Source organism: Drosophila sechellia, chromosome X, assembly GCF_004382195.2.
Source record: "Drosophila sechellia strain sech25 chromosome X, ASM438219v1, whole genome shotgun sequence".
Lineage (NCBI taxonomy): Eukaryota > Metazoa > Arthropoda > Insecta > Diptera > Drosophilidae > Drosophila > Drosophila sechellia.
This window is the reverse complement of record NC_045954.1, coordinates 20,282,400-20,531,150: the sequence shown is the minus strand read 5'-3', so window position 1 is coordinate 20,531,150 and position 248,751 is coordinate 20,282,400. Positions and strand designations below refer to the sequence as shown.

The following is a 248,751-nucleotide window of genomic DNA, read 5'->3' as shown; positions in this document are numbered from 1 at the left end:
GAACCACCAACCGAGCCACCCAGCTCCCGGCGCCCACCTCACCGCCCACATACCACCATACCACCACACCACCCCCCGAAGAAAGGGCAACCCACCACGGATCTTAGAAAAATTGCGCTCAATTTTTTGGCGCACTCTGGAAAAAATTCCAGAGGCGCTGGCGAGAGTGAGAGGTGCATAGAGGGCGAGAAAGAGATGGGCGAACTTCTTGAGTTTTTTCCCAGGCTTTTCTTAGCATTTCAGTGTTTTTTCATTTTTCCTGCTTCAACCCCCGAAAGAATTCCTCCTTGGAAAGGACTCAAAAAAATGTTCTCATCTCGTCTCAAAATGGGAAAACGAAGAAAAATCCAAGCGAAAGCAAAGCGTTGGAGACGCGGCTTTGTGGCAAACCAGGAATTGGTAAGCCAGGGCGAAAGAGATGGCCTCTGCGCGCGAGAAAGAGAGCGCCAATGTCTTGTGGCTGCCATTTGCGGCCAAGAAAACCCGAAGAGTGAGTAAAAATTCGCAACCACATAGGGCACGGCCGCCCGCCCATCGACGAAAATATACAAAAAATTCCCTACAGGGCGGTGCTAAATACTTGCTTAGGTTTTTCGGCTTATTTATATTATATATACATATATAAATATATTTTCTTTTTTTTTTGGTTTTTTTTCGGCTTTACACGTTGTTTTGTAGGCCTTTGCAACCCTCCTTCAGTTTGCGGTTTCTTCGAAAAAGGGGGTTAAGTGTGCGGCTCAGGGGTTAAGGGGTGGTGCACGGTGTATATGTGTTGGTGTCAGCGGTTGCGCACCACCAAGAATGTTTGTCCGTGTGTGTGTCTGTGTGGTTGAGCATTATGAAACCGCAGGAATTATTACACGCTGCGGTCGATTACTATATCAAAACTCCTCTAATCAGGCATCTGTATTGGACAGGGCGACTGATACACACACACATACGCAGAGGCGTAACCACAACCACTATTGCAACCACATCCACACACACACACACACACACACACACACACACACACACACACACACACACCCACCCACAGGCACGCACACTTTGACAGCCAACCAAAACTACGCGTTCCGCTTGAGTCGATGCAGCCAATGAGCGGATTTCGATTGCCAAGTCGCTGGCAAATTCGCCAGCCAGCGGCGGGAAAATCCAGCTAGAGCCACGGGAAAATGGTGGAAAACGGCGAAAAATCCGGGCCGGAGAAAACATAATAAGGGACACTTTGAGCCGTTACTAATTGGAATCACTTAGCATGGCAGTCATCATCAATCAAACTCCAGCCCAAATGGTGATACCTATTTATATTTCAATATTTTAAAGGTCTAGCAATAACACATCTCAAATTGAAGTGTCTTAAAAGATGAATAATATCTAAATGTCGAAAAAGAACCTGCCTATTTTTTTGTTTTTACATATATTTTAAGTCCTATTATTTTCACTTGATCATTAAAACCTAAACTATTGGCTAATGTTTAGGTTTCATATGTCGCCTGTGAATATACGATCTATATATATAGTATATCTAGTATTTCTAGTACATCTAGTATGTCTAGTATGTCCAGTATATAGTTATCTAGTATTTAGTAATTATGCTTAAAATATCAATTTTAATTTTAATAATCTGCGTACTCATGGTAAAATTGTTAGATAAATAGAATACACATAAACTTAGAAGATTCTTCGTTGTATATAATACCATTATGTATATGGGGTATATCCTTCTCTTTCAATTTTCTACCTAAGCTCACTTAGTTTTTGTTTTAAAGTCAAGTTAAATTCCTTTCTTTTGGCATCTAATTAGTAGATTTCCGCATGTGTGGCAGTGTCGCCAGTTTGAATAAGTTCTGTGTGCTTATCATTAGCCGCACACTCTGACGCACTCGTTAAGCTTATCGATGACACCCTTTCGCCTCGTCTGCGCCCACGCCCTTAAAGACCCCCGAGCCCCCCAAACCCCCCTAAGACCAACGCCCCTGCCCAAGAAACCAAGCCAATTAAAACGATAAACCAAAAATGCCCAGCGGCGTCACCAAAGAGGGTAAATAATAATGAGAACCGAGAGAGGAATAATGAAAGAAAAAAGGCGGACAAATAACGATTTTTACTTTCCACTTCCAGTTTCCTTGGCTTTCTTGCTCTAAACACTGAGAAAAAAGCTTGTATATATATAATTACCAAATATAGTTTATTTTTAAATACTTATTTCATAGTTTCACCTTTTCAATTAAATCTTAAAACATTAAATCTTCTAATTAAGAAAAAGACGAAATGTTTATGTTTTGTTTTTCAGTGAACCGTTTTTTTCCCTAGTTACTGGCAACGAAAGGCGTTCAAGTTGCAAGACCGCTAAGCAACGACACCAGCACCGCCGCCCACCAACCACCCACTCAACCACACACACCAGCCCCCCCCCTTCCCCCTTCCCCCTCCACCATCGCCGGAGGAAGGACAATTATGAAGCAAGTTGGTCGCCGGAAGCTCGAGAAGCACAGTAGCGAGAAATCCTTGCTGCCGCCGAAAGATTTTGTGCAAATAATTCTAAAGTGAAACGACAATGGCAGCAAAGCGGTGGCAAGTGCCACTGAAGTGGGTGGGTGGGTTGGGCAGTGGGTGGTGCAGGTGACAGACGGTGCGACACTCTTCACTTAAGGGGAAGGGCAATATTTACTTAGAACAGCAGTGCAATATGTGTGAATTTTCAAATGCATTTTAAGCGTTATTTTTTAATACAATAATACAAAAATATATAAAAAATTCCATTACATTGCCATAATTGAGATAAAAGTGTGTGATTTAATGTTAAATATGCTATAAAATGATTGAGAAAATATATCAGGATATTTGGTATACTCTTCAAGAAAGATTTTGAAAAGCTTCCTTTCAATTTAAATGGTTTGATTGGAGTTTTCGCTTGGCAAAAAGCTTACAAAACCAAGAAAATGTAACAAATTTGTTTAATTAATGATCAAAATATGTAAGGAAATATTCGATAGAAATATAAGGAAAACATCGTATCATTTTCAGAATTTCTCTTTAAATTTCATTTAAAATTTAACTAAACTAGTATAAATATATAATTTTAATAATAATTGTTTAGATTAAAATGCGCAAAAAGGGTATATGAGATGCAATTAAAGTCCTGTTTTTTTCGCAACCCCTTAGTGTGCCTCCTTCAACCGCCGTCCATTCTGCCCATTGTGTTGATTTTTCTTTTAATTGTTGCGGATTTGAGTTCTGACACATTTGTCAACCTCAACAAAAAAACCAAGGGAGGGGGAGGGGGGTAGGTAGAGGAAGCCAGTCGGTATGGGACAAGGTTTGTTTATTATTTATTAGCCTGAGTCCGAGGGGGACTCCCTCCGTTGGGAGGGGGTGTGCGGGGTTGTAAGGACATGCGAGGACATCCGCTGGGATAATAATAAACATCGGGGGACTGAAGTGGTGGACAGGAGGAGGGAGGGGGACACCCCCAAGTCAAGTAATTTGTCAACGAGCCAACAAAATAAAAACAACTATGACAGCAGCTACACTGGAAATTTAAGTTCAGAGCTTCAAGGATAAAAGTCTGATATACTGGTGGTAGCTAGTAAATCAGGATAACATTCAAATGTGTTTCATCTCAATCTTAAGGCACTTGCAAACATAACTTCCTCGAAAGCATTTGCGTTTATTGAACAATAAGTAATACGATTTCTTCGAGTGTACACACACAGACACCTGTGTGTGTCTGTTTTGAGTGACATGTGTCAAAACTGAAAAACTACGCGAATTTGTGTCAAATACCCTTGTCAGCCCGCTTCAAGTGCAATAACACTTTGCCCCAACAAACACACAGGCTCGCTTAACCCCACACAGCCCCCTTGCGAGACACAGGCCACCCTTTAACCCCTGGCGCCCCATTTTGAACCGGCATAAGGACAAAGATAAATACCGGACAGGTGCAAAGTGTGAAGTGGAGTCCTTTAGAGTATGAAAAAGTTTGGAATTTGGCGAGGATGCGGCGACTGTTGATACGTGTCACTCAAAAATTTATAAACAGATTACTTTTTAAGGGGATAACGGTGGCAAATAAATCTCGCCAGCATTTTTCGTTTCTAACAACTTGGTCAAAATGAAACTTCTTTCAGAAAGCAATTTCCACTTCTTTTCAGCGTGTACTTTATTCCATTTGCCATTATAAGCCCATCAAAGAATCAAAGTAAGATTTTAAACTGTTTTACATTTTCCTTCGCACTGCGCAGTTTTTCTCCGTTTTCCGGAAAACCTCACACATGAGCGGCAATATTTCTGAGGGGTCAAAGGTCACGCCATGTCTCAATCCAACTGGATTCACCCTCGAGCTAAACGCCGCCGATTACACACATGGGAGCTGTAAACCGCGTTTTATGATTTCCCTTCGCTTTTTATGGACCCAGCTGGATGGGCGCCGTCGCCGAAATAGATCAGCAAAAAAGCGAAATTTGTGCAAATTGCAGTTTTGCCATTTATATTGTTTTTTATGATGAGATATGGCGAAATATGGTAGTCCTCTGGTGGTTGCTTGGTTGGTTGTGTGTGGGGTGAAGTGTTGCAAGTTGCTTAGTTTCCGATCCCATAACTCAAATCATTTTATGAGTTGTTGTGACAAAGGTATTGGCATTAATAGGACACATATGGCATTACTCTATTATATTGGTGCGGCAAGTACTTGCTCGATGAATCTAAAGAAATGCCTTTCTTTCTTTTTTGTAGATTTTATTATTTTAAATCTCTCTCAGAAGTACCAACATACACGCCCAATGTGGTAGTAACTCTTCCAGGATATCCCAAGACACGTTTACTTCACGTTTCGAGCACAAAATCCATAAAAAAGCTACTCACGAAAACGTTGTTGGTGCGTGCTAAGCATAGCTAAGAACCGAGATCCATACTTGTCCTAATGGCCACAGACATGGATATGGCCGGCCATGGAAACCCGAATTGGAGGCTAAGAGGTCTACAGCCGGATGACAATAACCATCGGGATAATAATAAGCGGCAGATAACCTTAATAATGACCAGAAGCGTCAAGGAATTACAAAGGAGGGATTCCGAACTGGAGTGGGCACAGTGGATAAAGGACGAAACGTGCTCGATATTCAATAACCACATGGGTGAAAAAGACAAGGGACCAGTGGTGGTCATGTACTAGAAAATAGCTATAACTCTACCGAAAATAACCAAAAGGTTAAAAAATAAATGATAATTTATTATAATGATAAACTTTGAAAAAGATTCTAAAATATTCCAAAACGAAATACCAATACCAAACGAAATTTGACAGTTTCCATTAACTAATAATGTTTTATTAGTATTATTTAATATTTAAATTAGTTTAACTTCATAAGTGGGTGGCATTCATCATTCACTGCATCTACGCTTTTTAATTCATTTCATGAAAAGTATGCATGAACAGCATTTCACGATTTCTTTAGCCCACAAACGTTGACTTTTACTGTGTTTATGCGGTGCAGATTTCACGCAGTATGCTTATTATTTTGTTTACATAATAGAATATACATTTTTTAAACAATAATTCCAGCGTTTCTTGTTTCCTATCAACGTAGACAAATTGAAAGCATGAATTTGGCTGTGTTGCATAGACCTGGCTTTCACGCTTTCGTTGAATCATGAATTCGCATGGCATAAACGCAGTAATTATTAATGTTTATATTTTCTAGATGGCGACACATATTTATAAGCTAGAAAACCGCCAAGTTGGCAGCGCTAGTGCGGCAAAGGGCTCAATAAAAAATTGAATTGAACATTTCCGGGTGGACAGCGCTTATGGCAACCGTGTGGGCAACCGGACAACGGCCCATGACTGACCCATTCAATTAAGCATGAAAAAAAGTTGCTGCAAAAATTGGGGGAGTGGCCGTGGAGCAGCAGGACGTGGCCGTCTAGTCCATAAAAAAGGACATCACTTAAGGAGGAACTCGGACAGTGGCCGCAACAAAACACGCATCACTTGTCACACATACTTAGCAGACATGGGCGTGGGCGAAGGGGTCAGGGGGGTGGGGGATGGGTTGTCCCCTTCCGGTGGCCCTCGCTCGTTCCCCCCGGAAAATCGCCTCAGTCATGTCCTGGTGTTGTTATTGAGGTGTAATACAATTTTTTGCCATGATACCCCATAACAATGGCTGAAACAGAAACGGAAACGGAGACAATTCAAACGGTTCTGGGTTTCACGAGACTTGGCGAATTACCTATAAAATAAGATATTATTAAAATATTAATTTAATTTTTCTTTATATTATATTAGTTTATATTTATATTTTTCAAAATGACCCATAATGATTTTATGGTATAATATATTTCATTTTGATGAAATCATTGCATTAGTACTTACATTCTTAAATTGAAATGGGAAAACATGAATTTATTTACATTTTATGCAGTATTTTCAATCCTGCCACGAATTCGCAATCTGGAACGTTGCCAAAGTTGCCAGCAGACTGAGAAATCGAATCAGAAAAGGTTAACGAGTCCTGGGCACATATGGCGTCATTAGTTTGGGATCGGGATGAAGGAATAGGTGGAGTGAGGAGCACGGGGCATGGGGCATCCAATCGTGGACAACGCATAAACTTGCAATTGAGCCAATTTGTAAAAGTGCGGCAAGCCCATTAAGATGAGGTCCTGGCAGTCGGGTCCTGGCAATCGAACGGCGGCCAGGACACCTGCTCCATCTCTGGATTCACCCCCATGTGAGTGGGAATGTGTAGATGTAGATGTGCACATATTCCAGATAGCCCCCAGCCCCAACCAAACGAAACTTTTGTTGGGCATCTACTTTGCATTACAAGCGCCCACATTAAAATTAAAATAAAGTTTTCCTGGGAATATATCCCTTTCAGTTCCGTCCAGTCCCTTGCTTTTTGGTTACTCGGTTCGTTTTCCCTTTTCTTTTTTTCTGCAACTACAAATAAATCTAAAACTCGCACATTTCTGATGGATACTTACACTTAAACTCACACACAAGGACGCAAAGGATACGGGTCGGCCGCAGTTGGCCATTCGCAGTTTTATTTTTGCATTTACATCAGCCCACATGCATTATGCATACGTACTTATATACACGGGAATACATAAAAACATATATGTGAGATATTTATCCATCTGCGTGGAAGATGTCCTTTGCATACCCTGTACTTATTTACTAATTTACAAGCTCGAAACATTGCGAATAAATCAATTGGAAGCGGAAATAATGGCAACTAAAATCTAAAAAATATCAAAGCGATCAAAAATTTATTTTCTAAAATACAAATATTTAGCATGTACTCGGAATACTCGAATCCAAGTAGAGGGCATCGGCATTTCGAGTGTTTTACTTGCTACCATCACTCACATTTGAGCTTAACTTCGCATTTCTTGTTGAATTTCATGTTCAGTTGCGTTCTGTGTCCCTTGTTTGATTTCTATTTTTCGGATTCTCTATGGACTTTAAAACAAAGCGCTGGGCACAACAGCCAAAAGGGGCAGCATAAAAATAAAGTATGCAAAAAGTGAAACAAAAAGGAGCTCCGGGCACAAAGGAAGCAAAGGATACAATAATATCCTTAAGCTACGAATGCAACATGAATTTGTCTTTGCGCGACTGGACTTCTCGACCTTTCCCCTCGCTCTGCGAGGCCAGAAAAAGATAAATAAATGTACAGCCATATATGGGCAAAAAAACAGAGCAGCAAAAAAAGGATACTCGAACTTTACAAATGCATGCACATTAGAGAGATTTACGTGTGCGTGTGTGTGTGTGTGTGTGGGAAAGCAGGGAAAGCATTCACATGCGACGCATAAGATTACTACCCACACACTCGAAAAGCCAACGTCCTTTGGTCCTTTTTGCCTTTGCCTTTGCCTTTAGCTTCGACACTTATTTTAATTTATTTCATTTTCATTTATGCACAACGCTTCAAATGTCCTTTTTCCTGCGCTGTCCTCTGTCTGCGTGTAATTAAGTAAAAACGACTTACAGCCTCACCCACACACTCGCATCTCGATGCGTTTGAATTCTCCATCAAGCTTTTACTTTAATTGCCCCAAAAGAACTTGGGGTATACAAAGTATATGGGTCCTGAGAACCATCTATTCGCAATCAAAGAGCAAAAATCTAAACTGATTAAAGTCCAAACAAGTGTCGGGAATTTCAAAACACGAATACAATAAAAATACATCAAATATACCAAATATGCATGAATCATACATTACAAAAGGTATAATATTTAAAGTATTCCGAGACATTTTTAAAAATGATCTATTAGTATCTAATAATATAAATAACAATAATAAATAATCTATATTATTAATATAGCAAAAATGTTAACTCTATAATAAATCAGTCGGCCGTCCTTTGAAATCTAAAAAACTCAAAAACCCTCTTATAACTCAAGATTCATTCTTTTTATTTATTTTTATAATTTAGCAAAGGTCACTCTAACGCCCACAAACAAAAGATATTTGAATACTGTGTTAATTTTGAATTAAAATTGATTTTTCTGGTCAATACTTTTTGATTGCGCCTCCCAAATTTCCAAATAACTTGAAAAAAACGTGAATTGGACTCATACTCATCTTGTGGAATATTAAATCGGACTACTAAAACATTATTTATAGTTATATACAAAAAATTAAATTTGGAAGCTATGATGATATGATGACTAAGATATGATAGCTCGGAAACAGTCGCTTTGTTCCCTCGCACTCCGCATAGCTTAGTAGGGGGTATGTAATAGTCGGTACTCGACTATAGCGTTACGTCTTGCAAAGATTAAAGGATGGATTTAACGATAATGCCATAGATCGAAGCATCTCTCCTCTGCTCGAAGATCAGAAAGGCCAACGACAAGTCGATAGAGGACGAAAAGGATACAGCTGCGAGGAGTGATGTTAACATCATGATCACATTCAGGTAGAAAGAACACAGTCCTCTTTTCTTCCATGGTCCATGGTTCTGAAAACAGGTTACCTGTATTCAGGACTCTCACTCTCACTCTGGGCTTCCCCCACTGTCAACACAGCCCATTTGAAGTTCACTGGAGCAGCTCCTCGGCTGCAATGTGCTGGTGCCTCCAGCGGCTTCCACGCCTTCTGGTCGTCCTTGCAGTTCCGCTCGTAGAGCTTGACAAAGCAGTTCCAGCTGTTGATATCGGTCATCGACTCGCAGGTGTTCTGGGACAGCTCGTTCATTGGAGAAGGTATTCATCGAAGGTACTCAATCGATATTCCCTCTGCAAGACTTAACTTGTAAACCTTGTAACTTAAGATCTGCTTAAATCTACAATACAATCCTCGTGTATCGGGTATGTTTCAATTAAAAATGCTTTATTTTCTGGGGCACTTGTTAAAAATAGCTAACTGCCCGATTTTTGAAGCATATTAATGAGATACAGATTTCATAAAATGTTTCTTAAACTTTTGGCAAGCTATGCATTGCAGCACAATGCTCGTATCTCAAGTTTTTTCATAAATCTGGGAATAAAGGATTTACTAAAGTTTTTAAATTAAAACAAGAGAGAATGCTATAGTCGACTTTCCCGACTATCAGATACCCGTTACTCAGCTAGTGGAAATGCGAACGCGAAATTTAATAATTTTTCTGGGATATCGATAGTTTGGGCGTGGCAGTTTTGTGCGGCTAGTAGATGTTAAAGTGGGCGTGGCAACAAACCTGCGCTGCGTCTATCTCTATGCTTAATCTCAACCATCTAGCGTTTATAGTTCCTGAGCTCTCGACGTTCATACGGACATGGCCAGATCGACTCGGCTATTGATCCTGATCAAGAATATATATATTTTATATGGTCGGAAACGCTTCCTTCTGCCTGTTACATACTTTTCATACCCTTTTACTTTGCGAGTAACGGGTATAAAAAGAAAATGCAAATGAGAAAATGTTCTAATTAACGCTCCATTTCAGGGATGGTCATAATATATTTGTGCGTCAACACTTAGACCATTTGACAATACATTGGTATGTTGGGAATAGCTTAACAGAAATCGCATATACTACATGTTCTGCATATATAGCCTTGCCTCTAGTACAACGAGGAATAAATTCATGAGGCGAATGAATAAATTCCTTCTCTCTTCCCTCTTCTGGGCAATCCACCTCTCCAAGTCCTTTATTTGCTCCTCGAGGTGCTGGAATTCTTCGTCGTAATCTGAGGACTGCGAACCCTCCTCCGACCCACTTGGCTGCTCGGGATCCCCTGTCGTCAAGACCTCGTCGTTTCCAGTTGACTCCGCTTCCGCGTCTGAATTCTCCGTCATTTCTGAATTACGTTGTGCTCTGGAGCTTGTTTCTCAGTCAACTAGTGAAACGAAAGTGAACTAAATATTCCGGAGGAACGAAATATTATGACAATCGAAAGCATAGCCAACTTGATCGAAAATAATTTGAATTTCAAATTATATCAGAACAGCCATAATCTAGCACAAAATGGCATATCTCAGTTAAGAGTCAAAATTTTATTTCTAGCTTGGACAGTAATCCTGATCTCCCTTCCTTTGAAGGCTCTAAACCGGTCTCTTCTCCATAATAAGAATCGCCAGGATAACAAAATCAACCAATGTGGATGTAAAATAAGGCAAAATATAGAATGTTTTGGCCTAATTAACGAACCATTTTAAGATTGCTCATAACATGTATTAACATGTTAACAGTAAGACCATAATGTTACCATAGTGCATTGATAATTTGGAAATAGGCCAACACAAATCCCATATATGTATTGGCATCGATGTTTTCAGGATCGACGGTTATCGAAGACGAAGCCTCGGTTATCGAAAAAGAAGTCTCTGAGGACTGAGGGGTCCCTTTATTCAACGGGTATGAAAAGAAAACAGTCCTGCAAAGTCATCTACCACGCCAGATGATCTTTAATTAGTTGAACGATTCAATTGACACTTGTAATAGTTTATACCAACTTGGAATTTGGAAGTAAAAAGAAAATGCAAAAGAGAATATGTGCTAATTGAAGCTCCATATCTGGGATGCTTATGATATATTTATGCGTCAACAATTACACCATTTGATAATACATTGGTATGTTGGGAATAGGTTAACAGAAGTCGCATATACTATATATCATGTACTTCTGCTAGGATTGCAGCAAAGAGGCGATTGAACAGCCCATTCAATTCCTGCTCCCGGGCCATCTCCCTTTTCAGGTGCTCTAGTTTCTCTAGGAGGGGCTGAAACTTCGCAGGTATCTTCTGGGTGGACACATTTATCGTATTCAAAGAAACTTCAGTTATCGAAGAAGAAGCCCCTGAGGACTACGAACCCACCTTCAATCCACTCGGGTGCTCAGGATCCTCTGTCAACTCGTCGTTTCCAAATGGCGTTGCTTCCGCGCTCGAATTCTCCGACATTTCTGAATTAGGTTGTGCTCTGGAGCTTGTTTCTCAGTCAAGTAGTGAAACGAAAGTGAACTAAATATTCCGGCGGAACGAAATATTGTGACAAATGAAAGCATAGCCAACTTGATCGAAAACCAATTTGAATTTTAAAATGTTTCCTTTTATTTCCTTTTATTTATTTTTCTTTTATTCAGTTTAAAATTGTTGCCATAATCTGGCAAATAATGACATATCTCAGTTAAAGACCTGATCAAAACAAGAAAGAAAACTATAATCAAGTTCCCCGACTATCAGATACCCGTTACTCAGCCAGTGTGAGTGCAAACGCAAAATTTCATAATTTTTCAAACCAACCACAGAAAAAGCAAAGATATTTAAAAAAGGTCCCAACAAGATATTCACATCAGCCAAATGCGGGACTTTAATTGAAAAGATTGGGATTCATAACTCATAAATTAAATTAGTTACTAATTTAAAATCCGGTGACATTAAGAACATTATGTCATAGATATAATTTTAGTTTAAATATCGTAATATACGCTGATCAAGAATATATAAATACAAATACAACAACGATTGCAAACTCTCGAAATGGGATGTACTGGTGCCATCTATCGGAGGTAATGTGTACCCGAGACGCAAGCAAAGCGCCAGAGGGCGACACAGCTTTTCTGACGAGATGTCATCACTATTTTTATTGGCAGTATTGGTATCTCGTGTGAGAATTAAAATGATGACTAATTTTTGAAAATATGCCGCACAAATAATAACTAGCCGTTAAATGGATAGACGATGTAGCTCGGATTAAAAGTACAAATACCATTAGTATCGTTATCGGCGAGACCACACGGTGCTAAGAAAAAATATCGACGTACCTTGCGCCCGATAGCTGGCACTAATATATCGATGACGGTCTTGTTAAATTATTAAAAAAAAAAAAGTTTGTACTTGAAAAGTACGGCGTATATCTACAGCGAAGAACGCAAGAACCCGCCAAGGAAGCGTCCGATGCAGACGCCATCTGTTCATGCATTGAGCCCGGAATCCGGAGGAATCCCGGCCAGGATGTGATGTGCGCACTGGGCCCTCTCCGCTGGTCGATATAAACTCGTGCCCCCCTCTTCTAGCCACCTTCTTGCTGTCCACCGCCTGCTCATTCTACCCCACAGTCCCATTCCCAGTCCTGCACAGCAATCATCTCCGTCTGAAGAAGGCTTCCGGTAGCACGAGTGGTGAAACCAGGCAGACTGCAAAGGTCACGGAGACCGCGGTGTCTTGGAAATCGGCGGAACACGGATACCGATCCACTGGGGTTGGCATCAGGCACCACTTTGTCCAGGAACCTGCAGCTGAGGAACCTAGAGAATATCTGAAGTCTCCTGGGAACTGCGAAACACACCATATCTTCGCAAAATGACGTGGTAAAAGTTGCCAGTCCCAATCTATGCAGAGGCAAGAAACTTTATGATGAGTCCAGGTCCAGATCTTGCAAAGATTCCGGAAACTCTGTCCCCAAGAGGAAACCAAAGACACAGCTAGGCAGGAATGAAATCGGGAACCCACGGAATCTTAGCCTAAGCAGGCGGAATCCCGATAATTCTCCCAAAATAGCGCACCACCTGGACGCCATAAAAGAGAGCCTTGAGGCAAGGAATCGGTGGCATACCTGGACAGTTGCAGAGAACTTTATACCTGGTAATCAGCCGCACCAAATGCAACTGCAACTAGTAAACTAGAACTCATTTGTGAGCCAAAACACTGACAAACGGAAGCTGCATCTGAAAAGCAAGTAGGGAACACCAGGATACTTAGCGTTCTACGGAGATGGCCACAGCATCGCTGGAAGCACTGCACGCAGCCTATGTGGACTTCAGTGAGCTAACACTAAGAGAGGTGTGCATACCAACCGGAATATACCCAAAGTGCAGAGCTCCTATTGGTGTATACGTATACGCAATCTTGAAACGATAAACAAGCAGTAATCATGTTCCATTTAGGGCAGAGCAAGTGCTCATTCTCATTAGTTAGTCGGATTATCACACTTTCAAAAAGCATGTTTAATCTATAAAAGTTTTTTTTTTGTTTTAAAGATGTATGCTGTGTTACAGCTCTGTTGAAAAACCCAAAACGGTTTTATATTTTAAACTTTTTTATTTGAAACCTACGCATTCCTAAATGCTTACATTCGTTTTAGGATTTCGTTTGAAATATTTTAAAACAAACTGCAGACTGTATACATATCTCAGCATATTTATTTATGATAGGATTTACGATACGATCTTATCAGTATAAGCAATGAATTTCAAGTTTGCCCATCACAATTCGTACGTCTGTTCTACTTGTAGTCAATTCAAACAGTATTAGTAATGAGGAGTTTTGCACAAGGGTACAACTGTGGATTCAGATCTAATACCTCCACCCTTTTTTCCCCCACAGAAAGTCGGCCATGGGTCCTACGGAGTGGTCTGCAAGGCCGTTTGGCGCGACAAGCTGGTTGCCGTCAAGGAGTTCTTCGCCAGCGCCGAGCAGAAGGACATCGAGAAGGAGGTGAAGCAGCTGTCGCGCGTGAAGCACCCGAACATCATCGCTCTGCACGGCATATCCTCGTACCAGCAGGCCACCTACCTGATAATGGAGTTCGCCGAAGGTGGATCGCTGCACAACTTCCTTCACGGCAAGGTGAAGCCGGCATATTCTCTAGCCCACGCCATGAGCTGGGCGCGCCAATGTGCAGAGGTAGGTAGTCGTCGAGGGGCGGTTTTAACGTAGAGCCCAACCCTGTAAGATTGTCCATCCAATTCGTTGATATTATCTGGTGAAATAATGACTCAAATGAATTGTGGTAAATCACATTCTTTGCATGATTACTCGAACAATTTCAATAGCTATTCCACATAACCTGAATTAAAATAATAATCATTTGTTTGAAGTTAAGCCTTTTACCTTCCCTAATTACATTTTCATTTGTTTTTCTCTCTAGGGTCTGTCATATTTGCATGCCATGACGCCAAAACCCCTGATACATCGCGACGTGAAGCCGCTGAACCTGCTCTTGACCAACAAGGGACGCAATCTGAAGATATGCGACTTCGGCACGGTGGCGGACAAGTCGACCATGATGACCAATAATCGCGGCAGTGCCGCTTGGATGGCGCCCGAGGTCTTCGAAGGCTCCAAGTATACGGAGAAGTGTGACATTTTCAGCTGGGCCATTGTGCTATGGGAGGTGCTGTCCAGGAAGCAGCCCTTTAAAGGCATCGACAATGCCTACACCATCCAGTGGAAGATCTACAAGGGTGCGTCCTCCAATTCACTCCTTTTCCATCGAGTTTATCAAGATCTGTGCTCCTCGCAGGTGAACGCCCGCCGCTGCTGACCACCTGCCCCAAGCGCATCGAGGACCTGATGACCGCCTGCTGGAAAACGGTGCCCGAGGATCGCCCGTCGATGCAGTACATAGTGGGCGTCATGCACGAGATCGTCAAGGACTATACGGGGGCGGACAAGGCCCTGGAATACACGTTTGTTAATCAACAGGTAAGACTTTAGTGGCTTTAGTGGGTCAATAAACAATTGTAAAAGGGTCAATTGCAAGGAAGGAAGGAAGTTTTCTTCTATTGAGGAAAGCGTTCTTTTACTTTGCCCGTCTATAAGATTTAATTTAAATTCGATATTGTTTGACACTAAATGCAACATTACCCGATACGGACTACAATGCTAACTCTGGATCCTTGAACTGCTCGCAGATTGTCACCAAAGAGAGCGACGGCACGGTGGCCGCTCAACCGGATAGCCTTAGTTCGCAGGAGGGGGAACTGAGCCCCTCGTCCACACAGTTAACACCGACAACGGCGGCCAACGCCAATGTGAACGCGATAGCAATATCAAAAACAACGACTAGCTCAATGACCGAAAATACCTCATCAACATCATCGGACATCACGCCGACGAACTCAGGCCAACTGGACAATAATCCGATATTCCACATGGTCAGCAATCGCTGGGACGCGATTCCCGAGGAGGAGAGCAACGAGAGCTGGAACGATAGCTTCAACCTCACCTCGTCGGTGGAGGCCACTCAGCGCCTCGAGACGATCCGGAACGGCATGATCCTGATGGCCTGCAAGCCCATGGAGCAGCTCACCCTCGACGTGGAGGCGGTACGTCTTGGGCTATCGTGTTATTGGTGTTATTGGGAAAATTTGATTTGATTTTTTTGTACACATAACTTTGGCAGTAACATTAATTTAATGTCATGTAATAGTAATAATTTAGCCTTGAGAATTGTCCAAATTGTTCCCAAAAACACCACTAACTTGTAAATGCAACATGTTGATCACTGAGTAATAGTTTCCCACGATCTTTTTCCTCCAGAACGGCTTTGATCTGAGTCACAGCGAAAGCAGCAGCAGCAGCACGAACGGTGAGTTTGCCATCGATACTGTGTGATCTTGCGTACGTCTATGAACCCACCTGCTGTCCGTTTGTTTTCCGCCCGCTTTCCTACGTCGGCCATGAATCACACGCACTTTGCCGTCGTTCAGAGACACAATGGCGTGGTCCCGTTTCTATATGATGGCATTTAATAACAACAATATTTCAATGCCCAAAGGAAACGTCTTAGTTGCACAAACATTCACAAGTGATTTTATCAATTAAATAAATTTGCCATCTTATTTGTGGAACAATAGTAGTAGATAGATATATAGATAGTATAACTTCGAACCCTGCTAGAAATAATATAATAGGGCCTAAGAACTGAAGTTGACGGATTCGTGCTGGGAACGCATAGTCAAAGAGGCCTATAAATTTAAATAATGATTCGTCCTACTGTCAAGGTGAACAGCCTCATGTATTAAAACCTCTTTGAATCGACTCACTTAAATCGTGGAACTAGGGTATCCGAGTTTCGACTCTATTGCCGCAGGTCACTCTTACTAGAGCGTCCCAGCTTGACGCATTGTGTCCACTTCTGTGGCACGACAGCTGTTCGCAGGTGACGCATTTTCGCCCAGTGTAAACAATGCACTCGCCAATGCCTGGTTAATTGGCCGTCGCGGTGTTTTGGCATTATGCACATACTTGCGAATGCACAAGGAATCTTTTGAACATTATTCAATTGTCAATGGTCTGGCTGTGCGGCCTATAAATTATAAATATTTAGTGCGCTCATTCGGATCGGAACGGATCGGTTGGGATGGGATTAGATTTGGGATCTCGCAATGCTGTGGGGCGTACGTAGTTGGGATAGATCGGGAATTTCTTAGCCATGAATCTATCCTATTTTTATATTCAGATGTTCACAAACTGAGGTTGCTTTTATTAGCTAAATATAAGACGCATTTAAAACTATTCCTTCGCGAAATTTCATGAGCTGGCCATTTTACCAAAGCTTCCATCAAAGAAGAAGTGTATGAAACGTTAACTGATTCGCACAGAAACCGATATACCCGCGGCAATTCCACGGTAGCGGCCCCAAATAGTTGCACACAATTTCGCTGCACAATTAAATAATTTGTAATTTGTTAGCCTGGCAATTTTGGGACAGATTTATAACCGAAGGCATGCTCCGTCGCTGCTGCCCGGCGAGCATAAACAACAACACCCCGCTGGGTGATGGGTAAGAAAGGGGGTGGGGTGGGTGGTAGGATGGGGCGGTGCTCGGGGAGATCGGAGCAGATATAGAAATATAGGAACGCACACATGACGATGCGATCGCCACGGACTTTTGAGCATCAGCCCCAGCGAAACGCGAAACATGACTCACCCGGCAATAATCTCACTTTTATTTCGATTTCGTCTATATGGCGCACATACACACAGATGGCAGATCGTAGAACTTATATATAGATCGGGGCATATAGCGGATAGATGTGTGTGCATACATATGTGCGGAACGATGTTACCGATTTGTATAATCGGTGGGAGCCGTCGAATCGAGCGGGCAAATCTCACTTGGCTCTCGGTTGACACAGACGGACGAGATCTCCGACTTACATATCCACATAGATGCCATATGCCCATGCTATATGCCATATATCGCCCAGAATTCGTACATATATAAGCATATAGTATATGCTATATAGGATTTGTATCTGACACATGGTATATGGAAGCCATGTACTGCGCTGGCAATGTGTAAATAGTAAATGCATCAACGGCCGAGTCGAGATACTTTTTGGCTCTCGATGTTCTCGGAGTTCGCCGGCTGCGTCAGAATCTAATACACAGCAAGAAATGCGCTGGGAAGCGGAGTAAAAGCCATTGTTAGATTCTATCTTCACCCTGAGTAGTAGTAACAATCTAAACGAAAATGGGAATCATCCACTTCAAGTGCAGCATTTAAGCCATATCCTTTCGCTATTTTTTTGGGAACAAATATTTTCTTTCAGTGCAGGGAAATTATTCCGTTTTCCGTCCGCACCGCACTCCCCTGAGATTTCCCAACTGCAGATGCCGACTGCATTAATCACCGCTTTCGATCGATGTTCGCCGCATCGAATTTGAATGAATCTTCATTGACTTTTGGTTCGTCATGGAATTTGGTGGGTGGGTGGTTGTCTATTCATCGGGGATCTCGCTCGAAAGGGTTATCTTTCACCAGGGTGAATTACGAACTGTACTGTAGATGGAAAACTAGTATTCCTGCGACCATAAATGGTTTATACCATCTAGCGAAATGATAGCATCTTGCCCAATGAAATGCCTGTATTTTGGATAATAACATGACCAGGATTTAGTGAGTCATTGGCTACAGTAGCCGATTTAAACTGTTCAGATACATGCATTTTTAATAGGAGGTATACGTTTTCGGAAATGTATTTCGACTGTACTGCAATCGCCTGTATTTGGAAGTACCTGTAAGTGCTGAGTCACTGAGTGCGGTTTTCGAAAACGTTTTTCAAATCAGTTCGCCGAATGACTCACCCACCACCGATTGCCTGTGCTTACTGCGTGTCCCAGGCAAAGAAACCACTTAACCCGCACATCTCGGGGCGTTTTCCGCCCCGCCGAGTGGGAATGATGCCACGGATTTGCGTTCTGGCCGCGTCATCGTCATCGGGGCCTCCGTGTATAGTATATAACCTCCGACACACCGAATTCCCCGTCGGTACCGACCAGATACGAGCGATCTTGCCACATCTGCGGAGCGTTTAGAAGGCAATCCCCGGCGCGAGAATTGGCGCGTTTGTTTGCTCTACGGCGAACGTGGATGTGGATGTGGATGTGGACGTCTCGGCTTTGGCCTCAGTGTGCGTCCGATAGCCGTGCGATATTGAGTGGTACGCGAAATGTTCCGGAGTGATCGGGATCGTCTGCAGCGCACTTTGCCGCGGAACTTGGCCGAAACGAACCTCGCGGCCAGAAGCGTTTGGCCAGGAAATGCCCCCTAAAAAAGCGTCGAAGCCGCCCGTTTGCGATTGAAATTTCCACAACATTTTCGCGATTTGTTTGCGGTTTGTTTTCCCCGAGTCGAAAACAACAAAATAGGAAAAACAAAAAGGCACAAGTGTGTTGTTCGGTGGAAAATAGCGAGCAGCAGATCTGAACCGAACTGAACTGAACCGAGTTGTGTGTGCGGAAAACACGTCATCGCAAGAAAATCAGCGGCGGAGAAAAGAAAAGTGCCAGAGTGCGGGTACAAACAATGTGAAGGATTTTCATCCGCATACTGCTGAGTGTGGCGCACCTTCCGATGCGAATTCCATATAGCCACAGTGTCACCACAAAAATCCTGCAATCCCAAGATGTGCGACACACGCGCCCTGATCAACACCAAACAGACCAGCGATCTGCACAGTTGTTGGATCATATATAGTAGGTGGTCGGTCCCGAACACGCATCCTTTGGAGGACCCTCTAATCTGGCCAGAAGTTGCTCTTAAGTTGATTGTGTTTCCTTCGGACTCTTAGTTTTTTTCAGTGCTATGAATACTAAGTATTTATTGCTTGAAATTAATAGGATCTTAGGATCACGCACTTAGATTTATATATTGATGCACATATTTCAATTTGCTTTGACTTACGTTTAGGTAAATCTTAGGTTTTGGTTAGCAGTTAAAGGAAAATGAATGGAAAAGAATGAAAGTCATCGACTATCTTAAAGATAGTCATGTAGAAGTTAAGTTTCAAGCTTAATAATCGCATAAGAGTAGTACTAGCTGGATTTGAACTGAATAATTTCTGGAGTGTATGGTTGAAACAATCTTATTCAAATCGGAATCTAAATAGGCACTATTCCCTGATTATTGAAGGGATTTGAACTGGCTATCAATAATGCTTACTTGAACGGAACTGTCATTGCAGCAAAGAGCGATGGCCGCGAACGACTCACGGTGACGGACACCAAGCCGGTGATGATGACCACGGATCTGACCAACAACAACGGCGGCATCCACGCCCACTCGAACGGACTGCTGAGCCATGCGAATGGTCGGCAAGCGGCGGATGAGGAGCTGCAGGAACAAGAGTATGAGCAGGAGATTGTCAACTCGCTGGACGTCGACGTGGATCCCGACGAGGATGAGAACGACGGCACCGAGCAATCACTGGCCGAGATTCTTGATCCGGAGCTCCAGCCAGAGCCGCCGATACCCAACGATGCCGAATCGCAGCTCATCTACCGGGAGCACCGACACATGGCCAAGGAGTACCTGAGCGTCGACACGAACCTCTACTACGCGCAGGACTTCAAGGACAAGCTCATCGTGCAGATGGACCGAACCGAGCGCGAACAGAAGCAGGAGCTTCTGCGCAAGATGAAGGACAAGGTGAGCCTAGCCTCAGAAATTAAGCTATTTTTTGATTCCATAAAATGTCCTGAAAATATAATATCTGTGACTTTGTTTTTTATTTACTCAGGAGGGTCTGCAGAGTCTTTACAACAATCTGCAGCAGCAGTACGCTTCACGCCAACTTGCGGCCGGCCATCATCCGCACCCTCAGCCCCATCCGCATCCGCATCCGCATCAGCATCCACACTCGCATCCGAATCCGCATTTGCTTGCCCTGCAGGATGAGGTCTGTGGACTGCTGCACGGGTCGGTGTGCGGAGGCTCAGAGTCCATGGAAGAAGGCTGGGTGGTCATCCCACCGCATCACAACGCGTAGTCTCGTGCGCTGCCGGATCGATCGACTCTCTATGTCTTTTAGGCTAGTACTGTAAACTTTAATCGGCAATCCGTTATCTGTAATCTGTAATCCAATATTCGTAGTCTGTATCCGTACGATTAGCCATAGCAGTTTGTTTATTTCTATATCTATGACTATTTCGTTGTAAGCGTTCTTTGTTTAAGTCTAAGCGTATTCAGTCCGTGTTTCTTTTAATTTAGCAAACAACTGTTTCGACCCATTAGCCGTCTCGCAAACTTTGTTTAGGTTTTAATATTATGATTAAGCTTAAAATACACTTAGCATTAGCACATGTATCTGTTCGAGGAAACTGACAAGGAGTAGACCAAAAAAATATAAAAACCATCGAAAGCAACGACAAAACAAACTGGAGCCCTTTTTTATTACATGGAAAAGTAGTTTCCAAATCCAATACGTGTAGGCCACAAAGAAAAACGTGCGGAAATCACATCGATTTAGAATTTAATTTATTGCCGACGACCTTAAATACTGAGTAATAAATTCTATATACAAAATGTAAGCCTAGAAAGTCCTTCCTTTTATCGTCAATTTAACGAAGAACGTTTTAGTGCAATAAATTAGGCAGTGTCCTTGTCTCAGAATCGCAAGGAAATACTACTTTTAATGTTTACTTAAATAGGGATGCTTTCAAGCCTTGTGTTGAAAAAAAAATTATGAATGAATGAATGCTTCGACGAAGGAGGGGAGGACAGTCCAGAATTAGGAACGAACTTATTCTAGTTTATACAAATTAAGTACATGTTCTACATATTTTACACTCTATTATCAGAGCTCGTAAAAAAGGTTTCTTCGTAAAGAGCTCTACGAAATAACTTAAAAGCAAGTATATGCAAAATGAATTGGTCGTTTTACAAATTCGATATGTCATTTAGATGCCGTGAATGCTAATTCTTTATAAGCTTTATGATTTTTTTATATTTACATTATTGGATCACGACATAGCTCTATGTGTTTGCTTTTACATTCTTCAAAAAAGTTTCAAAAGCTGCATTTTCAAACTCATGAATGTCAAGTATCTGTCATTTTTATACATTATGTTTGCTTACGGATGAAATATGCATGGCAATTAAAGGAGAGTCGCAGCCACGCAAATAAACCCTATTTTTCGAGCTCTGACTTATCAATCAAGTGAGAAATGAAGGCATATGCGGTCTATACAAGTTAATTAAAGGTTATTTAATAATTTATCATTGTCTGTGTATTCGTTCGAGAGCGAAATTAAGGCAAATGCGGTCTGTTGCCGTGCTTGGCACATTCTTGTCACTGCAGTCATCACAAAATCTCGCAAAATATCATGAGAATCGCTAAATTCGATGGGGAAGGATGGAGATGGAGGTGGAGGCCTGCAGTTGCTTCCGCAGCAGTTAGGCATCGCAATTGGGCACGTAGATGGCCACGCAGGTTGATTCCCACACATCGTTGGGCGAGGCCCACGAGTCCTTTTCGTGCCACCATTTCTTGGTATCCAAGTCGTAGGCCATTGTCTCCGCACTGGCCCGATCAATCGACTCCGTGGAGTCCAGTCCGCCCACAAAGAATATAGTTCTGCCCATCGCGGTCACGCCGGTGTAGAACTTGGGCGCCGGTATCTTCGTCTCCAGGCTCCACGTGTTGGTCTCAATATCATAGGCATATATGTGCTCCACCAGAACCCGCCATTCCGTCAAACTCTCGTGCCATCCGCCGCAGGCATAGATGCGATTATCCAACGCCACCAAAACGTGGTCACAGCAGGGCGTGGGCATCGGGGCCAGCTCCTGCCAGACTTCCGTCTTTGTGTCGAATACCCACATGCTCGCCAGTATGTTGGCCAAGTGGACGCCACCTGTTAAATAAGAAAGAAAGTTCAATAAAATAGGGACTTGGAAACGAACGCCTTCCGCTCATTCTGAACTATGCATGAACACTTCCTGCACATTTAATTTAGTGCGAAGCACTGCATCGTTTACAAGCTGCTTTGGGCATGGAAAACACACCAGAGATGTAAAGCTTGTCGCCCACAACGACGCCGGCATGCTGACTGCGATTCTCCTGCAGACTAGGCATATAGGTCCATACATTCTTGACGATATCGTAGCGCTCCACGTTGGAGACCATGCGCAGGGCTTCTTCGTTATCATCGTCCAGAATGCCGCCCACCGCATACAGATGCTGAGTGCCCACTGCGTTCAACGAGAAACGGCAGCGATCCTGCTGAATGGGTGCTATGGTCATCCAGGTATTCCTGAGCGGACAGTAACAGAAGCCAAAGGGATGGATGTACTCCTTCAAAAAGACATCGTACGCTCCGCCCACGATGAACAGTTTGTTGTTTAGTACAGCCGTTCCAAAGTTGCCTGGAATGCAATTGAACATCTATATTGTAATACAATGATATAGAATTTATCAAAAAAAGTCTATCCTAATTCGAGTCCGAACACTTACACTGATCGATGTGGGGAATGGCGGTCAACTCATACCAATTCATTTTCTTTGGCGAAAAGCACATTATTACATTGGTCAGTCCGTTCCCCTCGAAGCCCCCGATCTTCAGCAGGCAGAGCTCCATGCCCCGCATGTTTGTTGGTCCCTGTGGCAGTGACTGATCCTTCAGGGGCACCACTCCGTTGAGTCGGTGCCGCATGTGCTCCTGTTTTATTCGGTTGTAGTAGCTGGTGGGCAGTGGCAGCTGCTTTCCCTTATCCAGCGAGCAGTTCATGTTCCTCAGTTCGTCCACGGACTTATAGCTGATGTGTGGCCATTTGATCAGCCTCAGCAGATCCCCCAAGGCGCTCTCATTCAGCTGTTGTTCGATCGCAAAGCTGCATACCAGACGCACCAGATCCTGCTCGGCCACGTCAATGGGAAAGTTGCTGGTGAGGATGAAGCGCAGCTGGTCCACCTTCATTTCTTTGAAGTCCGATGTGGTCGCGAACTCCTCAAAGTGAGCGCACATATAGCGGTAGGCCCTTTCGGATAAGTCCATAATTCCATAGATATCGGCCATTCCCGCAATGGCCAGGCAGTTTTCCATCTCGATCTTTGCGCCCAGAAAGATCGTGCATCGCTCAATCACCTCGCGCACCTGGACGTGCGTGGCTGCCGCCAGGATCTCCTCGATGTTATCGTAGTTCAGCTCCAGCACCGATGTGTATATGTAGTCGATGATCGAGCCCATGGCCCTGGCTTTAATACCGTAGAGATTGATCTCGTCCTGGCGCGACTCAATCATGGCACAGTCGGCGAACATGGCGCAAAAGTAGTCGCTGCTGGCCGCCAGGACGACGCGGTGAGCCTGTAAAGGTGTGAAACATGGCAATAAATAAGTAAGTGTTACTATAAGTTATTGATTAAGCTACCAGTGTAACGACAAACGCTAATAATAACCCATGTTATTTTTGAAAACATTTCAATCGGATTTCTGAAAATCTGTATCATAAAACATTTCTATGAATTTTCTGGATTTATGTATCTGAATACACACATATATGAATCCGATTCCGGGAATCCCTAAATATTCATAGGTAGCGCGATCAAAATGCGTCATCGGCAGAAACACATCAATTTGTGTCGCGAATTTGTTTTCGTTTTGCATTATTAGCAAGAGAAAGTAAAGATGAGCTTTTTTGCTGGCCACGATTATCGATTCGCCTACCACTTTGCCACTCTAACCCTATAACTAGTCACCTTATGCTTTCGTGGTTTCCGATATATAATTAACACGAGCTCACCAAATGGCCAACTGGCCAAATTGCCAAACCGCCGAGTTTAGGATGCGAGCAATCCGGTTTAGTGCGATTTCTATTTGCTCTATGCGGAGCCATTGAAGGTATTGCCGTAACTAACCTAGCCTAATCACAACCAAGTTGCTCTGAAAGATAATCTATGCATACTTGCTATGCGCACTCTGGGAGCCAAGCTTGTGCAACCCAACTTCATGCGCCTTCGGAGATGTGCCTGCCCACCACCTGGCGTGGCATGAAGCTATACGTAACGGCTCTTGGCTCAGCTGATCCCACAGATGTGGCACCATCTCTGAAGCAGATCCCATAGGTGGGGCTGCTCCAAGTAGCTGTTGCTCGGTGAGGGATCCTACCTTGAATCGGTGATCCTCGACGATCAGAGTGACGTCCGTGAGTTTCTCCTCGTTGCGCAGCTTGTTCAGGCCGCGCAGAAGGGTCTCCTCCTCGGGGGACAAGGGATTCACAGGAGTTTTTGCCGCAGCCGACGTTGCTGTCGCTGCTGGCGTCGCTGCCATGCTGTGCGCTGTACTCTCTCGGAACGGATTAAAGATTAGAGCGGGCTATTAACCTATATGTTAACCTATGTAGGCCCAAGGTTGGGGAATCCGTCTGATAAGAAATACTTGAGATGACCGAGCTTCTGGTGCGCGTGCGAGTGCGAGCGAGAGGGTAGCGCGTTCTGTTTACACTCGCGGCCAGCTGTCCACAAACCGTTATTTGGCGAACTGTGAACCGTTCTACACAAATATACGCACGAAATTAGCTGTGAATTATTGCTAAACACTAGCAGAGAAAAAAGTTTCGCGTGCGATTTCTTTGCTTGTTGCTGCCTCTTTGCTTCTTTTTCTCCTTTCGACTTTTTACTTTTCGTTTGTTTGACGTTTCTTCTCTTGACGTTTGAACTGCCAAGTCGGCTAGCACCGCCAGTGATGCGCATTTAGCTATCGATTGCGGAGCGCGATCGCTAAAAATTATATTTTCCAAATTCAAATATATACCCGTTTTCCTGTGTGCTTTTAATTGAGAGACGGGTGAGTATGCAATTTAATAGGCTTTTATAAGAGCATGCCGGCTTGCAAAATAAGTCTTATTAAGTCTTGCTTAGTTAGTTACTTAGTTTAATTTCGTAGTTTACTTTAACTTTGGGCAGAAATATTACTACTTATAGAATAATTAATTAATTTCTTTAAATATGTAAATCCCATCGGAAATATTTTAGTATTTCACGTTAGGGATTTCTTTCTTTTAAGTAAATGTTTTTCGGATCCGCAATTAATTTTGATACAAGAAAATATATCTAATTAAGTATTATATACATATATTTATACGTAATATCACAGTGTGGGTCAGTTCAAACACATTCTTAAAAATACATGTTCATTCTTCGTCCTGCATTTATTCAGCCTGCTGTATCTTTTTACTGCAAATATTTTAGAATAAAGTGCTGGTTAGCGGGTAAAAAATAATATTTAACTTTTTTCTCACAATATCTACAGTTTCCAGTGTTGAGTAATAACCAAAGATTTGTGCGGTAGTGATATCGCAGCATAAGCCGATAAGCTGCTGCAAAGTATCCACATACGTCCATGCATGAAAACATCGATAGCCTGCGTGGCATCGGCCGTATTCCATCTCTACTCGACTGGTCTGGTCACTCGAAAATCACATCGGACGAAATCGAGTGGAAAGCGGAGCAAGTAAAACAAGAAGTAGAGTAAAACACACAACTAATTAATTGTAATTTGGCCGAAAGTGCAGACGGTGCGCGCGCGATCGCTTGATTGTATTGTGAATCATTAGTAATTAACGCAGCGTAAGTGCAGGCGCAACCCCAACAACAAACGTGTAGCGTGAATTTTTTTTGTGTGAAAAGGAAAAGGCGAAAAGTGTAATAAAAAAGTAAAAAGCAAGCGATGAATGTGTGCAAGGCGTACCAAAAAATACAAGAAGCGATGCAAGGCGAACAAAACACACAACGAATTCGGCAAACATTTTGGTTGTTCGCTAGTTAAAGTAATTAGTTTATTGCTCGCCGCCGCCGACGACGCCAAAAACAACAACCACAACAACAGCAGCAACGAAAGAAAGCAACAGTCAAATGGCGAAGAAGAAGCATAAGCTGAAGCGGCAACAACAACAAATTGGAGTGCAAAATGCAACGTGCATGAAATAAAGATATTTACTCTGTTTTTGTTGTTTTTTTGCACAGGCCCAAATGAAAATTGTCGCGCTGTTTCTTTTTCTTCCCTTCTCTTTCCCGCACGCTGCAACCTTAAAGAAGAACCAAAAAAGCGGAGCAATTACGAAAGGAAGGAAAAGAAATGAAGCCGTGTAGGTGTGTGTGAGTGTGTTTTTGTGTGCGGTATGTGCTTGTGTGCGCGCCACATGCCAGCAGCGACGGCGACTGCGGCGTCGGCAGCATGTAGAACCCAAAAAATAAAGCAAAACAAAAAAATCCACAAGGAAAACAAGCTACGGTTATGATAATAGTATCAATAGCATCGCGTTCACTGACAATTAAAATTGGTTAAAAAAAAAAACATACATTTTGGTATCTTTAAAGTAAATCTTATCTTATGTCACGAAAGTAAAAGAGTGCAATCTTTTCTACTTTTCTTGAGTTATCAAAAAGATAGAATGCCCTTTGAAGTGCTATTATTTTGACCGCTACTGTCGATTTTTTGGCTGCCACTGACTCACATTTCATTGATAAGAAGAAGAATGAATTGAAAAGAGAGGAAAGAATGGGAAAGAATTGAAGAATGTCCTTAAATAAACAAACAATAAATAGCCTTATCAGCTCCACACCGTTTTTGTTGTGTTTTTTCTAGTTTGCAAAATTAAAACGAAATCATAAATATACAAATAGGCAGCAACAAAAAAGTGTAAAAGAGAATCGTCAGAGGAGAGGGAGAAGAAAATCTTCCTGGTTTTTGGTAAGTACCATATGCTTTTTGTTTATTTTATAAAAATGTGTAAATCTAAACAGTATAACAATTGAAGAATCGGCACTTATCGGCTCGTTTTGTGCACTCTCTTTATTGCTCTCTTGCTCTGTTCCCATCTTTCACGTTGTGGGAACCGGTGCGAGAGGAAGATGAGCGCAACTCACGCCCTCCCGATTAATCTAACATAAGCAGAGAGACGAGCGATCGGGCTGGAGAGAGAGAGGCAGTCGATTAATGGAGTTGAATGTGAACACACGTATTAGAATACCATTGTGAACTAGTAATAAATAATATAACTAACTGTGAAATAAAGTGTATTGAAACGAAGACTAAACTACCGAATTATTACATTGGCGACGAGGTAAAAAAAAAAAACAACTTATAAATTAATCAAAATAAGAAAAATTCAGTGCAAACCGGCATATGCTGAAATTAGCACGCAACAGTCCCGTTAGTTTGTTCTTTTCGTTCCCTGGCGTTCTTCGTATATATATGAACGCGCGGGCAAATGCACGCTGACGAACGAATGTGATGAAGAGAAGAGAGAATGAAGGAAAATGAATAAAATATAAGAATGCTCGCAGGCATTTCAGTTATGGCAGCTCGTATGTAAAAAAAAAACACAACAACAATAAAAGAATGAAAAATAAAAGGAAAGAGAAAACAACTGACAAATTACAGTGACAGTGCCAAGAGACACAGATTTTATTACTGTTCTATCTGACTTGGGTCAGGGGCTGTACTAAAAGTACAAGCCCAGTAAATAATTTTGAGCTGACTTAAGTCAGGGGCTGTACTAGATGTACAAGCCGAGTAAATAATTTTGAGCTGACTTAAGTCAGGGGCTGTACTAGATGTACGAGCCGAACAAATAATCATAAGCTGATTCAAGTCAGGGGCTGTACTAAAGGTACGAGTCGAATAATTAGATATGAGCTGATTTGGATCAGGGGCTGTACTAAAGTATCAGTCGATAGTCGACCTACAAGCAATGGCAGAGAGCGTAATCAGGCCGTTTCTTTGCGAGACGATTGAGAAGTCCCTGTTGCGTGTGGAATGGGAGAAATGGCTTAGAGCTTTCGAAATATATGTGCAAGCTGAGGAGATCATCAGTTCACCATCCCGGAAAAGAAACAAACTGTTACATCTTGGCGGCCCTCAGCTACAAACGGTAGCATTTTCACTGCCCGGAGCCGTGATAACAGAAACGGCGGCTGGAGACCAGACCGACATATTTCAGACGTTAGTCGATAAGTTGAATGCGTTTTTCTCGCCGAAACAGAACTCAAGTTTCGAGAGACATTTATTTAGGAACCTTTCTCCTGCAGAGGGGGAGACATTTGCGAAGTTTGTATTGAGGCTGAGATACCAAATTCAAAAATGCGATTTTGGATCCACTAAAGCCGAAATCGAGGAGATCTGTTTAAAGGATAAGATCATCGATAGCTGCGCCAACATAAGCCTAAAACGGAAACTTTTGGAAAAAGAGTACAATTTATCGGAGATAATAAATCTCTGCCAAATGGAGGAAGAAATCAACAAAGAGTCCGAGATAATGCGACCACAGCTGAATCTGGAGGGAATAAACAGAATACAAACGAATACAAAATCGTCCAACATGCAGTGGGAGTGCAGCAGATGTGGTCGAAAAGGCCACAACCATAATAGCCCCAATTGTCCAGCCTTAAAACAACAATGCAATAAATGCACACGGTTCGGGCACTTTGCAAACAAGTGCCGAACCAATTTAAAGCGACCAGGAAACCAGAACAACAGCAATGCAACAAAACGACAACGCTCAAACGTGAACCTGGTAAATGAAGGGGATGATAAGAAACCGGCAAATAACTGTTTTAAAATTCTAAGTGACGACGAAGACGAAGTAATCAAATGCCAAGTGGGTGGCCAAGAAATGCCTTTCATCATCGACTCAGGATCACGTTTCAATCTCATAAGTCCGGAGGATTGGTCAATTCTACAAGATAAGAAAGCAACAATTTTCAACGTCCAATGGGACTGCTCGAATCATTTTAGAGCATATGCTTCAGACGAATTACTGCAAATAATCTGTTGTTTTGATGCACCTGTATCCATTGGATCTAACCCGGAGGTAATTGCTCCATTTTTTGTAATTAAAAAAGGAAAACAATCACTACTGGGCAAGGAAACGGCGATAAAGCTACAAGTATTACGACTCGGTTTGGGAGTCCACAGTATAGAGAGCGTATCTCCATTTCCAAAATGGAAAGGATTGCCAGTTAAACTATCCATTGACCCAGACATCAAACCAGTTCAACAACCGATGAGGCGGATTCCAATAGCGTTGGAAGAGAAAGTTATTGGAAAACTGGAGGAAGCGTTAGCCCTCGATATCATTGAACCAGTAATAGGACATTCTCAATGGATCTCACCAATGGTCATGACATTCAAAGAAAACGGGGATCTCCGCATCTGTATAGACATGAGACTAGCTAATAAAGCAATTTTAAGGGAGAACTATCCATTGCCTATCTTCGAAACGTTTATGACCAAACTGAGAGGAGCGAAATATTTTTCTCGTCTGGATCTCAAATATGCATATCATCAATTAGAATTGGACGAGGCTAGCAGAGCTATAACAACTTTCATAACTCCTCGTGGGTTGTTCCGGTATAAGCGATTGATGTTCGGGGTTAACTCTGCACCCGAAATTTTTCAAAGAAGACTGGAGGAGCTACTGGCACCGTGCCGAAATGTCCTGAATTATATCGATGATATCATCATATTCGGAACCAATGAAAATGGCCATGATAACGCCGTAAAAGAAATAAAGGAGATATTGGAGAAAAACAATGTCCTCTTGAATGGGGAGAAATGCATTTGGAAGACGGATAAAGTTAAATTTCTTGGGCATATCCTGTCAGATAGAGGAATTGAAGTTGATCCGGAAAAAGTATCCACAATCCTTTCATTCAGAAGTCCCAAAAATAAGGAGGAGGTCCGCAGTTTTCTGGGCCTTGTCACTTATGTTGGCAAATTCATACCGGATTTAGCCGACCGTACAGAACCATTAAGACGTTTGCTAAGAAAGGATTGCAGATTTAATTGGGATAAAAATGAGGAAAAAGCATACAAGGACCTAAAATCTCATTTGGCCAAGATACCAAACTTGTCCTATTTTGACCCCGATAACACTACACAACTGATAGCCGACGCCAGCCCTGTCGCGCTCGGAGCTGTACTATTACAGTTCACTAGAGACAAGGAACTAAAAATAATTTCGTTTGCTAGTCGGAGTCTATCGGATGTTGAAAAGCGATATTCACAGACGGAAAAAGAAAGTCTGGCCTTAGTCTGGGCTGTTGAGAAGTTTTATTTTTACCTGGCTGGATTAGAATTCGAGCTGGTGACGGATCACAAACCACTGGAGGCAATATTCAAACCAACTTCGAAGCCTCCAGCGCGAATTGAAAGGTGGCTCTTACGCATACAGGCGTTCAAGTTTAAAGTAATCTACAAGGCGGGAAAAGAGAATATTTCAGACGCTCTGTCTCGACTTTGTGAACCGGCTGCGACGAACTCTTCCTGGCGAAATGATGAATATAATGTCTTTCGGGTCATCGAATACTCTGTTCCTGCAGCGTTACACATATCAGAAATATCCCAAGCAAATAGTATGGATGAGGAAATCATTGACGCCATGGCCTGTTTGGAGACTGACACTTGGGATCCATGTACATCAAACAAATTTTACCCATTTCGATATGAACTTTCGACGCTTGGGAAAATTCTGCTTAGAGGAACACGATTAGTCATCCCGGCAACACTTCGAAAGAGAGTATTAGAACTTGCCCATGAAGGTCATCCAGGCGAGTCTGCAATGAAGCGGCGTTTAAGGTCAAAGGTATGGTGGCCACGCATCGACCGAGACGCAGAGAATTTTGTAAAAGCATGTAGAGACTGTTTAGTAGTCTCTCAACCTTTAGGCCCAGCACCGATGCAGAGAACACCATTTCCAACAAGCGCTTGGATGTCGATAGCCAGTGATCTTTTGGGTCCATTGCCGAATGGAAAATATGTCCTGGTCTTTATAGACTATTTTTCAAGATACATGGAGCTAAAGTTTATGCAATCGATATCCTCAACAGCTATTATTGGGGCAATGAAGGAAATATTCTGCCGATTAGGGTTTCCAAAGTACCTGCGGACAGATAATGGTAGACAGTACGTTAGTGAGATGTTTGAAAATTATTGCAGTTTGAATGGCATTACCCTAATACGGACTCCACCATATTGGCCTCAGGCTAATGGTGAGGTGGAGAATATAAACAAGTCCCTAGTAAAAAGACTAAAAATTGCACACTTAAACAAGAAGAACTTGGAGCAGGAAATTCAGGAGTTTCTTTTAATGCATAACGTCACCCCTCATGGTACTACTGGAACAGCCCCTTCAGAGTTAATGTTTAATCGTTTGATTCGAGATAAAATTCCTAACATACAAGATGTTGTAGGGGTTTTTACTGACTCGGCTGAAAAAGATAATGACCAGATACAAAAGCATAAAGGTAAAGTAGCTGGTGATAAAAAGAGAGGGGCAAAGGATGTAGACATTCAGGTAGGAGATCAGGTACTAATGAAAAACGTAATATTTCCTAGTAAGCTGACACCGAACTTTGACATAACTGAATACCAGGTCTTGGAGCGAGAGGGAAATATTGTTAAAGTCTCAGGGGGTGGTAAGACACTTCTTAGGGACGTTAGCCATCTAAAAAAGATTCCAGCTGCCTCCACCACGATGACGGTTCCGGCTTCCACCACGAACTTGGAGGAACACAACCAACACTTGCTGGCCAAATCATCCGAGGAAAACGATACGTCTGCGAGACCTGGGTTGAAGCTCAAGCTGAAAAACATAGGAGGGATGTGGGAACCGGTGCGAGAGGAAGATGAGCGCAACTCACGCCCTCCCGATTAATCTAACATAAGCAGAGAGACGAGCGATCGGGCTGGAGAGAGAGAGGCAGTCGATTAATGGAGTTGAATGTGAACACACGTATTAGAATACCATTGTGAACTAGTAATAAATAATATAACTAACTGTGAAATAAAGTGTATTGAAACGAAGACTAAACTACCGAATTATTACACACGTCTTCCATTTACCGTTGTACGCCAGCAGCGAAAGTTGTCTTCCTGCTTTTTAGGTTTTTTTGTTTACGTTCCAGACTCCCTTCTCTCTTCTACTGGGCCTCTTTCTTCTGCAAGAATTCGCAGAGAGAACACAAGAGAATAGGCGAAGAGAAGACTTAAAGCATTTTGCATATCAAAAAAATTGGTTTATTCTTAAAACTTCAGCATTACTTTTTATTTTTCGATAAATAATTGCAATAAATAAACCTTTTAACCTTTTTCGAACTTCAAAAACCCTGTCATATTTTTAACTGTCTGATTAAGTTTTGAAAATGAGCTCTAGTTCAGATGACCAACAGGAATAAATTACTTAATTACTAAAACTATTCCCAAATTACCGCAATTTTTGCTGGTTATAACGATATTGCCATACAGCGCCCGCTTAAAAATTGCAGGATAATTTTCGTGAAACCCCCGTAATTTGCAATCAATACTCTGCGGTTTTCAAATTTCCCATTTCGCAGTGGAATTATCGGGCACTTTCGCCCAACTTTTTATCCATGTCCTGTTTTACTATTTTGCCACTTAGTTTCGTTGACATTGCCCCTAACTTGAGGACAATGGGCAAATAAAGACATGAACAATCGGAGCACACGCACCTCTGCCGCAAATGGTAAAAGTCAATAGATAATTATGTGTAATGAGCAAAGAATTACGTTGCCCAATTGGCAATTATTGCAACAATAGTTAAATCCATTACGTGCTCCTCCCCCCCCCGAATGCCGGCCAATAATAACGGGCATTTCCAGCTCGATCCCGAACTCGGACCGAATCACGAATTGTAAGAAAACCCAACTTTACTGTTACTGTTATTGCCTCTCCATGGGCTAATGTTATTTTGTATTTTGTTTTCCATTTTTTTTTATTTTGTGTCTTGGTCAACACGCAAGAAGCAAAAGTAACACAAGAAAACCAGAGGGGCGCGGAAAAAAACAGCAACAAACTAAAATTACATAAAACCTTGAAGGTACACGCGCAGAAACAAATGCTCTTGCTAAAAAATAGGGTTCACATGGGGTTCTCAAAAGTCTCGAGCTCGAAACTGAAAGGAAATCGAACTCGGACGTATTCAATTATTATTAAAAAAATAACTATAGAACTATATTGAGACTCGGATTCGGAGAATCTCAACCTTTTTCGCCATCTCACCTCCGCTTCTTTGTAACGCGAAGTAAAGCGGCCCAGTCCTTTCTCTCAGTGTAGGGACGTGGCTGGGGGCCTGGGAACCGCTGTCTTCACCTTCTGCCTCAACTCTAAGCCTGGTGGCAGCGGCCCGAGCACGAGCCGCCTTAACCCAAAGTGGGGGAAACGAACTCGGGTCCGAGCCAAGCCGCTTGATTAACCTTCTTTTTTATTAAAATATTTTTGTTGACTCTTTTCGTGTGCTCATTGCTGTTGCTGTTGCTATTGGTTTTGTTTTTGTTTTTGTTTTTGTTTTGGTCGTGGTTTCAAGGCGGCCACGTTCGGGATGGGAAATTAAATGCACTGCAATTACTGCACCCAAAAAAGCCGCGCAACATACATAAATACATGCATATGTGTATGTATGTACAAAGAGAATGGAAGTCAGGGGGAGATAGGATCTGGGCGGGGATTAGAGTTCAAGGGAAGAGAGTTGTCGAGGGGGGTTGCCGCAGACTAGGCTTCACTTTACCTGTACAGTGGGCACCCGGAAAATCAGATTGCGGCGCTCTGCAAAACAGCATATGCGTAAAAAGCAATCAATTAGCATCTCTTGTCTTTTTCACTTTTATGCGATGCAATTCGAGCTTTGCAACACTTCGATTTAACATATTTATTTACCCATTTTTTTTTATTTTTTGCATCTATTAGTCACTTGTTGTTGCTGGTGGTCGTCGGTTAATTAAGCTCAAACATTTGTCAACGACTGGCCATTGTTCTTTTTGTTGCTTTGTTTGGCTTTGTTGCAAGTCGCGTGAAAATTACAACGTTATACAATTTAAGTACTAGAATTAAAGACTTGTTGTTGTTGCCGTGGCTGCTGTCGCATGACGAGAAAGCGGCGGCGAAAACACAGAGATGACATAACTAATGTCACACAGATGAGATCAGAATAATGCTCTCCATTTAAGTTGCTTGATGGGGCAATGAGTTTTGAAAGTTACTCGGGCGATCGATGCGAAAGTCCCACTCCCACACCCACAATACCCAAAATCAGTGGCGATTATGCAAATGCTACGCTATCACTGCACTTATTTTATTTTTCGTTTTGCCCTACTCCAGATTTGTTGTTGCTCGAAAAAAGAGTGCCAAGGTCGTCGCTTGTTATTATTCACTGTCTTCGGGCTTCGAGCTCTTGTTCTTCTCGCTTCGCGATAACAGAAGAGCAAGTATGTACGTATGTACATATGTACATAGGTTTCTAATGAAATGGCAAAACTGCTGAACGTGGAAATGGAACTGCGGCAGAGAAATAACAAGTGCGACGGAAAGCAATCGAATTTGGTTGAGCAAACGAGTTACCGCCCAGTGCCGCCCCCTTTTCCCTCCAAATGGGCGGAAATGGGGGCCGCCAACAAGAACAACTCGCCGAGCGTTACACAAAATATTTAACATATTTTATCGGTTGCCGAGGCACTTGGCTGGCATTCTATAACAACATTAGTTGGGCACCACAAGATTTATATATTAGCTGACCAAAGTATTGACATTAGCAAGTCGTACTGAATAGATTGGAATGGGTTGTTATTCGCATCAAATCAAAACACTCGGTGGCTACATGAGTGATCCCAAACGTCTCCATTTTCAGAGTCCGAACGAACTGGTGCATCGCTCTAAATTGGTATTTATTTTAATATTCATATTGATATTGATATTGACGGACGACAAATGGGAAGTGCAAACACATTGAAATCGTCGCCATTGGCGCAATTGTCCTTGCTTTGCCTTATCATCGCCGCCTGGCCGAAAGCAAACTAAAGCCAATTGCAGAAACAGACGGGCGGTACTTGAAAAATGAATTGAGCAAGCAAATTGCAGGGGTAACGAGAATTCGCATTCGCATTCGAACGAATGGCTATGGAAATGCAAGTGGAAGTGGTGCTGGAACTGGAAATGGAAGGGGCAGCACTCTGATTGGGAGTTGGGGATTGGCTTGTTTACCACTTAGCTGGGCACCAGCGTCGGGTGAATCGGACACCTTCCGTGTGTCCTCGCATTTCTCAGGTGGCTCCGCAGGTAAAAGGGTGCCTGGTGATTGGGCTTTGTCCACCTTGTGATTACATTTCACGCCCCAATCGAAACGCCAAAGGCCGGAAGAGTCGACAAGGAAATGCAGCAGGAAGCAGTCCGTCACCAGACAGCCACTGCGGCACTGGACAAAAACAGCAAATTTCTTTTACTCTGATAGTCAAACTGAAATGTGTTTTAAATAGATAAACGAGCAAGTTGTAAAATGAATGAATATACAAATAAATTCTATGGTGAATTGGCAAAAGAAGTCTTAAATGAATATACGAATGAATATAAAATGAATTCGCTAATGAAGTCCTAAGTGAATATACATACATACGAATGAAAACTGAAGTGAACGCGTAAATGAATTCTGGAATGAATGTACACATTCCGTTTATTAATCATCCATCCAGCTGAAAGTCCGTTTATAAGTAACTGCATCTGGGTATTTATTAACGTGTACCCGGAATCCAGATTCAACTCAGCTTCAGACTCATCAACGTCGCCATTATCAACTCGAGCGTTGTGATTATCCTGATGATTGTGGCCCTGCTGCTGCTGTCATTTTATCTCTGGCCTCTGTTTTAGGTGGTTCGGGTTGCCGGGTCGTTGGGTGGTTGGGTGGTTGGGTGGTTGGGTGGCTTTGGCTTCCGTGGAGTGGGTGGTGGGTGCTTTCGACACGTGCGTCGGGCGCTGAGTGGGCGGCTATGTGCTATCTCTGCTTTCTGCCTGCCAGCCGTTTCCTCTTATCATAAAGCAAGGCGGCAGCACAGGGAAAAACAACAGCCGTGCCTGAGCTATCGTGTAAGGAAGCTTTTCGAATACACTATACCACTTACTCCCAAAGAGTATCTTTCAGGCAGATGGTCGATACGAAAAGGGGATTTACGAAAAAGTACTTTCAAACTTACATTGATGTTCAAATGTTTTGAATAAGTTGGTATATTCGTTGCATGAGTAGCATTTGTTAAACTAGAATAATTAACAGTACGAAATAGTTAGACTTAACAAATAATTGTCAAGTTTAGAGGAAGTGGAAACCAACCTGGTCTCAAAGCGCATGGAATCAAATGACTATAGGGTATACAAAAAACAAAAAAGTACAACACTCAGACAAACTGAACAAACAGAGTATCGTGGAAACGGCGGGTGAAGCAGGGGTGGTGAGGGGGAACGGGGTGTGAAGTAGCATTGGGCTATAGCAGAGAACAACAGAACGCAAATGCGTTGGAGGACAGCACTTGACTACAGCGACCAAAGTCAGAAAGCAGCGCCCAGGTGTGCAGTGTAAGAAACCGTTAGGAGCATACATATGTACAGCACAGATCGTAAGTTAATAAATTAGGTTGCGGAAAGTATGCTACTAAATTTGTTTATGTTATGTTTTATCTCTAGCGTACATTTAGACACTTGGTTTTATTTTTTAGATCAAAACATAATTGAAATATTTTTGAAGATCACTTTAATCATAAGACTAACGAGTAGTTTATTTTTATTTATAGCATGCTTTCAGACACTTTTAAGGGGTTTTAAGCCACGCCCATGCACTTCTTCACTTCGTTTTCTAACACATAACATGACAGTGCTGTCTAATGAGAAGCTTTCAAGGCCGAAAGTACTGAGTTTAACTTTCTCCCTCACATTTTCGCCCAGTGCATGCTTAACGGCGAGAGTAGCCGGCCCTGTTAACTGTTAATGCTCGCCGGTGACAACGAGCGAGACAGTGGCAGCAACAACAAAAGGCGGTAAGCACAGCTGCAGGGCAGTCAAATATCGATCGGCATTGTCAAGAGCAGCGGGCTGGGAGAATTCGGTGAAAGGGATGGGGATGGGGTGTGGTATTAGGGGGCGGGAAAGGGGAAAAGCTTCACGCCCAAGGAGGCGAGTCGCGTAATTCCCGCGAGTGAATGAAAGTGCAAAAGCGAAAGGAATTATGAATGAGTTTTCCAGAGCACAACTAACTAGTACATTGCTGACCATTGTGGCTAGCAATTCATAGTTGGATTTATGAGAAGAAACGCAGCTTTAGATCGAAAGTTAGTGTTGGGGAATTTTGATTGAGTCATTTAGCCCATTGCGCCTTCCCACCTCATTCAATAATCTCAATTCGATTTCAGGCAAAGTAGGTTGCATTCACTCTGCGAGGATTGCATCTTGCAGATAACTTGATTTCCTTCCTCGTCCCGCTGCTCAGATGCCCCTTGGAGCGCACAGGAAATTGCGTTTAAATGAATCAATAGATAAAAGCTTTTGCCAATTGCATTCGCATCTATTGCAGTGAAGTAGGGAAAATCCCTCGCTGCACAGTGGAAAATAATTCGTTTAGGCACACGGCACACTTTGTTGCAATCTAATCAAAGTCGAATCATATCAAGTGGCAGTGGAGTTCTAGGGAAACAAGTTGCCAAAGCATATTGCAGAATCTAATCATTCTTGGTTTGTTTGCAAGCGATTGAACCATGGTTTTTATCATATATGACAAAAGAAATGCTGCTCTTCCGATACTGAAGAATTCGAATTGACTGTCGAGCCAAACGGATTGTGTATCTCAAAAGCGAGTTTCTTATGACACGGGCACTTTTTTTTGAGTGCATTCTTGAACTTGGCTTGGTGGGAGCGGGATAGTGCAGGGTGCGAGAGAAAGGGAACATCTCTTTATGTGTGCAATTTCCGTTTCTTCTGCAGGGTTTTCTGCGCTCCTCCCTCTTTCATTCCCTCTCGCTCGTTCTTCCTTTCTCTCCGAATCCCTCAGTCTTCGCTACTTTCGCAATGTAACGACTTTTGCGGAGGATGCGACAGATAACAATAATAACAACAACAACAATGACAAGTCAAGGAGCCTTGAAGTTGCAGCTCCTGCTTCATCTTCGCCGTCTTTGTGTATCTTTATGTATGCACTGGAAAAATTTGTATGTTCCCAGCGTAGTTAAGCAATGTTAATATTTTCCCATACAAATACCAATTTTAATTGTACTTTATCTTTTCTTGATACTACCAGAATAGAGTAATTGTTTTCTGTGTAGCTGTGACTTGGCAGTGACTTGATTTCAAAGCTGAAACTGAAGCCGGTTTGCCATGCTTTTTGCGGCCTGTTTTGTGGCCTGGTCCTTGAACTGTCTCCCTCTCCCTCTCTCTCTGTCTCTGTCTCTGCTCCTCGGTTTCTCCCCACTTCTCCTTCTCCTTCTCCTTCTTCGCCTCCATCTCTTTCTTTTTCTGGGTCCTCCCCTTGTGTAATAACAACAACAAAAAATAATAATAAATAAAAAATAAAATGCGAGGAAGCCAGGGCTTAAAAGCCAAGAATACAGTGGGCTTTCACTTTAAAACATTATCAACAATTATTCAGAAGAAGCACACCAAGTACTAAAGTTTGTCCATTGTGCTCGCCTCAAAAGTTTTAATGCAGCGCTCTTCAAACGAATGCATCGAACACACACCTGTGTTTATTTAGTAATATCGCAATGGCAATGGTCGTTCGCCAGTAAATACTTTATTACGCGTGTAGCTGTACTAGCAGGGGTGCATCATTGTTGCATTTCTTGAGACAGCTCCTGCTGCACTTCTCCTGCATTTGCAAATTGCATTGAACTGCAGCCAAGCGATTGCACGTGAAAGGGACGGCGGCTCATCGAGGAAAAGAGAGAGTGCTAGTGGGGGAGGAAGACCGAGTTGCATCCAATTTAGGAAATGCCCCGAAGCCTTTCCTTTGCAACCGAAACTGTACCGAATTAAACATTAAAAAATAAAATAAATACTGTAAGGGGGGGATACGGTACGATGGGTACCCCTCTAATCTCTGATTGCACTGAGAAAAATAATAAGCCTGATAACAGGCTTAGATTAGAAGAGAGTTGCATTTTCTTATTAGTGTGGCAACAAGTAGGGGCACTTTATTCTCAAATTAATCGATCTTGATTCCTTTATACTGGCTTTATTTGAAGATATTCGTTTTATGGCCTGTTTTGTCGCTCTGCATAAATCCTTCGGATTATGCATTTGGTTGCAAGTTGCAACCCTCGAGCGACACATATGCAACCCTCTTCCTGTTTACCCCCAATCCCAATATCCACACTCCCCTAGTCTGTGAATTGCATTTTGAATACTCATTACGAAGGGTTTCAGCACCGGGGGGACTCCCATTCCCTTTGCATGCGTGAAATGAGCAGGGCGGGGAAATCCCGAACCACCCAGGCCCCCGCGGGGGGTGAAACCAACCCTCGATCCCAAAAGAGCTGGAAAAACCCCCAGAAGCCAAAGCTGAAAGTCCAATCCGAACTTTTTGCGCCACCCTTTGTTGCTTTGGTGGCGCGAGTTCGGAGTCCGTTGCTATTATTAACATAAGTATGCACTTGGAGGCTTCATTATGAAATTAAAGTATATATACACCACCCCCGCGCACTTTGGACATACATATGTACATACCTATGTATATGTTTTCAAGCTAGAAAATGCGTGAACGTTTTCCCTAAGACTTTCATTGCTTTCCCGTACAGTAAACACTCGAGACAGTCATCTAGAGAAACGACTAGTAGCGAAACCTTCTGAAGTAGACTAATCTAAGCACACTAAGTACTGAATTGGAACTTGAAATAACTGAGAAATTGTTTAATAATATCAAGGTAGAGCACAATTCAATATGATTTTTTCTAAAATTGTTCCAAATTGCTGCTTTCGACTTAGAGCCTTATGTAACCCAACCAAAGTGCAAGCCTGGAAGATAATGGAATTAGAACCAGTGCAATCAGGCTGATTAGCAAAGTCAACCCTGAAACAACCCGCAACGATCCCATTGGAATCGAACACTTTTCGGATTGCTTGCTTGCTGCTACATCGGTCAGGAATAATCCTTGGAGAGTTCCCTGAAAACCATCCATCAAGTTGTCAAACCAGGCGGAAGAAGGCAGAACGGAATGGATTGGTATGGAATGGAAGCCAGTTAGGGGATTACTTTCGGGATTCGTAACTGATATGATAAGTGTGTCGGATAAGCTGGGGTTACTTGCTCTCAGTTCGCCAGTGATCTGATAATAATGCCAATAATGCACCAGCCGAACTGTAGTGGATTTCCATATGTTTAAGGGTGAAAATGTTTTTATGCCACCCCAAAGAAGTACGTCAACTTGGATCGGAGGTGGTTCTATATTTTTTTAGTAGTTTTTTGTTTTCAAGACCCACAAAACGTCCAGTCATGCTGTTAACCATTAAGTGGAAATCTTTAAGCCTCAAGTTTAACCAGCTCCTCCTCCGTCGAACTTTGAGCCCCCACCGAAGTTTCAGTTCAGGGCCTAAAACTACTCACAAATAAAATTGAAAATAGATACAAAGGAAAATAATGAAGCTCCTCCCCTTTAATTGAGTTTTGTGATGCACCGAAAAATGACTTTGCAATTTAATAACTAACTTTCGGTAATTTAGTTTTGTATGGTACGGCTTTTCCGTAATTTGAATTTGAAGCCCAACAGAAGAGAAACTGAGAAATAGAGGCCGAACATAGTGGGGCAATTGCTGTTGCAACATGCAAATGGTCACGTAACGAAACAAAAAAACGAAAAAAAAAAAACCAAAACCGAAACCAATGAACTTTGGGAGACAGCAAAATAAAAAAAAAAATAAAAAAAATAAATTAAAAAAAAGGAGAAAACTGCCACAATAACAACACAAGCAACTGGAGAACATTCTCCATTAAACGAAGTCAGTGCAAAGATCTTGTGTCTGCGATAATTCGACATTTGGGTTCATTTCCAATTGAACTCCGGCGAATCCATGTCAATGAGCAATATGAACGATGTTGAGTACATATTTCCCTCTCACGTTTTGGCCGTTTTTTTTTATTATTATTTTTTTTTAACTCTAAAAGAAAGTGGTGTTATTGGTGTAGACATATACATATTTAGCTGACAAATTGTTATCATATAATATAACCCTTGGCCTATTAGCAGTAAGTATTAGTAGTAAGAATAGTTATGTGTTGTCTTGAAATCAACTTCCATTGTGAATCCCTCAATCTTTTACTATTCGACGAGCTCTCTATTAAGTCGGTCAGAGGGGTCTGATGAATAATTGCAAGTGCATGGGGCTATTCGCAGTTGTGGGGCAGGTCGTCTTTTAGCATAGTGACTTGCGCTGGGGCAGTCCCCTTGCCTCCCCTTTAATTTAAAAACTTGCTCGGTTTCTTCTGCTGCTGCTGCTTCCAAGGCTCGAAACGAACCATCGGATCCAACGGCACAACATGGGATCCCAAGATTAGTTCTTCTATCAGCTACAATATCAAATTCTGTTTTTGCCGTTTGGTGTTCTTTTGTTTACTCCAAAAGTGTTTGGTTTGTTTATTCATTCTGGATCCGCTGGTGTGTGTGTGTGTGTGTGTGTGTGTGTGTGTGTGTGTGTGTGTGTGTGTGTGTGTGTGTGTGTGTGTGTGTGTGTGCCTTTCTTTTTTGGAGGTATTTTTTCACTCTTTGGCTGGTTTCCTATATGGTTTCCAATCGAAACCGAATGGCAATCGGAGAAAGCTGTTTTTTTTGGGGGGTGTAATGGGAATGGAGCGTTCAATTTTATACTGTTTTAATAGTCAGACGATCTGACGAATAAAACTTCCCTTGGGCGCCGCCTTTTTCTATTTTTCAATGACACAATCTTGTGGCAAAATCTGTCGGCTTATTCAAATGTTTACGTCATTGAGCACTGAACACTAAATACTAAATACTGAATACTCATGGGAAGACGACAATGTTTACACGAATTTATTCGCTTAAATTACATTTGTCAAAGAGCCAGAAAAGAAAGATCTACACGAACGATCATTAATCATACTCGAAGAATTCAGATAATGATTGAAAAAACCAAATGCATATATATGTACGTGTGGCTTAAATAAACAATCATTGAAACATGTATTAACTTATTTTTGGTTCATTTTAATTAATGCAACTGAATTGATATTTTCGAAATAGTTTGAGAAGTCAAGTTTGGTGGGTTAGACATTAACCTTAAGAACAAGGTTGCAGCTTTAACCCTCTAATGCTTTGAATAAAATTGATTAATTTAAGTGCTGAACGAGTTGAATTGATTATTGTTCTAGAACGCCTATTATTCTTAGAAAATCATGGAGCCAAAACTTTTATTTAATTTCTATTCTTTGCCTTGAACTAATTTTTTGTTTTTCACTTCATTTTTGGTTGGCTATTCTTTAGGCACGTCTATTTTTCTTTCAACAATTGACAAGTGGAAGTGTTGTTGAACTTTTCTGTTTTTTATTTATTTTTTTTCACCCGGCCAGGATTGTGTGTTTCCACCTTGTGTGTTCCGCGGTTTCCTCGATTTCCGCGGTAAACCATTCAATGATGATATAATACGAGCCAACTAAAGCACCAAAAATACGCACACACTGGCGCGCTGGGAAATGGCGAGGAAGAAGAAGATCAGCACGCAAGCAGAGAGTTTTCCCCATTTTCCGAGCTCGACCCGCTCGCCCTTTCGCTCCTCCGTTTCGCATCTCACACCAAATAAAAAGGTCGTTGAATGAGGTCAAGGTAGCACTAGCTCCCTCCCTCTCTCCCGCTCTCTGTCTGTCTCTCTCTGACCAGTATATGCCTCTCCTTCTCGATCGATTTTCCATCTCTTTTGGCGGAGGAAGAGGAGAAGGAGAGCGAAAGAAGACGAAGAAAATGTTTCCATTTTCCACTTCATTTATTGATTTGCCCGTCAGTTGTCAGAAATTAGATTATTAAGGCGTTTGCTCCGGTCAGCTGGACCAACAGTTTTCCCGCCACTCCCACTGCCTTTCACCGCCCACCGCCCACCGCCCATGGCCCATACTCGCCGCCCCCCGCTGGCGGTAGGAAAAGCAAGGAAAAAGAAAGACATAAAACACATAGCACAAACAAACAAACGACGCTGCAAGAACATTAAATAAACAATTCGAAAATAAACGTAACAACAAAATACAACAAAATTAAGTATCGGAAACAGTCGAGATTTGGACGAGCATATTACCCTGTAAAACAATTCGCATAATGTTTGTATCGAGGAAAAGTATTTGCATTGCTGGGAAATTGCTATATTTAAACCTAACTATAACTATATAGTCCATGTAAATACTAAATACTAATACTATCGAAGAGAGTTTGGTGGTCTTTCTAGAAATTTTTGGACAGTCCGAATCAGGACGGAACCAATATAGCCAGGATCTTGAAATTTTCCAGGGTAAATAAAATGGAAATTGAAATTGTGAGTGACGCCAGGCCAAGACACATGAATGCCTGGGTACATTGCCTTTTCGGTGTGTATTGGTGGGCTGTTTCGCCTTCTTTCTGGTTTCCATACATATAAGTGTACGGCTATTCCGATTCCGAATCGGTGGCGGCGACACTTGGCAACAAGTTGAATGGCTCTCGCTCAGCATCCCAAAGGGGCTCTAACCCCCTGATAACGAGGGGCCAGATCAATATATACATGTATGTACATACAGATGTACATATGTATATGCTATGTATGTACGCATGGACAGGTATATACATATACCGGTTGCTATATGGGCTTGGTGTGCATAATACACGGGCGTGATGTTTGTCGAATCCGATCGCATCGGCAATCGGTCTTTGATGTGCGTCTGCCACAATATTTTCCATATTCTCCGGCTCGACTTTCTCATGTTACCCCGGCTTGTTTTTTGATGGATTCCGATCGGATTTGTGGGGCGAGAGGTGTGAACACGCCGCAGAGATAACCTTTGATATGATACGAGTATGGTTACCTACAAGGTGTGTGATTCAATTGGGTTAGGTCGGCGTTCCAATGCGTTACAGATCGTGCAATACCAGTGCATGATTTTGAAACATAACTTCGTTCTCACGTTCGAAATATTCTCACCCAAAACGTCGAGTTGCCCTGGCAACCCTGTAAGACAAAGTTCCTTTAAATCCCCATTTCATTGCAATCCAATCAATATGCTGTTCATTTACAGGGTAATATCTGAAATAACTCGGATTTCTACATAAATATATGTGTAAATAAATCAATTTAAAGCAAAAGAACTATCATGCTCCAAAGACTCCTGGTTTCTGGACGCGTTTCAATTAGAAGCTAATCGCGGTTTAATACCTGGTCCGATCGACGATCTGATCGGACGATTCCCAGCGATGTATATCTGCAGATATACATATGTGTGCAAGTGCCTTTTATATAGATCCAGCATATGAATGATTTATCGCTGATATCGCTGTTTGTTTGCATTGTACTTTTGTTTCGCTCTCGTGTCAGCTTTATATACAGAGACACATATATCGCTTTTTTTATCGACTTCCATTCCGCGAAATTGATAGACAAAGAAATAAAAATGGAGTCAATACGTATACGTATAGTTGTATTTATCTATAATTTCTTTTTGTTTAATGGAGAGGAGAGAAAGAAACCGAAGAAATTTTATAAATGTAATTGCACGTAATTGGATGCCCCCGCGTGTGTATTTCTCGGTTTGTGCTTCGTTTTTTGTTTATCGATTCCAAGTTGGGCATACGACCCAGCCGTTTATCGGCTATCATGCACACATATATCATATGTCTCTCTTTATATATTTTTCTGGTTTTATCTGTCGGCAGATATGGAGTGGGAATGGCTATAACCCAAAAATTGTAATGGCAGGTGAACGGTGCAAACAGAAATGAAAAAACAGTTCATTAAAAAAGAGGAAACGTGGAACTGAAAGTAAATAAACGGTTATCGATATATAATTTGTTACTAGGTAATCAGGAGCTTTGTTTACTAGTTCCTAATTTGAACTTCAAATTTAATGCACATAAATACTAACATTGTGAATGGGTACATCAAGATGTATTCGAGTGCTTTGACTTCCACATATGTATACCCCTTACTCTGCTGCTCGATGCTTACACTACACATGTAGAAGCATTCGATAAATATTGCATGGCAATATCGTATTTCCATAGGTATCGAATGTTTAGTGCCTCGACTATTGAATACCTGTTATAAGGCGAATCAATTTTATTATGAATATTTGCTCATGCATATATAGAGTGCTTATAAATACATACAGTCTAAATTTTTAATTAGTGTAATAATAATTAGTGCAATGTATGTATATATGCGCAAATAAACTAAAGTAAAATTAAGTTTATATATAGTTTAACCTACAGGACTAACGGACTAAAAAATTGTGTTTTGAAAGGGATAGATGGGAATCGAAGATATAGTGCCATATCAAATTTTTTAATAACTAAAATTCTAATATAACTCACGAAATTTATTGCGCTACTTGATTATAATGGAATATAACATTAATGAGCAGAATAAACAAAAAAACATGATAGTGCGACAAAAAAGGCAATTCAGTTGCCAGCTTTTTATTGACTATACTGCATAATTCGTGTGATAACAATTAACTTGATTGTTTTGCACTGCAAGTTGAAATCGAACTTGACAGAAAAAACGGGTAACGTACAGTTGAGAGCAAAGATAAAAACCCAGAATCACATTGTGGCAAGTAAAATAATAAAAAAAAAATCAAGATTAAAGACAGAACATGCGTGTAATGAGCCAAGCAGCGGTAAAAGTATTAAAACGCTGTTCAACAACGGCAAGAAAAAAGAACAAGGCCCAGAATTACATCAATCAAAGTTGAGTTTTTTCTTTTTTTTTGGAGGCGGTTTCGATTGCTGGAGCTTAACGAAAATAAAACAAGAATCCGAGAATCGAATCCAGCTGAGATAAGTGGAAACTAAAAAGATATAGGTAAAGAAATATTATTTTATTGGGGAATCAAGAAGTATACCTAAATTTGTACATAAATAAAATGTAGGAGGATGCCTTCCGATCGTCTGCCGGTCAGGCAAATTTTCCATTCCATGGAAAATATCTTTACTTTTCAGCTATCGCCGGCCAACCTTCAAATGGATTATCGGCGTACCGCCGCTGATAAGTTGATATAGGTCGTTATATGATGTTTTTCTATTAGTACTACTACTAGTGACGGACGGCCAAGGTCTAACAGTAGCTGCGGAGCAGAGTGTTTTACTATTTCTTGCGATTCGCCATCAAAACTTAACACATTTTCAGTAATCTGCCGTCGAATCGGTTTATCTATCTGTGTGTCTATCGCCTTGACATGAGTGACTTGACACACTCGAGCTCCCCCCTTTCGCAAAAAGAAACTACTTTGACAATGCAATTACAATGGGGCAATTATATATAGAGACTACTATCTGAACAATCTGTTTTTGTCTGTCTATCTGTTTGGGGGTAATTACATGTGCTCTGGCTCAAATTATTATGGCGGCTGTCGTTTTTGCCTTCTTTATGTTGTTTAATTGCGTTCAATGAGATAAAGCTGGCAAACCAAACAGTAATCGCAATCAAATATATACTGCAAATCATAGAGCCTATTAAATCCTTCCAACAATCGGGCACACATCCCTAAGGGTCTTTGAACTTTGACCTTATCGCTTGGCTAATTAAACGCAAATTTTTATTTGTGATAACTAATTATTTGTGTGGATCATAAACTAATAACAAATTCGCACAGGGTCATTAAAATTCATTAGCAATTCGCGACGAGGTTGCATTTAAACATTATTACATATTTAGCGTCTTTAGTTGGTCTACACATAAAATCTTCAGCTTGAATTTAAAACGATAACTTATCGAGCAAACAAAAATGTCAAACTGGGAATGCCGAGCAAAAAAGGGGGCGTTAAGCTAAACGCCTTTGAAAGGGGGTTCCTGCTTCAGTATCCATCTTAATTTCAGTTTTATTTTTCAAGAAAGAGATAATAAACGGCATTATATCATCGTAGTTGTGTTCATTACTACGATCGACCCAAAGTCATCGCATATGCCCAAGTACAGTTAGTTAAGTGCTTTTAACTGCCAGTCGGACAAAAAGGCGAAAAAAAGAAAGAAACAAAGCCTTCGAGACACAAAAAGCGAGGAAAAACAAAACAAAAACCTCTTTCGGCTTTAATTACAATGCATAAAAAATACAGTAAAACCCCGAAAACAGATTCAACTAGGGGGCCTTTGTGTGTTGGACATTGACCGTCAAATGAGAAGTCAAAAAAGTGTAACACGCCTCGTCGCATTTTAACCCCTACTGTCCCTCAGAAAGCTGAAACTATTGGGTTAAGAGTCCAGGAATGCCAACAGCATTTGATAGCTTTTGACCATGTTTAATGGATTCTAAGGAATCAGATCACCTTTTCACTGAACAAGTACGAAATGTTCTTAACAAGATGTAAAAAATATATATGTATCAATTGCACTCCCATTTGTGATTAAAAATCGTGGATAGTCATGATGCATTTAAAACATATTTTTAATTCTTTTTACTAAAGCTTTTGGTCTGGCTTTGTTGATCCGGCGCGAAGGACCAATGTCTGTCGAACTTCTTTGTTAAGCAATTACATATGTTTTTTCGAAAGAATTACGAAGTAAACAACTAACTATCCCTTATTTCTTTGTTTTTGCAGATGATTTCCTTTAACCCATCGATGGATCAGCAAGAGCAGTTTGTAGCAGTACTATGGTAATATCGATCGGTACGATGGGCCTCGCGCCGCAGCCACATCGAAAATTTGCAACCTATCGTAGGATGTAAAGGAAAATCCCCGAAGAGAAGAACCGCAAGGCGAATTTCAGATAGTTTAGCAAATAGAAGAGGCGAACCAGGGGTGAAGCGCCACCCCACCCACCGTCACACAAATGAGGGTGCCACCAACAGGTTGACCACCAAAAAAAAACCCCCCAAAAAATAAGCAAAATAACGTAGTAATAAAAAAAGCCAACCGCACGACAAATAGAAAAGGTAAAAACAACCGAAACCACCAGCCAGCCACCGAAAGAGATAGAGCGCTAAAACAGAGCGAGAGGAGAGTGGAGAGTGTGTAAACAGAAAAAGGCGAAACACAACACACGAAAATACAAAATTCAAAGAGAAATAAAAAACACCGAGAAATAAAACCGAAAACACCTAAAAATCCACACACACACAACACCCCCTTCAAACCACAGTATCCCGCTACAAAATGTTACAAAACTCGAACGGCGCTGCCGCAGCGCATTCGGCAGCCTCAGCGGTGGCGACTCCCGCAGCGGCGGCATCCGCAGCAGCGGCGGCTGCTGCAGCGGCGGTGGCTGCAGCGGCCAACAACGCCGCCCTGGCCGCCTCCTCCATCCAGCCCAAGCTCATCGCCATCCGCCGGCGACCCAACCAGGGATTCGGGTTCACTCTGCGCCACTTCATCGCCTATCCGCCGGAGGATGACCAGGCATCATCATCCGCATCGGGTTTGGTATCGGGATCGGCGACAGGAGCAACGGCGGCATCGGTATCGACCAATTGGCCACAGGTGGGTAGGGATGATAATGGTTATAGTGGGTGTGGATAGAGGATGAAGGGATATGTAGAGAATATTGGCCCCAGGGGAAGTGCAAGTGAGAGAGTGTGAACGACTCTCTCTTTCTGTCTCTCGCGCTGCGCTGAAGCGCTGCCTCAGTTGACGCCGACGTCGGCGTTGGCGTTACGTGAGCGCTGCGCACGCGCGACTTATTCAAATTGCCGCTTTTGCTTTTTCTGCTTTCTTTTTGCTTTTCATTTAAGCGACGGTGATACCCAGCACGAAAGATCCCCAGGTGTACTTCGACTTTATCAAAAGGAATATGCTAAAAGTTAAAATTCAATATTTAAAAATGACCCTCCTTGAAATATTGCGTATAATATAAATAAAATTTAAAATGAGCTTGCAAAATATGTTTCAAAACATTTTAGATATTCCTAATGTTTTCAGTATCCTTGATTTAACCCTTTAATGATCTTTATCCAAGTCCATTAATAAAAACCCTATACGATTTTAAAATTATAACTTTAAAGATAAGACGCTATTTTTATATTGAAAAAAAAAAATACTATTAATAAAACAGCAAAGAGCATTTTAATACTATGATCGTAATAAATGTATTAGGGTATTGAATTGTCGGTAGTGTTCCCTTCTCTTTCTCTTTTATTTTTGCACTAATTTGCGTTTTGCTCACTTCACTTTTTTGTGCCCGTTTTATTTTTGTTTTGTTGATATTACATCCTCCGCTTGCCGCTCTTACTCACTCGCACACTCTCTTTTCGTCTTCTTCTTCTTGTCGCTTCCAAGGCGACTCAATTCAATATACACTCTCCTCGCAAAATGTGGTCTCACGACCCACAGTCGCGTTCGCATTAATAGGTCAATGGTTTATGCTTTAAATATTAAATTTTTTGCTTTAAGCCACAGAAAATGTTTTTACAATTTGTACCTTTTTATATAATTTAATTTAATGTACTCAGTAGATGACTTTAATAATTCGATGTATACAGAAAGAGGTTTACTAGTTGATGTTATTACAATCGTATGAACATTTGCATAATTAATTTCTGTTTAGATTCCAATTGGTGTGCAGAGATCCGTCAAAACTTATATCTTTAAGATCATCTTTTTTTTGTCTCTAGTTGCAATAGGGCAGACATTAGAATTATAGTGTATGCCCTTTTATCAAAGCTTATGGCCTAATTGTGCAGCGGGGGGTACCTAGTTTTCGCACCTCAGGCGTACAGCTGACTAACTAATTTTTTTTTTTGTTTCGGTTTCGTTTGGTGTATAGGAAGCCTCCAGTGCGGCGGGCAGCAGCAGCGGCAGCAGCAGCAGCGTCGGCGTCGCCGGGATCACCGGTTTGGAGCCAACGTCGCCGACGTCGCTGCCGCCGTACCAAGTGAAAGCGATGGAGACCATTTTCATCAAAGAGGTGCAGGCGAACGGACCGGCCCACTACGCCAACCTGCAGACGGGCGACCGCGTGCTGATGGTCAACAACCAGCCGATCGCTGGCATCGCCTACAGCACCATCGTCTCGATGATCAAGCAGACGCCGGCGGTCCTCACGCTGCACGTGGTACCCAAGGAGTGCGATGTCCTGCAGATGGTAAGCTCATCCGGAAAGAGGTTCTCCTCATCTACACATCCCCACATCCCAAACCACGCCCACAGCTACCGGAATACCAAAGTTGCCAAAGTGCTTGCTGCTTCTTTGGCCAAAGTGTGTGATTATTAAAAATAAAGTGGCCATCTTTATAAGGTCTGACCTTAAATCGGACAAAAAGCGTTAGTGTAAAAAAATTGCCAGCAAATCCGGTGAATTGCATGAGAAGAGAGGGCATCCAAGCTTGATACAAACGTGTCTAGTCCGCAAGATCACTGGTCTTTTTGGTATCCTGGATTAACATCTAAAGAAATGTATCTCAACAGGTCGCAGATAGCTTAAGAGTAATCATGACTCACATACTGAGAAATACATAAATACTTATATATATTTGTAACCATGTGATATCACCATATCAATCGAGAGTGAATACTTTATTCACTATAGTTGAATTGAGATGAAATTGAACTCTTATTTATTGAAGATCTTGTAACGGGCAACCTGTTTTGCCAATTTTAAAACAACAGTGCCGACGAAAAGCGATAAATAAACGATCGAATTTCCATTAACCAGCGTGTTAAATGCGTGAATGGTGTTGCATTTCGCAGCACTAATACTGCGTTTGAAAATTAACAGAACTTGCAGCACTGGCCAAAGTCCGCACTTATTATTATTAATTGGTCGAATTATAGCTATAGCTTGAGATACATACGTATGTTCATATGTACGAAACTACTAATTAAGAATGTGACTACTATTGAAATACACCCACTGACTAATTCGTCGCGTTGTATTATCATCATCTCTAACTTGTTTTCCTCGTCTTTTACAGCACTATACGAGCATTGCCCACACGCCGGAGTCGAATCGCCTGACCATGTCGACGCACTCGCCCTCGCTGCTGGCCAACGGCTCCCACAAGACCACATTTCCAGCGGCGGCAGCAGTTGCAGCACCACCGCATCAGCAGCAGCAGCAACAGTTGATCTCATATCCCGCTGTTGCAGCCGTGACCACATCATCGCCGGCAGGATCGCCGCAATCCCAATCCCAACCGCACCCCAACCCCCATCATGCGCCATCCCTGCACGGAGGCAGTCGATCGGGCAGCATCACCAGCACGGCCAGCGGAGGCATCACCATCCTCAGTCAGCCGTTCTACCCTCAGCAGCAGCAGCAGCAACAGCAGCAACATCGTCATCCAGCGCTGACCGGCGGCAGCAGCAGCATCGATTTCGGGGACATGGCACATGGACTGCGCCAGCATCAGCAGCAGCAGCAGCAGCAACATCTGTACCAGCAGCAGCAACAGCATCACCAGTTTATGCGGTAAGTCAACAAAATAAATGAGCTCACCTTGGCGAACGGCAAGCGGCGATTGACGTCACACATGATGGCAATTACAGCGGATATTCGGATTTTGAGATTTTCGGATTTCGGACAGCAGAAAAAAGCCCACGTATTTACAACACTATCAGATCCATAAACAAAATCTAGCACCTGTATGCCAATTTGCTGTGTTCAAATTGAACACGGGTCCCATTAATGTTGGTAGGGTTAAAGCAGATTTCAGTAACGGGAGGTTCAACATTCTTGAACTATATGTTTATAGGATGTATGAAGATTTATTTTTTAATTAGATCCAGTTAGATATTAGTACAGGTCATGAATATATCATGTGACCGAGTCGCATCAGGACCAAAATACCAAACCCATTAAAGACCAGACAAAGTTATTACGTTTACCTTGATCAATAGACGTTTAATTTATGTAGAATTGGCTCAAAATTACACGCCACCGGTGAGCAACACTTGGAAGCCATCGAAGTACTTGGCCAGCGGAATCGCCAGCGAGAAGAGTCCATAGCTCTTTATGAAGGTCCAGCAGAAGTGGTCATTATAGATGATCGCCAATACGTAGCGAGCCATTAGCAGCAACTGAAGTGTTTTGGTTTTCTCCACCATAGCGCCACAAAACTGCCCATGAATTGTGAATTGGGGGGGGGGGGGGGATTTCGATAGTGGTGGCCAACTGGCCAATGGCTTACCTGAGAATGCTCGACTCGGGAACGGGAACGGGAACGAAAACTATGTGGACTCCCTTTTTTTATTTGTTTTTTCAACAAAAAATCGGCCGTGTGTGCTCTCCAAAATAAATGAAACACAAACTTGTCGACTGGATCAATACGAAAACATTGAAAACAACAGGTCAACTAGGATTCCAAGTTCGTCTGACTTAAAATTTTCGGCTATTTGATCGTTTCTAGGGTTACACGAGTAAACTGTATGCAATGCACGGTCAAATGCACTTTGCTCCACTGTGCAGTGGCGATCCGTTGTGATTTATGGTGGCAAAAGTTGAGAGGCGGTCAGTCGTCTCTGCTGTCTTAAACAAACAGCACACACAGATGCATTTACTTGCATATTGCACATTATGTATTTCACTTTCCTTGCCACACAAAAAACCAACGAAATATGTAAGTGAGAACTTAATATTTGAAATTGGAAATGAAGAAATGCCAGGCGATCAGGGGGCGGAAAGGGTACAACCAATAAGCCAGGCGATGAGTGATGAAAATTGCGATGAACTTAATGACAATAACTAATAACCGCCTAATGAACAGCAATGAAATGCATAATTAAAAACAATTGTAAACGAAGGGTTTTATTCCCCTGGGGGCTTTTCGCTAGATAAGTATGTATGTTTGTTGGAATTTCCATCGGATGTCCGAGTTTTTGAAACATTATTGTTATTGTTGCAAGTAGATCATGTTTTTGGTTATAGACTTATAGATAGTTGTAATATTTGGGGGCAACACAGTTGCCACATTTGTGCAGCCCAATGTTGGTCGCCATTGTGGCTGCGCCGGGGCCTCGGGCTCGGTGATTTCATCCTAGCTTCCCCTCCGGCGGAACCCACTCACTCCAGTGCTCCTTCATCTGGCGTTCCCATTTCGTACATTCCTCATTTCAGTCTCGTTTCATTCATCGCCCGACTCGACTCGCACTGTCTTTCCATGGATATTTGTCATTGTTTTGCGTCTGTCTGTTCTGAATGAAATGTATTTGCCATATATTTCCCGCTGTCCGTCTGTCCGTCTGTCCGTTTGGGGATGTGCAAAAATTATTTATTATTTCATATTCAGCGGGGATATACAACGTACTTATTTGTACATAAATAAGGTCGACCTCTCCAAAGGGTCGAGTTTTATGAAATAATCTAGCTGTTTTATTCTTCCTGTTTTAGTTAAATTACTCATTTAAATCATTTAAATCATTTAAATTACTTATTGATTTCCGCTGTATATACTATATACTTTTGAGATAGTTATCTTTAAAGTGCTCTGGTGATGGAAAAGTTTAGACCGAAAGGGAAAACCATTAGTTTAATTAGATTTTGTGGTGCGAAAGATCCAATGACTTTTTGTGTACCCTTCGCTAGCTTTCTTTTGTATACGATTTCTCGTATTCTTTTCGGAAAGTTTGTCACGACTTAAGCTGCCTGCATGTGCAATTTTCAAATTACGTGAGTTGGTTGGGGCAAAAAACTTAGGCGAGCATCTAGCAGCGAACTGTCAGTTAGAATAGATACACACGTCTATTGACCAACTGGAAATTTCCCCACAGACTTCACAGGTCTTTTAATTGAGAGATATCTTTGGAAATTGATTGATTATTGATTGCGTTTCATGCGCAACGAACATTTAAAGAATTCACTTGGATTATCACAACAAATTTGACACCTATATGTTTTAAATTAATCGATTTAAGGTTGTTATGCCAAGTGAAACAAATTCTTTGATTGAAATATAGATACTTTTCTATACTTTCATCACGGTTTTATTGAAGGTAAAACCTTGCTAAAACTTTAACGCGCCAATTTCTGCCATCGCATAAATAATTCAAAATTAATTTAATATTCAAAACGCAATATCAGACATTTTTCAACATCCCCTGCAGTCGCGTTGCGTATACGCCGCGTTGCTGCACATGAATATGAATAAATAAATCAATTATTATTACTGCACAGTAAGCACTACCCATTGACTAATCAGGGGATTGAAATTGAGGGAAAAATAAATAAGTAACCGCGCATCACTTTATGCACACACAACGAATGTAAGCGGACACCTCGCAACAATAACAATAAATTTGTTGAGCTGCAAAGCGAATATTTGCCCCATTGTTAAATGATTACGATAAATTTAATTGAGCGTTGTATGCCAGCGAAGAATGGGTAGCAAATAATGCCTTCAATTCCCGCCAGCTTCAAGTCGGCTCCTCGTCTCGCCCCCTGTTTCTCTCGAGCGGATGCGGATTTATCTTTTCGAGATCGAGATGGAAACTGAGACCACTCGGATTGGGTTTGAGTTGATCTGGCGGCTGCCCGGCAGGAGGCTTCATGTAAATTATTGACTACTCCAGGCATTCCAAACATGCCACTGAAGTAATTTGCACTGCGCGAAAATACTGCGCCTTTGTGTGCGTTCTTTTGTTTGCATATGACTTTCGCTTCAATTGATTGTTTGATTGATCGCCCGATTGATTGATGGCTGGCGAAAATATGTCACCGGAAATGCAAAACCCATTGCTGCGTGCACAGTGAGTGGGCCTTATTTTCATATGCATATAATTTCATATCATTATTTTGACTTGAAATATCCCAAAAAGAATCCATGCAAGGCTTGGTCCCACTGTGCACTGTACAAATTTAACTACTTTGCTTTGACAATTACGTATACGCCCTGCGGTTGGGTGGCTGTCCCCCCTCCCCCCTTCCATCACCCCTTTCCACCGCCCACTCGGTAAATAAATAAGCAAGACAAGGTTGCCAGCTGGGTGGAGGGAGAGGGGGAGAGAGGGGGTTGGGCGGTTAGGCGGTAGAGTATGGGGTATATATTTGGTCAGTCGGTGACTGATAGTGATATAGTGATTCCCACTCTCTCCCTTTCGCCGATCCTGTGCAAACTGTGTGCAGCTCCCTGCGCCCACTTGCCGCCCCTCGCTTCATTTTTATTTGTTTATCTATTTATTGGTTACAAAATACAGTGGGCACTGGCATTTGTCATCCTAATGGGATATTGGTTAGGTTACTAAATCAAAGTTAAAGTAGATTTTTTTAATTTTTATGCTTTCAAATCAAATGCTTGAGTGCAGTTGTTGTTCAATTGTCTGGGGTTTTTGTTATGAATTTAATAAATATAAATAAATTAACTATTATTAATAACTATTATATATATTACTATTAATAACTAAAGTTACAACATGAATTTGTACTCTTTGCGCAACTTTGGCAAATTTCTTATGACATATAGATGCTAGATGCCTGCAACGAGTTAAGTTCACTGTATGAAGCATCTCACAGAGGGATCACTGTACTGAAATAATAAAAAAGGAAATCAAGTGAGAGGAGAGCATCGGTCGGTGGGTCGTTCGCCATTCGGTCACTGCCCACTCAATGGGTCTCTTTCAATTGCTGAGCCTCCGCCGCTCTTTAATACAAATTTCATACATGCATACAAAGCCAATTTTTGCTGGGTTTTGTTGTGTCTGCTTTTTTATTATTTATTTTAGTTTAGTCGCAGGGACTTTGCGTAGTACTTTAGTTTAGTTGACGATGGCGAGCGGTTCGTGCAGATTTCAGATATTGTGATACGCGGCAAACGAAGTTTTTGTCATTTTAATTCACTTACTCGCATATTTCGGCAGCTCCGGCTGCCGTACTACACTGCCAGAAAAAATGTATGCGCTACCCTATCAGGGGGCGAAAAAGCCGATGCTTATACACATGAAAATGATACGATTCGAGATCGATCCCAATAGCGAAAACAGGTTAATTTCTTCTCGTTAATTTCAATTTTTTTGCCTGTGTTACTGATAATGTGATAATGGAATGGAATGAAACCCAAACAATTTGAGCAACAAGAAAACACAATTTGCCGAGAGCTTGTTCGAATAAAAAATGAATGTACATTAGATCAAGACTTCAAGTGCTTTCAATGAGGCGAAGAACAATTTCAAACAAAGAACACAGTGAACGTGCCTCGAGTAAAGGTGCAAACGAAGATGAAACGTCAGTTTTCATCGAGAAAGTGTTTCAGATCAGTCCCAAAAGCCAGGAAATATCTAACAGATATCTAACATAGCTCCTAACAAGTAAATAAGTCATTTGCATGTATAGCAGCTTTGAAATGAAAGTAACTCTGAAGCCTACGAGGGTCTTCAAATCACACAAATCTCTTCGATTGTGCAGTAAATACCCTGTAAATAAACTACTCGCCAAATCTACTCCTATATTAAATGACTTGAGTTTCTAAACATTTTTTGTTTGGAAGAAAGAGGAGTGAATTGTGAAACCTGCGGAAATTAAACACCGCGAGAAAATGAGTGTGTGTTTATGGGTCTCTTTGTGCACTCTCTCTCTCACTTTCCTTATCTAACGCGTTCCCACTGCGGCTTCTGCCGCTTATCAAATATGTCAACAATTTTTTATTTACGACTTGTTAATTGCAAAGAGTCGCAAGAGTTGGCAAAACGCAAATCAGGCAACTGAAAATAATACGAAATGTGCCCACAGTGCGGACAATAAAAGCGCGAAATTCCGCAAACCGAAAGGGAGAGAGCTTATAGATATCCATATGTACATATGTGTGTTCTTGGCCCCTATAGATACAGATACGGCTAATTCGCTGGCCACCCCTTATCGATATGCACCATTATGGGGTGTACTATGTGTGCATGTGGGGGTGATAAGGGCTTTTGGGTGTGGGTGTGGTTGTGGTTGTGGTTGTGGGTGTGAGGGGCCATGTATCGAATCGAATCGAATTGAATCGAACTGAATTGAATGCGAGTCTCACTTGTGTAGCAGCTTTTCTGCATCACGCACCCGGGCACCGATATAAATTTCTACACCGTTTACTACCAGAGAAAAAGGGTATATAGGTACTTTGAAGAGTATGTAACAGCTGACACGTAGCGTTTCCTGATCAGGATCACTTGTCAAACCAACCGTTCTGTCCGTCCGTCCGTATGAGCGTCGAGATCTCGGGAACTATAAGAATAATGTTTAAAGCATTATTAGATTTTTAAAGGTCATGGTTCTGGCTTAATAATGTTCTTATACGTGCCGAAAATTGTTTAAATCTGGCCATGAGAACACGATTTAAAGTTAACTTAACTGCATGCTAAAACATTACATTGCGTTTGCATCTCCAGCCATCTCGCAATTTCATTGGCCATGTAGAGGGTATCCAATAGTCGATCCACTTGACTCTAGCTCCTGCTTGAATTATCGTTGTAACATACACCATGTCTATATTCAAACGCATTTAACTTAAAGCATCTTTAATTTTTTGATAATCGCTTTTAAAGGTAATTCAGATTTTGGGTACCTGTGTTCGTTCAATCGAAATTTTTGCCCAGTGTACTTTGCTCATCGAATTTTATATATTAAGCTTATGCATAGATAATAATCCCGACAAATGCCCGCGCGTTTGCCAATAATCACACATATATTTGCTGAGCACACGAGCTCCTGATCCGACCTGCTATGCCGCTGCACAGTGGGCTCGATCCGCACTGAATATGTTTAAAAGTAGGAGTCAATAAAAAGAATCAAGTTGTTTGTCGGTAAAACTTACAAAAATGTACCTAAAATTGGATAAATGCAGTAGACGTAGTAGTATCAATTCTATATAACTTAATCCCAGCGTGGCTTTGCGACAAGAATCGATACAATTTAGCCCACTGTGCGCTGCCAACTAGGCAATAGAAACACGGTGCGTGTGTGTGTGTTACCTTTATTCTGCGACCTGTGAAATATGATCCACGGATATATAGAAGGGCTACGTTTGGGTTTGGGGCCATCTATTCATTACCTTTTGACCTTGACAGTCTGCCGGTGTTTGGAGCGTCGAGTGTGGGAAAGGCTTTTAAAAGCGAATTGAATTAACCATCCTGGCGCACACACACTGTCATTTAGCATACTATTTTTAGCTTTGAACTTTCATTTGACAATCTGAAGAGGCGGAGGTTACGAACGCGGGATGCAGGCTGTGGGCTGCAGGATGTGGGTAGCAGGATGTGGGATGTGCAGGATGCGGGATGCGGGGCCAGGATGCGGGAAGTGGAGGCATGGTTAAACTAATTTGCCATTTGTAGTGCCACCACAGACGAGAAGCTAAAACTCGATACGCAAATGCGCTCCTCTGTGCGCCACATGGAACTTAATTATTCGTGCTGCTCTGCTCTCAGCCACTTAAACTATGGCCCAAATCAAATTTGTTTTGTTTGTCCGCCCGTAGCCGTTGGTTTACTAAGTGAGTGCCCACTGTAGCGGTGCTGGTGGTGTTGGAAAAGCAACAAGAAAAACAAACATGCAGCGGACAAAGAAAAATGCCCAAAAACCGGTCCACAATTTGACATTTTCACATATCACAAAAGGCTTTTAGCCGTGAACTTATGTGTTGTGTATCTACTTGACATTCATGTCAATTACGGATGTCAGCGGAAAATGCAGAAAATTTGACAAACGCGTGGGTTTGATTGCATGTTGAAGTTTGCTACATTTTTCCTTAATCTGATAATTCTCGGAATGTTTATGCTCGAAAAAACTTCTGAAAACTTTTGTGTTGACATTCGTGGGAAATGATCGCAGGTTAATTCAGTTTTCAAACCCACAGTTCCATAAGTGATGGCTTAAATACTGACTACAGCATTTGTGTTTGTTTTTGGGCTTTTAAGCACTTTAAACCGTGCTATTTAAACTGCGAATCTTTTGTATTGTGTGGTCATTAGCGGCTGCGAAAGTCGGAAAAGTACAACTTTTTCCAACTGGGGGTGTACGAGTATGAATATGTGAAACGCATTGTTTGGCTTCCGAATTTCGCCCTCAGTCAACCTGTACGTCATGGTTGGCTGATAATAAAACAGAGATTCATGATTTTCACAGCAAACTTTTGTGTCTACCAATGACAGTTATAAATTGTATCGCCGGAAAGGAAGTGACCTAAACTTAAATATGCAAACTGTTTAAGAGTGTGAATAGTGTGAATCATTTCACCAAATTACAACTTAACTAACTTAACAAGCTTAACTACTACTTACTTGGTAGTCATCTTACGTTCTACCTTTATTAATTAATTTAAAATCATTTTTTTAAGACCGAAACGGACGCAAACTTAAGTTCAATTGAAGCGCATTAAATCAATTGATTGCTTAAGATATAAGAATATTGAGCTTTGGATTTGTTTTCCGCAAAATAGGGAATGGAATTCGGCTATATGTCGCCGATCGTGATCGGCGTACTATAGTGGGAACATTGCGCATGCGCACCGTGTGACGACAGCGAATCGGAGCCAAACTCAAACTCATTGAGCGACTGACAAACTGATGGCGGCACGTGCCATCAAAAAGTGGTCAGCACACTTGGAGCGCACTGCTTTTGGCCGATTGCCAATTTGGAGCTACTGCGTCTGCCCATCAGCCGCTGATTCAATTGACAAATATTTTTGTTGTGGTGCGAAAAAATGATGGGGCTACGAAAAATGTCTAGATCCGCCAACAGAAGCACTTGTGCTCGGTTATCGCTTATTGGAAGGCAAATAGAAAACCCGACTGTTGGATTCGGTGTTTAAAGTGGCGTTTTATCGGTGTAAATTGTGGCTAAACTCAATAAATTGAAAGTTTATTTGCATTAAATGACACAAATAAGGTGGTATTGCGAATATATATAAATGAATATGGTTACCAGGAATTACTAGCGAAATCAAATGACTTTTCTTGTTGTAAATAAGTTGGATGACGCATTTTAATGTTATCAACTATGTTTCTATGTTTCGTTGCAGTGCTAATCAGCCGCCAAATTTAACAGTATTATCGGCCAGCTCGGCAACGAACACGCCCATACCCACCGCCCGCCAGCCCAAGTCCGCGACGAGCCACAACCAGGCGTTGTATGCAGTCGGAGCGGGTCCGAGCTCAGCAGCCGGATCTGGGTCGGGATCCCTTTCGGGGGGCAGTGAGAACAGCGACCTGATGATCCGACTGCGCGAGTCCATCAAGCAGAAGGAGGAGTTCCTTAAGTCGCCGGTGCCCGCCTCCATGACCTCCGCCTCCTCGATCAACGGCAACCAGGCGCAGTCCTCATCGCCGGCACAGCAGCAACACCTGCAGCAGCACCAGCAGCACTTCTTTCCCTCGCACACGCCGCCAGGTGGTGTCCAAGTGGTGGTGCCTCCACCGCGCAGTCGCCATCAAGTGATGCTCAAGCAGCAGCAACAGCAGCAGCAGCAGCAACAGCAACATCATGTCCTTGGCTACGACATGTACCACTCAGGTGGTAAGCTGGTGCAGCGGTCTTCCACGGCGCCTGGCAGTGTGTGCCACCACCACCAGCAGCAGCAGCAGCATCACCTCTATCACCAGCAGCAACAGCAGCAGCTCCAGCAGACGCAACATCGCCAGGTGATGATCAACAACAATGCCAAGTATACCAAGGATCTGGACTATTTTGAGACGTTGCAGGAGACAGGAGTCACCAATAAGGTGTAAGTAGTAGGCCAGAAGCAAGCGGCTCTGTAAATGCACCCATTGCGTGAATACTTCACTAATTTCATCTTCCTCTTCATCTACAGCTTTGAGCGCAAGCTGGTGTCACACATGTCCAAGGGATTCGATCCGTTTAAGCCGCTGTCGATCAACACCAGTGCCCTGGAGTCGTCTGCCAGCACGTCGAGCAGTTCGGCTACCACGACGGTGAAAAAGCAAAGTGTGCTGTACGAATCCCTGCAGCAGCATCCGCTGGCCAAGTACCATCAGACGCAGCAGCAAACGACAACGACGACGACGGTGGATGGACAGACGAGTAGCCGCATGGAGCTGCACAAGGCGACCCTGGCGAATGCCACCATCGATCCGGTGCCAGTGGGATCCAGCAGTGAGTCTAACCTCCACATGCCCTTCCAGCTGCTAAGATAGTTAACCACAATCGTGTTTTCATATTTGGTGCAGAGTTTGTGACGCTGCCGGATAAGCCGTCTGCTGGTTCTTCCGTTGCCACCTTGGCGGACATCGCCGAGAGCAGTGGTAGGTTCTTGGTTTGCCTGTCTCGTTTGCTCTTTGTTCCTTTGCTATATCTGATGCCCATGTAAAGAGTTCCTTACTTTGGGCAGAAACGTTACCAAAACGTTATTATCCTGAAAAGTGTGACAGCTTTGCTTTTATAATTGCAGTCTATTAGAGTCTTTATTTATCGCATTTTGTAGTCTTAAATATATTATTAAACTAATGGATGCTAAAAGCCGATGGTCAATTTATGTTCTGCCTTTTATTTTACAGCGGCAGCCATTGTGGACAGTGCGTCGGGAAGCGGCAACGTTGTGCGGCGCTACAAGCCATTATCCTCCAGCTCCTTTGACGAAGGCAAACCAATGCGTAGGATATCCTACCTGCGGGCAACCAACAATGAGACCGACTTCAATGCGGAGGCTGCCGCTGGCGGAGATGCCGCGGCAACAGGGGCATCAGGACCAGCATCCGCATCAGCAGCTTCATCTGCATCTGGACCCACGCCCTCATCTGCTCCTGCTCCAGCTCCAGCACCAGCACCCCTGCCTATTTCGATCCCCATTCCGGTGGCTGCTGTCGTCGAGCCGCAAAAGACGAAGTCCCTGGTGGAGGAGCATCCGGATCCCACCTACGATGTGATTGGAGGCACAGGTGGTGGCCACGAGTTCATCGAGACGCCGAACGGCCTGGAGGATGTGCGTCTGTCGGCCCACGGCAGTCGGAGGGCCTCCATGAGCAGTGACATGCGAAGCAGGTTTGTCCGTATATTATATTGCCAATAAATAAATAAATGAACTTGTTTTCCGAAATTGAATAGCATCCACATTGATGCCGAGTTGAATGGCAAGTATGTGCCAAACGAACTGGAGGCCTTTGAGACGGAAATCGAGATCAAGTCCTCTTGCATCAACGGAAAAGTGAGTGGTCCTTCTCACGAGGCAGCCAGAACAAGCATACGAATAATACTCGTTCCATTTTCAGCGCATGTCCGAGTACCGATCATGGCGTCAGGTGAAGCTGGAGATCAAGGGAGATCTGCTGCGTATCTACTCAGGCCGCCATGCCAAATCGGAGCACAATGTAAGGGCTTTATAGATGGATAGCCTAGGCCTCGTTAACTAATCGAAATGATCGTCTTGTTACCTTAGGTGATAGAACTTGATATTAGAAACTTTAAGTTCTTCGACGAGTCGATGGATAAGAAGAAATACTTGATCCGTATGCAGTCGAAGCCATCGCCCAGTGGAGCCCATTTGGCCTCCTTGGGCAACGAGTTAAACCTGGACGAGGGTCACGACAAGCTGCTCACCTCGTCGGGCAGCAGCAGTGCGAATGAGCCCGCTGCCAACTCAGCATCGGCCCTGACCGCATCCACCTCCTCGTCCACCTCCAGCAGCGGTCCTTACACGGAGATCCTATTCAAGACGAAGAGCAGCAACGAGATGAAGCGTCTGTTCGGACTACTGCAGTGGAAGGACAGCCTCAACTACGATGATAATGTAAGTCTGCATGTGCACATAAGCCGAGAAACGTCCATTTACATTAACTTTTAACAGGAGCATCAGCCACAGGGCAAGCAGTTGGCAGAACCACAGAAAACAGTGGCTAGCGCAAGTTACCTGGACGACGTCCAAGGTGGAGCGAGTGCAGCCGACAGCTCACCCTTGAGCTCCCATTCGGGTGGCATTGCAGACGCTAGTGGCAGTCACCATGTTTCTGCGCTACCAGCAGCTGCGGCTATTGTCGCTGCCACCAGCGACTCCATTTCGCCGGTGATGAAGGCAAGGAAGTCCTCTTCGCACAAGCATATACCTGATAAGGATTTAGGATCGCCCAAATCGAAGAACTGGAAGGATTTACTCTTCCGCCGTGGCGGCAGTGGCAGCGGAGGAGTGTCGCACCACGACTTGGCTTCGCCATCCGCCTGTGCAGCCAAGCAAATTGGATCCATTGGCGTGCCCCTGCGCAGCTGCCCCATGTCAAAGGTCAATGCGTATGTGCCGCATCTGGTAGAGGTGTGCACGAACATTGTGGAGACGAAGGGTCTGGGCGTGGTGGGCATCTATCGCATACCCGGCAACAAGGCGGCCATATCGGAGCTGTCCGAACTTGTTAACACCAAGGACTTTCAGTTCGAGAGTTGTGCCAGCGATGATCGCTGGGAGGATGTGAATGTGGTGAGCAGCCTGCTCAAGTTGTTTATACGCAGCTTGCCCGATGCCTTGATGCCGGCAAGTTACTATATCAACTTCATTGAGGCGGACAAGAAGTTTGGCCTGGAGAGAATTGTCCTGTTGCGCGAGATTGTGGAATCGTTACCACGGCATCCCTACGAAACAATGAAGCACTTGATTCGGCATCTGTGCCGAGTGAGCGGCAATTGCGATGTGAACCGCATGGAGCCCAAGAACTTGGCCATCATATTTGGGCCATCGATAATCAGGACGCCGAACGATACCCTGGAAACGGCAGTCAAGGACATGAAGCATCAGTGCCGCATCGTTGAGCTGCTGGTCACACAGGTAAGGATCCTGAATTTATAGGTTTATATACTGCATGAACAATCTACATATGTACCCTTGAATTGCAGTACGACTACTTCTTCGAAGGAGGCAGTCTGCCGGATTTAGCCGAAGTAAGCGGCGGTACCGCTGCCGTCAGCGCCGCTCAGCCGCAGCAGCAGACGCAGGAGGATCAGACGAGCATGCTGCTGCACAACCTGTCGAAGATCGAGCGGATCACAGAGCGCGAAACCACGCGCACCTCGCGCTTTATGCCGCAGCTCAGACGAAAGACCCATGGCAAGCGCAGCGCCGTAAACTCGGACACGTACTCCGGCGAGAGCGTTCTGGTAAGCGGAAGCTCCTCCAACATCACAACCAACACCACCACCACCACCACCACCCACACCACAAGTAGCACAAGTAGTAGCAACACCATCACCACAACCATCAGCACCACCACCATCCAGCAGCGACGGGCGCAGCGCAAGGCTGTGCAGAGCATTTGCGACCAGGCTCTAATTCTGCTCCTGCCCACACCCGTTTCTTCCGTCTCTCTTCCCTTTCAGTCGTTGGACTACGCCAAGGCGTCCGCCTCTGCCTCGGCATCCGCGAGCAGCACCGCCAGTACTTCAAGCAGTTCGACGCTCCACAGCGGTGGCAAGGCATCTGCCTCATCCTCATCCAGTTCCACTACCAAGTTCAGTTCATCGTCGTCGTCGGCGTGCTCAACAACGGCGGTTGCTATTTCTTCCTCAATCTCGGCGACGTCCTCCAAATTGTTGAGTGCCAATTTTAAGAAGCGTAGCACGGGAGGTTTCCTGGGCTCAAGATCATCACATCAGACGCGCAAGGCCAGCTTAGACGAAAAGGACTCAGGACAGTCGTCTGGCAGCCTTGGTCACAGCCTGGGAGTAGGCATCAATCTGGCCAAGGAACAACAGCGCAGCAGCGTGGACATATCCATTCTGCTAACGGACGACGACTCTAGCAGCAGGCTGAGCGATACGGGTAAGGATTTAATGCGAAGAGATAAGTGATCTGATAATTATGTTACTCCCTACCGTTAACCAGGTTCCATGTCGCTGACGACCATTACGGACACACTGGACAGCAAGCTACGCAACTTGCGCAGCGGCTCCGAATCGAACGATGAGAATGGATCGCCCGAGTTTCCCAAGAACCGGCGGCACACCTTGGGTCAACCGCTGCACATGCACTCCGAGAACATTCCCTATGCGGACGAGTCGCCTGAGCGGCTGTTCCATCAGTTTTGCAATCCCCTGGAGACAGCCCCCTTATCCTTGCACCTAAGCCGCTCCTGCACGGCCACCAATACAATTGGGGGCGATGAAAAGCCTTCAAAGCAGTCGGGTGGAGTTGCACCACTGCCCCCAAGTTTGCTTAAGGCGGCACATAAGCTACAGCACTCAGCCACGGTGCCCATTCATCAGGGAAGCTCCACTGCACCAACTAGTGGAGCAGCCACGCCAGTAGGCACTCCAACCGGGAGCGGTGGGGCCGGCGCTATTCCCTCGCGCAGCTCTTCGAGCAGTGTCACGACGCTAACCAAGAGCATACATCCCAGGTTCAGTAACTATCTAAGCTACGAAAGAGGCAATGCAGCCGCTGGAGGCGCTGAAAGGGTGGTGGGATCCGCCGGAGGAGCTGCCTCCGACGACGATTCCGAGGGCTCGACCACCAGTGATCCCAAGGAGAAGCTGCTTCTCGGCGAACGCCCGTCGCCTTCGTTTTTTATCGAGCGCTACAACAAAAAGAGACGAGATCATCGGTTATTTCGCAGCGCCAGTTTCAATTGCAGGAACTACTCCACCCGGCACATAACGGCGCAGCTCTCCGGAGGAGTAGCGGCGGGAGTATCGGGCGGAGTAGCTGGAGCGGTGGCGGTGGGAGTGGCTTGCTGCCAGGCATTGAGCACCACTGGCTTGACCAAGGACGAGAAGACTGATATGAACCTGACCAAGAAGCGCCAGATCCAGAACAAGCAAAATCGGTCCATTAAGCGGCGGCATACAGTAGGCGGACCTCACGACTATTCCGCCAGCAATGGTGGCTGCTCGAATCACTCACACGGTCACGACCTGGCAGCCATCAACTACAATCACCACAATCGCCATCACCAGCAACAGTTGCTAAAGCTGGGCAGCGCTACATCTGGCGGTGGAGGCAGTGGCGCAGCCGCGGCCGAGACGACGACCACCACAACGACCACCACCACGGTGCTGCGGCGCCTCGGTACGGGTCAAGCTGGCGCCGAAGCGAGTGTGGCATTGCCCGCATCTAGTTCCGGATCCAGCAGCAACAACAATAACTCGCCCCAAAGCGATGGCAGTAATGGCAACGGCGGTGGAGTAGCAGGAGTGGCCTCCAGTGCACCGCCGACTGGCGTAGGTGTGGGTGGCAACAACAGCAGCGGAAGCAGCAGCAACAGCAGCAGCACCAGCACAACTCCCGCTGGGAACGGCGATCAGGTCCTGGAAGTGGGCATACGCATCAAGAATATTAACCGGGGTCGCTTCTAGAAACCTGTATTCCCAGACTAAGAAAACGGAAGGTGCCAGTTTCACTCTGGCGAACTCACATTCTTAGCAAACAGTCTATACAAAACTAAAAGTGTAATATGGCTAAAAGCAGACAGTCTGCTTATATCGCGTTTTAAAGAACCTGACAAAAAACATAGTTTATAGCTCCTAGTGCAGATTGCTGCGACAAGACCACCCCGAAATAGCAGTTGCTTAAATGTGGTTAACCTGATTAATTGACACTTTGAATCCCACAGTTTACAAGAGTATTAACGAAAGGTTTAATATATATAAACAAAGGCATAACGAGAAGATATTTAACAATAGTCGGTTAGACACACAAAAGCTAAACACACCTTTTTAAAAAACAAAGTTAAATTGAATGTTAACCCTGAACACAGTTGCTAGAAAGGCAAAACGATGTAGCAAAGGCTATGCGAACACCTCTAAGTATTCTTGCTTCACAGACCCTTGCGTTTAAAACAATGTTTTGAAGCTTAAACGGTGAAAACTAATTTTAAATTCAAGTGGGGCGTGGCAAAGCTACTTGAAAGGAGTGCGAATATCTTCTGCTGCTTAGGTTCTGTAAAAAGTAGTCATCGTAATCTATTTTACTATATATACCTATATCAATGTGCAGTTGCAGTGTTGTGTCCGAATTGGGTCTTAAAAGTTAACCAAAGGGAGTGTAGAGAAGTGTTGATTGCGAAACAAATCAGCAGAGCAGTTGAAATACATAATCTTACATAATCTATCACAATATATTTATATATTCATGCGCAGACCCGAGGAAGTTGTGTCGAATACAATATATTAAAAATTGAAACCCATTGAAACCCGACCCAGGAAAACTTAAACTAACTAGTTGGCAAGGATCCGAGATCGAATTGCTTAATGCACTGCAATGAGAACAACTAATGGCACAACTTCGAGGGAAAACAAATCGTATTGATGCAACGCACGAAAAACAATCTGTACCGAGGGCAGGAAGTAATTTATTCGCACACACGAAGTACACAAAACACACAAATTAAATGGGAACCAAGCAAAGATGGCAGGTATATTGCGAGAGACAGAGCAAGATATATACACATAGCGAGTGACAAGGAGAGGGAGATAGAAAGAGAAAGAACTATTTTGTAAAACTTATACAACACATTACAGAGAAATCGCATAAGCAACCACCTACGTAAAGGAACAATTGATGGAGAGTCGCCTGTCCGTGTCCGTGCACCAGGATGAGTCCTTTTGACAACCAAGTTGTGCTAGGTCCTGCATAGGGATCAGTTCTGTTCTTAATTTAGATGTGCATTTGTTTTTTTTTTTTTCTGTGTACCTCCGTACCTGTTGTACAAAAATTGTAGGGCTGATGATCCCCATTTTGGTGCCTTAAATTATTGGCTTTAAAAATTCTGTTAACCTTTTTTCCACCCACAAAATTGTTTTTATATGAAGCAATTTTTTTTTATTATTTATTTGGATGGTGCTGGCGGAAATGCATGATATAGGTGCAGCAACAAAGCTATGAAGTAGGGAATCAGTTTTCCCGATTATCCCGACAGGCGACGTGTTCGAAATTAGGTTTGATTGATAGAGCGACTATATGTTTACCATGTGACGCACGAGAAACGGCATAAATTTACATTTACATATATAATATTATATATTTTTGTGTAGTTTGTATATGATTTAAGTTTGGAAAATACAAGAACGCATAAAAGTACATGCAAATGCATTTGATTAAGCGATTAGATAGTAGTTGTATAGTATTCCTCCCATTTTTTTGCTGTATATACGAGTTAATTTTTTTGATTTCATTCGCAATTATGATTTACACCACCCCCAAAAAGGATATATAAAGATTATATATTTTGTACGCATTTTGTTTTGTTACCCGATGGCAGAAAATAAAAGAAAATCGAGATGGCGGGCGTAAAGAAGTATATAGAAAGTACCCAAGCGCGTAACGTTGCTATATAAATATTATAATTTTTTGTTAGACTTTAGGTAGTTATTTTTTAAAAATTGTATTTTCTATTATACATGTATACATCTATATATATTTTATTTGTATTATGATTTTTTTCAACAACAAGTAAATGTGGATTTTCTATAATGCTGACAACACAATAAAAAAGAAACAACCAATATTACGAATAAATTGTACAAGTATAAACCTGCAACAAGCACTTTTTATTATCGTTTTCTTTATCAACTACATCTAAGTCCCTAGCAATGATAATGATCTATGTACAGAATGGCTTTGTGAACGTTGGAGTTTATAGCTTGGCCTGTGGACCCGTTCCGGAGATCTGGTAGACGAACTCGTGGGCCACATCGTAGTACGGATTGCAGCTCTGGCGCACTCTCTTCAGCCACGCCCTGATCTTGGGGTACTTGATCCTGACATCGTAGTCGGCCATTCCTGGATTGCATGAGTGAATAATACCTGAATCATGTCGAACTGAATGTATGCTCACGTGTCTGTTCAATTTCACAGGCTGCAAAGATGTCCGCCACGGTGAGGGAGGATCCGGTAAGGAAGTCCTTGCCCTCCAGCCAGACCTCCTCGACCACGTCCAGGTTGCGCTCCATGTGCATGCGGAACGTCTCGATTTTGGCTTCGGAGGGAGTGCGTCCGGTCAGAAGCGGCTCCAGCCACACGGTGCGGAAGTACATGGCGCAGGTGACCCGCAGGGACGTGTGCTGCCATTCGAGGAACTCGTCGACGCGGCTCTGGTCAACGAAGTACTTGGGGTACAGGTGCTCCGGTATCTTGCCCTTGGCGCTCATATAGCGCAGGATGGCCACGCTCTCCGCCAGCTTGTATCCATTGTCGTGGATGCAGGGCACGCGCTGGAAGCGGTTAATCTCCTTCTTGAAGTCTTCGGTCAAGTGCTCGCCTGGGGGGCAAAGACCGTGGTTAAGATTAGATTGCAACCACAAATGACGGTGGCAGTGGCGGGTGGATCCAAACAACAAGCAAAAAGATGTTGCCACATTGAACTAACAGTTGTATAAATGATAAATAAGGATAAATCCTTTCACGCGGTAAAGAGCAAAATGATTGTGTATTTATCAGTGAAAAAGATGTTAAGTTCTGTACTTCGTTTGAGATACGTGAGGTATTGGCACTTCTGCCCACCACATGGATACACTTTGACCCGCACCCCGAATACCCTTACCATTGCGCAGGGCCACCACGCAGTCTTCGAAGGGCATGTTGCTCAGCCGGAAGATAATGAACAATGCCCTCGAGGGCTGCGACATCAGGTCATAGTAGTAGCGAATGGGAGCGGACATCCTCAGGTTCGTTGGCTGTCTGGAGGGAACTGCAAAGAGGAGGTGCTTGCAGCGGTTAGAGGCTTCACATCAAACAAATGGGCGCCGGTCCAAAGATCACCGAAGAATCTCCACGGAAAGCCGCGTAGCAGTCACTCCACAACCCTGAACTCACCACAAGCACGGTCGGTGGGCAACTGGAGGGAGGTATGCAGCTATTCCACTGAGCCTACGACTTGGATCGAATCCGAATCAGCTGGCGGGGCAACAAGTTGTACGCAGTGGTGAAGTGGTGAATTGTGGGGAGAGCGAGCTTTGCGTAGTGGATTTTATCAACGAAAAGCTCTGCGCTCAGTAGTGATGCGCATTGGTGGGAAAATCGAGTAACGGACTTAATAATAATTAACCAAAAAAATTGTTCTGAATTAATATTTATTACATTCCATTTATATATGTGCTTAAATAAAAGGTTTGGCCAAAGAAATCGGATTAGATATTTAGCACGGATATCACGAGGTATCTTGGGAGTAAACATTTCATTTTTTAAATATATAAATCAAAGTTTTCCAAAGAGTTGATTAGATTTAAAGGACTTCTCCTTTTCATCCTTCATTTTGTTCTTCTAAAAATTAGAATTCCTTACACTTAAACTATGCTTTTCAGCAAATGGTAAATGAATAAAAACTTAACTTACAACTTCGTCTATTGTTTTTAAAATACATATTTATAAAGATGCAATTAAAATTATCACAAATAAATTAAATTTACTTTATTCTTATATTTCTACATTTCTAAACTAACCTCTACGATTGAGCACCTCATCAAAGGCCACCTGCAGCTGATCCTCGTCATTGCTGAGTCCCAGTAAACTGGCCAAAAACGACACCGACATGACGAGATGCGAACTCTACTGAATCAAGCCAGTGACTGAACTGGATGCAGCTGCTCCAACTTATATACTCCAGGTCGTGGATGCGGATAAAATGCGAATGCGACTGCGACTGGAAGTCGAATTAACAAAAATGAAAGCGAATAGGCGCAAGGTATTATAAACCCTCGAGATAAGGCGGAGTTCCCTCTTTCCATCGGCTACACTGCAAATTAAAACGAATAATTGTGCATATTGAGTAGGTGCTACCCTCTGATAATATTGCGAAAGTTACATATATTTATTTATATATGAAAATAGTGAAAATGTATGAATCCAGTGATGAGGAGAGAGAATTCCACAATGCAATAATTAAATACTAAAAAATAAAATATAATTAAAAATTCCAGCGCAACTGCGCTTCATTCATCCCCCTGCCAATCGGAAATATAAAAATATATTGTAGAGTAAATAATCAATCTAGTTTCTGAGCCATTGGCAACTGCGGAAGGCCAGGAATAGAAACTCCAGGGAAGGTACGTCTTATCGCTCGATAAGGAGAGATTGTTTACCCCATTACCCCAAGTTCTGTGGCAACAGGTGAACCATTCACCTGACCAGCTGATGGATCGGGATTAATTTATCTGCATTTATCCCGAAATATCCACATCCACCATGCAAACTTCGGTTTCAATTAGGTATATATCGTATGTGTATTTATTAATTCCGATTCAAACATACCGACGTCTTGTGCTTTGTACTTGTATACATTTTAACTATATATATGTATATATATATATATTCATATTCAATTTGCGTGGGCGTGTATACATATGTACACAGACGTATTTTTGTAATTGAGATAAAGTGGAGCCAAGGTGTCGTCCACCTTCTCTTTGGCCGGGGAAAGGTACATTTACAAAGAGTATAATTAGTATAATTAGGGTTTAAAGATAATCCACAACATTTATACTCGGTGTAGAGAGAGATCACACAGTGGGGGAAATAGTTATGCGTACGCTTTTGTAAATATACTTATATAAAAATAAAATACAATTAAATGAGACTGGAACTTGGTTTGGCTTGGCTTGGCAGCGCATATATGTATATAATAGATATAGTAGACACACAAGATCCGACGATATGCCGCCCATATACATATGTATGTATGCACATGCAGATACATATGTATGTATATATGGTAGTTTAGGTGTACTTGACTTATTGTTGACTTGATTGTTACACACAATTGGATATTTTTCGCTGGTACTGAGTTTACTTTGCAACGAAATGTAATTTAATATTTGCTGCATGTGTTTTTTTGTGTGATGTGCGATTGCTAATACAGCTCCTTTAAATAATATTAGGCTTTTTGGTTTTTTTTTTTGCAAATTTCTGGTCAGCGTCATAATATAAGGACTTGAAATTTTTATAATGTACAAACAATAGAGCGTTGAAGACATAGACATCTAACCAACCACTCAGTCCACCGTTTCCTAATACTTGATATTGAAAGTTTCAAATTAGGTAAGATGTATATTTTCCTTCAATTCAATTTAGTTTTGCTCGTTCATCTGAAATAGCAGCTAAACGCACTTGTTGTGTGTATATTGATAAACTTTGATATAACGTGATAAATACATTGCACCCTCCTGATTTTCTCTACATAATAAAACGTACTATATGTATGTATATGTTTTTCGCGTATGTTTACCACTGCACTGAAAACAAATTGTTCGAGTGCAAAGTGGTGAGTAACAGATGTCTATACAGTTGTATAAGGTTTTAGATTTCATATAAGTTTTCATTCTTTTGATCAGAGTCTTATGCATTCGCTGCCCCTGTTTTCTGGTTTCCTTTACTTCGGGGATATGCGTGAGGAGTTTGGGAAGAACTTACTAGACCTACGGTTAAGTTACCATTAGGATTACCGTTTAGGATTACAGGTTCAGTGGTTTCTGGTCGCATACAAATCTAGTTTGAATACTTTATAGCGAAGACATCGATCGACACATATGTTACTTATTGTTTGTTTGTTAATCTGCGTTTTCATAGTGGGTTTCTGTGTATTTTGGCAAACGAAATTTGACTGAACTACGATCTAGATTCTATAATAACGCTCTATGTAGCTACATATATAGCTGGGTTCTGCCCATCCATTTCTCTACTTGTTCTCGATGATCATCTGCAGCTGGAGAACCAAACTCCGGGCCAATTGGAGCACCGACTGGGCATTGTGGCGTTCGGCCATTTCTGTAACCAAAAGAACCATATAGCAATTGGTATAATTTTACTCATAAGATGTATGCCATGTATCCCACCATTGAAGAACTTGATGACGTCGGTGAAGTCCATGCTGTTCGAGAGGATGATGTCGCGATAGGTCTCCAGCAGGGCCAGGGCCAGGAAGAGTACGAAGTGGCCGGAGGCGATGTGCTTGGCCGCCCAGATCACCTCCCAGGTGGCGAAGACGTCGTCGTAGACGAGCTCCCTCTTGAAGTCCAGCAGGAACCACCTGTAGCAGAAGTAGAAGTGCGTGTAGTCGCCGTTCGAGTCCATCAGGTCGTACATCTCCGAGTCGAGGATCTGGATGAGGGACCTGTGCGAAGTGGGTTAGTTAGTTAGTCCGACTGAAAGTGCTGCACTCACCTCATGTTGGCGAAGTGCATGTCCATGGCCCCGCCGCTGGGGAAGTTCTCGATCATGCGCTCCATGAGCTTGCAGAAGCAGCTGTAGCTGAGCGACTCGTCGTCGAAGATGACCAGGAGGGGAGCCACCAGGTCGCACATGCCCTGCATGTAGCCCACGTCCAGGTGCTCCCACACGTACGTGGAGATCACGTTGCGCAGCTTGTCCAGGTTCTCGTTGGCGAAGTACCAGTAGTTCCTGTCGCACCGCTGCACGTCCTTCTCGATCCGGTGCAGATTCAGCCCGAACTGCTCCAGGAGTTCACTCTGCAAAGTAAACGAACCAAATTATTACCACGGGAAATTAGAAGGATATCTGAGTAGTGGTTAAAGTTGATTGCTCACATGCAATGATGTCGTTACAACATCAAGACAATGTAAAAGTATGTTTTGATGGATCTTAATCAATCTTACTTAGGAATACCTCAATTGAACCACTTTTCAATAATAATAATCGATTAGTAGAATTCGGTTGGCTTCTATGGTATTTATACCCGTTACTCACAGAGTAAAAGGGTATACTAGATTCGTTGAAAAGTATGTAACAGGCAGAAGGAAGCGTTTCCGACCATATAAAATATATATATTCTTGATCAGAATCAATAGCCGAGTCGATCTGGCCATGTCCGTCTGTGTATGAACGTCGAGAAAAAGGCGCAACGCAAGTTTGGTGACTCATTTTGCCACGCCCACTCTAACGCCCTAAAGCCGCCACGCCTACACTTTGTAACTATTTTTAAATTTTGCCCAGAAATCCCAGAAAAATGATGAAATTTCGCGTTCGCATTCACACACTAGCTGAGTAACGGGTATCTGATAGTCGGGGAACTCGACAATAGCATTCTCTATAGCATTGTGTATACGCCTAGTTGAACCACTTCCTAGGTGGACACTATACGAATTAAATTGAACTCTTGTTCAAATGCCTTACGGAAATTGTCTCAAAAGTGGACTGGGCTACTCACACTGTAGACACCTCCATTGGAGCTAGCTGGTGAGGCGCAAGCGGACTTGGGCTGCTGTAGGGCATCCATATTGACGCTTGCTCCGCCGGATTCTCCAGCCTGCTCCTCAAGGAGTGACATCTGGTCGCCCTCTGCCGCCTTTGGACTGCGCTCCCAGTTGGTAATGTCCACGGATGCCTTGGTGATGATGACAGCGGCGGCTGCCGGTGGTGGTGGCCTCACTGCTTCTTCATCGTCCGGCAGCTGGAGTTCGTCGGCACTCAAGTACTCCGGGCTGAGGACACTGCGCGTGTCGCTGGTCGGGCGTTGATGCACATCGCCGGGTCCCACTGTCTCGTACGAGGAAGCTGTGGATGCCGAGCAGCTGGGCTCCTGATTGATCTGTTCCTCCAGCTTCCGGTACTCCGGTACCTGGTTCTCCGACTCTGGATTCTTTTCGTCCTGCTGCTGCTTCGGCTTGTTGTCCTCCTCATCCGGTTCGTCCAGTTCATTGAAGCTCTCGCCCTCGTCCACGTGCCCCGAATCCGTGCTGGTCTTCATGGCCCTCGGAATGGGTTTCACAGTCAGGTGATTGCCACTCACTGCGCACTCCGCCTGCTGCTGCTGCTGTTGCTGCTCATCGAACTCCAGATCGCCGGGATCTGAAATGTCCGATATGTCCTCGAACACCTCGTTTTCTAGTTCGCCACCGGCTTCGAGGTCGGCCGCCCGCACGGTTCTCTCGTTGCCGGAGTTGCTGCCGGAACTCAGCTTGGCCACCGCCCGCGCTGTCTTCTCCTTCTCTCTCTGCTGCACAATGGCGTCCACCGCCAGCCACTCGCTCATCGTGGTCTCGTAGTAGTGCTTGCAGGTCTCGTCCTGCTTCTTGCGATCCTCCGTTGTGGAGCCGAAGGCGTAGTGGCCCAAGAGGTACGGCCACACCTCCTGCCGCAGCTCCGGCTGGACGCCCCCGAAATAGACCAGGCGGTAGAACTCGGTCGCATTATCCAGCACGCCGTTCACATTCAGAAGCTGCCAGCGCTCCTTCGTCAGGCCCTCCTCATCGGCTTTCACTAATAGACGTGAAAGCTACAATATGTGAAAAATCATCGAGTCTTGCTCACTTACTCTCAGGGGTAATCCTGCCGTGCACTAGACCGGACAAGTGGGTGCGGACCGTGGAGAGGTGGCGGCAGTAGGCCAGCCAGCCGTAGAAGGCCCTGGAGATGATCTGCCGGCGCATCGTGGAGCAGACCATCTCGATGCTGGTGCTCTGCGCCTGGAGCAGCTGTTGCTGTTGCTGCTGTTGCTGGAGGAGCAGCGGCGACTCCAGCGGGAACTGGTCGATGGAGAGGCTCTTGTTGGAGCAGTCGCTGCTGCCGGTGGTGGAGCAGCTGCTCAACTGCGCCCTCCGCGGAGTGCTACGCACAAAGTCCAGGATGGAGTGGGTGGCAGCTGGAGATGTAGAATCATAGGTCAAATCAAATTCAAAATGGTTTTGGCAACGAAGAATGGTGCAGCACTCACCGAACTCTTCGTGGCGACTCTTGCTGACGATGCGGAAGACGTAGTCGATGGGCGTCTCGTCCACGGACTCCATGACCGAGGGCAGGATGCGGCGTCGCATGCTCCGGGGCCACAGGAACATCTTGCCGATGCCCCGCTGCGACCACAGGGGGGGATCCAGCTGGCCGTGTGGCAGGAGACCAGTCTCCAGGCAGCTGAGAAACTGCTGCATGTGCCCGCCCTCGGGGAAGTGGATCGGCGGCCGCTGGACGCCGTCCTGGCCCACCAGGATTACGGTGCCGCCGCTGTCCTCGCCGCGACTCTGGTGACAGTGGACGTAGACAATCTCGTCCACGTTAATGTTCAGGGCGTAGGCCCAGAAGGCGTCCTTGTCGATGTCCTCCGCCTCCTCCGCCTCGGTGTAGCCGTTCATCAGCTGGTTGGGCGTCCACTTGATGGTCAGCGTCTGGATGTGCTGATGTAGGCTGAGGTATCCCGGCATGGGTTCGGCCACATCCTTGGGCAGCACCTGCACATTGTTCTTGCCATAGAGCAGCGTGGCCTTCGCGTTCTGATGCAGCGACTCCACGTAGTCCTTGGCCACACTGGCCGAGGCGATCGACTTGAAGGATCCAGTGCCCGCCTCGTCGGAGCTTGTGTTCAGGCTCCTCTTAAAGTTGATGATCGCCGGTCGCGAGCACGTCGACGAGGAGCGGCGACACGAGCTGATCCGGTGGCGTTGCACCTGTTTTTATTGATGGAAAATCAAATATTTACTTATCTCAACTAAATTATTATTATATTATTATATTATATGTAGGTTATATGTAGGTTGGGAATAAAGATCGGTATTCAAATTCGATTAAATGAGCCATACACACCAGTTCATCTGCGTGCGGATCGGTCCAATAGTGATCGGCTGTTTTGGCCCGCGTGAATTCCAGGGCGCAAGGACCCACCAGCAAAGAGCTGAGAATGGATCCGTAGTCGGAATCGGCCACCAGGGAGTCCCGGTCGTAGAAGCTGCTGGCATTGCTCACCAGATACTCAATGATTTTGGTCAGGCGCTTCTCGTAGAGAGCCAACCGAATCCACAGATACCTATGCGGAGACATAAGAAAACAAGTTGGTCAATCTTTAGCCCAGAAATTGATTTCCGCTGAAGGAACTCACTTCATGCTGGCCAGGGACATGCTGGAGGTGCTCGCACTGACGCTAATGGAAGCGGACGCGGAGGACGTGCTGGCCGCCGCATTGGTGCCGGTGGACATCGAGTTGCTGCTGCTCTTCTTGAGCATCGGCGGCCGCTGGAAGCTGTCGCTGCTGCTGGAGGAGCGCTTGCTGGGATCGCTGGCCTCGATTTCCTGAACCAGCTTGCTGATGTGCTCCGCCTCCGGGCAGCTCTTGGCGATCTTGTGCAGCAGCGCCGTCGTCGAGGAGGTCTTGAACAGACCCAGCGCCCTCCGCCGGAGGCCCTGGCTCAGGCAGGCCTCCACGGCGCCGCACAACGAGGTGACCGAGCTGCTCTCCTCGTGGACGTACTTCTTGGTCACCGCCTCCTCCATCAGCTGCTTCACCTCCTTCTTCACGCTGGCTATCAGCCGCTCCTTGTAGTCGGAGCCATCTGGGAGAGGATGCAAAATAAATGGCACTGAGTGAAGAGTAACTTTATAGTTCATTTTTAAGCCCGTTACTCGTAGACTAAAAAGGTATACTAGATTCGTTGAAATGTATGTTTCCGACTATATAAACTAAAAACTGTCACGCCCACACTTTGGAACAATTTTTTAATTTTGTCACATTTTAGAAAAGGGGGCAGAAAAATATTGCTGTCCTTCGCCATTCGCCAAATCAAGTGTTTAGCAATAAATACGTGTCAAAAGGTGTCGCAAAAAGCTAATCATTTCCACAATAACAACGTAGATCAATGATACAATCTTATCTGCATTGATAAAGGTCGCCGATGACTGATAGTCAATCAGAGTGAAGTCATTAAGCAGATAGCGGAATATAATAGTTGTGTAATTTTCGTTAAATTATAATAGTTTTCTGTGCAATTTTTGTATTGGTAAACAACCAGTATTTATTCAATAAACAATATTTTCGCATCAAAGGAACTATTTTCAGTGTTGAGTAATTCAAGCGAATATAAATAGTAGTGAGTGATGTTTGACAAACCCCTGCTTTTACATTTCGCCGAGTGAGACCAAGGAAAAGTAAACCCCTGGGCAACGCCCATTAAACATTTACCCCAAGCGCCGCATCCTGTGTCCTGTATATATCCATATCCCTTATGTCCTGTTCGTCCTGTTCGTCCTGCAGAGTCTGAAACTCAATATGTCCAACATGTGTTGACTGCCGCCCCTCGAACACTTTCCCAACCAAAATGCTAATGGCATTTGCACTCAAAACTGACGATGGCCTGCGGCCACGTATAATTTCATTTTCATTAATTGTTTTCCATTCGGAGCGACGGCTAGTGTGTTGGTGGCGTGGCCAGGATACGAACGCTGGCCAGGAACCACTGCGAACGCAGATACACTCACAGATCCATTCGGTTGATGGATGGTGAGTGATGGTCAAGGAACGCGGCGGGCAATGGGAGCATATGCAGATCGGGTATATATACATCTGCAAGTACGAGGGACAGACAGGCAATAAAGAAAGAAATTATGATGCTCAGATGGAATCGGTTTAATTGAAGTTCCACAATGGATAACTAGTTATTCCACTCATCGCTATCCATTAAATATACCATTGGATCAGATTCCGAATAAAAGGGCACAACTTCAACTTTTCATTATGATTATTGTAGAATTAACTTCTATTTGGCTAAAGCTGTGGATAAATGTAATATATTTCCAAGATGCCAATTGGGCGTCGTAAAACAGCCTCATCAATGTTCCATCAAATTGACTTCGGATTGGATATTGGTTTTGGGGTTTCCCGGATGCACTTCCCACTGGCAAGCTGATGGCCGCCGCCCACTGAGCCAGCTTCATTATGCTGGGCGCGGATGACGACGTGGATGCGGACTTGTAGGCGGGGCAATGGCAGTGCGTCTCTGGAGCTGTGAACTGTGTGGCACTGTGGCTCTGTGGCGACAACAAAGTGCTCGCCGTCTGGAACGCCGACCGCGTTGTCGCCATGCCACGTCCTTGGTGGGTGGAGATGGGTGGCGGAGGCAGTGGCAGTGGCACGTAGTGGGGCGCCCCCTTTTTAATTGCTACTCCTTTGTTGCACCATTTCCATTTTGCATTTGACACTTGTTGTTAGTTCTCCATCTCCCTGCGACCAGCGATTGCATGTAATTAGCATTTAAATGTACGCAGCATACCGGCCTTGGCAACAAGTTTTAATAACTGCACCTTCCGTCAGCCGAGAAATGCAAATATGCTGGCGAGAAAGTGGAGAAAGTTTCGCATCCCCCCATTTGCCATTTGCTATTTGCCATTCGCTATTTGCGTTTGCCGTTTGCTGATGCTGATTTGTTTATTTGTTTGTTTGCCTGGCCTCCGTTGACGCGGCCAAACGAGAGTAAATATTAAAAGATACTCAGATAATTGCACCTTTATGTATATGTGCATTAAGTCCTATGTAAATTACATAATATGTATTCACATCTCCTGCTTTAAATTCGTTCTTGCCACCGATTATTTGAATACCACTTTTGAAAACTGGGCCATGTTTGGAACGTGAAAAGTTTTGAATCAACAGTGCATATATATTGAAATATAAGATTCAGTAGTTTCAAATTTATCACTCATACGTACTGTTGTTCGTGATAAAACACTTTCTTTGGTTTGATTTCCAATAGAATGCGAATTATTGAAGATTATGTTTGTAAACCCCACATCAATTTAGCCAGCTAGTGAGCAAAATTCCCCTTAAAGTCGATTTAAAAAGAAAATAAACTGAAATGAGCATATGGACACGGCTTTCTCCCAGTGGAGTGGTCTCCATCTCCATCGACATTGGCGCTGGCCACGAAACCCTTTGGGATCGCCCAGCCGGAGCAGCTTCAGCCACGGCATCTGAATGGAAGGGGGCGTTGCTGGTCCTTTGGGCGGGTCACCTACACAGCGACCTTGACGAGCTGGATAGTCTTGGTCCTGGTCGTGGTCTTGACCAGCGATTATCCCGGCGGGAGAAGCTGTGGGTCAACACGCACACACTAATAGGTGCAAGCGAAGCCATAAAGGCTATCTTTAAAGCTCCCGGCGATAGTAAAACTTTAACCGCTTTCATTAAACTAAATCGCTTGCTTTAAAATCTGGCCAAGCGAGTGATTTAGCTCAAATCTTAAGTAAAAATCTGGAATATGTCGAAAATATTTTGCAATTGGCAGGTGATATAGAAACATATTTAGCTAATTATAAAGCTAATTATAAACTTCACCCAAAGTAGCCGTTATTAAAAAAACGTTCAAAAAAACGCTAGAGTTTGTATTAAAATCGCAACATTTTCCCGTCCCACCTGGCGTATGGGTATTATTACAATCAATAGGGCAAATCAAAATCGACGAGGGAGACAAACGAAAAAAAAAAAGAAAAACCTTTTGGAATTCATCTTGAAAATTAAAAGGAAACTCTCGAGCAACAGGATCCAGAAGCCGCACAAGAAACTTTATCAATTATCTGCAGAACAATCAAGAGCGAAATTTGCCGCACTGAAAATCAATTTCAGTTTCTGCCAAGTTCAGGAAAGATGCGAACATACCGGGCTCAGGGCGTCCTGGAGGTTCCTTCGTCCTATGAGGGCCTCCACCGCGCCTGCAATCGTAAATTCATTTGGCCCACCAAATGGCAATTGATGGCTTAAACAGGCTCAATAACCATTTTGGGCCACACACACACACACACGCATACACTCAAGGCCGAACCTTAATTAAGGGGAGCGGAAAATGGTGGAAATGGGGAAAATGGTGAAATCGGGGGGTTAATGGGCGCCCGTGTGGTTGGCTATTCCTAGCCAGCAGCATTTTAAATAAAATGATTCTATTTTCATCGCCCGAAATGATTCGCTGGTTCGCTGGTCCGCATTTTCCTCGATGTTTGTTTTGATGTGAACACGGCTAAATATATATGTATTCATATATATATAATATATACATATATATATAATATATACATATATATATAATATATACATATATATAGAGGCAGGGGTTTCGATTAATTTAAGCTTTACGACCCTGAACCATTTTGGGCACTTGCAACTAGGTATGGATAATTAAATGGGCTTAAATGGCCAGAAATGTTCGGCTTGTGGCCACAAAAGAAAGGCGAATATATTTTCTTGGAAAAATGTAAACCTTTTGCTCCTGCTTACAGCTATCACCATTGTTTCCACAAATGAAGCCGTGGCCCGAATTCCATTTAAATTGCTGGCAACAAAATGGCTTTAATGTCTTACTTTGTTTTGTTTGCTGTAAAAACGCTCACAACAGTTAATTGCCAATCGAATGCACGGGCATTCTTCAGATACTTTGTCTGAAACCGAAGTGCAGATATACATATGTATGTATCTATAATGGTTGCCAGCTTATCAAGCCGACAACTATTTCCATAGAATTAAGATAAGGACTTGAGTTACAAAAGGTATTGCCAATGACACGAAGCGAGCGTTTTGAATCTATAATAAAATAAAATACAATCCACACACACATGTGCACAACAGATGTCAGTGCTTATATTTAATAGGTTTTTTGTAAATATTATGAAAAATATGTATATTTTATAATAAATTAACCTGCCGTTTAAGTTCCTTAAAAATAGTAATACTTTGCACGAATTCATCGACTGCATTACTTTCCGCTTTCGGGTTTCTCCCAGTGTACAGCTCATTATGCGACATCTTTCGGATACACATCTATTTTATTTGTACTTTTGTGCTGCGTGACATTTTTGGCTTCGATTCATTTGGCTGTTTGGCTGCTTGGCTGTCTTTTGGGGCAGAAAGTGTGGCAGGACCCGCATAAGCAGATAACTAAATAAATGTGTACACGTATCTTTGGCCCTGCGGACGGGGCAGAAACTACTACTATGCGACATTAATTACAGTCTAATGTATCGTGCATATTGTACATATTGTACATATGGTGTATGTTGGCCTCAACACGCAAACTGCATTAAGTGTGTTGCTGTTTCGCAGTTGAGTGGGGAAAAACTTTCGCTCGCTTTCTCCCACGGAGCGGGGGGAGGGGGGTGGGGTAAATCGAAGTTTAAGGGGTCCCCCCAATGGAATGGGACGGGAAATTAATGCCTGAGTTTCCCTAAAATAGCTAAAATGATTAGCGCCACGATTAGGATACCAAGCACCTGTTTAATTGAATGGTTGTTTAAACAAAGTGGAAAGTGTTCATTCAAATTCACGTGTTATTAATTTCCCTAGCAGAAAGGTTAAAATCATCATTATCTTCTACCGTTATTGCACATTGCTATATGCACATGTGTTTGTTTTCTCGCATGCCCATAAAAAGATATGAATTTTTTTTGTTTTAACGCGCGCGTTTGGAAATGCGGTTAATAAATATATATAATGTTAATATATATAACATTAGCCAGAGAATAAGGTTTTTGTTCAGTGAAACTGCCATTAGCACGATTCAATTAAGTGGCATTAAATTCAAAAGTGCATGCAGTGCAATTCGCTAGAAATTACAAGTTTTTCAAATTTAATCAGCAAGTTTAGATTGCAACCTATAGTTAATGTAATGGTAAGCATTAAAATGCAGTAATTCGAAATTGTATGCATCTTACCGCTTTTAATGTGAAAATTGCGAATAAATAGAGAAAAAACTTCGTTAATAAACCAAAGTTTATATATATGGATAATCCCAAAGTGTACAAAGTAAAATGAGATTAAATGTCATTTGCAAAATTCGATGGCATCAAGCAAAGAAGTTATTGTTTAATAAGCCGGCAAAGAAGGCTTAAACCTTAATAGAACCCGCGTAAAAAGATGCAAATCCGTTAAGAACGGAAAACTGCAGCATATCCCCGTTAGGAACTTCTGAAAACTTTCACTTTCCCAAGAGTGCTGACAAAAGAACTAGAAAATACCGAAAACTGGAAATCCGTGCAGGAAAATCGCAGGCATGGAAATGCGCGCAGCTAAGCCGAGGATCTGGAGCTGGGGCTGCTGCAGTTGCTCGCCCACGCCGCTGGCAAATGCAATTTGTTGGTGTTTGCAATTAAAATTATATGCGCCCGGCTTCAAACGCTTTACCACTGGTAACGCCTGCCCCTCTGCCCACCGCGCAGTCGACCTCTGAACTTTGCACCAATTCTTCTTCCGCTGGGAGTAAACTTGCAGTTTTCCTTCGCCGTGGGCGTTGCAGTCAAGCCCATGCTAAGCAAACATGGCGCGGAGTATTTAAGCAGCTTACGCCGCACGAAAGTGCCGGAATCTCGGAGAGCTGGCAGTCGCAGTCAGTGCACCAACTGGCAGCAAAACTCTGGCAAGCAAACACTGGCCGGAATACGTAATTAGGCCGAGAAAGCAGTTCCATTCGCCACTCCACTGCTCGTCTACTTTCCATTCCCATTTCCCCCATTTCAAGTGCATCAAGTGCACGGCCGGCAAAGGTCAGAAGGTCAGCGGGTCAGGGGGTCAGGGGGCAGTGGTGTATGGTGAATGGTGCATGCATCGTGCATGGTACGATGACATATGACGAATGCGCTGACCTTTGGCTATCCCACAACCCACGAATTTTGGCGCTTGATTGAGTTGATTACCGATGCCCGCATAAGTAGGCAACATTTCTGTGGCATTCGCTCCGATTTCATTTGTGGCATGCTACACAGTGCAACAATTACACGAATGGACCTTAAACACAAGAGTTTTTTTTTTTTTACTTTGCTTTTTATTTATTGAATCTTCTTGTATAAGAACTATCAATAAGTTTAAAAATCTTAACTATAACAAGTATTTTTTGAACAGTTGTATTATTTTTCCAACTGTTCTATGATTAAACGGCCCTAATAATTTATTCGCTGGGTTGGTAGCAGAGAACTGCAAAGGTGGCATTTTTTAACACTCGACTCACACCCAACAATTTTGTGTGCGGGTGCTACCCGCCACGCACATCGCGGGTACTTACAAACACACAGTATACGTCTGCACATGCAGACAAGACACCCCGTTGTGCGCGCACCCGAATCAATACGGTGCCCTGCGTCGCGGGTGCCGATCATACTCGGCACCCATAACGGAGGGTAGAGAAGACAAACAGTCAGAAAAAGACAAATGCCTAAAAAGGGATGAGTGACAAAAACACTTGTGGGTTTACCGTTAAACACATGGGTGTTTCCAAAAATACTCGGGTGTTTCTAAAAATACTCGGGTGGTCTTGTAGATAGTCGAGTCACAGACAAGATGCGTAACTCCATACGTTTTACACTCCATACGTTTACACACTATTCTTTCGGCGTGGCTCTAGACTTTGTCGAATACTTTGTAAAATATGCCCTTCATCTTATTATTATATATTATTATAATTATATATATTATATTATATATTATTAATATATATATATATGTAATTTAATTATTATATTATATATATATATATTATATTATATATTATTTATATTATTAACGTTATTATTATTTAAATATAGATTATAGTAAAAATAATAGTACATAATGTCACAAAATTCATTTCAAAAATGACTTTATATAAGAATATTTGTCATTAGAGTATTCAGCTAGCGACGCGTGAAAAATTAATAAGGCAATGATTCGAAACGGCTGGCACCCATTGAGTACATCAAAGAGCAAAGACATGAGCACGAAATTTTTCTTGGGTATTCCCTTTTACCCTTCATTCCTTATACCCGTCGCGCTTCCACCCATACAAATTTTAGGCGTACAAAAAATGACCTGCGGCCGATCGTTGACTGTGCGTCCACTCACCCAAACGGCTCTTGCGCAGCAGGCCTCGGGTGGTTTTTTTACTCGTAACAAAAACACCACGTTGGTAAAACACTCGAATATTTTGTATTGCCGCAAGTAGGGTGTCAAAAAACACGGGGTGCCTAGAGACCGAGTGTTTATCGGGTGGACGTAGAGTGCCAGTGGCGGGCTGCAGTTCTCTGGTTGGTAGGTCCTTTCGCCGGAGACGGGAACGGCTGCTGAGCTGGATTAGACCTCGCGCTAGGTGCTTGGGGTGCGTGTAAAGCTTGCTATGGTATTTTTCCTTAAGTTCCGCGATTGCGTTGGTAACTGATGGGATATTTAAGTCTCTTTGGATGTTTTCACTCCGAACGTTCCACGGTGCCCCAGTGATGGTTCTCAGGATCTTTGATTGTGCTCGCTGTATGATGTCAATATTGCTGTTGCTGGCATTGCCCCATAACTGTGAGCCATAGGTCCAGATAGGTTTCAATATAGAATTGTAGAGCAAGACCTTGTGATCTAGGCTGAGCGGAGAACCAGAGTTGATGAGCCAGTGTAAGTTGTTGGCTTTGAGTTTAAGCTGGGTTTTTTTGGCTTCAATGTGCCTGCGCCACGTGAGTCTTCTGTCAAGGTGTACTCCTAGGCCCGCTACCTCATCTGCTTTCGGGAGTGGTATGTTGTTCAACAAGAGCGGAGGACAGTCTTGTCTGTTTAGCGTAAACGTCACGTGCTTGCATTTTTGCTCGTTTACTTTTATTCGCCAGTCAGAGAGCCACTTCTCAATGTCGATGAGGTACAGTGCCAACTGTGCTGTAGCTTGGATAGGGGACCTTGAACGGCTAAGGATATCTGTACCGTCGGCAAATGTGGATACTGTTAAGCGACTATTTGTAGGGATGTCGGCTGTATAGATGAGGTATAAGGTTGGCCCAAGAACTCTGCCTTGGGGGACTCCAGCCTCCAGCTTTCGGGTAGGGATTTTTTAATTTTAAACATTAGGCCGTCGAGCCAGACTCTGTCGAATGCTTGGGATACGTCTAAAAATACTGCTGTGCAGTATTCGCGATATTCAAATGCAGTTCTTATTTCCGTTGTAATACGATTCACCTGTTCAATGGTTCCATGGCTTTCGCGAAATCCAAATTGGTGGGCTGGGATTATATTGTGGTATATCAGATGTTGATTAAGTCGGATCAGCAGGCATTTTTCGAATAGTTTTGAAATACATGAGAGTAGACTTATTGGTCTGTAAGATGAAGCGACTGTGTGGTTCTTACCAGGTTTTGGAATCATTATGATAATCGACCTCTTCCATCGTTGTGGGAAGTAACCAAGTTTGGTGATGGCATTAAAGAGCTTGGTTATGTAGCGAACTGCAGAATGTGGCAGCTGGATGATCATTTCCGGTGTTATAAGGTCGCAGCCGGGGGACTTTTTCGGGCTGAGATTCTCTTTGATTATTTTAGTTACTTCTTTAGGACGAAACACAATTGGGGTGTGTTGCTGGTGGCTGGTTTACGGGATAATATTTGCGGCAATAAGAGGGAAACCATCTATATCACAGCATACTATCTATATCTGTATGATTTAATATAGAGAGTTAGCCGACTATCAGATACCCCTTACTCGCGCCCGAGAAATTCAAACATTTTACTGTCATATCGATGGAAATAAAGCATTTCTTACATCAATCAACAGCTTCATCTTCACCTTTGAGGTCATATTTCTCGGAATCCTTGCTTCAGGGAATTTAAGCTGACCACAATTGCAACTTTAACCACATATTTTGGGTGCCATAAATGTAATTTAATAAAGGTCTCAGTTTGTAACTCGGTGTTATTTAGCAAATCAGGGTATTTAGCTAGTTTCGGCAAGCCGACGCTTATATACCCTCTGTAAGGACATAAAAAGGAGACTCAGTTATTGTCGTGAGAATAGCTTCACCCTTTCACTGCATTCAGCTTCTGAATATACAGAATCCAATTACACATTTACTATAATGATTGTTTGCAATATTTTACTTTGACTTAAGGCCTACTTTACCCAATTCAATACTCCAAGGATTCAGATTTCCTTTCTGTGTGCAATCCATACCCATGCCAATGGCACTTAGAAACGAATTTCGATCCGCTGCCTCTCATCTGTCCATCCAACTATCAGGTCGAAAAAGAATTGACAAACAATGCGATTTCGTTCCCAGGCGCTTGATTGACATTTGGGAATGCGGCTCTTTGAAGAACTCGGGCCACTCGTTGCGCCCCCCGCTCCGAGAGTCCTTGGAAAAGGACCAACTTTTGGGTCGGCCCCGAAAGGAGCTATCGCTGGGCGGATGGAGCAGACGGGCTGACATGAAATTAATGATGGCCAGACAGTGGATTTTTAATTTTGAAGGTGCCTAGCTCCGGCTTCAATACTTATGGCACCGACAGGACGCAGGACATGCAGACACACGCATGTCAGGATAACGACTCAGCCGTTGACAGTAAGCTCACACTTTGATGGCTTTGTCATGAAAGACCGAGGACGTGACGGCAGCAACCATGCTGAAGCTACGGGGCACCCAGCATACACCACACACAATACACTACAGGTAATGTTTCAACATGTGGCAACATCGCCTGTGAAGTGAAGTTGGTTGTATTGAGACGTAACTTTTTACTGGCAATTTACTTCTAAATTTTCCCTAAGAACAGGGTCTTCAATCACATTATTTCATTTGCTTGTAGACAGCGTGTCCTGTAGTGCCAGCATACCCCCGATACCGCAGAGAGGCATGCAATACTTTGTGGCTAGTACTTTCGCACACACGTGTGCCTCACAGACGCATGAGCACTGCCACTCACACACACACACACACACGCACACAGGGGCCATCCATTTGACCTCTGTTACTTTTACTGTCAACGGGGCGTTAAGTGCACGGCCGTATTTTTGCACTTTGGGGTGGACCTGCCCAATAAGCAGTCTTTCGAGACCCATATGTCACAATTATCAATTTTAAATTGCGTAGAGAACGCTGAGGTTGGCTTACATTGGCAAGGATACTTTATTTCTCACAGGACATGACAACATGATATTTGGTGATACTTGTAAATAAAAGTGCCTTAGAAATCTACACTACTGCACCGTTTTTTTGGTTTAATGTTTGCCCAATTAATATGTTAAATTTTAATCGGTACAAAAAGGAGTAAACTATTTGTCACGGCATCGACCTGAAGCCACGTTTATAAATTCCTTTCATATTGTTTATCCTTGGGGAAAGCGCTCAACATTTTGTTACTTTGTCACATTATTTTGAAGTGCAGCTGTTTGTGGAATGTTGTGCACTTGAAACACGCCTTTGTGGCCCAAAATGTTCAGTTGGTGTTTTTAAAATCAAATTTTGCTTTCAGCTCTGGCATCCGTTTGACAGTTTTTCCGTTAAACTAAATCATTTAACTCGACCAACTTTCACGGCGGCGGCTCACTCTGATGGGCGACACTGAGCCGCAGGTCTGGCAAGTCAATCTCTTCGAGGCCAACTTGAGTCCACGGCTCACGGCTCACGGCTCTTGGCTTTTAGCTAATGCCATAATTGAGCAATTGATGACGGCCACATCATCATCAGCATTGCCAGGCGATGGCCACGTCATCGGGGATATGGCAGGGAAGTGAGTGGAGTGGGTGGAACGGGCGGTGGGCGTTTGAGGGGCAAGGCCGAGCTGCTAAAACATAAACAAACGCCCCCGCCTTGACTACGGGGCACATCGAATTGCCGCATTTTGCTGCGTTCATTCATAAAAGTTTTACGCCCGTGCTCATCAGCCCCCAGTGCACCCCATTACCAAAACACCGCACTACGCACTCCGGAGTCCGGACATTGGACATGGACATTGACCGGAGTGCAGAAGGAGCCACGGGATGTCTGTCTGGCGCAGGAGATGCCGACTCGTATCGAGCAGAGCAGCAAACACACACATGGCGCAACACAGTGCGCATTCAAAGTGTGCAAACCATCGGGGAATGAGTTAAGTAACTCTATGCGCAATGTTTCTTGCTTAAAATGTAGCGTTGCTTTTCCATCTCACTTAATTAAGTTCTTATGAAAACAATTGCTTTCGCACAAGAAGTGAAGTTTAAGTTGTTAAATGAACTTGCCAGCTATCAGCAAGCCGTAATTCAATTACTGCGGAACTGCTGAATAACTGGCAATAAAAATTGTGGATTTATTACAGTCAGCCAGCTTGAGCAAAGGCCAAAAGTCAGGGCCAAACGGGAGGCAGGCAGGCAGGCAGGCAGGCAGGCAGTTGAATGAAACTCATTAGATTATAAAATAAAATTGCAGAAGCAATTAGGCAAGTGTACCTGTTGCCCTAATCAAATCAAGAGCTCTCCACCAGCATTCCATTCCATTCACTAAAAGGTGGCTTATCCCAATGGCACACAGATCAGTGGCGCAAGCAAAGAAACTGCCTCGTCGGGCCACACTTTTGTGGCCCTGACTGTGCGCCTGCCCAGCAGAGGCAGTTGCATTGATTGCCAGGGATTAGGATTACCGGGAAATGCAGCACTCGTACAACCAGCTCGCCCAGCATCGCCCACCGCAAGCCTGGCACACCTGAATGAATAAAACCTGGAAAACTTATACACATATTTCAATTTGCATGACGCTTGCATCGCTTTAGTCGCTGCTAGCAGGCGGAGTCACGAAATTCTCGCATTTCTCGAAGCTATGAGATATGAATGGCTATGCCTGAATGCCGCACGTGTGCACAGGCATCATCGTCAGCATTTGAGCGTGATTACCATATGTAGGACGGGCAAGGGTACTACTCAATGACAGGTGAGTTTGGTTCTAGGGTTACTCGAAAATTCTAGGAATTAATGTGTGATATTCAAGAGCAACTGCTGCGAAGGAAACGCTGTTTCATGTGCCATGACTACTTCAGGTTAAAGTGTGCCTAACAGAATCTACTGAATCTAAGCAAATCATTCGAATAATTATCAATTGCATGCATTCTCTAGCAATCGCGATTGATTTCGATTGCATGTTTGTGCATGAGCAAACACGAGGTTCGCCAAATATCTGTCATACGCCACGTTGGCCCGGTTTACAGTTTTTCCAACTACAAGCTACCAGTTTTCGGATTCATGTTTTCCACTTGATATTATTAATTTTCAACATTTCGAAAAATCCACCCTTGAACGTGTGTTTCGTACATGATATTCGTGTAAAACTTTTAACCACTTTTACCTTTACTTTTTCCCTGACGTCAAAAATGCATTTAAAATGCGCTGAAAAATGTGGTTCTTGTGGGTTTTGGGTAATTTTTTTCGGGTTTTTTGGATGGAGGTGATCACTGTTATTACCTGCATTGCCTTGCACCATTTTGCAGCGTATCTTATAGTATCGTATCGTGGCGTTCTGGCTGCGCGTGGGCGTGTGTTTGGTGCTTGCGGAGATTGCCCAAAGCTTTTCGCCGTAATTCCGTTCCTCTTCTCGCGCGCGTAAAATGTATTTCGAAAAATTGTATTTGTATTTGTGCTCGTATTCGTTTTTGTATTCGTATTTGTATTTGTTTTGCGTATTTTGCGTATGCCGACCGACGCCAGCAGAGCGCAAAGTGTCGCCTATGGCAGCGTGCGTTTGCCTCGCTTTCCTCGCTTTTCCTCCTGGATTTTCCACGCTTGCGTCCCTTTTCGCTTGCCCAACTAGTTGCTGTTGTCCTTAATAAATAATTTGGTTGCCGCCGCAGGGGGTGGGGCAAGGAGTTTCGCCTCCCGCTCGCCCATCGGACGACTCCTGGGCGCTCTGACGCACTGACTCACTGACCAACTGAACCCACTGGGTTAGCCAGAAAACCAAAAAAAAAAAGTGAAAATAGGGCCAGACTCTCGGCAGCAAGTCGTGTGTTTTCTCAGCACAAGCGCGTCGTCTGCACGCGACCAACTCCACAGCGAAACTGAAGCGGAAACTGAAATCGAAATAAAAGCCAAAAGGGAAGGCGGCAACATCGGCGGCCGCAACATGAGGCTGAGCGCGCGCAACATCAGTGCAAGCCACTTCGGCAACAATTGCAGCAGGACTCTTTGAAGAACGCCACACAACTATTAACTAACCCACTACCACATATAACAATTTTTTGCACTTTTTGCTACGTTTAAAAATTTTTATTTTGAATGCACTATAATGCTTTTGGGAACTGAAAATAACTTGCGTCCTTATTTTATTTCTAGTATTAAGCTTTTACAGGCTGTAAAATCGGGCAATGCGCTTCCTTGCAACGGAATTTCAGTCATCAAGCTATTTTCCAATTCCTAGAGAAACTGTTTAACGGTTTAAACACTTTATAAGCATTATCTTTCAGTGCTTAAAAGATGTTTAGATATTTAAAAAAAATTTTACGATTTCTACCAGAAATTCTAGCCATTTTCCGCTAAAAGCTAAAAACACTGATATAACAGGCTCCCAACAGCAACACAGAAACCAACAAAAGTGCCAGCAACACTTACAGTTGCAACATGTGCCACAGCAACATAAGCAGTAACACAACGAAGCTTATGTCTCCGCACCCCGCTCACAACTCTACCTTACCGTACTCTTACTCTACTCTTACCGTAGAAACATTCCCGTTACTTTCGTTTGGGAAGCTTTTCGCTACACACATACACACACACGCGCACGATGCAGGCGAAAATTGTAGTATTTATTTCAAATTTACATTTTAGCTGCGAACGTATTACAGTTAAATGTTTTTCGAACTTCCCTTCATGGTTTTTTTGTATAGCCGTTGCTGTGCCCCTTCAGAAGGTCATCTTAATTCAAAGACTTATATGTAACATACATATTATAAATGCACAGTGTTGTCTTGACAGGGAAAAAGTAAACTCTCAGAAAAGGAAACATACCTCACTATATGGATGTAAAAAGGAATGCATTTAGTGATGCTTTCAGACACCAAGTCGCCGGACATAGCCAGCTTTACACTTAAATGAGAATCATTTAGATATGCCTCTATTTTCACGACCGCTGCTGTGCGGCTGGCAGTTTGCTGACGTCGAAGTCTCTGCCTGTGTGGCGCAAAATCCAGCCACAAGCAACAGGACAGCATGCCAGAATGCCCCTAACTGCCCGCCCCCTGGCCCAAATATTCTGGAACAACCACCTCCCGCACCAGCAACGCGTTCTTAAAAAGAAAGCCCCATCCATGCACACAAGTCTGCCCCAAATTTGGATGAAAACATTTCGGTGTAACTCGTGGCCCGCTGTTGCTTCGCTTTGAGTTTGCGCCCTGGCCATGTAACCCGCAACCTTCCGCCCTGACCCGCCCTGCACCACCCTGTGCCACCCTAAACCACCCTAAGCCATCCTAAACCAGCCTGCACCAGCACCACTACAGTGCCTAACATAACCTACTCACTGCGGATTCGTGTGTACCGAAATATTCCTTAGCTAAGGTCTCAGGTGCAGGCGAAAGCGAATTTCTGTGCTGTCCAAGCGGGAATCCTGCCCAGCATTTTCTCGGCATCCAGCTGTGCAGCAGAAATAGTTATGCTTCCATTGCTTAAGGCAACAGGAGGAAAGTGGCCATTAGCATTCCAGGGGGGCTAAGCAAATATCTAGTGGACTTCGCTTTTATCAACTTTTAAATTACCCATGACGATAGTCCTAACAAAAATGGAGGACAGCTATCAATTAGTAAAGTTACTTATTTTAAGACAAACAAGAAATTTAATACTCTAATATATGTACTATGCTCAATATATGCCTTTTTCATAACCGTTACTTGAAGAGTAACCCTATGAAGTATATTCATTCTTAATCGGGATCAGTATTCCGATCTGACCAACGGGCAGTTGCACCGAACGTTCATCTGTCCGTACGCCCTTTTTAACACATTCACATTTCCTTTGAGTAATGGGTATCCAATAGACGCGGAACTGGACTTCAGCGTTCCATATTGCTTTAGTTATTGTAGCCACAGAATTTTGTTGAAATGTTGAGTCTTTTAGTAAATAATACTTTCAAAAATTAATGGAATACCCTTTATTATAAACGAAAACAAGAGAGAATGCTGTAGTCGAGTGCCTCGTCTATCAGATACCCGTTACTCAGCTGATAAATTTAAAATCTGTCGGTTTTGGTCGGCTTGTGACTGTTTGAGTGGGCGTGGCAAAAAGTTTTTTTGCAAGTCGATAAAATTTTTCAAGACTAAAAAATTTATGTAAAAATACGAAAACATTTTGCAAACATTTGCGCGTGTTTGTGGCGGTTTGTGGGCATACGAATGAGCATGCCAACATGGAATCTGTATGCTTAATCTTTTATAGTTCCTGAGATATCGACGTTTATACAGACACGGCCAGATCGACTCGAATCTTAATCCTGATCAAGAATATATATATTTTATACGGTCAGAAACGCTTTCTTCTGTCTGTTACATACTTTTCAACGAATCTAGTATACCCTTTTGCTCTACGAGTAACGGGTATAAAAATTAGTAAAAATTCTAGTGTCTTTCAAATAAATTTACATTTATGTTTTAGAGATCAGTTGTATCTAAGCGTCGGGTTTTTGTAATTTCGGATTCTGTGGATGGAGCATATCATCAATCAATTTTTATGGAAAATTTTAAATAGCAAGCAGCTATTTTTTAGGATACTTCAAAAAAAGGCAAATTAAATTAAAATGTTCCTACCTTTAGACCAAACTTATCAAAAAGTGCACGGTTAGATTCTTGTAAACATTTTACATAATTCCTTTTATTTGGTTTTCTTCGACATGGTTTCGGTAAATTATACATTGATCAGTTATTTGTATTTTTGTATTTTTGGGCTTTATGTGTTTTCACTTGGAACATAAAACATTAGTAATATTCATGCGTATGCTATATGTGTGGTTACAATCGTGGGTAACGTAGTACTCTATATGCTCGGGTTCTATAGGTGGCGTCTCTACACAGACGGGTATAAATATATATATATATATGTATGTATATATATATGTAGATTAGCTTGAATACGATATAATATAGCGAGAGCTCCCGCCTTGCTCTTAGGGTTTTTATATTTTTCCTACTTCATCTTGGAGGATTTGCAGATCTTCTGTCGAATATGTGTATCAAAAGAGTGGCCGAAATTTTGGTTGGACTTTACTGACGTTCCAATCCCCTCCCCGTTTGCCCAGCCAAGTGTAAAATATATCTTATCTCTCTTTCTTGCCTCACCTACCCGTCTCTCTCTCTCTCTCTCTCTCTCTATCTCTCTCTGTTGCCAGCCATCTCGTTCTTTTTCGTATTTATATATACGTTGTAGCGCTTACAAAAATATCGTTATTCAAAGAAGCAACAAGAAATCACATGAAGTATTTTTTTTGGTTTTTCTTTTTCGACTTTTTTCCATACACAAAAAGCGTGCTACTCGCATTAATTTAGGTTCCACACAAAGTGTTGTTCTCTAAATAGTTCTATATAATATAGGTTGTATATAAGCCCAGTGGAGGGATTTTTGGTGCGCCTGCACTTACCAAAAAACAACGCAAAATCGAAACCGAAATCGAAACCGAAATTGAAATTGAAAACCGGATAGAAACTAGATAGTTTGCCTGAACGAATCGGGCTCGATTATAACAATACACGGCTAACACATTCCGCTCTCTATATCTATGCTTCGGGTTAATGCTTGTATAAATATTAGTTAAATATATGTATATATATATCTTTACACATATTGGGTTGCACATCGGTTTCGCTAATACAAACAAACTCAACGCTTCGCAGCCATCAACAACAATTTCGTAACAGTTTTGTGTGGGTTCGTGTGCGACGGCAATTGTTCGATTTACCTATAGAGATAGAGATATAGCCCCAGGATCCACCTGTCGGGCAACTCGAGTACAAAATGTTTTCTCAACGCTTGCAGCTACAAATGAAAAACAGGAGAAAACATATAACAATGAACATTAAGCGAACAATTGCAGTTCGATTCGGGGGGTGCTATCTCTAAACTTTTCTGAAACTCTACAAAATTGAATCGTGACTTCAATGAGCTCCCCCGAATGTCGTTGAATACAGGTGTACATATGTATACTCGTATATAATAATATATCTAATTGTTAGCCAAAGCGATAACATAACATTAACAACAGTTGACCGCAGTCGCAGCCGCACAGCATTGTCATATATAGACGATATCTAATACAATATCCATATATGTACGTGATCCACTCCTGGTTCTCTCGAATATACAAAACGTATAAATATGCCACTGCCTGTATATAATATAATCGGTATATCCATGTATATTGTATAAGTATAAATAGTTTATCTTTTACGTTGTTCGATTTCCACTTGATTTACTTTCTTGTGTTTTTCAGGTCACTACAATTTCCTTAATTGTGTTAAATTTCTTTAAGCGATTCCCAGCCGTTTCCAAAAAAAAACCATTGCGGATTACGGGAGGCGTCCCAAAAACCACAGCGAGATCCTCAGCTAATTGCAATCTCTGGGGTTATTCATATGTTATGCGTTATATGTTATGAATGTATGCATATATGTTGTAGGGTATATGTTAGAGGGTATGTGGTATGCATATGCTTTGTGGTTGGCTATATACCCCTAAGCGCTTTCTAACTGCGATTCTACGATTCTACGTTCTAGGTGCTAACAACTTAGTACGTCGCATGCTCAATACTGATCGGCAACTGAGGTCTCCAGGAACTGACGATGGCTTACTGATGGCTGACGATGTGTCCCTCCCCGTCTACTTGTTCTCGATGATCGTCTGAAGCTGGAGGACCAGGCTCCTGGACAGCTGCAGGATCGACTGGGCGTTGTGGCGCTCCGCCATTTCTGGAAGGATCGTGAAAACATATAAATGAAATGGATATATATCACATATGGAGATATATATATAATAGAATGTAACAAACAACTAAAAGCATTTAGTAGTACTATTTTCTGTTACTGCTTCCTTTTAAACCCTCGAACTTGTTTATCTAAAGTTCTTGTAAAAACCATTACCGTTGAAGAACTTGATGACGTCGGTGAAGTCCATGCTGTTCGAGAGGATGATGTCGCGATAGGTCTCCAGCAGGGCCAGGGCCAGGAAGAGTACGAAGTGGCCGGAGGCGATGTGCTTGGCCGCCCAGATCACCTCCCAGGTGGCGAAGACGTCGTCGTAGACGAGCTCCCTCTTGAAGTCCAGCAGGAACCACCTGTAGCAGAAGTAGAAGTGCGTGTAGTCGCCGTTCGAGTCCATCAGGTCGTACATCTCCGAGTCGAGGATCTGGATGAGGGACCTGTGCGAAGTGGGTTAGTTAGTTAGTCCGACTGAAAGTGCTGCACTCACCTCATGTTGGCAAAGTGCATGTCCATGGCCCCGCCGCTGGGGAAGTTCTCGATCATGCGCTCCATGAGCTTGCAGAAGCAGCTGTAGCTGAGCGACTCGTCGTCGAAGATGACCAGGAGGGGAGCCACCAGGTCGCACATGCCCTGCATGTAGCCCACGTCCAGGTGCTCCCACACGTACGTGGAGATCACGTTGCGCAGCTTGTCCAGGTTCTCGTTGGCGAAGTACCAGTAGTTCCTGTCGCACCGCTGCACGTCCTTCTCGATCCGGTGCAGATTCAGCCCGAACTGCTCCAGCAGCTCCACGCTGTAAACACCTCCGTTCGAGCTGGCTGGCGAGACGCAGGCGGACTTGGGTTCCTGCAGGGCATCCAGGGAGGCCACCACCGTGATGTCCTCGTTGAGGGGCGACATCAGACTGGTCTTCCTTGAGGTAAACTCCTCGGTGGGATCGTCGTCCAGGGCGTCCAGCGAAGCCGCCTCCGTTATTATGACCGCAGTGGCCGGCTGCGATGATTCCTCCTCATCCTGGTTGTCCAGCCTCACGTCGTCGGCGCTGTGGAACTTGCTTAGCAGCCCAGGAACTTCCTCCTCCTCCAGCTTGGCTTCTGCCATGTCGACGAATTCGTTGCCCACCGTCTCATAGCTGCTCGTCGACGGGGAGCTCTTGATGCTCAGCATCAGGATGTTGCCGCTGCTGTCCAGTCCCAGTCCCAGATCGTTTTCGGTCTCGGAATCGGCGAAGCAGTTCTCCTGCAGACGCAGTGGTTCCATATTGTCTATGTCTTGGAACTCCAGAACCAGTTGCTCGCTGAGTCGCGGCATTTCGCGTTGATCATGGTCCTCTTGATCCTCCTGGTCCTCCTCATCCTCCTGCTTTTCAAAGACCTCCTCTTTGGGGTTACTTTGCTCCTGCTCCTCAGCCTCTTGGCCCAATTCCGCCTCATCAAATAAATCCCCTGGATCGGAAATGTCCGAAAAGTCATTGTCATCGAACACATCATTCTCGCCCTCGTCCAGGACCAGATGCTCCTGATCTTCCTCGCCGTTCCCATGCTCAAGTTGCAACAGTTGGCTGCCGTTTGTGAGTTTCTGGTGGGGATTCGAGGATCTCGCGGCATTGGCCGCCAGGCGCGCCTGCTCGGCACTCAATTTGGCCACGGCCAGGGCCGTCTTCTCCTTTTCCCGCTGACGCACGATGGCCTCCACAGCCAGCCACTCGCTCATCGTCGTCTCATAGTAGTGCTTGCAGGTCTCGTCCTGCTTCTTTCGCTCCTCCGGCGTGGAGCCGAAGTCGTAATGCCCCAAAAGGTAGGGCCACACCTCCTTGCGCAGCTCTGGCTCCACGCCGCCGAAGTAAACGAGTCGATAGAGCTCCAGATCGCCGGTGACCACCCCGTTCTCTTGCATCGCCAGCCACTTTCCACGGGTCAGACCCTCCTCGTCCGCGGCCACTGGAGGGGGATGAAACAACATTTTAGTTTAAAATACGCAATTAATATAATCCGAAATTTTTCGAGACGATTTCGAAATATCTAACATAAAAGGAAAACACAACTTACGATCTGGCATGATGCGACCGTTGACCAGCCCGGACAAGTGGGTGCGGACAGTGGAGAGGTGGCGACAGTAGGCCAGCCAGCCGTAGAAGGCCCTGGAGATGATTTGCCGGCGCATGGTGGAGCATACCAGCTCGATGCTGGTGCTCTGGCTGGCCTGGATCAGTGGCGTTTCACAGCTGCTCTGGTCAATGGAGAGACTCTTGCTGGAGCAGTCGCTGCTGCCGGTGGTGGAGCAGCTGCCGAGGTGCTTCCGCCGCGGACTCGATCGCCCCAGCTCCAGGATGGGGTGGCTGGCCACTGGAAAGTACAGCACAGGATTACATTAGGGTACCAAGCGCAATCAAAAGTGTGAAACAACTCTTACAGAACTCCTCGTGCTGGCACTTGCTGACGACACGGAACACATAGTCGATTGGCGTCTCGTCGGCCACGGAGCCTCCGGCCTCCATCACGGAAGGCAGGATGTGTCGCCTTACGCTCTTGGGCCAAGGGAACAGCTTTCCAATGCCGCGCTGCGACCAGAGCGGCGGATCCAGCTGACCATGTGGCAGAAGACCCGTTTCCAGACAGCTGAGGAACGCCTGAAGGTGTCCGCCTTCGGGAAAGTGAATGGGCGGCCGCTGGACGCCATCCTGGCCCACCAGGATGATGGTGCCGCCGGTATCGCCGCCGCGATTCTGGTGACAGTGCACATAGACAATCTCGTCCACATTGATGTTTAGGGCGTAGCTCCAGTAGAAGCTCTTATCACCGCCGTCGCCGTCGTTGTAGCCATTCATCAGCTGGTTGGGCGTCCACTTGATCGTCAGGGACTGGATGCTCTGGTGCAAGCTGAGATATCCCGGCATCGGCTCGGACACGTCCTTAGGCAGCACCAGTACGTTGTTCTTGCCGTAGAGCAGCGTGGTCCTCGAGTTTTGGTGCAACGATTCCACGTAGTCCTTGGCCACGCTCGCCGGCGAGCAGGCCTTAAAGGACCCACTGCTCGTGTCCTCCGAACTGGTGTGCAGGCTGCGCTTGAAGTTGATGATCGGCCGGTGGGTGGTTGGTGGCGTCCGGTTGCCCGAGCTGATCCTGTGGCGCTGCACCTGCGATTCGGGGATAACAAAGAAATAAATCGTGATTTTTGGGTATCCACTTTTAATCCTAATTCAAAGAAATAACGTTCAAAAGGCAAAACTGCATTCTAGCCCTTGAATAACTGCGCCACAAATTCTGTGCCCATGTGCATCATGACGTTCTTACGGACGGACAGGTAAAGATCGTCTGGGCGTATTTTATACTTTTATACTTCCGGGATGACCACACTCACCAGCTCGTCGGCACAGGGATCGGACCAGTAGTGGTCGGCAGTCTTGGCCCGGGTGAACTCGAGGGCACACGGACCCACCAGCAGGGAGCTCAAAATGGAGCCGTAGTCGGGATCGGCGACCAGCGCCTCACGATCGTAGTAACTGTTGGCGTTGCTGACCAGGTGTTCGATGATCTTGGCCAGCCGTTTCTCGTGCAGGGCCAGTCGGATCCACAGATACTTGCCCAGCGGGGCACTGGCTCCGCCTCCGCCTCCGGGACCCGCTCCCGCTCCATTGGTGACCGTGTTGATGGTGGTCACCGAGTTGCTGCTCCCGCTGCCCTTACTCAGGAGCTTGGGCTTGATGATGCTGTCGCTGCTGGAGGAGGATCGCTTGCCGCTCACCGCGTGCGACTCCTGCGCGAGTTCCAGCTCGAGGAGCCGGCGGCTCACGTAGTCCGCCTCCGGGCAGATCTTAGCTATCTTCTGGATCAGCGCCGTCGTCGAGGAGGTCTTGAACAGCCCCAGAGCCCTTCTGCGCAGACCGTGGCTCAGGCAGGCCTCCACGGCGCCGCACAACGAGGTGACCGAGCTGCTCTCCTCGTGGACGTACTTCTTGGTCACCGCCTCCTCCATCAGCTGCTTCACCTCCTTCTTCACGCTGGCTATCAGCCGCTCCTTTAGTTCGGTTTCCGCTGAAGAATAGATAACAAGGAAAACCGTATTCAAATTTTGATTTATTGTATAGTAGTTGGAAAAGTAAATACGAAAAATTATATCCTTTATATCTATTCTTTTTCCGAGTTAAGTTTTAAAACAATTGCTCCTAAATGTTAAATAAATTATTATTATAAATTTGAATTAAACTAAGAAGCACCTTAATAAATAAAGTCTGAACGAACGAAGTCGGGACGCAAAGGGTTGCCAAAGAAGAGCGGCATTTTGTCCACCAAATGGGAAATTACTTATTTGCGTTATTTGCTTCGTGCGGTTATGGATAATCCCAGGACCTCCCCTAACGACCGACATGACACTTCCACTCCCACTTTGTATTTCCCCACAGAGCACTCGTAACGCAGGCCCGATAAATGTGCTTTGATTGATTGTACATGCCGCCATGGAACCATCCCAGTCCTTGGCATTAGCCTACCCAGTTGTCACATTCCCCACCACTCAGAACTCAGTGCCCAGTAGTCAGTGCCCAGTGTCCGATGTCCGATGTCCGATGTCCGATGTCCGATGTCCGATGTCCGATGTCCGATGTCCGATGTCCGATGTCCGATGTCCGATGTCCAATGTCCTGCCCCCATCTCGTCTGGGATTGCGTTTGCTTTTGGAGTCTACCGACCGACGTCAATCATTTTGTCATCGCTGTCAATTTTTGTTTCGTTTGCTTCTGTGCACAAAATCGTCCCTATGCTTCACTGCCCCCATATACCAGCATTTATTAGTACATAAATATATGGCCGAACACAGTGCGTATGCGTAATTTATGAACTGTTCGTTCGATCAATTTAATTGAAGGAAACAAATTTTTATTTTACATTTTTTAGGCTTTTACATCAATGTTGTTTGATGAGTTGAAGTATTTACGAACTAAATATGATCGTTGTTATCAAATGAATGTGTATAAGAACACAGTGCGTATGAGTTATTTTTCAATAAATTTATTGGTAGGAGGGAGTTTATTGATTTTAAATATTACGAAGCGGTGTGAAGCCTGTTTGAATATACTATTGAATGACTGAAATGAATCATGGTTAGTACATATATTTCTTACTGAAGACACTGCGTATACGTAACGCGTGAAAGTTACAAGTTTAGTAGTGAAAAGCTTGCATACAACTTGCTAATAAAATGAAAATCAAAAAAACAATTGAATTGGTTAATTTTGCAGCGTTATTGCCAGGAAAACGCATTAAAATGCTTGCTAACCTGTTGCGCCCTAAAAATTTATATAAATCGCATTCAACAAAATCTTTGAACAACACTGCAAATTCTTTGCTGCTTCTTTGGGGCCCTTGAATTCCCACACGCACTGTACACGCTCTATATACAAATATGCTAATGGGATGAAACGACCACGAAGTGGGGCAGGCCAAGAATGAAAAAGGGCCAGGAAGCAGGCCGGAGGCAGGGTGCTCTTCTAATTAGAATGGAAATAAAGGATTTACGCCGCTACGTGACATGGACCTCCAATTTCTCGGCTCCACTGCTCGGAAAGCAGGACACGAGAGCCAGGACTAAGGTCCTGGACTCAAGCAGAGCCAAAATCGATAAGAGAAACTTCTGAAGTTATTGCAACAGTTCTGTAAACAGTAAAAAGCGTCAGTTTAAGAAAAAACACAGAGAGTCAAGCACAGAGACTCTAAGCCCTAGGTTTCAAAATTAATATTAAAGCAAAAACCAAATAAATTGGAAAACAAGAGTAAATATAGTTGAAATTTTTATAATATATTTCCCATAATGATTAGGCATTTAGACAAACAACTTAATTCGAATTGCGACTGTAAAAATTCAGCTTGAATTGTAAGTAAAAACTCCCTGGTAAAAAACACAGAAGATCGCAGAAATATTGCAAATCATTCGAGCAAACAAATAATTTCAAATAAATTCTCCAACCACATAATCATTAATAAAAATCACTTCGTTTCGGTTTCGAAGACGTATACCACATTTTCTTAACATTCAAACTATCCAACATACCGCACTTTGCCTGTAGAAACCACATTGGAAATGCGCGAGGAGGCGGCACGAAAATGCGAAGTGCATTCGGGCACATCGACACATGCACTAAGTTGTTTATTTTCAATTCCCTCAGCAATTTGAGTGAAACATTGCGATAAACAAGACTGTGTATGTGCGTGTGCAGAGTGCGGCTGTGTGTGTGTAGTAACCTTGACTCGATGCTAAAAAACTTCCTTGAATTCTAACCTACAACAACAGAGCGAGACGGTCGAAAGGGCGAGAGAGAGGGAGAGGGCAACACCTGCGACGCTACCAATACATACAAAAAGGCGCACGCACACGCATACACTTGACCCTGAACAACATAAAACAGCTGATGACAGGACGAAGGGCAAAAAGAGATAGCGAATGAGACGCTGAAAGGCGATGCCTCGCTCTCTCACTCTCTCTACGCTCTCTTTTTGCAGAGAGGGATGGCGAATTTGTGTGTGTGTCTGTGTGTGTGTGTAGTCGCTCTTTAATTTGCCAGTAACACAATAACAAAAACGACGACATGGGAGGGTCCCGCACACACACACACACACACATGATTAAATCCCATGCCAGGGCAGCCATATTGCTCAAACATATGTTTGTTACCGTTACCCAACAAAAGACGCTACACACACGTTCGCCAGCATGTGTATGTGTGTGTGCGTGCACGGCGAAAGTACAAACAAACAGAACGGGAATTTAATAATGGGATTGCAAGGGCGATTTCTTAGGGACTTTGCACTTTTTGAAGCAACAGAAATTGCCTTGTTCGTTTTCAATTGTATTCCAGTTAAATGTTTAATATTTCCTACTTTTTCTTAAACTATTTTTATATTGCCGTTTTAAAAGATATCTGAATTTTTAGCTGATCCGTCAAATACAACTCTGCGTATACGTCATAAATTATTGCTCATACGCAGCCCTGCTAAGTATGCTAAGATTTTTGTATTCCTCAATGCCTGTCTAATAATGCCATAAATATTGAAACGTCTTGATAATTGGTACCCGCAATCAGCACTGAGGGAAAAATATATAAATTTTAAATATTTCTGAAAGTTGTTAGATAGATAGATTTCTGTTATTGCTACCAAATAGATTTAGACAACTGAGCGAACAGTGTCTGAATGGTAAATGTGAGAAAAGAAACCCGGACATTGTGCGCGTTCCTCTGATTACATTAATTGCCGGGCAATTTGATGGCTTTCAAATGAGAGAGCAGCCCGTGGGGGGGAGAGGTTTGGAAAGGGGGGCGTGGTCCGTGAAACTAACCGAGCGTAATCGCACCGAAAGTCGTAATGCAATTACCGGTTCCGTCCGGCACTAAGGGTCGCTATATGCGATACATATGTACGCATGTACATATGCACATATATGCGATACATTCACGCTATATATGGCCAATTAGCCGGGTGCAAAAGGTAGGGGCAGGATGAAAGGCGAAGACAAGCAGCAGATTAACGCCAAATTGACCTATTGGCCGTGAACTTTGCATTTCGCATGGCCAGTGGTGGCAAAAACGTCGCTCAATCGATACCAATTAGAGCGGCATTACCTGCGATGCACCATTTTCCGTTTGACTTTATAATTGTTTTTGTGGCCTCACTTTCCGTCATATATGTATGTATGTTTGTACATATAATGGCATAAAAATCCAGAAGGTGATTACCGCGAAAATGCCAAACGCAGCCTCCTCTCCGATGGCAATGGCAATGGTGCGGCAAAGTGGGACATTAATTGGACTCTAGTTAATTAAAAACAGCTGTACTGTATTAAAGCTCCCTCAGCTCGTTAAAAACAATATCAATTACCGTTATTTGCGTCCTCTCACTCAAAGTTCGAGCCAACAAAAGCGCTCTTAATAAATAAAGCAAATCATTTCCATTCCAACTCACGGCTAACTTCTATGATGTATCGCCGCACTCAAGTTAACTCAATCGCAAAGTATTGTTGAGAAAGTTGCAGTCCAAGGCGATGGAATTAATACACATGTGTGTGTGTGTGTGTGTGTACGCGTCTATCCCGCGTTTTCCTCCGCACAACAACAACACCCTCTCGATTTTATTGAAGCAATTTCGAAAGGTTTCGCTTGCCTTAGCTTTCCATGTACAGTGACCACTCTCCAAATTAATTCACCAAAATGAAATTAAATTACGGCAAATTGGAGAAATACTCAAGCAAATTATTTAAGAAAAGCCTTGTCTTGAAATTGTTTGATCGGGTTGCACATAAAATGAAAGAAAAAAAACAGGGCATCTGAAGACCCATACTGTACTCCTACATTTCAGACTTTTTCCAGCTTTACTTGCAGAAACGACGCCAAATCATTTCACTTTCGCACCTTCTACGCATCAACGCCAGAAACAACAAAAAAAAGCAAACACACACACTCGCACACTGGCAAATGTCCTGGCATTTCGGCATTTGTAAATATGTGTGTGTATGCATTATATGTAATTGGTATTTGCCACGTTTGTTGTTGCCAAAATATTAGCACTGAAAAGAAACGACGTTCACTTTCCAAAACATTGCGGTCGTAAATAATACAAAGCAATAGTCAATTTGTCGATCCTTAATATATTAAACTATATGCACTTAATAAATAGGTGCTTGATTTCTTTTAAAGGGTTTTGGAATTTTTATGAATTACATCCATTTAGCCATCGCATTCCCAATTATAAGCAACATTCTAAGAATTCGGTAGAACACGTGCGTTTTCCGCTCAGTGTACGGAGGGAAAGGGGAAAGAGAGGGCCCAGGACAGTAACTGTTTCTCACTCACCGTTGCTGACGTCGCCTGAAGCGTTGGCAGCGCTGCCGGCGCCTCCGCCGCTGAAACTGTGTAGCATGTTCATCTGTATTGGTGGTTGATGGACGCGCTCTCACTTGCTCTCTTCTCCTTGCTGTGGTACAATTCTTGGGTCAAATTGTTTCTCTCTCTCTGCCAGCTGCTTGTTTGTGTTTTCTTCTTTTCCGCTGATTCTGTCTTCGGTCCTCGCTTTTTTACTAACAAAAATTGCTGTATCAAAAATTTTCTTAGATTCGTTGTCTCATTTTTTGCTTGGCTTTTGTTGAGTTGTTTTGCTACATTTTAACTACTACGCACGCACACACTCCCGCTCACGCACACACTTATATAACAACAACAGAGTGTGTGTGATGATGCTGCTGCTTTGTTGTGTAGTAGTTATTCACATTTTTGCTGCATACTTTTCGGCTGCTCCTCCCTCTTTTGCGTTTCGCCTTTTGCGTGTATGTGTATTTACGCAGTGTTTAATTAGAATTATTTTGTATATTTATTGCTCCTTTCGTCCTTTGTTTATTTTTGATTTTATTACTTATTGTGCCAGTTGTTGTTTTTCCGCCACACAGCAGCTTTTCCGCTCTGCTCGCCAGTGCGATTGGTCTCTGCTCTGCCGGCGCCGCTGTCTCGGTGGACGTCGCTGCGCTGCTCTGCCCGTCAATCGACGCAACAGCGCTACTGTCTGCCTATCGATGAGCAGGAATTTCAAAACAGGGCTGTCAGCCCATTGAAAATTATAGTATTGTACGCATATGAAAAAATATCTATACATTATCTGTTTCAAATATTAATTTTACGATCTGTAGGTCGGATGTTAGGGGTCTCAACAGTTAATTTGCTGCAGTTTTCAATCTTAGGTTCGCGTGTCGGATTAAAACTCTACCTAAGCCCAAAAAACGCAACAAGGTACCAATAAATCCGTACAGCTTTAAGATAGAAGGATTCCCTAAGTTAATGAATGAATGAAAATGCTAACGACTATCAAGCCTTGGTAATATAATAGACTTTAACAGTATCGCATTATATTAAGAAAATATAATCTTTAATTTATATGTTATGTTGTGATATGAAGTTAAGATATCACGATGTCACAATCAATAAAAGTGTAATTGTTTTATTAAAAAATATGAATGTATCATTAGATGTTAATTAACTTGTGCTAATTTTGCTTTCCATGATTCGTTGGTAACCCTGCTCGTAACTTCTTCAAATGGGCGCCTGATTCAAATTGGCATTTATTTACCCTGCTGTTGAGGTTCGATTGCCCTTTCCAAGAACTCTAGTATATACAAATCGATTTCAATGTGTTTATTTTGCAATTAAGGCCTTTTAAAGGCTTAAGACACTGGCAAGAGGTATCCGGTTACTTTGAGCTTAAGCTATCCTGAATGTTTCTTTAAGAATGTTTGCGTATTCCTATTTCAGAAGTACTTTAAAACAAACTAAATGCGAAACGTGATGCAAAGTAATGAGAATTACCAAATAAATAGGGTTATACAGTTCTACACCCAGAAATACATACTTAGTGGATATTGTGCTAAAACTATGTACTATAGAAACATATCGGGTCAACAAACCAAGTGTTTGGTGTGAAAACTGAAGAAAACCATGCTGAAGTTCTGTATGGTGAACTTATTCCACAAGGACAACATCGCCGCATGTCATGTGCTGCTCCTTGGGGTCCAGCTCTTTTGTGTCCGGGGGGATCCTCGTGATGTAGATGCCGAATCGCATGCGACCCTTTTGCAGGCGGGATATGGTGGTCAAGGTCTCCGGCGACCGTTCGCCTGTCCTTTGGTTAATGCAGATCATATCGCAGCGCTGGCAGGGACCCTCCACCTGGAATTGGATTCCACCAATGGACAGTGCCTTGTAGGTAAGCTCCTCAAATGCACTGCCCGTGTCGATGATGATATTGGCCCGAAAACGATCCACAGTCTCGTCGAGGGGCTCTTCAAACTGAAGCGATCGCACGGAAGACCTGTTTAGCAGTAAGAACTGGGCCTGATTAACCAGACTCAGCTTCTGCTGATCCTTGGACGAGTTTCTCTGGCCCGATTGCCGGAGCAAACGGAGGCCCTCCATGCCGAGGTTTTCGCTTAACCACTGGGCAACCCCATCGCCACAATCCAAACCTTCCACGGGCTGTCGGCACACCTTGCTTACGCATTTTGCTGAGTCGGCCGCCTGGTCCTCCAGAGAAAGGGGCACCGAGATGAGGGAATTGTCTCCGAACTGCAGCTCCAATTGGTCGACCTTAATCACTGGCCTAATCAGGCACAACTCCGTGCAGCGTTTCTGGGTCAAGGCCATGCCATTCATGTCCACGATCATCCACTCACGGTCATATTTCAAACCTTGATCCGTCAATGGCCAGGAGCCCGGTGATTCGATCTTGAAGGCGGCACAAGACTTTACCGGAAATATGGCCATTTGCAGTAGTTTTGGCCTCAAGAGCTGGACTCGCTCCTTCAGCAACGGCGACAATTGCTCCGCCTGCTCCTCGATGAACTGAATCCGCTGCAGCGGCTTGGTTGCCAAATAACTGGAGCGCAGCATCTGGAGCAGCTGGTCTACATCCTGGATAGTTGTCATATATCCAAAAGATACCCGTACCGCTCCCGTCGGCTGTCCATCGATCAGATCAAAGTAGTCGCCGCATATGCGACCTGCTCGCTTGTAAATCGCATCCAAAGCATCTTCATCGAGGCCTAGGTAATATTGGCAGGCTCCGATGTTGCAGAAGCATCCAGTCCGCAGGAGTATTCCGTGCAGAGCAGCCACACAGGCGATCTCGCCGAATCCCACAAAGGAACCCGATTCAGTGCGCACGTTAAAGGCCACGGTGCCACCCTGCCGGGATTTGTCTTGGTAGCCCACCTTATTGTACAGCTTCACGAGGGGCTCACCATTGGGATGGTGCAGCTGGCGCAGCTGATCCTCCAGATACTTGGCCAGCCCAAAGACGTGTCTGAAAATACAAGCATTGGAAAATAAGGCTAAAATTATCTGGCATATCATATCTACTCACCTGGAAATCCTCTCCATGGTGCTAAACTCTTCCGTTCTGGGCACCAATCTCTCCAGCGTGCGAAAGCCCTCGAGCAATTCGACAATGGACAGGAAGGGCAGGGTGCCATCCTCATAGCGCTGGTGGAAGGTCTCTCTCAGCTGGTAATCCATGGCATGCGGATATGCGTAGTTGATGGTACCACCGCCAAAAAATCGGCGCTTCTGGAAGACCTCGGCTCCTCGTCGACTCACCAGCAGGCCTCCCACGCCCGTGGGATAGCCGAAGATCTTGTAGAAACTAAGGCACACGTAATCTGGTCTATACTTTTGCAGATCCAACGGACTGGTGCCCACAAAAGAAGCCGCATCCAGGCAGATATAGTAATCGTTGTGCGTATTCTCCTTCCTCTCTCCCACAGAACCCCAAAGCTGTTTTCCCGGCTTGGCCAAGCCATCGATTTGGATTTGCTCAATGGCTTCCAGTGGGATTTTGTAACCACTAAAGTTGCATTGGGCCGAAAAGGTCAGCAAGGAGTTTCCTGTTTTTCCGGACACCTCGTGAACTTCACCGTTTGCCTTGGGCTCTCCGCTAGAGATTTCCTTTTCCCTCAGCATGTATATACCGTTTGCCCGGACCCTTTCCCGCATTCCCAGCACTGAGGTGTGGTTCTCCTGGCAGAAATGAAAGTCACCAGAGGATCCAAAATCAAAGTTTTCCGCCACCAGGGACAAAGCAGCGGTGGCATTCGCCGTGAATATCACATGGTAATCTTCGGCGGTTGTGTTAAAGAATTCCAATATTCTAAAAAAGTATATATGAATTGAAGTTTTACTAAAAACAACCACAAATCAGGAAAATAAACAAAGACTTTTTAAAGAACAACTGTTTGTAGTTTTACAACTTCCTTGTGATCGGTTTTATGTGGTCTTAAATAGTTAGCTCATAAAAAATAAAAACGTTTAACTTTGTTAAGGTTTTAAAAATTATTTAAATTTTCTCCCAAATGCAAATTAATATTTAGTAAATTTTTAGGCATAGTTGGTTTCTTTCGTGTTCTAAACGATATTGTTTGCCACTTTGAAGAGATTTATACATGCATTCAAATAAGTATAACAAAGAAAGCAAAATCTTTCTCTTTTGGCAAAAGATATTACAATTTTAGTCATATGTAAATATTGGAAAAACTAGTTTACAGAAGTTTTGCTGCATATGTGTAAATATTATAGGGATATACGGAGGACTGATTCCTTCTCGCGCATAAGGATATTTAACGATATTGCTATATGCAATATGCTATATAAATAAATATGCATATAAGCGCCCCACAAGGGCAACCCAATGACAGGGGGAGCATGGTTGTTTTGGCTCGTGGACACGGATGAACTCACTTGAATCGCACCTGGTCGACGAAGTCGCCGGTGAGGCGGCAGGTGTGTGGATTGCAGAAGACATTGCGCTGCAGTTGCTCCGCAGCGGCCGTCACTTGGCTCTCGGCATAGAGAGTGGTGCCCGCATGATCCAAGTAAACACTCTTGTTCCCTGTTCGATGGACGGATAGTTAGGTTCGTTCGTTATCTGTTTGCGCTGGGTATTTCACCATGGTTCTCCACTTACTGGCCAATCTAGAGAATTCCGCGTCGATTCGCGACTGCTCCGCTTCGGAGAACTCCGGGCGATATGATGACATGTTGGGAACTGACTATTCGTGTTGGCGGCAAATCGGGCTTTATTTATTTGCCGGCCTGCATTTATTGCGCCATACTTTTTCCTGGAAAAAGCCTCGGACAGTGTACATCAGCTATCACGTTCAGTTGTTTTGACTTCTCTTCGAATTTACTCCTCACTACACATTTCACGAAGCTCAATTTATAAAGCTCCTTGTGCATTTTGTTTGCTTATATATATACCATATTCTCCAAATACCAATATTTACCAAATCTTTTCCATTAGTTACCCCTGAATGGCATCGACTTTTAATTTCAAACTGTACGGTATTAACTAGTCACTGTGCAATTTGCGAGGCTATTCAAACATCTGTTCTGAAAAGTGTTGGCAAACAATTGGTGTTAGGAAAATTGTTGCTCATAGCTAATTGGCCAATTGTATGACAATAATTCTTGGAAACAATAATCTTATTATTTAAAACCTCATGAAATGTTTTTAAGCTACAGAACTTCAAATTCGTTTTCACATCCAGACGGTAGCCAACACTTACAGCTGATTATTCGATTGACATCGATATCGGGGGCCGATAACAGCCTGCGTTGATTTTTTGAAGTTTTTACCTTTTTATTTCACAATTGTAAGCAGTTGGCCAACTTTGGGACTGCGAAATGGAGAATTTCCTGCGGGGCACGTTGTCCAAATGTCTTGACTGTGTAATCACGGATCAGATGTTGGCGTAAGTACATGATGCATCCAGATACGAGTAAATGAGTTTCTCAATGAGCCAATGGCTTCTCAATCTCTTCCAGCGCCATATTGAACATCAAAGACGACTATGAATTCGACAACTACTTTGGCAATTTACTGAGCGAGGACAACGAGGAGCACCGGCTTTTCCTTATAAACTGTCGCCGGATGCTACTGAGTGGCAAACAGCCGCGGAACAATGTAAAACAACTCTCGCCCCCTCTGGCACACGCATCACCCAAGAATCCCAAGCAAAATATCAGCAAGGGTGCCAAGGGCAAGTCGGGGAAGCATGTGAATCTGTACGCCAGCGATGGTCGCGTCCAGGGCGACACCATAATGCTTAAGGGCCGGCGGCATTGCGATTGCCAGGCGGGCCAGCACAAGCTGATCAATAATTGCCTGGGCTGCGGCCGGATCGTGTGCGAGCAGGAGGGAAGCGGTCCTTGCTTGAGCTGCGGCGATCCCGTCCACACGCCCGAGGAGGAGCAGCAGCTGGCCAAGGCGGCCAGAGAGAAGGGCGGCACGAAGAACGCCGCAAAGCAGGGCAAAAAGTCCACCAAGGAACCGTCCAAGCAGGAGCTGGACAAGGCCTTGGCCCAAAGGGACCGTCTGCTGGAGTACGACAAGAACAGCGAGAAGAGGACCACAGTTATCGACGATGAGCTGGACTACTTCCAGGTGGGCTTACTCTTATAGAACTCTTAATTCAAACATTTTAAAATCATTACTTATTGTTCGTTAAAAGACTTTAAATTCTATTTTAAAGAAGATGAACCTGCGTTAGTTGCAGTTTATTATGCGTCAACGTTTTTAACTAATATAATTAATTTTTAGGAGAACTCCGTGTGGCTGAGCGACGCTGAGCGCGAGAAATTCGAGAAACTGCACCGAGAAATGGAGGAGGTAAAGCACGGCAGCCGTATGAAGCGCAAGATCCGGGTTGACTTCGCTGGCCGAGAGTTGCCGGAGGAACCGACCATCTCCAAGGAGTACGAGCAGCAGGTGATCAGCGAACTAGCGGCCGTTTCTAAAGCCTCAGGTGTTGGATCCAACTGGAATACATCCTCGGTCACCGGGCACTCAGCCTTGACACTCGCACCAAATTTGGACATGGCCAAGCCGCCGGTCTACAAGCCGAGTAAGGAATCCAAGAGTTGGCCAGCTCCCGCAGCAGGCAACGATTGGCTGGAGAGGACCTACAATCGGGTGCAGGACAAGGAGCTGCTGGAAATGCAGGACATGCGCCAGTGTCTGTCGATGCATCAGCCCTGGGCTTCGCTCCTAGTGGCCGGCATTAAGAAGTGGGTGGCAGCGAAGGCGCATTTTCAGATTTCCTATATCTAACGCTATTTTTCAACAGACACGAGGGTCGAGTGTGGTACAGCGATCACCGTGGTAGACTGTGGATCGCCTCCACCTCCAAGGAGCCGCACGCCGAAGACATTGCGCAAATGGAGGGCTTTTACAAGGTGCTCTACGGCGGTAAGCTTGGACTTTTTCTACTAACTCTCAGCAATAATATATAATTGCAATCGCAGATCCCGACATTAAGTTTCCAAGTCATTATCCCACGAGCAGTCTGCTAGGCTGCGTCCACGTGGACAGTTGTCTGCCGCAAGAGGAGTACCGAGAGCTGTATCCCAACGGAGAATCGGAGAGTCCTTATGTCTTTGTCTGCACCAAGCCGGAGCAGCTGAATATTCTACTGCCCGTCCACGGCGAACACAAGATATGTGAGCAGTTCTAAATGATTTTCCTTACAATTCGGGTGCTAATTTTTCTATAATTCACAGACGAGCTGCCGCTGAAAACTCACACGACCGCCTGCAAAACGCTTCTAAGAGCCCGGGCCAGCAAGGGTTAAGGTTGGAATTCAGTTTCTACACACATTCTTATTAGTTTAATGCCTGGATGAAAACAGCCCTATGTTGAGAATTTGCTAATTTACATTTGAAGCTCCTGGAGTTTCTCAGAAATTAAAGTGGAGTGGAATATTGAAAACGTCTTGTTATATTGAAAAATAGCATGCGAAACAATACGAAGCAATTATTGAATTTTCTAAATATAAAAATGTAAATGTATCGGTTAAAACTATAATTTAGCAAAAGAAATTAATGTAATAAAATGCTTCATTGAAGTTTGCTTCTTTGAAAAGTTATAATCTGAGTTGATTTTTTTTTAATTTTGAAATAGAAATATCTCTATAAATTATTAAACAGCTTATAATTATTCAGTAATTCTTCATCAAAATAACTAAGAAATTAACAGAATTCTACATTTGAAAACACTTTGTATCTCTGGTTTGTAATGATTGTCATTAAAATTAAAATTACTACTGAATTTTACTTTTATTTGTATTTGTTTGTATTGAAAACATTTAAATCCATTTGCTTACGCTTTCGCTTTTAAATGGAATTTGTAATTGAATATTTTAAACGATAACGATATTCAGAGCGATAACGACAGCGATAACTCGTCAACAGCTGATGCTGAAGCGCTGATTTGATGTGAGTTTTGATTTTGGAACACTTTTATGTAATGGTGAAAGTGGAGGTGGAATACTGGTAAGGGGAATCACTAGCCACTGCAAGCACTGAATAACGGCATCCAATCCTCCTGCAGCGGCGTCTGCAACTTTAGCGGGCAGTGCCACCTGCTGCGCGAGTTCCTGCTGGCCTCGTCGCCCGACTTGGACATATCCTGTCACAAGGGACGGCGGGGATCCTTCGAGGTGGCCATCGACGGTCAGTTGGTGCACTCGAAGCTTTCCTGCCTGGCATTTCCCCAGCACGCGAGTGTCCTGGCCCAAGTGCAGAAGGCGGAGCGTGGGGAGCCCGTGGAGAAAGTCCTGGAGCAGCCCATCAAGGACTGCGTCGTGATGTGATCATCTCGTGATTTCAGCGGAATCAGCCTACTTTCATGCCTAGACTGTTTAAACATGATAGATTCACGCCTACACCAACATTTGTGGCACCCATTAAAAATCCTGTGATATATGGACCTTCGTTATATGATATATGTATATATAATGATAAATTTAACATTATAATGCTCTCCTTATATGCATGATGGATAGGTTACTGAACTTAAAAATAAGGAACGGAACGGAGCCACAGTCCTGGCGTCAGCTAAACAACTGCAATGAATGGAACCAGTTTGCTAGTCGTTCTGGGCTTACACTTTATTGGAAAATAACATAGGACTGCACAAAAGGATGGTTTGGGTAATCTAGGCCAGACGGAGACAACCTTTCAACGCCTGTAGCGATAGCGCTTGAAGTGGAACCACAGCTGGAAGATGTTGTTGTGGAATTGGCAGCGAAAGCCTCGCTTGTAGCTGAACTCCCACTCGCGGTTGACGATCTTGAAGGCGATGTCCTCGTACGGTGGTCCTGTGTGGAAACGCAGCACCGCGAAGTCCCCGTTGTCCGCGCAGGGAGTGAGGAAGTACTGCGGCGTCTGCGATTTGTCCATAAGGTCCGGATAGAATATGTTAAACTTGTAGCCCTGCACGATCTTGGGCGGCGGATTGTCCATGTCGTAGTGCGTCTGGTTGTACTTGTTCCACTCGAAGCCCGTGTGCACGCGATTGAAGTAGCGCGGCTTTCGTGGTCGGTACTTATCGGTGGCCAGCTGCGGCACTGCATCCAGTGTGGTCTCCACACTGAACTCGGCCTCGTCACCCTGCATTCCCTGCTTCGCCTCGTTGCGCATTCGCAGTTCCTGCGGGGTCAGTTGACTGTTATCCACTCGTTCTGGATGAAGGATTAGCAGACGCTGTCTCTGTGTTCGCCGCTCGTCATCCTCCTCCTCGTAGAGAAGTCCTTCTGCCTCCGGTTCGTCGACGTCTTCGTTTTGGGCTCGTCTGCCGGTGAAGTCCTCTTCGCGTATATAGCGCGGGCTGTAGTTTCCTGCCTGGTAAAGACGCACTGTTCTACGCAGCTCATTCAGGGGATCCTCTTCGTCTTCGGGTGAGCCCTCCTCAACCTCCGGATCCTCTGCGTCCTGGGTTTCCATCTCCTCTTCCTTGACTTGTGGCGCCACCTTCTCTTGCAACGTCTCATTATCGTTTTCTCGCTTGAGCAGCGACAGCTTCTCGCGCAGTAAGGCTTGATGGCGATCTCGCAGTCGGGCTCTGGCCATGTGTGCCTTGAGTTGCGAGAGCAGGCTCTCCCAGTAGCTAATGTCGACGCCATCCGCTCGCCCACTGATCTTGGCCTCGATGCGGTGCCGCATCTCCTCCAGCTGCTGAGCATTCTTCCCCCTGAAGATGTCCGCCACATCTTTTACCACCGCCTGGTGGATGCCATCCCGGCGTTGATTGAGCGCACTATTCTCCGCCTCCAGTTTCTGTTGGCGCTGCAGTTCGTCCTGAACAATGGTGATCATATCGTTCCAGAAATCTATGTGCTTGCCCTGCTCCAGCTCTTCGTATACCTTTATGTCGACCAGCAGGTCCTCCAGTTCTTCCACGGGCAGGCCGTTTAGCAGCACATAGGGCTCGTGCATCTGCATCTCGAGGCACTCTTCGAGCGGCTCATTCCCAGCGGCCACATATTGGGCGAGGAGATCGATGGGCTTGGCACGTCCATCTCGGATCCGGATTTCACTGCGCAAGCGTGCCTGCTCTAGGTGAAACTGATCTTCCTGGCGCTGCCACTCGCGGAACTGCACCGCCTCCTTGGCGCGCTGCTGCATCATCAGATCATCCTCGCGCACCTGCCGCTCCAGCTCCCTCTCCTGACGCCGTTTCTTGACCTTCTCCAGCTCCCTGCGATTTTCCAACTGCTTTTGCAGAGACAGTACCTCTACGGTTTTGGTAGAGAGATTTGATAGTCCCTCTACCTCCAGCTTTTTGCCCCAGTGGAAGGTGGAGGTGAGATTGGAGTCCCCGAACGGGTTGTCTTCGTTGGAGTACGTCTGGTACTCGTTGTCCCAGCCCATTCGTTCGCGACGCCGCTGCTCCTTGGCCTGCTTTTCACGCAGGCGACGGGCGCGCTTCTCCTCGGGCGTTTCATGGGCCTTCAGCTCCTCCTTTTTACGCTGGCGATCCTTCTGCTCGACGAGGCGACGGGCTTCCAGCGTCTGGAGAAGCTTCATCGAGTTTTTTGCCAGCGGCGAACGAGGGCCACCGGGCGCCGAACTGGACGTCGAACTTGACGGGGATGAGCTGGCGGAAGAGGACCGGCGCCTCCGGCTTTTGTGCTCCCGCTTCTTGTCCCTGCTCTTGTCCTTTTCCCTTTCCCTGCGCTGGTCGCGTTCCTTGTCTCTGTGGTCACGATCCTTTTCCCGCTCGCGTTCACGATCCCGATCCCTGTTCCTGCTGCTCCTCGGATCCGGACTGCGATGATCCCGCCTCTCCCGACTGCGGCTGCGATGCCGGTGCTTGGATTTCTCCTTGGGCATCTTTTTTGATGCGTTTTCCGGGATAAAATGTGGGAAACTTGTGAAATAAAATATAAACAATGCTAGCGTTGCCAGATTGGGAAAACGGCTTGATACAAGACCAACCCAGGTGGCCGACTAATAATTGCAAAAGTGCTATCGATATAAGCATTATAACATTAACACCTCTCCCATTCGTCGATTATTTTTTACCAAGGGTATTTAAAAACCTTCTGTTTTAAACTTTCGGCTGCCGCGTATTATAAATACACATAAAATAAAAACGTGCGAGCGCGCATAAATATAACTTAAATAACATAAATAAATTATCGATGGAATCCTTGGAGCAGTGTAAAAGGCGCTTCGCTGTTATGCCTACTATCGAAATTGAAGACTCGATGGGTTTGCAAGTACCATTACTAAATATATCGATACAACCGCAAGTGGCCAATCCAGCTATTCGCAGAATCCCGGTTGCCAAAAACTTTGATGTGCATTTTTTGTATTGTAACGCGAACACGAGTGCCGAGCAACCAGCAAAAAGATTTTCCAGATAGCCCGCCACTGCGCTGAGTAAGTAGTGATTCTGAAAAAAGCGCCGGGTAAGACAGGAAAAGCACGACAGACGGTGAAAATCGCGCGCGGCAAAAAGGCCAGCGACAAGCCAGACGCACACACACGCGCGAGCATCCGCACAAAGCCGACGCACACAGACGCATACAGGCGCACTCAAAAACCGAAACACAAACAGAAGGATGGCTATTGCTCGACTATTAGATACCATACTTCCAGTTTAGCAGCAACTGAAAATCTGTCGCTTCAAGCAATGCGCTTCCCATTAAGAACTAAGCTCTAATCTAGAAATTCAGTTATAAAACAAATCCAACCCTATCGACTGTCAAATACATGTTTTGTATTTGAAAAAAATGTGTATGCATTCACTTAAAGCATAGCCATCTAAAGCAGCTAAAAGAAGTTAAGAATATTGAATACAGCATCTTTTCTCGTTGGTTGGCTTTTCATTGCGAAAAAGCCCCATGGACTATCTCAACAAGTGGAATAGCTGGAAACGCGAATGTGTGTGTTTATATTGTTTGTCAAATCCGTACATATAGTTAGATCGTCTTGATTCTTAGATGTGGGATGCAGCTACGCCGATGCACTTTATGGCGTCTAAAACGCTAGACTCTCTGTGCCCGACTAGGGTAGTACCCTATCACTCAAGCGACCAAAAATTCATAGTATTTCTCTTTTGCAATCTTGTGGCTCCTGACATCCACCCGCTCCAGTTTGGTGAACGACTAACGACGCTGTCCCCACCCCGTCAACGCCTGCAGTCCGATTCACCGCTTCCCCGTCGCCTCGGCTGCCGCCATCCTCCGGGTGAAGATGTCCGACTACAGCGACCTGGACCGACAGATCGAGCAGCTGAAGCGCTGCGAGATCATCAAGGAGAACGAGGTGAAGGCCCTGTGCGCCAAAGCCCGCGAGATCCTGGTGGAGGAGGGCAACGTGCAGCGTGTGGACTCGCCAGTGACCGTGTGCGGCGACATCCACGGTCAGTTCTACGATCTAAAGGAGCTGTTCAAGGTTGGCGGCGATGTGCCCGAGAAGAACTACCTGTTCATGGGCGATTTCGTGGACCGCGGCTACTATAGCGTGGAGACGTTTCTGCTGCTGCTGGCGCTGAAGGTGCGCTATCCGGACCGAATCACGCTGATACGGGGCAACCATGAGTCGCGCCAAATCACACAGGTCTACGGATTCTACGACGAGTGCCTGCGCAAGTACGGATCGACGGCCGTGTGGCGGTACTGCACGGAGATCTTCGACTACCTCAGCCTGTCGGCGATCATCGACGGCAAAATATTCTGCGTGCACGGCGGCCTGTCGCCGTCCATCCAGTACCTCGACCAGATTCGCAGCATCGACCGCAAGCAGGAGGTGCCGCACGACGGGCCCATGTGCGATCTGCTTTGGAGCGATCCGGAGGACCAGACTGGCTGGGGCGTGTCGCCGCGCGGTGCTGGCTATCTCTTTGGCTCGGACGTAGTCTCCCAGTTCAACCGCACGAACGATATCGACATGATTTGCCGTGCACACCAGCTGGTGATGGAGGGCTTCAAGTGGCACTTCAACGAAACCGTCCTGACCGTCTGGTCGGCACCCAATTACTGCTATCGGTGAGTCAGCCTCCTGTGCAATTTCGAACTTGCGTTGTTAACTCTGCAATCTATCCACATGCAGTTGCGGCAATGTAGCTGCCATCCTGGAGCTGAACGAGTACCTGCACCGCGACTTTGTCATCTTTGAGGCAGCTCCGCAGGAGAGTCGCGGCATTCCCTCGAAGAAGCCTCAGGCGGACTACTTTCTCTAAGGCGCTTCCGCTCCTGACAATCCGGTGGAACGGAGTCGGGACAGGATGCGGGTGCCGACTGGTGGCTTACATAAATCATCTAGGGAATAGAAATAGGAACTGCCAGCGTTCAAAAGTGAAGCGAACGCGAATAGCAACTTATGGTGTAAAACAAAAAAGATGTAACATAAACGTAAGCTAGGAGCTAGAGCTGCCCGGCACCGGTCCACGTTCAGTTGCAATTATTCCCTTTTTTGGATCCACTAAGATATTTAATTTTTTTTTACTATCTGTTTACCTCTGTCTGTGTTTAACCAGGATATTTGCGCGATATTTTAATGGCTGTTTCAAAATCATGTAGAGATCAGCCATGTAGATCGCGTATGACCTGTGCACCTCATCTAGCTACTAACTAATAGAATTAATGACCATAGCCCGAGACCCTGCGAATTCGTCTTGCGCAGACGGACCGCAATCGGAGTCGCCGTCTTCTCGACACAAATTCCCTGAGCTCGGGCAGCATACTATACTAGGAGAGCAAGTTAAGCAAATAGTTATTTTTACCGACAGATTGCGATTAGTAGGCTAAGCTAGGACATATTTAGGGCAGCCGGGAGAGTCGTCGATATGTTAATTAATGGGGATACGACTTTGCATTCCTGGCCGGGCCTTTCTTCGCAAGATAACAGTTGGAGAAACCCAGGTACGAAGACCATCGGGCATTAACGGATAGTGTGTAAGAATCTTTTAAATATGCTCCAGATTGGGAGATAATATACAAAAAATGTACTTGTATTTATAATAAAGATTGTAAGATAAACGTCGAAGTTGAGCATTATTAGTAAATTGTGGATCCCGGGGAGTCTTGGAGGATACGCACACCCATACGAATCCCCACCTTCGCAATCCAACAAACAATCAAGCCTGCAGTTTCTCAGTTTATCAAGTACTTAGATCATAGTATACACATAAAAAAAAAGATGGTTATATTCCAGAAGGGCGTTTGTGATACAACAACGGGGGGTCGTTATGGGTCTCAAATCTGGTCTCAGTGCTCCTCCAGCTCGAGTCCATGCTCCTTCATTTGCTCGTAAATGCATTCCTCGTAGGCGAAGGCAGCGTCGCAACTGGAAATGGCAGCAGGATTATAGTCCGGATATGGGCAAACAGCCTCCGGCAAGCACTACTCACTGATCCTCGGGTGTCTCGATGGCCTCGCACTTGGCCACCACCTCGGCGGGAGCGTCTTCCTTCTCCGCATCGTGCTTGGTCATGGCCTTGACCAACTCGATGGCGTGTTCCTTGTTCAGCTTGCCGGACTCATCCATCTGCAATGGGAGGGAGAATGGAATGGGTGGTGGTGAGTGGATCACACTTCCTGCCGTCGCAGCACTCACTATCTGCAGCTTCTTCATCACGCAGGCGCGCAGGCACTTGGCCTCGTGTCTCTCGGGCAGGTCGTGGCTCATCAGCTGCTCCACATCCTCTGTAAGCGATATAACATATGATTGATCATTGCGCAAGAGCTATCCTAACAGATCCACCACAGGTAGGAGTGGTATGCGGACAGCTGCATTCCCTACTGAATCTTCTGCACTGATGACCATCTGACTCACCATCGGTGGCTCCCGTCTCAGCCTTGCACTCGTTGGCCAGCTCGGCGGCGTGGTCCCTGTTGATCTCCTCGTGCGGCTTGGCGCTGGTGGCGGCCAGGCAGAGGAGGCCCACCAGGAGCAGGACGGTCAGGTGAACCAGATGCGACATTTCGATTTGCGATTGTACTGCGCGACGTGCGAACTCTGACTTGGATGCGAAATGCCGGCGACGGCGGCGTTTTATAGGAGCTATTGCCCAAGCCGAGTCCCGTGATTGACTTGGCAGATCTGATCCATCGCCGATCTCCAGCCGCGTCTCAAGCAGCTCCGGCAATTACGCGCAATTATGAACTACATGGGCAGCACATGGCACATGGCACATGGCACTCCACTTCACTCCGCCGCTCTGGACGGGATGGGACGGGATCCGGCGGAGATGCCCTCGACTGGGCATCGTGTGAACGAGTGACACCCCGCTGGAACTGCCGCTGCCAGATGAGATGGCCCACCGATCTCCACTTACCTGCTTAATTGGTGACTGGCATGAAATCGCTGCAAATGCCGGGGATATAGAATTGGGAATGGCTATGGCTAGTGCTATGGAAATGAAAATGCAAAATGCAAAATGCTAAATGCAAAATGCGAAATGAGAAATCCCGCTTGTAATTAAATCGATCAACAGCTCTGGGTGAGATGAGTGATTGTGACTGGCGGGGCCATCGAGCGATTATACAATTATATGGAACTGGGCGAACTGGGAACTGCGATTGCCGCCTGCCAAATTGGCCGTTTAGGCCATAATTTGCCCGTCAGCCTGCCGACTTTCTGATAATTCCGAGTGCCAACGATCGCAATCTGAGTTCCAGTCGTTTGTCCATCCCATCGAGTGGATATTTCAGCACGCAATCTATATTATTGTGGACTCCAATAGATGGAATCGGATTGCATCGTGTGAGCATGTTGCATGCTAATTTTTATTGCAATTGGATTGATTGGTGCTTACTGGCTCATTAAGATCTTTAACAGGTCGGAAGTCTGTGTGACCGAGTATTAAATACATAGTCAATCATCCAACAAATATATCTAAATAATCGAGTTTACTTTAATTTGAATTATTTGACTTTGAATTTTTCAAATGGGTTATTCCAAAAATGGATATACCCTACAACCTTGATAGAACTATCGGTTTTCCAGATTCGAGATCTACATTAATCCGAGATCCGAGATTGTCATTGTCTCGAGTGAACTGACACATCGCTGGATAGTGTTGGCGAAGTCAAAGATCGTCTTTGGAGCGTGACTTGTGCGGGTGACGATGACGAGTGATGAACTTGGCACTGGAGAAATGCTTGCAATCAGCAAAATCGAGCGACGATGCCATGTGCAGACGACTTTGGTCTGAGGTCATGGGTCAGTTTATAAGCCAAGGGGCCGAGCAAGAGCAGAGCCAAAGAGAAAGCAGCCGCCAAGATGAAGCCATCCACTCCAGTCGCCGCCATTCCGCTAATGACGCTCGTGGCCGCTGTCCTGCTGCAGACGCACTGCGTCCGTGGCCAGACCGGAACGGAGCCCATCTGGGCGGTGATCGATCGCAACTTGCCGCAGGTGCAGGAGCTGGTCACCGCGGCCAGGATGGAGTGCATCCAGAAGCTGCAGCTGCCCAGGGACCAGCGCCCGCTGGTGAAGGTGACCAATCCCAGTGAGAAGGAGAAGTGCCTGGTGGAGTGCGTGCTCAAGAAGATCAAGTTGGTGAGTAGCCGGGCACGTGTGTCACAACCAGGACTAAAAGGGCACTAACACCTCTCATGCGCACCCAGATGGACGCCGACAACAAGCTGAACGTTGGGCAGGTGGAGAAGCTGACCAGCCTGGTGACCCAGGACAACAAGATGGCCATCGCCGTCAGCTCCAGCATGGCGCAGGCCTGCAGCCGCGGCATCTCCTCCAAGAACTCCTGCGAGGTGGCCCACCTCTTCAACCAGTGCATCAGTCGCCAGCTGGAGCGCAACAACGTGAAGCTGTTCTGGTAGGGACATCTCCGCGCCCGGGGCACCACCAACTACCACTTGAGATCTTAACTACGAGTAGAAGGCCATCATCTTCGCTACAATGATTTCTCAGATAATTTTAACCGAACATTCATAATCCATTAGGCAATATAATTATATATAAGATATTAGTAATATGAGTTACTCAGCTTTTTCTATTACTAGATCAATTTTTAGTTGCTCGCTCGTAATTGATTTTAATAAATCTATAGATACAGTAATTTATTTCCATTTTTTGCACAATTAAAACACAATCTTTCGCGGATTACGTATGTGATTCCCACCCCAAGCGATAAATATTCATAATTCGTAATTCGTTGGTTGGGCGCTTTATTAGTTTAGGAAACCACTCCAAGTTCTCTAGCTTTGGTAATTAAATCGAACTGAATCACTAATAAAAAAAAAGGGGGGAGAACATGCAATGCTGGGCCAGCGAGCAGAGCTCCATGACCTCATTCCTTGACCTCGGGAATCTTGAAGCCCGAGGAGCGCATCTCGCGCAGCATGCACATGGCGATCCCGTGGGCGGCCTCGCACCTGAAAAACAATCCGGGGATCAGCAGGGGAATTATTTTTATGTGCTTCGTATAGTCCGACCAAAAATAAGATCCTTTCGAAATTTTTTAAAAATATTTCAAACGATTTTGAAAGGTTTTTCGAAAGGTATTCCAAAATATTGAAACTCTCGTCCTGGGATTAAAAGCTTTGCGATGACAAAAAATAAGTGTACGAAAAGACTCATTGCGATTTAAAAAAAAGTATTTTCCAAAACACACGGCAACTCAAACTTCAAAATGATCCGTATTCTGACACTTATCTTATCTTTCGAGTTCGGAATATTTTCGAAAAGCAGCAAGACCGAAAAATTCCATTTTTGCTTTGAAGTGAATTCACTCCGCATCTGGAATACACTTCGCTGGACAATTGTAAGTCCACCCGTCACCAGTACGGTGATTTCTGGGTCGCCGGGTCTTGGCTCCTGGACACTAGGGTCCTCCATTGCCCCACCACACTCACTTGTCCTGCTCGGCCTTTAGCTGCTCGTTGCAGGTCTTGATGATGCGCCGGCCGTCGTCCTCGCGATCCGGGAACATCATGTTGATCATATCGACCGTCTTGTCCTCGTTATACTGCAGCTGACCCTCGGGCATCAGCTCGAACTGCTCCAGCATGCAGTGGCGGAAGCACTTGCTCTCGTGCTTGGCGTCCTCCTTGTTCAGCACCATCTCGACGATGTGCTCTGCGGATATGGTATGTTATGGGAATGGTATGGTAGGATGGGTGAGTGATCCATCGGTGCACTTACCCCTCTCTGGCTTGGGGGTGCAACCCTCGCCAAAGGGCTCGATCAGCTCCACCACCTCGTCCACGGTCATGGACACCTCCTCCTCGTCCGCCGTCGCCGATCCCATCAGCACGGCGGCGCAGGCCACTGCCAGCAGGAGGTTCGTCATCTTCAACGTCGTCGTCATCCGGTTGCTCTGCATCATTTTTGCTCTTCTTGTGAATAGTGGACGGACAGCAATCGGCGCCGGGCAATTTATACCCGCCGCAATCGTGTCCAGCACATCCGGTACAAGCCAATCGCCTCGGATGTAGATCACCCGGCGATAGCCATGACATTGCTGGGGCGGATCATGCAAGCCCCACCACAACCACAGCCAAGCACCCATCCGTCCATCCATCGCAGCCCAATCAAAATACACCACAGATTACGGGGCCCTCCGGCTAGCTTTTATTGATCATCTGGTCAGGGGATTGAGCTTGGGTTTGGGTGTGGGTTTGGGTTTGGGATTTCGGGCAAGAGATATATCTACTTGATTTGTTGCGGAGTCACCTGTTCCGGATGCCAAAGTGTGACGCATCTGGTAGCCTCGGACGGAAAGCCTAGGGAAACACGAACACCTTGATGTTGTTCTTCAGGCAGCTGAGCAGGGCGTGGGCGGGATCGCAGTTGGGGGCGTTCTTCAGGCCCACGGTGGAGTCCTTGCACAGGTGGATGCCCTTGCGGTACTCATCCTTGTAGCTGTCCGGCAGCATGATGTCCATCTGCTTGAGGGTCGGCTCCAGCTGGAACTTTCCCTTCTTGATCTAAGCAGGAACAGAGCGGAAAGAAGGCGCTGATCATGTAGCCATCACACACCCGATGGAAACTTCGTAATACGTACTGCCTGCATCATTTCCAGGATGCAATTGATGTAGCAGTTGGTGTCCTTGTTATTGGGTATGTTCCCGTTGCGGATGTTGTCGGCCACCTCGACGCTGACCTTCGGATACTTGGGCAGGCAGACGTCGCGCATCAGCTTTCCGGCGGACCACATCTGCTCCTCCGTCACCTGCAAGTGGACAGCATCCATGAGGCATCCTCCGGCAGAGAGAAGAGCTTAAGGACCTACCCCTGCCTCCGACTGGGGGAGTGGGCCCAGGGATATGGCGACGCAGACCAGCAGCAGATGGAACTTCATTTCCGAGACGATTTGGCGGATTCCAGACTCCAGACCCATCGCCGACTCCTTTTATACGCGGCACCCGCCGACATGCAAATGACTTCATATTGGCTAAGTGGGTGTGGGAATTATGGGTTAGCGCCAATCGCCGCCCCCACTGCCCATTTCCATATCCAAATGGGCGGGCAGTGGGCGGTGTTCCTGGGGCGGACTGCTTTCTGGCCACGTTAATTGACAGTTTGTGGTATGTGGTCACCGTGCGAGGTGGCATGCGAGGTGGCATGCGAGGCGCGATTCTGGCCGAGATGCGTTGACAATCCCATTGCTGGGCCGCATTTCCCCACTATTTTCGATCATGCGAATGCAAATAAGATTTCAATCTGAGATCTGTCGGGGCGGCTCCAAAATCGGTTCCAGAGTTGGAGCCGAATGGATACCACGCTTCCACTTTTCAGTTTTAAGGCCAAACAATCGGTAAACATGATCAGTACATATATAAAATAAAATCTATTTTTACAAATAGCTTGCTATTTACATATACTACTTTTCAAGATGTTGATTTTTTATACTATCTGGAAAAAAAAGTTTTTATATTCTGATCCTAATCCTGCCACCAGATGCACACCTGCACACCAAATGGTTGCTGTTATTTTTTTCTGGAGTCTCAAATAAAAAGGAAGCATTTTTAAAAATATTTTAAAAAATTTAATTACAATGCAGGCATTTAAAATTTAAGCATGGCAACCCCTTAAGTAAGTCCATTACACTCACTTTAACCACCTATTACCTTGTATGCAAATGAGTAGTTCGGTTTGATTATCATTCAAATTAGTTGCAAGTTGGCATTTATTTGGCGAAATGTATTTCATTTGTGCATTTAGTACAACTGATGACGTTGAAATAAGTAGCGTTGCGTGTGGCATGAGCCCAAATCGCTGATAAAGCTAACTGAAATAAATAATAAATGTAAATTATAATATCACAAAGGGCTTATATTTACATTAGTATAACTGAAGCGTACCGCTAAATAGGCCAGAATGTTTACATGCTAGCTAGGTGATAAAATACATTTATAGAGGATCACCTCAACCTCAACCAGCAGTTTTTGGATATGTAATGGTCGATGGATATGCGATGGTAATATCAGAGTCGAAGACATTCATACGGACGGACAGGCGAACGGACAGGCGAACGGACAGCCGAACGGACAGACGAACGGACAGCCGAACGGACAGCCGAACGGACAGGCGAACGGACAGCCGAACGGACAGCCGAACGGACAGGCGAACGGACAGGCGAACGGACAGCCGAACGGACAGGCGAACGGACAGGCGAACGGACAGCCGAACGGACAGGCGAACGGACAGCCGAACGGACAGACATGGCTATATCGGCTCGGCTAGTGATCCTATTTCCAACCATGATGGAAAGAAGTTCTTCGTGACACACAATTTTCAACGACTCTAGTAACTGGTATAAAAATAATTATAGCTAAACCTCCAGCTAAAATGCTTAAAAATTTCATAAAATTGTAAATGGAACTTAACTCAAAGCGCAGAATTCTGAAGTCAGTTAAAGGTATATACATAGAAATTATTCGCTTTGCCTCTTGCATATCTCAATTTTCGTCGTATTGCTTAATTAATGGGTATCCCATTAGTCGGCACTAGACTAGACTAGTTGGAATACCCGAGTCGGCTTTGACGACTGTCAGTAACATTCCTTTCATTCCGAAAGTCTAAAAGTCACAATCCGAATCCCGGTCTAAATACAGGTCGAATATCGAATCCAAATTTTAATCTTTTGTTAGCAGCCGCGCCAATCCGGTCCGCAACGATCCAAAGATGTCCGATCGGTTCAACATCAAAGAAGTCTTCAACAGCCAGACCATGCGTGGTCGCGCCAATGTAAGTGATTCAGTACACGGCAGTCCACACGATGCGCCCAAATCCGCCTCCGAAACCCACAGGTAGCCAAGGCCACCTGGGCGTCGTTGGGACTCGTCTACGTCCTGGTCAAGATGCATCGCCGCACCTCGAAGCGGCGCGAGACGAAGCTCTACTGCAAGGGCTGCCAGCAGGCCATGCCCCAAGGCTAGGGCGCCGATGCTGCGGGACATGGGTCCCCACCCCTCCGACCCGTTCGACCCCTCAGCAATCCATAACTAGCTTAATCAGCACCCCCTTTCCGGTTCCCGATGGGACCAAACTCATGTACCTAATCGAGTCAATAAAATCGAATCCTGCCAACGAATTTTTGTAATCTTTGTAATCTAGTTGGCCGAGCTTGGCACTTCGTTGCTTGTCATTAGGTACTCGTTCGGAGCTACAGGCAGAACACACTCAGCTCTCACCCGGAACCGACCCCAAATCCAGATCTCCAGATCCAGATCCAGATCCAGTCCTAGCAATGGCCGACGGCTTTAAGAAGTACTTCAATGGGACAACCATCAATGGACGCGCTAACGTAAGAGTGATTCTATTGAACGCACACAAGATTACATGAGCCATCGCTTTGGAGCTGTTGATGAACACAAAAGAACGTTTTCAGCTCCAAAATGAAATTCGAAATTATTAATTTAACATTTTAAGTCAAATATTTTTCAAATACACACTTTGACCCCCATTTTGCAGGTGGCAAAGGCCACATACGCCACGTTGGCCCTGTTGTTCATCGTGTACAAGCTGCGGCGCGGATCCGGCAAGTCCGGCGAGTTGGCCAGCGGCAAGTGCAGCTGCGAATCGGACCACGAGTCGTCCCTCAATGGCGACGGCGCGGATCCCGACTGCTCCGTCTGCCGGGAGCGATCGGAGCGGGCAATGACCGAATTCGATCGCGAGCAGCAACGCCGGGCGGCGGGCGAGGATGGCAATGGTTGTCGCGACGATCCGCCGCCGCCACCACCTCCGCCCGCATCGGGAGGATCCGGCTCTGCTCCGCGCCGCAAGTGTCCCTGCGAGGAGCCGCAACGGCGGGCGGGGGGAGCCGTGAAGCATAGCAGCCACAGCAGCTGGGCGCGAGGTCAGCAGATTCAGCCGCCCAACCAGTATCAACAGTACGCACAGCCCGAGGCGGAGCAAGTGCGTCCGGCTAGCCAAGTGATGGGTCAGGTGCACGACGCCTTCTACAGGGTGCTGCGAGGAGTCGTGGGAGCCGTTTTGGGCAATGCGGCGGTCAGCACCAGCGGCACCGCTTCCGATTCCCCTGCTCAGGCAGCCGCAGTGGAAGTCTCGCGGGATGAGCTGGAGGAGGATGAGCGTGACGACGGTCAGGACGATGAGACGCCGTTGAAACGCCGCACGTCACCGCGCTCTTGCGTGCCCAACGGCGGCCAAGAGAACGCCTCAGGACAGCCGGAGGAACTGGGCCGGGAACAGGCCGACGACCACCCGCAGGCGGAGGAACAGGCGGAGTACAGCGCCTTCAGCGATGGCTTCGCTTCCGGCATGTACTTTACCAGCGATGAAAAGTAATAGGCCTATGCTTTTGAGATCTGCTAAATTTTTAGTCTAAAATAAATACGAAGAACTCCTTTATCTCAGCATTATGCTTTAACAATCCATTACTTGGAGCCCACGGGTGGATCCTTTTCTTTCAGTTGTTGCGAGTTACATAACCGATTGCTTTATAAAGTATTTTATTTAGCTTCCGTTTAGTTCAGATAGAGTTTTCTTTGCGGCATCTAACTTTTAAATAGATCATCATTAGAAACGTTTTCAGCCCCTTTGTGTTCTCGGGGGTTATCAATATCAATTACATAGCTTATTAACTGGTTTGGGCGGGGTTTCGGACTCGAGATGGATGGGAATGGATTGGATTGGATTGGATGGGATTCAATTGGGTTGCGTCTAACGTTTAAGCCTTGTGTATAATTATGAGTGGACTTCAACTAACATTTATATTTAAATTTATATGTATATATAATATAATATGGAAATAACTTTAACGTTTTGCTTTTTGGTTTCATTATGCGATCGACCGATTCTTTCGCTCTCTCGCCGTCTCTCTCTCTCTCATTCTCTCTCTCCTCATTCTCCCTCGCTTGCCGTCTCTCTCGCTCGATTCGTCGTCTTGCTCCGATTCAAGTGCTAATTTAAAATATATGTTTATACGTGTATATATGTGTACGTGTCGCGTGAGTGGGTTTAACTTGAAGGCTTCGTGTGTCCTAGTGGGTGAGGATCGTAAACTGCGGGGAGATCCGCCGGCTGCCAAGGTCTCCGATGGATCCTTGATCGATTTGTTCGGTAAGTCGTTAAGTTAATTGTTCATTTCGGGCAGGATGGACAGTGGGTTCGGTTCAACCCTCGTGGCTAGCCACCGACTCCAGGTCGCTGTTGTCCTCGCTGCCGGTGGCCTCGGTGGGTTCGCCCATGGCCACGCGTGCGTACTCGTCCGTATCAATGCTCTTACAGAAGTGTATGGCATACTTGAGCTTCTCGAGGAGCACGGCCTGCAAAAACAAAGGTTCGGCATTAATCAGAATCAGTGTTGGACGCAATCGGTCGCCATTGTCTTTACCTTGCACGAGTAGCGGGGCATCTTGAGCAGAAAGAAGCACGTGTAGCTCTCGGGCAGGAAGTGGTCAGGCGGATTCTTCTCGAGCACTTGCAGCACAAAGTCACGGCCACGGAAGTCGGCAATGGTGCGCGGCAATCGGGTGCGACCCCAGACGAACCGCAGGAATAGAGAGCGCTCCTGAAAATGTTTAGTTTCAATTAGGATTGCTGCTGATGCGAAAGTACGGCACCGCCATATGGGACGCACCTGATTCGTGAACTCCTCCATCACCTCCCAGAACCAGGTGACCAGCGCCGAGCTCGGATCGAAGCCCTTGTAGGTGGCCACCGACTTCAGCAGGCCCAGCGGAATGTCCGGCGAGCCGCAGACCATCGCCTGCAGCTCCGCGGCGGAGAAGAGCGAAAGCAAAGGCACTGGAATCACCTTGGACATGCCGTCCCGAACCGCCTTCACCTGCTCATCGAATTCGTGCAGACGGAATCCGAGCGCAAGGCGGACATACTCCGCCCGGTTCCTGGGCGAGATGTGCGTGTAGCGCGTGGACAGCGGCACCTCGTGGCCACGGGCCGAGGACGTCGAGAAGGGCAGTTCCAGCGCGGTGAACAGCTTCGGGTCGTCATCCATATTGCGGATGCAGAGCAGTCCGGCCACGTAGTCGCGGTCCACCTCGGTAAGATCCGTGGGCCGTAGAACCTCGCCCGTCAATTGACGCCACACAGGCTCCGCCAAACTGAAATATCAAAACAAGGTCATTAGTGACATAGTGGCCCAAGGATCGGTTATTGAGGTATCCCTCAACTCGACACTTACTTGATGCTTAGCGGCGATCCTGTACGCACGGCGATGCCCATGAGGACGCCAAGGAAGCGGAACATGTTCATCTGGAGTACCGAGGACAGGGTGGGGTCCAGCAGGAAGCAGTCGCGATTGGCTCCCGCCTCGCCGCGTCCGTTGGGCGTGTTGATCAAAAGCGGCACGCTGCCGTTCTGCAGCTCGTCGCACATCTCAGCGATGGATTCGCTGTAGCCACCGCCGCAGTCGTCCACACTCTCGCCCACGAACTTCACCTTCCAGACGCGGTGCGGCAGAGCCAGCGCCTCCTGGGTGAGCAAGGGCAGCTTCTGCACCATCTGGCCAAAGACGCTCTTCATCCCATCGATGCCGGCCAATCCGTTGCACCGATTGCGTGAGCGCTTCACCTGGATGCGATTTAGCTCGATGACGGGTCCGTGCTGCTTGTCCCGCACCATCGTCGTTTGGATGACCTTCCGGAAGGCAGCCTCCTTGATGTTGTACACGAGCACATCCTTCAGTGCGCCCAGACTCAAGTCGCCGGAGATGGGCAGCATGGCCAGGCAGGGACACACCAACTCCGAGAAGTGGTGCAGCAGGATAAGGCGGGCGTGCAGGGCCTCAGGCGCCAGATCGCGCACCAGGTCGTACTCCAGCGGTGGATTGGGCAGCGGACGTAGGCGCTCGCTTAGCTGCGATGTTGATAGGGCCAGCGTGTGGGCGGATCCGCAGGTGACCTTCACAATGTGCTTGCCCTGGAGAGCGGCTACCAGGCGCGGCCGCTGAATGGCTGTAACCGTGCCGTCGCCCAGTTGTCCTTCGTCGTTGTCTCCCCAGGTGTACACCTCGCCGGAGTCGCTGCAAGCGACGCAGTGCAGCGAACCGGTGGCAATGGAAATAATCTTCTTTCCCTGCAGAGCAGCCACCTTTTTGGGCCGGCGGACATGGTCAACGGATCCGTGGCCCAGGCGATGGAAGTCTCCTTTGCCCCAGGTGTACACCGCTCCGGATTTGGTGAGTGCCACCGAGAACTGCGAACCGCACTCCACCTTGACCACTCCCAGTCCGGCCAGACTCTCGATCTTGTACGGCAGCTTGCAGCCGTCGCTGCCGCCGCGTCCCAGTTTGCCGTAGTCGCCATCGCCCCAGCTCCATACATTGTCGTCGTCCGTGATGCACAGCGTCTGGGCATCTCCGGAGCCGCAGGCAATATCGATGGCCCGATAGCCGAGCAGCGCCTCCACCAACTTGGGTCGCAGCTGGTCTTCGGAGTCGCCGTGTCCCAGTCGCCCGTAGCGTCCTTTGCCCCAAGTGAGCACATGGCCACTGGCCGTGATCGCCGCTGAGTGAGCACTGCCGCATGCAATGTCCGCCACGCTCATCCCGTTGAGGTGCTCCACCAGCTTGGGACGGTCGTAGCTCATGCGGTTCCCGTGGCCCAGCTTTCCGTCCTCGCCCTCGCCCCAGGCGTACACCTCGCCTTCAGTGGTCAGTGCCAAGCAGTGTTTTCCGCCGGAGTTCACAGCAACCTTCTTGACGAACACGTGCTGCAGGGATCCCAGCAAAGTGGGAATGGCCCAGCTGTCGCTGCCACCGACGCCCAGTCGTCCTCCAGATCCGTATCCAGTGGCAAATAGTTTGCCATCGGGCGTCACCGCAAACAGGGATTGCTCTCCGCCGGCCAACTGAACTGGGCGAAGAAGGCTGAGTGCCTCGCACGGCGTTGGCGTCTTGATACGGCTGCCTTCCAGTCCGCCAAGCTGCCCGCGGTGGTTGTGGCCCCATCCGTATATGGTGCTGGCTCCACCCCAGCTGAGTGCCCAGTCGTCTGGTCTCCGGTTGAGCCACTGCAGCAGTTGGGCGTCGTGCGGAGCTTGAAACAGAGTGTGATCCTCGTGCAGCAGCGTGCTCGTGGACTCCAACTGGTGGGCATGACAGTGTAGATCCGGCTGCTCGCTGGTAATTCCCGGCGGTGGGGACACATTGCTGACCGTGCTGGACGACAGTGAAGTTGTAGAGTTCAGCATGGACGCTCCGGGCGATTGGCAGCCAGGATTGGCATTGGAGTTCGAGCTCGAACTGGGCAGCATTTCGGCAAACTTCTTGCGCACCTCCAGGCAAAATGCCCGCGGCAGCTCCGTGCGCCGGATCAGGGATTGGGCCACTCTAACGGCGATGCAGTATCGCTTGAACCAGGCCCACTTGTGCACGTCCCCAGTCGAGGAGATGGCACCCGGGGCTGCTGACGACGACGATGATGAAGTGGCAGGCAGTGAAGCATCCAGCTGCATGTCGCAGGCCAGTGCAGCCAGGGTCTTGAAGTAGTCCGAGTGCATGAGATGTATGCCTCCGCGCACCTGCGGCTCCTCGTACTCGTACTGGCGCAACAGCTCCGGTATCAAGGGCTGGAGCAGCGTGGACAGCGATGGATCCTGTGGTCGAGGCGCTTGCTCCAGCAACAGTACGGCGTGCAGTTTGCGCAGCGACCATATCCTCTGGGCGGTGGTGAGGGCGCCCAGTTGTGAGCAAGCTGCTAGGGCGGAGGCCAATCGGAGCAGCACACTCGGTTGTCGAGGGGCAAGTCGGGAGTCCAGCAGCGACATGACCAGTGCCATCGAGGGTTGCGACAACACGGCTCGGTCCGATCCACTCTCGCCCAGCGTGGCCGCTGGCATGATGGCGTGCACCCAGAAGCGCCAGCCCCATCCGTTTACCGAACTGTCCGAGGAGAATTTCCAGCGCAACTCGTCGCCCGGCACACGGATCTCCGGAGCCCAGTGGGCAAACTCCCGGCCCGAACGCATGGCCAGCACCCGACCAGTGCCGTCCATGATCACCAGGGGATCGTTACGCTTCTCGGTGCTGCACTGGCTGTCGAACTCCAGGCGCAACATCTCCGCACCGGGGATGCGTACCACTCCGGTGACGTTCACGTTGTCCACGTAAGGGTGGCTGCTCTCCTGCATCACCGGTTTGGGCAACTTACCAAGGCAGTGGCGCGAGGTGCACAGGTCCTCCAGTTCCGTGATGCACGTCTCAAGGAGCATCGCAGCCACCGTCGGCGTTCCAGCTCCCAAGGAGATTAGGGTGTCGGCGATGGTCTGGGCTGTGCTCGGTGGTCCACATCGTCCGCAAACTGCCAGTTTAAGCAGCTCCACCAGACTCTTTGCCTCCGACTCACCCAGCAAGCCGCCGAAGTCGTCTAGGCCGTGGCAGTGGCTAATGTGCGAAAGCATCTCCTCCTGCTGCGTCATGGTGGCAGCCATCACGGACATGGCGCTGGCCGACATCCGAGAGTGCTTGTGCTGGGGCAAGGCACTGCTGGAGAGCGATCCCGACATGGACAGGGATCCAGTTAGGCTCTGAAAGGCGCTCAGTGGGCCGGCGCTGAGCGGTGGCAGAGTGTTAGCCCCGCCGGACAATCCTCCGGTCACCGCATCAACGGCAGCCTCGGGACTATGCTCCTGCAGACCGGCATCCGTGGCATCGGCGGGCGCCTCTCCTCCACCCTGCGCAATCGTTTCCGCCAGTTGCAGCGGTGCTCCCATCATGGGCCCACCTATGAGCTCCTCCTCGCCTCCGACGGCACCCCGCTCCTTAAAGTTCACCTTGCTGTGGCTGGTGAGTGCGGCGACGATGAGCTGGCGGGCCTGCAGGATGCTCATGGCACGCAGTACGTGACCCAGAGCCGCCTGCCGTGCGGCTGGTGTCTCCAGAGCCAGGCTTTCGCTCAGACTACTCTGGTTCAAGGGCTTAGCCTCCAGTTTCAGGGTTTGCACTGTCTCCGCTTCGTATATGCCCAGGCTACTGCCGCCCAGGGGGTCTCGAGTGCTGCCGAAGGGCACGGGTCCTCGCTTCTCCTCATCCGAGGATGCGTTGGGCAGTCCCCAAGCGATGGAGTGCGAACTGCCGCACGCAACGCGATTTACAAACACCGCATCCAATCCGATGACCAAAGCCGGTTTCTTGTTCACAAACGTGTTGCCACTGCCCTGTTGTCCGTGGTCGTTGTCGCCCCAGGCGTACACCTGGCCAGCATCCGTGACGGCCAGGCAGTGCAGGGCACCGACGGCCACGTGGATGACCCGTCGGCCCCGAAGTCCTCCAATGGGCTGCGGCTTGCGCACGTGCTGATCTCCACCGTGGCCCAGACGGTAGTAGTCGCCTTTGCCCCAAGTCCACACTTCTCCGGCTCGCGTGAGTGCCAAGCTGAACTGGGCTCCACACTCGATCTGCACCACACCTATGCCCGAGAGACGTTCGATCTCGTGAGGGGTGTCGGATCCCTCGCTGCCGCCGCGTCCAAGCTTGCCGAAATCACCGTCGCCCCACGAGAACACGGCTCCGTCCTCCGTGAGGGCAAGGGTTTGTGCATCCCGACTTCCGCAGGCCACTTGAACGACCCTTCTGCCCGCCAACGCCGTCACCAACTTGGGCTTCAGCTGTGTGGTGTTGTCGCCGTGGCCCAAGCGGCCGTACTCACCCAGTCCCCAGGTGTAGAGCTCGCCCTGGCTGCTGATGGCCGCCGAGTGGGACGAGCCGCAGGCCACATCGCGGATCTTCTTCGCTCGCAACGCCTCCACCAGTCGTGGCTTGTCCAGCGTTGTTCGGTTGCCGTGGCCGAGCTTACCATCCTCGCCCTCGCCCCAGGAGAACACCTTTCCATCCAGCGTCAGGGCGAGCGCGTGCTTGCCGCCGGAATGCACGGCTACCTTCTTGACCACATACTGATGCAGCACGGGCAGCTGGTGTGGTAGTGGCACATTGTGGGTCACCCCGAGGCCGAGGCGACCGTTCGTTCCCTCGCCGCATGCGTAAACCTTTCCGTCTTGGCTCACGATGAACAGACTCTTGGATCCGCCTGCTATGTGGATGGGACGCAGACGACTAATGGTCTGCGAGAAGGTTGGCACCTTCACCTTCGAACCTTTCAGCCCGCCAAGCTGTTCTTTGTCGTTGAGGCCCCACACCATTACGGTGCATGGTAGATCCTGCTCGGGCGCCGCTGCGGCTTCTTCGTGGGATGTGCTTACCGCTCCGGCTCCTGCTGTCGATCCAGGTCCCACTCCGGCGCTGTACTCGCTGGCCAGGAACTGTGCGTTAGCCAAGATGTGCTGGAGATCCGGTTGCTGGCGGCGACCTACGAACTTAATGCCGTGAATCTTGCACTGGATGCCGTTGTTCTGGCACTGCTTCACCACCACCTCCACCCAGGGGTAATAAGTGGGCACCTGCTGCATGAGCAGCACCCGGCTAGCACCCGCTGGCACTGGGATCCATGTGTACTCCTTCAGGCTGTCGACGCAGTCGCCCACGCGGATCTCCAGCAGCGATGGCATGTGCGAGTGATCTTCGGGACTAACCTTCAAAGTCAGACTGTGGACGAGGATGCGGTCGTGCAGCTCTAGGCGGATCCAATGGCGGCAAGGTCCGCTAGAACAGCTCTGCCACGGCTGGTTACTGCCATTAAGCAGGTGTTTGGCTGCTGCCTCATTGGAGCTTACGGTCAACGAACGAATGCATCTGGACCAATCCTCGATGAGATCGCTGGGCGCCATCTGGCTGCAGGACTCTCCTAGAGAAGGAAGGGTGGCGGAGGTGGGCTGCGATGCCACCAGTTCCACTTCGTTGATGTGACCCTGCCAGGCAGGCAGGTCCGGAAAGTCCACAGTGAGTTGTTTGCTGCTCACTGAGCTCACCACTCCAATGGCCGACGATCCCTGGCTTCTGCCCAGGCGCAGCTGGCACAGCATTCCGTAGCGCAGCGACGAGGTGCGCAGCCTTACCCGTGCACCCACTGCGATGGGCGGAGGGCGGGGCTGGTGCTGGGTCAGAGCAGCCTCCACCAGCTCGATATGCACAAAGCACACCCAGTAGGTGCTGCCGTGATTGCGCCAGTCGACTTGAACGTTGAGATCATGCAGGCCTTCGGTGTCCACGATGAGCACGGTGCCCATATCGCCGTGTTTGATCTCTTCAAAGTCCCGACAGCAGCGCACCGTCATTCCCGGGCGAACTAGTCCCCGTACATACAAGGCGTAGAGATCAGCAGTCTGGAAATCCTTGCGAGATTCAAACTTCACTGGTGGTGCGGGTCCACTGACGGCCATCGGTTGGCCTTCTACAGTGTCCGATGAAGTGGAGGACGAGGTTGTCGAATTCGAACTGGGACACTCATTATCCGAATCCGCCTCTGGATCGTGAGACGAGGCTGAAGACGCCAGTGGCAGCGTATCCTCTTCGATGGTGTTAGCACACACATCCGGGTGTTCCAGGATCCACTGCACTATCTGCTCGGGGGTGGGCATTATCTCTGCTTGCAGCGACAGTTGCTTGAGGGCTAGTTCCACCGTGCGACGAGTGAATCCCATTTCCATTATCTGCCCAATTAGCTGGGCATCGGTGGCCGCCGCAGGCCACTTGGATTTCTGTTCCACTTGCTCCGTCGGCTTCTGCTCCTTCCTTGCCACATTGTAGACAGGCACTCCGTGCACCATTGTCGGCTGAGGTGGCGAAGAAAGGGCGCGACCATTGGGAGGAACACCACCACCCTCGCTTAGCTCCTGGTGGGCCTGGGTAGCCAGAGATTGAATGCAGTTGAGGGCGGCTGTGGCCAGATCCATGTAACTGTAGCAGGCCTTTACTGGGGACGCCTGCGTGGCTCGCAAAAGGATGCACTGTATCAACAGTTGCGGCTCCTGGCCACTTCCTGTGGACAACTGCTGGTCTTGCTCCCCAGGCTGTTGTGACTCCGCATCGCTTCGGTCCGGCTCATCTGCACTGGCGTATATGCTCCCTGGTGCTCGTTGCTTGAGGATGCGACGCAAAGCGACTTGGTGGCGATACAACACGCCGTTTGTGTGCAGCACCGCCATCTGAAGTTGCTGGGCGCGGAGCAGAGCTAAGTCCAGTCGACCATCGGCGCTACTGGGCAGTTCCCGGAGTCCCGGTGCTGGTCCGTACAGTAGCACTGTCCAAGCGTTAAGCAACATCTCGTTCATAGGCAGACGGCTCAAGCTGAATACGGTGTGATCCAAGTGCGGCATCACCGCTGGCAGTTGCACCTTAACGAATCCCGCGCCAGATCCCACACCTCCGGGCGCAAGGAGACAGCGGCCCTTGGGCGTGAAGCTGGCGATCACCATGTGGCTGCTTTCGTGGAAGCAGTGTAGACCGACGCGTGGACGCAGATCGTGTCCACCCATGGCTCCGAGTACACCTAGCACAAAGACCTGTTCACTGTCCAGAGCCGTGGAGTGCGGCGATTGCTCGGCTAGCAGCTCGGCGGCTACACAAAGCTTCTGCGCCAGGAAGGAATTGATGACCGGGTTCCAGGAGGGCAGCGTGTGCAGACGCCGAAGTAGAGCGACGAGCTCCTCGGCCACGCTGCCCGAATGCGATGCGGTGAGCAGCACGCGTGCCTTGCCCTCAGCCGTGGGCAGCAGACTGGCATCGCCTGGACAATGTAGCGCGATGCGTCCCAGGGTGGCAAACAACTGGTGGACCAAAGCGGGCATCCGCGGCTCCTCCTCAGCGCCCCACTGTGCCAGAATAAACTGCAGCAGGCGCAGGCAATGGAGCTGTCTGTACACGCCCGCCTCGTTTCCCGCTGGCTGTTCCAGCAGCGATAGATAGTGACTTAACCATCCCGGTGTGCTAAGCTCCAGACAAAGCCGTGGGCAATCTCCTGAAAAAAGCACATTATTGTTAGCCACTCAAACGATTCTTGTTTTACTACCACAAAGGACACCTACCAGATATGGCTCGAATGAAGCCCAGGTTGAGCCATCCCAATGCATAGGAGATGTTTGACATCGATGGTTTGGGGTAGATGATAGTCCGAAACATGCTGGTCATGCCACGCAGTGCGTTCTTATCCAGCTGAGCCCCGTGCAGGCCAGTTCCCACCGCCAGAATCTGAAGGAGCTTGGCGGCGCAGTGGCGTAGCAATTTCGATGGATGCGAGTCGCTGGTGGGTGAAGCTTCGCTCCCGGACACATCCTCTCGCTCAGGCTCCGTGGGTGAGGCGACGTTGAGAGCACTGTCGGCTAGCTGGAGATCGTACTGACCCTCCTTGCCCATACGGTACGAGTTGGTGGCTCCGGTGTACCATTCCACACGCACCCACCTGGACAAGAAGGTCATTTAGTTGTGATATCAGGAAATAGAATCTTCGCTACAACTTACCCGTCCTCGCCCACCTCACTAATGATGCGACCCTCGCCGGGCGGATTGCCATCCTGGTCACCCCACTTCCAGTCCGCTCCCCTCACAATTCTGGTGCCGATCTTCATCAGCTTTGCCAGATCGGGACCACTGAGCTGCGCCTTACTCGACTTTTGCTTTAGCACGCTGTCTTCGTACAGGATACTCAGTTCTCCGTGCACCTGGCCGCCGGTCGCGCCTTCGCCGCCCGTCTGCGCCAGCAGTCCAAGCACCGTGCCCAGGAGGCCGGAATTAATGAGGAAGCCTAGCTCGTTGGGGCCCAGCTCCTTGGCCAGCAGTCCGAACACGCTCAGGAGGAAGCGGGCGCGCGGCAGGCGCTTTAGGAGCACATAGGTGCCTAGATTGGTGCTGTCCTTGCCGCGGGCGTGGCCCTGCTGCTCTTGGTTAACCAGACGACGGAGCTCTCGCACCGCCCAGTCAAGGACACGAGATTGTGCCAGGAGTAGCCTGGCTTTTTGATAGGCACTTATCATGTTCAGCTGACCGAGAACGTGCAAGGAGCTTCCGGATCCCGTAGATCCTCCTCCGGAGGATGTGGATTTCAAGTGCAGTCCGAGAAATCCGTTTAGCAGACTGTACTGTGCCGCGTCCAGCAAGCCGTGTAGTTCAAGCAGTTGCTGGACAATCTGGAGCCCGGCCAGCCTCAGTTGGTATCGCTGCATCTGGCAGTACATGGCCCGTCGTGCCGTCTCCACATCGCAGCTGTCCTGCAGGGCAAAATCCACAATGTCCTGCATGAGTGCCGGGTCCAGCTCGCCCTCGCCATGGATCTGGCGTTCATTCAGTCGCCTTAACAGAGTTTCCTCTTCTTCCTGCTCCTCTAGCTCCTGTTTGGGCATGACCTGGGGTTTTTTCTCATGCTCCTGCTGAATGGAGGCATTAAGCAGATCCTCCGGCTTGGCCGGCTGCCGTGAGGAGCGCAGCTCTTGAAGCAGCCGGCGCACAAGCATCTTAAAGCGCGGCGGGCGCTGCAAGATGGGCAGTCGGCGTAATCCACGCTGCTGGGGACTAATCGCTGGTCGCACCTCGTAGAGCAAGAAGCGCAGGCGCTCTAGAATTGGGGCACACACCTCCTTGTAACTGCGGTTCAGTTGCTGCCGTGTCCGAACCACTGACCACTTGGCCTGATGCACAAGCCTAATGATTTCCCCGAGCTGTCTTGGCGGCGGCGACTCTGTCTCCAATGCGTTTAGCACCAGGCCACCGAGGTACTGGTGCCGGATGAGCACGGCGCTCAAGAGGCGCTCTAGCTCCTGGACGGGATGTTCCGTGGCGAACTCCTGATGCCACATCAAGTTGTGCGCCTTACAGTATCGCTCGGTGAGCGCCAGCCAAGCAGCCACAGGCGGTTCCGAAACGCGGGCCTCTGCTAGGCCGCTGATGAAAGCATCTGCACGCAGCTGCAACTGGGATTTGCCTCGACCCGGAGCCAGCTGCTGCTGCATTGGCAACGGAGGCGGCAGATCCGTGGGCGTGTTACCCGCTGTGCTGTGACAACTGTGGCTGCTGCGCGCCTCACCCTTCTCCTCGTCGAAGGGATTGCTCGGCTGGAGGAGCTGTAGCCCACCGCTTAGCAGGCTTGACTTGTCCAGCTGACGGCACTGCAGTTCCGCTGGCTGCAGTGCCGGTCCGCTGCACATCAGATTGGCCACTAAGCCGAGCAGCTGCGCCAAGGCGCATTCCGAGCTAAAGTGAGTCAGCCGACTGGGTCCAGGCGCCGATGACTAAATAGGTTTGAAACATTCGATTGGTCAGGGAATATCAAACATAGATTCGAATCTCACCTTCTCTTCGGTGCTAGTCTGGACCATGTACTTGCCCAGCTTGTGGTGCTCGAGGATGTGCTCCATAGCGCTTCTGTGCACCTGACTGCTCATCTCGGCCGTAAGGTCCTTGCCCAATCCCGAGTCCAAAACGCTTCGTAGTGTTTCCGACTCACAGCTATGATGCAAAAGATAAACGACAAATGAGTCTGCAATTATGCCGAAGATATGCAAGTTTACTTACTTGTATCCGCTTAAATCGCAAACGTATCCGGCCAGGATGATGCAGCGACTTCCATCGAGCAGTAGATTTTCCATGTCCGCACGGCGCACATAGTGCGTTTCGGGATCAGCCGGCGGAGGACCGCCCTTGGGTCCCCCGCGACAAATGATGCCTGGCCAGCCCATGTCGTCGCCGTCTCGCAATTCTCCTTCCCCAAGAGCTCGATTGAGTCTGTCTAGGACGCGAAGCAGAGGCAGAAAGAGGCGGGCCCAACGCAGGCCACCCAGACACTGAGGGCGATCGCGCTTGAGGAGCAATAAGCCCACCAGCAACTCGTTCAGCAAAGCGTCCGAAATATCCGCCTGGAGGACGCGGCCGAGATGGCCAACCATCTGACCAAAGGAATGTTCACCCGGCTCCCGACATAGCAACGCCAATTCGTGGGCCTTTTGTAATGTGGCAACGCAGGCGGGGATTAGCGCGTGCATGTACTGCAACAACAGCGCCTCGGCGCCAGTTGTTTCCTCCTCGGGCTGCGCCTGGTGGATGTGGGACAGCAGCAAGCGCTGGAATCGATGGAGCAGACTCAAGCTGGGACTGGTGCTCGGCTCCTGGTGCTGCTGCTCGCGCTCCTCCTCCTCCTTTTCCTGCTGCTTGCCCAGCGTGGGAGACAGTCGGGTTTGGGACAGTGCGGCATTGTTGCTCAGCAGTCGCGTGATCAGCTGCAGCAATGGCAAGTGGACTCCGTCGCCGCAGTCCGCGGAGCAGGAGCTGCTCTCCAGACGGATAGCGTGCTGCAGCGCCGACTCTAGGCCGCCTTCGGCCATCAGGGAGCTGACTAGGAGGTCTGTCATGAAGCGATGACCAGCGGAGGACGCCTGTCCAGGTTCCGAAGGCAGCAGCGATGTGAGTGTCTGGGCACGCTCCGCTGCTGTGGGCAGCAGAACACTCCATCCGTCCTATGGTAAAAGGTCAATGAAAGGTATTAGTGCGAAGCACATTGGATGTGCCCAACTTATGTATGTACCTGCAGAGCCTGTTGTGCGGCCACTTGTATTGTGCGAAGCACTTGACTGCCGCCGGCCAACCCGAGGATTCGAGTCTTGAGGCTGCAGAGAAGGCGACTGCCACTGGCTAGGCCCACCTGGCGCGGCTCTACCCCGTTGGCAATGAGGGCGAGCAGCTGCAGGCGGAACAGATTTAGGCAGGCCACGGCGATGCACTCGCTCTCCTGGTTCGGCGTTTGCCGGTTGTCCTGGCTGCTGCACATGCCCAGCAGCTGGTCTAGCAGACGGAACGTGGGCTCGCCCAAGTCAACGACAAAGGGGGCGCGCCGCGGTACACCCTGGTGGGAGCTCTGCGTCCACACAAGACTCTGGGCACTGGTACAGGCGATTCCGCTGGCCGGAAACGTGGGTAATGACACAAGAATGGGCGTTCGCAGTAAAGGCTCGCTGGACACGGAGGCTGGACAGATTTGCTGGCTGTCGTTGCGACCCCATCCGAATACCTCCCCGCTGCTAGAAAGCGCCAGACAATGTGCCACGCTCACGGCCACGTCCACAATGCGTTTGTGCTGCAGGGAAAACCAAAAGTTAGGAAAGGATTACAGGACAACGGGGTACCTGGCGGTAGCTCACCTGCAAGCTGCTAACCAGACGCGGAACACTGCACCCTTGGACACTGCGCTCCACCAACTGGTGACCCAAACAGGTGGCCTTGCCCCACGTATACAGCTGACCCTCGCTGCTGAGGGCCACCGAGAACTGGGAGCCCGCAAAGACGCGCTGCACCCGGGGTAGCGATTCCACAAGGATCGGCTGCAGGCTGCCGTTGCAGTTGCCATTGCCCAGCTTGCCGTAGTCACCGTCGCCCCAGGCGAACACCAGTCCCTCGGATGTGAGGGCCAGCGAGTGGGCGTCGCCGCTGCCCAGGGCCACGTCAACCACCATGTGGTCGGATAGGGCCACCACCAGGGTGGGCAGGCTGCGATCGTCGCTGTTCCCGTGGCCCAGCCGAGCATAGGTGCCGCGTCCCCAGGTCAGCAGGTTTCCGCCGCAGGTGATGGCTGCGCTGTACGAGCAGCCGCAGTATACCGACTGTACACAGTGCTGCTCCAGGGCAGCGATCTTGGTGGGAACGGCTCGGGCGTGGGTGTCCCCATGGCCCAGACGGTGATCTTCGCCGGTGCCCCAGGAGTAGGCGTTGTCTGCAACGAATTGGAAGCAGGGCATTAGGTTCATAACTACTATTATTATTAAGTAAATACTAATAACCAAAATGCCTGATCTGCAGCAGCGAGGCGGACAGAAACCATCCGACTTGTAGCTTTGCGTGCCCGACATACAGAGCGAGCCTAAAAGAAGCTATGAGCCACCATAATGTACGCCCATACTAACGTAATCCAGCTCAATGTTAATCATTGCGCAGCAGCTTAGAGCCTCCTGGCTCCTAAGCGAACCTTACGTCACTGTAAGGGGACAATCCTCCATGATCCTCGACGAGTCAGTTAAAGCAGCTCGCTCTACGATCAGGAACTGGCTGCATCACCTATGCGGGGAATTGAATATGCGAAGGTAAAGCACGTGCATATGTACAGCTGCTATACTCCCTCGCCTATAAGCTTGTAACCAACAAGCTAAGGAAGAGAGGCGTGTAACCCCATCCGACCCTGGGGTCCTGGCTAAAACTGTAGGGGAGCTATTCCCAATGCAGACCGCACTATGGTGACCAACAGAAGCCCCTGCCCCAGATTTCCCGTGCCTCACAGAACTGGAAGTCGTCGAGGCGGCCAAGCGGATCAAACCCAACATGGAATATTAAGATGAAACGAGTCCGCTCAAACGAGATGGCCAACAGAGTGGGTGGGTAAATCCAAACAGGTGTTCTGTGTGGTGGCGGGTGAAGAATAATACCTCAGCGTACCCGGCTTGTCGAAAAAGGCGACTAAAGGGTGAATGGAGGAGACACCATGGCCTACTCTTAAGGAAGGGAGTGCTATCTGGTTTCACACCCTGCTCATCGAAGTCATACCTTGACTGAGGGACTGAAGAGCACACGAAGGTTTTTATTGTTAGTAAGTAGGCATGATTCCACTACGGATTATTAATAGTCCATGTCACTTAAGAACGGTAGGTGGTATCTTTAGAAGATTTTAATTTTCCTGCCACAAGTCGAATAATAAAAAAATACGCTGAAAAGCGTGCTACGCTTTTTGTTAAATCTCTCGAAGTCCCAACATTTTAATGTAATGCAATAACCAACGAAACGAACTAGCAGTGGATACGAACATAACAGCAATTTAGAAATTCTCTTACGGTTGCTGTCAATGGCCAGAAAGTGACGACCTTCACAGTGGCCGGCGATGCTAATGAACACATCGTGGGCGACCTCCTCCATGGGCAGCGGTTCCGCTTCCGGTTTGGCCAGGCGCCAGGTGTACAGCTTACCCTCCTGGCTAAGGATGAGCATCTGCGTCTCGCAGCAGGCCACCTGCTTGATCTGGAAGCGGCAGCTAAGCGTGGGCACGCCCGCAGACTCTCCACTCCAGCTGAGCGTAGGCTCAGCGCTGAATCCCTGCTGATCCTTGGAGAGCGATGGCCAGCCCAAGGCGTAGATCCGCTGCTGAGGAGCTGAACTGGATGATGCGGCGGTTGCTTGTCCACCGCGTAGCAGGCAGCGCGGCATCATCGGCTGCACCATGCGGTCCAGGTGAGAAATGATGACGACTGCGGCGCGACGAAGGTCCACAATGGCCGCACTGCTCTTGGGTAGCGAGAGAAAGCGAAGGAAGGTCTCCGTGGCACTGGCCACTGGAGCAGGTTCACCGCCGGCGATTCCGCCTCCCTTGGCCGTGGCTCCAATCTTCTGGTATCGCAGCAGGATGCGCTGCAGCGGGGCGCCCGTCTTGCGTGGCATGTCCCGATTGTCGTTGCCCGCACGGTCCTTCTCCCATAGCAACAACAGCAGAACGACGCACTCGAGCGTGGCGGCCAGGGTGCCCTTCTGCACGCCCAGCTCCAGCAGAAGGCACAGCGCTGTGTGGCGGTCGTTTAGTGGTGCGGTGCAGCGATTGCCCATCGGATCACCGAGCGCCACCAGACGCAGGAACTTGATGGAGCGCTCCATGACATCCAGCCAGAGCGAAGAGACGACGGCTGCCTCGAACAGCGTGGCCTCAGGCAGTTCCTGCAGAGAAGCCAGCGCCTCGCTTAGCAGCTCGCTGCACATTTCCGTGTCCTCACCGGAGCGCCAGGCGCGTCGCAGGAAGGCGAAGCTGAAGTTCAATGCGGCATGGGTGGCTACGCGTGCCAAGCCCAGAGCTCCATGCTCCGCCGGCTGTTCCGTCGGCTGTGACTCCACTGCAGCATTGGCGGTTATGGCGGCAATAGTGGTGTTGGCGGTGGTGACACTGACCACCGCCTGTGCGCTTGTCGTGGACTGGCGCTCCCGTTCCCTCTCCCTTTTCAGGGCCACGAAGTAGCGCTCGTAGATGAATAGTTGCTGGCGAAGATGCTGGGCAGAGAGGCAGTTGCCGGCTGCGCGCAGAGCCAGCTCCTGCAGCTCCGAGATCATAGAACGTTGGCAGTCCAGACGCGCCTGCTGCGAAGGTGGCTGGCTCCAGAGCCAGCCGCTCAGAACCATGTCGGTGGCCTGGCTGAGATGGGCCGCTTGCTGTGCGGCGGCTTGGGTGGTAAGCTTCTTAATGGCCGTGTCCGAGTCCAGAGGCCGACAGCCGTCGCAGTTGCAGGCGGAGAGAGGGCCGCAGAACTCCGGCTGGCAGCAGGAGCACTTGAGCTGCTGAGCGCCGCAGTAGTGCTTGCCATCGTCGCCTAGGTAGGATAGTTGTCCGCGGGCATTTAGGAGCGGAGCGGTGGGCGACGAGACCAGCTCGCAGTCCTGAATCAGATGGTTCCACAGTACGGCGCCGTCGGCGGCGTTGCGCAGGGAGGCGATGAGATCGGCGCGCAGCCACTTGGCGTCCAGAAAGGGCAGCGGGCGCAGGTAGAGATCGGGCGAATGGCTGGGCGGTGCTGCTGATCCGGAACCTGATCCGGATCCAGATCCTGCTGCGGAGCCCGCTCCTGCCGCTGCTCCACTGGCACCTCCACCCCCTCCTACACCAACTCCAGCGGAGACTGGTGCTGCAGAAGCGGGCTGGCTGGACCCAGCACCTTGGCCACTGGATCCGGCTCCTCCGGTCGCCTGGCGGTTGAACATGTTTGTGTTTTGGCGTTGTCTTCCCTAGTGCTCCACCGGCGAAGTCAGGCTAGAAACGAGCACGACCACAACCACAACAACGGCAATGGCATGGCACAGTTACCCCTGCAAGGGGGGTGTGGTGGTGGGCTGGAGCGCGGGTTGGGGCAGGGGCGAAGGCGGGTCAATGTCGTCACTGGCACACACACTAAGCACACGCACACGCGCGCAAGCACACACACAACTGCAATCGGGCGTTCAGGATCAGGATAATTCGTTGTTATCCTTGTCCGCACTGCTCATTTTGTTGCCCCGCACGAAGTTATGACATCCTGACTTTTCCACCCGCACTTGAACTCTCCGTTTTCCGCGCTTGCTGCTTTCTGGTCACAATTGGAAGTGCCAGTTACCAGTACAATGCAATTCGAAATCAAGGAATTATTTTAAAATGAAATAAAATTGTTTGATGGCAATCGATATCAGGGGGAGGTGCAAACTGACTGAGCTATCAAGTAATCGATATGAGGGGGGCGAGCCATCGATATGTTTGGCTTTTGGATAGCTCTTCAGTGTTCGTAAGTCATAGGTTTGTGTCGCGGATTAAAACACAGTACAGTGGAAACTGGCTATTAGAAACCGTGAAGCCAAACTCTTAATGAGTCCCATGAAATCCTGTCAAGTCATATCAAGAATTACGCAATATATCAGACCCAATAGTTGAATTGCAATTTTTAAACATTAGCTTAAAACGTACTTTTTTTTACGTGACGGTGTATACATAATTAACTTTAAAAATTTGTTGAAACTCAATAAAGCAATGCTATTTTCAGTAATTTCCGATTATTTCTATTGGAGCTATCCAATCCATTTTGTATATTGAAAAAATTACTTTTGAAAATAGGCTGTTTAAGAGTATGCCTATATAGTAGAGATTCTACAGATAATAAGAAAAGAAATTTAAAATTTGTAAAAATCTGGGAAATGTAACGGTGCGTTCACGCCAGGGTGACCAATTCGTCGTGGCGACTATCGGTATTCTGGGCGAGCAAAGTAGCGGGCACACTGCGCTTCTGTGTCAAAACGAAACTGGAAAAAATCTGAGTTTTCAGCGGACTTGGATCAATTTTTCCAATCCCCAAGAGCTCGGGAGCAGAGGGTCAGGATGACGTCGCGCAACCTGACGGAGGTGTTCGTCATCATGCGCAACAATGCGTCCAAGAACCGGAGTCACTACGACGATCGGGTGAGTGCGTCTCCGTCTGGGGTCTTCGCTGGTCTCATCACCTAGCATATGTTTTGGGTTTGTCCGTCTTCCAGAGGGGCAGCGATGCGGAGCGCCTGCTGAAGCATTCGGTGCGCGAGGCGGAAGAGGGGCTGGAGCTGCAGGACGACTACGGCACGCCGCCCGCCTGGCTGGATAAGTTCGAGGAGGCGCAGTACACCATGTCCAAGTGGGTAAACGAACAGTAGTCCGTGCGCAGGGTTCAACTTCACTCCCATCACTCCATTGCAGGATCAAGCCGAAGCTGGATGAACTGGGCTCCCTGCACGCACGCCACCTCCTGCGACCCGCCTTCGATGATCAGCGGGACGACGAGTGCGACATCGAGGTGCTCAGCCAAATCGTCTCCAAGCTGATCACCTCCACGCACCGGCACATCCAGTGCGTGCGCAGCAGCATCGGCGTGGGCAGCAAGATGGAGCAGTGCCTGACCGCCAACGCGGTGCACTGCGCTCTGCTCCAGCTGCAGGAGCTGACGGTGAAATTCCGTGCCAGCCAGAATGCCTACCTGCTTCAGCTAAACTCCCGCGAGGAGCGCTCGCAGAAGTACTTCGACGACGGCGGCGGCGCTGGCGACGTCTTCACCAACGTGGAGCTGGGCGAGCAGAGCGCCGAGAACTTCGTCGACTCCTTCGACAACTTCCTGCAGCCGCCGGCGGAGGGCAAGTCCGGCAACGGCTATCTGTTCGAGGACGACGACCAGGCCATCGACGACCACTTCCAGAGGCCGCCGGCCAGCCGGATGACCCAACAGCAGCTGCTGCTCTTCGAGGAGGAGAACACGCGCGTGGCGCAGCACCGCGAGCAGGAGGTGACCAAGATAGTCAAGTCCATCTACGACCTGAACGACATCTTCAAGGACCTGGGCCACATGGTCCAGGAGCAGGGCACCGTGCTCGACCGCATCGACTACAACGTGGAGCAGACGCAGACGCGCGTCTCGGAGGGATTGCGCCAGCTGCACAAGGCGGAAATGTATCAGCGCAAGAACCGCAAGATGTGCGTCATCCTTGTCCTCGCGGCGGTCACCTTCTTCATGCTGCTGCTGCTCATCCTGACCAAGCTCTAGTTGCCCACGCGCCTCCAGTAGGCCGACCTCATTCCCGTCATTCGCTGTGTGTGTTTGTGTATATTGTAAATGTTTGAATACATGTTATTATATTTATTATTTATTGCTAATGCTAAAAAAAAACCGCAACTACTCCCTCTCAAACTCCACTCCAGTCCAGTCCAGTCCACTCCTGTCCGCTCTCCCAATCACATGCGCTCCGAGAGGCGCGAGGCGACTGACCGCAGGTTGCTGTACACCTTGCTGGGCGGCGAGCCGAGGATCAGGTTGCAGACGGCTCGGCGCGCCAGCTGAATGTTCTGGTAGCTGCCCAGGATGTGGATCTTGCTGTCGGCTAGCACGATGCGGGTCTTGGTCACGTTCTCGATGGTGAACTTGGTGCGGCCACCCTTGCCGGCGAGGCGGCCGATGGCGCGCGACTGATGGTCGCCGCGCAGCGTCTTCACGTCCTTGATTTCGAACGACTCGACGAACAGATCCTCCAGACGCAGCAGAGCCAGGGCGTCGTCCACTTCGAAGCCGCAGAGGAAGGCGCGCACGAAGTCGGCGCCGCGCTGCAGGTTGGCTATGTCCGGCGTCTCGGGGCCCACACGCAGCTCCACCTGGCGCGCCTTCATGTTGAAGCGGATTTGCAACTTCATGTGCTCCACCACGGGCGTAAAGATCTGCATCCAGTGAGTCTTGAGCGAGGCGTACCTGTGTGGCGGCACGGACACCTTGCGCAGCTCGCTCCTGGCCCGCTTCGCCTTGGGCGGCGCCGATGCTCGCGCAGATCCCAGCACCTGGCCCTCAATGCCGGTCGCCTCGTCCACCTGCATCTCCACGTCCTGCTGCCCGCCTCCGCTGGCTCCGCGCTTAGTGGCCCTCTTCGCCGGCTCGAATGCGTCTGCCCTGATGTTCTCTGCCTCCATGGTGCAATTTGTTGTGCTTCTACTGCGTTGTTTCCAATAATTTCTCAATCCAGCTGCTTTGTCTGCTCCACGTGCTCAGTGTGACCGTGCTTGAATCTGAGATTTCAGTTCACATCTGTAGCTTAATACCACACTATTGGGTTTCGACGAAAATACCAATGCGTACGTACAAATCTATACTGGCTGATAAGTATGTAGAATGTAGAATGTCGAAACGCCTGAATTCTTTATAATAAACTTTATTGGATTTTAAGGCTGCTCTAGGTGAGAATTCATATTTGATCGCTCATCGGATTATTGCTGTTTCAAAAGTAATAATTCAAGTACAGCATAAAGCTATGAGGTGACGTCACTGTCATATAGAACAACACAATGTAAATTCTCAACAGATGGCGCTATATGCAGAGGGTACCGAAAGGAATAATGGTTTTTGTTAGCCGTTTAACAGTATATATTTACAGCTGTGTTCATAAAAATAGCAATGCGAGGGAAACTAAGAAATACAAAGATATTTTTCCATGTCCCTTTTCGGACTTATCTTTCCACTTTTCCATATATTTTTGTAGTTTTTCATGCTATCCTTTTTTTTATTTACGTTCCCATTACGTGACCACATTCACAACTTTTAGGCTGTTCATAAGAATAGCAGGGTCCTGGTTTTGTCCAACGTAAAGTGCCGAAATGATCAATATTTTCTAAAAAGTGTTAATTCGTATATTTAAAAGGGCCATAAATTAAAAATAATAAAAAAATTATACTTTAGTCGGTAGAGGACAGCACTGCTCCCAGGAGAAAAGAATATTAATTCTTAAGCTAAGAAAGGAAGAAAAACATACGAGGACATTCAAAAAACCCTTGAATATTGGTATCCTTGAAAATGGTATCCAATGCCATTAAATATGAATGGAAGCCCGAAAACCGAGGATCGACGCATAGTTCGTTACGGCAAAGTTAATCCCTTTGCATCCTTTAAGGACATAAAGTCTGAGCTGAACTTGGGAATCAGCGACGTTACTATTCAGAGATGACTACGGAATCAAAATTTCAGTGCGAGGAGTCCACAAAAGGTTCCCCTACTTAGCATAAACTCCAATCTCCAAATGGCTTAATATCCTTTTGACTGATGGGTCAAAAATAGTGCTATCGGGTGGAACTGGTTCACTACTGTATATCTAACGACCTCCAAACACGGAGTCCCACCCAAAACACCCACTGAAGACTTTCAGTGACTTTCATGGTGGACCTAAAATCCTGGAATGGGCTTGTTTTTTTTTTTACAATGGTATGAGTCCGTAACATATGATATATGGTATTATAGACCAAAACGCATATGTAAATATACTTAGTGATGTCTTACTATCATATTCTGAATATAATATGTCCTTAAAATAGACATTCCAACAGGATAATGATACGAAACGCAGAAGCAAATCGGCTAAGAATTGGCTCACCCAAAATAGAATAGAGGTAATGCCGTGGCCAGCACCATTTCCCGATTTAAACCCTATTGAAAACCCGGGGGGGGGGGACATTAAACAATATGTGTCGATGCATGGATCAGGACCTGGTGGACTCCATGCCGCGTGGGTGTAAGTTTGTGCTGGATAACAAAGGCTATCCAAGCAAGTATTAGGCCCTAATTAACACATTAAAAAGAAAAACTAAGTTCGTTCGAAGTCAATTTGAATTTGGTTACTATTTTTTCATAGCACTGCTATTTTAGTGAACACCAGAATTTCTGCCTATTATGTTGTTTTTATCTATATTTTCGAAACTATTGAAGAAATGAATGTGAAACATTTCTTGAATTGTTTGAAATTAAATACATAATAATATTATAAAAACAATTTGACCATTAAAACTGTGAATCATAGGAATTTTTTAACTCAAACTCGCAGGTCCCAAGCACTGCTATTTTTATGAATACAGTATATACTCAATCTTCATTCTGGAATCGTATACAGATACCTGTTAATCATAATAATAATAATAAACATAATTTAAATATAATTAATATAATATAATATATATATGTATAATATAATTAAATATAATTCACTTTTGTATAATTATTGAATACAACCCTTTCATTTTCAATCAAGGTAACCCTGCCTACTTTTGACATTTGGCTTTGCTCTGTCCCTATAGAATTCAGTGCAAATCTAGAAGCCGAGCCGGAGAAACCATTTTCATGTCACAACGGAACTTCAAGATGTCGAATCCGAACAACGAAACCGATTCCTATTTTCTCCGGAATTTCCCGCATTTGGTGCAGCCTCAGATTCCGCGTGGATTTAATCAGGGGATGAGCAATCAGTCTACCCAGACTAAGACTTCGCCATGCAAGACAGCGAATAAGTCTACCCAGACGGAACCTGTCAATGATGACAACGTGCAAGCTAGCGTGATCGCAGTGCTGGCAGGATTGGACTCGATCTTGGACTTGCAGCTGCGTAGCAGAAGTCCTTCGCCCGAAGAGCACCAGCGCCTAAATGAGATGTTGACCGGCGACAACTGCGATTTGCTGCGCGAGTGAGTTCAAGTGATTAGTGGTGAGAGTTCTGACTTAAAATTGATGGTTTCATCAGAGTACTGGAGTCAAGGAAGCGAGCGCTTCCCGTGGACGACCTAACTGGGCTTCTAACTACGATACTAGAGCGAAATCCAGATGGGAAACCGCTGCCTAAGCGGCAGAAGCTGGAGTGTCCTCAGGGCAGGTAAACAAGTCTCACGAGCAATCATGTTCATTCTATACATATTCAATCATACATACATATCTTTTCAGACACTAATGCGGGCCTTCCTCAGAGCCTTTCAAACATGCGGGACATTAACGAAAAATGATACTTTGTGTTTCATTACAATTAATCAATAAATGCAATTGTTCAGAAGAGCTGTTTTATTTCACCAGTTAAGGTCGGTCAATACAAGAGTTTCTATACTAACTCTCCTTAAAAGGTCGTGCTATACTTATAAAAGGCACGCAAAAAGTTATACACCTTTAGCTTAGTAATGGGTATCCGATAGCCGACTCGACGTGGAGTATTTCCATATGTATGTATGTGTTACTTTTGAATATATATATATATATATATATATATGTATACATATATATATGTGTGTGTAAATAAATTCGTTTACTTAAATTATATAATTGGGGAACGGCATTAGAATGCCAAAATCGTACTATTATTAAGTGAATGAAATGTCAAAAATGAAACCATGCGTGTCCTGCGTGGCATAGCAGCTAGCTTTGAGGCCTGCGCTCGCCAATCGTTATCGAAAGATGGCAATCGAGTAAGCGGGTAAATTGAAATTTAGCCGCAGGCGGATATTAGGCTTTCAGATTAATTGTGGTCAGCGTCGGCGGCGCTCCTCCCGCAGCCATTAAAAGTTTCTGGGGCCGCAATGGGACTTACTTTTGCATCAACCGCAGCGATAAGAAGGCCATTGCAATGCCTCCTATTGCCCTGCACTTCAAGCAAAGTTAAGTAAGCCAAAGTGGAGTTAAGTAAAGTTAAGAGCGAGTAATGCGGCCACCGCAGGCAGGCGATAATCTCAAGCTTGCAATTGCACTGGCAATTTGTTTGTTATCTTCTCCGTTTCCGGTTTCCCACGTCCTTCCCCGTCCTCCTTCCCCTCCACCACCTGACCCTTTTCCGGCCTCTTGGGAAACTTTTCCCAGAGCATGAGCTATTTGAATAAGCACACTGGACAAAACTTGTTTAAGAACTACGGTATTACACTTCATACACATGTACTTTATGATTATGAAAAATGCAATTTATATATATAAAACATACATACTTGGCATCTGCCATCTATCCGTATATTGAAAATTCCATTGAGATCCAGTTTCTATTATCTATATATATTTTTGTTTGTTTTGTGGTTATTTAACACCCTGATGTGGTTTCAAAACTTTGTACGTTGAAGTGTTTATTTTCGTGATAAAAATCTTGTTTTTGACATAAACATACAAATTGTTATAGAAAGAAGTGGGTTAACCAGCTTAATTGCGATGCACGTTTTCAAAAATAATTGTGAGCAGAATGCGAATTAATCTACTCCTTTCATTTCGATTGGTGCATAAATTGTTGTTTCACTGATCTCGGCATTTGAGCACTTGAAACCTTCTTATATCCGCCAACCAGCTGAACTCGGTTCCTTTTTTCACAGTGCACAGAATTCGTCGGCGATATGAGTGCAAATCGCGTTGGCTTTCATTTGGCATGCACTCATTTGGGTTATCTGCTCGCCCACTTAATAAACTTAATGACTCTCGAAGCCGTTGGCTGCACATGATTTTGCCAGCAAAATCGCCTAAAAGCGCTCGCCTCTCGAGCTGTGCCACGCCCACTTCAGCCGCTCCGCCCACCGCGGAGATCCTTCCACAGCGCCGTTGTCCTCGGTAGCCTTGGTAGCTCCGAAAGCGACGACTTCAAAGGTTCTGAACGAATTGCACCAAAGTTATAATTAGTTGAGCTTAGATTCGGGCCAGGACCTCGAAGGCGAGCGTGTATCCTGCAAGTAAATCAACACCAGCTGCGCCCAAACTGAAGTACATATTTCGCTCGACATTTGTCTGGTCAAACGCAGATGGGCAAATCAATTTGCATTGATGGCTACTTATGTGTATGCACACTTGGCCAGCATAAGTCTTTTTAATATCTGTACCAAGTTATTGGCTCCTGTTTTCGCGCCACATTCGCAGTCTTGTGCCGCCAGGATAATCCGCTCAAGCGTCGCCCATTGCGGCTCCTTCTTTCCGCTGCCACTTGGCTGGCCATTAGTATAAGGTCCTGCGACACCAGCTGACTGCGCCTTGTGGTTGCTGCCCCGACGATTCGCCAAATCCTAGCGCTTTTGGTCCAAAGTCCTGCGGCTCGGAAGAATGTAAAACATTTGATTGCCTTGTTGTTCGTCGAAATTGATGTGCTCATCCTGCAGCGGCACAGTGGACAGACACTCAGCGGGCATCATTAGCTGGATATTTATATATCCACCACTCGTGGGTAGTTTGCTGTTGCTTACCAGGTGGAAATGAAAAGGGTTCCATGTCTTGGGAACTGGACAGTCCAGATTTTCGAGGAGAAAACTGGCATCTTCCGCACCCAAAACACATTGTTGCCACATTCATTGCGTCTAAATACGTTGTTGGTTCCTCGAAGGTCTAAGATAAGCCTGGTCGGGCCAGGTCTGCGATTCGACTTGACTGCTCCCAAGCATCTCGCCTTCCCAGCTAAAATATAAGACGGATTCGTGGGGGGGGGGGGGCTTCAATCGGGGACGTGCTCCTCCATCCGTCGCGTCCAGCTCATTTGGCGCGCGGCTAATCGCGAAAAGCACACATCGATTACGGGGCACATATCCCAAAAGGGGGCGTGGCTCGGAGGCGGGGGTGGGCGGGGCTCGACCAAGAACAGAAGGCAGAAAAACGGCAGCAGAAACAGAAACCGAAACAGAAATAGAAACAATTAGCACGGAGCAGGACGTAATTGGCGTGCAGTTACGGAGGCTGATTAAAGAAGCAATCATAAAATTAAGACCCATAATCCTGTGCAATTTGGACAAACACACACACACACACACGCGGAGTGGGTATGGCAGAGCAGAGTATCGCACGGAATCGAATGGAGGAGCAAGTGGGGGAATCCCAGGAACACGAAGCCCAGTGGAAGCTAATAATAACCGAAGGAAAGCAAAGCACACGGCAGCAGGACCAGCACGGGAAGAACAACAACAACACCAGCACAAAAATCACTTTACACGCTCCAAATACGAAGCGGATGAGTGTGCGTGTGCGTGTGTGTGTGTGTCAGGGGCTTAGACGAAGGGGTGGCCCCGCCAGGTCCGAGCTCGAGACGCAGTGCAGCTGAATGGCGAGGACTCTAGCTCCAAATATATCCAAGTCCGTTGTAATAAAAACTAAATTTGTTACTAATTATAAATTCTTCACTGACTTTGAAAGAATTGACGAGCAGCGAAAATACGTTTATTGTTCTGGAAAATTTTTTACTTCTACTGCATATATTTGAAAATTAATAATGCTTTCATTTCATTGATATTTACTATCTAATATCCATTGAGATTTCAAGGCAAGTATTAGTTGTCCTCTGCTAATACTAATGCATAAATATTATGTAAAGGTATAAGCTATCCGATACCCATTACACACACAAGTAGAAATAAGGAAAGGAGTTCTTTAAGAGGCAACCACTGTTGCAGCATTGAGTTAAAGGCCCACTAAAGGACCTCCAAAAGCACAAGTTGCCGCTGCCCCTGGCGTGTCCGTACAAGTGTGCCGGTGTCCGTTGTCCGGAGTCTGAACTGCAGTCCCGTTAAAGGACGAGACGAAGAAGTTGCTGCTGCTGCTACGTGCGGCGATTTGTGCGCCTTATAATTCCGTGCCACAACAGCCACATCAGATCCAGGAGCAATATGAAACCTTCATTAGCGAGCTGGCTGCGGGAGGAGTAGGAGGAGCAGGAGGAGTGGGAGGACGCCGATGCCGACGCCCGCCCCACCGCAACGGATTGAAAACGCTTCCGGCCATACAAATTGTACGTGAAACGTGAGAAATTAATTTCCAAGGTGGCCACGCTACAGCCCAGGCCTCCACAACGATTTGACCCTGTCTTTGAGCCGTGCATCGAAACTCGGAGGGACTTGTCCTTGGCTATCTGCATGTTACACACTTGTACATATGTTGAATGTACCTATACTGACTTAATTAAAAATCAATGCTAATAACTCACTCACTTATCCATTTATAACAGTCAACCCCATTTGTCATTTAGTTTCAATTAAAAAACAAGACAGAATGAATGCTATAGTCGAGTTCCTCGACTATCAGATACCCGTTACTTATCTAGTGCGTTTTTTGGCAAATCGAATAAAATTTAATTTAAGAAAGTTTAGTTTTTAGTTTTTTTTGCAAATCGATAGAAATTTACAAGACTGATAAAAATGTGAAAAAATATTAACACACTTTTCAAAAGTGTGGGCGTGGTAGCTTCATGCGGTTTGTGGGTGTTAGAGTGGGCGTGGCAACATGCGTGACAACAAACTTTCGCTGCGTCTATGTCTCTAGAATCTGTATGCTGAATCTCAACCTTTTAGCCTTAATAGTTCCTGAGCTCTCGACGTTCATACAGACAGACGGACATGGCCAGATCGACTCGGCTATTGATCCTGATCAAGAATATAAATAAATTATATAGTCGGAAACGCATCATTCTGCTTCTTACATACTTTTTACCGAATCTAGTATAGCATTTCACTCTACGAGTAACAAGTAACTATCGGGAAGCATATAATAAACAATCGCTAATTATTCGGACATTCTTAAACAGATTTATGACCCTTCCAAGTGATATGAATTCAAATATCGGCACAGTGCGTGAAATTGCCGATGATGCAGACGAAATTATTCGTGGTTTACGAGCTCTTAACTCTGAGGAGCGGGATCCCTGGCTAATTTTCATATTGCTAACAAAATTGGATAGCGATAACCACAAAGCATGGGCTCAGTGCACAGAATCGAAAGAAAAAGATGTGACTATCCACTGATCTCTGAAATTTCTCACATCACGCTGCGATACGTTGGAGCTTTGTTTCCAGCTCATATGGTGGGCAACTGTACCTCGCGGAATAAATGTCAGATCTACCGCGGCAAGCATCATACTTTGGTTCATGGCGCGGCGCAGCTAATTCAAACTGGAAACTACGTTGACACTGAGAGTGTTTACAGCCGTGATCGACCATCAGCGCGGGATCCCCAATTGGTCACAATCAACCGCTAGCTCGTGAAGGTCATCTTCACTTGGAACTTTAAGCATAATACCCTGAAGAATATTCAGGCTGCAAGTTCTCAGAATCTGTGGCCAACCATCCTTGCTGACGTCATCGACGCCTGGGGCAATAATACAATCTGCAGGCTGTCCTTGGACACTGGATCTACAACAACCTTGGCATCAGCGAATAGGCGTGCGTCGAGTTCTCGGCCTCGCCGCCAACAGCGCGGGGGATTCCCGAGGACGCGCACATATCAAGCTGCGCTCTCGACATTCGGGCCAACCTCTCGAATCGGTCTCGTTTATCTCAACTCGCGACATCCTCACTCCCATCATCTTCGACGTGGAAGCTTCCTTTGGCCGACCCAACGTTCTGCCCACCAGGAGCAGTCGATGTCATCGTTGGATCGGATCAGCTCCGGTCTCTGTACACAGGAGAACAGAAATACTTTGGTAACGACTTTCCTATCGCTCTCAATACTGTTTTTGTTTGGTTTATTGCAGGTTTTTATTCTGCCTGCGATGATCACCATACTACTGCTGTTACTCATCACGCGGACCTAGACACAATGGTTCGTTCATTCATATAGATGGACAGCATTCAATCCAACCAGGCTCTCTTGGACGCTAACGATCCTACAGAGCGTCACTTTGCTGTCACCCATAAGCGTTCGACGGAAGGGGTTTATGTCGTCGAGTACCTAGACGACTACTTCCAACGTGGACATATGGAGCAGCTGACATCGGCTCTGGTTGATGTGTTCCCAGATACTGGACAGCCTGACTACCAAATGTCTTGTAGTTTTTGATGGATCTGGAAAGGAAAGCTCTGGAGTATCGCTCAATGAATGACTTCATATTGGTCAACCGATTCAAGGCGATCTTCTTGGCGTTTGTCTACGTTTCCAGCAGCACCAATATGTTCTGTGCGTAGATATAGAGAAGATGTTTCGAGGATTTCAAATCTTCAAGCCGAACACCAATTTTCAGCGCATTGTTTGGCGCAAGACTGAGAATGAACCTCTGCTTCATTTTCGCCTAATGACGGTGACTTACGGATTGGCACCGTCCCTTTTTTTTTGGCTGTTCGAGTCCTTAAGCAACTCGCCAAGAGTACCCTGCAGCAGTCCACGCACTTCTGCACGATGCCTATGTGGACGATATTCCAACAGGGTACAACACCTTCGAGGGCCTTATGAATGTAAAGGATGAGCTTGTTGGACTCTTGGACAAAGGCAAATTCAAACTACGCAAATGGAGATCCAAAATTTGGCGTCTTCTGAAATCATTGCCTAAAGAAGATAGATAGCACGGATTCGCCGACGCATCCACACACGCCTATAGCGACTACGCTCGAGTTGCAGTTGGATGCAGTTTTCGAGTCACCCTTGTTGCCGCCAAAACTCTGGTGGTTCCGATCAAGCCCGTATCGAGTCCACGTTTGGAGCTAAATGCTGCCTTACTTCTTTCTCGATCGCTTACTCTTGTCCGAACAATTCACTAACAATTCCTCTTTTCAGCTGCTGGGCAGATTCAGAAATTGTGCAACACTGGCTATCAGCTCCCCCACGGCGTTGGAACATTTACGTCTGCAACCGAACGGCTGAGATCCTGAGCGTCTTTCCCCGCAACTACTGGAACCATATTCGCACGGAAGACAATCTTGCTGATTGTGCTTCTCGAGGACTTCATCCGTCAAAGCTTCTGGAGCAGCGACTGTGGTGGTGGTCCGTCTTGGCTGGGTACACCGAGGGGCCAACGTATCTCCAAGTTTCGATGTCAACACGTAGGATCGAACAGTAAAGCCCACAACTCTACATAACTTTCCTGGCGAAAGTATCAACGAGTTACTCGTACACAAATACTCAACCTGGACGTGTCTTATAAGGATATCTAGTTATTGTTATCGCTTCATTCATACTCTTCGATCGCATCAAAGGAATTCGTCACCATTCCTCACTTCTGAAGAGCTGCTGGCCACACAACGCCGACTCATTCCACATGTGTAAAAGAAATTCGTTGCCAGAGAATATTCCCAGCTAAAGTATCGACGCCATCTTAACCCTAAATCACATCTAATCCGGTTCTCTCCGTTCCAGGATGATTTTGGAATAATGCGAATCGGTGGAAGAATCGATCAATCTACGCTAAACTACAATGCCAAGCACCCAATTCTGATACCCGAAGATTCCCCACCATCTGGACTACTCGTTCTACATTTTCATGTCTCCCATCTTAACACTGGATTTGATGCAAAGCTTACTAATCTCCGTCAACAGTACTGGACTCTGGGAGCCCGCAATCTCATCAGAAAATCTGTCTTCTAATGCAAACGCTGCTTTCTTCAACGCAAAGGCGCCAGTAACCAGATCATGGGAGAGCTACCTATTTCTCGAGAAAGCTGCGGCTAGGCTTTGGATTACGCTTAGCGATCGCCATCAAGGAATCCCGAGGACGAACTCCACGCACCGGAAAGGCATGGTTTTATATTTCCGTGTGTCTTACCACAAAGGCACTCCATATTGAGGATGTTAGTGATCTAACTACGAAGACTTCCATAGCAGCCTAACAACGATTCCTCGCTCGCCGAGCGAAGCCTACTGACCTTTATTCGGACAACGCAACCACATTTCATGGAGGCAAGCAAACCCTGGATGACATTCAGCAAGCCAAAGATGAGGAATTAGCAGGATTCTTCTTCTACTTTATACGCCCATCTGCTTTCAATTTTGGAGGGATGTGGGAAGCTGGTGTTCGCTCAATTAAGCTCCATATGAAACGGATACTTGGATCCAAGGCTCCAACGTTTGAGGAGGACCCAACAATAAGCTATCCTGAATTCCCGAGATAATTCTTTGGATCCGCCTGCTCATTTTTTGGACTGGATCTCCGTACACTGCATTGCATTATTCCTGTCGTCTGGATATGCAAGTCAATCGATTGGAGATGTGGAATCAGCTGCAAGCCCTGGTCCAAGGTTTCTGGAAACGGTGGCACATGGAATAGCTGACGTCTCTTCAGGAACGTACAAAATGGCGTGTGGAAACCGACAAACTGAGGACCGACACACTGGAAGTACTCAAGGAGCCGGGTCGGAACGGTGAAGACTTCTCATATAAACGCCCTATTGCCAAAATTGCTGCGCTGTCTCTGTGCCGAATAACTGTTTAAGCGAACAAAGCACCCAGTATGCGCGCGAGCAAGGCACCCTTTATCTTTTGTTTACATTATGCTTTGAGCCTAACTGTCCTAACTGTCACTTAACATCTTAAGCTAGCATAATCGCATGGCGTGTGCAGAGCCGAAGCTTTAGTTTAGTCACATTTTGCCTCTCAATAAAAACGTACATAAATAATCATTTCAAGCGGCTGAAATTAACCAACAACATAAACTAAACAGTAACTGGCGGTTTTTATTTGTAAGCAATTAGTATACAGCTGTTTCGATACAAGTCTTACAAATTCAAAGCTATCTGCATTTTTAAATGCTTTTTTTTCTTTTGCATGTTGCCTGCAATATTGAATTTGACCTGCTCAGTTGACTGTCCAATCATTTTGTCGTTAATTCATCGACTTTTCCAAGTTAGAATGGTAGTTCAGGTTCCAAATCTTCTGTTTTCTGAAAAGATACGTAGTATGTATGATTGAATCTGTGTAGAATGAACATGATTGATCGTGAGATTTGTTTACCTCCCCTGAGGACTCTTCTTCCTGGCGCTCCGGCTTCTGGCGCTTAGGCATCGGTTTCCCATCTGGATTTCGCTCTAGTATCGTAGTTAGAAGCCCAGTTAGGTCGTCCACGGGAAGCGCTCGCTTCCTTGACTCCAGTACTCTGATGAAACCATCAATTTTAAGTCAGAACTCTCACCACTAATCACTTGAACTCACTCGCGCAGCAAATCGCAGTTGTCGCCGGTCAACATCTCATTTAGGCGCTGGTGCTCTTCGGGCGAAGGACTTCTGCTACGCAGCTGCAAGTCCAAGATCGAGTCCAATCCTGCCAGCACTGCGATCACGCTAGCTTGCACGTTGTCATCATTGACAGGTTCCGTCTGGGTAGACTTATTCGCTGTCTTGCATGGCGAAGTCTTAGTCTGGGTAGACTGATTGCTCATCCCCTGATTAAATCCACGCGGAATCTGAGGCTGCACCAAATGCGGGAAATTCCGGAGAAAATAGGAATCGGTTTCGTTGTTCGGATTCGACATCTTGAAGTTCCGTTGTGACATGAAAATGGTTTCTCCGGCTCGGCTTCTAGATTTGCACTGAATTCTATAGGGACAGAGCAAAGCCAAATGTCAAAAGTAGGCAGGGTTACCGAATGCAGGGTTGCATTCAATAAATATACAAAAGTAAATTATATTATATAATTATTATATTATATTAATTATATTTAAGTTATATTTATCCCACTCGTCTGCAGCTGAGTTAAAGAAAAATTAGAATGGTTTTTTTTTTGTAAATGCAATGAAAAAGTTATAATTAAATGCTAAGATGACTAGTTGCTAAATATAATCTAAAAAAAGAAAAATTTAATTTTCCCATATTTTAGTTTTTGTTTAGTGTTCTTCTTCTTCGCGATATTTTTGTTTCATTAATTTTTTTTTGCAGATCAGTTTTATTAATCAGTAAAAATAAAAATGTTAGTGAGTGGGTTGCGGGAAAATTCGGTTAGATTTTAATTAACACTTAATAGTTTACTTCAGCCCTTTTCGTTTTATTTTAAATATAACTATTGATCTGAGGACTTGGGCAGCAGTAGATTGAAACGGCTTGTTGCCATCATTTTTCTTCAGACTGCCATTTGTTTGTGAGCCCCTATTGTTGCGGCATTTTCGGTTTTCTCAAAACTTTTCCAACCCGCACTGCACCGCGGGTGGGATTTTCGGTGGCCGCCTCTTTCGATATGCATGCAAAGAATGTCAAAATTCAATTTAATGCTGCCGTAACGAAAATCTGTCAGCTTGCAGCACAAGTAATGTCAAAGCCAAGCGCGCACACCCCCATGGAGACAGATGGAGAGTGAAACAGGAGGATTTGGAAAGAGTTGAAGGCAGCCACAAAGTGATGCTCACACACACACACAAACACTAACACACACATGACGCGTACAAAAGCCAAAGCAGGATGCTTGCGTCTGTCAGCGGCAATTGTGGCTGATTTGCGCTTTTTCCACGCCGCAAAAGCGAGGGGATGAGCCAAAAGTGGGGGCGGTAAAGGTGGTCAGGAGTTGGTGGGGGCAGGGATAATCGTTGGGCGTATGGAACATTCTAGGGCATTTGATAAACGTAGACGCATCGCAGCATACGTACCTTTCACTTCGACGCCTCCTCAGAAATCTTGTTCCTTCTCCTTCTGCACAGAAAACAATCACTGAATCAAACTGGAAATGAAAAGGTCCCTCCAAGTAATTAATTGGGAATAAATATACGCACGGTATGTAATATATTCGCTTACACACTTTTAAGTGTCGCTTTATTATTTTCCCAAATGTATACACACCCGACGCCAGGTTGTAAGGCTGGCCAAATTGGGGTCACACTTTTAATTTTCAAACAAGTTGGCATGCCTATTTATAACAGCCTTTGAATTGTCGAACCCAAACCATAATAATGGCAAAACTTAACAGATGCGGATTACGAACGCCCGTGAAAGCACGAGTTCCTTCTACAGGATCGTCTTTAGCTCCCTCGTGGATCGAAAGTGGATCAGTCAGTCCGAAGTGTGCGCCATCCAATATGGTGAATAAGTCTGCCCAGACGCATAAATTGCCGGCACCTGTATATACCAGTGATGACAACTACCTAGTGTTACGATTCATAAGGCTAGGGTGGTGTTATGAGATATTCCCGGGGGCACACGCAAAGTTCCAGCTGCTCCGCTTATGTGGGGTGGTGGTCTTGTCCTGGAATCTCAGCCTAATTTCGGCGGCAAATCGCCATCCACGACACAGAGAACGGTCAGAAAGATTCTTTACCCCACAAGCTTTGGCTCGATCCTTAGATGTGGTGGAGGATCGTGCCATTCTTTACCAAAAATTGCAAACAGTTGCCATCCTGAATGGCCCTTATTGTTCGCTAACCGCGGCTCACAGGAAATACACCCTAGTCAGAGGCAAACGAGTTAGGTTTTTAAAACATTATAAAATATATATATTGAACTATCTAAAATTTGTTACGGCTATCATACTAATCGAAACATCAAAAAAATCGGACCGCTAATAATCCTGCAATTTGCAGTTTTCGATTCCCACTCGAATCCTCGAAGGTGTTGTAACCTGTTCGAATAGCGTCCACATAGCCATCGTGCAGAAAATCGTGGACTGCTGCAGGGTACACTTGGCGATGACCGTGGCCGAGTTGCTTAAGGACTCGAACAGCCAAAAAAAAAGGGACGGTGCCAATCCGTAAGTCACCGTCATTAGGCGAAAATGAAGCAGAGGTTCATTCTCAGTCTTGCGCCAAACAATGCGCTGAAAATTGGTGTTCGGCTTGAAGATTTGAAATCCTCGAAACATCTTCTCTATATCTACGCACAGAACATATTGGTGCTGCTGGAAACGTAGACAAACGCCAAGAAGATCGCCTTGAATCGGTTGACCAATATGAAGTCATTCATTGAGCGATACTCCAGAGCTTTCCTTTCCAGATCCATCAAAAACTACAAGACATTTGGTAGTCAGGCTGTCCAGTATCTGGGAACACATCAACCAGAGCCGATGTCAGCTGCTCCATATGTCCACGTTGGAAGTAGTCGTCTAGGTACTCGACGACATAAACCCCTTCCGTCGAACGCTTATGGGTGACAGCAAAGTGACGCTCTGTAGGATCGTTAGCGTCCAAGAGAGCCTGGTTGGATTGAATGCTGTCCATCTATATGAATGAACGAACCATTGTGTCTAGGTCCGCGTGATGAGTAACAGCAGTAGTATGGTGATCATCGCAGGCAGAATAAAAACCTGCAATAAACCAAACAAAAACAGTATTGAGAGCGATAGGAAAGTCGTTACCAAAGTATTTCTGTTCTCCTGTGTACAGAGACCGGAGCTGATCCGATCCAACGATGACATCGACTGCTCCTGGTGGGCAGAACGTTGGGTCGGCCAAAGGAAGCTTCCACGTCGAAGATGATGGGAGTGAGGATGTCGCGAGTTGAGATAAACGAGACCGATTCGAGAGGTTGGCCCGAATGTCGAGAGCGCAGCTTGATATGTGCGCGTCCTCGGGAATCCCCCGCGCTGTTGGCGGCGAGGCCGAGAACTCGACGCACGCCTATTCGCTGATGCCAAGGTTGTTGTAGATCCAGTGTCCAAGGGCAGCCTGCAGATTGTATTATTGCCCCAGGCGTCGATGACGTCAGCAAGGATGGTTGGCCACAGATTCTGAGAACTTGCAGCCTGAATATTCTTCAGGGTATTATGCTTAAAGTTCCAAGTGAAGATGACCTTCACGAGCTAGCGGTTGATTGTGACCAATTGGGGATCCCGCGCTGATGGTCGATCACGGCTGTAAACACTCACAGTGTCAACGTAGTTTCCAGTTTGAATTAGCTGCGCCGCGCCATGAACCAAAGTATGATGCTTGCCGCGGTAGATCTGACATTTATTCCGCGAGGTACAGTTGCCCACCATATGAGCTGGAAACAAAGCTCCAACGTATCGCAGCGTGATGTGAGAAATTTCAGAGATCAGTGGATAGTCACATCTTTTTCTTTCGATTCTGTGCACTGAGCCCATGCTTTGTGGTTATCGCTATCCAATTTTGTTAGCAATATGAAAATTAGCCAGGGATCCCGCTCCTCAGAGTTAAGAGCTCGTAAACCACGAATAATTTCGTCTGCATCATCGGCAATTTCACGCACTGTGCCGATATTTGAATTCATATCACTTGGAAGGGTCATAAATCTGTTTAAGAATGTCCGAATAATTAGCGATTGTTTATTATATGCTTCCCGATAGTTACTTGTTACTCGTAGAGTGAAATGCTATACTAGATTCGGTAAAAAGTATGTAAGAAGCAGAATGATGCGTTTCCGACTATATAATTTATTTATATTCTTGATCAGGATCAATAGCCGAGTCGATCTGGCCATGTCCGTCTGTCTGTATGAACGTCGAGATCTCAGGAACTATAAAGGCTAGAAGGTTGAGACTCAGCATACAGATTCTAGTGAGAAGACGCAGCGCAAGTTTTTTTTAACCATGTTGCCACGCCCACACTTACGCCCGAAAACCGCACAAAATTAACACGCCTATACTTTTGATGTTTTGATATTTTTTCACACTTGTATTAGTCTTGTAAATTTCTATCGATTTGCTATCGAATTTCTTGCCACGCCAACTCTAAGGCCCTAAAGCTGCTGCCCAGCCGACGACAATATCCAGGGAATGCCTTAAACGCTCATTGGCTTAGACAAATGAAGATGGTTTTATTCCATAGGGAAATAATACAGTTTGCAAGGCATTACACATTTCGACCTTATATCTGTTCTAAATTTTACGTACCGCAGTTTCTCTTCCCTCACTCTTGGATATCGTCAGACGAATTGATCTGACGCGCCAAGTATGGCTTAATTCTTAGTTAAATCGATGTGACCAATTACAATAACGATAAAAGCACATACATTAAAATACTAAATCCGAGTACCTATATCGTTGACAAATTACTTAACTACTTATCGATAGCCAATTTATCCGATCCGCGACAGCCGCCAAACCGGTCACGCCCACACTTTTGAACAATTTTAAATTTTTCTAATTTTATTCCCCAATATCTATCGATATCCAAGAAAAATGATTACATTTCTCGTTTGCATTCACGTTAGCTGAGTAACGGGTATCTGATAGTCGGGGAACTCGACTATAGCAATCTCTCTTGTTTTTTGTTCACATTTTCGCGTTTGTAGCATTCGACTAAATAATTATACCCCCAGTAAGAGCCGGCAAAAGCTAAGTATTGGGAACATTTCAGAACGACTTTCTCACTGAGTGCCTTTTTTTTGGATCCCGTGAGCACGCTCGTTAACGAGGATTTTGAATCAAAGTGCATTTTTGCGAGTTTAAGGAGCTTTTTATGTTCTTGCCGCTTTTAATTGAGCTGCAAAGAAGAGTGAGAAGGAGGGCGGAACAGCGCTGAATTTGTGATTTTCTGGCGGCATGCCGACAACACGAATCCGAGTGTTTAGATTTTGTCGAATTAGCCATTGTGATAACATTTATGAGCCCGCCGCTCAGGGGTTGTATGTGCTGTGCTGTGTTGTGTTGTTCTTGTGTTCAGTCGGTGCTCCATCGCACTTAATTGGGCAAGCGATTGCCTGACTTGCTTACAAATGTGTGTTTGAGTCGTCGGGCCAAAGATCACCCATCTCCCATCTCCCATCACCCATCACCCATACGCCCCGTGCGCGGGCCCAGAACCCAGAAAAATGGGAAATGTGGAGTTCTGAGCGGATGGGGGCGTCACGCGCTTGAGGACTCGCGCACGTATTGAGCATGTGTGTGAATATTGCACGCGATAAATTATTTTAAAGCGCGCTTCCCACTTCTCCCTCGTACCGCACCGCACCGCGTTACCGCTTTCCATTTCCCATTTTCCGACCCTCTGGGACCCTGCAGACATCTATTTAATATAGCGCTACGCATCAGTTTTAATATTGTTACGATTTTATTTACGCACATGAACATTTATAAACGTTTATGACATGTCATCCATACAGGCCATCCTCCTTTAATTCCGCTGTTTGCCTTCGGTTTGTGGGCCGACACTACTCAAATAATATTTATTGTTTCTGATTTTTCTTTAGTCATTATTATTACGCATATTTATTATGCATTTATTAATTTGTTTTGCTGTGGTTTTTCCCCACCTTCCAACCCCCGACGAACAGACAAACGGACAAACAGACGAACGGACAAACAGACGAACGGACACATACGGACACGGACACGGGAATACGGTTACGTCAGTGGGCAGGTTAAACATTTTCGTTTGATTTGTTATCATTGCGGACCGGGTTTTTGCTGCTTTTGTTGCTGCGGCTGTCGTGGCTCGATGATGGCGTTTGTAATTTCGTTTTCGGCACTATGTAATTTATTAACTTTTCATTGAAAGTTATGTGCAAACGCACGTTGACGACATCTTTAATTAATTACATTTTAACATGATAATTAATAGTGCCGCGTGCGTCGACAGGCCGACAAAGCCGCCAAAGCCGAGTGCCAAACGCCGAACACCCCAAATGCTAAATCAATCGATGGGTGCTGGCTCCATCCCCACCTAGAAATCCACCTGAATCCGCCCGAACCCATGCCGCGACCTTAAAGCAGCCCGATCTTGAGTTAGGTTATGGCTACGTGCCGGCGGTGCGAAGTTGGCCCGGCTTTAAAGCCAAGCCCATCCACTGGGGCATCGATAGCCATAATAATAACAGCGGGCACAATCAAACACACTCAGTACAAAGTCGTGGGCACTGATGATGACCATAATGATACACAAACAATTGCCAAGGAATTTCAATTCAATTCCCTTTAATACCCATCAATCGTGCACTTTTCGGACATGTTCTTTTTTCGTCTTTTGTCACGTCTAAATAAATAAGTCTTTCGTGATTTTCAATTCGAATAACACCTAAAGAGGGGATATTTGCACGTAGTGTGTAAAGTTATTATAAAGGTATTTTAAGGCATATTTAAACTCCATCATGGAGTTCAGCTTCGATAGCGAGTATCCCTCAGTCCGGAGAGAGTCGCCTCCATGGCGAACCATTTCCATTTCCTGCGCTTGTACTTTCTGTTTTTCCGTATCTTGGGTGTGTGCTTGTGTTTTTTTATCATTCCGCCTTGTTCACAGGACCCTTCGTCCTGCTGCCCGCCCAAGAAAGTTGTTCGCACAGTAGCCAAGATTGAGTTCTTATTCAATTTGTACGGATTTGTTGTTCGCCGGTCCTTTTGCAGTCCGCTCTTAAAGCCTAACCCCAAAGCCCGCACACCACTCCACCCAGCTCAGTTGCTCCAGGTCCTGTCCAGCCACTCATCTCGGCCAATCCCAATCCCCAATTGGCCCCGGCTCGAGCCCACTCAACTTCTCATTCTTCTTGGGCTGCTCTATTGGAATTTATTTCATATTATTTTCGTTGGTCATGCCACAGTTTGCCCCCGTCAATATTTCTCCCTCCCCCCTTTCCTAATCGCAACCCTAGGAACACCGAGCCCGAACCCCCAACCTAAACCACCGGCAATACAAGTTGGCACTGGTCGGCATTGTTTTTGGGGTGCGATGGCAAAAGTTCTTCGTGTTGCGGACCCAGCTGCAGTCAATTTGAGTTGACCACCCAAGGAGCACCCAGGACCATCCAGAACCATCCAGGACCAGCCAGGACCATCCAGGACCATCCAGGACCATTCAGGACTATCCTGCACTTTGGCTGGAGGCCTGCAGATGGATCAAGTTAGCTGCTAGTTGACTCCTGCTGCCAGTCGACTATGGGGCATTTGGCCTGTTTTTTTTACAAAAATTAATAACTCCTAAACTATGGGAGATATTTGGATGAATTTTTTTTTTATGTGTTACATATGCCCCCAGGAATATTTTGGAAAAGTGGGCGTGCCCCCAACTCCGCCCCAATTTTTTATTTTTATTTATTTTTTAATATTATATTTTTAAAGTTAATTTTTAATTTCAATATTGTATACAAATTCATAATCGTCTTCGTCTTTACAATCAATAGAGTCTGAAGAATCGGTGTCAGGTTCAAATTCGCAAGCTAACATTTGAAATTCAAATTTTGAATGACTTCTGGTGGAAGAGATAGTCGCTTATGTTTTCGAACGCGCCTTTTTATATTGATTGATGATATTATGGGATATTATTTATATTTGCCTTGGCTGGGTTCAACAAAAGAATTTTAAGTATGTCTGCAAGATCCAGCAGGCCGCGCTTCCGTGCAGCTAGCATTGCAGCTTGACCCAAAAGACGTTCGTTGTGGTTCTGCGCCCATACGAGTTCATCTACTTGCTGTCTTCGGCCACTCAAACTTTTAAAATAATATGACGTTTTCGGGCATCCAGCTAATTTCCTTTCCTTTTTATTTTTCTCTTTTACCTTCAGGACTAGGTGTTCTTCTAAACACTTTGAAAAAACTTTCGAAAGTTCATATATTTTTCGATTGCATTTTCTCCAATTTCGCAAAAGATTGACTGAAAACATTCGTTATTATTACTATTCGTTAATCATTCATTAAAGTCTAGCTTGCTATCAGAAAAATGCCCACTAATAAAAGTGCAGAAAGAATTTTCTTTTTGACGAACACCCTTTTGCTTGCGCCACACTTCCAGCAAATCCAGCATTGGCAATCGAGATGTTGTTCCTTAAAAAATCAAATTTCTCGAAAGCCCGCAAAAAACGCACATAGAGACTACCTGATATGAGTTAGGAATTGAACACACTACAACATGGATATAAACACATACTGAACAAATTTGAACAAATTGTTATAGCTCAATTCAAAGTTGAAATTTTTTTCTAACAGCTACATGTTGACACCACTTGCTAAATGTACAAATTGTTAGAAATAGACGCATACAATAAACAATATATTAATATATATACATAATACAAACCTGAATATTGATTATCCATTTCAAATTTTACTCTTTTACGATCTTCTTTTAAAATATTAACACTTTGAAAGTTAAGCTAAATTTTGCGCGTATTGCAGCCATATGCTCGCAACAGCCGACTTTAACAGCTGTTATTATAACAGTACACTGTTACTTTTACTTTTGCCGGCTAAAACATAAAAGTTTAACATATTTCCAATGTATTAATACTAAAATACTTCAATTTTGCATACTTGTGAAAAACACATTTTTGCAAAAAAAACAGGCCAAATGCCCCATAGTGCAGTCCAACGAATGCTCGGGGTCAATCAATGCGCTGGCAAAAGTATGCTACGAAAAAGTTGCTGTCGAAACTGAACTGGAAAACCATGAAAATGTCCTTGCCAGCTAAATGCCACTCTCACACACAGACATACACACACACACACGCCCAATGCAGTGCGGCGAATTTCTTGGTATAAACTTAATAATGCATCGGGGCAAATAAAGGAAAAAAGCAAAAGAAACAACGCCAAGTCGGAAAGCCAACATAAGTTTTGGGGCTAACTTGTTATTTTTGTAATTGGCACTTTGCAGTTTTATTGAAGCGGCGGAGCCCCGAAAAGGGCGCTCGGGATTTTGGGGGTTACCACCACTCCCGTCCGTTGTGTGGATCAAAATCCAGATTGGTTATTTATATACTGCGTTCAGGTGTTGTGATCGATGTTCTGATGCTGCCTCCCTGACCACTCAGCCGGGAACTCAGTGACCCTGCCGACATCCATTCCTGGTCATAATCTGAAGTGCCCAACGTTAGCCACTTTGGCGATGAGCAGCCTTTGTCCCCTTGGCATGGTTATTGGTTATTTGGTTCAGGAACTCGGGATTTGAAGTGGGTTTGGATTAGACAACGAATGATTACAACGAAGGAAGGGTATGCCAGCATGCTACTTAATGAAAAGTGTACGTCCTTGCAGCCATAAAGGCCATCGAATTTTTATTCTTATGTTGTATGTCGTAGGTAAAAGGTATTAGCATTTGAATGACAATGAAACCCGATATCCCTAGCCATACATTTGTGTATTGTTAATGATATGGTCACATTCAATTTGTGTATTGCTAATGATATGGTCACTTTAAACTTGTGTATTGCCAATGATATGGTCACTTTAAATCTCAAAACATTTACCCAGCAAAGCTGAGGTGATAAATAGAGTACATAGAGTTGGCCTGGAATTCGGATTCAGTCATTCCAGACCCCAGTCTCAAGCTAGCAACACTCAAAATTAGTTAGTTCTTGTGTTCGGAACAAACAAGTGAAGTCACATATCGTGATACTACATAGTGATAGAATCGATAGAATTCTCGAAGGAACGAAGAGAAGCGCCGAAAATGGATGTGGTGGGAGCTCTGGTCAATCTGCTGCTGATCTCGGCCTGCGCTTACACGATGTGCTCACTGACCCTGGCGGAGCATCCTTATGCCTACCTGGCGGCATCCTTCAGCCTGGTCCACGGGCTGCTGGGCGTGGTGCGCTCCTTTGCCGAAGAGCCCGACGAGTGCGGACACACCTTTGACATCTCGGCCAGCATACTGGAGGTCATCCCGCTGCCACTGGCCAACATCGAGTTCTACCTGGTATCCGATCAGCCGGGAGTGGCGCTGGTGCACGGCATGTCGCTGATCCCACTGTTCTACGACATGATCGGCAAGATGAGCGAGGAATGGGACAGCTCCACGGACACGCTGAAGGACCTAGCTCTGTTGGGCAACATCGCCTCCACGTTGTATCTGGCCATCAAGGACGGAAACCATCTCTACGTCGGTGTGGCGGCCAACGCGTTCCTCGCCCGATTCGGCGGTGCAATTGTCGGTAACTGCAACGTTGTAGAGACTCTGGCAAACACCGGCATCCTGGCCCTTATGACGTACTCACTGAGGGCTAATTGCTAAGACTTCAATTTGATCGGTTCGCGAAATAAAGCCAAGAAAAATCAGCATTTTAAATTAGCTGAGCCAACTATCATTGACACTAGAGGAGGAGTTGGGGCTCAGGATGCTCGAAAGAACGTTTAAAGTGTAGTTTGGGGCTAAGAACTACAAATCTACAATGACGAAGGAATAAGCAAAATTAGTCAAGGGTTACCACTACTATATAAGCGCCATGTCAAGGGTATACAGACGTCGGTGTGCTGCGGCTAACTAGCGCGACTTCAAATTGCGAACGTAGTTGTTATTTGTTCGCTGTCTGGCTGAAGGGGCAGCGCGGCAAAGACGCGGTTCAAGGGCCGAAGGACGAGGGACTCAGGACTCAGGACTCAGGCGGGCAGAGTAGGAAAGGGACGGGCAATATTCGTGGACGCAGCACTCTGATGGCTCTCACGTCACCACTTCAGCAAATTGCGGCAATAATGCAACAAAGGTTTCTTGGGAAACACATACCAAATTGCATAAGCAAGGCAGGGCAAGGCCACGGATGGGGCGGGGGGGTGTGGCCCGCTTCCTTGGGGCGGTGCTGTTGGTGGATGGATGTGTTCGCTCCTTGGCGACTGGAGGACTGAAAGACTGAGAGACGACGTCAGTCGCTTGGCCGCCAAAGCTCTTGAACCTCCTCACTCCTGCATTTCATTTTCAATTTGATTTTTTTCTGCCCTTTTTTTGGATCTTTGTTTTTCTGCCCCAAAATGAAGAACGAAGAAATTCCCCCCAACGACGACTCTGCGCCCTTGTTTACATTTTTGTTGGCTGTTGTGGTTTCCGCTTTTGGGGCCCGCGTGCGATTCCGTTTTCGTTTTCGTTGCAACATTTTTGTTTGTAATTTACTTTGGAATGCTGGCGCCACAGTCGCCGTCGTCGCCTTGTGCGGTTTTCTTAGAAAAATCTCCAGTCGCCGTAATTGCAGTGCCCGCAGTGCCGCCTGTAGTGCTCCGGACGACGGACTCCGCGCTCTGGGCTCCAAGCTGCCACTGCCGACAGGCAAATCAACTGTCACCCAGTTGCTCAGATGCGGGACCACGGGCGGTATGAGTAATTTCGCATTCCTCATACGCCGCGTGGGCCGCAAAGAGGCAGGGCAGCTGCAAGGTAAGAAGTGCGGGTGCCACTTTAAGCTTGCGTCCACAAAACATGCCCAAATATCTTCGCTTTGCATACCCATTTGTCAGAGGAACATTAGGCAGTAGATAATATTTTGCACCACCTATGTACTCATGTAACCAACTTGAGGTATGCACCAAAATGCACCCACAAAAACATACAAAAGTTAAACTTTGCCCTAAATGTATAAAAGATCATTTTGCTTCTGCAATTACAATGGCATCCCTTCAGTTTTTAATGGGAAAAATTACGCATATATAATACGAGTGACGTGTATATATATTCATTATTCTGATTATTTTGGTTGGCAAACAAACAATCGTCATTTCACAAAAATTACATTTTTGAATAGTCTAATCATTTCTTGAGTTATGTATAAGAAAGTTTTGTTTTAATTGTATTATATTCTACATATCCTTATTTATTTCGATTGGATATCCTAAATGTAGTCCAGTAAATGTAGCAAATGACTCGTGTGACCACAAAGTGGCCAATACGACTCCCTGCAGCTAATATGTATGTGGCTATGTTAAGTTTAGGATGGTATTTGGATGACATCTCTTGTCGTCTTGAGCGGAATGTGATGTGTCTTGGTCCAACGAGATCATCCGATCACGAGGAGGCTTTTCGAGGGCAATTAGTTCCTCTCATCTCCAGGTGTTCTGAAAGATATGTAAAAATGTATATGTCTAGAATAATCATAATTTCTCGTAAAACTTGTTCACCTGTCCTGAGGACGCTCTAGTCCATTCAGCGTTCCGAACTCGCGAACTTGAAAGCTGGCATCACTGGTCTTGACAGGTGCCGGCCATTTCTGCGTCTGGGTAGACTCATTCACCATTTTCCATGGCGCACACTTAGTCTGGGTTGACTGATTGACCATTTTGGATCCACGCGGGAACTGAGGCTCCCACTCTTTCGGGATTTTGTTTGGGGAAGAGGAACGGGCTGCGTTGTTCTGCATCTTGATGATCGATCAGTTGTGCTATGAGTATGGTTCCTCCGGTTGAGATTCTAGATGGGAAATAAATATAATCGAGACACGTCAAAGTCATATAGCGCTTCACTATGTGAGCAATGGGTATCTAATAGTCGCGACACTCGCTCATAGCCTTATCTCTGGTTGTATTTCAAGGATTATTGCTAGATCCGTTAATTAGTATGAATTTGTATACTAGCCGAGTCGATCTTGCCATGTCCATATCTCGGGTGGTCTTATCTTATATTATCTAATATAGCATTTCTCATAATTTGGTTTGGTTCGTATTTTTTAAAAGGACCTTACTTCGTTGGGGTTGGAATGGGTTCAATTAAAATAACATGGCTATCTTGTTTTTTATTTAAAGTTTACAAACTTTAAAACGTTTTTGGGTGTCAAATTTAAGAAAAGAGATAAAAGAAAGAATGCTATTTTCGAGTTTCCGACTAGCAGATACCCTTTACTCGGCTAGTAAATCAACGAGAAATTTTAACAGCGGTAAAGACGTTGAAGACAACGAGGCGATAGCAATTGGCATGCCGGATAATAAAACAAAAAAAAATCAAATCATTTTCGGGAAGTGTGTGCGTTACACTACGAACTTTTTAAAAAATTAAGTTTGTGTTTATAGTTTTGCCGTTTATAGCATAAGAATTAGTGATTAAGTAAAACGCAATCCTTTGCACCTATCCAATGCGATTGTGGTTGTAAGAGCCCTCTTCACTGTACATATGTACATATGTCGAATCAGTCAGTATGTGGAGCGTGAAGTCCTCCATGAACTATATATAAATATTGGGGAACTCCTTGTGTTGAGTCCCAATTAGCCTCAATTAAAGGATCATTAGGGATTAGGCTTCAGTACCTTTTGCTCCGGAAAGAACACAGCCCGTATCCTTCAGATTCCCATTCAGAGTGGTGCACAGCAGCCCAACTTCGAGTTGAACTTCCCCCTTGGCAACGGGCAGAAGCGATAATTAACTAAATAAATAACATAAATTAACTAAATTTGTAGACAATTTAGTCTGCTAAGTGTAAAAGTTTTTTGTTTTCCCTGTCGCTGTTTTTATTTCAGTTTCTACTCTTTTTGCCACGGCCACTGCCATTGTCATTGTTGCTGTTTTTGTATTTGTTTTTTGGGCGCTGTTGCTGTTTTTGTTGCTGCCACTTTTACTGGCCAAAATGGGGAGTCCGGCAAAAGTGAAAGGGGGCTTTTTGAAGCGGCGGGGTAGCAAGTTTGGTAACGGTTTTGTGCATTTTTGGTGCTTTTGGCGCAAAAAAGGATACGCTTGGATCGGACCCGTTTGGGTCTCCTGTCCGGTCCGCTCTTATATCACCGTTCAAGGATGCGCCCATCCAGGACACCTAGGACACTCACTGGCGCACTCGGCAAAGAAAGGCGGAAGGGGCATGCAATGTTGTGACATCAAATGTTCATGTTAACAACTTTTCCAAAACTCAATGAGCTGTTGTTTGTGTTGTTTGGCGCCCAAGTGTGTGAGCCAGGATAGACAGGGATATGCCGGGGATATAGAACGAGATAGGGCTACAGATATAGCGATAGAGATAGCGATAGCGATGGAGACAGAGAAGGGCAAGAAGAAAGCTGGAGCCCGGCAGCCAGGCAGACAGGCAGCCAGGCGCAAACACGAATCGAGTGTTTTGTAGCAAATAATTTTGCACAAAGTTCTCGCCTTAACGATTTGAACACATGTTAACATGCGGAGTAACAACAGTTGCGCAACTGCTGTCCTTGTCCTTGTTCCTGCTGCTCCTCCTCCTGCACGGGCACTGGGCCAGAGGCCAGAAAGGATAACACTTGGGCATGATAATAAATATGCTTGAGGACTGACTATGATCCAAGTGAATGCGACTCAGCTCCTTCAGTTCGCCCCTATCCCTGTCTCGTTAGGAGTCGCTGATCTACATGTGCCGACAGGTGCCCAGTTGCCTTAATAGAACCATCAACTTATGTTCTCTTGCTGCAATTATGTGGCAATGCTCAAGTTTAACCGATACCCATTCATGTCAATTGGATTGGCATGCAAGCTTTAAGGACTAACTCGATTATAAGTACTGCTTACCTTAAAAAGTGGTTCATTCGCTTGTTATACATATATTAGAAATTACTTTCATTTAACTTTTTTAGCCATTGCGACACCACCATCATTGCAACCACAAAAGTGGTTTCGGCTTGGGTCGAGTGGTTTCGGCGGATGTGAGCAGACAGTGGTATAACATGTTTATATGATGTCTAATAAAATGAAGCGCGAAAAATGTAAAATTCGTATTCCGAGGAGCTACTCCGCCACTACAGATACTCCGACATGGCAAATTCGCATACGGAATTCACGCCAGCTCTCATCGGGTGGGAGGAAATTGCGTATTTGAAACACGTTTAAGCAGCTGCAGGAGCATAAAAAGGATGAGGAACTACCAGAGTATGCGGCGCTGGAGCAAAAGAATCCTGCACATGCAGCTATCCTGGCTCCCTCCTAACACCCATGCCCATACCCACACCCACGACCATTTTTCCCATCCCAGGCCAACCGCGATGCATAAAACTTGCAACGAAGACAAATCGTGACACAAAATATGGCAAATTGTAAGCGAAATTATTTGGCAGAATGGGCCAAGTGGTGATTTCGATAGCTGCGGAGCTGGATTGAATTACGCCCGCGGCCCAGTTGTCCAAACCATCGGCTCAATCACTGATTGCCACCGCCTTGATTGATCGGCATGGCAATCAAAGCCTCGGGCCTGCAGCTGCACTGCATCCCCAGGGGCAGAGGCGCCCCCAAAGGGGCAAGCATTGCTGCACTGAGGCGGCTTGAACAGATGGTTAACCAGCTGGTTATGTACAGCTATGAATTACTAGCTCCTAACCGGTGGGTTTGTCTATGTATTTGCCATAGTCTTGTTTTGGTAACCCAAGGCCAACCAGGAGCTTCCAACTATACGTAGGTAAGGATGTGCACAGACATATCAATCGTGGCATCAGAAATCAATGTGGGTGTATTACTAGAGTGTAGAAAGCCATGATGAAATGAAAACTCCACCTTCAATGTTGAAATTAGTCTTGAGACAAGGAAACAGAAATTGCACTTGACAAGTGAATAAATTCATTCTACGCCCATGATGCACTTACTCCCTATATTGCCCTTTGCTCGGATCCTCTGAATGGATGTGATGGGATGGGATGGCTTAGGCGGCACTTGCAGCCGCCAAGGAGAAACGATGGTAAATAGGTGGTAACACATCCTTAAATATTTACCCGGAGGATTCGGGGAGCTGGGAAGCTGGGGATGTCCTGACCGGGTAAGCCGCTAAGCTAACCTTGTTACACACGCCACATCCTCGACGGATGCTGATGGTGTCGGCGGTCGGGAGAACCATGAACCGATTTGCCATGTGTCAGGTGGATGAAGCGCAGCAGCTACGAAGCCACGTTAACAAGTTGCCCACCTGGGCACATGTGAGGAGATTTACAACGGGGCGGCAGCTTCGGGTTGGTCCTGGAAAGTACCAGCTGTCTGGCTTCCCAGTGGATGCCAGCTGTCTGTCCCGATCCAATCCCATCGGCTCCGCTCGCCTGCATCCATTGTCTTTGCAATCGAGCAGGGCTGCGGCAGCGGGATGCGGTTGGGGATCGGGATGCGGCGGCATTTGGGGGAATGGGAGAAGCGGGCAAGTGACAGCCAGTTTCGCGGTGCTGTTACCCTCTTCCCGGGCCACCCGCTTGGCACTTTACCGTGCGCTTTTATTATTATAAAATACGCATGAGTTAGTGTGCATATTTCATGGATTTTGTGTATAAAAGGGATAAAAATGCAATCAGTCGCAAAAACCAGCAAAGTGAAACGGACATAGGATGGAGATGGAGCTGGAACAATACAGAAGTCTGCTGCACATTGCCACCTGGGCATTTCACACCTTTCTGAACGCCCAGTCCAATCCCCGCCAGCTGTCACCCGCAAAATCTCCGCGAAATCCCAGCTGAAAACTTCCCTACAATGCGATTTGTCCACACAGAAAGTCCTTGATCCGGGCTAATTTCATAATGGAAATCTATGAGCGAGTGTGAAGTGGCTGAGGATAAAGTGGAATCTGAGGACTGAAGCCACATGCTCCGTACAATCATAGCGCGTGGATTCTTCTCTTGTCCCATTTCCGCACATCCTATTCTCCGGAAATAACTCATAAGCTATAAAGGCATTTGGAAATGCACCTCAGTGCGAATATTTAAACACGCATAATTTTCAAGTGACAGCTAAAATGAGGTATGTACATACATACATATACATACACATATAGAAGAGCGGTTCCACACTATACAATAGTTGGAAAGCAATCCTGTGGCGAAGAGACCACCACACCAGACGGAGAAACCACTTTTCAGGGTCAGGAGGCAATCCATTGGATTGGCCTTGTGTACAACAGAGCCGGGGCCAATTACTCAATGTGATGGATGACCCACCGAACGCTTAAATGAGTTGCCCGACCAAAAACTTCCTTCGCCGCGAAGGATGTGGAGTTGTGACCCCAAACGCACACACGCACACACAAGAACACACGTGCCCTACCGTAGCAGGTGACCTCAACCAGAGCAAATGAGCAAATGTCGGATTAAACAGAACTTGCCTCGTGGAAAGGTGAAATAGAATCGCTTGAAGATGGTCTAGTTCCGTAGTCACACTCGCAGAAATCGGTACTGGTGCAGAGCTGGAAAGCAAATGGCCAAAACGAAAAGATTCACTTGGAAGTTCCGATGAATGTGCTTGTCATTCCTTTCTTTTTTTTATAATACTTTGACAGAGAGACCAGATCTGTGATCTTGCGAAATATTTAAAGCACATGAAATATGGTATTTATGTCATTAAAGGTATTCGTAAACATCGATAAAAACAGCTCTATCGGAAGCTTAAAACTATTTAACTAACTAAATAAACCAACAAAAATGCTCTGAAGACCAACTTTTGCTTTTCAATGCTCTTGCAATTATTTGAAGTGACTTTTTCAATATGAGGAATCGTTTCAAACGCCAACCTCTTGATTTTTTCGATAACAGCAGCAATCAAAAAAATAAATGTGTTCTTCATTCACCCCCATTTTCTGCGAGTGTAAGCAACGCAGCCAGGGCGCTAGTTTGTGTGTGTGTGTATGATGGCTGGTTAAGGACACAAAAGTCATGACTGGCATGAGAACGAGCTCAAGTGCCATTGAGGAGGAGTGCTCATATTCCCATACTTGCCACGCCCCCGACGCCGCTATCGCCATAGCCGCCCACCCGAAGGAGCGGCACAAGTGCGCGAGTAAATTCAAGAAACAATTTTCAGGAATGACTTAACTTTTGCGTTTATGTGAAAAGTTTCGCAACGTGATGTTATGCGAGCGCCGAAAGGATATGCAATTCACTGGCGGTGTGTGTGTGTGTGTGTGTGTGTGTGTGTTTGGGTGGTCGGCATACGCGTGCGTGTGTTCGTGCTCGTCGGACTAAATCAGACACTGCTATTCTAATGAACAGCCTAAAAGTTGTGAATTTGCCCAAGAATGTAAAGATAATAAGGATAGCTTGAGGATAAGGGAGACTATCTATACAGTCCATTTAAAAAAAATAATTGAATTAAAAAGTCGCTCATGATAAGGCATATGGATATATGTTTTTTTTATCTCATGCTATTTTAATTTTAATATTCTCTCACATTTTAATATTCTCACTATTTTAGTGGACACAGCTGTATGTATATGTGCGTATGCGCGCGGCTGTGTGGGTGAGGATGAAGTAAGTGGTGTGCAGATTTCCACAGGTGCAGACTCAGAGGAATCGCAGCGAGAGATGTGGGCAACGTCCTTGGAGTCCAGCAAGTCCTTCTCGGCCAGCACCAGTTTGAGGCAGCACTTGATTCTCCGAGTCGCGATCCAGCGCCTGGTAGTGCCCATTGAGGTAGTCGATCCTGGATATCAAACAGCTCCTTAATTCCTTGGTCCTCGCACCGATCAGGCACCTTTCTTCACGGACAAGAATACATGCAGTAAGTGGCTAGACTTCTTGAAGCTCCTCGCTTGTGTGTGTGTGGGTGTGGAAGTGTGCGTCTGGAAAGCGTGTAAGTGTGTATCTGACACGATCGATAGAGAATGTCCGTGCTCGCTATAAAATGTAATCACTCGAGGACAGAAGTCCTTTGCTGGCCAGCCTCATGAGAACTATAGAATGAGAATTAAATGTGCGCACTACATAGATTGCAATAACTTAATATCGAATATTGTTCTTCCTTTGGAATCCTTTGAGTTCTAATGGCAAAGCCAAAACGTTAAAGTGGGAAATGCGTTCAAATTCAAGGGTATGAAATGTGTTTATTGATTTTTGCCAGCCTTGACAGCATAAATTAATCACCAAAATGAGTAAAAAGTGTTATAATATTAATTAACGTTCTGTTAGACCTTGGGCTGAAGCTAATGGCGTTAAACCAAGCTACACAAGCCCATGATAAGGATGCATGGAGAGGGGATGAAGTGTAGTACCTTTGGGGGGTACTGGCGGCTCACGTGGAGCCAGTCAACGCCGACCCGGCGGAATGATAACACATAACTTTGAGTCGGAGTGCGGCGACACCTGACAGCCGCACCTCACACCCGCGTGCCACTTACCGCTGATCCAGATACGGATGTGGATGTGGATGTGGATGGGGATGGGGATGGGGATGTGGAGATAGATGTGAATGTGGCTAGGGATATGGATATGGATGTTCTGGACAAAGCCTTCACTCATTGTGGCATGTGTCAAAATTAATTTCGTAGGCAATATTTTGACGGGCTTTCATGCTAAGCTGAGAGAGGTCCCCCTTTTCAGCTCAACCCCCCCGCGCCAACACACCCCACCCATGGCAGCATGTGAGCAGGTACCATTAGATACCCTGAACTTCGGATTAAATGGATTAATCCAAGCTAGGCGCTTAACGAATCTATTTAGATAACATACAACATTTGAATTTGGCACAGGCTGACTGAAGCATATTTCATAAAGAATCCTTCCCAAGGACATTTTCGAACTCTTCTAGTTCGGAATTCCTTTGCCACGTCACACAACTTTGCACTGGGTATGCTAGTAATCCCGGTATCTGAACATAAGTGCCTACGGGTGTATCTTGATACCTTCCGCCACTAAATGCTACTGACATGCAAAAGGTTACTTTGCCCTCAGCTTTTTATTTCCTTCGCTTGGCATTCGTTTGTTTCGGTTTGGATATCGTTGCGTTTCGTTTTGATTTTGTTGCTTGCTTTTTTTTCTGGCCAGTCATGGCTCGAATCTGGCCAGAATGGGATTTTTCATCATCATCCAAGCGATTGGAGAGTGGGTAAGAGCTGGGGCCACAGGATCCCTCCTACTCCTGGTGCTGCCATCACTGCCACAATATGCAAATCTCATTGCGACGCATTGAAGAGACCACAAACGGGGGCTGATGCCTGATAGCTGATATTAAAACCATTACTCAGATGCCTGATGCCTGGTCTTGTCCCTCTCCACCCACATCCACATCCCCATCCACCTCCACCTGCACACTCGTAGTATCCAGAATCCTCACAGCAAGACAACAAATTACAAAAATTAAGAGAACATTTTTGCGGATGAAAGGCATTTGGGAGGAGGGGCATGGCCAGGTGGCACGGCAGGCGACAAAAGTGGCCAAAGTCCTGCCCATCAGTGCCAGCGCCCCCTCTGGAGGTGTGAAGTTCCTGGGCCACGCCCACTCCCCCGCCCCTTTGTGTGTGTGTGCAAATTAATGAAATTAAATCGTCTTCATTTGATGGCTGTGAGGGCCGGAGAAAAGAATTCACTCGTCGTCGCCACAGGACTCATGGCAAATATCCTAATGGAACGCAGACTGAGATGAAAGAGGCGTCCTGCAGATGTACTTCATGATGTTGGCAACATTGTTTAAAACCGAAAAAAGGGTCGCAGACTGGGAATAACAATGGTACATTTACATACCCAATGGCGACAAGGGAGGTTGAAGATTCAGGCTCAGATCCTCAAATCAAAACATACAAATTATTTATGAAGATATAGAATACGATAGATTGCTACGGAGTGATAGATTATTTGTGAAAATATAGACGTCTATAAGACATATTCTATAATGTCTGTCGTATACCCTAGTTATCGTTATGATATAGATATTTCAAAAAAATATAAAGAGGCATCGCTACAGTCGAGGTCCTCGGCTAACAGATACCTCTTACTCAGCGATCGGAAGTGGGAGGCAGACGGAGATATGCCAGTGTCAATGCAACAGTTTGTATCATGTCCCCGATTTTATTGATCGTAAAATGCTTTCAAATCTACATATATTTAGAATCTGTAAAATAATAGTGACAAAAAAAAAACATATATATATATGAACTCTTTTCAAAAGTGTGGGCATTACAGTACGGTACGATGTTAAAACTAACGAAGGAAATCATCTATACCATTAGAATCTGTATGCTAGTCTTAAGTTTCTAGCTTATATAGTAACCGAGATCACGAAGTTCACACGTGCAGACAAACGAACGGAGAAACGGACAGAAAAACGGACGGGCACGGCTAAATCGACTGATTAACAATATATATTATGAATAGGGTTGTAAACGCATCCTTAAACTGTTTTCCACGGATCTAAAGAACCGGATACTCCTCATTGAAACTGGTCTTGCTCATTGACTTAGTTTTGTGTAAAGGCACCTCCGTCTTACTCCAAAGGAACAGAAGGCTTCTTCCAGGGTATTCCCAATTCGATTCCGGCCGAGTGTCGTTTCGATTGGATGGCTGAATTAAATGGGAATGGAATAGGGACGGGGTATTCGTATTCGGTGAACGCAGATTGCGTTTTCACTTTCATCATTGCATTTAATACGGATGAAATTGTTTGGTGATGGGATCCGGAACGTGATGCGAATACCCAGAATTAATTGCAATCGGAGCGGCAGCGACCAAGGAATCAAGCTGATTTCGAGGGAGGCAGCAATCCTACACTCATAATATCGTTGGATGCCCCACAGTTTTCTGCCTTTGAGCCCGTCCCGTGTTTCCCGTTCTCTACGCTGGGTGCTGCACTGGGAGAAAAACTGTTATATCAAAGGGATAAATTGTAAAACAGAATTAGGTTAAAAAAATTAACCTATATACATATACAGTTAGAAAGGCTCTAATGGTACACAAACATGAAATTCCCTAAAGAATATAGGTTGAATTATAATTATTTTTCGTGCAGTGTGCCAGTTAGCTGGTGTGGGTAACTGCTGCCAGTGGCTTTCTTTTGTCGCTTTCCACACAAAAGCAGCGCGGCAAAGGACACCACAACAACACAACACCTTTGGCCGCCTGCCTTCGTCCGAAGGGGAATCCCAACACCCACACCCACATTCCCATTTCCATTCCCATTTTCATTTCCGGCACACGTGTGGGAATCGCCCGCTGATCTTTGCAAAAGGTGCCCAGCGGCTGGTAGCAAATCCCGCATCCCGCGTCCCCATCCTTTACAAAATCGTCCTTGTACGCCCAGCGGATCCAATGGACAACAGAAATTAGCAACTAGAATCAACAGACAAACGGCAATTAACGGATGAGAATGAGCACGAGGGCGGGGGGCTGGGGGCGCGGGTCGGATTGAGTGGAAATGAATAAGTAAGTGAGTGAACTGTGGGTGTGGGTGGGTGTTTCAGGTGTTTTCAGCTGTTTTTCAGGTGTTTGGGTGGCTCGCATCGCAAATTGTTTGGAACAAACGCCGCTTGGAATTGAAGAGAGAACGGAACAGAACAGAAGAGGTGACCCATAGACCCACAGGCAACTGGCCAAAAAAAGGAAGGGAATGCCGAGGAGTGACTACCACCTGGCGATTTGGTATTTAGGGCTTTCCCTTGGGCACTGCCAATGCCTTTGCTCCATTGTGGTCGCCGATTCCAAAGCGGGTTTGAAAAAATGGTGCCGAGATATAGCTGGAACCTTTATATGTCCGACCAGGACCGGCTGCTTTATTGGCCCCTTTCCGTGTCTCTATCAAAAAACAGGCCAACTGCGGGTCACTTGAGCCTTTAAGTTCACTGGCTGCGGTTCACTTCGAGATGCCTCCTCCCTCCACAAGATCCTGCAACGAGATCGACTTTGGTCAACCAGTCAACACAGATCACATGGTGAACCAGTGAATAACTAGTGAATACCCAGACACCGTCAGCTGTCTAGTATGGTGATGCCAACTTTTAAGTTCTGAAAGGACTAGAGCATCCTCAGGATGTATATTCTTTTCAGGCTCCAGGAGATGGCAGAAACTAATGGCCTTTCCTCAGAGCCTCTACATGTAGAATATCCTCTATGCTCACTACATTTACTCTTCGAAGGATGCAGTACATTGACAGACAATTTAATCAAATTGATTTACTTTTTGTACTTAATCTTAACCGTCGCTATCGTATCAATAAATGAAATATGTAGTTGAAGATAACTTTAGATCGATGGTAGGGATTGTATTCAATAATAATGAATCATAATGCGCAATTACAGTAAAGTTACACATTTCAGTTAAATATAATATTTATTTTTCTTATAGAGGGTTTCGTCACTTTCGGAAACGGAAATATTAACTTGGTATCGATCGGAATGATGAAATATTACTTCTCAGCTTAGTGATTTTTTCTTCATTACGTTTATAAAACTTAATTAAAATTGCATTGTTATATTAATTAAATTGTCTACAGTAGTGGGAGCCAGACTACCAGACTGCCAAAGAGCCTAAGAGCCAAACATCCAAACGGACGAACAGACAGACAGACTGCTGGGTAACTGCCGACAGCAGGCAAAAAAAAATGATTGCAGACAAATATTGGCGGTGAAATCCGCGTTTATTGTACACTTACGTGGATGACGGGGGGTGAAATCGGGGTACTGAAGGTAAAACGCGCAACTTTAAGGCAAACAACAAAAGGCAGATGAGAACGGCCCATAAGGTACTTATATATTCATAAAAAGTACGGATTGCGAAGTTGTTTATTGCATTTTTTTAATCCCAGATGCCAGTTGATTAATTATTACTGTTGGTTTAGCTTCTAGTTTATTACATTAGGTTAGTTTTAGCTATGTCACACATACGCACTGTTGGCTAGAGCTGACATCATAAACATGTGTTTGACCTCGGTTTTGAATGCACATGTAATAGGTAATTTAATAGGGTAGCATGTATTCTCAATAAAATATACAAAAGAATTTATAGGGTATTTTCATAGTTGTGTGAAGAATAATACATATGTATAAACACTTAGAGCATCGGGTATGACAATAGCTACCATTTCGATAGAAAGGTTAATAGGAGAGCAAAAAATATAACAAAATCATAGAAAAAGGGAGAAAGCCAGCTACTCCTAAGTCAGCTAACCAATACCCATTACTCACACTCCACATCGATACATTGGCAGCAAGCTTCCTGGTCGTTTACTTAGAACTTTCTTGCTTTCAATATATTGCATTAGGTTATCTTATTTTATTCTTAATTTAATTTCCACTGCAGGTAAATATATCCACACACAAAAAGATACTGATGCCAGTTTATTCAAAACCATAATATAAATCATTCAAAACAGAAAGTTGCTAAATGAATCAAATACTTCGTAAATCAATACAATGCAGTAAAAAGTAGATATGCTCTGCAAGTAAGGGGTGTAATACTATATTCTCAAGGGAAATTGGCGAGGCAAGGACGCATGGTGGGTGGTGGGTGGCTGATTTCGGCCCACACATACAACCATGCAGGCACACAGACAGGCAGAGTCAGTAACCCACGCAGTTGGGTTTTGAGTGCGAATCCGCGTGCTTGTTTGTGTGAGCGTGCGAGTGTGTGAGAGCCCATCCAGACATTTATTTATGCCCGTATTTATGCATATTTTGTGCAGAATTGACGGCAACATTTTCGCACATTCACGTTACCCCTGAGCCCGAGATTCGCTCGGTGATTGCCTTTCGACCACTCGTTGTTCCCGTTAACACCACGCTGATCTTTGACCTCTGCCGTCTGATTTCTGGTGTCTAATGGCTGCTGCTTGATGCCTGATGCTCGTTGGCTGACCGCTGAAGTGGCAACTTTTTCTTGGCCACCGGGGAACTTGGTCGGAAAATCAACGGAAATTTGCTTTCTACCCTTCGCAGGGGGCTATAATGAGGTTTCCGGAAAAACGTTCGAAAACAATGCGCTTGTCGTGGAATTTCTAATTTCAGTTTGCAATAGTTACAGCACACCCTATAGTCCTATATCAGATACCCGTTACTCAGCTATATGCTAAATCTCAACTCTATTCTAATCTATCGTCTATTGATCCTGATCAAGAATATATGTATTTTATATGGTTCGAAAAGCTTCCTTCTGCCTGTTACATACTTTTCACCAAATCTAGTATACCCTTTTACTTTGCGAGTAACGGGTATAAAAAGAAAATGCAAAAGAGAAAATGTTCTAATTAACGCTCCATTTCAGGGATGGTCATAATATATTTGTGCGTCAACACTTAGACCATTTGACAATACATTGGTATGTTGGGAATAGCTTAACAGAAATCGCATATACTACATGTTCTGCCTATATAGCCTTGCCTCTAGTACAACGAGGAATAAATTCATGAGGCGAATGAATAAATTCCTTCTCTCTTCCCTCTTCTGGGCAATCCACCTCTCCAAGTCCTTTATTTGCTCCTCGAGGTGCTGGAATTCTTCGTCGTAATCTGAGGACTGCGAACCCTCCTCCGACCCACTTGGCTGCTCGGGATCCCCTGTCGTCAAGACCTCGTCGTTTCCAGTTGACTCCGCTTCCGCGTCCGAATTCTCCGTCATTTCTGAATTAGGTTGTGCTCTGGAGCTTGTTTCTCAGTCAAGTAGTGAAACGAAAGTGAACTAAATATTCCGGCGGAACGAAATATTATGACAAATGAAAGCATAGCCAACTTGATCGAAAATCTATTTGAATTTTAAAATGTTGCCTTTTAATTTAGCAAAGCTTAAATATACAACGTGTGGAGAGTCCACGTTAAGATTAAACGTTCTATTCGTATCGCAAACAAAGTGATCCTAAAAACCATTCTCTTCTTTACAAAAAGATATTAGAATCAAGACAAATCTTCAGAAGAAAGCAAAAACAAATTCTGCACAGAAGCCGTTACAAAAGTAGACCTGCGAGGTCTGCTTGAATAGACCGCCAGACTTGAACTAACAACAGCTCCACAAAACTGAAAACTTGAAAAGGTTACTGACTGAATGGCATGAGGTGGTCGGATTGCTGTAGGTTGAGCAAACAGGGTGCTTAGGAGACATTGGGATGTGGACTGAATGTAAGGATGAATGTAAGGATAATAATGAACTTCGAGCCAAGAACCTGTACAAGAATATAACATAGTTTTCAAACGCGGATTTTAACGTGTAGGTATGGGGAATATAGTTTCCAGAATTCCTGAAAGCCAGCGAATTTTCCGAAGCCCTGTGTACAACTACTTGTGATTGGTGTAGGGTATGATAAGTTCATTTAGTTCAGTAAGAAATGCAAAACAACTCTCAGGACTCAAATTTAAGCCGTTTTTTTGTGCAGTGCTTGCCGTTTCTGCGATGTCAGTTTGTCAATGCGTCAATGAAATTTAATGGGCCACTTTAAAGCTGCGCCATATTTATAAACTATCTGGAACGCAATTAGTGGCATTTTGCCTGCAATTCGGATGCAATAAGCAGGAGCAGGAGCAGGAGGGTCAGAATTCAGGATTCAGGATTGGGAAGGAGGTCGGGATTGGGGCGCCTTGTTTGGGCATGTGCGATTGTCCAATTATCGTTTAAATCTGCAGCTCATTGTTAGGGATTAGCAATCGGAGTGCGAGGGATTCTCGCTGGCCAAACTAAATGAAACGAAATCAAGCGCAATCGCACAGAAATGATGAAAACGCTGGAGGAGCAGCATCCACGTCTGGAGTGATGGCAGCTCGGCGGGATGCGCTGTCCGGAATTGATTCAATGCAACAAAGTGGCAAAGTGTGCGGTCAGAAGAAGGTTGCACCAGGTGGCCCAGTTCCCAATAGGAGCTTCAATTCCGTGCCCTGGCACGCCTCCTCCACCCCGCACCGCCCCTTACCGCCCCGTCCCGCCTCCACTGTCTTTGAGAAGGTCCGTGTCCGTGTCCTGGCAGTGCTTATGTTTGCATTCCTTTTTGGCATTTTTGCACTTGAATAACTTTGAAATATGGGATTAAATCGTCTCTTATGGGATTTCCTCGATTACAGCTATCATGGCGAACGAGGGAATAGACGGTGGGGTGCGCCAGTTCGGGTGGGTATGGGCGATGGGCGATGGGGGACTGGAGACTGGAGACTGGAGACTGCGGATGGGGTGTCTAGTGGGTGAACGCCTGCGCGAGGTTCGCCACTGAACCTGAACTCGACTCCCCCGGAGATCCAGATCCAGATCCCACTCCCCGTGCTCCTCCTTCCTTGGCAACTAAGTGTTGGGAATCTCGCCAAGCGTGTGGCCAGTGACCAGTGGCCAGTCACGTCTCCGGACTCATAGCGGTGTTCACTTGACAAAAATTCGTGCCACTTCGTTGCAATTCAACAATTATATAATTTTGATTGAGCTTACATAAATGATAGAATTTTTAATTTACATATACCAGTAATTTACAGTACATTTTTGAGAATTACAGGAGTCACCAGAAATGTATTGATTTGCTATTTAGCATAGGCTCGAAACAAACCTACCATTAGATGTAGATATTTAGCACTTTAAAGTAAATATGCCATGTTTTCTCTCCGTGTAGGCCCTGCTGAGCCAGTGGCGGCGGCAGAAGGAGCAGCAGCCGCGCATCCCCAGACAGGACTTGAGCAAAGCTAAGCAGTAAAACAAACCGTCGAGCAAAAGCTTAGCACTAACACACAACCACACCCACACATACACTCTCGCACACACACACACTCACACACACAGTGCGAAGTACATGAAGTGCGGGCAGCAGCTGCGGACTTTTCACTTGAACGCGTAGCCGCCGTTGATGTTGCTGCTGCTGCTGCTGCTGGCGCTAAGCTGCAACTTTCATTGCTGCCCGAAATGATGGAGGGCAATGCCCAGCTCGTTGACTGTCAGTGGTCCAAAAGGAGCAAATGGATAAAGCGGACTGCTCACAAAAAAGCAACTGACGCGGGGACAAGCAAAGAAAAAAAAAAAAAAAATCGAAGAATATATTCAACAAGGACGAAACTTTAAGGCATTTCGGACACTGAAATGGCACTCAAGCCTATTGAGCATATGGACTTTTGTTTAATGATGATAGCTCCGATCACAACAACATGGTGATTAAGCAGTATCACTTATTACTTATTACTTACTTTGAGATGTACTCTTGGTATGCAACTTTGTGCGATACTTTTAGAGAACTATACTAAAATGATGACAGCTCTTACTAAATTTTTGAATACTCAATTTATTCACATTGTGAAAAGTGCAAGTTTTAACGCGACAACTACTATTTAATAGCAAATAGTCTAAATACTATCCAACATGATATTCTGCTATAAAGGGGATAGCAAAAATTCGAACACTAGTGAGAATATTATTGAACTGTGAATATATCTATATATCTATATCTATATGTTGAGTGCACTCACAGAAATAAGTGGTCAGTGCGAGTTGCTTACTTACAGCTGGGATTGAGGTGTTTGATCCTTTGCACCTTTGGATTAAATCTCAATTGCCACTCTCTTTCGAGAGCTTTTCCAAATTAAAGTTATAGTGGGATAACTTGGAGTCCTAGTTCGATTTGCCCACGACGTGGGCACCCAGGGGAAGGGGCACACTTTCGGCAGGACGCGTGGCAAAGGTCAGGCGACTTTCCATGCGAATGCGATAACTAACTACCCCCATTACCAACCACCACCCACCACCCACCACCCACTAGTCTGTTGATATTGCCATAGCCTGCGGCAGCAATGAAAATAAATTTCCACCAAGATGACGACTATGAGGCGAGACATTGCACAAAGTGCTACACCAGAAGACCCGGCATCCTTTCGCCCATGCACTGAGAAAAAAGTTGGACAAAGGACGTGATCTTCGAAAATCAGATCCTTTGACCATTTACACTTTCCACTTCCAACGAGGAGTCTTAATTCTATTGAATTGTGAATAATTTCACATGCTTATTCATAATTCTTTTAGTTCACTGAATTAAGTTCACTAAACTTTATTTGATTTCTTACTAGACATTGTCCTTCAAGCTGTCCCTAAAATCACAGCTAACCGTAATGTGCATTACATCATATAAAGATAGCTTAATGATAACGCTGAGTTATTCTTACCATCTTTATTATTCCATTGTTGATTGCATAGCTGATATGAGAAGAAAAATCATATTACAACATTAAAGAACTATTAGTTAATTAAATTGAACGAAGTGCGAATTATTCTCAATGAAATTGAAGGACATGAAAACTCAATTTGGGAATTTGCTCTGTGTACCCCTTTCTCTCACACACCTACACACGGACAGTCGTCAACGGAGACGAGTGTGTGTGTGTGTTGTGTCTGTGTGTGACTGTGACTGTGAGTGTCCCTTGGCATGTCCTTTAGCATGTCCATCTGGTCGTGTGAGTGCATTTGCCATTTTGGTTGCCGCTTTATGCGCAAACATTAAGTCAACACAATTTCAAATTTAGTTTTTATAGAAAATTGTCTCTGTCTGCACTCACTGGGTGCCCCGGCCCGGCTCTCGCACACTCACACACTTTCCACACACACCACTCCGCTTTTGCCGGCTCTGTGTGCTTTCTTTCAATTTGCAAAATCGTTGCCCGCACCAATTACCGTTTGATTATGCCCCCAATGTGCCGGAAAAGCGAGGAAAACTAAGGCGACCGGCAGAGAGCGGAGGAAAATGCCAACCAGAGTCGGAGCCAAGCGTGAGGAGTCCACTTCATAAACTGTTGACACTCCGTTTCCCGTTTCCCGTTTCCTATTTCCCATTGCCTAACACCCACTCCCACTCCCACATCCAGTCGCACTCCCCCGACCGGCTACCAATTACCCCGGCGCCCCCTCTCCACGGGCAGCATGCCAGGCAATAATTAAGGCAAGTGTGCCTCCAGGAATAGCAAGATGCACACACACACACCCACACACCCACACACCCACACACCCGCACACCCGCACACCCATACACACGTGCGCACACACACATTCAACTGGTGCTCGACTTAATAAATCCGAGAAGCCAGCATCGTTACACTGGGAAAATCAAAGTTTCGAAACGCGAAATATTGAAATCACACTTTTACTCCAAAATTTAAGAGTAAACATATAGTAACTCAAATCGAATTATTGGTAAAATCAAAATAGGAATGCGAATAAGGCGAATTATATGCCAGCCAATTTTTAGACTAATCCATACTATGGTTTCAGAATAATATCTATATCTTCTGGGGATATTAATGCATAATATAATTTGATAAATATAAATATATATATATTAGAGATATTTTTTTTTTTTTGCTATAGCATCGATACAAAACATAATCTATCTATGCGTTTCGTTACTATTTGACTCAGTTGAGCTGAAGGACCGGTTTTGGTTTCACTCCGTCCAGTTCATCTAAGGAATCCATATGCAATTATATAGTTTGGTCTTACTTCAGCACTGTTTTCAGTTTCGCTTTCCAGGATTTGCACAGTGTAGTGGCTCCGTGGAGTCACCAGTTCGAAGCCAAGCCCGAAGCTGCCACATCAAACACTGCAAATATTTATGTCGCCCCACGTGCAGCCTGCCTCCCTTCCCTTCTCTCCTCTCCTATGCGCCCCCCCCCCCCCCCCCCCCCACAACTACAGTGGCATCAAAATGCAAATGCCTAAGCGTTCACAGGATGAAGAAGTCAGCGGGGCAGGATGAAAGTGAAACGCGAGGCCGCTGATTGCGCAACGCTCGAGCTCCGTTCTGCTCGAGTGTTGAATTGCAAATGCGTCAATTGTCAACTATATGAGGCGCCCATTGCCCCCTGCCCATTGCCCCCTGCCCCCTGCCCCATGTCCCAGCCACGCCCCCTCCCTCACATTTCGCTGAGCGGGAAATCGGAATGGGGACGGAAATAAAAAACAGCCTTTTGTTACAATTTCTTGGGCACTTTTCTTGTTCTTTGTATGCAATTAACGCTGCAATTTGTAAGCCCCACGGAATTTGTGTCTCACTTTCAGCTTAAGGGAAAGACGTTCCTTTTTGGCAGTCATTCCATGTTGGAAGTGATACTGGATTTGGTAATGGGAATGGGAACGGAAGCGGGAACGAGAATGGTAGTGGTAATGGAGTGGGAAGCTAGAGATCCAGTCTGGCTGGGTCATCATTTTAACTGGCGTTGATTGCGATAGCTAAGGATCGGGTGCCAAGTCCACGCTTAATTATTAAAGCAATCCAGAGAAATAAACTCCAGCCTTTAAACCCTAACCTTTCGGGTCACAGGACCAGCACACACATACACACACACATGTTGCATGCCCCACTAAACCCACAGGCAAACTGACAAAGTTTTCCACTCAAAAGGGGAGAAATAAGCAGAGATATCCCATAAAAAAAATAGATTTCCTTGTTGCTCTGGCTGCAAAATAAAGTATTCGTTAAATATTTACGTTCCATGGGTTTAATATGTATGAAGCTGTCCCTAAGCATCCCCTCGACCACCGCCAGCACCTTGGGGCAACCACACACGCATATGGCGAGAAACTCGCTGGATGGAGGAGTGGATTCGCTGGATGATGGCTAATCAAAGGCCACTCATGAGCGGCTTAGCCGGCGACTTTTGTCCCCCAGCACCATCAGCCACCCACACGCACGGTTCACAGATTAGACTTGGCACGGGAATCGACTATGGCCAACTCATGGAGCACTCACACGTCCACTCCAACCACCCGGCGAGCAATATGAAAAAAAACCGAAATGATAACCGCTGCTAACAATAGAAAAGTTCGCGGTGACTGCAAGGGGTCAAGAGGTCAGATGCAGAGAGTAGCTTTTGAAACAGACCACTAAATCGATAAATTACTTCAGTACATTAAGTTTGACTAAAGATTTAGTTTAGTGCTCACAATAATATCTGGCTAGGAAAATAACATGATATTATTGAGGATGAGCTTAAGTTGTACATCCAGACTGAAGATTAAGATGGACACCTCCTACGGTATCCTCAAATCCCGAACTCTTCAATAAAAATTCAAAAATTCTTATTATAAACTACCACCTGTGTGGAACGTTACTCGATAGCCGTTTAAGTTATGAAGATGACGAAAGACAACAGTAATGTGGTGCCTACTTTGCTTGCCCATCGTTGAAATCTTGTTTACCTCCCTTGCAATTAAACCCTTTCCGTCTTTCTTGGCCACAATATGCACATCCTTACGCATATGTAAGCCCACCCATCCGCCAGCCGCTTATCAGAGCTTAATAAAAAATCCAATCCACTTGATAGGATTGAATCTTTTGTCAGTGCGTTACCTTGCGCTTCGCAGCAATTGGTGTTCTTGTTACCGTTGTTTCAGACGCCATTGTGGTCGTGGTCCTCGTTGTCGTTGCCATTGTTGTACATTAAGCTGGTAATAATTGTAAAAAGATTAAAGGGAATTTTAATTAAAAATTATATTTATTTGATTTAATTTTTATTGGCGCTTTTTAAAAAGTCATTTAACGACTTGGGGGGCACACGCACAAAGGGATTGCCCTGGCCAGAGAAGCGGTGTGGCGAGGTGAGTGGGTTGAGTGGGTAGTGGGTTGAGAGCGGTGGTTGGTGGGTGGTGGGTGGTGGGTGGCTGTTTGCCTGCAGTCGGGTGGGCCCCACGTTGGGCGCCACATAAGTGTGAATTCAACAACGCAAGGAAATTAATCTTAAGCCGCAGACAGCGAAAAGCCAAAAATAAATCAACAATGCAATAATTTATCAGAAAATATGTGTCCATTGCAGTCTCTCTCTCTCTGTAGCACTAGCTCCCTCTCTGTCACGCCGCGTCTGCCCCTCTCTGTCGCTCTCTCGCTTTCGGTCTCGTCTATGTGGGTTTGCAGCGGGCAAAAGTATGCAACAGTGTTTGCTTTTGAATTTGGAGCGTCAGCAGAATGAGTCAGCTGAATATATCAAGCGAACGCACACAGTCGCACTCACATACACACACACCACCAACCGGCACTTAAGTATCTGTAAAATCCACTGTCATGGCAACGCAATGGACAAAAACAGCATGCGCATCCCCATTCAAATTCGCATCCACAACAGCAGCATCATGGGCCCAACGGAAACGAGACTGTGGGAACACGAAATATGAGCACCAGTCCAGGACACATGGTTCTGTGTGCGTGTGCTTTTTTTTAGTGTGTGGGTGTGGGTGAGAGCGGTATGCGGTCAGTGTGCTGGTGCACACGGATGTCTGAACATGTTGCAGCTATTGCGGCGCTCAGGTTCAGGTTGGTGGCCAGGCTCGTTGGCAGTTCATGAATCAGTAGCAGGGACCAAGTCAGTTAGTCACTCAGCCTTACGGACGAACTGTCATACGGACAAACGAACAGACGGACAGACGGACAGACGGACAAACGGACTGACAGACAGTCATGGGCGGACGTTAGCCCTCAGTTGGCAGTCGGCAATCAACACCAACTTACTCATGCCACGTGCCCCTAGATCCCGTCCCAACTTCTTATTCCCAGCTCTAACTCTTTGCTCCAAACTGCACACCCCTTCCTGTGTGTTTGCGCATTTGCCTGGTTAAAATGTTGCTGCTTCATTATCTGGCCAGGGCAGCGCTGGCTCAGCTCCGCCGCCTGTTGGCCAATGCCCATTGCCATTGGCTCCTGGCCAGGTTGCAGGACACAAGAGTCAGAACTGCACTCGAAAAAAAACAATAGAAAGATTTTATTTTTCTTTGAATATTTCAGTACTAATACTTAATGAAGAACGATGCAAAACTACTTTTAAATTGGACAAATTAGGTCTATATACGTGTATGCTGGCTTCTTCGCCAATAATATTTTAAGAAATCTGTTTCATCGAAGCCTATTATTTTGTTCCCTGTGCGTGGTAATGTGGGAACAATTTCAGCACCTTGCCAGGCCGCCATGGTCCGTCATCCGCATCGCCATCGCCCTTGTCTTTGTCATCGAGGGGCGCATCCTTGTCGGCGGTGCCCGTACTCGCACTCGCATGTTCATTCCCCATTCCCGACAGCCGAATCCCGACCCCGATTTCCCAGTTCGCATCCTCTTCCCTTTCCGCTGGCGTTGCACAAATTGCTTAAATGATGCAAAATATGCGCGCCACATCATTCGGGCTGCTGCTAAACCTGCTCCTGCACTCTTCGATCCCCGGAATTTCCTCGCCATATCCCTGCCACACAGGCGCAGCAACAACGATGGCAACACTTTCAAATTCATTTTCGAAATTGATGAAAGTCGAGTGCAAAGTGTTAGAATGTGTGTGACTGTGTGTTTGGGCCGGCCACAAAATCCATGACGAGATCTCGACTTTGAAGTTGTTAATGGGATCGATTGGTATAGCAGGTGTGCCACCCCTCGCACTCGCATTCGTCCTCGTCCTCACCCTCGTCCTTCTCCCCAGTCACTGTCCCAATCCCAGTCGCTGTCTGTTCGTCCTTGCCGACGACACCCTGCCTCTTCCTGCTTCCTCCTCTCGACACGCTTTGTATTCACAAATCCAATCCAATTTGAGAGTGTAATTACATCAATTAAACTTAATCAAACTGTTTCAAAGTGAGACCGCGACGCAAATGAAAACGAAAAGGAAACCCGGCTCTGCCGACTTCAATGTGCCAGCACAGTGGGAAATAAAATTGGCCAGGATGATTCGAATACCTAATTACAATGTGTTTAATTATGTATATGTTGTTTGTTGGTAGTGCTGAGAAGATACAGCCAGCAATTGTTTTTCTTCACTTAACACCAGTTACTCGTAGAGTTATATTTTAAATTGTTCAAAAGTATGTAACAGATGGGTAGATTTCCGACCCTATGCACATAGCATCACCGAATTCGGTAATATTTTGTTCTTTCCTATTAAATTAATAGTTATAGATAGTTAATAGATATGCAGTTCAAGTCTGGCGGTCTATTCAAGCAGACCTCGCAGGTCTACTTTTGTAACGGCTTCTGTGCAGAATTTGTTTTTGCTTTCTTCTGAAGATTTGTCTTGATTCTAATATCTTTTTGTAAAGAAGAGAATGGTTTTTAGGATCACTTTGTTTGCGATACGAATAGAACGTTTAATCTTAACGTGGACTCTCCACACGTTGTATATTTAAGCTTTGCTAAATTAAAAGGCAACATTTTAAAATTCAAATAGATTTTCGATCAAGTTGGCTATGCTTTCATTTGTCATAATATTTCGTTCCGCCGGAATATTTAGTTCACTTTCGTTTCACTACTTGACTGAGAAACAAGCTCCAGAGCACAACCTAATTCAGAAATGACGGAGAATTCGGACGCGGAAGCGGAGTCAACTGGAAACGACGAGGTCTTGACGACAGGGGATCCCGAGCAGCCAAGTGGGTCGGAGGAGGGTTCGCAGTCCTCAGATTACGACGAAGAATTCCAGCACCTCGAGGAGCAAATAAAGGACTTGGAGAGGTGGATTGCCCAGAAGAGGGAAGAGAGAAGGAATTTATTCATTCGCCTCATGAATTTATTCCTCGTTGTACTAGAGGCAAGGCTATATAGGCAGAACATGTAGTATATGCGATTTCTGTTAAGCTATTCCCAACATACCAATGTATTGTCAAATGGTCTAAGTGTTGACGCACAAATATATTATGACCATCCCTGAAATGGAGCGTTAATTAGAACATTTTCTCTTTTGCATTTTTACTCGTAGAGTAAAAGGATCTAGGACTAGAAGGATTATATAAAGTATATATATTCTTGATCAGAATCAATAGCCGAGTAGATCTGTCCATATAAACGTCGGGATCTCAGGAACTATAAAAACTAGAAGGTTGAGATTTAGCATAAAGATTCCAGAGACAAAGGCGCAAGTCTTGAAGTTGGTTGGCCAATGTTGCCGCTACCATTCTAACGCCCACAAACCGCACAAAACTGTCACGCCCACATTTGTGAAAAATTGTTGGATATTTTTTCATAGCCATATTAGTCGCTTAAATTTCTATTTATTTGACAAAAAACTTTTTGTCACGCCCACTCTAAAACCCTAAAACCAGCAAACCGGTCACGCCCACACTTTTGAACATTTTTAAAATTTATTCTCATTTTATTTTATTTTATCAAGCAAAATCCGACAAAAATTATGAAGTTTCACGTTCGCTTTCATACTAGCTGAGTAACGGGTATTTTATAGTCGGAGAACTCGACTATAGCATTCACTCTTGTTTTAAAATATTTTCTTCCCAAACAGAAGACAGCTAAATGGTAAATATCAATAGCTGCATTTTTCAATGGAAATATAGTTAAAAGAAGACAACCAAAAAAAAGTTCGAAACGGAAAACATTCGATTCGTTTACAAGTCATCACTATCGAGGTAAATTACATTAATTACATTTTAATTTAACTCTTTTTTGGTGGGCTTCGTCACTACGTGTACAGCCCACGAAGTGAGCTTCTGTCAACAAATTAAAATCATCTTTTTAGACTTGTTCCAAACATAGTGAATCATTGTCCACCTTAGACGATCAACCAAAAGAAGTCAGTTGAAAAGGAACTGTTTTGCTTCTTTAACAAAAATAGCCTGCAAAAATGAGATTTGCGCGGCATGAATTCATTTCCAGATTAGATTAAGTTTAAAATGAAAATACACCTATTTTGAATTGAAGTGCAGTTTTCTTGGGGCACCCGGACCTATTTGTCATTACTTTTAGGTTAGGTTTCCTGCTGATTGCTCCGTTCCGTTCCAATCAGTCTATCCTGGTAACAGCTCCTGACCCCAACCGTGTATCACACACTTATGAAAATTCACGTTCTCGAAATTTGCGCACACTAATTAAGCGCTGCCAACTAAGTAAAGTAAGTTTTCCCATGAAAACCGGCGACTGGGTACCAAAAAGGCAGGCATATGATAGTGTCGAAAAGGAGGCCCCTCATCCGGGAGGGGGAACCCACTCGTCACCTAGTCGTCGCCATCATCTCCGTCTCCGTCTTCGTCTTCGTCTGCCCCGGGCATCGGGTTCCTTCTCCTTTGCTTCATATAATTTATGTTGCATTTGCTGCTGGCCTTACTTTGGCCCGACTCCGTCTTGGTTTGGGCTTGGAGTGGAGTGGAGTGGAGTGGAGTGGAGTGGAGTGGAGCGGGACTACGAGTACGGCTGTCAGTTAGTCAGTCAGTGGCGGGCCAGTCACTTTGAGTTCCATATCAAGTTCGCACACACCCACCTGCACACCTCCACACCTCCACACCTGCAGGAGTGGCAAGCGCCCAAGGTGAGGTGGCAGAGAATATGGCACGTGACTTAAATAAATTGCAAAAATCTTTCTCACAGCATCCATAGCATCGCATAGTTTGCCATTTTCCTAGCATTTTTGTTCTGTTTTCTCAGGACGTTTTTTTTCCGCTTTGGCAGGCTCCTGCTTCTGCTCCTGCTCGTGCTCCTTGGCCTTTGTTGCTCGCCAAACGGCGTCATTTACAGCTGTGTTCAAAAAAATAGCAGTGCTTGGGACCTGCGAGTTTAAGTTAAAAAATTCCTATGATTTACAATTTTAATGGTCAAATTTTTTTTATAATATCGTTAGGTATTTAATTTCAAGCAATTTAGCAAATGTTTTACTTTTATTTCTTCAAAAGTTTTGAAAATATAGATTAAAACAACATAATTGGCAGAAATTCAGGTGTTCACTAAAATAGCAGTGCTATGAAAAAATAGTAACCAAATTCAAATTGACTTCGAACGAACTTAGTTTTTCTTTTTAATGTGTTAATTAGGGCCTAATACTTGCTTGGATAGCCTTTGTTAGCCAGCACAAACTTACACCCACGCGGCATGGAGTCCACCAGGTCCTGATCCATGCATCGACACATATTCTTTAATGTCCCCTATAATACCATATATCATATGTTATGGACTCATACCATTGTAAAAAAAAACAAGCCCATACCAGGATTTTAGGTCCACCATGATTGAAAGTCATCAGTGCGTGTTTTGGGTGGTACTCCGTGTTTGGAGGTCATCAGATATACTGTAGTGAACCAGTTCCACCAAATAGCACGATTTTTGACCCATCAATCCAAAGGATATTACACCATTTGGAGACTGGCCAGATTAGGTAGGTTTTAGGGAAGCTTAACCTTGCCTTAATATGCCTAGAGCTAAGTAGGAGATCCTTTCGTGGACTCCTCGCACTTAAATTTTGATTTAGTAGTCATCTCTAAATAGTAACGTCGCTTATTCCCAAGTTCAGCTCAGACTTTATGTCCCCAAAGGATGCAAAAGGATAGACTTTGCTGTAGGGAACTATGCGACGATCGTCTATACCTGTAGTTTTTCCTATGGTACCACGGTTTTCGGGCTTCCATTCATATTTAATGGCATTGGATACCATTTTGGCAAAACATTCATGGGTTTTTTGAATGTCCTTATAAGTTTTTCCTTCCTTTCTAAGCTTAAAAATTAGCATTCTTTTCTCCTGGGAGCAGTGGTGTCCTCTACCCACTAAAATAAAATTTTTTAAATTTTTTTTTAATTAATTGCCCTTTAAAATGTACGAATTAACTTAACCAAACTCACTTTTTAGAAAATATGGATCATTTCGAGACTTTACGATGGACAAAACCAAAGACTGATATTCTTATGAACAGCCTAAAAGTGGTGAATTTGCTCAAGAATGTAAATAAAAAAAGGATAACATGAAAAACTGACGGGATTTTCTTTTTTTCTATATCTATACATTCCATATAATTTGGTATACATGGGAGACATGGATAAATACATTTGTGTTTCTTAGTTTCCATCGCACTGCTATTTTTTTGAACACAGCTGTATGTAGCACTGGGTGAGCCTGTGTTTTCACGACTTTATTAGCAGGCAGCTTGAAAAGTTGCCCCGAGCACCAGGACGCCACCTGTCGGCAGGCGAAAACTTTTGGCACAGACACACATAATCAACACCTAATCAAAGTAATAGAAACTTATTGGATTAATCGCTGTGTGGAATTTCTATTTGCCGATCAAAGGCGCAGTCCGTGATTGTGGCCTTGTGGGCCGAACTTCCGAACGGGGGCGGTACTAATTATGCAGCTCCTAGGATTCCGTCCCCGAATCTCTCCAAATCTCCATTCCGCCTGCCCGACTCGAGCTAATCGTCAAAATTGGCAAATCTCCGGCCATCGATGACAGCTGTCAACGGCTAGATGACAATGGCAATGCAATCTAGCCATCAATTTTGATTAGGCTTCCATTCGTTTGCAATGATTCTGGTGAATCACTGGCCCCGGCCCAGTGGGTGTGTAATGCCTTTGGAGCTCGGAGTCGATAGCTCCAGTCGATAATTGAAATTAAGCAGCTGCTGACAGCTTTGACGGCATATGACAATGGCTCCGGCCAAGAACAAGGAAAAGAAGCTGGTGTCCAGCAGCCCATGACTGCATCGAAAACAGGAATGATGGCAATGATGATGACCATTGGGCGGCTGAGTATTCAAGCACACAAAATATTCCTTTAGATTTAGATGTAGTATGGGATATTCTTTAAGTAATCGAACAACTTCTACTATCCTCCAAGCCCTTTCTAATTTGAGGAGCTATTTCGTGATTTGATCCTATAAACTTGTAAAACGAGCCATTACTGCTGCATTACCGAAAAGCACGAGCTACAGATCAAATCTAAGTCAGTTAATCAAGGAAAAAATAACTGTGTTAGGTGCCAGAAATATTATTTCTGAAGCCCACACCAAGCTGACTCCCAGTTTGAAGCTGTGTGCAGCTCTCGAACCCTCGAGAGTAATTGTCCAAGTCCAAGTGGAAGTACGTTTGCTCCGAAGCCCAGTGGACCTGAGCCATCAGCGGAGATTCAAATGGCCAGAAGGCACCACAAAATGTGGGTGGGGAAGAAGAGGGCAGGATGGGGATTCGGATGTGGATGCTGCGTCAGCAGCTGAGCCCGCCTTGAAGTCCACCTTTGTCACCATCCTTGCTTGGCTCGTTTCTGTGTCATCGCTGTGAGTGAGTAAATAAAAAATGTATTTAGACCAAGGCATAATTATACAAATTGGGAATGCAATTAAATTTAATTGTTTCAGCGTTCCCACCAGTCTGCTGTGTCTTCTGTGTGTGCTGCATGTGTGTGTTTGAGTGTTGGAGTGTTGGAGTGTTTCACTGTTTCAGTGTTGGAGTGTTCCTTGGCCCCCGTCGCTCCCTTAGTCGATAAAATGTAAAAACGTTTTGAGCACGAACCTTATCTTCCACTGTCGCCCGCCTCGTCCGGCTCGCAGGACTCCAGATCCTGTTCAGTACAAGTGCGCGTAAGTGCCGTAAATAAAACAAGCAGAAATTACAACAGGCGGCAACTATTCCAGGACCCTGCTCCACCCCAGTGTCACCGTGCCCACCCCAGCAAAAGGACCCAAGGAGCGAAACAAAAACATCTTTTAATGATACATTAGGCAGCAGACTGGGCCTATAATGAGACACAAAGTGTAGCGAAACAAATCGCAAGAAATGAGCCACGTGCCAGAAGGACAATGCTCCGATTTGGAGCTTGGGCTTGGGATACACGGTTAGCCATCCGCCCCTAGAATAATAGAAAACCAAGCGAAAGAGGTCCTTGCATGAGCGAAACCCACAGGACACCGGCCACCGGTTCCAACCCCATTCAGAATGACAATGTGCTCCTATCGCAACAAGAAGTATGGGAATAAACCTCAAAAATGGTGTGATCAATCGAAGTGTTTGAGGAAATTGTGCTCTGAAGATGGACGGTCATGTCCAAAGTTTATAAATAATCCAAAAGAAACTGAATTGCCAAAAACACCTCTGGAATGAACAGTGTTGTGTTACTAATTAAATACGTCCAAATTGACCAATGTTGGTTACTTGGACGGACTCGAGATAAAAATGAAATATTCATGAGCATGTAAATACGAGTAATATTTCGAATGCACTTTAAGGAAAAGGTATATTTTCCATATCCGAAGAAATTAAGATGAAATAGAGATATACTGCAACAGTTGTTCTAAGAAATACAAGCATTTGCAATATACATTTCATAGTTGATATGAATGCTATTTATGTTTTGCAGATACTAGCAAGCCAATACAAAATGTAACTAACTCACACACATTTTCTCACAGTGCAGAGGTGAGGAACACATCGGGTGGCTGGCAGGAGTCGGGAGGAGGCAGAGAATGAGCTGAATCGGAGGTTCGTGGCATAATATCTTAATTATTTCTTTACATGTGTTTTAATTTTTAGTAAGCACTTGCTTCCTCTACGGCGCTTGGAATTTCAGTCACGTGCTGCAACTAATCCCCAGCCCCACACGCGCCTGTCATGTCGCCCAGGACCGAAACCAGGACCGAAACCAGGACCAAAAACTAGGACCAGGCGTCTCCAATGGCAACAGATGAGACGGTCTGGGCACAACGACCAGGTCGAGGACAAGGACGAGAGGCAGGATGTCAGCAGGATGCTCGCCGGCAAAGGTAAATGCCAAAGTAACTAACTGTGTATGCACTCGAGCAGGAGGAGCAGTCGACGCTGGCGAGGATTGGGCGGATTGGGTGGATTGGTCGGATCTGGGGGTTCGAGTGGCAGCTCTGTGAGGACAGCCAGCTCATTTGCAGACTGATTCTGCCTCCGGGACGTTTATGCGGCAACAACGGGCTGCACACTTATTAACTACAATTGCTATTGGAGTAAACAAGAAATTCATACATTCCAGAAGTAATTTAAAGATGTACTCCATTTTGTGTAGTAAATATCATGGATTTTCTATATTCTGCATTCTATATTCTGCTGATATTCTTAGCTAATTCATATTCAAGACTTGGGGATGCGCATAAACGATGTTCGAGCTGTCGAGACCGACACTTGCGCCGAGTTTCTCAATTACTCGGGCAAGGCTCAGCCTCCTCAGAGCGTCCTCTGCGTATGTTGATTAAACTTAAAAGGAGAATAGGAAACTGTACGACTGTGTGCTAGTGTGAGTGAGCAAGTGAGTGTGTGTTCTGGTGTCCTAGTGTGTGTGCCCTTGCCAGCGCCCTCTGTTTGTATTAATCCAACATAATTAAGAAATTTAATTAAAGTGCAGCACGCGCTGAATGCGGAATAGCTAGTTTGGCGAAAGCAAAGGCAACTCGGCAACTAGTCCCTGGATCCGGATCCGGATTCGGATTCCAAAATTGGTGGGGAGGTTCTATCACGCGGCACCCATAAATCTGAAGAAACAAATGATCTACCTTCTCGCCTCGAAAAAGTTACCGGACCAAATGCCATTTGACAGATCTCAAGGGAGGCCATAAAGAATCTTAATAAGTATTTAAAAACGAAAATAGTTTCGGACCCCACACTACGAGTATTTCCCCTTCATAAAAGTGAGGGGCATTTTTTATATGATTCTCATTTTTTAATCCATTTTAAAAGCAAATCATCATTGTGGATTAAAAAATGTAAGTATATCAATTGAAAGCATGCACGATGCATTGCAAGGAACGCATAAAATTGAACAGTTGAATAAGTTTTGTCTGTGTTTTTACTATCATACCGTTTTTTTCATATTCTTAAACAATTTTGCAAATACAACCAGCATGCAAATGTTTAAATTTGTCATCATTTAAATTCTCTACTAATATATACGAAAATGCATTATAATTGTATTTTACATATTCTATGCATATATACATATCAGTATTTATTAGATAGATACGATACACGCACAGAACCTTCAAAATTTCTTGTATGCTGTTTGATTTTTATGCATATTTCAAAAATGGCAAAAAAATACAAATACCCTATCGTAGAGTAAAAGAATATACTGGACTCCTTGAAAAAAACAGGTAGACGGAAACGTTTCCGATTCTTCCGATATATATTCTTGATTAGGATCAATAGCCAAGTCGTTTTGGCCATGTCCGTCTGTCCGTCTGAACGTCGAGAGCTCAGGAACTAAGGCTCAGAAAAGAGACAAAGACGCTGCGCAAGTTTTTTGACCCATGTTGCCACGCCCACTTTAGCTCCCACATTTTTGAAAAATTTTTGGATATTTTTTCATTGTTTTATTATACGCTTAAATTTCTATAGATTTGCCAAAAAGCTTTTTGCCATGCCCACTCTAACGCCCTAAAGCCGCCAAACCGGTCACGCCCACACTTTTGAACAATTTTTAAAATGTTTTCTCATTTTATTCCCCAATATCTATCGATATACCAGAAAAATTATGAAATTTCTCATTCGCATTCACACTAGCTGCGTAACGGGTATCTGATAGTCGGGGAACTCGACTATAACATTCTCCCTTGTTCAATCAAGATTGGTGAAACGTTTGGTTGTTAGTTCAAGTCTGGCGGTCTATTCGGTGGTCTACTTTTGTAACGGCTTCTGTGCAGAAGTTGTTTTTGCTTTCTCTTGAAGATTTGTCTTGATTCTAATATCTTTTTGTAAGGAAGAGTTTGGTTTTTAAGATCCATTCGTTTTCTATACGAATAGAACGTCTAATCTTAACGTCGACTCTCCACACGTTGTATATTTAAGCCTTGCTAATTTAAAAGGAAACATTTTAAAATTCAAATAGATTTTCGATCAAGTTGGCTATGCTTTCACTTGTCATAATATTTCGTTCCGCCGGAATATTTAGTTCACTTTCGTTTCACTACTTGACTGAGAAACAAGCTCCAGAGCACAACCTAATTCAGAAATGTCGGAGAATTCGAGCGCAGAAGCAGAGACAACTGGAAACGACGAAGTCTTGACGACAGGGGATCCCGAGCAGACAAGTGGATCGGAGGAGGGTTCGCAGTCCTCAGATTACGACGAAGAATTCCAGCACCTCGAGGAGCAAATAAAGGACTTGGAGAGGTGGATTGCCCAGAAGAGGGAAGAGAGAAGGAATTTATTCATTCGCCTCATGAATTTATTCCTCGTTGTACTAGAGGCAAGGCTATATAGGCAGAACATGTAGTATATGCGATTTCTGTTAAGCTATTCCCAACATACCAATGTATTGTCAAATGGTCTAAGTGTTGACGCACAAATATATTATGACCATCCCTGAAATGGAGCGTTAATTAGAACATTTTCTCTTTTGCATTTTCTTTTTATATCCCTTACTCGTAGAGTAAAAGCAAAGACACTATTCTAGTGTCTAGTTTATTCTAGTGCTTTGGTAAAAGGGTATACTAGATCCGTTGAAAAGTATGTAAGAGGCAGAAGGAAGCATTTGATCAGGATCAATAGACGAGTCGAAATGGCCATGCCCGTAGGAACGTCGAGATCTCATGAACTACAAAAGCTAAAAGGTTGAGATTCAGCATACAGATTCTAGAGACGTGGACGCAGGTTTATCGCCACGCCCACTCTAGCATCCACAAACCGCACAAAACTGCCACGCCCAAAGTTTTGAAAAATTTTACATTTTTTCTCATATAATTCACCAATTACGGCTATGTGATGGCCGGGGAACTCGACTATAGCATTCTCTCTTGTTTATTTGAAAGTGGGCCATGATAGTTTGCAGTTTCGGGCATTACAAGATTCCCAAACAACATAGCTACCCGATATTGGCGTTAGTATTCCGTTAGCCTTTCCATTGGTCTGTTCTGCTTTCGTTTCGACTGCTGCTCGGTGTTTGCGATGACAGCGCTGGAAAAGCCAAAACCCCAAAAGAAAACGTATGAAAAGCGAGCGAAAACACAGGCAGGCGTATGTATTTCCACACACTCACACGCTCTTGCTTTTCTGGCTTTTCCCCATTTTCGTTGTCATCGCAGTCGCGTCGCAGTCGCCGTGTGCACATCCATTTGTAGTAATCGCTTTAAAATGATGGCAACAGATTTATGGTGGCTTATCTCGGTGAACTTGGAGTGTGCATAGGTGCTGCAGGTGTCGGAGGTGTCGGAGGTGTTGGGGGTGTTGGAGGTGTTGGAGGTGTCGAAGGTGGTAAGCGAAAGCGTTTAGTCAGTCCCAATCCGTAGTCTCCGTTCCCCAGTCGTAGCTTCCATTGCCGATTCTCCACATCCACTGGCGACCCAAACGCTGGATGGCACCTAGGTGACAGTCGCTAGCATCCGGAGGGTCCAGAATGAACCAAGCTGGGGTGGACCTTGGTCATTTAAAGCTATCAATTGAAGTGAGCTGTTAGTAGATGGGCTTTCCTTGTAAAAAAAAAAAAACATTCACAACTATAGCAGATTGGCAACTGAGTAAATGAAATGCATTGCACTGCAGTAATTGTGATACACATGCAGCTGGGCTACTAAGGTCCACCCTATTGGCCACTCCCTGTTCACACCTGCACACATACTCACACACACGTGGCTGTCCGTGCAGAGGTGGCAATTTAAAGGCTATCGCCAACAGCCTTGGCGATCTCACGCCCGACTGAGCACCAGTTCAGAGTTCGATTCGGTTCGGTTCGGTTCGGTTGGGTTCTGGGTTCTGGGTTCTTGGTCCTGGTTTCTGGTTCCTGGTTCGTGGACCCTGGATTCTGGATTCTGGCCGTGCCCATTATTATCACAGCCGACGTCTAAGTCCGGGCTTCAGCCGGGTGATTGACGATGTGGCCAGAAGTTGGGACTAGGATCTGGGGCGGATCTGGAACTGGAAGTGATACTGGAAGCGCAGGTGCGCTGGAGAGGATCCGGCCCGGATGAACACTCCTTCGGTGACTTTCCTGCCTTGGCAGCAGTTGTCCCAACTGCGGTCTGCTCCGTTCCGCATCTCGTCCGGCAGTTAAACATTTATATCTGCCAAACAAACAAAATGGTCAGTGCGGGGGTTGGTGGATGTGGGTGGTACACAGCCCGGCGGGCTGGGAAAACAATTGTTGGACGGGTGGGGGGAGGGTGAAAGGCCGAAACGAGCATTCGCCTGCAACACTAAAGTCCACACGAGCTGCAGACGCTCCTCCTCCCATTGTCCATTTCCCAAAAGCCTCCGCATTCCCCAGAAAACCAAGTACACTCGAGAAAAAAAGGAGCAGATAATAGTTTATTGAAAACGGATAAGTGACTTTTTAAAAACTTAACTAAAACTTAAGTAATTATAACAGTCGCACATTTTAACATAATAATTTTCGTGGAAAGCTTATGGTTATTATGCTGCATTTCTGTCAAGAGATGCATAGTTTTTTCTTAAGTGTACTGCCATCGGGAGAAAGAAGAGCGTGGCTTTGGGTCTGAATCCAAAGCTGAGGGAGATGAGAACCTGAACGAGTACGAGAACGACAACGACGACATTTACTGTTTACCTTGATTATTTCATCAAAGTTTGAAAATATTTACATTGGCATTCCGAGCTTGGAACGTGATGTAGATATTTATACATGCCGTAGCCGTTCCGTTGCCACTGCCATTGCCTTTGGTTCGCCTCTGCCTTTGCCTTTGCGTTTGCCACTGTCACTGGTACTGCTCCTGCCACCGTCGTAGTTTCCATCCAATTCCAGCCCAAGTCGGTGACTGGTAACTGTATCTGCAGCCATGGCCATGGAGGTAACCCCAACCAGGCATGAAACAAGCCAGCCAGTCTCTGGTGCTGGCTCTTTTTTTTTGGGGGCAAGCGGCTGGCTTGGAGCGGGCAGAATGCCAGAACAATAAGTTTATTTTGATACACAAAATTAATACGTTGTTGGCATCAACTCATGCATCCACTCCTGCCAGCATCCGCATCCACCTTGTCAGTCATTCAGCCAGGCATTCAGTCAGTCATCGAGTCAGTCGTTCAGTTACTCTTTGAGCCAACTTCGACACTTGCCACTTGTAAACGACATTTTATTAGTGAAGTTTATTTAAATTCGTTAAAGATGTGTGTGTCTGGGTATTTGTGCTTGTGCTGCCATTTTCGGATACCACGAATCTGGGAGCCCCGAACCCGGAGCATCGAACCCCCCATCGCAACGTGGCTGCCGCATTCGTATTCAAAAGATCAACATATTGCGTTACGTGGTGTATTTTAAATTCAAAATTGACTTTCGAGCACTTACAGGCGACACAACACAGCAGCAGGAGCGGTGGAGCAGCAAAGGAGGGGATATTCCAATGGCTGCGGAGCTGGAGAGCTGACTCGACGACCTCCTTATCGCAATGCCGAAATCCCCAAGGGTGCCTCTGATTTGCCGGGGGAAAGGTCGTCGGCGGAGGACGAGGCGGAGTAGGGGGAATAGGAGGAGCCGGAGTGGGTGGGCAAACTATGACCCAGTGAGATCACGGATAGGCACTGAGCAGCCGACTCGATTGAATTGTTTCTTTGTAATCGCTTTCAGTAAGTGAATCCAAGTCTCCGCCCAGCTTAAATAACTAGGTGACATGGCGGAGTGGCGACTTAATTGAAGCTTTAGGACGTAATCACGTCGTTAAGGTGTTTGGCATTTGGCGGGGCAAAAATCAGTTCATTTCGTTCTACAACACTGGAGCTCGGAAAATTATTATTCATCCCGCAAGCAAAAAGGGTTATAGAGTACGCACCATACCAAATATTGATAATTAATAGGTTATGCGAAGGGTTATGCTATCAAAATTGAACAAGTTTTAGACTCGGGAATTCTGAGAGCATAGTTATTAAGAACCAATTGTTAACCCGGAAAAGTGATAAATATATATTGGTATAAAATATATATACTCCTTGTATATCGCAATTATGAATACTTGTTAGATTCCGCTACTCTCGTTCCTATATTGGCATCAATATCTTGCCCATTTGGAGGACGAGCACCAATTGCTGCGTGGCTGTGATCCAAATTGCTCGGCCCATTCCTGTCCGGCGAATAAATGCTGGCAAGTGAAAAATCAGGGAAAAAGCATTTGATTCGTGCTCAAAGCGTTTTTCTGACAGCTGCCTCCTCCTCCGCCTCCTCTGCCTCTGCCACTGTCTCAGCCATCATCTCCATTTCCATCTGAATCCCCAACTGCAGGCCCATCTTAACCCTTCTTTGGTGGCGTGGGCGATCTGCGGGGAATAGTTTCGAGACTGGCAAATCTGAAAGTGGAAGCTCAAAGCCGTAGCTGGAACTGAACTGAACTGAAGAGAACCGAAGCTGGAGCTGAGTCTGAGCTGAGGAGCCTAGCTGAGCTGAGCTGAGTTGGGTTGGGTTGAGTTGAGTTGAGTTGAGTTGCGGAGGAAAGAAACTATGAAACTGGGCAAGGAATAAATACATAACTGAATATGACACGTTCGCCGCAAAGTACGGTAGAAGCCAAACAAAAAACAATACGACAAAGTGTCATAAAAGTTGTATACGAAACTTAAGAAGTAGCTGCAACGGCAGCAGCAGCAACAATTACCCACTGTCAAGTGGGCCAAGTGGGCGAAGGACGAAGGACGAGCGAACTGGAGGGCAGTGCTAAGCACTCGGAAAATGACATAGGCAACTGCAATTTTTGCAACTTGTTGTGCAAAAATAATAAGGAAGTGAACTTAAAATGATTACACGATAAAGTTTTACCCTGCAATTTGCCATCGAGGTGGAACAAAGGCTGCGGCACGAAGGCAAAAGATTTACATCCACAATCTGCAGTTGTTGAACTTTGCATTTAGGGCTGCATGTGTATGGCAATTGATTGCAACGGCTCTTCCCGTACTTCCTGTACATCCTGTTCACTCCTACCAAACTGGTGGCCATGTGCTGCTCCTTTTTCACCCCCTTTAACCCACACCTTCCTCCTCCTCCTTCGTGGTTTTCGACTAGGGACAGCCGACACGCTTTCATTTGTATTCAATATGATTTTGGCAGGCCATAAAAAAACGTTTAACAATGATGGCAGAGGGAATGGAATTGGGCTGGAGATTGGGGTAGGGATTGGGATTGGGTTCGGGTTCGGGCTCGTGAACACAGCCATGAATTGTGCGGCCAAAGTGAGTCAAGTGCGGGCGCTGAGATTTTCATTTCATATATTGCCCACAGCAGCTGCTGGGTCATAATCATCATCATAACGTATACAATGGCAGAGCCCTGGATTTTTCAGATGCTTTAGATACAACTGGGCATGGTCAGAGTTTATGGCGGGCGAATGGCAACTATTTAGCGCCTATTTCAGTAAATTTCAACCTACCCTCTATCCGAAAGTGTATGCTATTTATGCATGTGTTACGCTTCAATACACATGGTGCGAAATTCACATTTATTAGGAAATATTTTATAAACAAAATGGACACATTCATGTACCTGTGAAACGAGGATAAGCATAATTTAAGCCTTTGATTTTAATTAAATGTGAAAAGGTAATTATTGAAATGCACAAATATATATATACATTAACGTACTACAACTTTAAGATAGATCTGGGAGTTTGATTAGTGCGATTATTTATTTGGTTGAACACGTTCAGAACTGGTTTATTTACTTGATATGTTAAGCCAAACATAATTAACTTATAAATATGTTATATATGTTATGACAGATTCATTAATTCATTCATGGATTTTGCCTAACTGGGGAAATCAAATGAAAATGGTAAATTTTGTGAACTGCTCTGTTAAGGAAAATAAGGAATAGTGAGATACTTTGATCTCATAAAATGAATAAGTTCATTTCCATATGTAGGGCTGGTTTCCTTAACCATTCTAACTTTTAGATTTAATTGTTATCATACATGAATAGGAAATGTACTCGATTTATTCATTCTTAGCGAAGCTTCATTTCTGAGCGAATGATGGATCTTGAGTTTTTCCCCGTAGATGTATTGTTAAGTCATGTTTTTCCGGTGCGATTGTACAAACACAAATGAAGCTGGGGGCTCTTTGGCGAAAGTGCTGGGGAGTAGCCTCGTGTTTGTGCATCATTTGATTAACGTAATCGAATGACACGCCACATGTCAGTCATCCAGAGAGGCAGTCACCCGGAGTCGGCCGACTCATCCTGATGCTGCTCCTCCAACTCCTTATAACCATACCATCCAAATCCCCATCCTGCGGCCGAGTTAAACGAAGTAAGTCGGTAAAAAGTCACCAGGGCGTACATGTGAAAGTCACTTGGGCTCTCGCATGTCTCTGTTTGATAAACAATTGACACTTATACGGCAGGGCGGATCTGGAGGAGGCGCACACAAAACATGTAGCAAAATCAATTTTCACCTTTTCACTTGATCAATTTCTTAACGGCAATGAAAAGTTTTCTGCGAAGTAAGCTGAGCGCACGACTGCGGAATGTCAAGCAGGCCAGAATGCCAGGACTTCAGGACCGCCAGGACTCCGCCAGGACTCCGGCTGGATAAGTGTGAGCCAAGCCTCCACGCGGAGGAGGAGAAGGCACAGATAGCATCATTTGCATTTCCACGGTCTCCCCACCCACCCACACGCACGTTAACAGTTAGTTGGGCTGCGGAAGTGAGTTCCGGAAGGAGTGAGTACGGATATGGGTATGGCACAGTGGTCCACGTTGGCCGAAATCGGTGATAGCACAGATTTGCGATAGCTCTGGTCACATTTGCATATATGTACCTATGATTTTTATAGTTTTTTGATTCAATATAAACACCTAATTATTATACTAGCAAGCGTTTAAAACTCGTTCTATTTATAGTTAAGTACCCCTTAGTTGCTTGAGTTATAAAATAACGCAAGGTAGTTGTATTTATATGAAAGGGATACAAGCTGGAATTTACCTTAGTGCTGAATCTAAAATTATTTAAACATAAATAGGTTTGAATATTTCGTCAGCTCTTTCATCTGCTATCAGTTTTTATGTTGATGGCCAGCATAGTAGTCATCTTACAGGCTGTCCTAAAATCTGAAAATTCAATTAAGTAAACGGTGAAAAAATTCTTTAGTTTTTTCAAATTATTCTTATGTCTATAGTCACTGTGCATTGCAGCTTACTCACTTTTCGTTTCGTTGCGTCCCATTAAAAATTATTTTGAAAAGAAAAGCAGCAGAGGCGGAGGTGAAGCAGCAGAAATAACACACGGACATGGTCACGGATGCGGCTGATTCGGATACGTTGTGAAGGAGATGGAGCCCCGTTCTCGGCCGGAAGCAGCAAATTTTCATTGTATTATACCCGTTAGTCGCTGAGAAGAAAGGGTATAATGGCTAACCGTGTTCCTTACACTGAGTCGGACAAATATTTTTGACCAGCATTGCAGCATTGCTAGTCATACTGTTAGCCACATCCACCATTTCTATGACTACATTTCAAAAACAATGGCAACAAGGCTTTATATGTTAAGTTAACATATTAGCGGGTATCTACGGTCGAGCCACTTCATTTCAGGCCTCATTCGTGTTTATTTTACAAAGTGCCTCGACTGCGACTACGATGGGTGGTTGGCGCTTAAAGGGGCAGGAAACGGCACCGACGTGTCACGGTCCTGACAAGAGTCGTGTCACGGCAACAGGGCGGATGAAGTTTGCTTCATTGGCTCAGCATAATTGTTTCCTTTTGAGCTCCGACTGTTCCCCCCTGCCAGACGCTCTCGGAAATTTACATGCCGGCTCATGCGAGTGGAAGTGAGTGGACGATGGACGATGGACAATGGAGAGTGGATACTGCACAATAGAGGAGTAAGGCCTGATTCTGGAATGAATCTGGAATGACCTGGAGCCGGACCTGATTCGTTGCGCTGCGTGACATGTCCTGACTGGCGTTGACAGGCGATAATGATGCTGGCCGAAGATCGCCGGACCTCGACCACTTCTCCGGCCCCATCAAGGGTCGGGGTCACCCACTAATTGATTGACCTGCCCAATTTTATGGCCTGTCAATGTCGCTGATTGACTGACCGACTGACTGCCTGATTGACAGATGAACGAGGCGTGTCTGCCGCACATCCACATCAACGTCCAACGTCCCATCGACATGCAACGCCCTCAGCTCGTCTGTCCCCCGGCACTTGTGCGCTGTTACTTTTAGTGCGACTCGTTGGCGACGGCGATGACCTCGAGATTGGTTGTGCAGCTCTTAAACGGCCTCGCCCGCAGCAGCCGCCGCAGAAGTCGCATTTAATTGACCAATAAAACGGAGCGGATGACCGAAATGAAGCCCCCAAACGCTCAAACAACAGGGGCAACAAGCGCGAAAGCCGTTTAATGACTATGTTTCGGCGAAATGAAAAACTGGCGCCCAACGTGGGGCCATGGAGAAAGGGCTAAAAGGGGCCGGTTTTTCGCCTATCCCCCTGTTAAGTTAACATCTCCACTTTCCTTTTCTTATTGGCAATTGATGTGCATACAAAATATAAATTAATTTTGTCATTCGCAGACACATCTATATATCTCAGTGAGCTGGTGTTTGGTTTACGTTTCCTTTGGCCTCTTTGTGTCCTGGTAATCGAAAGAGGAGCGAAAAATTGCCACGCAGACATAATGGCAACGTTTGAGGGACCAAGTGGGGAATTTGAATGGATTCCTATGTCAAATGTCACACAGACCTACTCGATTGTATGACTCATTCACACACACTCAATGGTATGGAACCGGCACATGGATCTGGATCTCCCATGCATACGATAGGTACTCAGCCAGTTGGTTGGGGCGTCATCCAGCCATCCCGTCAGTTCGTCAGCCAGCCAACCAGTGAGTTCGTCTGTCAATGGGACAGACATTTTGCTAACGTGAATTCGTGAACGAATGAGGAAAGGGTGGGAGCGATATTCTCAACGATGTTCCCCATTACAAATTCAATTACATGCTTAGCTACACTTTAGAGAAATTGAATTTTTATGTGCATTTATATTTAGTATATTTTTACATCTCCCACTCCATGTGCCAGGTGGACTGAGCAACTGAGGTACCGAAGCACTGAAGCTGGAGAAGAAGCGAAGGCACGAGTTCAAGGCTCTGCGGTTAGCTAACGGATTCCATCAGCCATTTTCATAGTCGCATCGAGTCGACATCTTAATCTCCGCGCTGTGCATAAGTGGAATTGGAACTGGCCCCATGGCTATGGCCGCTTCTCCACATCCCCACTCCAGTCGCAGCCATCGAGACGGTTGAAAAGTAGATCGCTACGGCTTGTCTAACTGAGGCGACACCTTAATTATGGCATTTGGCCAGACAACTCGGAAGGGGGAGTCCCGCCTGCCTGTCGCCTTTGGCCCAATTGCATCCTTGCATCGCTGAATCCTTGCAGCCATGTAGCCATTCGGTAAGGAGACCCAGAAAGGATGCGTGACAGACAAGAGAAAAGGCATTGTCTCCTGACGAACTAAATTAGATTTCGGTTTGGCGAATGCCAGGGCCAAGAATTGGACCAGCACAAAACCACGCGTCGCTATATACACTCAGAGAAATATTGCCGTATATACTGGCCCACATTTCCAAAGCCAATATATGAACATGTTAAACATTTTATTTTACCTTACCATGGCAATCTTAATTAATTGATTGATTCATCTTAAATTAAGGACACTAATCACTCATGCTTTCAATATGTTCGTATTCATGTGTCAAGATTATCACTTAAAAATAACTAAATAAGCGTTCCCCTCTCCACAACCGGTGACATTTGTAGATTGCCTATATAAGATTTGTGGACATATATAACGTGGCAGTTGGAAGAAGACTTGGTCAAAGGAGTTTGAAGTGTAGAGGGATATCCTGGTGCTGCCATTAATGCCGCCGGCTCCCTCAACTCCGAGCAGGATCCGCACATGTTCATCGCACGCACAGAGCCTGTGGCTCCCGACTCCCGACTCCCCATCCTCATCCCTATGACCATCCCCTACCTCATCCCTGTCCCATCCCCACATGGATGTCAGCGAACTGAATGCGCTGCAGAGAACGGCGAAGGAGAACGAAGCGAAGTGCATTGTGGACTTGTAGCCTCGGTCTCTGGGGCCTCGGTGGCTCCTCTTCCCGGCAGCCCCAATCTCCACAAGCGGGCTTCCCAAAGTGGTTTAAGGCTGCTTCTTTCGGTTCTTGTGTGGCCTCTGGGTCGGCCTTTAATTTTAAGACCAAAATAGCGAAATAACATGAAAGGCCACCCCGCGAACAGAGTGGAATGGAAACAATGCTCGAAATTATTATGCCCCAGCGCGACACCTCGGCCTCCTGCGGCACGAGATGGGGCTCCTCTTTAACTGCAGTGGGGGAGAGTCCTCGAACTTTCGGCCCCAGTCAGACAATGATTCCTAATTCCAAATGATGGTCACGGGCAAGAAATAAGAGACGGTTGGGTGTCTCGCATCGCTCCAGACCAAGTTCCCTGGGCTAATTGAACCCACTGAGTCACCGCAACTCGGTGAGGGTTTGCAGTCTTTGACTTGGTCGTGGTGTTTCGGTTTCGGTTTTCGGTGCTCCACTCTGGCCTTCTTTCTTTTTGGCTGCTTGTCTTCTTTGCTGGCTGGCTGGCATTCCATTTCAATTTGTTGCAGTTACTTTAAACAATTACCAAGGCACACGAACAGCTGCAACGAAGCTGGGGAAAGAATAAAAAAATGGCTGAGAATGGGTGACCCGAGTGGTGACCCGAGTGGTGACCCAAACAGGTCGAGCTTTTTTTTTTTTGTTCTTTTGAAACTGCCCCAACACAATTTAATGATGAACAGGACCAGAGCTGTTTGTCTGTGTGTGTAAATCGGTAAATTTTATGCGGCAAATGAGGAAAAAATGAAATTTGTGCTTTCCGAAAATGATGGGGAAAGATGCGCTCTGTGGTCGGAACTCGGGCTTGATGATTTGATGAGGCGCCTTTCCACACATCCACATCCAGATATCCCATAACCAATCCCGACCCCCTTTCGACTCCTTGTCTACGTAAATGTGGAATACAAATTGCACTCATTTTAGTTTCTCACGTTTGTTGCATGTTGTACATGACTGCAACGCGCACGCACACAAATTGACACACACTCACAGACACACGTGCCACATTCACATCCACATGCCCCGAAAGGAGGTAGGCCTCGACCTCTGCTTAGTTTCGGAGCACCCCGCTCCCCGCTCCCATCTTCCATCCATTCCATCCATCGATGGGCCCATCGCCCATCGCCCATCGTCATCTCCCATCCATTCTCGATTCCAGGACTCCCAGTCGCCCCTGCCCACAGCTTCGTCTGCTGCTCTGTTTTCCTGTCGCTTCATCGGCATGCGACAAACGGAAATGTTGCTTTTATGCTTTAAATATGGCAACTTTGTGGTGTCGACAGACACACGCTCACACTCACACGGTGGCTTATAGATACTCTGACGCACACTGTGAAGCACTGGAATAAAGGCACTCGTCTTAAGGGCACAGGAATCAGTCTCTAAAATCCTCATTATATTTCTTATTGATTGTATTGCTTATTTTTATGGTTGCTCAAGATTACCTAATACAAACTCTAGCACCTGTGTTTACTGTAAGCATATGCGTTTTTTTCGAGTGCATTGACAGTCGTGTCGATTGCACGTCTTGCCTGGTGGCCCCTTATCCACAGGCTTGCTGGGTTTGCTGCCTATGCAGCAGCATCATCCTCGTCCTCGGCACCATCCCCTTCGACCTGCAGCCTTCGATTTTCGTCCTGCGCTCCTCTTTGTGTGCGACTATATCGCAACGGGTGTGAGCGAGTGTTTGAGCGATCGACCATGAAGCCTTCATTATTGCATTTCATGATTTTGCGGTTCTTTATGCTCGTTCCTTTACACTAGGCGGCGACACAAACAGGGAAGCTTCTGCGGGAAAGCCGATGGGGCTGTGGGCGTGGCTGGGGCAGGACACTGGACGAGAAGCGTCTGCCATGTGCCATTTGCCATGTGTTTGGCCTGGCCGGGACTGGTGTCGACACTTTCACAACATCCACACTTCCACATCCCCATCGACAGCAACAAAGACATAGCAGTCAGGGCCAGGATATGGCTTTGCCCCGCGTCCTGCATTCATTTCCATCTCGAGAATCGACTGAGCAGACTCGTGTCCGTGTCCCTCATTCAAATTTTCAATATTTTCCATGTGTGCTGCCGGTCGTTATCACGCATTTCCTGCCATTTGCATCCACATCCACATCTACATCTGCATATACATATCCATTGCCATTGGCATTGGATTGGTAACGGGAATTGCAGCCGCAAGACACTGGCTACGTGGCCAGCAACCGACTTGACCAATTTGCCGCCCCTGTGGTTCCGGGTTGAGCGCATTAGGCCGCACACTGGGCCGCCGCTGGTCCTGGCTCCTCGCCGGGAATTTCCACTCCGCATAAATGCAAAACCGATCTTGAGGGCACCTCAAACCGAATCGAAGTACAATGGCATGGCAGCTGGGGCAGCATATGGGGCATATACATGCCACGTATGACACGGGCTGAAGGTTAGGGGGTCAGCAGTTCAATCAGGGGCACAACGCAGGATACTTACCACACATGTGGACTCATTTTCATATGCGTGCGAGATACCACTTCACTTTGAAAGATTAAAATATGATTAGAGTTGGGGTGAGGGTTAATAGCCTTCTTCTAGCATTCCATTTAGGCAAAAACTAACTTGAAATTAATTAATTAGCTATCAAATTAGAATCAATTCTCCGGCATGAGACTGCGTGTCTACCCATCTCCTTCTACATAGCATAGCTTGCAAATTCCAAAGCTATCAATCAAATTTGATTTAGAGGCTGACAAATTCATTCTCAGACATAGAATTACTCCTATATAATGGTTCTACTAGTACAAAATTTATCTTTTTTTCAGCTTGAATTTCTGAAAGCATCAGATATGATATCAATCTATTTAATTGTCTAACTTATGAAGTATGACACAACTGCAAAACTTTAGTTCAAGGCAACTAAGAATTTTTATAGCCACTCAATGAACCTTAAATTGAAATGAAATCAAGAAACTCTCGAGCCAATAATGCCACCATAGGTGATCTCGATAGCATTACTGAACTTATACTGATTCCACACACTCATCGCGCACACCTTCGCAATACCTTCGCCATTGTGGCCCATCCAATCGGCCCTGCCGATGATCACTGACAACTGGCTTCCTATCTGACTGACCCGGCCATAATCCTAGTGGCCATATCCGCTGGGGAGCAACAGCATCGCATTCGGCTGTTAATGCCACTGATTGCTAATAAATTGAAAACCATTTCAGCACAGACACGACCCGAAGGCAATAGGTGGCAGAGGATTTGCACAGCCATCCTCGCATGGGGATCAGAGGCAGGAGCAGAGGCAGCAGCAGAGGCAGAAACAGGAGCAGGAGCAGGAGCAGGTGAATTCGAATCGAATCGCAATCGGAATCGTCAATGAAAATGCAAAAACAAGGCAAACAGTGAATAAAATCAAAATAAAAACCCATTTATCAACACGCATGGCGTGGTCCAGGACGAGGACGCAGTCTATCCGTCGCCGGCGATGGAGGTGGACAAATGTGAGGCGCCTGCTGGTGAAGCCGTTGGCCACGTGTTGGCCAAAAGGGAAAAGGTCACAAAAGCAGGTTAAGCTGCTTTTTTAAATAAAGCGCACAGCACGTTAATGCCCGCTGGCAGGACGAAAGAGAATCCCGCCAGGACGCGGGGTCTCATCCATAATCCTGCGGCACTTACAGCCGGGCCACGTGCGAACCACTCCGCTGGCGACCAACGACTGCGAACCACTGCTCCTGCCGGTTCCAGCCGAACGCCACCGACGTCGAACGATGGCCTGAGCCGAGCGGCCACGAGCGGACCACGAAGTCTCTTCGGATTCTAGCTCGGCTGGCGCCGAGCTACCCGATTGGTGACGCCTTCGGCTTCGGCTGGCAATGCGGACAGTGGCCGTAATCCGTTCGCTGGATTTTTTGAATTAGTTGCGTGTGGTAGCTTGTTGACATCAGTACCGGGTACCGGATGCGGATGCGGATACGTGCGTGGCCCGCAAATCTCTCGCCAAATCTCGACAAGTCCTGACTTGACGCGCGACCCGCAGTTCATAGTTTAGAGTTCAGCTGTTCAGCGGCTGGTGTGTGACATCCCCAACTGACTTCTTTTTGTCATCACTCTGTTCTGTCCAGCTGCGTTCTGTTTTTTTTTTATATTGGCCCGGAATCACGTGTGTGTTGTTTTGAGTGCGAGGTGAGTGATTTCGCTGGTTTTTGTTTGGCTGGGGCCTCCGCAACAGTTGCCATCCCTTTAAACTACTCCTCGAACTGAGCAGCAAGCCGAACCATCCAAACCTCCAATCCAAACCAAAGCAAACCCAACCGAACCCAAACAAAAACCAAACTTAGCCCGGCTGATAACTGGCTAAAACCTGACCTGCGGTCCTCGGATTGCCTGCTGTTGGTGGGCGGTGGATGGTCGATGCTGGAAGTTGGATGGTCAACGGTTGTCCGTTCAGCTAGTTTTGTGGTCGCTTTGACGTGGTCGCGGGCAATTTGAAAGCCAACACCGAAACGCCGATTACGATAAGTGCAGCCGAATTGAAAGGAGGCGGAGTGGAAATGGGATGGGAATGCGAATGCGTATGGAAATAGGAATCATCATCATCATCAGGAGCAGCAGCAGCAGCAGGATCAAGCGGGAGCAGACTGCAAGCTGAAAAGTGTATTCGCTTTCCGCCTGATGTTGTATTTCATTTTGCCATTCGCATTCGCATTCGCATTTCGCTTTCTCATCCTTTGTCGTCTCCTTTTTAGTTTTAGTTGCCAGCAATTGCCGCTGCCAGTTTGCAATTAAAGACCAGCCGCATGCAAATGGCAAATGTGAGGGGCTGAGGCGCTGAGGGACCAGCTGAAGGACTAACCGAGGGATAACCGAGGGATAACCGAGGCATAACCAGAGGCAAAATATTAAATACTAAATGCCAACTGCCAAGGGAAAGGCAGTTGCAGTTCAGCCCGCCTGTTGCCGTCGCCTGTCAGCATTTTGCTAAAGTCACAATCCCAGCCATCACCATCGCCATCAGTTCCACCAGCACCAGCACCAGCCCAGTCTCCCTCAGGTGTCCTGAGCGAGCATCCAGCCACTTTGAGCGTGAACAGGTGAGTGACAACGTGAAAAGGGATCCTAAAGGGATGCTAGCCGGATCGCAGGGTGGTGCCATGTGGGAGGAACCTTTTCCCGAAAACAAACTGAGGCAAATATTAAATAGGAATATAAGCGATCCTATGGGGTTTCCAAGCGATATCAAGCAGATACTTTGCATTTATAACATATAAAACTGAGTTTCTTGGTACCTACAACTACTGCTGCTATAAATAACGTTTATAAACACTATAAACACGTTTTTCCGAAAATAAAACTCAATTTTTCCAAAAATACTTTTAACTTCTTTTACCTTTTACCTTTCCTTTAGCTAGTAGCCTAATTGTGTCAAAACTGAAAGTAATTATAATGCTCTGCTCAATTAGCTGTTTGCTCGGCAGCAGACATTTTAAGCATGAATATTTAATTAGAGAAAAATGGCAGCCATCTGCTATAACAATTTTCAAAGCCAATAGATCATTAAAACTCAATCTCTTCAAATATTGTGCTACTTTAAGCTGTCATTAGTGTTGTAAAAATAACTCAGGTACATTTAAATGTGACCAAGTGATGATTTCTCAACGAAAATAAGTAAGGCCGTGGTATCGATCAATTTACTGTATTGTAAACAATTTGACAAATTTATAAAGTTTGTAGTCTTGGGATCAGCAGCGCGTTCCACTCATTTTTTGTTGCCACTAATTGCGTCCTGTATGTATACTCCTATCTATGGATGCCAGGATTGTCTGTTCCCTGAGGGAGTCACACTTTTGCCGCTTCGGGACTTTTGCACACCTAATGCATAAAACAATGCTTGTTAATTTGCCTAAATACATAAAGCTTGATATCTGGCTAAAAAAGACGTACGATAATAAATCCTAGAGGTACGCGGATAGCACCTTTCTAATTACTCCTAGGCCTTATCCTGAAAATTAAGTTTGCTGGTACGGATTCATCTCATTTGTTGCCCTCCATAAATAGTAGATACATGTCCATAGAATGTATCTGTAAAAACTAAAAAAGCCTCCTGCAGATGCTGATTCTACCAACCCCAGCCCTACTCAAAAAAGAGTCCTTCTTCCTTCTTTGACTCGGACTTCTCCTCGCTCTGTTGATCCTTATCCTTTTCCAGCAGGAAGATTGTCTCGCCGACGATCGCATTACTGCCTACCACTTCCACCTCATTGGGATTATCTACGTCCTCGTCGCTCAGCATGAGCCGGTATGTGGGCAGCCCACACTCTTGGGCTTCTCCAAACATATCGTAGTCCCTGGCCTCGTCGCTGTCCTCGCCGTCGGTCTCCACCTCTGAGTCACTGTCGCCCTCACAGCAGAGGATCTCGTGGGCAAGCAGCGAAATAGTCTCTTCGCAGACATTCTCCTGCTCCTTCTCCAACTCACTGTCTGATTCTCCATACAGCAGGTTGTACATGCTCGCCTGCAGACTGGTGTCGGATGCGGCCAATGTGGAGCTCTCGCCTGGATCGGATGTGCGGTTCGGTATTAGTGGAACTACATTTTTCTAGATTGGTAATCACCTTCGCTATCAGTATCGACGTCGCTGGTTAGCTCACTCTCGCTAGTGGAAATATCCGACACGTGCGCGTCCATGTCGATCTGGTCTCTGGAATTGGCAGGGTCGCTGGCCATGTTTGATTGTGTCCAATCCCGACTCCTATATCTGTGCGTCCATGTGCTGTATCTCTTCGTTTCTGACTCTCTGACTGTCGGACTGTCTCCTAGTGTGATGTGATTCAGAACTTGTTTCCATGCGTGCTGGAAATGTTTTGCCCGGCAAATGCTACTGGGATTAGTTTCGGGTTTCCGGGCTTGGGCTATAGATTCGAGATGGGTGCAGGAAGCGACACTGCCAGCACGTAATGTCCTGGGCGCTTCCTCCCAGGACGGCGAATTAAATTTTATGCCAACTGCAATGCCCTTAAAGGCGAAGGCAGCGGTCTTCGAAACGGAAAAGGCCACAGAGACAGGGCCAAGATGGAGCCGTAGTTGGAGACCGGGCTAACTGCGGCATCGTCACAGGCCGCAGGCCGCGCTCCACATGCACACTGGTTGCCGAAAGGACACAGGACTCCCATAGCCACACACACACACACACACACTCGTACGAGGACGCGTACATGAACTGGCTACCGCAGCAAAGTTACATTTGAAATTTTATTTCCATGGCCGGGGCTCAAATGCAACAAATAAAAACGAGCCACGGAGTTGCCTCTGACCCGGTTCCTGTACTGTACTCCACTTCGCTCCGGAGTCGCTATCATTGTATCACTCTGATCTGGGCCAGGCGACACGCCTCCTCCGCCTCCTCGGGGATCCACACCTCCGTTGCAAGGACATCCGGTGTGGGACTCGACCAAGCAAGCCACTTGATAGGGCAGTCACAAATTGCCCGACAACGAGCGGCCTTAATGCAATTTATAAATTGATATAAATTATTATGAGAGCAATTACCTTATCGATGGTGCGAGAACATATATAATTTAATTTTTTGCTCTTTAAGCGCAACTAATTAATTTCTGTTCATCTACTTCGTTTATTTATGCGAATAAAAAAGAAAACATGCACTAGAATTGAAGTAGTTGTATATTGTGCTATCTACCCTATAAATACTCTTTATTTATTTGCACCTCAAGCCCAATTTCTTATTTTTAATTATAGTCCTTAATTTTCATATTTATGAATATTTCCTGCCTACCTATTAAACCAATATACCCAAAGGCAAAGTACCGGCTCCGAACTTTCACCCGTTTCCACTTCGCATTTGCCACTCCACCACTCGCATTCCCTTGACCCAGGAGCAGGCCAAGCCAGTGCCAGGACGAGTAGGACCAGCAGTTCCAGGACCAGGACCACTTTGGCGAACCACAATTTAATTTCTGTTTTGGTTTCGGTGCAGTTTTTTGCAGCAGCTCAGTAGTTCAGCTGTTTCGCTTTCTTCTGTCCACTGCCTTCTGTCTGTTCCGAGGCCTTCCGGTCGTCAGAGGCAGTCGTTTTGCGGTGCGTCTTTGGTTTCGCATTGTGTCGCCTAAAATTCCCAGGCCCTGCACTGAAATCCAGTTGCAGCTCCTGCCATGACCCCATCCAGCTTAAAGCCGGAATCCGCTGCTTGGCTCCCAAAGTGAAATTGTGGGGGAATGGAGCGCACTGCGTTAACGAACATAATAACCCTTTTCTCTCTAATTACACACCAAATTTACTACAAACGAGCAATAAAAATCATCCAAGCAAAATCTCTGCTCCGGCCACAGAAGAACCCACACATCCGCCCATCCGCCCGTCCGCCCATCCACCCAAGCAACCATCAACCCATCCGTGGAACCCCTTTCACTTGCCGTTTTCGCGCCGCTTAAATGCAAATGCTTTTTTCCCATGCGCAGCTCAAAAAACATTAACAACAATGACAATAAATGAAAGACATTAATGCTAAGCGATCCGCATCTTGTGCCCGACCCACAACGACCCACTCGTGCCCACCATTCCGCGCCCAGAAATCCGGAAATCCAGGAATGGAGAATGGGAATGGAAACGTGGAACGAGAACGGGAACGGGAGCTCGACGTTGATGACGATTGGCGACAGTGACATGCTTCCCGGCGAGAGAAGACGGCGAGGGTTCTCGACAGTCAATGAAATAAAATTAAATAATTATGAACAGTGCTAAGGAGGAGAGAGAGTGTGTGGGTCCTTCGAGCCGGATTTAACTTTTATCTTGTCATAATTTTTGGTACAAATTCCATGTCCTGTCGAAAGTCAAAAGGGGTATTGCTCACACTCTCCGCACGTGTGCCTTAAATTCTCAGTTGCCTTTATCTGAATCTGAGTCTCCGTATCTGTATCTGTATCCGCATCCGTATATGCATCTGTAGGCCGGTAACTTCCACTTAAACCTCGCTCAATCACTCATTCATACGGCAGTGGCGCAAATTTTACGCGACGTAATCGTAATATGATTATCGTGCCACATAATCCCCCTCATCCTCATCCTCATCCTCTTCCTGTCCTGCTTTATGTCTCTCCCTCTCTCTCTTTGAGTATGTGTGTGTGTGGGTATGCGTTAAATAACTTCCTTCCGGTGGCGACAACATCCAAGCGACTCCGTGTCGGGGCATACTCGTGTATCCGCTTCCGCTGAATGATGCCGCAGAAATGCTCCAAATCTCATATCATCATTTACGCAGTAATTTTTAGAAGCCAGCGGGATGATGAGCTCTTGTCCGACCCCCTGAAATTATCCAATTCAACCACAGGACACTTTGGCAGCTGCATCACCCGTCACCCATTCCCCATCCCCAGTATCCAGGGTATTCACTACCCCATTGCCATAATAAACAAAGCTTCAGCTCGCAACTCATGCAAGTCAACTTCCACCGACGACTGCGAACTGTGACTTTGGCTGCGTGCTGAGGGCACGTCCATCCGGATGAGAAAGGGAGTTGCCGGGTCCTCTGGCCGGGACTGGGGCTTTCTGCTCTCCGAGTGTCCTTATTTTAATCTCGACACAAGTTAACAGCATTGTTGGCAGCCGCGTGCCATCCGTGAGCTTTGCTCCGTCGTCCTGCCGCTCTATGGCTCTAACTCAACATAATGCGCACAGCTCGGTATTCATCCCAACCACATCGCCTCGCAACGCTGCTCCTTTCCACCGACAACACCGCCAGCGCCCGCCAGCACCGCCATCTCCCTCGGAAAAGTACTGGCCCTAGTTTCGGTTTCAGCTACCGGATTCCCCCGCCCGTCGTCCTGGTCGTCCTTCGCATCCACATCCTTGTCATTAGCAGTTAGCATTCAGACGATGTCGTCGTCTAGTCTACTTCGTTGGCTGTCGCCTGCCGTTCATAATGTTATGATGGCTAAAAGCTAATTGCGTTTGTCTGTGTTAGTTGGTGACATTTGGCCTCCTCTCATCGTCCTTGCTCCCGCCACTCCGCCCACTTCTCCCACCCGGCTCACTTGTGTAACCTCTCGTCTCCGGCGTCGACGTGGCGGCATTAAGTGTCACTGGAGTGCGTGATCCTTGTAAGTCGTCTAGTTACACATGTTTTTATAACCTGTTTTCCAGGAGTACCCTGTTGTCCCGCCGGGTGGATTAGTTGGGCGCTGGGCAAGCAGCTTGATTTAGGGTGTGATTGCCAAGTGGCTTCTTATCATTAAAAAATGAACGGATAGATGCATTGTAGAAATCTTTTCACTTACATATAATCACAGAATATAAATCATGTAAATGCTCTCTACTTGAACACCTTCTTACTGGATATAAGTCTGTCGAACTCGGCTCGTCCTTGCCACTAACTGGGTAAGTTCCCTTTGTTTTCGCCATCGTCATCGCCTTTGTCATTCAAGTCCGTCCACGGGGCTTTCCAGAAAGTCCTTGCCAGGATCGTCGGCGTGTCCTTGGGGGCCTGTTCAACTTATTGTGGTGTCATTCAGCTGTGAGTCAGTCGGCTCGAGTGGAATTGAATGGAATCGAATTAAATCGCTTAATCAGCTGTATGCAATGACCGAGCAAAGCCCCTATGACTTCACCTGTCAAGATGCTGGCGAGGATGCGACAGCAGGACTCGTCCGCTTATGACTGACAAATCACCAAGTGGGTCCACTCAGTCCACTCAGAGTTCACTAGGTCCGCCCACCAAGCTGACAATAAGAAGTGTCATCATTAACGAACATCGGGCCCGCAAACATTTATCAATGGCAAACAGACAGTCGGGGCGGGCAAACAAACAAACAAACAGACAGACAGACAGACAGACGAACCAACGAACCAACGAGCCAACCGGCAGGCGGGCGGGCAAACAAATGATGAGGCCGAAACGAAGGCGTCAGGAAGTTTGGCAAATTAAATCGGTGCTTAAAATATCCCTGGCCGGAGTGGCTGATGTTGAGCGGATTGGGGAGGAGTGGAGTGGAGCGGAGTGAAGTGGGCGTGGGGTGGTGCGGTGTGGATAACCGCAGTTGGGACTGAATCCTTTAGGGGATGCCTCAACAGTTTTGTTTCCCATCATCCGGCGAAATCAAGCAAATCGTATTAAATAACAGTTAATTACAAATACACACGAGCTGGCCAAGGACCCAGATTGGCGCGCCAGGACGAGACCCAGGCTGTGACCTGGGTCTAGTCGCCCACCCCGCTCACTGGTGGCCCACTAGCCACCCACACTCAGCACCACAAATCCCCCGCTCCTCCCTTTTCGAGCAAAGTGTTTTCCTAGGGAGCTTGGTTTGGGGTCAAAGCCAAATGGTTGATGCTGAATTAATTAATGATTCACTTGAATGATTGATTATTTGACTAAATGATTGAATTATGCGATCGACCCACCCCGACATGGCTTCGACCGCAGCGAAAGAAGCAGGAATGTGCCGTAACCTTTGACCTTTGCCCAATTAATTTGCCAGCAACACCAATAAACACGCCCACACATCCCTCTTCACTCACTCATGTGCCATGGGCATTCGATTCACACGTCCAAAAGGCGAAAGCCAAAAACCAGAAAAATGCCAACAAGTCGATGGTTTTTTTTCTTTTTGGAATTATTTGGATTTTTTCGGGGGCATTCAGACAAATTGATCAAAGTCATTGATTGTTGAATTGAAGGGGGTATGAAGCGGACCCTGAGTTCGGTGTGTTTCAGCAATTATGAAAGCCTTATAAAACTTTATTTTCAAATCTATGGCATGGTCTTCGTCTTGGGAAGATTCCAATTTCGGCTCTAAGCCATTAGATAACAGACTATCCAAACTTATTTTTAATCTTACTTACTTACTTAAGACTTAGCTCAGCTTTACTTCATTGCGATTATTTGATCTTAACTACTTGACAATACCTAATCAAAACTAAGCTATATTCTTCGTCTAAAGTATTGGTTGCTTCATTTACAATATGCCACTAGCCTTTAAAACCACCACGAACATATTCAACATGTGAGGACTTTCGGTGATCCGGCAACCAGGTGGAAAAGATGGAAGACTGAGCCCTCCTCAGGCAGGTTTTGGCTGCCATGGTGGGAGGTCACGCACTTGGCTTTCATGAGAATATGGGCAAGATAAGATGCTTAGACAATGGCCTCAGTCCCGGTTGGGGATGGAGATGGCATGGCGATGGAGTCGGATGGATGTAGCCTCAGTCATTCAAGCCTGGCCACGCAGCCAAGATTCTTGAGGAGTGACTGTGGGACTGGGAGTGGCGGTGGAAGTGGACTTGGCAGTGTCGTTGACAGCCACAAATTTGGCCCTGCCAAGGCAGTCCGACGCAAAGAGGAGCTGAAAGAGGAGCAGGTCGCCCGCCCAGACAAGTCTGAGCCATTTCGGGGCCAAAGGCTGACTCGGGGCATGGCGTCTTGTGGGAAATCCCTTTCCCAGACGCCAGACGCCAGGCGCTCGGGAGCACAGCCGAAGGTTTCGGCTCCTTTGCTCCGGAAGGATGGATGGGCAGCTCAAATGTATTCATACATTTATGCGAATTTCTGGATGCAGTTTGAGGGTCGCTCTGCGGTTTCGTTGTCGGCTTGGGGAACGGTCAGTTAGCAGTTAGCAGTGGGCAGTGACCAGGTGGATAGATTTTGGACCTCCACTCCGCCTTATCAATCTGGCCATCATCATTGCTCGCTCATTGTCCTCGCTCGAGTCACCGTTTTTAACTGCCGGGTCTTGGTTAACAAACATTCCATAATTTGATTAGTGACATTCTGCACAGGCATTTGGGCGAAAAGATAAGGAATGCACACACCAGCACACACATGGCTACTTTACACTGGGCACTGGACAGTGGACACTGGATACGGGAGTCTGGATGCCTGGCAAATAGCCAAAGTTGCAATTAAATTAAAGGATGCGTCGGACTCGTTTAGCCACCTTGCCAGGGATGTAGCAGATTGCCAGTAGCAGGAAGTGTATGCGGATGAGGAACAGGAACAGGGACAGGAACAGGAACAGGAACAGGAACAGGAACAGCAACTGAAACAGAAGCAGGAACCGAGCCGTGCCCGTGAATGAAGTGTCCTTCGGCCAGGACATTGCAGCTTAAAGAGCTGCAACCGCTGGGCACCTAATGCATTCGCCTCCCGGCTGCTTCGGCACTTCGGAGCTCCCAATGCGTGTGCCTCGCCTGCCCTGCGGTTTCTGGAATTATCCTCATGGGTAGATGGGTCCGTGTTCGAGGACCACCTACGCAGTGCCATTCAATAGCCCGTGAGCGACCCCACGTCACTCCGCCCCCACTGCAGTCCCAGATGGCAGCCGCATCCTTGGAGGACTTGCTCGCTCCTCCTGCTCCGGCAAATAATTTCATTTACTGGCTTCTTTTTATCACTTATCCAGTTAAAGATGTTTGTTTTATTCGCGTGCAACTTATTTATTTCGTATTTATTTTCTCCTCTATCTTGTTGCAGCTGCCACAGCTAGCCAGCCGGTGAGTTATGACCCCGGCACTTGCCCCTCCCCCTGCCCCCACTGGATCCCTCCGCTGCTCCGCTGCAGTTAACATTGCAGGGATCGGAGGAATTAGCAGTGCCCAGACACAACTTGGAAAACTTAAATAAACTTCTCTATTCAACCGAAACGCACACACAAATGCCTTTCGAAATTGGAGCATTTGGGCAAACGTTGCCCCCCGAAACCAATAAAGGCGTTTTAAAACAGCACTAACTACTGATTTACTACTATTTGCTGCAATGTAATGACCAGAGTAGGAGCACATGATGCGCCTATTTTCGAATCCGTAATTATGGCCGACTATAGTCAGAGTTCTGAAGTTTAAACGAAGACATCCCCCCCCCCACATTTTGCTGTCATGACACGACTGAATGAGCAACCAAAAACCAAACACAGCTTATTGCTTTTCCAGATAGTTTTCGAAGTCCTGGAAATATACGCACATCTTAAACAATTTTGCAACACTAAGTTAGGCGAATGGTATTTGGGCGCTCACAGGTTGCAGCATATACAATATGTATAGTACATACTCGTGGAATAGAAATAATCTGTGATTTCCTAATCAAACTTATTTCCCATGCTGCACTGCTGTTTGTTTTTTATTTAATAATCTGTCTGAGAATGAGAATGTTTCAGGGCTGTGACCTGCGATGCTTTCGATTCGATTTCAAAGTTTGCTCGCACAAAAAAGAGTTCCAACTTCCTGGCATTTGCCAGTTGGTTATCGCCGGAAATAATCCCTAACTGGGTTGGCCAGGTGAACGCGGCTGAGTTCGAAACAAACCCAACTGGCGGGGCCAAAGAACTAGGTGAAAATTTAAGGAGAGTGTAAATTGAAATTTTATTTATTTATTTCGAATTTTTATTTTAATTTTGATTTTCATCTTTGGTTTATTTATTGGCACATGTTTGCATTCATATGGTAGCCAGCTGCACCGATTGCTTTCGTTTCGATTTCAATTTGCGGATTTAGTTTTGATTTTTAATCACCGGCATTGGCAGTGGCATGAACTACGGCTCTTTTAATCGCACCATTCATCAAAATTGATTCACTCGCTTTGTCAATATTTTCTTGACAATCCTATATCCTTATTTTGAACAGCTCACCTATGTTTCCAAATATGTTTCATTTAACTTTACTGTGATAATTTCATGGCAAATAAAATAATGAACACAACATATCACACATGTATAAGGGTGTGTAAAAGTATGCTGCGCTACATTTTAGAATGTATTTTCATTGCATACTTTCAGGTTCTTGTGATTTCAACACCACACATGCACTTCTGTGGCATTCTGTGGACTAGTGGAAATGAGGCTAGTGGAAATGTATCTCGTATCTGTTGCATCATCTTCAAGAACTTTAGAAGTAGTCATCGAATGACCACAGTGCCATTAGAACATAGCTGCTTTCTGTCTGGGCACTCTGGTTGTGTAAATTAAATAAAATGCTTAATAAAATTGATTGATTAGTTGAAAATGGCAGACGATGTCGTCCGCTAGACAGTGGCCTGGGCAGGGGGGAATGTTCTGGAGGTTGGAGTTCCTGGTGGCCACCACCACATATTCCGCATGCTTGTTTAAAGGCATTGATGCCTGTTTCAAGTGGATGCTAAGCCATATCGCAGACTCGACTCCCATGCCCATGCTGAGCTCGTCGGTTCCTTCTGCCACATTTGCGATTCCTTTTGCCATTGTCCTGATTCCACACTCACACACACACACGTGAGGAGTGGAACTCACTTACGGCGCCGATGGAGTCCTGGCAGAATGGAGTTGGCAGCAGTTGGCATACCCGTCGTCCTGCCGCTGCTTACACAATTGTCTGTACATTATTTGAGTTTGTGCTGGCATTTGTTATTTTGCTTTATCCTTTTAGATGAAGGCAACGCCAAGTAATGCGATTGCATGGGACGGGAATAGATTCAGATACGGATTCAGACAAAGCGGGCGGGACGGGGCAAGTCGCGAATCCGGGGAAACTCCATCCACATCCAACTGACATCGCCCCATTCCCCCTGCACTCGCCGAAAAAGGTAGCCAAGAATCTGGTAAAAAATGCATGTATTTATCGCCAGCAAGTAGCACACAAATCCCCGCCATTCCTGGGCGATACCGATTCCTAAGAACTGGTGGATCACGGGACTAGCTGCCTGCCAGTCGAGTCAGTCGAATATTTCCTTTGATTTCCCACGGAAAGTTCAGCTTTTCGGAATGCAATGGCTTTCCATAACCGAAAGTAAACACGATTTGTTATGTGACAATCAAATGCCATTTGGCAGGGGAAAATTCTGCAATTCAAAAGATTTGTTTCAAATTATGCAGAATAATATGGAGAGCAGTAGAAAACCGTTAGCATTGCTTAGCACTTTTACAAAAGTTGTAATGTTAGATTTATTCAAAGTTGTGGCTTCTGAATAATATTCCTATTATGTGTATTTCAATCCATTCAGGCACCTTTATGTAAGCATTTCAAAGGAGATTGTCCATATCCAGCTAACAATCTTGCTGCAGTTGCATCTGTGGGGTTACACTAGCCAACTGGGCAATGGTTAATTTTGCTGCACCTTTTGCTTGGCCTGCTTTGTAGATTTTCAATTATAATGTCACGCATTTATGCCTGCGCTTATTTATTATTGTGCTCGCTTGCATCCTGCCTCCTGCATTCTCGAATCCGAGGCTCAACTGCTCAGTTGTCCTGCCAGCCAGCTCCTTTTTGCCATCCTCGGTGTCCAATTGGGCACGGGTCGTTCGGGGCTACCAGGGGTTAACTCCTCTAACATTAGGTGCTCTCCTGGCCGGAGGTTCGCAGCTCTCAGCTTCCAGTTCGGAGTTCGGAGCCTGGATGCCGGACTGCTTGCATATTTGATTTGTGCATTTAAACATTTCAAACAAGCTGTGTCAACCCAAGCCCACCATCTCAGCCCGGTGGCAAGTGCAAGCGACATTGCCTCATTGGAAATTCTCTTTAGAGTAATTTCAGTTATTATATTGCTTTGGCTTTGTTCATCCTTGTTCGTCCTGCTGCCTCTGCTGCTCCTGCTCCTGCTGCTGATGATGCTGATGCTGCAGCAACTTAACTCCTACCTGGGCATTATTTATTATAAATGATTAACAAGGAGCTATTTGGAGAGCGGAGCCGAGCCATCGAACATTTGCATCTACATTTGCATCTCTGCCTATCTGCATTTGCAGCTCCGATGCTCGGATGCTCGGATGCTCAGATGCTCAGATGCCCAGTTCCTGAGGCTGGACTTCCATCCCGGCTGTCACATCTGGCATTTGTCCTGTCACCTCGTGTCCCGGCCCCGCCTTCCACCATCCTCCGGCCAGCCGTCTTCTAATCCGGGCATAAATGTTGGATGTGTCGAATGCTTTGAGCGGACAATCCGGAAAGACTCAGCCTGCCACAGACGGAGCGGCAGAGAAGCGAAATTAAATGCCACCTGCGGCCAGGCCGCAGTGAAGCCTCGAAATGTGGAACGGACCACAGAAGGCACCGAAACCTCAAGCTTAAATTACTACAATGCATTTATTGCACTCACTCAACGTCGGATTATGGGCCACCTCATTTCCCAAACATCCTCGATTATCTTTGTTTCGAAATCTCTAAGCTAATAAGGAATATGACTAAAAAGTTTGCTTCCAAAACTAATTATGATTTGATCGAACATTATCATATAATCAAATGCATAGTACTAAACTTTCAAACAAAGGCTTAAACTTTGGTACTAGAGTGATACTTCTATAATACATTTAAAACTAAAAATCGAGAATGAAATTGTCTAAAATAAGTTAAGTTTTTCATTCAAAAGTAATTAACAATAAATGCGACCTTCAGTTGGTAATTCATTTTACCATTCAGACCCTCCAGATATATTTGCAACATCTCATTTTTGCTTGCCACCTGAATTCAGAATGAATGAATGGCTGGGCTGTGTCGCTAAACTAATTCCGACATGCAAACTGACATTTGGGGCGCTTTTCGAGAGAGTATCTGTCCGCTTTAATTAAAATATAACTGCTGTATGCCGTAGCTGTCAAAGGCATAATTGGCCCGCCACCAACGGGATTGATATAAATGAACGAGGCGTATGCTTAAATATTCTAGGGGCCCACGTGCTATGTGCCCCGTCTATATACTTGACACGTGTACATATGTATGTATGTATATATGCATCGCAAAGTCCAAGAGCATTGTATTCCAACTGAGTTCGAGTAAGCCATAACTTTTAAGTGTCGCATTGCTTCACTCTCGGCCTTTGGACTTTGCAACTGCAAGCTGCAAGCTGCAAACTCGAACTGGAACTCGAACTATACTAACCCAATCCAATATTGTGCCCCAATATCCATCCAAGCAGCATCTATATCTACCTCTTGCTTTCCATCTCTTGCAGTTATTGGCATGCCACGCCCCCGCCCCCGCCAGGCGTAGCAAAAGGGGCTGGAACAGGAGCAGGAGCAGGAGCAGGAGCAGGAACCGGAAGAAGAAGCGTAAATAAATATGATAAAGCTTAAGAATATATAATAAAGGAGCGAGCGGCAGAGGAGGGAAAGTTTAAATGAAATAACGCAATATAAAAACATAAATAACTAAGGGAAGTGCCGAGCAAGAAGGAGGAGCAGCGCACCGAGGAGCCCAAAAAAGTAGGCAACAAAAGCTGAGGCTGCGGAGCAGTTGAGCAGTTGAAAATCTGCGCAGGCTGGCTGGCGGTGAGACACCCAGTTGGCCCCCCCAAGAGCAGGGAAGAGCTAGCCCAGGATAAGCAGCGCCAGCAGAAGGAGCAGGAGCAGGAGCAGGAGGAGTGGAGGAGCGGAGGAGGAGGAGAGGAGGAGCGGAGCAACAGCAGCCGGACAAGAGAGAATAGAGCTCAATTACGCCGCCAAACTGTCGTGTCAGCAACAACGTGAAATGTGCAATTCCTGGCTGGTGCTCATAATTGCGCTCTCCGTTGTCGTCTGCCTGTGGAACTCGCAACAAACCGAAACATCCAAATCATGCCCAGCCGAGTGCATCTGCTTGTCCCAGACTCAAGTAAGCTTAACAATCTACTTGTCCACTTGTCCACTTGTCTACTTGTCCACCCAGCTCCACCCAGTGGCAGCAGTACCGGGAGTTACGGGCGGGCTCCCCGGATTGCAGTGGGCAGTGGGGCAGCCCCGCACAGTGGACTCGCTCATTCAACAGGATATTATAGCATCCGTAGATACTCGTAGCATTAGGTACACAATCATAAATGTTCTGCAGGAACACGGGTGTTAACCAATCGAATGGCCCCTGCGTTGAATGCAGAAAATGGATGTTGATGGCACACCACCACCAAACAGATTTCCCGTCCGATCCATATAAGTATTAGTATTATGTTTTCCGAGCTCAGTCATTACCAATTACCTAATTACCCAGGACCACACACCCAGATGCATGCATGTGATAACGAAATGACTGATTCAATAATATGGAGGACGACTTGGTCTAATGAAATCCAAGGGTTTGTTTGGGGTTTTGGGCCAGGAACAAACAGTTTCAAGATTTCCGTTAATATTTAATGACTTTAATGATATGACATAATGATATTTAATGAATTAAAGCATTCAGAACATATTCCGGAAGTAGGAGTATAGACTAATAACAAAAATTATAAGTGCGATCTGAGTAAAAGATCAATGTAGAACATGCATTGAGATACAAGTTTGATATGATCTATCAAGAAGTTTAACCTGGCAATGTTAGTTGTATCATTTTCATAATGTCTTAGAACTGACAGTATATACATTAAGTTTCTAGTAATGTATAACTTCATATGAACCAATGGATTCGAGTGCAAGCGTCGGGGTCACCACAGCTACACATTAAGATTTCCATTTCAAGTTGTATAACAGTTCCACAGTGCGGTGGAGTTGTATGCAGAACCATCATAATCGGGAGCTCCAGAAGTGCCAGTGGTCAGGAGAGGAGGGGCCGAAGACAGGAGAATGGAGAAGGCAGAAGGCAGAAGGCAGAAGGAGCTGGCGCTTCGGGAGGATCCCTGGGGAACTGGTGGTCAGGCAATGGCCACAGCTGCTCGACGGCCTCTTCGGCGCAGTGATGAGCAGAGAGAATTAATCGAAAATGCAGGGAAATGGTTATTTTCCTTTTGTTTCTGCGTCTGTGTCCGTCTGCCACGCCCCCATCCCGGCCAGCCGCAGCCGCCCCCGCGTGTTTGTGTGTGGGGCCGTATTCAATGGTGTCCTGCGAGAGTTTTGAAGCACGCTTAATGCGCATCCTTATTACCAGAGGGAACGTCGGCATCGTCATTTCTACCAAATTGAGAACTTAAGTGATTTCATTATTCCGGATTATAGACAATGCAATGATTTACTCAGCTCTCGTTCTCCACTTATCTCTGCTCTCCGCTCTCCACATTTCTTGGTTGGATTTCATTCTGTTTCTGGGAATTGTGAGCCTGGCTGGGGCCTGTATCCTTTCGCTACGCTTAACTGTAACTGCATTGAAGAGGCGAAATTAGTTCAGCCCCTCTCTCCCACCCACCAAACCAAAAAAAAAAAGGCACCAAAAGTGTGGCACACTTTTTGGGGTCACCCATTCTTCTGCTCCTCCGCCATCCGCCACTTGTTCCTCCACCGACTACAGTGGCAGTTAAAGTTCAGCGAACAAGCGACTTTTTAACCGAGTCGCTTGAATTCGCGACTGTGAATGCATAGAAACGAAATTTCATTAAACGGCACAGAGCAGAACATTACAGAACAGAACAGAACAGAACGAAACAGAACAGAACTGAACAGAACAGAACAGAACAGAACTGAACTGAACAGTACGCAGCGAAGCTGAGGCAAAAATAACAATCCTGTGGGGGGCGGAGGGATTGTTCTGGGCGAAAGGGAAAGGACCGTCCTGTCAGGGAAAGAAACTTTTAATTCGTTCATTTAAAAAGGTGAAGCGTATGAAAATTGTGCAAATGTTACGCAAGAAGTGCAGCCAAGGTTGGGCAAAAAACCAGGTGAGCAAAAGGAAATTCGCAAGCGGGGGCTTGGGGCGTGTCTTGTCTTCCCATTGTGGGTGGTGGAAATGGGGCTGGGCGGAGGGCGGGGTCAAGAGGGACGTGACAGGCGATGGACAGTTATGCACAGTTACTTGGCGACCGGAAAGGGAACCTGTGGACTCTGGACCAATGGATACACTCGGAAAAAGGAGACAAGACAACTTGCATTAAAAATTATTATTACTGTACTCACACAATCTTGATTTAATGGATTTCCAAGAGCAATTATATAAGCTAAGGCATTTGATTTTATATTTTGGAATGCCATGCACATGCGATGGTAAACTCAGAGTGACCAAATGTGAAATGTTTATTTTGAAGCACACTCTAAAGTGGAAATCCCCGCAAGATTCTCTTTACATCATTAAAACCTTGTCTAATTCCGTTTCTCGAGGTGCAAGCCAAGAAAATTCGTGGCAGGGAAACGCACACATTAGCACATAAAAGACATAAAAAATGAAGGCACAAAGCGAAATGGACAACGACGAAGACGAGGATGAGTAGAAGGGCGAAGAAGACCAGGAGCGAAGGATGTGCAAAAAACAATGCTAGACAAGGGTCTCGCCAGTAACCACGGACTCGCTCCGCCGCCAAAAACAAGAATTCGATTTAATTTTATTTTCAGCAATAAAGCCACAAATTCAATTTTCGCCCCACGCATCAAACAAAGTCGCGCTTCCCGGTCCTGCCTCGTCCTCCGTCCTCCGTCCTTCGTCCTTGTCCTTTGACTTCCGACCACGCCATCTGGAGACCCTCCTCCGATGCGGCGTCTGATCTGATTGCCCAACGGCTGTTAGTTGCCACGGAGATGGAGTCGGAGTCCACGGCGGTATGGCGCCCACGGGAAAAGCGGGCGGGGAAATGTCATAAGGCAGGAAAACACAAACTGATTAAGAGCGAGAACCTTTGATGAGTCGATGAGTCCGCTGACAAAGCTAACTTTCCGGCCCGGGGTCTCCATTTCCATCGCCCCACCTCCGTCCCCATCTTGAATAAAAGTAACATCAAAAGGTGACCCGGACAATGTGACAGGAGAGCTGGGTGTGGGCAAATTTTGACGATTTGGCGGAGAAGTTATCTAATCAAAGGAAGGCCACTACTTAACTAACTGGGAAGCGAGTGACGATCACATCTTCGCATTTTCATTTCATAAAATCAAATTTTCGAATAGGAATTTCTCGAACGAAAACTCGTTACTTACCGGACCATTTTATAACTGGTTAATACTAAATTGTGAAAAAATTTCGTAGAAGTTATTAGTTATTTTTTTCAAATTTAATGTAACACCTTAAAGGGTTCCTATACGAAAAAGTTCATTAGCTGCAACATACAATGTCAAAATAACAAAAATTTTTATTTAAAATTAAATATCTGTGTCTGTGGACAGCAGTCCACGTAGTGACGAATCACTTCAGGACATCCGTGACCAAAAGTTATCTCATTCGGTACAAAGCAAACTAAAATCATGCGTTCCAGATATTATTATTTTATTTTTGTTAAAAGTTAAATAATTTGTTTGTCACAAAAGCTAAAATCACATCTTTTGTATATTGAAGGTGCCATCGTCACTGATTTTTTTCGCTTGTTACCTTGTATACAAGGTATACGCATAAGAGCATATGTTTATTTGCCTATTTAAGCTCCCACTTAAGAGACCCAATCTCATCCACAGGTGCTGTGTAACACCGGCGGCCTCGAGCAGATCCCGCTGCGCCAGCTGCCGGCGACGGTGGAGAACCTGGCGCTGACCAAGAACAACTTCCCGATCATCAAGCCGGACTCGTTCGCCGGGCTGCGGGCGCTGAAGAAGCTATCGCTGGACGGGAACAACATCACGCGGATCAAGCAGTTCGCCTTCCGCGGACTGCCGCGCCTCAAGGAGCTCTCGATCCAGTACACGCCGCTGCAGATGGTGGCCCAATTCGCGTTCGCCGGGCTGCAGAACCTGTCGACCATTCTGCTGAGCCACAACCAGATCCAGCGGATCGAGGGCAACGCCTTCGCGGGCACCTCGAACATCAAGCTGATCCTGCTGACCAACAATCCGTTGATCCGCATCGACAGCTCGGCCTTCTCCAGCCTGACCAACGTGGGCCACCTGATCCTGCCCTCGGGCATCCGCAGCATCGAGCAGGACGCCTTCTTCGGCATGGACACGGTGGGTCTGCTCAAGCTGGCCTACATGGACCTCAAGGAGGTGGCGCCCTTCACCTTCCGCGGCCTGTCGAATGTCCTGCTGCTCACGTTGCAGGAGTCGGATCTCGGGGTGATTTGTGCGGACGCCTTCACCGGACTCACCCAGGTGGAGACGCTGCAGATCCTGAACAACAAGATCGACTCGATCGAGGAGCTGAACTTCACCAGCACGGCGGCCATTAAGTATCTCAAATTCTTTGGAAACCACGTGCTGGAGACTCCCGATCCCAACTCAATCATCGTCGACGGCGTGGAGCACCTGCAGCTGGTGAGCAACCACTTCCCCTGCGGCTGCCACATTCACACCCTGCTCGACGGACCGCTGGCCGAGGGCGCCCACAACCTGACCGACTTTCTGCAGAAGAACTACTGCATCTCGCCGCTGGAGGTCAACGGTCGGGTGATGAGCGAGCTGGACATCGACTCCATTGGCCGCTGTTCCGACCAGCTGACCAAGGGTAATCTGGGCAGCTCAGCGGCCTCGCTGGCCCTCGGAATCAACTCGATGCTGCTTATCGCGGTCGCCAGTTGTGCGGAGTGGCGTCACGTCCGGCTGCTGGCCAACCGGCTGGCCCAGCTCCTAGGTCACGTGGCCTGGCGACGGCGCCGGAAAAGGCGAAAGGGCAATTAGGCGGAGGTGTCCTACACAGAGTACCGGAGGTATGTATCCTCAGATACAATATCATTTAACGCCAATTAAAATAGTTATATTTAATGGTCCTGCGAGCCGGATCAGGTTAGCTATTGTTAAGCTGACCTTTGATATCATACGTAGATAGGTTGTAAGTCAAACAACACCTGCTCAGGTTCAGTTTAAGTCGCAGAATCCTCGAGGACCACAAAATCCTGCTTCGTATCCCCCTTATTTCACCCTTTTGGCCAACCGGCAAATGGAAAACGGTTTCAATAGCCTCTCATCTTTAAATGCAATCGCAAACATGGCCAACAGAGTGTTTAGTCATCGTCATAAGTATTCCACGCAGCTCCATCCAATCCAATCCGCTGGTCCGCCCAAAACCAATTGAACTGCTTGAAAACCCGTGCCGTGCTGCAGTGCAGCCAACATCAGCTCTCGGATACAGTTTCATTGTGGGGCGCTTTAAGAGGAGTGTGCTGCAGGGTGGTTTGCCGGGTTAGCATACAAAACGAAAACGGAAATTACAAATTCTATTCACTCGCCCGACTGTGGCACTCTAATTCGTAGTCGTAGCCGGAGCTGGAGCTGGAACCCTAGCCCCACACCAAAAGTGCCTAGCCCAGAGTAGAGCATGGATCGTAGAGCGTGGAGCGTGGAGGGAGCCCAGCCCCAAGGCCACCCAATCGCCTAACCCATTTAGCCTTGCAGCCGGACAGGCGGACAGACGGAGAAACTTTGATGGAGACGTTGGGTCCTTAGGAGCGAGGCCAGGCCATTCTTCAGCCGCTTATCGCAAAGGATTTAGATTTATCTAACTTGATTATGAGGCCGGACAGGGCTTCTTTGCGCCCTCGCCTTGCCCCCCGCGCAGGAAGCCAATGAAAAGGGGAAAGGCATTCGGATCCCGGCCGGCCTAAAACAAATGCCAGAGAAATCATTGAAGGAAATTAAAACTTTGTTTACTTTTAAGTCCTTCCTCGTCTGAGGAGGAACAGGAGGCAAAATCAGAATCAGCAGCAGCTTCGCCCTGAGAAGCGGGGCCAAAAAGTTCAACAAGAAAATAGGACATTTTTTGTGTGCACTTGCGTTCTGTTTGCATTTGCATGGCCCTCCTTGCTGGCCACATTAGATGGCCTATTCACTTAATCAGTTTTTTTGGCTAATTGAAGGATAGACCGTCTGTTCTGTCCTGTCCTGGCCAGTCCTGGCCAGAGTGACCAGCCAGCCCGGCGGGCAGGATGCGCCAATTTGAGTCCACTTAAAGACTTAAAGCCACTCCAGACCGTTTGGCAAGGCGACACGGACGTGCGATGGTCGCCAATGTGGCCGGCTTAACACGTTCCCTTTTTGTCCTGCTGCCACGCCCAGTTGGGCCCATGGCACACGGCCCGTGGGCTGCAGGCCACCGCCCCACTGGATGCCTACTTGGTGGGTTGGACATGTTGTACGCGCACTTTGCTCTTTGGCGCTTTGGCACTCGTCCGCAGATCGTTAACTTAATTGTTCCGCTTGAAATCCGAAAACTGCCAACGCTATTGTTGCGACTGATAGTCGTGAATGGCCGCGACCACGCCCCCCACGGCAAACGCCTATGGCACAAACCGAAACAGGAAGAGCGTGAGAATGAGCATGAGCAGGAGGACGAGGACGAGGGCGAGAAACAGGAACAGGAATGCAATAAAATTGGCGTGACTAACTCAGCTCTGGGAGCTGAGCTCAGCCCGAGGCTGAGAAGCGGATGAGCGTGTGGTGGTGGGGCTCGGAGGAGAGTTTTGGGAACATGGTCCCCGATCCACGGTCCGTGGTCCATGGCTCACTCCCTCACAGTGGCAGCCACAGAAGGGCGCAAGTCGTGCGTGCCTCGGCCAACGTTGACGCTGTCATGCAATCAGCAAATAGGCGACCGCAGCAAAAGTCGCGTAATTAACATGGAGGACTAGGTAGGTGGCCACGCCGCCGGATTTCCCATTTGCCATTCAGAAGCTTAAATTGGAGTCCCGAAACGGCGATGCCCCGCAGCAGTAGCTGTCTAGCCTGCCGCACATCCATCCATCCATCCATGCACCCATCTATCTATCTATATACCCATCTATCCGTATCCCTGCACAGCTGTGATAAATGTTCAGCCATGGTCCGGAGCAAGGCAAACATGGGAAAGTGAAGGTTGATAAATAAAATCATCGACGACGAGCTGTAAAAACGTGCAGCGAAAAGTGAAATGCAATTGAGAGTTGCAAATTGAAAGGACTAGATTAGAGGTTGAGGTATTTTTAGCCGCGGGTTAACTTGCTTCATTGTCGTGGAAGCCATGCAATTACCCAACTAGGTCGTAACATCCATCGCAGAACCCATGCATAATAATCCTCTTGCTTCGTCTTCTCAATCTCAGACACCCAAATACTTGGTGTCCCATTGCCGGTTCCATTCGAATCATCTGGATTGCTTACTCATCATATGCAAAACGCGGATGGAAGGGCATCACCCACAATTCACCCAGCGCCCATCGTCCATCGTTGCAAACCTTTCAAAATCCCTGCCAAATTACCAGCGACATAAATTAGAGCACGGCCACAAAGGGATATAAGACTCTGGTCGAGTGCGCTTGAAATATGACAACGGCCAGTGGCGGGTTAAGCGTTGTCCATTTGCGTGTCATAGGGCATTTTTATACATACATTTGCCTGGCCGAGAATTTATTGGGCTAATACAAAATTTAATCAGCCTATATTCCGATTCCTCCTGCCTCCCGCCGCAGTTCCTTTTTCCATCTCCCTTCCCTCGTATTATCAGACTCGAGTCCACCATAAATAACTGAAAGTAAGGTCCGCAGCCGAAGTCTGGGTCCAAGGTCGGGGTCGCTTTGCTCGGCAGTTGGCGGAAGGTGGCCAACAGCTGGCGGCGAAAAAGGATTGGCATTGGTCCTTACACTTCATTTAAAGTCAAGAAGTCGCACATAAATTTCCATGCACATAATTAAACGACCAAATGACAAAGCAAAATCGTGAAGTCGAGGTCGAAACGAGGCGGCAATGGGCGGGGGGCGGGCAGGAAACGGCTATGCTGAAAATGCGGGTCGGGTGTACTGGTTGGGCCGTCGTGAAAGTGAGTCAAACGACCTCGGGTTAAACACAAGCCCAATAAAATATGCAGCCAGATGACCCCAAACTAAGCACCCCGCACCAACAGCTGCTAGTCTCGTGTGCGTGTGTTTATCTAATAACAAAAATTATGAAAATCTATGTGGGTGTCCTGTCAATTAACGTCGCCTGCAATGGCCCCAAACACACGGGGCGTATGAGCAATGCGGGCCAAGGAAGTATTTTTCGGAAGGGAGTATGGAATGGAAGGGCTGGGTGGATAGGTCATTGACGTGACCAGGCGGAGACTCAACGATTTGTTGGAAGCATAATCGCCGGAGGACACAAGATGATGGTTAAACGACTTGCTGCGCTGAGTCAGCAAAAGTTGATCGCTTGTGATCCCAGAGAATTCGTTTAAATGTGCAGGACTTCAATGGAACTTTTCTTATTAATAAATATTACAGATAGATATTACAGATAGATATTACAGATAGATATTACAGATAGATATTACAGATAGATATTACAGATAGATGCGAGATAGATATTACAGATAGATATTACAGATAGATATTACAGATAGATATTACAGATAGATATTACAGATAGATATTACAGATAGATATTACAGATAGATATTACAGATAGATATTACAGATAGATATTACAGATAGATATTACAGATAGATATTACAGATAGATATTACAGATAGATATTACAGATAGATATTACAGATAGATATTACAGATAGATATTACAGATAGATATTACAGATAGATATTACAGATAGATATTACAGATAGATATTACAGATAGATATTACAGATAGATATTACAGATAGATATTACAGATAGATATTACAGATAGATATTACAGATAGATATTACAGATAGATATTACAGATAGATATTACAGATAGATATTACAGATAGATATTACAGATAGATATTACAGATAGATATTACAGATAGATATTACAGATAGATATTACAGATAGATATTACAGATAGATATTACAGATAGATATTACAGATAGATATTACAGATAGATATTACAGATAGATATTACAGATAGATATTACAGATAGATATTACAGATAGATATTACAGATAGATATTACAGATAGATATTACAGATAGATATTACAGATAGATATTACAGATAGATATTACAGATAGATATTACAGATAGATATTACAGATAGATATTACAGATAGATATTACAGATAGATATTACAGATAGATATTACAGATAGATATTACAGATAGATATTACAGATAGATATTACAGATAGATATTACAGATAGATATTACAGATAGATATTACAGATAGATATTACAGATAGATATTACAGATAGATATTACAGATAGATATTACAGATAGATATTACAGATAGATATTACAGATAGATATTACAGATAGATATTACAGATAGATATTACAGATAGATATTACAGATAGATATTACAGATAGATATTACAGATAGATATTACAGATAGATATTACAGATAGATATTACAGATAGATATTACAGATAGATATTACAGATAGATATTACAGATAGATATTACAGATAGATATTACAGATAGATATTACAGATAGATATTAAGATAGATATTACAGATAGATATTACAGATAGATATTACAGATAGATATTACAGATAGATATTACAGATAGATATTACAGATAGATATTACAGATAGATATTACAGATAGATAAAAAATTACAGATAGATATTACAGATAGATATTACAGATAGATATTACAGATAGATATTACAGATAGATATTACAGATAGATATTACAGATAGATATTACAGATAGCTATTACAGATAGATATTACAGATATATATTACAGATAGATATTACAGATAGATATTACATAAGGGTACAAAAGGAGGATGATATAGAATACCAGTCAGATACGAAATTTCATATGGCATACAAAGTGTTGCATTAATTATTACCCAACTAAATTAAGGCTAAAATATTGAAATCGACTCAACTAATCAATTCTGCTAATTTCTGGCCAGGCAGGAGGGTCAAAAACTCCAAGAGGAGTCTCTCGAAGAACGCCTGCACCTTCTGCCCCATCGCCGCCTGCCAGTCTCGATAACTCACAGTTCACGCGAAAATGGGCGCATAAGGTGGCACTTAGGGAGTTCGGGGGTTAAGGGGGGCTAGAGGGGGTTAAGGGCCCAAGGAGCAAAGGAGCAAAAGGAACAACTTCATCAACGCGATTTTGGCGGCTAACTGAGACTGAGACCGAGATTGCGACTGACACACAGTCGAGGCCGAGGCAAAAATGCTTAAGTAAGCTTAGTGAGTTGAGCCCACACCCCACACCCGCCACCCGTCACTGCACACCCACTCCGCTTAACCCGAAAGCAGCCAGGACTCGACTCCCTTTTAACCCATAAAGCATTTCCACACATGTGCGCCCTTTTGTATGCTACATTGAAACTCAATAAGGGAGCAGGGCAGAAGGTAATGGTAATGGTAACATGGGCCAGGCTCAACAATTTAAAAGTTAAAAACTTTGCCGCTGCCTTTAAAGCCTTTAAGTATTTTAATTATGTAGGATTTAAGTTCCAGCTACCAGGTCCCAGCTCCCAGCTCCCAGCACCAAGTTCCCTGTTGAGCTCATGGCCCAAAGCCCTGCAGAATTTGTAGATGTCAGCGGAGTAGGAGGAACGAGTCCTGGGGCGGCTGACTGCCAACTAATTGAAAAATCGCCTATGCCCGAGGCTCGACTTGTCTCAGTTGCCAAAACTTTTCTGCTGCCCGGGTGTGAGTTGTTAGATGCGAGCTGTTAGATGCGAGAAGCGAGATTCGAGATGCGTGAATCGAGATGCGACCTGATGTGACACATGCAAATCACATGAGCCAGAGTCTAGGGTCGCCTAAGTGCCTTGGCTGTCGGTTATTTTGGTTGTGTCGGTGCGAATCTGGTTCAAATTTCCAAATCCGTCCCGATCATCTCACTCGGAATCCAACAGCAGACAGAGATCATCATCATCATCATCCTGGTGGCCCCAAATCGGAGCACAAGTTCTGGCCCACACACATCCACATCCATATGCACACTCACATTTACATTTACATCCGCATCCACATCAACAACATCTTCATGCACTTGAGTCGGCAATATAAATCAAATCAAAAGCACAAACAAGCCGCGAGTGTGTACACAATTCAAGTAAACTCCTGAGAGAGATTGCCATGCCCGAAAATCCAAGGCAGAGGTCGATGCGGAGGGCAAGGGATTCACACTCGGATCCAGATTCGGATTCGGTCCAGAGACAGGCATTCAACTGGGACATAAATCAAGGCGCCGGCAACTTTGCACTGCACTTGCACTTGCTCGACCAGACCGGCTCAGGCCTTCCAGGACAGCCAGGACAGCCGGGACATTCGGGATAGAGTCAGGCATCAGACAGAGCCAGGACATCCCGCGACTCCAGAGGCGGGGTACATCATCACATACCAATGCACCAATGTCAGGGGAGACGGACGCACACAGATATATCCGCTCATATAGATATAGACACACGATATACGATATACGATATATACGATAGATAGGCATGTAAGTGCGCTCGAATGTTGCTTGTTGCGATGATGACATCGTCATCATCCTGTCCTCCCCGCCCCTACTGTCATCGTCCTCGCACTCGTCCTTGCTGAGAGTAGGAAAATGCTGTGTTGAACATCAATCTGCTTGAGCTATGACAACGAAGCGTTTTATTGTTGTAAACACACAGGCAAACAGAGAGTGTGTGTGTGCATGCATGGGGGTGAGCTCCCGACACACACACACATACATACATATAAAAATGGCGAGTGTCCTGTGAAGAGCTCAACTAGTTGGGACCCTGTGAACTGCCAATTCAACGAGCTAAACGGGCTGCTTCTCAAGTTTTTCGACTGAGCAGTTTGTTTATTACTTGACAAGTTGCGTTTCAAATCAGTTTAAAGTGGAATGTCTAAAGTCGAAACTTGAAGGCTTCCAAAAGTCAGAGTTCCGCGCTCTGGGGGTCCTGAAGAAACTTCATCCAACTTGAGATTTCACTCGAGGGGCAACTCGACTGGTAAACTTTTCGTAATCTTTTCAAGATCTCTTAGCGCTCGGTTTCATGTTCGGCTGGCTGAGATACATATGTACATATGTTTTTTCCCTCAATTCAAGTGGAAAATTGAGCACTGATCATCCTAACCTCACTCTCTTACTTACTTTCTTCCAGAGAACTGCAGACTTCAGCTCGAGATCCTGGAGGCAGAAGTCGCTTCCCCTGAACTCCCGATGATTCCGATCGCCGACTCCGCCAGGGTATCTGTCATCCATTATACACCATATACATGTATGTAGTATGTGGTGTTTATGTAGCTGCAACGTAGAGTAAAAAGCTGCAGATTGCCAAATGTAAAACTCTGCAGTTTTGCTATCATCATGCGAAATCTGGGAGTCTGATGCCGTTGATGTCGCTCCAACTTCCCTTCTTGCCATTTGCCATTTGCCATTTACCCCGTTCGCCGTTCCCCGTTCGCCATCCTGCCCCAAAAAAAAATGCTGAACCCTAGGCTAATCCTGCGACCAGGATACTGCATCCTGCATATCCTGGGCCCGAGGGCCCAACTACGTATGTTTGTACGTAGTTGTTTACGTTTGAGTTGCCATTTCGTTCTGTTTGCGTTAAATGCGAAACGCGAAATGCTAAATCCACAATGCAAAATGCCGAATGCAGCGTGCAGCATGCAGCATGCAGCATGCAGAATGCGGACTGCGGATTGAACACTAAATTATTATATCAAAATTCGAGTCAAATGTGTGTAAATCATAAAGTGAACCCATATGGACGACGGCATAGACAAAATCCGATGTAAGCGTATTTAAGCATATGTATTTGTATTTGAATTTGTACTTGAATTTGTATATGTGAAAGTTAAATATATATAAACCTAGCTGTATGTGCGGATGTACGCAATTTTTTTTTTATCATAGTTGATAGTTCATAAATAACTGGGATATTTATTGGCCAATTAATAAAGATGCAACCTATACAAACATCTATATAAATAAACAGCGGCAGAGGCGCAATCTGCACTACCTAGCCAGATGGATAAAGTAAATGCATAGATGTGTGCATAGCGAGTCTAGTCAATTAATGCCTTTGTATCTTGTATCTTTGTATCTACGATAGCTATCGAGAAACCAAGCAAACAAGCAAACAAACAAACATGCAAACAAGCATTTGTACTTATTTTATAAATCGAGTGAAACTATACGAGTCCGCTATATACGAAGCACACACTATTATTATATGGATAAATATGTGATAAAACGTTTGCAATGCCACAAACTCACAGATCTGGGAAGTGGGCGTTACAGGTGGCCTAGACAGGTGCATAGCCATGGTCATCCGTCCCGCCCACTTTTCCCGCACTGCAGGCTGTACATATCAACAGGTTACAGGTGGACAACTCTTATCAATTACTAACTCGCTTATCTGAAGTGTGAACCGGTGCAATGTACATTTTATATAGCGCTGCCCAGACTAACCCAACTATATCTATAAGTCAGCCTCCGAAACGCAATTCGATCTAACAGAAAATTAAATGTAAATTGAGTCGATTTGTCCAAACAGTTGGCCGCAAATTAAATAAAACAAAACAACCGATTTGTTCCGGCAAATGGGAAATGTTTCCAAGCAAATTGTTTTCTAGGTGTATGAGTACATGGTATTTGTGTTGGCCAGCCCATGTTTGTGTGTGTGTAAGGCGTGTATGTGTGTGTGTGTGTGATTGCGTATCCTTTTTTAAGGCCCAGGAGAATTGTTATTCCAATTAGACGTGTTAACGAGCGAGAAAAATCACACAAAACACGTGCAATATAGTTCAACACTTAGATATATGTGTATATGGTACATATACATTCATTCATACTAACGAATAGATATCCAACATTTTTTTGTCTCCCATAATATGAGAAACATTTCCTTGTCAACCCCCCAGCTGCTATAAGAATCCAAATTCAATACCAAACTTATAATACAACTAGTGAAAAGTAACCCTAGAAACTATCGATTGTTAATACTGCGATAACGTCTTCGATTAACTGTAAAATAGCATAATTGTGTGACCTATATACATATAAGTAAGTTCCCATTCCCATCATTATCATATGTCTAACCTAAAGGAGGCGCGGGAGAGAGCTATCGAGCCATCATAGCAAACATTGCATTATTATACCCTATGAATAATGTTAACTGTAGGCTAAATATGAGATATACAGGTGCATAACGGTAACGGTAACGATATCGATAACGATAATGGGATACCAAGCTACAAAGAAAACTTCAAAGAGCGAACTAAACCCTATGAAAAATTGATAATCTATAATAATAATAATAATAATAATCAAACCTACTATCGACGGAGAAGCCAAATAAAAAGAATGAGCAAAACAAAAATAAACAAACATAATAAATTCAAAAGCCAAGCCAAAGGATTATTTATTTCCGGCGGAGTTGTTGTTGGAGGTGGGTAGACAATAAATGCGGCCACTGTGCGCTGTAAGTGGGCGTGGCCAACGGGCCAATGGGCGGCGGATAAGGGTTGCCAGGGTGCAATAAATCAAGCATTGGCGCATCACAGATGCTCTTCACCGCCGCACTGGCCGCGGCTTAAAGACCCCATCCCTGATGTCCTTGTTCCCCCCGCCCCATCCTCCCTTTTCCCGGTGCCTTTGTCTTTCGCAACATCTTTCTCTGCCGCCGCGACTCCTTCATTTCATGTTGCTTGTTACGCTTTGCTAGTTTTTTATTTATATGATGCGAAAGCCTTAAATGCGTCACCAGCAGCAGCAGCAGCACAAATACCAGGACAAAGCTGAGCGGGGGGACCGAGGAAAGGAGGACTCCCGGCGCGAGGATACACAGCAATTTCAGCAACAATAATAAATATCTCGAGTCAACCGCAGCCACAGCAAAATGCAAAAAAAAAACAACAGCAAAAATACAAAACGAACAAAATAAGGCACAAAATGTAAAACAGAAAACAAAAATTGCCACAAAAATAAGGCAGCAGCCGCACAAACACAAACGCCGCCTTTTTTCGTCCCCCCCAAAAAAAAGAACAAATGTATGCATAAGTCGCCAACGCAGTGTCTGCAGAAATGATTTCAGCCAGTACTTGCCGCATTTTGGGGGCCAGCACAGTGCCGCAAAGTCGGGGAACCCCTGTCTCTGCAACTAAATTGCTCGACTAACACACACCCTGGAGTCAAAAGTGAAAAGAAAAGAGCCATCGGTGGTATGCAATTCTTAAAAGCTTCTCTTGTATTTTCATTTCAATCAGCTGTACGAACAACACTTTTAACAATATCCCTCAAATGGGCATATTACAGGGTATCGCCCTCATAGAAACTTTAGCGGTTTTTCCAGTATTCAGTATTTAGCTATAGCTTGACAAACTTTAAAGGAAGTTCAATAGAATACTTATTTGAAATTAAAATACCTTTTACTGTTCCATTGAAATCATTGCCTTAATTACACAGTTTTACCAAAAAATTTATTTTCTTTTCTTTAATTATGACATAAAATTGCAAATATATCACGTTTCTTTTCATGTTACAAGTAAATGAAATGTAAGCTTCATCCTATTTTTCAAGTTTCCCGAAAATAAGTTCCTTTGTAGCAAAGTTAAAACTATATAATCTTAACTTTTTTACCACTTTTCTGTCAACTGAGGGAAAAGAAAACCTATCTGATGAATGTCCCGCTCGCATAAATATCGCACCGCGCAGCCTGATGGCACTCTTTTGGCCAATTACTTTCGGCGCCACCTGTTTCACACTCACACACACTCTCGCACACTCACACACACACATGCAGATGCAGATGCACAGTTAGTCCTTCGGCTTGGGCTGCTCCTGTGCGCGAAATATGAGCGGCATTAAAAATTAGTCCAAAGTACTGCTAAGTGCGGAAGCAGCCGCGGCAAACTATCAACGACAACTACTGTGCCAGGACGAAGGACGAAGGCCGAGGGGTCAGCCGAGCTAGTTGGTACCCTGGCTCGCAGGATAATCGAATGGATGGGCCTGGGAAAGATAGAAAGCAACAACTATTCAGATATGTGCATGCCCATGTTATATTGTGACTTGACAAAGTCAAGCCAAACTTAATTTAAAGGAGCATTTGAATTTTAATTTCAACCTCCCCCAAGAAAGGCCAAACTATGCTACCCCCACTACCCTGTACGCCAGTGAATGTGTGTGTGTGTGCATATGAACTGCAACAATGCGGCGCACACATACCAATGCAGAAGGGCGCATATTTTCAGTGTAGTTAGCAGTTGTGTGTGCCCTTCCGCCCACCAGCCCCGCCCACAATTTTGTGCGTGGTCACTAGAGATCGCACATTGTTAGGACCTTCTTTTCATCCAATTCCATCTGTATGTAATAATATACAATATATAATATATATCTATTGTATAAGGGATAGAAATGCGTAGATTTCGAATATCCATTGATATTAAGTGTGTTCACGCATAGAAAATTGTTTATTAGGATTTTGAAGCAAGATAAGTACCAACATATCACCATAATATTTGTATAATTAATAATTAAGGTTAAACTAAAGTAGGGCACTCACTTTAAATACATTTTATACATCGAACAGTATCCTTTAAGTTCCCATGAAAAAATCATCTCTGTTGGGTGGCTGCTCTTCTTTCGCTCCGCGGACTTTACCAGTTTTGTTGGTCGAAAATTTTAATGCCACATTTAGCGCTGGCGACAATGCCCCATACACCACACCACCCACTCGGAAGGGGGGTTGGGAGGGGGTTTGGGGGAAGCCCCACGAAAAGAGCGGGGCTTAAAGCGCCCGAAAGTATGCACTGCTTTTGGCTATTTTTTTGTTTTTTTCCCGTGATTTTTATATGGTGTGTAGGATGGCAACAATCGACATTGGCATATGCCACACGAATATGAGCAGTTGCATATTCACTTTTGGGGGGGGGGAGTGGGGCTTAGAGGCGGGTGGAGGTGCAGTCCATTGGCCAGAGA

At 45.7% G+C, this 248,751-nt stretch overlaps 28 protein-coding genes and 2 long non-coding RNA genes across 45 annotated transcripts; 15 read left to right on the top strand and 15 right to left on the bottom strand.

Moving 5' to 3' along the window:
- The first annotated feature begins 12,295 nt into the window (after nucleotides 1-12,295).
- LOC6615141 (mitogen-activated protein kinase kinase kinase 7) lies at nucleotides 12,296-20,892 on the top strand. Of its 2 annotated transcripts, XM_002039521.2 has the most exons (8): nucleotides 12,296-13,287; nucleotides 13,831-14,130; nucleotides 14,375-14,690; nucleotides 14,750-14,931; nucleotides 15,141-15,554; nucleotides 15,769-15,817; nucleotides 19,701-20,164; nucleotides 20,256-20,892. In XM_002039521.2, the coding sequence occupies exons 1-8, from the start codon at nucleotides 13,219-13,221 to the stop codon at nucleotides 20,502-20,504; spliced, it is 2,043 nt and encodes a 680-aa protein (XP_002039557.1). In that variant the 5' UTR covers nucleotides 12,296-13,218; the 3' UTR covers nucleotides 20,505-20,892. The 2 variants fall into 2 exon arrangements, with proteins under 2 accessions (XP_002039557.1, XP_032580195.1); XM_032724304.1 differs by lacking the exons at nucleotides 12,296-13,287; nucleotides 13,831-14,130; nucleotides 14,375-14,690; ... (1 more) ...; nucleotides 15,141-15,554; nucleotides 15,769-15,817 and adding an exon at nucleotides 18,650-19,212.
- Nucleotides 18,085-18,527, bottom strand: LOC116801959. Its single transcript, XR_004362334.1, has 2 exons — nucleotides 18,322-18,527; nucleotides 18,085-18,252 (listed from the first exon to the last, which is right to left on the bottom strand). It is a non-coding gene; the product is annotated as an uncharacterized LOC116801959 (long non-coding RNA).
- An 83-nt stretch (nucleotides 20,893-20,975) lies between the features above and the next one.
- On the bottom strand, nucleotides 20,976-25,142 carry LOC6615140 (kelch-like protein 26). Its single transcript, XM_002039520.2, has 4 exons — nucleotides 24,622-25,142; nucleotides 22,971-23,820; nucleotides 22,523-22,882; nucleotides 20,976-22,371 (listed from the first exon to the last, which is right to left on the bottom strand). The coding sequence occupies exons 1-4, from the start codon at nucleotides 24,781-24,783 to the stop codon at nucleotides 21,911-21,913; spliced, it is 1,833 nt and encodes a 610-aa protein (XP_002039556.1). The 5' UTR covers nucleotides 24,784-25,142; the 3' UTR covers nucleotides 20,976-21,910.
- Nucleotides 25,143-25,900: 758 nt separating this feature from the next.
- On the top strand, nucleotides 25,901-68,834 carry LOC6615138 (uncharacterized protein K02A2.6). 8 transcript variants are annotated; one of them, XM_032726058.1, is made up of 15 exons: nucleotides 25,901-25,977; nucleotides 27,100-27,204; nucleotides 48,060-48,938; nucleotides 50,221-50,538; nucleotides 51,368-51,864; nucleotides 60,380-61,081; nucleotides 61,169-61,470; nucleotides 61,545-61,619; nucleotides 61,872-62,355; nucleotides 62,419-62,518; nucleotides 62,583-62,681; nucleotides 62,750-63,100; nucleotides 63,158-64,123; nucleotides 64,192-65,113; nucleotides 65,177-68,834. In XM_032726058.1, exons 3-15 carry the CDS (start codon nucleotides 48,615-48,617, stop codon nucleotides 66,643-66,645), a joined length of 6,609 nt encoding a protein of 2,202 aa, XP_032581949.1. In that variant the 5' UTR covers nucleotides 25,901-25,977; nucleotides 27,100-27,204; nucleotides 48,060-48,614; the 3' UTR covers nucleotides 66,646-68,834. The 8 variants fall into 8 exon arrangements, with proteins under 8 accessions (XP_032581949.1, XP_032581948.1, XP_032581951.1 ...); XM_032726057.1 differs by having other exon boundaries at nucleotides 25,917-26,081; XM_032726060.1 differs by lacking the exon at nucleotides 25,901-25,977 and having other exon boundaries at nucleotides 25,985-27,204; nucleotides 64,192-64,452; nucleotides 64,672-65,113.
- On the bottom strand, nucleotides 52,286-53,496 carry LOC6615139. Its single transcript, XM_002039519.2, is given in 4 exon segments — nucleotides 52,286-52,518; nucleotides 52,592-52,647; nucleotides 52,650-52,710; nucleotides 53,459-53,496. Coding segments are annotated over 4 exon segments (351 nt in total). The 3' UTR covers nucleotides 52,286-52,322.
- Nucleotides 68,796-70,850, bottom strand: LOC6615137 (glutathione S-transferase theta-1). 2 transcript variants are annotated; one of them, XM_032726065.1, is made up of 4 exons: nucleotides 70,729-70,850; nucleotides 69,831-69,977; nucleotides 69,126-69,548; nucleotides 68,796-69,070 (listed from the first exon to the last, which is right to left on the bottom strand). In XM_032726065.1, the coding sequence occupies exons 1-4, from the start codon at nucleotides 70,817-70,819 to the stop codon at nucleotides 68,925-68,927; spliced, it is 807 nt and encodes a 268-aa protein (XP_032581956.1). In that variant the 5' UTR covers nucleotides 70,820-70,850; the 3' UTR covers nucleotides 68,796-68,924. The 2 variants fall into 2 exon arrangements, with proteins under 2 accessions (XP_032581956.1, XP_032581957.1); XM_032726066.1 differs by lacking the exon at nucleotides 70,729-70,850 and adding an exon at nucleotides 70,103-70,204.
- Nucleotides 70,851-71,488: 638 nt separating this feature from the next.
- Nucleotides 71,489-90,765, bottom strand: LOC6615135 (small G protein signaling modulator 2). The gene is made up of 9 exons (XM_032726064.1): nucleotides 90,183-90,765; nucleotides 77,106-77,556; nucleotides 76,814-77,033; nucleotides 75,954-76,677; nucleotides 75,555-75,881; nucleotides 74,448-75,499; nucleotides 73,445-73,749; nucleotides 73,117-73,394; nucleotides 71,489-73,048 (listed from the first exon to the last, which is right to left on the bottom strand). Exons 1-9 carry the CDS (start codon nucleotides 90,199-90,201, stop codon nucleotides 72,960-72,962), a joined length of 3,465 nt encoding a protein of 1,154 aa, XP_032581955.1. The 5' UTR covers nucleotides 90,202-90,765; the 3' UTR covers nucleotides 71,489-72,959.
- A 2,777-nt stretch (nucleotides 90,766-93,542) lies between these two features.
- LOC6615134 (small G protein signaling modulator 2) lies at nucleotides 93,543-104,700 on the bottom strand. Of its 2 annotated transcripts, none has more exons than XM_032724333.1 (7): nucleotides 104,514-104,700; nucleotides 99,035-99,708; nucleotides 98,087-98,810; nucleotides 97,723-98,019; nucleotides 96,162-97,614; nucleotides 95,834-96,111; nucleotides 93,543-95,662 (listed from the first exon to the last, which is right to left on the bottom strand). In XM_032724333.1, exons 1-7 carry the CDS (start codon nucleotides 104,584-104,586, stop codon nucleotides 95,574-95,576), a joined length of 3,588 nt encoding a protein of 1,195 aa, XP_032580224.1. In that variant the 5' UTR covers nucleotides 104,587-104,700; the 3' UTR covers nucleotides 93,543-95,573. The 2 variants fall into 2 exon arrangements, with proteins under 2 accessions (XP_032580224.1, XP_032580223.1); XM_032724332.1 differs by lacking the exon at nucleotides 104,514-104,700 and adding an exon at nucleotides 101,720-101,759.
- A 481-nt stretch (nucleotides 104,701-105,181) lies between these two features.
- On the top strand, nucleotides 105,182-105,683 carry LOC116801962. Its single transcript, XR_004362337.1, has 2 exons — nucleotides 105,182-105,278; nucleotides 105,341-105,683. It is a non-coding gene; the product is annotated as an uncharacterized LOC116801962 (long non-coding RNA).
- A 144-nt stretch (nucleotides 105,684-105,827) lies between these two features.
- On the bottom strand, nucleotides 105,828-109,483 carry LOC6615133 (molybdenum cofactor sulfurase). The gene is made up of 4 exons (XM_032724334.1): nucleotides 109,162-109,483; nucleotides 108,936-109,086; nucleotides 107,566-108,348; nucleotides 105,828-107,505 (listed from the first exon to the last, which is right to left on the bottom strand). Exons 1-4 carry the CDS (start codon nucleotides 109,232-109,234, stop codon nucleotides 106,167-106,169), a joined length of 2,346 nt encoding a protein of 781 aa, XP_032580225.1. The 5' UTR covers nucleotides 109,235-109,483; the 3' UTR covers nucleotides 105,828-106,166.
- Nucleotides 109,484-109,774: 291 nt separating this feature from the next.
- Nucleotides 109,775-112,120, top strand: LOC6615132 (activating signal cointegrator 1). Its single transcript, XM_002039512.2, has 6 exons — nucleotides 109,775-109,948; nucleotides 110,022-110,640; nucleotides 110,797-111,263; nucleotides 111,323-111,444; nucleotides 111,501-111,695; nucleotides 111,756-112,120. The coding sequence occupies exons 1-6, from the start codon at nucleotides 109,881-109,883 to the stop codon at nucleotides 111,824-111,826; spliced, it is 1,542 nt and encodes a 513-aa protein (XP_002039548.1). The 5' UTR covers nucleotides 109,775-109,880; the 3' UTR covers nucleotides 111,827-112,120.
- A 297-nt stretch (nucleotides 112,121-112,417) lies between these two features.
- Nucleotides 112,418-112,976, top strand: LOC6615131 (migration and invasion enhancer 1). Its single transcript, XM_002039511.2, has 2 exons — nucleotides 112,418-112,526; nucleotides 112,585-112,976. The coding sequence occupies exons 1-2, from the start codon at nucleotides 112,501-112,503 to the stop codon at nucleotides 112,844-112,846; spliced, it is 288 nt and encodes a 95-aa protein (XP_002039547.1). The 5' UTR covers nucleotides 112,418-112,500; the 3' UTR covers nucleotides 112,847-112,976.
- Nucleotides 112,977-113,122: 146 nt separating this feature from the next.
- On the bottom strand, nucleotides 113,123-115,458 carry LOC6615130 (cactin). Its single transcript, XM_002039510.2, has one exon. It carries the CDS (start codon nucleotides 115,365-115,367, stop codon nucleotides 113,214-113,216), a length of 2,154 nt encoding a protein of 717 aa, XP_002039546.2. The 5' UTR covers nucleotides 115,368-115,458; the 3' UTR covers nucleotides 113,123-113,213.
- A 310-nt stretch (nucleotides 115,459-115,768) lies between these two features.
- Nucleotides 115,769-118,529, top strand: LOC6615128 (serine/threonine-protein phosphatase 4 catalytic subunit). The gene is made up of 3 exons (XM_002039508.2): nucleotides 115,769-115,919; nucleotides 116,636-117,529; nucleotides 117,594-118,529. The coding sequence occupies exons 2-3, from the start codon at nucleotides 116,736-116,738 to the stop codon at nucleotides 117,721-117,723; spliced, it is 924 nt and encodes a 307-aa protein (XP_002039544.2). The 5' UTR covers nucleotides 115,769-115,919; nucleotides 116,636-116,735; the 3' UTR covers nucleotides 117,724-118,529.
- A 96-nt stretch (nucleotides 118,530-118,625) lies between these two features.
- LOC6615127 (general odorant-binding protein 19d) lies at nucleotides 118,626-119,519 on the bottom strand. The gene is made up of 4 exons (XM_002039507.2): nucleotides 119,319-119,519; nucleotides 119,100-119,188; nucleotides 118,894-119,030; nucleotides 118,626-118,829 (listed from the first exon to the last, which is right to left on the bottom strand). Exons 1-4 carry the CDS (start codon nucleotides 119,464-119,466, stop codon nucleotides 118,751-118,753), a joined length of 453 nt encoding a protein of 150 aa, XP_002039543.1. The 5' UTR covers nucleotides 119,467-119,519; the 3' UTR covers nucleotides 118,626-118,750.
- Nucleotides 119,520-120,464: 945 nt separating this feature from the next.
- On the top strand, nucleotides 120,465-121,566 carry LOC6615126. The gene is made up of 2 exons (XM_002039506.2): nucleotides 120,465-121,046; nucleotides 121,115-121,566. The coding sequence occupies exons 1-2, from the start codon at nucleotides 120,768-120,770 to the stop codon at nucleotides 121,325-121,327; spliced, it is 492 nt and encodes a 163-aa protein (XP_002039542.1). The 5' UTR covers nucleotides 120,465-120,767; the 3' UTR covers nucleotides 121,328-121,566.
- Nucleotides 121,567-121,658: 92 nt separating this feature from the next.
- LOC6615125 lies at nucleotides 121,659-123,050 on the bottom strand. Its single transcript, XM_002039505.2, has 3 exons — nucleotides 122,652-123,050; nucleotides 122,363-122,585; nucleotides 121,659-121,882 (listed from the first exon to the last, which is right to left on the bottom strand). The coding sequence occupies exons 1-3, from the start codon at nucleotides 123,028-123,030 to the stop codon at nucleotides 121,798-121,800; spliced, it is 687 nt and encodes a 228-aa protein (XP_002039541.2). The 5' UTR covers nucleotides 123,031-123,050; the 3' UTR covers nucleotides 121,659-121,797.
- Nucleotides 123,051-123,057: 7 nt separating this feature from the next.
- Nucleotides 123,058-123,849, bottom strand: LOC6615124 (general odorant-binding protein 19a). Its single transcript, XM_002039504.2, has 3 exons — nucleotides 123,742-123,849; nucleotides 123,514-123,681; nucleotides 123,058-123,436 (listed from the first exon to the last, which is right to left on the bottom strand). Exons 1-3 carry the CDS (start codon nucleotides 123,847-123,849, stop codon nucleotides 123,233-123,235), a joined length of 480 nt encoding a protein of 159 aa, XP_002039540.1. The 3' UTR covers nucleotides 123,058-123,232.
- Nucleotides 123,850-124,653: 804 nt separating this feature from the next.
- Nucleotides 124,654-126,045, top strand: LOC6615123 (putative 60S ribosomal protein L33). 5 transcript variants are annotated; one of them, XM_032725417.1, is made up of 4 exons: nucleotides 124,660-124,929; nucleotides 125,284-125,370; nucleotides 125,603-125,699; nucleotides 125,762-126,045. In XM_032725417.1, exons 3-4 carry the CDS (start codon nucleotides 125,637-125,639, stop codon nucleotides 125,888-125,890), a joined length of 192 nt encoding a protein of 63 aa, XP_032581308.1. In that variant the 5' UTR covers nucleotides 124,660-124,929; nucleotides 125,284-125,370; nucleotides 125,603-125,636; the 3' UTR covers nucleotides 125,891-126,045. The 5 variants fall into 5 exon arrangements, with proteins under 5 accessions (XP_032581306.1, XP_032581305.1, XP_002039539.1 ...); XM_032725415.1 differs by lacking the exon at nucleotides 125,284-125,370 and having other exon boundaries at nucleotides 124,654-124,929; nucleotides 125,606-125,699; XM_032725414.1 differs by lacking the exon at nucleotides 125,284-125,370 and having other exon boundaries at nucleotides 124,654-124,929.
- Nucleotides 126,046-126,095: 50 nt separating this feature from the next.
- On the top strand, nucleotides 126,096-127,328 carry LOC6615122. Its single transcript, XM_002039502.2, has 2 exons — nucleotides 126,096-126,258; nucleotides 126,426-127,328. Exons 1-2 carry the CDS (start codon nucleotides 126,202-126,204, stop codon nucleotides 127,263-127,265), a joined length of 897 nt encoding a protein of 298 aa, XP_002039538.2. The 5' UTR covers nucleotides 126,096-126,201; the 3' UTR covers nucleotides 127,266-127,328.
- An 84-nt stretch (nucleotides 127,329-127,412) lies between these two features.
- LOC6615120 (probable E3 ubiquitin-protein ligase HERC2) lies at nucleotides 127,413-144,537 on the bottom strand. The gene is made up of 11 exons (XM_002039500.2): nucleotides 142,635-144,537; nucleotides 140,958-141,526; nucleotides 140,345-140,893; nucleotides 139,339-140,276; nucleotides 139,116-139,272; nucleotides 137,293-139,055; nucleotides 136,860-137,233; nucleotides 129,124-136,792; nucleotides 128,560-129,043; nucleotides 128,314-128,490; nucleotides 127,413-128,245 (listed from the first exon to the last, which is right to left on the bottom strand). Exons 1-11 carry the CDS (start codon nucleotides 144,535-144,537, stop codon nucleotides 128,093-128,095), a joined length of 14,736 nt encoding a protein of 4,911 aa, XP_002039536.2. The 3' UTR covers nucleotides 127,413-128,092.
- A 1,026-nt stretch (nucleotides 144,538-145,563) lies between these two features.
- LOC6615118 (syntaxin-16) lies at nucleotides 145,564-146,966 on the top strand. The gene is made up of 3 exons (XM_002039498.2): nucleotides 145,564-145,759; nucleotides 145,834-145,967; nucleotides 146,030-146,966. Exons 1-3 carry the CDS (start codon nucleotides 145,679-145,681, stop codon nucleotides 146,865-146,867), a joined length of 1,053 nt encoding a protein of 350 aa, XP_002039534.1. The 5' UTR covers nucleotides 145,564-145,678; the 3' UTR covers nucleotides 146,868-146,966.
- LOC6615117 (RNA-binding protein pno1) lies at nucleotides 146,946-147,874 on the bottom strand. Its single transcript, XM_032725413.1, has one exon. The coding sequence runs from the start codon at nucleotides 147,776-147,778 to the stop codon at nucleotides 147,056-147,058; it is 723 nt and encodes a 240-aa protein (XP_032581304.1). The 5' UTR covers nucleotides 147,779-147,874; the 3' UTR covers nucleotides 146,946-147,055.
- A 2,056-nt stretch (nucleotides 147,875-149,930) lies between these two features.
- LOC6615116 lies at nucleotides 149,931-150,669 on the top strand. The gene is made up of 3 exons (XM_032725586.1): nucleotides 149,931-150,310; nucleotides 150,367-150,495; nucleotides 150,564-150,669. Exons 1-3 carry the CDS (start codon nucleotides 149,970-149,972, stop codon nucleotides 150,568-150,570), a joined length of 477 nt encoding a protein of 158 aa, XP_032581477.1. The 5' UTR covers nucleotides 149,931-149,969; the 3' UTR covers nucleotides 150,571-150,669.
- An 8,316-nt stretch (nucleotides 150,670-158,985) lies between these two features.
- Nucleotides 158,986-161,019, bottom strand: LOC6615115. Its single transcript, XM_002039495.2, has 4 exons — nucleotides 160,886-161,019; nucleotides 159,462-159,845; nucleotides 159,264-159,405; nucleotides 158,986-159,192 (listed from the first exon to the last, which is right to left on the bottom strand). The coding sequence occupies exons 2-4, from the start codon at nucleotides 159,800-159,802 to the stop codon at nucleotides 159,157-159,159; spliced, it is 519 nt and encodes a 172-aa protein (XP_002039531.2). The 5' UTR covers nucleotides 159,803-159,845; nucleotides 160,886-161,019; the 3' UTR covers nucleotides 158,986-159,156.
- An 8,324-nt stretch (nucleotides 161,020-169,343) lies between these two features.
- On the top strand, nucleotides 169,344-170,175 carry LOC6615114. The gene has a single exon (XM_002039494.2). The coding sequence runs from the start codon at nucleotides 169,561-169,563 to the stop codon at nucleotides 170,119-170,121; it is 561 nt and encodes a 186-aa protein (XP_002039530.1). The 5' UTR covers nucleotides 169,344-169,560; the 3' UTR covers nucleotides 170,122-170,175.
- A 24,207-nt stretch (nucleotides 170,176-194,382) lies between these two features.
- Nucleotides 194,383-195,107, top strand: LOC116802175. The gene has a single exon (XM_032725654.1). The coding sequence runs from the start codon at nucleotides 194,732-194,734 to the stop codon at nucleotides 194,993-194,995; it is 264 nt and encodes an 87-aa protein (XP_032581545.1). The 5' UTR covers nucleotides 194,383-194,731; the 3' UTR covers nucleotides 194,996-195,107.
- A 7,931-nt stretch (nucleotides 195,108-203,038) lies between these two features.
- On the top strand, nucleotides 203,039-203,490 carry LOC116802205. The gene has a single exon (XM_032725897.1). The coding sequence runs from the start codon at nucleotides 203,115-203,117 to the stop codon at nucleotides 203,376-203,378; it is 264 nt and encodes an 87-aa protein (XP_032581788.1). The 5' UTR covers nucleotides 203,039-203,114; the 3' UTR covers nucleotides 203,379-203,490.
- Nucleotides 203,491-218,892: 15,402 nt separating this feature from the next.
- LOC6615110 lies at nucleotides 218,893-220,042 on the bottom strand. Of its 2 annotated transcripts, XR_004362524.1 has the most exons (3): nucleotides 219,808-220,042; nucleotides 219,137-219,748; nucleotides 218,895-219,064 (listed from the first exon to the last, which is right to left on the bottom strand). XR_004362524.1 is itself a non-coding variant. In XM_002039490.2 (2 exons), exons 1-2 carry the CDS (start codon nucleotides 219,917-219,919, stop codon nucleotides 219,327-219,329), a joined length of 534 nt encoding a protein of 177 aa, XP_002039526.1. In that variant the 5' UTR covers nucleotides 219,920-220,042; the 3' UTR covers nucleotides 218,893-219,326. The 2 variants fall into 2 exon arrangements, 1 of the variants encoding a protein (XP_002039526.1); XM_002039490.2 differs by having other exon boundaries at nucleotides 218,893-219,748.
- An 11,074-nt stretch (nucleotides 220,043-231,116) lies between these two features.
- LOC6615107 (chondroadherin) lies at nucleotides 231,117-246,300 on the top strand. Its single transcript, XM_002039487.2, has 3 exons — nucleotides 231,117-231,751; nucleotides 235,429-236,612; nucleotides 243,926-246,300. Exons 1-2 carry the CDS (start codon nucleotides 231,629-231,631, stop codon nucleotides 236,581-236,583), a joined length of 1,278 nt encoding a protein of 425 aa, XP_002039523.1. The 5' UTR covers nucleotides 231,117-231,628; the 3' UTR covers nucleotides 236,584-236,612; nucleotides 243,926-246,300.
- The last annotated feature ends 2,451 nt before the right edge of the window (nucleotides 246,301-248,751 follow it).

Coding starts and splice junctions, on each gene's coding strand:
- LOC6615141 (XM_002039521.2), top strand. CDS start 13,219: ATGGCCACAGCATCGCTGGAAGCACTGCACGCAGCCTATGTGGACTTC. Junction 15,555..15,768: donor TCACCCTCGACGTGGAGGCG/GTACGTCTTGGG, acceptor TTTTTCCTCCAG/AACGGCTTTGATCTGAGTCA. Junction 20,165..20,255: donor TGCGCAAGATGAAGGACAAG/GTGAGCCTAGCC, acceptor TTATTTACTCAG/GAGGGTCTGCAGAGTCTTTA.
- LOC6615140 (XM_002039520.2), bottom strand. CDS start 24,783: ATGGCAGCGACGCCAGCAGCGACAGCAACGTCGGCTGCGGCAAAAACT. Junction 23,821..24,621: donor TCGAGGATCACCGATTCAAG/GTAGGATCCCTC, acceptor ACACCTTTACAG/GCTCACCGCGTCGTCCTGGC. Junction 22,372..22,522: donor CGACAAGCTTTACATCTCTG/GTGTGTTTTCCA, acceptor CTTATTTAACAG/GTGGCGTCCACTTGGCCAAC.
- LOC6615138 (XM_032726058.1), top strand. CDS start 48,615: ATGTTACAAAACTCGAACGGCGCTGCCGCAGCGCATTCGGCAGCCTCA. Junction 50,539..51,367: donor AGTGCGATGTCCTGCAGATG/GTAAGCTCATCC, acceptor CGTCTTTTACAG/CACTATACGAGCATTGCCCA. Junction 61,620..61,871: donor GGACATCGCCGAGAGCAGTG/GTAGGTTCTTGG, acceptor TTTATTTTACAG/CGGCAGCCATTGTGGACAGT.
- LOC6615137 (XM_032726065.1), bottom strand. CDS start 70,819: ATGTCGGTGTCGTTTTTGGCCAGTTTACTGGGACTCAGCAATGACGAG. Junction 69,978..70,728: donor TGAGGTGCTCAATCGTAGAG/GTTAGTTTAGAA, acceptor TCCTCTTTGCAG/TTCCCTCCAGACAGCCAACG. Junction 69,549..69,830: donor CGTGGTGGCCCTGCGCAATG/GTAAGGGTATTC, acceptor TTTGCCCCCCAG/GCGAGCACTTGACCGAAGAC.
- LOC6615135 (XM_032726064.1), bottom strand. Junction 77,034..77,105: donor ATGTCCCTGGCCAGCATGAA/GTGAGTTCCTTC, acceptor GTCTCCGCATAG/GTATCTGTGGATTCGGTTGG. Junction 73,049..73,116: donor CGTCATCAAGTTCTTCAATG/GTGGGATACATG, acceptor TTTTGGTTACAG/AAATGGCCGAACGCCACAAT.
- LOC6615134 (XM_032724333.1), bottom strand. CDS start 104,586: ATGAACATGCTACACAGTTTCAGCGGCGGAGGCGCCGGCAGCGCTGCC. Junction 96,112..96,161: donor ATGCACTTTGCCAACATGAG/GTGAGTGCAGCA, acceptor CACTTCGCACAG/GTCCCTCATCCAGATCCTCG. Junction 95,663..95,833: donor CGTCATCAAGTTCTTCAACG/GTAATGGTTTTT, acceptor CGATCCTTCCAG/AAATGGCGGAGCGCCACAAC.
- LOC6615133 (XM_032724334.1), bottom strand. CDS start 109,234: ATGTCATCATATCGCCCGGAGTTCTCCGAAGCGGAGCAGTCGCGAATC. Junction 108,349..108,935: donor GTCGACCAGGTGCGATTCAA/GTGAGTTCATCC, acceptor ATACTTTTTTAG/AATATTGGAATTCTTTAACA. Junction 107,506..107,565: donor ACCATGGAGAGGATTTCCAG/GTGAGTAGATAT, acceptor TTGTATTTTCAG/ACACGTCTTTGGGCTGGCCA.
- LOC6615132 (XM_002039512.2), top strand. CDS start 109,881: ATGGAGAATTTCCTGCGGGGCACGTTGTCCAAATGTCTTGACTGTGTA. Junction 111,445..111,500: donor TTACAAGGTGCTCTACGGCG/GTAAGCTTGGAC, acceptor TTGCAATCGCAG/ATCCCGACATTAAGTTTCCA. Junction 111,696..111,755: donor CCACGGCGAACACAAGATAT/GTGAGCAGTTCT, acceptor TATAATTCACAG/ACGAGCTGCCGCTGAAAACT.
- LOC6615131 (XM_002039511.2), top strand. CDS start 112,501: ATGGTGAAAGTGGAGGTGGAATACTG. Junction 112,527..112,584: donor AAAGTGGAGGTGGAATACTG/GTAAGGGGAATC, acceptor ATCCTCCTGCAG/CGGCGTCTGCAACTTTAGCG.
- LOC6615130 (XM_002039510.2), bottom strand. CDS start 115,367: ATGCCCAAGGAGAAATCCAAGCACCGGCATCGCAGCCGCAGTCGGGAG.
- LOC6615128 (XM_002039508.2), top strand. CDS start 116,736: ATGTCCGACTACAGCGACCTGGACCGACAGATCGAGCAGCTGAAGCGC. Junction 117,530..117,593: donor GCACCCAATTACTGCTATCG/GTGAGTCAGCCT, acceptor ATCCACATGCAG/TTGCGGCAATGTAGCTGCCA.
- LOC6615127 (XM_002039507.2), bottom strand. CDS start 119,466: ATGTCGCATCTGGTTCACCTGACCGTCCTGCTCCTGGTGGGCCTCCTC. Junction 119,031..119,099: donor TGATGAAGAAGCTGCAGATA/GTGAGTGCTGCG, acceptor CTCCCATTGCAG/ATGGATGAGTCCGGCAAGCT. Junction 118,830..118,893: donor ATCGAGACACCCGAGGATCA/GTGAGTAGTGCT, acceptor TGCCATTTCCAG/TTGCGACGCTGCCTTCGCCT.
- LOC6615126 (XM_002039506.2), top strand. CDS start 120,768: ATGAAGCCATCCACTCCAGTCGCCGCCATTCCGCTAATGACGCTCGTG. Junction 121,047..121,114: donor TGCTCAAGAAGATCAAGTTG/GTGAGTAGCCGG, acceptor ATGCGCACCCAG/ATGGACGCCGACAACAAGCT.
- LOC6615125 (XM_002039505.2), bottom strand. CDS start 123,030: ATGGATGGACGGATGGGTGCTTGGCTGTGGTTGTGGTGGGGCTTGCAT. Junction 122,586..122,651: donor CACCCCCAAGCCAGAGAGGG/GTAAGTGCACCG, acceptor CCATATCCGCAG/AGCACATCGTCGAGATGGTG. Junction 121,883..122,362: donor CTAAAGGCCGAGCAGGACAA/GTGAGTGTGGTG, acceptor ATTGTTTTTCAG/GTGCGAGGCCGCCCACGGGA.
- LOC6615124 (XM_002039504.2), bottom strand. CDS start 123,849: ATGGGTCTGGAGTCTGGAATCCGCCAAATCGTCTCGGAAATGAAGTTC. Junction 123,682..123,741: donor TCCCCCAGTCGGAGGCAGGG/GTAGGTCCTTAA, acceptor GTCCACTTGCAG/GTGACGGAGGAGCAGATGTG. Junction 123,437..123,513: donor TCCTGGAAATGATGCAGGCA/GTACGTATTACG, acceptor GTTCCTGCTTAG/ATCAAGAAGGGAAAGTTCCA.
- LOC6615123 (XM_032725414.1), top strand. Junction 125,700..125,761: donor CCATGCGTGGTCGCGCCAAT/GTAAGTGATTCA, acceptor CGAAACCCACAG/GTAGCCAAGGCCACCTGGGC.
- LOC6615122 (XM_002039502.2), top strand. CDS start 126,202: ATGGCCGACGGCTTTAAGAAGTACTTCAATGGGACAACCATCAATGGA. Junction 126,259..126,425: donor CCATCAATGGACGCGCTAAC/GTAAGAGTGATT, acceptor CCCATTTTGCAG/GTGGCAAAGGCCACATACGC.
- LOC6615120 (XM_002039500.2), bottom strand. CDS start 144,537: ATGTTCAACCGCCAGGCGACCGGAGGAGCCGGATCCAGTGGCCAAGGT. Junction 139,273..139,338: donor TGCGATTTAAGCGGATACAA/GTAAGTAAACTT, acceptor TTTGCATCATAG/CTGTGAGTCGGAAACACTAC. Junction 128,246..128,313: donor TGCCCCGCTACTCGTGCAAG/GTAAAGACAATG, acceptor TTGTTTTTGCAG/GCCGTGCTCCTCGAGAAGCT.
- LOC6615118 (XM_002039498.2), top strand. CDS start 145,679: ATGACGTCGCGCAACCTGACGGAGGTGTTCGTCATCATGCGCAACAAT. Junction 145,760..145,833: donor GGAGTCACTACGACGATCGG/GTGAGTGCGTCT, acceptor TCCGTCTTCCAG/AGGGGCAGCGATGCGGAGCG. Junction 145,968..146,029: donor GCGCAGTACACCATGTCCAA/GTGGGTAAACGA, acceptor ACTCCATTGCAG/GATCAAGCCGAAGCTGGATG.
- LOC6615117 (XM_032725413.1), bottom strand. CDS start 147,778: ATGGAGGCAGAGAACATCAGGGCAGACGCATTCGAGCCGGCGAAGAGG.
- LOC6615116 (XM_032725586.1), top strand. CDS start 149,970: ATGTCACAACGGAACTTCAAGATGTCGAATCCGAACAACGAAACCGAT. Junction 150,311..150,366: donor AACTGCGATTTGCTGCGCGA/GTGAGTTCAAGT, acceptor TGGTTTCATCAG/AGTACTGGAGTCAAGGAAGC.
- LOC6615115 (XM_002039495.2), bottom strand. CDS start 159,802: ATGTCACAACGGAACTTCAAGATGTCGAATCCGAACAACGAAACCGAT. Junction 159,406..159,461: donor AACTGCGATTTGCTGCGCGA/GTGAGTTCAAGT, acceptor TGGTTTCATCAG/AGTACTGGAGTCAAGGAAGC. Junction 159,193..159,263: donor AAGAAGAGTCCTCAGGGGAG/GTAAACAAATCT, acceptor GTATCTTTTCAG/AAAACAGAAGATTTGGAACC.
- LOC6615114 (XM_002039494.2), top strand. CDS start 169,561: ATGGATGTGGTGGGAGCTCTGGTCAATCTGCTGCTGATCTCGGCCTGC.
- LOC116802175 (XM_032725654.1), top strand. CDS start 194,732: ATGACGGAGAATTCGGACGCGGAAGCGGAGTCAACTGGAAACGACGAG.
- LOC116802205 (XM_032725897.1), top strand. CDS start 203,115: ATGTCGGAGAATTCGAGCGCAGAAGCAGAGACAACTGGAAACGACGAA.
- LOC6615110 (XM_002039490.2), bottom strand. CDS start 219,919: ATGGCCAGCGACCCTGCCAATTCCAGAGACCAGATCGACATGGACGCG. Junction 219,749..219,807: donor CGTCGATACTGATAGCGAAG/GTGATTACCAAT, acceptor CATCCGATCCAG/GCGAGAGCTCCACATTGGCC.
- LOC6615107 (XM_002039487.2), top strand. CDS start 231,629: ATGTGCAATTCCTGGCTGGTGCTCATAATTGCGCTCTCCGTTGTCGTC. Junction 231,752..235,428: donor TCTGCTTGTCCCAGACTCAA/GTAAGCTTAACA, acceptor TCTCATCCACAG/GTGCTGTGTAACACCGGCGG.